The sequence below is a fragment of the Pan paniscus genome, chromosome 13 (assembly GCF_029289425.2).
Source record: "Pan paniscus chromosome 13, NHGRI_mPanPan1-v2.0_pri, whole genome shotgun sequence".
In the NCBI taxonomy this organism is placed as follows: domain Eukaryota; kingdom Metazoa; phylum Chordata; class Mammalia; order Primates; family Hominidae; genus Pan; species Pan paniscus.
The window spans coordinates 71,786,709-72,075,066 of NC_073262.2; the positions used below are offsets into that span (position 1 = coordinate 71,786,709).

General features: G+C 39.4%; 1 protein-coding gene across 1 annotated transcript; it reads right to left on the reverse strand.

The window, feature by feature from the left end:
- Window positions 1–4,484: 4,484 nt before the first annotated feature.
- LRP2 (LDL receptor related protein 2) lies at window positions 4,485–242,288 on the reverse strand. Its single transcript, XM_003824300.6, has 79 exons — window positions 242,055–242,288; window positions 203,139–203,246; window positions 201,124–201,246; window positions 189,638–189,754; window positions 176,974–177,084; window positions 176,522–176,635; window positions 174,634–174,750; window positions 173,249–173,401; window positions 171,435–171,554; window positions 165,287–165,415; window positions 162,772–162,941; window positions 161,794–162,017; window positions 160,174–160,380; window positions 157,477–157,679; window positions 155,369–155,509; window positions 153,365–153,568; window positions 130,268–130,460; window positions 128,364–128,489; window positions 127,346–127,476; window positions 124,664–124,801; window positions 123,991–124,272; window positions 121,976–122,215; window positions 120,686–120,805; window positions 120,240–120,356; window positions 118,254–118,631; window positions 116,796–117,044; window positions 115,360–115,571; window positions 114,373–114,557; window positions 113,111–113,339; window positions 110,686–110,863; window positions 108,990–109,118; window positions 103,675–103,841; window positions 102,562–102,705; window positions 97,706–97,815; window positions 93,511–93,688; window positions 90,939–91,152; window positions 89,251–89,490; window positions 86,734–86,922; window positions 83,606–84,526; window positions 83,299–83,464; window positions 82,753–82,911; window positions 81,258–81,547; window positions 80,032–80,235; window positions 78,903–79,145; window positions 76,079–76,204; window positions 74,206–74,325; window positions 71,062–71,193; window positions 69,132–69,333; window positions 65,265–65,560; window positions 62,795–63,311; window positions 59,459–59,611; window positions 58,766–58,936; window positions 55,135–55,358; window positions 53,743–53,920; window positions 52,524–52,720; window positions 51,248–51,493; window positions 50,425–50,553; window positions 49,344–49,463; window positions 47,878–47,994; window positions 47,029–47,145; window positions 45,871–46,008; window positions 43,275–43,397; window positions 39,808–39,936; window positions 34,711–34,842; window positions 33,614–33,745; window positions 31,799–31,942; window positions 30,139–30,304; window positions 28,238–28,366; window positions 24,091–24,311; window positions 23,097–23,273; window positions 20,026–20,145; window positions 17,806–17,896; window positions 16,893–16,960; window positions 16,601–16,721; window positions 15,943–16,072; window positions 14,767–14,868; window positions 9,955–10,062; window positions 6,392–6,463; window positions 4,485–6,209 (listed from the first exon to the last, which is right to left on the reverse strand). The coding sequence occupies exons 1-79, from the start codon at window positions 242,131–242,133 to the stop codon at window positions 6,042–6,044; spliced, it is 13,968 nt and encodes a 4,655-aa protein (XP_003824348.3). The 5' UTR covers window positions 242,134–242,288; the 3' UTR covers window positions 4,485–6,041.
- Between the last annotated feature and the right edge of the window lie 46,070 nt (window positions 242,289–288,358).

A 288,358-nucleotide genomic window follows, 5' to 3' on the forward strand; every position in this document is an offset into this window, starting at 1 on the left:
AAACCTAACAGGCCAGAAGAGAATGGGATGGCATACTCAAAGTGCTGAAAGAAAAAAAAAAAAAAAAAAAACCTGCCAGCCGAGGATACAATTTCCAGCAAAATTGCACTTCATAAATGAAGAAGAAATAAAGTCTTTCCCACACAGCAAATGCTGAGAGAATTTGTTTACCACTAGACTGGACTGGACCTATAAGAAATACTCAAGGGAGTTCTAAACCTGGAGGTGAAAAGACAATATTTACCATCATGAAAACACACAAACATATAAAACTCACTGGTAAAGTAATCACATAAAGAAGGAAGAAAAAGGACTCAATGGTACCACTACAGAAATTCACCAAACTACAATGATGATCAATATGAGAAAAAGTAAAGAACAAAGAATATTTACAACAACCAGAAAACAACTAACAATATGACAGGGACGAATGGAGCTTCACATATCAATAATAATTTTGAACATAAACAAATTAAATTCCTAAAATATAATGGCTGAATGGATTTAAAAACATGATCCAACTATATGTTGCTTATAAGAAACTCACTGTACCAGTAAAGACACATATAGACTGAAAGTAAAGGGATGGAAAGACATATTCCATGCAAACGGAAACCAAAAGCAAGCAGGAGTAGTTATGCTTATATCAGATAAAAGAGACCTTAAGGCAAGAACAGTAAAAAACAGAAACAAAAATAAAAAACAAAGGAGGTCATTATATGTTGATAAAGGGATCAATCCAGCAAGAGGGCATAACAATTCTAAACAGATATGCATCCAACACTGGAGCAGCCAGATTCATGAAGCAAATATTACTAGATATAAAGAGATAGAGTGCAGTACAATAATAGTGGGGGATTTCAACACCCCACTCTATTAAACAGATCATTTAGACAGAAAGTCAACAAAGAAGCATTAAATGTAAACTGGACTTTAGACCAAATGGACCTAACAGACATTTACAGAACATTCTATCCAATAATTACAGAATATACAATCTTTTCATCAATACATGGAACATTCTTCAGAATAGACCATATGTTACTCCACAAAACAAGTATCAACAAATTCTTAAAAATCAAAATTATATCAAGTATCTTCTCAGAGTACACTGGAGTAAAACTAGAAATCAGTACCAGGAGAAATTTTGGAAACTATACAAATACATGGGAATTAAATAACATGCTCCTGAGTGACCATTGGGTAAATAAAGAAATTAAGAAGGAAATAAAAACATTTCTTGAAACAAACGAAAATGGAAACAAAACATATCAAAATCCGTGGGACACAGCAAAAGCAGTGTTAAAAGAGAAGTTTATAGCATTAAATGCCTACATGAAAAAGGTAGAAAAATTACAAACTAACAACCTAACAATGCACCTGAAGGAACTAGAAAGGAAGAACAAACCAAACCCCGAATGAACAGAAGAAAAGAAATAATAAAGATCAGAACAGAATTAAATGAAATAGAGGCTTAAAGAAATACAAATCATTAACAAAATGAAAGTTGCTCTTCAAAAATATAAACAAAATGGATAAACCACTGGCAAGACTAACCAAGAAAAGACCCAAATACACAAAATCAGAAATGAAAAAGAAGACATTACAACTGATACCATAGAAATACAAAAGATCATCAGAAACTATTATGAACAACTATATGCTGACAAACTGGAAAATCTAGGAAATAGATAAATTCCTGGAAACACACTACCTACCAAGATTGTATCAGGAAGAAACAGAAAACCTGAGCAGATCAATAAAAAGTAGCAAGATTGAATCCATAATAAAAAGTCTCCCAATAAAGAAAAGTCCAGCACTGGATAGATTCACAGCTGAATTCTACCCAATGTACAAAGAAGAACTAATACCAATCCCTCTGAAATGATTCCAAAAAAGAGGGAACTCTCCCTAATTCATTCTATAAGGCCAGCATCACCCTGATCCCCAAACCAGACAAGGACACAACAAAAAAAAGAAAACCACAGACCAATATCCCTGATGAACACAGATGCAGAAATCCTCAATAAAATACTAGCAAACTGAATCCAACAGCACATTAAAAAGATAATATACCAAGATCCAGTGGGATTTACACCAGGGATGCAAAGATGGTTCAACACATGCAAATCAATAAACATGATACATCACATTAACAGAATGAAGAACAAAGCCATATGATCATCTCAATAGATGCAGAAAAAAAGTTGGATAAAATTCAACATCCCTTCAGAATGAAAACTCTCAACAAACTAGGAATACCTGAAAATAATAAAAAACATATATGATAAATCCACAGATAACATTGTGCTGAATGGAGAAAAGTTGAAAGAATTTGCTCTAAGAACTGGAACAAGATAAGTATGCCCACTTTTAACCAATTCAGCATAGTACTGGAAGTCTTAGCCAGAGCAATCAGACAAGAGAAAGAAATAAAAGGCATCCAAATTGTAAAAGAGGAAGTCAAATTGTCCCTCTTTGATGATAATATGATCTTCTATCCAGAATAATCTAAAGACTCCACCAAAAAAACTCCTAGGTTTGATAAATGAATTTAGTCAAGTAGCAGGATACAAAATTAACATACAAAAATCAGTAGCATTTCTATATACCAATAATGAGCTAGCTGAGAAAAAAAAAATCAAGAAGGCAATAGCTACAAAAAAAAAAACCTAGGAATAAATTTAAGGAGGTGAAAAATCTCTACAAGAAAAACTACAAAACACTGATTAAATAAATTGAAGAGGACACAAACAAATGGCGAAATACTCCATGCTTATGGATTGGAAGAATTAATATTGTTAAAATGACTATATAGTCCAAACTAATCTACAGAATCAACACAATCCCCATCAAAATACCAACACCATTCTTCACAGAATTAGAAAAAAATATTTAAAAATGGAACCAAATGGAACAAAAAAAAAGAGCTCGAATAGCCAAGACAATCCTGAGCAAAAAGAACAAAGTTGGAGGCATTACACTACCTGACTACAAGGCTATAGTAACCAAAATGGCATGATATTGGTATAAGAATAGACACCTAGACCAATAGAATGGAATAGAGAACCCAGAAATAAAGCCACATATTTAAGAGCCAATTGATCTTTGACAAAGCTAACAAGAACCTACATGAGGAAAAGGACATCCTCTTCAATAAATGGTGCTGGGAAAATCGGTAGCTGCATGCAGAAGAAAAAAACTGGACCCTTTTCACCATCTACAAAAATTAACTGAAAATGGATTAAACACTTAAAAGTAAGACCCAAAATTATAAAAATACTAGAAAAAAACCTAGGGAAGACTCTCCTGGACTTTCTTATAGGCAAATAATTTATGACTAACACCTCAAAAGCACAGGAAACAGAACCAAAAATAGACAAATGGGATTATGATAAACTAAAAAGCTTCTGCACAGCAAAGGAAACAATCAACAAAATGAAGAGACCACCTGTTAAATGGAAGAAAATTTTTGCAAACTATTCACTTGACAGGGGACTCATATCCAGAATGTATACAACAAACTCAAACAACTCCTCGGGATCCTTGGAGGAATCCGGGAAAGGTATATTTATTTCAGCAGTGCCTCAGTTCCCTGTGCTGTGATGTGAATATGCACTTCCGTCTTCTCAACCTTTTCCCATTTCTATGTACAGGAGTGTTTACTGCCCTTCCTATCACCTTCAAATGACAGTAAAGCAAGACCAAACTTTTTATCATCTGCTCTTCGGCCTCATTATAGACAAGATACGTGTTAATCCTTTCAAAGGCCCAGACACAATCTTGTTCACCTCTGTAACCTCCTCCACTAAAAAAGAAAGAGCAGCCATTCCTATTTAGAATCGTCATTTTCAACCAAGGCTCTTCGTTAAATCACCCAAGGAACTTTTTAAAACACACAAATGGCTGTTCCATTTTCCCTTTACTTCATAAATGATAATAGTCATGGCTTCCATTGATTGAAGGTATATTTTATGCTGGGTGTTGGGTTACACTCCCACACTGGGGTCTCACAACCGAGCCCCCTATTTTATAGAGGCAGCAGCTGAGGCTCAGAGAGATTAACAGTGGGAAGATGGCCCACACCCTATGCTTAAAGGAGCTGGCTGGGAAATTGTCCTCTTGACAAATGACTGTTAGGGGAACACTAGTTATTAGAGAAACAGGAATATGCACCCTTCCTCCCTGCTCTGCCTTAGCCATGGACAGCATTCAAGGACTGGCTATACTGGTGGTTACCTGCGACTCTGATAACTTCTCATTTCTGGAGAGTTATTTGTTTCCTATAACTTATCCCAGAATATCATGGACACACAAAAAAATGAATGCAGAGGCTTGATTTTCAATCAAATTGCTCTGGATTCAATTCCAAGAAGGAGTGGTACAGAATTGGTGTGACTAAGAGCACTCAAAGCCTCAAGCTTTTTACACAGCAAAATACAACTGATTCATGACTGGGGCTTATGAAGCACACAGAAAACATCTGATAAAATACACATTTATTAGAAATTTTTCAGCAGCATTATTTCCAGTTGTTTATCTAATCAAAGTAATTACAGTCAGCACTCAAAATATCAGCAACAAATATTTTGAGAACTCTGGAATAAAATAATCAGTAGTATATGTTTCATTCATTCATCCATCCATCCATCCATCCATCCATTCATTCATTGTTTAACAAATGTGCAATATTAGCACAGAGAGTCAGGTATGCTATTTGCTATGGGAAAGTGTATATTCCTGCCATGGTTCCTGTTGTGCAGACTATACCCACTATTTAAGAGAAGAGCTGGAAGCCAGGCACAGTGGCTCACGCCCGTAACCCCAACCACTCAGGAGGCTGAGGTGGGAGGATCACTTGAGCCCAGGACTTCAAGATCAGCCTGGGCAATATAACAAGACTCCATCTCTAAAACAAAAAAAAAAAACCAATAAGAATTAAAAAGAAGATCTGGACTGTACAGTACATTCTAATATAAATGTACACATTTAGCCACAGGGCCTAATAAAAAGCTTAATAAGAATGGTTTCCCTTTCTATTCAGGTTCAACTTAGGAAATAAATAGTGATTATAATGATATTTTCATAGAAACAAAAACCCAGTTGAGGCTTTGCTTAACTGGTTTTTTTTTTTTTTTTTTTTGCATCTTATTTTATGAAGACACAGATTTGGTTTCAGAAATTCAGCTACTGAGCTCCAACTACTAGGGCAGGTGACCACCTTGAATGTCAGGTGAGGGGAGAAATTGCTCCAGGGTCCATCAAGCAGAAGAGCTCATTTAATTAACCACAAACTCAATGCAGGACACTGGCACTTAATGATATGGGATTTCCTCATAGACATCACAAATAAAAATGTTGCCTTGGCAGCTAGTGAGAGAACACACATGAAACAGAGAGTTCTGGTTAGACAATGCCAACACACAGAAGGGCCAAACTGAATTGCTTTTTCTACCTTCTGTATTATCTGAGGAGTCTACAGTCAAGTCCAGATGTCTATATAACACATAGTGGCCCCTATCAACATAGCCATTAATCAAATTGACATGTAATATTGAACATTAATTAAGTGCTAATGTGTAAAAATGGACCCAAGAGCGGGGCCTGGATTCCTTTCCTAGATAATTTTATAGGAAATATGAGTGGTGCCTCTTCTTTAGACACAGCTAAAGGTCCCAGTCAATTCCTTTTCTCGTTGGATCATTTACTATAATGATCACCAACCAAATCAGCAGACATCTTTATTAGCAAATTCAGTAACAGGATAATCTTTCCAAAATTTACAAATATACAATATATTTATAGTATTACCTTCAGACAACTTCAGTGCAAAGATATACATATAGTACATTGTGATAATTATTTGTAAAAATATGAGACGGCATAAGTAAAAAAAGACACACAGGATACTTCCAACTATAGGCAAACAGGGAAAAATATATTTTTTTCATAAAGTACTGAATGTTAACTTTTTTCATCTGTTTGTAAAAAATATATGTGCAAAAGTGTGTTTCTAATTATTCCCTAAATAGCTGGTATAGCTATACTTCAGAGTCTTCTTTAACAAGATTTGCGGTGTCTTTAAAAGTGTCTTCTGTTGCAGAATAGGTTGGAGTTGGGTCTCTTCTCGAAGGAGGCTTAGGCTTAGCAGGGAGCGAAGGTGATGGAGGTGGTGCCGCAGCAACACTTTCCTTTTGCTCGTTCTCCATCTAAGAACACAACGTAACAGGAATCAGCCATTTATTCCCCCAAGGTCACCATACACGGTTTTTCATAAAGAAGACTATTTGTGGACACTCTGCTCAGAATAATCCAAGTGTGTGTCCAATTTAACCAAGCAAATAATTTCTAAGAAAAAATGTCTGTGTTAAGAAAAATTGTTAAAAATTACCTGTGCATAGATTGGATTTTCAAAGTTGGTTGTTTGTTTAGCTTTTCGTTTGAAGAGATTCCATTTTGTCACCTAAATGAAAAGGGGAAAACAAAAACCTCTCAGTAATGGAATTATTTTGTGGGTTTCTTTTCCTCCTGTCTCAATTTTAAAATTTCTCCTTACTGAAGGGTAAAGCAATTTGGGACCTGGGACCACGTGATTCAGCACATATGGTAAATTGTTCAATTCCTCCTATGGTCCCTGAACAGTAACTGAAACTCTGGGCTCTTTTCATCGAATGGTTTTAAACACTTCTTTGATTTCAAATTTATATATTATAGAATTTGTGCCATAGTATCTACAAGCAAATCACCTGGTTACCTCAGTACAGAGAGAACACATAAAACAGACATGCACAAGATGCATCTGGAGAAAAAGAGATTTCTGGGGCTGCCTGAAAATTGGGTGGAGATGGTGAAGCCAAACTGTAACTCTTATTCCCTAAAGTAACATTCTTTGGTCAACTCAAGAGTATCCCTTCTCCCTTCATCATACCCTCCTGTATCATAATAATAATAATAACAAAAACATCTAACACTTATTGAGTGTTTACTATGTGTCAGGAACTATTTTAAGAGTTTTACAAGTTTCTGATTTTTTTTTAACAAACCCTGGAGGTAGGTACACTTATTATCCTATACTTGCTGAGTCACAGCAAGATTATACAACTAAATTGCAGGTAGAAGGGCAGGTAATAATTACTCAGGGGACCCAGAGGCCTATAAACTGGAGAACCCAAAAAGAATCACCCTGGACCATGGTGTGTGGCCCACGCCTTACTGAAAAGTTGCCTGTTGTGCTGACTGCCAGATAAAAACCTGGTGGGAGACAAGGGAACAGATAGCCTACTCTTAACAGGAGCTGAGGGAGCCCACAGGTTTTATGGGGTATCTCTTACTCTGTGAAAGTAGGGGACCAGCCTGTGGAGGAGTGGGGAACACAGGGCTACAGAAGTAGAAGAGGTCTTCACTTTAACCCACATTCAAGTGAGAACCTCCTTTGTACATAGTGCCCCCAAGGGGAACATGAAGACATTCAGGTCAGAGCCCTGCCTCTGGGCGCTTACTGTTAAGTGGAGCGGGCCAAAGTCTCTTAGATGTCATTGCTTCAAAATGAAATGGCTAACTTGGAGTTAAGCAATTACTAACAAGAAGAAAGGGATGGTGACTTTCATTTTTGTCTCCTTGGGGAGTCCTATGCATATCAATGTAACTTTTGGAAAATGATAGAACTGAATCTTTTTTTTTTTTTTTTTGAGATGAAGTCTCACTCTGTCGCCTAGGCTGGAGTGCAGTGTGGCACAGTCTCGGCCCACTACAACTTCTGCCTCCCGGGTTCAAGCGATTCTCCTGCCTCAGCCTCCCGAGTAGCTGGGACTACAGGCATGTGCCACCACAACCCAACTAATTTTTGTATTTTTAGTAGAGATGGGGTTTCACTATGTTGGCCAGGCTGGTCTTGAACTCCTGACATCATGATCCACCCACCTCGGCCTCCCAAAGAGCTGGGATTACAAGTGTGAGCCACCGTGCCCAGCCCATGTTTTTAATTGTTAGTCTTTCAACATATTTATGGATGAGAGATACATTTGTGAGACTCTGGCATATTCAAATCAACCTAGGTGATCTCACCCAAGCGCCTCTACTGCTTTTAAAGCATGCTGGCTGTTAATTCAGTGCCCAGGAGGGAAGAAATACAGTGAGATCCCTGGACATAATATGGAAGACATATTTTAGAGGGTCTCAGCCTCACTAATGTAAAAAAGTAAGAGGAGGAACCAAGGTATTACAAAGGGGAAGAAAAAGAAAGGACTACAATTGGTGAAGATCTGCTCTCCTTTGAAAGAGCCTGTCAGTTTACATTTTGTTTCTGATAAAAGACATGCAGGTCAGAGGTTACAGCCTCCCCACCACAGTCCCCTTCCTGCACCAGCTAGGGAAAATGTCTATTTAGTGAAGAAGATCACTAGACTAGAGATGGACTGAGAAAAAATGTTGAAAATATAAAATAAATCTGGCACTAGCTTGGGGTTGACTCAGGCTTGGAGGACCAAATATATGACATTCAAGCATCCGTGTGTCTGTGGAAAATTAATCTTCAAAATCCATTTTTAATACAGCTTAAAGAAAAAATGTTTAGTCCCTTGAAAAATCTGAAACTGAAAATTCCTTTCTAGACAATATTTATGTATGTCTGTGAGTGTATGAGTGTGTGTGTCTGTGTGTGTGACATGAGAAGAAGAAATAAGGGAATTTGAGAAGGTGTACAAAAGCCTTGATATAGACTCTTCTCAGCATCAATTTAGTTCAAATTTTATTTTGATTTAAATAAGCAGAACAGAAACCAATGTTTAAGGTGATAATGAGACTGCCAAGTTATCCAGATATCAACGTTTATAGACTATGAAATTTGAGAAATAAAGATTGTATAAAATGGTAAAATTTCCAACTACTCTTAGACTTTCATTTCTTTACATTACTTCACAAAATTGGTCATAGAATCTTAGAACAGAGACATTCCAGATCCTAGTGGTTCTCAGCTAGGAGTGAGTGCACATGTGTTGGGGAGGGGAGGTGATTTCTGGGGTCACACTGAATTAGGGGAGACACTACTGGAATTCAGTGGACAGGGACCAGAAATACTGAAATTCCCGGAGTGCATAGGACAGTTTTGTAGCACAAAGAACTGTCCCACTCAATATGCCAATAGCGCCCCCAGTGAGAAATATTATTGAGGACTGTAGCCCCAGAAGTAAAACAGTTTGTCCAGATTCAAACAGCTATATCTGGTATAGCTGCATATGCATTCATTAAAACTAATGATATACATTAATACAGAGTTTAATATCAAATATATTTATTGAATTTCTTCCTGCAGACCAAATAGTGTACCAATTGCAAAGGACCTGCAGGCATGTTTAAGAAGCTCCATCTAGTGGCATTTTTTCTTTCAATCTCCAGTATTAAACACCATCCCTGACACATCGAGGGGAATAACGTTAGTTAGATGATTGGTTGGCCAATAATGAATAGATGGATGATAAATGGAAAAAGAGTATGTAAATTAGTGCCATCTAGTGGTAAAGATCTGTAATAGCAGGAGAGCGAAGAACAGCTTGAAAGAATAAAGATGCATGCTGTAGAGAAATCACGGCACACACAGAAGGATCTTTCATCTGTATCTTTGACACCGTGAAATCTTTATTCATACTGAGTCAATTTGTCAACTTAAATGTCCCTGGTCTGAAGATACTGGATCCAGAAGTCTATTTGTTCTTCTTTGTGACATGTCCTCCTATGTTACAAGGAACATTATTCCCAACTCAATGTTAGAATGTAGCTTTATTTGGTGGAAAGTTTTTCAATCTATGACTCTTTAAAAATTATATTTATTAACTGTCAACACATCTTGAGATCTTTGAGCCTCCCAGAATCTCCCTTGTTTGCTTAAGGTTAATAACAACCCAGTCATCCCAAAGTTTTTCCAAATCCCACATTATTTCAGGAGTCAGCAACTGTTACCTGAGTTCCATCAGCAGCTGGTGAAGTTGGGTTTGTCTCTGGAACTATCTCAGAAGGGTTTATGGGACTTCCATAATTCTTATTATCCACATTTTCAGATACAGTCACCTGTGGACATGTTAAAGGCCTTTACCCAATTTTGAAAGAATTTAGTAGTAAATAAATTTACTGTAAAGTTTGTACCAACTCTGGCTCTTTTTGCCATCTTGTTCTCCCACAGACATCATCAGGCACCATTTTTATTGCATGACCCAGTGGGCCAGGACTAAACATCACTCCCACCGTCCCAAAATCAAGAGCAGCAACCACTAAGTCACCTCATACCTTAATCCTGGGAGGCAAATACATCCCTCACTGGTCACACTCTCACTGATTACTAGCAATTTCTACTGTATTCTCTATACCTTCTTATCCCCACTGTTGACCAAATTTTTGCATAATCATACTCTAGTTATATACTGGAAGCCAAATCCTAGAACAGCAAGAATAATTCCCCAACCTCACTGATGAACTGAGAATCCTATCTTTGGATCTTAATAATTTCTTTGAATATTAATAAATCCTATCTTTGGAAATTAAGATTTCATAGTACTACTAAAAAGAGGTTGAATTTTTGAAAAGATGAGAATGATAGAATTAATAATCTTCTATGCATTTTTCTATAACATTCATACAATTCCAAGGTTCCCTTTTAAGACCAAATTACCATGAATGCATAATAAACTACAAGGTAGACAATTCACTCCTTTTCCTATATTTTCACATTCATTACTTGTTTATTCTGAAACTTGGATATGCATTTGTATACATGGCCTCATTTTATTTTAAGTGAAGATGTCAAATGAAATGTCGTATCTCTTTTATCATGTGATTAAGGTTTTCATATCTGTTTATCAGAGGATCAGGGAAAATGCTTTCAAGATTTAAACATTTCCGATCTTAAAATCACAAAATATTTGTAAAATAAACATTTCTAGTTTCGGTATTAAAATGTGCCATATCTCGAGTTCAAAAGGAGCATAGGTGTTAACAATGACAGTTATTCATTGTCACTAAGGCCATAGTTGTTGTGACAAAGGAGATACATGTTCGCAGTTGACAAGCAGTAAAAGTGGTGCTGGGGCTATTGATGCAGACCTTATGTAAAGTTATTCCCTTCACCTATATTCCTATTTCATCTCCCAGCTCTTCTTAAAGATGACTGACTGAATCTCAAACATGCTTTCTTTACTATCCCTCTGCACCCTTTATCCCAGCCTCTCTTCACTTTCACTTAGACTGAACCTGACACCCATCAGGTTCAGCAAATTACCTGGGCCGTACTGCTGCAAAGCTTCACAGACAGCCCCGATTACTTCAGCCAAGCCCAAATTTCATCCTCATCTGTTACCTATTTTGGCATAATTCTCATAAAAACACACGTGCTCTCCCTGCCGATCATGTCTGACTAATCTCCCAAACCTCAATCCCTTCTACAAAACAACAACTCCTTTCCTTCCTAGGCATGGTTAGTGCAGTCAGAATTCTTACACAAGAGCCGGGACCGTGCCCTGTAGCCTTTCTGTCCAAACAACTTGACCTTACTGTTTTAGCCTAGCCCTCATGTCTGCATGCAGCGCTGCCACTGCTTTAATACTTTTAGAGGCCCTAAAAATCACAAACTATGCTCAACTCACTCTCTACAGTTCTCATAACTTCCAAAATCTATTTTCTTTCTCCCACCTGACGCATATACTTTCTGTTCCCCAGCTCCTTCAGCTGTACTCACTCTTTGTTGAGTCTCCCACAATTACCATTGTTTCTGGCCCAGACTTCAATCCGGCCTCCCACATTATTCCGGATACCACACCTGACCCCCATGACTGTATCTCTCTGATCCACCTGACATTCACCCCATTTCCCCATTTCCTTTTTTCCTGTTCCTCACCCTGAACACACTTGGTTTACTGATAGCAGTTCCACCAGGCCTAATCACCACTCACCAGCAAAGGCAGGCTATGCTATAGTATCTTCCGCATCTATCATTGAGGCTACCGCTCTGCCCCGCTCCACTACCTCTCAGCAAGCCGAACTCATTGCCTTAAGTCAAACCCTCACTCTTGCAAAGGGACTACGCGTCAGTATTTATACTGACTCTATATATGCCTTCCATATCCTGCACCACCATGCAAGAGGTTTCCTCACTACACAAGGGTCCTCTATCATTAATGCGTCTTTAATAAAAACGCTTCTCAAAGCCGCTTTACTTCCAGAGGAAGCTGGAGTCATTCACTGCAAGGGCCATCAAAAAGGCATCAGATCCCATCGCTCAGGACAATGCTTATGCTGATAAATTAGCTAAAAAAGCAGCCAGCGTTCCAACTTCTGTCCCTCACAGTCAGTTTTTCTCCTTCACATTAGTCACTCCCACCTAGTCCCCCGCTGAAACTTCCACCTATCAATCTCTTCCCACACAAGACAAATGGTTCTTAGACCAAGGAAAATATCTCCTTCCAGCCTCACAGGCCCATTCTATTCTGTCATCATTTCATAACCTCTTCCATGTAGGTTACAAGCCGCTAGCCCGTCTCTTAGAACCTCTCATTTCCTTTCCATCGTGGAAATCTATCCTCAAGGAAATCACTTCTCAGTGTTCCATCTGCTATTCTACTACTCCTCAGGAATTTCTCAGGCCCCCTCCCTTCCCTACACCTCAAGCTCGGGGTTTTTCCCCCGCCCAGGACTGGCAAATTGACTTTACTCACATGCCTCAAGTCAGGAAACTAAAATACCTCTTGGTCTGGGTAGACACTTTCACAGGATAGGAAGAGGCCTTTCCCACAGGGTCTGAGAAGTCCACTGCAGTCATTTCTTCCCTTCTGTCAGACATAATTCCTCGGTTTGGCCTTCCCACCTCTATACAGTCCGACAGTGGACCGGCCTTTACTTGTCAAATCACCCAAGCAGTTTCTCAGGCTCTTGGTATTCAGTGGAACCTTCATACCCCTTACGGTCCTCAATCTTCAAGAAAGGTAGAATGGACTAATGGTCTTTTAAAAACACACCTCACCAAGCTCAGCCTCCAACTTAAAAAGGACTGGACAATACTTTTACCACTTGCCCTTCTCAGAATTCAGGCCTGTCCTCAGAATGCTACAGGGTACAGCCCATTTAAGCTCCTGTATAGACGCTCCTTTTTATTAAGCCCCAGTCTCATTCCAGACACCAGACCAACTTGGACTGCACCCCAAAAAACTTGTCATCCCTACTGTCTTCTGTCTAGTCATACTCCTATTCACCATTCTCAACTACTCATAAATGCCCTGCTCTTGTTTATACCACCGGTTTACCCTGTTTCTCCAAGCCATCACAGCTGATATCTCCTGGTGCTATCCCCAAACCGCCACTCTTAACTCCCTCTTAAAGTAAATAAATAATCTTTGCTGGCAGGGCTATGCCGAACCTCCTTGGGCACTCTCTAATTAGATGTCCTGGGTCCTCCCAATTCTTAGTCCTTTAATGCCTGTTTTTCTCCTTCTCTTATTCCATTTAGTTTTTCAATTCATACAAAACCGTATCCAGGCCATCACCAATAATTCTACACGACAAATGTTTCTTCTAACAACCCCACAATATCACCCCTTACCACAAAATCTTCCTTCAGCTTAATCTCTCCCACTCTAGGTTCCCACGCCGCCCCTAATCCCGCTTGAGCAGCCCTGAGAAACATTGCGCATTATCTCTCCATGCCACCCCCACAAAAATTTTTTTCTTTGTCCCAACACTTCAATACTATTTTATGTTATTTTTCTTATTAATATAAGAAGGCAGGAATGTCAGGCCTCTGAGCCCAAGCCAAGCCATCGCATCCCCTGTGACCTGCATGTATACACCCAGATGGCCTGAAGTAACTGAAGAATCACAAAAGAAGTGAAAATGGCCTGTTCCTGCCTTAACTGATGACATTCCACCATAAAAGAAGTAAAAATGGCCGGTCCTTGCCTTAACTGATGACATTACCTTGTGAAATTCCTTTTCCTGGCTCATCTGGCTCAAAAACTCCCCCCCACTGAGCACCTTGTGACCCCCCACTCTTGCCCACCAGAGAACAACCCCCCTTTGACTGTAATTTTCCTTTACCTACCCAAATCTTATAAAACGGCCCCACCCCATCTCCCTTCGCTGACTCTCTTTTCGGACTCAGCCCGCCTGCACCCAGGTGAAATAAATAGCCTTGTTGCTCACACACACAAAAAAAGATGACCGAGCAACAAGGCTGCAACAAGGAAATTTAGATATCTGCCCATCAACTCTAGAGACCTTTGTACTTTTCAGAAAAGTATGGCAACAGCAAGCATAAGAGGTCCCTCTCCCTTTAATCCACCTCAAACCACATGCTTGGGATAGCAGCAAGAACCAGAGAGTGGGCCCAGTCCCCAAATTCCTGTATAGTGACCTGACAATTCTCCACTCATTCATTTCACAAGTATTTGTAGAGAAGCTGTGGTGCTTCAGGCACTGTGTTTCCCAGGCCCCTGAAGGGACTCAGACCTCTCTTGGTCTGACACCACTCAAAATGGAAGGTTCTTGGTCAGCAGCCCCGGCATGGCTGCCAAACCTCCACCACTGTGCAACAGAACAGGATTCTGATTGTTTTCAGGTCTTATGTCCTTGGGTTGGTCCTGTTCCTGCAGATAGGGCAGCTGCAGCATGGACCACTCACTATGCTTCCTTCCCTTTGGAGGGAAGGTTAGGAAAATCCTAAGACATGACTCAATAGATTAAGATCCAGCGACAGCAGTAACTGAAAGAAAAGACTGTATGGTTTCTCACCTGGATTGGCTGAACCACTTTGACAGCACTGTCTCTGGCTGAGTACATTGGGTTTTCAAATATTATGGGCTGCTTCCCCATTTCCATGACAAAGTCTTCACTCTGATGGCAGAGACAGAAAGAGAGAGAGAGAGAGAGAAACGGAGAGAGAGATTACTCCATACTAATCTGGTTCACACACAAAGAAAGGTGGCTTCCTCACACCTGGAGGTACGCTAGGTGCTATGTCAAAAGTTACCCAAAAGAGAACTTGCAAAAAAAAAAAAAAAAAGCCAGCAAAACCCAAGACCTCCATATGGCAAATTATTATGCAAAGTAACATAACATGCACTAATTTACCAACTCAAGGAAATGGTAACATTCTTCTTATATCCAAATTCTCTTAAATAACTCACTTGGGAATTGGGTCTGGGCAACAGAGAAAAGGATAATGGTGGAAGAAGAAAAGAAGAATAAGGAGAGAGGGGAAGGAAAAAATGGATAATATAATATTGTCAGGGAAGGAAAACAATGAAAGATTTGAGGGAGAGACAAAATTCTGAAAGTGGTTTCCCAATACTGATTACAGAAAGCCCCCTCAGTGCCAAGACTGTGGCAGCCCCCTCATAAAGTATTTCGTTTGGTCCTCCCAGGAGGTATTATTTTACCTATTTTACAAATAGGGACAATGAGGGTCAGAGATATCAAGCTCCATGTCTATTGTCACATACTTAGTAGGTGGCAGAGCCGTGGTCTGGACCAACGCCAACTCTAAAATCACTGTTTATTTCATCACTATACATTGGCAGAAAAATATACGACACTAGGAAAAATATAGTTCCCTACTCCTTTTATACATATAAAAGTCATCAAATAAAAACAAAATATCATGTCCTCCTCACACACCACCCTCAAAAAAACCAGAAAGCTCTTCAATATTCAAGTTAAACTTCAGACTGTTCATGATTCCAATTCAACAGCGTGGCTTAGAGCAGGGGTAAATTCCAATTTTATTACCAATGTTTTTAGACACCTTTCAGCAACAAACCTAATGTTTCCTAACTTGTGTAGTGCAGACTTTATTCTGAGAGGCCTAATACCATATTTCAGTCTTCTCTAGGTGAATTTTGTTCTTTATAAAAAGTATTTATTCTATAAATGACAACCTTCAAATAATCATTTTGAAACCATACTCACCATTGCCATTGACCTGTCAATAGCAGTCTCAGGTCCAAAACCAGACACTCCAATATCCATGTTAAGATCTGCCCCTGATCTGAAGGTCACCCCATTCCCATTTTCAGAGGGCTTGACGAGACTGCTTAAGCTGGAAAGAAGTAACCAAAACAGTGTCTTGTTATTTAAAACAACAACAACAACAAAAACAACAAATACAACCTTTCACGATAGTATCGTCTCCTCCATATTGCCAAATCTTCCTCAAATGTAATGCTCAATTCCCACTCTAAATTTACACTGTTAAATATGGTAGTAAGTTCCCTTAGCTACCTGGAAACGTTAAAGCACATTCCTGAACCATGAGATCTAAAAGAAAAAGAGTCCAGCACATAGAAGGATAAAGCCTGGGCCATCACACAGCTGCCTTTTCACTCCTCTCTGACCTGAACACCTACCAGTAGGCACAACCATTTGGACTACAAAACACAGCTTGTCACTCAGGCTTTAGAGAAGCACTTGACTAAGAAGTTGGGATTTGAAGTGACTGCTTTACATCCTCACTACTTTTTGTTTCTGTGGAATCGGTGAACTGCGTATTGTGCTTTTTTAACTTAGAAAGAAAACTAAGTCCTTCACTTAGGCTTCAAACATCAACGTTCCCCATAATGAAACTGACCTTGGCAGCTTGGGCAGAGCAGGCAAAAGGGAGCCGGTTCTTCTATAGTGGAAGAATCCTGCAATTGCCAGAGCTCCAATTACGACGATCAAGAGGATTGTCAACAGCACAGCTACTGCGGCTATAGAAGAAGACAGCAGAGAGCACATCAACACACGGGAGCCCGCAATCCTGGCAGAAACTGGGGGCTAGAACCACTCCTTCAAAGACTGGGTTAAGTAGAAAAGCTGTGACAGCATTCAATGTAGGGGCCATGAGTAATTTCCAAGTTGCTCACATTCTTAAAACTTACTTGTTCCTGGAGAGATGCCTTTTGAAAACGCCATTTCACAATATTTTCCGGTGTAGCCGCTAGGACACCTGAAAGGAAAAAGCAAATCATTCACTAGCTGTTATGTTCTTAGGCTTCTACTGCATTTTTCTGAGCACATCCTGAAGTAGAGAGAGCTTTGACTGCATAAATTACATGTTGAACAGACAATGTATTCTGCATGACTTTTGTTTATTCTGCCAAGAGAAGACAAGCAGAAAGAACAGTGCTCTGATTTTAGAAATGCACTTTTAATGGAGTAGCTGTGGCACTGATGGGGTGAGTCTGGCCACGAAAACCTATTGGTGTCTAATCTATGCAATGCTTCCTTAGAGAGTACAAATGGAAACCATGGTTATGTTTCTTTCTTTTATATGCTTTCATTAAATGCTTTTTAAAGACATCTATTTATCTTGCTCCATGTTAGAGTTTTCTCAACACAGTCATCTTCTTTCCGAATCCATCCCAGTCTTTCTGCTCATCACGAGTGCCTTGTACTAAAGCAGCCCTGCAGATAGCTCTTCTCCCACAGCCCTGTTGTAATCAACAATACCAGGTGAGTAGGAAAATGCTGCTGCCAATTCTCTAACTCCTTGCTCCCCAAAGTGTGGTCCAAGACCCTGTGGCCTCACCCAGAGCTTGTTAGAAATGCAGAATCTCTGTGCGTGAGAATGGGCACTTGAACCAGATCTCCACGGGATTCTTATGCACATTCTAGTTAAAGAAGCACTGCCTCAGTTCTCTGTAGACTCCCTCAAGGGAAGGCAAGCTGGTTAAAGTGTAAGAATTAGTGAACTGGGGAGGTTCCTGTATTTGTTTTCCTGGCTACTTTAAGGTCTCAAATTTCCCCAGAAGAGGCAAGGCCTATAGCTGGGACCTCAACATTCAGACTTACTTGCATTTGGGCAGGTCAGTCTCATCAAAATAGCAATTTCCTCCGTGCATGCACCTGCATGGGGGGGGCAGGTTGATAGGCAGTTCGATGGCTGCAGGAAGGGAAAGCCATGCAGGTGTTAGTCAGCTGTACTCAGCAGAGTGCCCACACCATGCAAACCGGCCCGGGTTAGGGGTGGGAGGAGGGGCAGGCTAGCCAATTAGTCTCCCTGTCAAAGCTTACCTTCCCCCTAAGTCCAGTGAGTTTCCTTAAGGTCTTGGAGAGTAACATACATTTAGTGGAAAGAAAGGGGGCAGTTTATAGAATTTTTCCCAAAAAACAATGGAGAGGTACTAGACTCTGGAGCACATATATTAATAGTTACAAGAACCTAGTGGTAAAATAATCTCTTAAAATGTTCACATTCTCATTTGAAGTTTTCAGAATTCTCCTCCGTGAACCCAGTTAAAATCAAGAGTTTAATGTAGGCCCACCTTGAAACTTCAACTAAAGACACCAAAGCATCAGTAATTGATCAGTCCACAGGCAGTCACATAGCTACAGATATAGAGATATTTGATAGGCAGTTAGCTAGAGAGCTCCTGAGTTTTCAAGTCCTCCCAAACTGCCCTTACTCCAAGTCCCTGCTCCCAGCTAGGCCTGTACATACTCCCAGGATGTGCCTGATGGGGAATTAGTGCTTCAGTGTCTTTTATGTTGAAGATGCTTAATAAGTATAGGTTACATGTGCATATTATTTAAAGAGTCTAGATACCCTCCTGGCTCAGTCCTTCAATCTGAGTCTCCACTCAATGTTCACTGTAACAGACAGGTCTTCCATGAACACTATCTAAAGGACAATCCCCACCCACCCCATCCTCATCCCTCTTCCTCTGCCTTCATTTTCTCCATAGTACCACCTGAACTACTATATATTTATTGACTTCTCTATTTATTGTCCTCTTAGAATGTAAACTCAATACACACAGGGGGTTTTGTCTGTTTTGTTCACCTCTGTTACCTCCAGCAATTAGAACAGTGCCTGGCACATAGCTGGCACTCAAGAAATCTCACTGGACTAATTGCTTAATTATTATACCAAACCGAGGCCCTATATGGAATGACTGCCATCATTCGTGTGCTTACTTTGGTTAAAGTTCTTTAAAACAAGAATCTTAATAAAATCCACTTGGCAAAAAGTTTAAATGAGAAAAGTAGTAGATGAGGTGACAACCAGGACCACACTGCTCCCACGATGTGAAATTGCAGTAAGTGGCAAAACAATCTATCCACAGCATGGAACAAATCTCAAAGCCTGAAATTGTCATTTTGTTCCAAATATGGCTCGAAATATTGGATTCCTACCAATATTTCCCCAGTAGCGTTGGGATGAGTGCAAGAGTAGGGGAAGAGGGGTGACAAGAAGCAGTTTTTTCTCCCTGGATTCATTCCCTAAACCTGCCAACTCCTCAGCCTGTTTGGAATGAGTCAAAGGGTGGTTCCTGGTCTAACTGCCTGCTCCCCCTGGTGGTAGAAGGTGGTTAAGCGTTTTCCTTTCCCCATCAGCTAAAACTGGGGGAAGGCCCCAAGGATGTGAGCCATAAAATGGGCCGCTAGTGAATTGCAGGACGACTTTTTCACAGGCTTTTCCAGCACCGGATGCTAGTTAGGGACACTAGTTATTCGCCCCCATCCGGCTTATTAACTCCTTAAAAGAGTCATTGAAAAAAAGTCTTGCCAAGAATAGATCACCCACAGCGTTTGGGACTAGAATTAAACCACAGCTTCCTCATGCTGGTCTTCATCTCCTGATAATATAAAGCACTTTTCAAAAGGTAGCCGTTTTTCAGGTGTCAAAACTGAACATGGTTCTCTACCCTGAGGAGCTACAGTTAAGGTTGAGTGGATTCTGGGGCAATGGGAATCCAGCTTGAGGTTAGAGGTCTTATAAAAACTCATTCTTCAAAATGTCTTTACACAACAACACAGCAATAGATTTAGGGACACTGGATCTATATTTCTGCAGATCTTAGCAAATAATTCTCAGCAGTCACTGTAACACAGTTCTGTTTGCCCCCTAAGTCCCACTCAACTCTGTTCATACCTCCCACATCCCTTAACCCTCCTTCCAGCCATCCCCACTCTGCTGCAAAGGACCCAGCATACAGGGATTCTTCTGACTCCTGAAGGCAGCAGAGGAGTGCTCCCAGGCCCCCATAGCTGCTTGGGCAGTGCTCCTACCTGCATCACACTCAGTGGTGCTCCCCTCTATAAAGCTGGAGCCTTGGGGACAGGCACAGCTGTATCCTCCAGGTCTCAGAAGGCAGAGGTGGCTGCAGATCTGTTTGCAAAGGTTGGGCACTGGAAAGCGGGTGAGAATAGCAGTTAGGTCCTGACAGAATGAATAACCTGAATACCCAGCAACTGGAAGTGGCTCTGCCAGGTGACAGCAGAGCCTAGGCATCCTCTCAATACCTCTAGTCCACGTGTCAGCTGGCCACTCACCCTCATTTACACTATCATCTCTGCCACCACACTGCAGTGGGATAGTCCCTCTCTGGGCCCTCCGGCCAATTTCTGTACCACTCACATTTTCTATTGGCATCACTTATCTTCTCTGCTGCCCCGAGAGGTTTGGAAGGTGGGTATCTGGTTCACTGCCTAACCTCAAAATCTACTCAGTGCTAAACAACTTGAGATGGCTCAAAAGACCAGTGAGATCCACATATTATACCAAGATTTGTCACTACCCAAAACTGGACAGATCATAACATATGGTCTATCCAAGGTATACTGGATGTGATTTCCACCCTAACCCTCCAAGGAGACATTTCTTCTGGGTTTCAGTTACCTTAATTGCAAGAAAAGGGAATTTAGAGCAATGATTCCTCATAATCACCTGGGAGCTATTCAAAACTATTGATGCCAGGCCAGGCGCGGTGGCTCACACCAGTAATCCCAGCACTTTGGGAGGCCGCTTTGGGCGGATCACGAGGTCAGGAGATCGAGACCATCCTGGCTAACACAGTGAAACCTCGTCTCTACTAAAAATACAAAAAAAAAATTAGCTGGGCGTGGTGGTGGGCACCTGTAGTCCCAGGTACTCGGGAGGCTGAGGCAGGAGAATGGTGTGAACCCGGGAGGCGGAGCTTGCAGTGAGCCGAGATTGCACCACTGCACTCCAGCCAGGGCGACAGAGCAAGATTCCGTCTCAAAAACAAAAAACAAACAAACAAAAAAACCTATTGATGCCCATTCACAGAGATTCAGATTTGAATTGGTCTGGGGTAGAGTTCAAGTATTACCATTAAAAGCTCCCTAGGTAAGTCTAGAATCTTATTAATTCTACCTTAGCATATATTATGATTTATCCAAGGGTTGTACTGGAGTGGATAATCTTTACATTCCTTCTCAGACTAACATTCTGTGATCCTGATTGTCTGTCATTCAAGATGTAACCACAGACAAAGCATATCTATAAATTAGTAACACATCTTCCAAAAGCCTCCATCAATATCTGTCTCATTACCATTTCTTCAGCCCTCCAGAGTGGAGCTTTTCAAACTTGAATGTGCTACCAATCACCTGGGGAATCTTGCTAAAATGCAGATTCTGATTCAGAAGGTCTGGGGTGGGCCTGAGAGACTGCATTTCTAGCCAGCTCCCATCGGATCCCAAGACTCCTGGCCCATGGCCCACACTCTGAGTAGCAAGGGACTGGAGCAGCGGTTCTCAAAATGTGGTCACTGAACCAGCAGCATCAACGTCACAGGAGAACTAGAAATGCAAATTCTTAGGCCACCTCAGGCATATTGCATCAGAAGTGCAACAGATGGGGCCCACGAATCTATATTTAACAAGCTCTCCAGATAATTCTGAGGCATGCTCAAATTTCAGAACTCTTGGTTCAAACAGGCTGGGCTGGGGCTGTACTCCCCATCCCCATCCCCACCCCCACCCCCACTCCACCAGCACTTTCCAAAGGAGCCGCCTTCCCTGAGCATCAGCTGCCGGAGATGCTTTTCCTTCAGGGGCAGCCTCCAGACTTTCCTCTGCCTTCTCCTCAGGGTCCAGAGGCAGTAGGGAGGGGACATGGCCTTTCCAGGTGTACTGTGCCTTCCTCTCCTACCTTTAAAACTGCCAAGTGTGAGAGCTGCAAGGGCACTTAGGACACAAAAGCTATTCTATTGGTAGGGTCTGGAGTATTCTGGAGTGTTTTGGTGATACTACTTCCAAAACAAGGAAGCCATGCCCTAGAAAAGGCATTTGCCACCCCTGTCATCTCATGGGAGTCTCAGCTTTGAGTTGCAATTTTTCAAGGCTGATCAAGGTCTCAAAATATCAGCAGACTCAAGACAACCCCGGACTCCACCCATGACTCACATATGGGGACAGGAAGGGAGTAACTTGTCAAAGGCCACATATCCATAGCATTCAACCTGAGACTTTGGCATACTGAACACTGGGCCAATACAGCAAGATGCTGAGTTTTGTGTTGGATAGAATTGAACCTAAAAATTATTTCATTTCTCAGATTAAAACTCACCCATTTGTTATGTGACTTAGGCACACAAGTTACTAAATCTGTCTCGGCCTCAGTTTCTTTATTTTAGATGAGAATAAAATGTCCTTATAAGGTTTGGGAGGTCTTTATAAGGTAATTGAAGTAATAGATGGCTGAATTAACACTGAAGAGAGAATTTGACATAAGAACTTAGTAAAAGGCTATTTCCTTTCCTCACTTCCCTTTGCCTTTCATCTTGCTCCACACACTGCTGAAGGATGAATTAGCGCACAGGTAACCTGAGGAAGCAGGGCCCAGAAGTAGGAAAGTGAGACAGAGGGGAGCGGGTAGGAATGCACATGACTGGCCATTTTAAACTAAGACCTACGTATCTCAGGTTGACCTGACTAGCCTAGCCTTGCAATGGGAAGGATAAGATTTCTGATGCCTATGAAACCAATTTTGTGACTTGTTAACCCAACTCACACTTAGCAGGGGACTAATGTCTGCTGGATTCTGTGGCCTAGAAATACATATCCATCACTCCAAACAATGATGAGGGCTAATATATTTTTACTTACCTGCTGATGGTTTGCATAATTTCATTTGACCTCCAATTTTATCTTTCTTTGGTTAAAATGGTTAAAACGTTCCTCTCCCCCAGCACACGTACATACACATATACCCCTTTCATGCACCAAGAGATTAGCTTGTTGTTATCTACTGCCATCTTCCAGCAATATAGCCGTTATTTTGAAATAAGATTTCCAAGTAATGAGGAGCATCTTATACCAAAGTTGGTGATTACCTGATTTATTGTATCTGAGTTGATGAAAGATTCGAACTTGAGTGAGCCAAGGGTTCACTACCAGCGTTTTCTCTTTCTTTCCTTGCCCAAATTTATTTTGTTTCCATACTTCTCCCTTTTCCTTAGATATCCAGTATAACTGGTCTTCAAAGATGTCCAGGCTGTAAGGGTTCATTGCTGCTTACCCACAGGGGAAAAACAAAACAGAAGGTTATTGAAAAGAAAATACCCACTACACCCTACCGCCACTTCTAGATCTGATGTCATTCTGCTTGAATTATTCCCTCATACAATGCCTTGAAGCTCTGGGAATATTCAGGCTGACTTTAGCTACATGGGACTATGAAAGTGTGCTGCATTAGGAGGTCAAGAAGATAGAAATTAAACCACATTGATGTATACCACCCGACACCAATCACAGGGCCCTAGCTCACTTTCAAGTTACTGATTTTACTGCATTTTTGGAAAACAATTTAAATGGCAAGATTTTATGTTTTCTTTTGAACATAAGACATCTATCTGACCAAATAGGAAAAATGTGATATGTGCTGGGTCATTGCAATTCTGCAGAGTCTGAACAACAACAACAAAAAATGTTCATCTCCTTCTAGATATTTACAGTTGTGCATACTGGGCAATCTAGTAAAGTGAAAATGAATGTGTCCAGAAGCGGTTAGACATGAATTAACATTGGTACACATGAAACCACCTCTACTGGGGCAACCTAACAGGAAACTCAGTTATTTCAATATCTTCTGCTGAGAAGCATTTTTTTTAAAGTTGTGTAAAAAGGACGAAAAGGATTTAATTATTGCTAATGAACTCATCTGCATTTAATTCAGCAGGTGGGAGTTGGTGGGGGTGGAGGGGTGGTATCTAAAAAACTATATAAGCCATTTCCTAAGAGCAGGGCTCCTTCTAGAGAAAACAGGCAAAGACATTAGAAATATGTTAATTATTAATTTAATATATTACTTTCTAACTAATTTCTAACCTTCCTTTGCAATGACTCTCCTATCAGTCCCATCATATTTTATGGTTTCAATAACGTCCTCCTTGAAGTCACTCCAGTAGATTCGGTCATTGTTCAAATAATCGATAGAAAGGCCAGTTGGCCAACCAAGGTCCTCGAAAACCAGGATGTTGCGGTCCTCTCCATTCATCCAGGCAGACTCGATTTTAGGTTCCTTTCCCCAGTCAGTCCAGAACATAAGCCTATAACAGAAGATTTCTTCACTGTAGCATCTCACCTGGTAGGACTTCTCCACTACAGCAGAGCACAGGGCATTACCTACGGGGAAACCAACTGTTTATCTCAGGGACCTGGGTGCTCAGTGACACCAGTTTTATATTTTACAGAAGATGGGGAGCAAAAATAGGGGCACAAGAGCATGTGTGATTTATCCTTCTAGAAAACTGCACCTCCTTAATAGAAATTGGCCAACGGATGGATATTCAGACCCTTTAAAATGCATTATGAAAGCTGTTCACTCTTCAAGAAATATAATTGAAGACCTACTGTGTGAGAGGCACTGTTCGGTGTTTGGGATCTATCAGAGATCAAAACATACAAAGATTTCTATCTTCATGGAGCTACTCTGTTGCCCAGGCTGGAATGCAGCGACATAATCATAGCTCACTACACTCCTGGGCTCAAGCGACCCTCTCATCTCAGCCTCCTGAGTAGCTAGGACTACAGGCATGTGCCACCATGCCTGGCTAGTTTTTTGTGTTTTTAGTAGAGACGTGGTTTGACCAGCGCTGCCCAGGCTGGTCTTGAACTCCTGGACTCAAGCAATCCCCCCACTTCAGCCTCCCAAAGTGTTGGGATTACAGGAGTGAGCCACCACACCCAGCAACTCTTTTTAAATATGTCTTTTGCATCCAATTAATAATTAATTGTAGAGCAAGGGTCTATGTAAGCAAAGACGATCTGACATTGAATTACCTAGACCAGGGATTGCATGATTTCAAATACCTGGAGAGGAACAGGTATGTAAGATGAATGAGGAGAGATCCTGGTTGTAAATATCAAGTAATGGGGAGAGCAAGACCCTGTGTAAGAGCTCCTGTCAGTGCCCAGGAAGGCAGACCTACCCAGTGTAATCCGTTCCTCTGATTTCCAGAGCAAGAAATACAGGTTTTCTTTCTTTTCTTAAATTTTAAATGTCAGCGCTATGTTAAAAAAAAAAAAAATCTTAAAGCTCTGTGTTGTCCCAGCCAAATATGTCCTATGGGCCATATTTGGCCCACCAGCCACTGCTTTGCAGCCTGTAGTCTAAACCAGTCATCAGGCATAGGCCAAGTTTTAAATTCTACTGACGAATGTGTGGATTTTAGACAAACTGGGCTCTGGAAAAAATGCAGCCAGGGGCCTTTAAAGTCTCAACAACTGGTAAATACCACCTTGTTTGGTTTTCATTAAAAAGGACACACATGTGAAAGAAGCTAGTCACAAAGAACCACATACTGTAGGATTCCATTTGTAGGAAATGTCCAGAATAGGCAAATCTATAGAGACAGAGAGCAGATTAGCAGGTACTGAGGGCAGGAAAATGGTGGCTCAGAGGAACAGGGTTTCTCTGTAGGGTGATGAAAATGCTTTAAAACTGATTATGATGATGGATACACAACTCTGCATATACCAAAAGCCAGTGAATTGTACACTTTAAATGGGTAAGTTGTATCATACCATACATACCATATGTGAATTATATAAGCCGTTTTCTTAAAGATAATAAGCCAGGCATGGTGGTGTGCAAGTAGAAGGCTGAGGCAGCGGACTGCTTGAGCCCAGGAGTTCAAGGCTGCAGTGAGCTATGATCATGCCACTGCACTCCAGTCTGGGTGACAGAGCAAGACCCTGTCTGTATAAGTAAATTAATTAATTCAATTTAATTTAAATTAAAAAGTATTAAATACTCAAAACTAAAAAAAACAAAAGGTAGGGAATGGAATGGAAAAAACACACAAAAGGTACACAGAATGATTTTTGTTTCCTCCATGACTTCGTTTATGCTATTCCCTGAGCTTCTGAACAGCCGGCCTGGCTCCTTTGCCTATCAGTACCCAAGACATCCATCCAGGTTCTATGTCAGTCCCACTTTCTCTGGGAAGTGGCTCTTCTCACTCTCACCCACACTGACCTCACATGTCACATACTTTGTCACTGGTTATACTACCAGTGGATCCCAACCTTCAACATTCAGTTCAGTGCTACTTTCTCCATAGAGCTTCCCTGAACGCTTGTAAGCTAGGAGAACTATCACAGTGTTTTTCAGCAGTGTCCTCATGACAATTCTCCCTTTCTGTCTTATATTATAGTCAACAGTTGCTGTCTGAAGGAGCATGGTGTTATTTTACCCATCTATGTAAATAAGGGATAGAAACCTATGACTAATTTATAGATCCTTTGTACAATTCAAATGAGTTTATATATGTAGGACACTTAGCAGAGTAGCTGGCACACAGCAAGAATATAATAAATGTTGGCACTTTTCATTGCTGTTGCTGGTATTATCAGTAGTTATCATCTTCATCATCCTTTGGACCCACTGGCAGATCTTATACCGCAGAAGCTGTAAGAAGGTTCAACACATCATATATGCTTATGCCTATAAAACTTATGGATGATGAGCCTTTCAAATGGATCATGAAATGAGGAGGTTGTAGGTCGGGTCTGCAGGCCTCAGGCAGTGAAACCCTTTCTCACTCCTTTCTTACTTCCTATCCCTCACAGGACTACACTGAGCCATTCCAGAGAGAAAGGAATTACAAAGACTAAAATAAGAATTTCTGGCTGGGTGTGGTGGCTCACACCTGTAATCCCAGCACACTGGGAGGGCGAGGCAGATGGATCACCTGAGGTCAGGAGTTCAAGACCAGGCTGCCCAACATGGTGAAACCCTGTCTCTACTGAAAATACAAAAATTAGCCCAGTGTGGTGGTGGGTGCCTATAATCCCAGCTGCCAGGAGGCTGAGGCAGGAGAATCACTTGAATCTTGGAGACAGAGGTTGCAGTGAGCCGAGATCATGCCACTGCACTCCAGCCTGGGCAACAGAGCAACACTCCATCTCCAAAAAAATTAAAAAAAAAAAAAGAATTTCTATGAAAAAAACAGTGGAGGGATATCAGAGTATGATCATAATATCAGATGAATTTAAACATTAGTTACAGAGGAAAAAATTAAACGGCACACTGGAAACAGTCACATCATTCACACCATAGAACACACTGCATCTCTTTGCTCCTAATATATTGTGTAGATAAGATATAAGCAGCAATGACTAATGCTGAGGACAAGTCCTCATTACAGGTTAATCTCATCAGTCAAGTATTTTTCATATTTCATTGCTGAGTTTCTGAGGGTATGATTTAACATATGAAATATAACAGAATTAAAGTAATAACAGCTCATAGGGTTCTACCTACAAATACTGGCATATCTACAGAGGGCTAGACTGGTCCTGCCCAAGTAGGAAAATTATTTGGGGTCATTCAAAAAACTTTTTTAAAGTGTCACTATTCTGAGGCTAAGCTAATATGTAAATACCAAGTCATTTCAGCTTAGTGATTATTCAAATAAATGTCTTGAAATGTAGAGAAAAATAACAAAACTTGTTCTCATTTACACTGAGATGATTTATAGATAAACTGCAAATTGGAATATTTCTACAAATGGATAATATATATTTATACATGTGTCATTTTAAATATTTATATATTTTGGATATAAACGTTTAATTTTTAAATGAAATATGACCAAATCCCTAGCTGGATTTCAATGAATGAGTTACTTTAAAACATCCAAATGAAAGGAAAAACAATTCTGTTGAAACCTTCACTTAAAACAGTTATATCCACAAAGAACTTTAGAGTTCAGAGCTCTGATTTGGCAAGGAATCCATGTAACTAGAAAGATTCTCAGATGTGTTCTAAAGGAATTTCCCCATCAGAAATGGTTGGTTCTATATTATCTCAAGGGCATGTTATAATTCTTGAAACAGTCATAGACGCTACTCCCAGAAACCTGAAGGACAATTTCAGTTAAACTAGGGAAAAAAAATTATAAGAAACATGGAATTTGATGAGAATCCAGGGAGAAATATCTAGATGTTGAAGACTTCTCCAAGTACTTACCCTAGTTTGGGATTCACAGCAATGGCAGCTGGTTGGTCCAGGTCAGTGGAAATCAGCCACTTTCTGTACCTTCCGTCAAGTTTAGCCACCTCAATGCGTTTATTCTTGACATCTGACCAGTAAATATGCCTGAATTCAGAGGGACAAAGTTAGACAACTGCAAAGCCTAGAGTAATCATTACTGGGTAAAAGGTTTGAAGATGAGAGCATTTCGTTTGGCTGGTGAGAGAGCTGCTCAGATACCTATCATCAGACCATAGTCCCCCTCTCTTGGGGGAACTACAGCCAAGGGGACATGTTTGGCAGGTTACACTTGGAAGAGTAAGGAATTGAGGGGACTCCTGCCCAACAGCCAAAGCACCTGAATCACGCAGGATCCACAATGGAATTAACTCAATTCCAAAGACTAAACAGGAAAGTCAAATTTCCAATCTGTTTTAACTACAAGCCTGCTAAATACACAAGATGTGGATTGCTCGTCCCCAAGATAACTACCATAGACACAGCAGTCAGACTGGCCTCTGACTGGCATTATTATGAGACATAGGCTTCTAGGTAGAAGTCATAAGGCACAGTGGGGCTGGTGCCTTAACTCTGACTGCCCATGAGTCTGTTTCCTCCTCAGGAAAGAGCCCCGTTAGAATCAATAGGAACCTGGTGTCAGCTCAAAGATGAGTGGAAACAACCTTTTAAAATAACAAACTCTGCAAGACTGTCCTGCCTTATTTCCACTTCTGAGGCTGCAGGTCTCAGTCTCTTACAAGCAGAAAAAGTTCCACCACTTTCTTAATTCTCTTATTCATTAAGGCTGAGAAAGAGGTAAAACTTCAAACAAGAAGACAGATCTGCCATTCCCTGGTTGGTTTTCAGAAGACAGTGTTAATGTCTGGAGTTTTGAGTTCCTGACTCTAGCAACAGTACTCTAAGGCCCTGTTTCTTGACTGAAAATGCTAAAATGAGTCTCCTGTTAGCCTGCAGGCACAGCGGGACCCAATTAGCTTCTTCAAAGATGCTCTTCCAGGAACACCAGCCACATTTTTTAAAAGGTGAAAAAGAATTTACACTGAAAATAACTATCCATTCTCCAGGAGAGTAGTGACTCCTGAACCTTCCCCCTCAAACATGTTTGCATTATTAGTTCATTTTCAAGGAATCATTTTCCCACCAATGTAAGTCAGTGCAAACCTCTTCCTTGAAGAATGAGCTTACTAACTTCTCCACATCCATTTGTACCTCACACACCTACCTGATGATAACCCTACTTAAGTTCTACTTAAAAACCATCCAAAATGTGTGGCTCTGGTCCCTGGGCCACTAGAAGGTCTAGAAGAACAGAAGAGACTGACACCTCTATCAACTCAATTCCAAAGACTTCTTTAGTCAAATTTCCAATCTGTTTTAACTAGAAGCCTGCTAAAAACACAAGATGTGGATTGTTTGTCCCCAAGATAACTACCATAGAAAAAAAGTTTCATCTCAACTGCTTTGCTGGGAGAATTGTGAGGCTGTCCCATTTCTTCACAAAATGAGCAGTGCTGCCATACTGAAAGTTAATTTTGGAATCCAGAACTCTGTTGGCAAGAATGCTATTCACTTATAGTAAATATAATATTCACTATTATATCCTAGATATAATATCTATATCCAGATATTGACCTGGGTGCTTTCCCAATTTTTTTCATGGCCCACAAAGAATACAGGATATGATAATGTCTCCATGACATGCTGGGGTAAGTGGAGGTAGTTGCTGGGGCTTCAGCAAGCCCAACCACTGCCCAGCTGCACCCATGGCTGAGTGTACTCATATCCAGGCCCAGACTCACTCATGGCCCATGGAGTGCAGTAGAGAACTCTAACCAGGAAAACAGAACAGGTAAGGGGGGAATGTATGGCAAATTTACCTTCCAACCCAGTCCACTGCTATTCCATCTGGCTGCATTACGTATTTCAGTTTCAGGTCAACTTCCTGCACAAGATTATTGCGGCCGGATTCAAAGTTGGGGATGTAGGCACGTTTGATAGCACCAAACCTAGAGCCCTCCCCTCGCACAGTGTAATACACAACACCTACAGAGGAAGACACACAGGTCAGTTTCATGTCAAGAGCATCAAGTAAAGGAAGAACAGGGGTCTAATCAGGTGAAGTACTGTTCGTTTATTGACATCTCTACCTCCCTCCTCACTGTTGTTATAATACGAATAATTCAATGACATCAGTATAATCAAACTTTAAAACCTATCAAACTTGAGCTATGAGCTACAAATGCTTCAACTGAGAACTTAGTGAGATTTAGTCATCTCTATTTAAAAGTGATTCATTTAAACGTATTTCAACAAAGTGCTTATTTACTCTTATTAGGATCAAGTTCTAGTTTCCAAAACAGAATGTATAGAGATAAACCAGGGCAGGCTGTTGAGAATTTGAAAGCATACTTAAGATCAGAGGCAATAAAGAAGCCATGTCAACGAGAAGTCCTATTTTATATACAGACAGAAGGATGGTGGACAGCAGGCATGTTAAAAGCATAGGAAGACTGTGACTGTAGAGGGATGCACTGGACACCTGCTGCTTTCCTAGGTATGCACCATTCTTGAAAAGTGTATTGTATTGCATGAATATGTGTGAAAATACACCAATAATAAATCCTACATTGGCATAGTTATTGATAGTTTTCAAAGCCTTTCATATCTACTATCTCATTCAATCTTCAAAACAACTCTCAGAGGTAAGCAGACAGAACAAGATTACTACTTTGATTTTGTAGAAAAAAATTGAGATTCAGAGAATCGTTACAATTATTTAGGATCACAAAGCTAGTAGATAAGGGAGACTGGCATAAAAGATAAGTTTACAGGCACAGAAGACAAGTTTTCTGACTCCTACCCTACTGTCATCTCCCCCAACACCAGATAGAGCCATGAGAGATTCAACAATAAGCATTATTCATCTTTTTCCTTCATTCAACTAAATTTTTTGATCACCTACCACATAGAGTGTACTAGATGTTGGGTCAGCTGCTAGGCATTTAGAGATAAATTAGATTCAGTCTTTGTCCCCAAAAAGCAGATGTCTAGAGGATAGAAAGATATTATGTGGTCAACTAGCTATATAACTTAGAGTAACATGTGCCATAAAATGACATAGATTCATGGTGAGCAATCATAGAACTCTGCCAGAAGGAGTGATAGAAGTTGTCACAGAGGTGGTGATATTAAACTGGGTCTTTGAGGTCTGAGTAGAAATTTTCAAGGTGTACAATGGTAGGAAGGAACAAGATCTGCAGTATCAAGGACAAGGAAATTTCAACATACAAGAAGATGTGAGATGGTCCAGAAAGGATAAACCCCAGTGATCGGAGGAGTTTTAGAAAGAAATCAGGAAAGCTTGGCTGGGATTCAAGGCCACACTAAGGCATCAGGAGCATGCTGGATTGGAAGAGTTTCCTCCTCCACTAATGCAACAAAATTCACTCATTAAACAATAAATTCTTTAAAAGTCAACACCTTAAAATTCTATAAAGTCACTTAATATCAATGAAAGATGCCAAAGTTTATACTCACTGAGGCCTATGTCCTCAGGATCCCAATCATAATCAACAGCTTGGATATATTCCTCATCTTGAAGATACTCTGAGAACCTCTCAGATGAGAGATTATATTTTCGAATTCGGACATTGTCAGGCAGTAGCAACAAAGGAGAGCTACCTGTAAACAAACAAAGGGCTACTTTATCTGTTTGAATTATACTTTCCTATATAAAGTAGGATATAAAATGCACAGTATGTACCTGTCCCCTTTTTAAAGAACATGAGTTTTTATAGGAATCTGACTATCTCTGTTAATCAATAAAGCTGACTATCCAACTGGGTTACAAAATCCGTGACTTGACATTCTCCACTTCAAGTGGAAAGCTAATATGTCTCTTAGGGACATTATCAGTTCTTTATTCTTTGTACTCAGTGGTAGTATGGAACAAAGCTAGACTGAGAACCCTACATAGAGTCCTCATTTTCACTGAATTGTTTTTATTAACTGACATCAAAACAGACAAGACTGCAGACATTCTATCTCACAGAAGAAATACTTTTATAGTCTTACTAAAAGTTTACCAGAAAAGTCTCATTCCTTACTGTTTCCTGACAGATTTTATGATTCTTTTTAGCAGGTAATCAGCTCTATGACCCAATTTAGCTCCTAGCTAATGACAAAATAAACCTAGCTTGTCCTTGATTTAATTTTTTTAACCTAAAGCAGCTACTTAATGGTGACTCATCCCAAGATGCACTGTCTAGAATTTGTTAAGTTTAATTTACTTGCATAATGTCAACTGAATCCAATTTAAGTAACTTTTAAAAGTTCATTTTATATATTTCCTCTATCTTGACATTATGTTTTATATGAATATTCCAATTTGTTTCAGTCATGTCCTTAGTTAAAGGATTTAAACATTTAAAAAATTGCTGCTTAATTACCAGACCAACTGTTCAAATGCTTTCACTCTAGTTTTCATTCACTGTCAACAGTGTTTTGAGGGTAAAATATGTAAGTATGCTAGTCAAATGTATGCTTTAAAAGCTCAATTTGTATGAAGAAATTGAACAGCCATTTTGGCCATTTACTCTTAATTTACAAAATAAAGTGCTATTTTCTTATCAAGTTCCTTAAACTCTAGTACAAACTTCAAATTCAAAATAAAGACCCATGCCTCTTAACTAGGATATGATGATTTAGATCAGGCCTCTGGAATTTGGAGTATAATACATCTGACTTACATTCTTTCTCTGTTTTTATCAGGCCCGATTGTCAGACACTGGCATCAACCTAAAACGTAAAACTCATGATTGAAGTTATGACTGTGCCAGACTCCTTTCTGCCTGTGATCAGTAGTCCATGAACAATACAAAAGGGATATGTCCTTGATTTGCCCCAATTCACGAGCCCTCTTGGACTACTGGGCCTCAAATCTTATTCTCAGTGGAGTGGGAGCTAGAGGGCCTTGTTACCTTCCTTTTATTGATGACCATCCCATAGGCAAGCTTTTGTTGTTGTTTGAGCCTTAAGAAAGATGACATCTTGTCCACTTTTTGAAGTTTTTATCAAGGTAGACAAGAGGCTAAATCCATTATAATAAGTAACACCTGGCTCTTGTTTTAATTGCTACATATTTGTTGGGGGATGTAGCTATTGTTTTAAGCTGGCAGGGGAGGAGAGAGAAGGAGCGACTAAAGAGGTGTTGGAAGAGAAGCAGCTGGCGAGTTTAAAAAAAAAGAAAGAAAAGAAAAACTATGAGAAGCTGAAGCTTCTGTCCTCGTATAGTGTACTTAGCAGTATTTATTTCCCCAAAAGTCAATTAATCCCAACATGAATCCATCATACCCTCAGCTGCACATCGTTTTCCAGGGCGGTCACTCATAGACGTGAAGCCATCAGCGCAGACACACTCATAACTTCCTTTGGTATTTCTGCAGTGCTGGGGACAAGTCCCAAATTGTTCACATTCATTGATATCTGTAGGCAAAATAAAACCAAACACGCAACATCTGTTCCCATCCATTCCTTAGAGATCTTGCTTCTGTTTAAACCCATATTCACCAGCAATGAGGACCGAGAAGGGTACAGAAGAAAATAAGCAATGATACAAACATTTGTGAAACACTAAGTTTCAGATACTGTTTCACATGCTTTTCAAATATTTTCCTCGTTTAATCTTGCCAAAAGACTTTAAGAGGTATGGACGATTAAGCCCACAGTCCCAAAGCTGATAAGCAATGGAGACAGGATTTAAACTCTATGACTCTGCAATAGCAGAGCACATTTTCCCTTTCAGAAGGCATATGTTTTGTTGTATTGTTCGGTGTCTCTTCACTTCTGCTAACCAGCTTCAGGAACAGGAGTCATTGATTTAGTTTTTCAATTGAGTTCTTAAGCTTCAAGTCCAAAAGGAACTCTTACAATCTTCTGACTATGACATATCATGAATTAGAAACAGTAAATTCAAATACTAAAAGGCACCTAAAATCATGCCCATCACTCACCATCTTGATAAGCTACCTTCTGACTCCATACCTTACAACTCATCTATGTCTGGCGTAAGTAGGTGTATAATAAATACGTGTTGGTTGTTTGACTTACAATGAAGAAAGTAAGCCTAGTTTGTTTTTTAAATTAACTTTGATTTCACACACTGGTGCAATAAGCAGCCATCATCACCAAGGCCTTCATCATTCAAATCAATTCCACAGACTCTACTGAGCACACAGTATCTGACAAGCACTTAGGTAGGCACTGGTCAGATAGCATGCATGCAGGTGGGGGAAAGCAATTCTTGAGTAGTTTAATGACCTAGAACCATGAAACCATGAGTATGGTACCATTAAGGGAATTAAATAGTGATTTATTTAATAAAGGGGAGTGGGTGGAGATCCTTAAATGTAAAGTTCACCTAAACAGGAATTGGAAAAAATATACTCTACCTAGACAGGAGGTTCTGTCAAAAACATTGGTTTCGAACCCAGCTGTACAGGAGCAGATAAATCCTCCTTCATTTAATTGGGTACAATTTTGCTCGCATATATTTTCAGCACATGTTCTTTCTTTTCCTTTATCTGAAAAACAAAATCCCAGCATTACAAACCACAAATAACAGTCAGCCACAAATAACAGTCAAGTGGTGTATCAAAAGGAGCACCTACTCGTAACCAACTATAGGACATCTTGAGATGACCCCTTTCCATAACCCTTTGAGAGGACAGAGGGCACTGGGGGAGTCAGGATTCCTATTTCTGATCGTGGTCTGAATACCGTTTAGATAAATGCATATAATGCTAAAACTTTGAGGCAATTTTCACATTATATGCAGCACTCCTAGGCTTATCCTCAGAGCATCCAATTCTGGACTGCACAACTATGAAGCCTTACACTCTACAGCTATTACCACCTGCTCTACTATCTTTAATCCTATTGCAAATAGATAGATCAATAGATAGATAGAGAGATAGATGATAGATCGATAGATAACAGATAGATATAAATAAATAAATAAATAAATAAATAAATAAATAAATAAATAAAAGACATGGATACAGATAGGTTAGCACAAAGTTACAAATAGGAAATTATAAAATTTTAAGAAGACTATAATTTCCCTAACATTGACCAATTGATTATATATATATATATATACATACACACACACACACAAATATATATATGTATATCAAGTGTTGACCAGGGTGCAGTAAAATACATAGAGTTCTAAATCATACAACTGCTCTTAGAGCCATAAATTAGTACACAAGGAAAGAAATTTTGTACTATGTATGTATGCACCAAGGACTTTAAAAATATTCATACTCTTTTTCCCAGTTATTCCATGTTAATGAATTTTCCCTTGAGAAGGAATATGCAGTATAATTTACGTTTAAGGATTATAACAATATTTATAATAAGAACATTTGAAAACAACTTGAATGTATGTTCGGTGATAGGGAATAAATTATGTTATAGTATAAAAAAACTAAGACATTACTGATGCACCATTACTTTATGTAACACTAAAATTGAATATGTCTGGAACTTACACTGACATGTTATTAATTGTAAGATACATATCTTGGCTTCAAAGATGTTAAAATATAAAAAAATACATCTTAGAAGCAATAAGTTATGATTATCTACATGATGAATTGCTATGTGATTATTAAAATTTATAGTTTCAAATGATACTTTGACATGGGAAATACCTATAATAAATTGAAAAAAAGACTGAAAAACTCCATTTAGTATAGAATATTTCTTAATTTTTCAAAATACTAAGAAATATTTCTTACATATACATATGCAAAAAAAAAAAAGACAGCAAAATACACCAAACTTTAAAGGTTAGTTCTCTTTTAGTGATGGGATTCAAATGATTTTTACTTTTGATTGTTATTGAACTTTCACAGTAAAAAAAAAAAACAAAACTCAGTTTATTTTTGTAGAGCCCATATAAATGATCCCTGTTATTCTGATCCAGATGTTCCAAGACAGACTTTTAACAGCTCACACTTTACCCTAACACTTCATTGTTCATCATTGCCCCAAGATCTTGTCTCTACCAGTATCTATCCAAGCCATCTGGCTTTCGTCCTTGTCATTCTTATCAGTTTGCTTCCTTTATCCTCCATCTATCCCCAAACCTAGGTCTTACAGAAAAACTGGCAAAGATGAACATAGATACTGAGTGATAATGGGGGAAAGAGAGGCAGTGGTTATCTCCATTAAGGATTTAAGCTTCATCTACCTCTCAAATAAAGTCTCCTGGTCATAGGCTTCTGAGTATTTTAGCCAAAGAGACTGTGGTATCTCCTGGTTTAATTCTTTCAAATCAAAATAGATTTATATCTATCTGTTTTCCATAGTATGCAATGAGGTGAACTTAATCACTTTCAGAGTCCTTTAGGGTAAATGATCATATCAGTATATGTCGTCTGAGTACATTAAAAACACTGGGTTTCAAAAAGAAAAATAACCAAAATAAAGTACAATGAAATTCAATGGAATGCTGCCCTTGGAGTGCAGACTTCAAAGCTGTATGCATGAAAGTCTTATAATAAAGATCCCAGCCTTTATTATAGGAGCTCTTAACAACTGTACATTGTTAAAACATCTATTTAGATTTTCTATTTTTTTCATGATCCATTTTCAGAGTTTTGTGTCTTTCTAAGAATTTGTTCACTTCACATAAGTTGTTTAATTTATTGCCATAAAATTTGTCATAGTATTTCCTTACTGTCTTTTGAATTTCTGTGAGGTTAGCAGTGATATCCCCTCTACATTGCTAAATGAATCTGACCTAGGTTTATTAACTTGGATATCATTGAGCCAGTCACATAACCTCCGTGGGTCTCACATGCATCACTAGACTTTGTAATTTCCTCCCAGCTCTGAAATCTATAAAGGGATTAGGGGTCCCAGGAGTCAAGAATTTCTGGACCAAGTGATCCACTAAATGAGTCACGCTTTTGTGAAGCAAGAGTCCTTAACAAGAGCAGAAACCACACGACACTGTAGGATTCTTCCTAAAATGTGAGGGCTTTCTTATCATTGTTTTCATTTGAAAATGATCACCATTTTAACCCATATAACTGATTTCCCCAAACCCAAACATATGGCACTCTATTTATAAAAGAAATACCCTACTTTCCATTTTATGAAGAAGGAATAAGAACTACCAGAGAAACAGCAAGTCAATCTATCTTTATGATCACATAAATAATATTTGCAACCTGAGGTTAACTTCTTTCCTTTATACCTGAATGGTGCTAGAAAAAATGCTGATGTATTTTCATTCCCAAAAATTTGCCAAGACAGTAGACTTTAGGTGCTCTTACCACAAAAATAATTTTTTTAAAGATAACTATGTGAGATAATGGATATGTTAATTTGCTTGATTATAACACATCACTATATATAAGTATATCAAAACGTCATGTTGTACACCTTCAATTTTAAAAAATCGAACAATGTGTCTCAAACACTTCAATGATGCTTTTGGAGAAGAAGAAGACGAAGGAGTAGGAGGAGAAGGAAGAAGAAGAAGGAGAACAGGAGGAAGGAGAAAAAAGACAAAGGCAAATAAATTAACAGCACCCAAGAACTAGTATATTAAAAAAGATTTCTATGCCTCAAATTATTAGCCCAGAGAAATAAGACTGAATTCCATATCACATATTCACTTAATATCTGAAAAGAGAAGCTGCTTCCATACCTGAATTGCTTGTGCTACTTATTTCCTTAAAAAAAAAAAAAAAAAAACCTGCTACTAATTAAATGCCATTTGAAAAGAAAGTACTGTAGTCTATTTTAAGCCACCTATCAGTCTCTGGGAGTAAGAACCCACACCTGCCATTCAGTTTTGCAAATTCTATCATGTTCAGGTTTTTAAAATATTTTATCAAGTCACTTCATTCTGTCAATAACTCCAAGTCCCACAGAAAACGTATGTGAAATAAATGGCAAGCCAACTCAATATGGCTGGTTATTCACACCTCTTTGTAACTCACGCAGGAGAAAAATTGATAGAAAATCCTTTGGATGCCTCAGAAAAAAATCAATTAGAGCCCAAGAAGTTGAAAGCACATGGAGCTCACTAGGATGATTAAGTCACAGGCTCCTAGAGTTTGGAGAAGGGCCTCCTTTTTCCTGTGAGGAAACCAAAGACTGGAGAGGTCAGTATGTGCCCAAAGTGGCACAGCTAGTGGCAGGGATCCAGAGGCCAGCCCTCCTAACCTAGACTTACGTGACTGCTCCAATTCTGCCTCTGACATTCTGTGTGACCACGAGGAAGTTACTTAAGCTCTCTGAGCTTTATTACATAGACAACAAAAGCAACTCAATGGGGCTAACTTGAGTAACACATTAAATAATGTATGTGAAAGCACTTTATGAGTCATAAATGGACTACAAAGGTGTGACTTAGTAACATGTCATTTTAACATTTCCATCAAAATATTGAGCTAGAATTGTTCCTTGGTTATGTTCATCATCCTTTTCCTACACAAAGTGCTCCCTCTACTTTCTTTTTTGTTTGTTTGTTTGTTTGTTTGTTTTGAGACAAGGTCTTGCTTTATTGCCCAGGCTGGAGTACAGTGGCACAATCACAGCTCACTGCAGCCCCTACCTGCACTCAAGCCATCTTTCCACCTCATCCTCTCGAGTATCTGGAACTAGAGGTGCACACCACTACACCCAGCAAATTTTTGTGTATTTTGTTAAGACGGAGTTTCGCCATGCTGCCCAGGCTGTTCCTGAACTCCTGGGCTCAAGTGATTTGTCTGCCTCGGCCTCCCAAAATGTTGGGATTACAGGCATGAGCCACTGCATCCAGCCACTCCCTCAACTTTAAAAATAAAAATCAATGTCCCTTCCCAGGTCCCCTGTGGCGTTCCCTTCTTGATCAAACACCCTCAGAAGGATTTTCAAGTACCAAGGATACTGCATTCGGCTTAAGATTTTTTTCATGTATATACTTTAAGTTCTAGGGTACATGTGCACAACGTGCAGGTTTGTTACATATGTATGCATGTGCCATGTTGGCTTGCTGCACCCGTTAACTCGTCATTTACATTAGGTATTTCTCCTAATGCTATCCCTCCCCCATCCTCCCACCGTAATGTGCAGACTAATAAACAAAATATGTAGCCTTAAAGTGCTAAGAGGCACCCAGTGGACTGGGACGAGGATGTGCTCTGCAGTGAAACAGACCAGAGTTCAAATCCTGAGTCAACCTCTTAATGACAGTAAGACCTGGCCAATTCGTTTAACCTCTAAGTTCGTTGCTCATTTGTACATAAGAAAGAGATAATAACACCTAACTCATAAGATTGCTACCAGGCACGTAGAATGTTTGACACAATGTCTGGTCTAGGATAAGCACTCAGTCACAGCTAGCTATGGGCTTGACTGGAATTCAAGCAAAAAGTACATTAAAGAGAAAATGTGGTCAGTGTCTACATTATGTTATTGCATGTTTTAATTAGGTAAACCTGAGTTACTACAATGAACTATAAAAACAAGTGTTTACTTACTGCAACCCAGTTCATCGGACCAGTCACCACAGTCATCGGCATCATCACACACATTGTCATGTGGAATGCAATGCCCATTGCCACACTTATATTCATATTCTGTACAAGGTTTCAGGGTTGGTTTTCTACCTGTAATGTAAGAACAAGTTAAAATTAAAACTTTTTCTTTTATGAAGCAAGATACTTCCATGACAGAGACAGTTTGTGCTTACCAAATAAACAAGTGCTTCCCTACATTTCCCAGTCTCCCTTGCAGCTGCATTAGGACCATGTGACCAGTTCTAGCCAACGTACTGTCAGTTGGAGGTGCCATGTGTCACTACTGGGCTGAAGCAATGAAAAGCACACGTGCCTCCTCTGTGTCGCCTGTGCTGCTGCAGCAACCTTGGAAGCCATGTGTTCCAGGCAGCACAGCTGCAAGATGCAGGAGGGCTGTGAAACCAGCGTTGGCCTTTATATGAGTGCTCAACAAGGCTTCATTATGTTACACCCCTGAGACTTCAGGATTTGCTGGTTGCAACAGCTAGTATTAATTACTCCGAATAACATAGAGTGATGAGGGAAGTAGAGTACTGCCATAATAAAAACATAAAATATTTGGCATTGGATTAACAGTCAGGAGGCAAGCAACAAGGACACTGATAGTGGAGGCAGGAAAGGTTGAGATCATGTTATGCAAAGTCAAAGCATTTGATAAAGCTATCACCTCGGAAAAACTGGAAGGCAGATCACACGCTTACTGAACCTGTCAATCATGGAGCGAGGTTAGAAGATAGAATGTTAGCAATGTGCATTGATTGCCATTCCTGAGTTTGGCAAGATAGTATAAGAAAGAGAGAAGCTAAGGGAAGAACTGGTTAACTTACAAGCAGAAATAAAATAAAGCCCAGAAATTTGCTGTGTGAGAAAAGCCACCTGTATCTACATCCCAAACACTAAAAGTCTGAAGTTTAAAAGGCTTTGAGACACGAAGGCCCAATAAAACCTCCTCATTGGATAAAATGACTGCCCATCTATTTTTCTACATGGATTGGATGTAAATGACAATAAGTTCAGACAGAACTCTATGAAGGAAAGAAAGCAAAGAAAAAAGCAGATTTGAGAACTATGTCTCAAAAAGAGCACTAGGTCAGGTTACTAACTTTTAGAACAGGCTAGAAGCAAACAGATCAAATGCCTGGTATGTTTCTGGGAGAAAGATATAACCAAATAAACCAAAATACTATGACTGTTTGAGACTTGGAAACAAAAAAAAAAAAAAAAAAAACTCCTGGGCTCCTGACCTTCTATAAGCAAGAAGTGGGGTGAGAAAGCTGCTGTGCTGGCCCTAATGGTAGCATATTTCCCTTTCCCTCTTCATTTGAAGAGGAAAATAGACAAGAAAAAACTCTCAAAGGGTAGAGTCAGAAACAATGAGAGACATTTTAACACAGGAGCTCCTCCCAGAGCAGAGGCATGAGCGAATCAATAAATACCCTCCACTCCCCAAAGAAGGGACCTTTACAATGTCTGCCCAGAGTGGCTGTGTAATTTACTCTCCTTTCCAAGCCAGTGTGCTTTTGAAAGTGAAGGTGGTGCTATTCATAATTACACTGGGGCAGCCGACATGAATCAGGACTGTCCTGTGCCAACATGTGTCATCCCAGCCCAGTGGGACTTCAGAATTGCTATACATTGGTGATGGCCATGAGTCTCTAATTCTTCCTTTCCAATGGGAGTGTTTATTTCTATTGTGTTGCCCCTGTTCCGCCACTACCTATCAGGCACAGACGGCGCCGATTGTTTATTAGTTTATGGGTCTCCCAACCAAGAGGAACCACATCTGGAACTGATTGAGTGGCTACTGCCCATTACCCAGAGGTCCTGGATTTCAGTTTCTGAATGGACTATGAGCTATGTCCCTTGGGAAGGGGTTAAGGGTGTTCTGTGTGTGAGAAGAAAATAATAAAGGAGTATTTAGTGACACAAGGGTAAATTGTATGAGAATGCATATTCTTGCATTTTCCAGTCTCCCTTACAGTTAGAGCAGGGCCATGTGACCGGTTCTGACCAATGGACTATGAGCAAGAGGATATCTGTCATTTCCAGGCTCAGGAAGTTAAGAGGCTGTGTGCCTCCACCATGTTGATCTTCTCCTGCCTTGGCAACCTTGAATGTGTCCCTGATGGTATAATTATGGGATGGAGGAGGGTTGCTTGACTGTCATTAAACTTTACATGAGCAAGAAATGAACCTTTGCCATTTTAAGCCATTGAAATGTTGCAGGTTGCTTCCTGTGGTGACCGGTAGTGGTTTCCCAAACTAAAACCCTGTTCCTTGAAAAGAATAGAAGTTTATGGATTCTTTTTTCCACTCTGGGATTTGACCATGTGCTACAAATGTCTTGCTCCATTTTTTTTTAAATGGCACTTTTAGTAGGGGAAATGGAAAGAGATTTTGGGGAAGGGGGAAATCTGCTCAAATTTTTAAAAAATATTTTATTTCTGGGCTTTCATGCTTTTGCGCTATGCCTCAAATAAACATATTAATGCTATAATGTATTAATGTTATCTCTGCCAGTAATAATAATAACAGGAATACGAACTTGAAGGTTGTGGTAGTGTCAAAGTCCTCCCTGACAGACAGTCTCCTCTGGGATGGGGGTTGGAAGTAAGCATTCTGTGGCAAAGCATTCTAAGACCACATCAATACAAGAAATAGAAAGTGGAGAAATCAGGCATTTATCTTAATTTTCCCAGATAATGTCTTTTTGGGGAAAAAATAATTGGAGTTGGGGAAATGATTTTCCTCACTGACTTTTTTCTAGGCAAATTAAATTGCCCAGAAAATTGGTCAAATTTCCCCTTCAATGGATAGATTTTAAAACATTTTGAAAGTGCAGAAAAAGTACAGATATTTCAATGCCTCAATTGTTAAATGCAGCCAGTTTGGAACTTCTATCTTAAACTAATCTATCACTTTTCTCTTCTGGGAAATGAACTTTCATTTTCAACAAGGATATTAGGTAAGCTCTGTTAACACCAGTACTGCCTTGCTTCACATGATCTCTGCAGCTGGGCACCTGCCTAGATTAGCAATTAGCGACTCCTGAAGGCTGAAGAATGATCAAATCTTATATTTGAAAAAATAAACTATTAATTTGCGAGGTGTGGCTCAATCAGTATTTAGTGTTTGTTCTCAGTTTCTTATGAGAAAAGAGGAGGGGAAGGCTTATTAAATGTTTAAACAAAGACTGAAAAATTAATGGATTTGCCAGCATCATGCTCAAATGAGACAGGAAGAAACAGGCAGGGTTACATGTAAGCAATGCATGTGTTTGCATGGTCTTGTAAACAATTATGTCAGCAGAGATCTGCAGTCATGGGCACAACTCTATAGAACAAACTGAAATCCCAGAGGCACATTTTCCAAACTGCAGACCACTTGGGGTCCTTCCTTTTTCCTTCTCCCTTTTGACTTTTGCTTACAGTGCTCCTCTGTCTCATCAGTTCCATCTCCACAGTCATCCACACCATTGCACACCTCATGACTATAAATGCAGCGATTGTTGTCACACCGGAAACGGTTTGGTGAATTACAGGGAACATCCACTGAAAGGAAAGATAGAAAAATGAAATTACAAGTTAACAGTAGAATCTAAGTGTCAATATCTAAAATACTCCAGTGTCAGCACCAGGCTTGCTTCATTCATGCACTCATTTACTCATTTGATTAATCAATCAGCAGATACACCTTACATGTATAGTACACACCAAGGCACTGTGCTAGGCAGTAGATATGATGGGAAACAAGAAAGACCCAGTCCTTGTCCTCATGGAACTTTCATTCTAGTAGAGAAACAGACTTTTGAAATTAACCATTCAATTACAACTATGAAACATCTACTGGGGTGATCTGACACAAGTTAGGGAGAGGAAGGCTTGGAAGAAACTTCCCATAGATTCTGAGTCAGGGAGGAGGATGGCAGGTCTCTGGACCTGAATAAAGGCCTCGGTGGCTGGAGCATGGAGCGTGGAGCACAATGGTGGCTGTGAGGCTGGACAGACTGGCAGTACACGGGCTCTTATCCTAACAGCCAGGAAGCCATTTGTTTGATCCTCCTGGTGGCAGTTGTCATAGAGTCTCTAGCGCCTGAGTCTTTTATTGAAGCTTTAAATTGTGTTGGATTTTCCTTCCTGAATTCCCTCACCTCTTACATTTAAAATCGATATCTCACAATCAAACCCTGACACACTTGCTGTCCAGAGTGAGACCTCTAGCTGCTGCCTGTACAGATGTGAGGAACTCAAGGGTAGTCCCCAGGTCCCCTACTTGTTTGGTACAGGGAACATGGTTCAGTATGCATGTACCACAAATTCAGTGAACTCAACATACATGTGGTCTTCACATGTGGCCTGTCTTTCACATGGAGGATTTGGGCTGTCTGATTTTCCTTCTGCCTTGGTATCACACACAGGGATCAAGAGGAGAGACTTATAATAAGATTGGTTGAGGGGAAAGGGTCAGATCTAAGGGCTGATTCTTGGAAGTATTGTTAATAGAACTATTGCAATAATTATTTGCTGTGAAAGGCAAGTTCAATATTATAAAACAGTGTTGGAAACCTTTTAATGTAGCTGTGTCTCTGACTCTCCAAAGTTTATTTTTACTAGCTATGGGCATTTTACCTTATGGAGAGAAGAGATTTCCTAAGGACTTCTTTGAAAGTTAAACATGTCTAAGATATGTCTCAAGATTCATGAAGTTCAAAGCAAAACAAGGCTAGTTCCTAACAAGTAAAGAAAAATGTTGGGATGCAACTGTGAAATATAATGAACACTAATTAAAGTTTTCTGAGAAGAAACAAAATACTAAGATATATCATCTTCACAAGTCAAATCTCTGGGCTAAAAATGAGTAGTGATGAAGCTGGGAAAGGGGATGGAAGATGCAACGTGAACTTCCAACAGGAGTGCTTCTCCAGGTCTTGTCTCCTAGGTTAAGGGCTTTTACTTACACAAAATCCTGACACTTTAGTTTGCATCAGAATCATTTGAGGGGCCTGTTAATGTATAGATTGCTGGGCCCTTAATTTTCCCACAAAATTAAGGCCACTTTGGGGAAAGAGCTCAAAAAGCAGGGTCTTTGAGTTAATGCCTTTCCTTCCTCTACTTCTTTTGGTCTTGATTTTTAATTTCTATTTGGATAGGGTGCATCCCATGAATTTGCATTTCTAACATATTCCCAAGTGGCACTGACATTCCTAGTCCAGGGAAGACACTTTTGAGAACTATTACCCTAGAGTTCCTCCAATGACTCAAAGCATGTAGCAAAATGACTGCAACAAACTCTATTTACGTTCACTTCATTAAAATCAGTAGTTCTCAACCAGGGGACTAAACTAAAAGGCTAAGAAGCTTTTTAAAAATATGTATGTGCAGGCTTCATTCTTGGAGATTCTGCTCCATCAGGTCTAAGCCTAGGGTGAGGCCAGGGCATGTGATTTTGAAATACCCCTCCTCCTCTGCTACTGACATGTACCTGAATTGAGACTCACAAACAAGCAGGGTTTAAAATATATATATATATATGCATCATTCAGCAAGAGGGAATTAGATGGCCTTGAATTACCATGTTAAAAGGAAGTGACTGTAGAGATTAAGAAAGTCTTAGCATTTTCTAAAGGTGCTCCAGGAAGCTCTAGGGGTTTGGAGAGGGTACTTCCAGGGGCACCCAAAGTAGGATACAGCAGGAGAGGTACAGCCTCCTCCCTACCCTTCCTCAGACTTCAACCACAACAGACCTGCCTTTATTTATGCATACTAGGTTTTCAAGCAACATTTCCCTTAAAGACATTGTTTTCTAAGGCCATAATATGTTTAAAAACATGGAGGTTTTCCCAACTTTCTCAGGTTACAGAGAGAACTGAAGCTGGAAGACCCAGTGAAATAACACCAACGCTGATCCTGTGTCCATTCCTAAACAATTGTACAACTGCTCTCCAGGCTCACATGCTACACGTAAGAAACATTGAGATTTGACAGACAACACCACTCCCATTCACTCCGTTTCTCTCCCTCTTACAGCACAGGTGAAGTTCTTCATCTGAACCATCGCCACAGTCATCATCGCCATCACATTTCCAATATGGCGGGATACAAACATGGTTTTTGCATTCGAACATAGTAGCCTGGCAGTATGCACCATCAGGAAAGCGTGTGGCTGCCATGGGGGAAAAAACATATTCAAATTATTATACAAATTGACTACTTTGGGGAAGCTTCCTGCTATTTCTCCTTTGGCTCTTGCCATTACAGCCTGCTCTTCTTTATTCATCAAGATGTATAGTGGCCTTGACCTGTCTGAAAGTTGAATGGACTATGTCTTAAGGGCAGCTGTCAGAGCCCAGTTTCCAATGGCATGAATCATCCATGGCATGGACAGCACTGGACTTAATCTCTACAGGCAAATGTCAAGACTGGTTTTACCCACATACATTTATAAAGTCTCTTTGGCAACCACATCATCAATGATAACCATCATGGATGGCTATCATGGATGATGGTTATTGTTGATGGATCAGCAATAATGATGTATAAACATTTTGCATTTATTCAAGTGATCCATAAAGACTCAAATCTGAGTAATCATGTTGGCTTTCCAGTTTTTGTAGGGAAAAGAAAGATCAGACAGTTACTGTGTCTATGCAGAAAAGGAAGACATAAGAAACTCCATTTTGATCTCTCTCAGTCTTCTCAGTCTCTCATCCCACCTGAGGAGAAATACCTACAGGTGTGGAGGGGCTGGCCCCCTTCAAGTTTTAATCATTTTTATACCCCATCGTGTGACTGAGAAAAACTTTAATGCTATAAATTCAATATGTTCGAATACCCAACCCAAGTTCTTTATACTAATGTATTCGTTGCTTGAATATTTTTTTACCTGAAATGTTTTTTATCTAATTAATGATTTGTATAGTAGCTGATAATATATAAATACTTTGTTAGCACAGATTACTTAATATATTCTCCATTTAAAATAGCAAGGAAGTACACTTGAACGGCCATTGTGAAATATATGATTATGATGACTTAGAACTCAGGTGAACTGATCATTATCAGTGCATGCTGAACAGACAATACTTATGGCCTTTTAATCTAAGAAGCGGCAGCGGACTGATGTCTAAACTATCATATCCATGCTCTCAGGTAAGCAGTACTACATATGTGTCTAGGGACTTACGACAATCAGCTTCATCAGACGCATCCAAACAGTCAGCGGATCCATCACATTTCAGTTCACTGTGTACACAATGTCCACTTGTACACTGAAAATATTCAGGATGGCAGGTCCTCATCTCTGAAGAGAAAAGATTGTCATTCCGAGAAGGCCTTGTCATTTTCAGACAGATATTAGGTACCTGGAGTATAGTGGTTACTCCATCACATTCCTATCTACACCCTGTGACTGGCTCACAGCAAACCCACAACTTGTGGTTAGCAAATTAATACATTCTCAAAACTCACACTTTCCCCACTCAACATACAGAGATGGAAGTACCTAGCTCCCTAATATTAAATAATCTCCAGCTCTTAAGCTTTTCCTCAGAAATTGGAATTCCCCAATTTTCAATGTTTTCTAATTTTCCTGAGACCCAACACCAAATCAGTAAAGAACTATAAAAATTACTTTGGGTTTAGGATTACTCTGTCAATGATCTGATCTCTAGACAAGAGAGTCATAGTAGCACATGTATATTCCTTAGGGTGACTTTCGGTGGAATAGTAGCAAGATCAACGTCTTTGTTTACAAGGCTAACGCAGATTAAAATCTGCTCCTAAGAAGTGTTGATATTAAAATTAAATGTTTAAAATTCCTTGCTATTTTCCTCAATTATGACTAATCTAGACTGCTGTAAGTTAAGAATAATGCATAGAAAATACAGAGCAGAAGATACTGTGTTATGCTAAGGTTTACATATTACACATATACAAAAATAATTTTCCTCTAAAAGCCTTATAAACACTAATTTGAAGCCCCTACACTGTCACAGTACAAAATTCTATGGTAAGCTTCTCAAATGACAGTTACCACAGTCCCGTTCATCTGAGTTGTCCCCACAGTCGTTGTAATGGTCACAGATCCAACGCGAGGGAATGCACTGCTGATTGACACATCGAAACTCGCTCTCTGTGCACTCCCGGGGAGCTGGAAAGGAAAGGCACCTGGCCATGAGTGTGCACCAGGAATCACATACAGGAGACATCTTGTGAGCTGACCATAGTGCCCTGGGTGCCCAGCACCCTCCTGTGTCCCAAGCCCCAGAGGTGTGCTTGGGCAAATCATTCACCCTCCAAAACTAGACCTTTCACCTTAATTTTGAGTCTGTAAAGAATGGCCTTTATTAAGAAGTTTGTCCAAAGGTGATCTGATCTCTCTTTCTCTCTTGCTCTCTCTCTCTCTCTGTTTTTTTTTTTTTTTTTTTTGAAACAGGATCTTTCAACATTGCCCAGGCTGACTTTGAACTCCTGGTCTAAAGTAATCCTCCCTGCTCAGGCTCCTGCGTAGCTGGGACTGCAGGTGTGTTCCACCATGCCCAGCTTGATTTTATCTTAATTTTTTCTATTTCGTGAAACTCTAGATAACCTCTTATAGGATTCAACATTGACTTTTATTAATAAAAGACAAAATGCCAATTGGATTACCCTTTTGTATAAGTTTTTAGCTAACTGATATTTGCAGGTGTAGTCAGCTTCCTAAATCTCTCATTGCCTATCGCAAGTGATGATCACTTCTTTCTTCCAAAAGGTAAACAAAGTTAGAATGTGTCTCATTAGTCAATTAGAAATTGACGCATATCATGGGTCAGTGATATACACTCTGGGCAGGGCTTCATTAAGCTTGTTTTCAGAACACACATTGAGTGTGTTCTGACCATCTAATCTGATATGATCTCAGCCTCTTGGCTTCCTTTCCTCAACCTCCCTATCCAATGCCTTGTAGTCAATACCTTCAACTGGGAGAGAGAAACTAAAACCTGTCCTGTTATTTAACTATTAGCCCTCCTAAAATAGTCAACTATTCTAGGAAGGGTAATAATGCAAACACAAGTTCTCTCTCCTCTCCTATGAAGGCCATTTTGGGGAAAGAGCTTAAGAAGCAGTGTCTCTGGGTTAGCACCCTTCCTCCCTCTACTTCTCTGGTCCTGGTTTTCTATTTCTATTCTATTTATCTTATTACATTTTTCCTTTATCATAAGTCACCTCAACTTCTTTTGGAAAAAAAAAGTTGGATGTAAATAAATTCAACACACAAAAGATATACTTCAGTAAATACCTTCCTCCAAAAGCTTGATGTGAAACATCTCAGAAGGAGATGCTTATGTCTTTAGTGGAAGAGAAAGTAGAAATGTACTGACCAGCGGAAAGAAAGAGATCAGACAGCTTGATATCATCCTACCCATTGAGGATCAATGACATAGACAGTTGAATTATGGACAAAAAGCAAACATCACAGCTCTGGTGGCACATAAGGACCATAGGACTGTGAACACTCACCACAGTTTTCCTCATCTGAGTTATCTCCACAGTCATTTTGCCCATCACACTGCCAACGAAGAGGGATGCAGTGGTGATTTTTACAGCGGAAATCCCCCACAGGATGGCATGTCCTCTCCTCTGCAAAGCAGTCATTGCAAAGACTTCATAAACCATTGGCAGAGAAATGCACAAAGTAGTATTGGCTTCCTTGTGAGACAGTCTGAGAATTGTATTAGCACACTCTTGAAGCTCCCAAAGAGAGGAATGCCAGCAACATTCATGGTCAACATTCCCTCTTTTAGCTACCCTGAGCCTATTCTACCACTTGAAACTCGATCCATTCCCTTTGGTAGAAACTGTGCAAAGAATGAAATGGTATCTGGTTTGTAATTTGCAACAAAGGCCTGGTATGGGATGCTAAAATTATGCCATAATAAATAAATATTTTGATCATATTATCTTCAGTCAATTGGACTCAGTGTTCTTAAAAGAATTTAGTACCTTCCTTACTTCTCTTCCAACTAAACCCAACACACATACTCCAGATGCTTTGGTTTCAAGTTAGACTATGACTAATCTTGACAAATTCCATTAATTTATCTGGCTTTCCCATGTTACCAGAGAGACTACAGATGTCCAATAGATAACAGGGAAAATCAGAGAGACATTCAGAATATGAAAATCCCCAAATAAGAAATATCCTAATTTGGAAATATCCTTTTTAGAGATAGATACGAAGTCTTTTCTCTAACCCCTTTCCACCAATTTCAACCAATTTATAAAATTAGAGAAACAATTTAAACTGGTCAAGTATGAATAAGGATTCTACATTTGGAAGAAATTACACAAGTTTCTAACATCTTAATAACGTCTTCCTCAATGACAGCATGACTTAAAATGCTACAGATTAAATACCCCTGGTAACCCTGCAAAATGCTACAAAAATGTAACATGTTATTAGAAGAATCAACCATTTTTTTACAGAGGTAAACAAAGAAAAGATGACATGGGAAATACACTCTCATCTCTCATCTAATAAATGGCGCTTGACATGTGCACTTTCTTGTCCCTCCCTCCACTCCCCTGTGGCCCCTCCTACCACAGCCTTGCTCATCACTGTTGTCCCTGCAGTCGTCTACACCATTGCACACGGCCCACTTTGGGATGCAGCGGTAATTTGTTTTGCAGCTGAATTCTGTGAAGTTGTCACAGAGATGGGCAGAGCTCACTGAAAAGGGAGGAGGCATCAAAGTCAGAACTGAAGGTACAAGAAAGCACCTTTCCATTGTCACATTGAGGTTGTGGTACTGAGGAGTAACAATGACCATGTTACCAAGCAAACCGCCTCTGGCAATATGTGTCTGTTTTAGATGTGATCGGTTTACCATGAGCAGAAAAATAGTCCTAAGTTTTCTCAATATCTCAGCACCACTCATTTTTTTTACAGTAAAACTTTGTGGGTGGGGTTGGGGAAGGACAGGGTTTGAAGTAAAAAACCTGGGTTGAAGTGTTAGGTCTGACACTAAACAGTAATGTAACCATCCACTTAATGTGAACCTCAGTTTCCTCATCTGTAAAATGGAATTGGTTCACACCCACCTTCCCTACCTCATAACATTTCTCTGTGGCTCAAGTGAGAAAGCAGTAGATATATGAAATATAAGTTCTTGGTATCATATTCTGGTTGGTTAGACATTCTATGTATCAAAAGGAGGTATTAGCCACTTCAGAAACAGAGTCTGGTTCCACCTGCAAGCCACACAGCTATACTCTGCCTTGCAGTGCTAGAGTTTGCAGGGAGTGCCAAGGGGGAGCATCCCATCAGCTGAAAAAGAAAGCTCCATGTCCTCTCTCAGTCCTCATGGAAGTTTCCTCGTGTCTCCCTGCTCTGGTCATGCCTTGGTCCTCCCACAGGAACTTACTGCATTCTTCAATGGGCTCATCCGAGTGGTCTCCACAATCATTATCCACGTCACACTTCCAGGCCTGCGGGATGCAGCGGCCATTAGCACACCGAAACTGGCCCGGCCGGCAGGTCCTGCTGGCACAGTGGGAACTGTCTTCATCTGAGTTATCCTCACAGTCGTTAAATGTGTCACACTGCCAGGATTCTGGGATGCAACGTTTGTTGGCACACTGCCATTCATTGGAGTCACAGTGGTGATTCTCTGAGAGCAGGGACATTTGGTTATCAGCTTGGAAGGCATCAAGAATGAAAGCTCCTAATTGACATCAGTGAATCCTGGATAGCAGGATCATGATTTCTTTTTAGAGGTCTTATTTCCTAATGTACTTATCAATCAGTACTACTACATGGAGCACTTCTTCTTTTGACTATTACTGTCTCCCAAATTCTTAAATATCTCTTTATTGCATACAGACTTAAGAGATAAGAACTGAACACCCTGACCTGTTAAGCATACCTTCCTCTGTCCCTATTCTCCTACTGGAAAATAGTCTTCAAACTTTGTGTTTGTTACTGTTATTGATGTGTTGTTTTTAGTTTGGGGGAATTTTATTTTGTGCCTATTTGATTATTTATTTATTTTCTTGAGACCAAGTGAGTGCAGTGGCACAATCTTGGCTCACTGCAGCCTCAACCTCCCAGGATCAAGCTATTCTTCTACTGCAGCCTCCCACGTAGCTGGGATTACAGGCACATGCCACCATGCCAGGCTAATTTTTTGTATTTTTTGTAGAGACAGTCTTTTGCCATGTTGCCTAGGCTGGTGTTGGAATCCTGGGCTCAAGCGATCGACCTGCCTCAGCCTCCCAAACTGTTGGGATTACAGGCATGAGCCACTGTGCTCAGTCTTTTTTTTTTTTTTTTTTTTTTGCCTTTTAAATGGAAACATAAAGAAATATGACAACTGAGAGTCCCTGTTAAAAATGGGGGTGGAAACCTCTCGTTTCCTCCTCAATGTTAGCTCTCAAAGGGGATTCAATGCCCAGCACATGGTGAAGAGCCACCAGTAGAGACAACTTATTGTCTACTTCAACCATTTGCCTTGTAAAAACCTTAAGATTTCTAAAAAAAAAAAAAACTTCATAAAAATAGAAAAAGGATGGAGCCTGAGTTTCCTTCTAGGACTTTGAACTGGTTTTTAGTTCATGATATTCAGGAAATACCCACAGAATCATGATCGTATGCAATCAACATAGAAGTCGGAAAAAGAGGCATAAAGCAATTCAACACACCACAAAGAAGACGGTCTTCATCAGACCCATCAGGGCAATTTTGGTGAGCATTGCATAAAGTCTGCGGGCTGGTGCAGTTGCCATCATTGCACTGGAACTGTCCCAGTCGGCAGAAGCGCTGCGGGCAAAGGGCCAGTTCATCAGAGCCATCTGAGCAGTCTTTCTGTCCATCACATTTCCACCAGATAGGAATGCACCTGCACAGAGAACATACAGCACTTCTTTAGCAAAGCACCAGGGGCAACAGTTATCTGGAGAGAAGGAGTCAACACTGAATTCCAAGAAATGACATGCATGAGCTCTCTCGTGGCCCTAGAAGAGGATCAATTAAATCTCAGTTACAATGGTGTATTTTCAGAGAAAACATAACTTGGCAAGATAGAACAGGTTTCTTAAGATCCAAATACAAACTGAAAATGTGCTCTTAATATGATGAATAAATTTCTTCCACAAAAAAAAAAACAATAAATAAATAAAGAGTGGGTGTTTTGAGCTGTGTTCTAGGAGCAGTGATTGGTTGAGATTGTCTGCCAGGGTGATATAAAAGTATTGTTTGGGAAGTTGGAGGGCAATAAAAACTGTTGAGGGTCTTTCTCACGATAAATGTATGCTAGATTCTTAATCTCAGATATCTTATTTAATCACTACAATCGTCTACCTCTGTATCTTAGATGCTATGATCTGCATTAATGCCTCTCTCCATGCCACTCTCTAACTCAGGTCCCCTAGTTATCAATGGGCCTGTGGACATGGTTAAGAAAATAATCTGTGGCCATGTTTCATAGCAAACACGAATGATCACAAATGGATTTGAATGTGTAACCCTGGATCCCCTAGCATAGGCAGCTAAGGAGCTAGGCCGGCATAGACATGGAAAAGACAGTGAAATTCTATTACTTCTGGGGACAATTTTTCAGTATGTACTTATATACACTCTGGCTCCAATACTTTGGACAATTAGAAATGAGAAATATATGGTTTGCTTCCTTTCTATGAAAGTTTGCATATATATGCATAACAGTTTGGTTAGCAAGCTCCTTCTATTCATGGAAAATATTATCTGAAGTTGGAGGCTGAGAGTCTTGCTGTGTTCCACACGAACCAAGTTAATTAACCAAAATCTTGTCTCATTAGAAAACTCCCATCCCTTGGAGCCTTGAAGGTCAATGTCTGTCCACGGGCTGGAGAGGCACTGAGGAGAGGGGAAAGAGAGCCTTACTTTTCATTGTTAGCGCACAGGAACTGGGTGCTGGAGCACATGGGCAGGCAGTAGGTGCTGCCACTCAGCTGAAGGGTGCGGAAGTCATCTGGACACTCGCAAGTGAACCCTTTTCCTCCTGGCTTGATGAGGCAGAGATGAGAACAGCCACCATTGTTGGTACCACAGGGATTGCTCACTAGTGGAAAAGGAAGAAAATATATGTTCATTTGCTTAAAGAGAGTATCAAGCACAGATTAGCTGATTACACATCTTGACATTAAACTCATCACCTCTTAGAGAGTAAAAAAAACTATCCTAGATTTATGATTTTCCCAAAAGTTCCTAAATAAAATAGATGATAGAGTTATACAAGCAACAACCCTGTGCTTTAAGAAAGCTCATTTATATGCTACCAGAAGTGAGCTATACCCACTGGTGTTTCTGACTAGAAAAGATGTGTTTCTCCAAGTCCTGGGAAAGCAGGCAGTAAACTTAGCTTATGTTCATTTGCCTAGACCTAGGTTAAAGTTTTAATTTCCAACAGATGCTATATTCATTCCCTCATTCTAAGTATACAGGTAACAAGTTTGGCCAAAAATAATGTGGATAAATAAACTGAGCAGCATCTTTACTAATTTTCCTGGTCACCACTTTGAGGTGAATATTTACTTGAACTTCTAATAAAAATGATATGAAGAATATTAACTTCCAGAAAGAAATACTAAATTTCTTTATTTTGCTAATTCTCATTTTTCCTTAATTCCAAGTTTATCATATGTTTTAGCAAGACATCACAACAAAGCAGACCCACAAAAACCAGTCTATCCCCAAAATATATTTCAGACCTTTATCTTTATTTCAGACTCTAAATCATAAAGTTGCTTTAATTGCATAAAAGGAATATGAGTTCACAATCAAATAAAAACAAGTTCTCTTACTTAAAAAACACTAAAATGCACTGCTCTTGACATTATCTTCTAGAAGATAAGAATAATATCTAATTTATATACAATACAATATCATATGCATTTATTTAGTATTTAGTATTTAGGGCTGAAATGCCATATTTTTAATTCCTTTAAAATACTTCAGTCCTCCCATAGAAATTGATGAAGTAAATATGGCAACATGATAACTGTTAAATCTTATCAAAAACAAAGGAAAAAAAAGATGATCTTGAAGAACTGAGCGAGTTTTAAGAAAAAGAAGAGTTCTAGGTAGTCTTTCCCAGGGGAAGGGGGATAAACTCTAAAGATAATTTGCCTACTGTCAACTTTCAGCATATGCTTTGAAGAAAACACTAGCAAGTACAACAAACTTTTTGTAAATCATGAAGTTCATGCTTAAAGACAATCATGACATGCACATAACCCAAGGCAACCTTGCCAAACCCCTCAATCACCTACTCACCAATGGGCTGCCTATATGGATGGTACACATGGATGTCAAATGGTCTGTGTGTTGTGTTCACCAGTGTCTGTCTATTTGATCCATCATATTTGTTTCCCTTTTCCACTGTCCTTGTATTCCAATCTGTCCAATAAATAGTGTCTTCAAAAATGGTAATAGCGAAAGGGTGAGGCAGTGCCCCATCATACACCGTGTGTCGATGGTGGCCCTCCAAATCAGAGTACCTGCAGCAGTAAGCAGAAACAGTTACGTGATGAAGGTAATTCCTCTCCTCTAATGTCTTGCAGGATAAAAGAATTCACCAATCAATAAAATTCTACCTCCTAGCGATAATATAAGTTCAGATCCTCAAAACTCCTAGTCTTTAATTAAAATAAAAACTAAACTTAAAGGATGAATTCGAATTGAACAAAAGATGTAGAAGTGAAAAAGCAATACTTAACAAAATAGGAATAGTGTCAGGAGTTTAAATAATCACTAATTCCTAACCACAGCTGCTTTCCTGCGGATGAAGCTGTTATAGCTGTTGTAGGTTTATGGCCTCTTATAGTGATGTTCCTCATTAAGCACCCTTTTGATATCCTGGGGTGAACACCATTCTTGTTTCTTCCAACACCATTGGAAGAAATCAGAAGATAGCAATATTATACTGGAATTCTACCTTCTCATTAACATTCCGGAGGGGACGCTATTCTAGGAGATAGTTGCGTTCTCAGTATAACCTGAGGGGAACACAACTTACAGGCCTGCAGGGTTAACTTCACAAACACCAGCAGGACATTTATTATTAATCTTGCCATGGCACCATTAGCGAATACTTTTACAGATGAATAAACCTCCAGAGAAGGTTCTCCGATTTCAAGATGTTACAAAGGATCCACAGCCAAATTCCCAAGTCCTCTCAGTTCCAAGGGCTTTCATTACTGTGGGTCTATATCAGAAATCATTTCTAAAATAGTGAAAATTTAATATTTTAAAAATTTGGAACAGATCCTAAAACTCAAACAGGAGATAGAACAAGCTAGCAACTAAGAAACCTGATAATGTTAGCCATGCAATGTTAAAAATATTTCCCAAAATATAATTTATGGTAACTTATAAAAGTCATAGGAAAACTTGAAGATGTGTTTGGCCTTTGTTGATAAGGATGCAGGTAAATGACCAGAAATTAGTCACCGTCTGATTTATTTATTTATTTATTTATTTATCTAGAGATAGTCTGACTCTGTTGCCCAAGCTGGAGTACAGTTGTACAATGTTGGCTCACTGCAACCTCTTCCTCCTGGGTTCAAGTGATCCTCCCACCTCAGTCTCCTGAGTAGCTGGGACAGGCAGGTGCCACCACATCCAGCTAATTTTTGTAATTTTTGTAGAGACAGGGTTTCGTCATGTTGCCCATGCTGGTCTTGAACTCCTGAGTTCATGCAATCTGCCCTGCTCAGCCTCCCAAAGAGCTGGGATTATAAGTGTGAGCCACTGCACCTAGCCACCATCTGTTTTTCTAAAAAAATCATAGACCAGAAAGTAGTCCTGAGACCTTCCCTTCCAGTTCATCTGTAATCTTTGCAGAGAGATCTCAGATATCTCTATGAGTACTTTTTGTCAAGAGTAGAACTACACAGCTGGGCGCAGTGGCTCACGCCTGTAATCCCAGCACTTAGGGAGGCAGAGGCAGGGAGATCACCTGAGGTCGGGAGTTCGAGACCAGCCTGACCAACATGGAGAAACCCCGTCTCTACTAAAAATACAAAATTAGCCAGGCGTGGTGGTGCACGCCTGTAATACCAGCTCCTCAGGAGGCTGAGGCAGGAGAATTGCTTGAACCCAGGAGGCAGAGGTTGTGGTGAGCCGAGATCACACCATTGCACTTCAGCCTGGGCAACAAGAGCGAATCTCCATCTCAAAAAAAAAAAAGTAAGAGTAGAACTACAGGCACAGCTCCAGTGATGTGTTGGTGCATCCCAAGATGTACAAGGAATCAATTGGATGCTCTATAAAAATCTATTGCTTTATGCGTCTATGAAATATATTTCTGAACACAGGCATTGCTACCTCTCCAAGAGGTAACCAATTTAACATGGCTCATGAATATTAAAGTTTCCTTTATTCCCAGATCACAGTGCCTCATATTATGATTTGACTTTTAGACTAAAATCTACTGCCTAAATTTTATAATCCATCTAAGTAAATAATCTATATTAGATTTATCAAAAAGTGAACAGAATATTATGTAACTAGAAAATTCCTTTTTTCATCTCTAATGCTCCTGGAAACACTGTCTAAATGTATGCTGAGTGACACCTACTAAGCTTTCAAGACCAAGAATAATCTATAGGACCCAAAGAACAACAAATGTCAGTTAGAAAGTTGTTGAAGCTTCTTTGAACATCTTGATGCTTCTACTAATTCAATATAGGATTGTATGGAAAGCTAACTCAGCTCTTTGATGTGCCTTTTAAGAGAGGATACACACACTGTGGGAAGGGCTAAGGGTATTACCATCAGCATATCACATCAAAATGGTATAAGTAAACTAGAAATAATATTGTACTGCTTCTAATTAAAGTTAGTCTCTACCCTAAGAGTGAGTTAGTATCTGCTACGGTAAATTCTGCAATGAGAATGCTAAAGGCTACCTTAGTGTAGCAAATGAACCAGTTCAACAAGAGAAAGTACTTGGATTGATTAATTATGCCTGCCATGAGCACAGGAAGAAAGAGCACTAGCGTGTGTGCCAGTATTCCTTCTTTTTCAGTGGCATGTCCCCAGGGAGTATGGTGTTAGAGAACTTCAAACTTTACTACACTGACTTTGGCAGCAAAATAAATATAACAGAAGAAAGGAATTTCTAAAAATAAAATAAAAAAATTTGAAATAGTTCTACTGAATGAATGGCATTTCCATGCTTTTGAGTGCAACAGGCTGTTCCTGGATCGTTATCCATAAATGCTTATGCAGAAGACATTACTATGGTCCAACTAGGCCATAACTAGCAAAATTCAATATGGGTATTGTTGATTAATTTTTGATTAATAATGTGTATCATCTTTTTACAATGAGTATTGTTTATTGAACAGTATATTTAACACACTTAAAAAATTATCCGATTACCAGAAAGATGTAAATGCCTTATCATATTGGATTAATGTTAACAGACTCTACTGCCACCTAAAACACTGCACTGCACTTAACCATAAATGTGCCAAAGTATTTTAGGGAAAGTTTTCCAGATCCTTTTATTCTTTTCCTTTTCTCAAATACCAAAATTTATTAATCATATATTTCATAGGGGAGAGCCAATTAAAGAGATAAAAAAAAATTAAGATGAGTTGCACACTGAGCTGACTACCATGGGGAGAGATTATTAGCCCCATTTTCTAGATGAAAAAAACAATAAGAAGTGAAAACACCAGGTCATAAACCCTGATCCATATGATTTAAAAGTCCACCCTCTTTCTACTGCACCATACCATAGAGCTCAGCAGTTTTAGTTAGAAGTGTGACTTCCTCCGAAAGACTTCCAACAGACAGGCCAGTTAGACAATAGAGGGGACTAATAGACTGGAATCACAAGCTCTGATGTTTGAAATAAACAGTTACACAATTGTTTTATGCTTTTCTATGTACGTACTCTATGTAACCCAGGTGGGCATCTGCCCAGTAGAGTAGATCATTGGTGTAATCAATGGTGATGCCATTAGGCCACTCTAACTTGGTGGAGATAATCACAGACTTGTTGGTTCCATCCATGCCTACTCTCCCAATGTATGCGCGGTGACCCCAGTCTGCCCAGTAGATGTACCTGTCAGGGCAAACACAAAGGGTCAGTCCCTGATGCCAAAAGAAGTCAGTAGCCAAAATACACACCTTTTCTCCATGTAGAGAAATGGAGTCTGCATTCTGTAGAGCCCCTCAGAAAAGAAAGAGAGCTAACAGCAAATAATCTAAAAAAGAAAAAGGAAGGGGACAATGTACAGAAAATGCTCACAAATAAACAAGTTAACTGGATTTCAGTGGCTTTGACTTTGAGAGTCCAGTAAAGAAATTGGTTTTCTGAAACCACAGTTTTCTTTGCATGCAGCCAAAATACAGGACTTGAAAAGTGCAAAAGTGTGTCAGGGCAAAGAAAACAGAACAGCTGCTGATGATGATATGAAGAAGCCATGCTTCTACTCATTACACTAAACAATTTACCAAGTAGGAAAAGCAGAAGACAAACCCCAGCAAGACATTGGCCTTGAGATAGTTACATGAACAGCCTTTTTGGTAACAGAGGCGGAAGAAGGAGGTGAAAGAAAAGCCCAGGATTGCAGGGAGACCATACCCATATTGAGGGTGAAGGGCAAGTCCTCTGGGATTATCAAAGCAGAAGGTGTTGTTGGCATCCACACAGTGCTGGGCCAGCATGCGGCGGTGTCCACCATTGAGGTCAGAGACAAAGAGGCCATCCAGGCGGGCATCCAACCAGTAGAGCTTTCTAAAATGGAGAGCCAGGAGTTAATCAATACAGTCACTTTGTGAAATGGTACATATTTAGCCACCCAGTTTCCTATCCAAGCTACCTGAGAATCACAGACAGTTGTTAGAAGTCACCTTTCTTCAGGCAAATGAGGGCAGGGGAAAACAGGAAGTTTGTCTTCCTGCAGTGAGGCAACAGAGGGTGCAAGACTGTGTGCAATAATTCCCACTTTAAGGTGGTGTCATGTAGAAAACACGGGGGACACACTTCATTCGACGGGTCTGGTTTTACTTTCCTCATGCAGCATAAAGCACCCTCTCCAGGCAGTGCAAAGGCTTAGCAGAACAGGGAAGCAGAGGTGAGTATCATGAATTACAGTTTAAATGGTGGAGTCAAGGAAACACACTTGTCTAAGTGTGTCACTGAAACTGCACAGAGAAACTCTGAATTATGACATTCTTAAGATAAAGATTATGACATCCTTAGGATAAAGAGACATCCCTGCCTCTGTCAGACAGGCTGTCAAAATGAGTTTCTTAACCTGAGACACATTTCACTTAATCAAACCTAAGAAGCTTTAGAAACATATTAGGATCTGTTAGAAACTGCTACCTCAAGGACATTTCTGTTATAAATGTATTTTTATTCAATAAAATTTATTTTTCTTATAAGGTAAGTGTTCTTAACCCAAGGTCTTTACCCAGAATCAGGGAAGCCAGCTTTAGTGATCTGTGTACTTTCTAAAGGGGCCCAGGGCTTTCACCAGAGTCTTATAGTATCCATAACCTTCCAAAGGGTTAAATGCACCTATAGTGAGAAGGTCATTTAGGATTTGATAATCAATTCCAACCGGAAGGAGAATGAAGGAGAATGATTTCCCTTCCAAAAGACCTGAATGCCTCTTTGCAATAAGTACGCCCTTAACCATTCATGCTGGATATCTGAATAGTTAGGATAGTAGCATCGCTTCAGGCTTCAGCAAGAAGGAATGAGTATCCATATATGTACAAGTCTTGCCAGTTAATTCACTTGGGTAAATGAGTAAATCCTGATGAATGAGATGGCTACAATCTTGGATTCCATCATTGTAGACACTAAGAACAGTGAGAATAATAGTAGCTAATTATTGAACACTTGTTAAATGCCAGGCCTCAGACCAGGGACTTTTTAAAACATTATATTATTTCAGATCACAACAGGCTTAGAAGGAGTTGCTATTATTATTCTTGTCGTATTAGTATTCCTGTTGCTATTACCATTCAAGTCCTGGCAGACTGGCTACCCCATAGGGCACTCTACTCTGTTGAGCTTACTGCTTTCCCATTAATTTCTCTTTATTCCACAGTCAAAAGACATCCTGTGAACAGATTCTTCTCAAGAAAACATGGAGAAGATATTCCATCTCCACTACTGGAAAAATTAAGATCACTGAGAGCCAACAGTATCTTCCAATGTGCATAATGGTGGTTTAAAAAGTTAAATCAAATGCAAGGGCTTTGGAAACCAAACACCCTAGTGCTGACAGCAGAAATATTTATTAATATTGGAGAAAAAAGTTGTTTCTAATTTCAGTGTAGCTAGTATCTTAGAACTGCCCCCTACCAATGTAAATGTAACTGGGCTCCATTCTGCCTTTGTGTTTTCAGGAACACTGAGCCTGGTTGTGCACCCTCCTGGACTTTCAAGAAAAGTTTACCCTACCCTCACCCAGACTTTCTTGCCCATCTTCCTCACATGTATTTAATTCTCTTCTGATAAAGAACACACCTAGATAGAGAGGAAATAGCTGAAATCCAAGAGAAATGTCATTCTAGCAGTTTCTGAGAGAGAGGGCTGAATGACAATGTCTTACAGTTCAAATATTATTTTTTCTGCAGTGGAACAAAGGATGGTGACAAGAACAGTACCATGCTCAGTTCTGTTCCTGGAAATCATTAATCACTATACTTTTTGACATGTAGGATACGTAAAACAGGAATTGATACATACAATAGGAATGCTTAGTCAATGTTTCATTCATTATTCAGCAAGCACTCAGCACCTATGTCAGGCCAGCTACTGGTCAGGGAGAACTGGGAAGCCAACTGTCCCCACCCATTTTAGGATCTTTACCCTTAAGGGAGTCAAATATGAGGATGTGGGGAAGAGCCCTCTGGAGGTCTGGACTGACTGCAACAAGAATCTTTACAGCATACATCTTTACAGTGCCTGCAGATTGATGTCTGTTGACCACAAAGCCAATAAGTTTATGCTGCCAAGAATCCGATAGATTTGATATTCAATAGAGATGTTAAGAAGTGTGGTTGATCTGGTAGTTTAGTTAAAATATCACTGGCCTGCCTTAAAGACTGTCAGTTTCCATAAGGGCAATCTCAAAACAAGAGTCTCATGTTAGCCATTCTCCAGTTTTCACGCCCAGCCCATGCTGGGAATGACTAGTATTGGTTGTTTTTTTTGTTTTGTTTGTTTTGTTTTTTTTGAGAAAGGGTCTCACTCTGTTACTCAGGCTGGAGTGCCATGCATGTTCTCGGTCCCTGCAACCTGCATCTCCTGGGCTTAAGGGATCCTCCTACCTCAGCCTCATGAGTAGCTGGGACTACAGATGAACACCACCTTTCCTGGCTAATTTTTTTCATTTTCCATAGAGACAGATTTCGCCATGTTGCCCAGGCTGGTCTTGAACTTCTGGGCTCAAGCGATCCTCTCACCTCAGCCTCCCAAAGTTCTGAGATTACAGGCGTGAGCCACTGCCCCCGGCCAATGACAAGTATTGTAAGCAAGCCTATGTACTTCAGGAGAGCAAGGGCCATGTCTGCCTTGTTCCCCTCAAAACCCCTGCTGCTTGTCATCACACTGGGCATGTAGGAGGGACTCAGGAAGTAATGACTGAATGCACCAATGAATGCATGAATCGTCCCTTCATATCATCTCCAGTTAAGTGAATGGCCAGCAACAGTGAACTCTCTTCCCTTGCAATTCCTCTTTCCATAAAAATGATACTATAAATTTTTAAAATAATTAGATATTCTGTTCTGAATCTATCATTTGAATATCAGATACAAAGCAGAAAATAAACCTGCAGAAACATTAAATGTATCTGCATATTAACCCAAGTTGAAAAATTAATTTCCTATCAAGATGAAAACATGGTTAGAATTTTTTAATTTTTAAATTTTAAAAAGCTCATCAGTGTTTTCTTACCTGGAAACCCAGTCTACAGCCAGACTTTCTGCAGCTGGTAGTCTGTGGTTTATGATTGTCTCCTTGTTTGTCTTATTCAGAAACATTCTCTCAATGACTTGCCTCTGTGTATCAATCCAATACAATCTCTTCTCTACTCGGTCAAAATCTAATGCCACAACATTGCCCAGTCCTTCCAAGATGAGGGAGTAAAAATAGCCATCTATAGTTAAATTTCTCAAATAGTAACGGTTGCTAAAAATGAGATAGGGTTCGATGTTACTGTTTTGCCGGCAGGTCTTTCCATCTGGTTCTCGGAGGTAGCCTGGGGCACACTTACAGATGTAGGAGCCTATTACATTCTCACACTTCTGGCTACAGACAAAAGGCATCTCTGTGCATTCATCAATATCAACACAAGTCCGCTTGTCAGACATGAGCTTGTAACCAGGACGACAGGAACAATAGAAACTGGTTAAGGTGTCTGTGCAGTTGTGATCGCAGCCACTGATTGAAGGGTCATGGCATTCATTAATGCCTGTAGGTAAAAAGCAGTTCTTAGAGATCCTAAAATATCAACGACCAACTCACTATAATGGTTCAAAGTCAACATTTCTACTAAACAGTGCCAATTCTTAATGAATCATGCTAAGACAGACAACAAAGACTTCCAAAGACTGTGGATTATTGAAAAGTCACTATTTTTCAACTTCCTCACCAACTTACTCCTTCGTCAGTGGTTTCAACAACTAATACAGGAGAAATGAGAAAGAAGAGGAGAAGAAAAGAGCCTGGCCAGTGTGCTGGTCAAACAGGGCTCAGGAAAAATTTTCTAAATGCTCTGATTTGTAGCATGTTCCAGTGTGACTGTTCACACCATGGTCAAGCTCAGGCTTCCAGTGTGACATCACTGAACATGGAACCACAAAGAGATACACACATTTGCCTCTCACGAGATGGCATGAGCTCAACACTAGGTGCAACACAACACTACACGTCCCTCTGGCTGGTCCTGTAACACATGGGCAACCTCACCCAAAAATGATCTACAGAGGGAGGACAGCAAGTTCTTATTAGTTCTCTACTCATCAAGGAGCAATAGATTAAAACTTCATGCATTGCGAAATCCATTATCCAAATATCAGGCCAAGCTCTTCCACTAGTTCACTGTGCACCCCCAAACAATTCGTTTCCCATCTATGGGCTACAGTCTTATTGTCTGCAAAGAGAACAGGGTACAGAAGATCACTAGTACTCCTTCCAGTTGTAAGAGTGAATGTTTCATAGGTTTGGATGAGACCTACTGAGATCACTTCGTCTTCAAGCTAAAAATTTTAATTTGAATTATGTACTATTGAGGATTTAATTCTTATAGTTGAGGTAAGGCAAAATTAATTAAAATGCAATGGGAATCTATATGAATTAGGAGTAACCATAAGAAAGTTCCATATGATTTTTGTATAAATGTATAATATAGCACATGTTTTTCTTAATTTATTAAATGGTTTTTGAAACTTTGGTAGAAATTTATGGAAGTTTTTCTTACAATAGAGCAAAAGCCAGTTTTTAGATGATTTTTAAATTTTTTTCTTTTTTTTTCTTCAACTTTTAAGTTCAGGGGTACATGTGCGGGATGTGCAAGTTTTTTATAATAGGTAAACACGTGCCATGGTGGTTTGCTGCAGAGATTTTTTAATATTATGCATAGATAATCTCTTCTCCACATTTCCACAGCAGTTTCTGTCTAGCATTTAATTTTAATGTTATTTCATATAAATCTTATCTTTCATATAAGGATAAAAACTACATTACATACTTCTGGGTCAATTAGGCAAATGCTTTCAATGAGTACTGACAATGAACAAGTGGAATAAAGAAAACAAAATAAATGAAATGATGATATGGTCTCTAAATTGTTATTACAGAGACAATATCAACATACATGAAACAATGGTTACAAGGATTAAACACCACAAACAGGATGAACTGCCAATGTTATGGAGTTCAAGATGGTGCTAAGCAAACAATGCCCATGTTGTGGATTCTCAACTGCTTTACTTGTGGTGGTTGGGGTGAGAGAGATATTAAACTCTCCCATTCAATTACCTGAGGACAAAAATGAAGAACAGGCCAATGAGTTCTAGCAGAGGGATGCTTCAGGCAAAAAGTCATTACAAGAATTCAAAGAGAATCAACCTGGTTCCCTTCATTCTTGAGTACCTTATTTGGCAATAATGTTAAATGATGGCCTGAATATTTGCCCATCTTCTGTTCTCTCTAATGACTATCTAAGCAAAGAATTGGTCCAAAAAAATGTGTGTCCCCATCTTATATACCAAGAAACTTTGGTAACCTTTTGCTATATCAGGAATCGTGATTTTATGGTAACTTTGTAGTTAGAGGACAGGTTGGAAAGTCTAAGTCGTGAAGGGTTGAGAATCCATATTCAGTCTTCCCTGTTTCCTTTTCCCAAATCCTCTGTTGTACTCACCACAGCCTTTCTCATCGCTGTTGTCCAAACAGTCATCTAGGTGGTTGCAGAGTTTCATCATCTCGATGCAGCGCCCATTGTCACACTTGAACTCGTGAGGTGGACACGTGGGTGCTGGGGTGTGGCACAGGTGCATCAGCTCATCAGATCCATCTCCACAGTCATTATCCTCATCACAGACGAAGGTTTTACTAATGCAGCGCCCGTTCTGACAGGTAAACTGATTCTGTTGGCAAGTCTGGTATAAGCAGCCCCTCTCATCGCTATAGTCACCACAGTCATTGTGCCGGTCACACCTGTATCATGAGATCCAGTACCACTTTCAGAGAGGTTGGCAATAAACCTCAACTATTACCCACTTGGGGTTTTGCTTCCTTCTTTATCTACCTAAATGCCAGGTCAACCATTTCGACAAGATCACCAGTGTCCTTGATCCCCTTTCCCCCAACATCTTCGTCTACCCCACTAACCACCAATTCTAGAAGAATCCAATATTTGGCATTCCACACAACTTCCTCAGGGGCTGGCTGCTACCATTAGAAATGCTACCATTAAATGCTACCATTTAATAGCTATAGACAATTAGTAGGTCTATAGCTATTAAAAATAATTGCATTCATTTTTTCCTTAGTTGATAAACTAATTAAATACAACTTTTGTAATTTTGGTATACATCAGATCTATGAGACAGCTTATGAACAGTGGCACTATCTATGTTCAACAGATAATGAGATAGCCAGTAGGCACTGGCAATGTACTGGGTAATCACATGATAAAAGTGCCCATACCCAAATGGAAACTCATAGGGTGAGTGCTATATATTATAAATAAGATTATTGGGTGTGTCCTCTAAGAACACATATCTTCCCACTGGAATAACGTTTACATTGTCAGTCCTGTTCCTTCCATCTTTCATTACACTCCTGCCATCTATCATGAGATGTGAGTCTTCATGGTGATGTGAATAAAGGCAAGCTAGTAGGTTAGCATGGCATACTGGCAAAGGAAGAAGGCATGCTGTAGTACTAGAAGCTATCTCGGGACCTAACATACACAGGCATCATTATAACAATATAATTTCCTGAAGTTCTGTGAGCCAAACTGGCCTTTCTTCTCCATATTACTCCAAGATCCCATAGAAGTTATGATGTCTAAAGGGGGTCTCACATATGCATCAAGGAATCTTTGATAAGAGTGAACAAAGCTAATGGTTTTGAACAATTTATCATAGAAAGCATAGGAGCGGCACATAGAGCATTACAAAATGTGAAGGCAACAACAGTGAATGTGGTCAGTTTTACAACTGACCTATAACCAGGCCTGCTAACCAGCACTGCCATCCATAAACCCAGGGCCTTGTCAACATGATTTACAGCAAAATGTGTGCATGTAATTGTGAAGAAAGCTGTGGTCAAGGCAGACTGGCTCAGCTCCATTTGGTCTCCCGGGAGCTATTTAACTCATTTCCAAATGGTTTGAAAACACCAATGTTTTCCTTTGTCTAATTTAGATCCAACGCAGGAGGAAAAACAAGTCATCAAGCAAATCACCAAGCTTTCAGACACTATTGCAAGTCAGTATTCCAGCTCATCACCAAATTGTCACCCCTCAGTCTTATCATCCATGTTTTTCAGCAGCATCAGTAGTGAGCCGAGAAAAAAAAAGGTCAATAGGAAAAATGATCTCCTGTCCCACTGTACCAAATGGGGAGCACACTTTCTGCCAAGCAAGCAAGGAGATGCACACTAACAGCACACCTAGTAGAGGCTACTCCAGACACAGATTTTGGACTTACTTAGAAGCTGATAGCTTAGGTTTTCAAACAAACAGAACTTTTTTTTCTCTTCTACTATAGCCCTTTTCAAGGAAATTCAGAAAGCTCAAGGAAAAAAAGAAAGAGAGAGAGAGAGAGAAAGGGAGGGAAAGTGAAGGGAGGAACAATGGACGAAGAAAGAAAGGGAGAGAGGAAAGGTTACTGTGCTGTGAGATCATAGTAATGATAAAGGAAGAACCCAGAAAGCTCAGAATGTGAGGAATAAAGGAGATAACTTGGAGTCTGATCAAAATCAACACCTGCTACCGTTCTTGTGCCTAGAGTCTAAGCCTAGGTATTCAGAATATATTTACATCTAAGACTAATGCTATTAGCTATTTACCAAATTCAGAAAAACTATAGAAGTGCAACACAATAGAACTCTTGAGCAGTAGGGAGAAAATATAGACAAAGATTTATCCACTTTAGGTGCAAAAAATAAAAATCTACACTTTACATTCATATTACTTAAATACAAACAAAGCATATTCTACTGCAGCTTCACTACAAAAGAAGACAGTTCCACCTCTTGAATGTCTTTGCATTGTCAGTTCACAAACTACCACCTCTCGGCAATGTCCACTCATCAGAGGATGAATCACCCACAGAGTGTATTTTCCTGATAGCATTTATCTACTTTTTAAATTACTGCTGAGTCCCTGCTCCTTCACCTCCTCCTTCTTCCTCAGGACCACCACAATAAACACACAATCATACACCACACTGGACTCCAATGGTACATTAGCACCTGTTGATGAGCTGCCTGCCCCTCCAGTCAATGGCCCCTGTGACTCTGCTTCTCTGATCTTGTGCCTACTTAGTATATCTTTCCCACTGTCTTCCTTCGCATGCTGTAAGCTGGCCATTCCTGTTGCTCTCAATGTGCCTGTGTGTGTCCCTTAACAGTCCTTGGCACAAGGAATATCTCTTCATGGCTCCAGTTGTGCCCAAATACCTAAGACATACTTTCACCTCAGGAAGTCCTACTATGTCAAACTCACCTTCCACCTTGAGCAAGCACCTTTCTGGACTCCCCTACTTTTGCTAATGCTCGTACTATTTTCCTAGTCAATCAGGATTGAAACTTACAAATTGTTCTTCTCCATTTCCTTCCATAATCCAAGTATTTTTTAAGTGGGATGATGAGAAGTTGGGATGTTAAGAATGTATATAAACTGTTTGAAGAGGCCCATTTGGAGAAAGAGGTAAGAAGTCAAACAATGGAACATTGCAGGAGAGGTTCCCCAAACCAGCAGGCTGTGAGCCGAATCTGTTTGATCCACACAGTGTTTTAAGAATTTTAAAATTTGTTTCCAGCATTTAAAATCAGAGTATTTCAAATGAAAATCCAGATTTCCAACTTCGGTCAAAAAGAGAGCATCAGAAAGTCTGGCCTTCCAGCCCTCCTGCATGATATTGATCAATGTCTGCATCCATAGTTGGAGACATTGTCTCAGTTCACTCCACCTGCCTCTACTTGACTCTGAGCCTAAGAGCCAAGCTCTATTTATCATCATGCTTGTGCTGTTATTTTTCTTATAGTAGAGAGAGGAGAGTGAAACAGTTCTTGCAATACCAATGCCTCTACTCCAAGTGGAAAACTAAGCGGGTCACCAGCTTCAAGAAAGAATTCTTATCTCAAGCCCTCTCCATTCATCTCCCTGGCCCTCTGTGCAAGGCCAGATTCTGTCTTTCACAGGCCCTAGGCATTTTTGCCTTCTTGGGCTCCTTCTTCCATAAAAATATTAAAAATTATATTTAATTTTAAATTGTTAACATGGTATTATATATTAATAATTTAAGTAACTTCTTTTCATTTTAATGCAATCATATTGGTATAAAGCCAGATATATTAATATTATATATTAAAATACTTTCTTTGATGTAAAAGTTTTTTTTCCCTTTGATTTTGAAAGGAATCCAAACATTTTCATAGGCCACTAAAAGCATCATGGGCCCTGGGCACTGCGGCCACTGGGTGCCTAATAGGTAAGTGAGCCCAGCCCCCATGGACATTTGAGGCATGCTGGGTAACTTTTGAATCCTCAATTCACCTGAATATCTTTGGGATACACAGTCCATAACCACAGGTGAATTCATTTTCAGAGCAAGTTCTCCTGGTGCAATTCTGATTCTCATCGTAGCCATCAGTACAATCCACATCGCCATCACAGACCCAAGACTGGGGAATGCACCTCCTGTCCGGAGGTCTGTCATTTACACAGAGAAACTCGGAATCCGAGCAGTTTTGATTCTCTGAAACCAAAGCACACAAGAATCAGAAAGCATGAGAGCTCAGTGCAGCAGTTAATTCTCTTTGCTTTAATGTTACTTACCATTCTAAGTATGAAAGGAAATGGGAGGAAAACACGTAGACAAATTACACTGCTATTATAATAATAGATCATAATAAAAATACCTCCAAAGATTCCATTTTAATTGCTTTGGACCCTGGCTTTTTCAAAGAAATCAATACAATAAAATGTCTCATTTATTTTTCCATAAAATACATCAGAATGGTCATACTTTTTCCCTTAGGGCTTCAGAAAACCACTACCATTTTGTTAATTGGATACCGAATGCCTTATATTTTGGTAACTTTTTTTAGTTTACAAAGTATAATCACACAAGCACAATGTGAGATAGGTGTTTTTACACCATTTGTATAGATGAGAAAACTGAAGCTCAAGATGGTTAACTGGATGTCTCAAAGTCATAGAACTAGGTGAACAGCTGGGGCTTCAAACCTAGGTCTTTCTCCTCCAAATTTAGTGCTTTTCCAACTACATTATAGCTACCACCCCAAGCAATATTGGGGTGGAGAGGAAAGGCATGTGCTAACAGAGTTGTCAGAAACCATGATGCTATGAGGAAAGAGGTGAGATGCTGACATCAAATCATTAGTGTCCACAAAATAAAAGAACAGGTGTTTTATCCAGTCTCATTGCAGGTGAATAGAAAACAAAAGAAAGAAGAAGATGTTGGTAAAGACAGGTGAGAGAAATGCATACACCACAGTCCATGTATGTGTAGCTGAAAACCACCCATGTCAGTGGATAGGGTGGATAGGGTAAATGTGGAGTTGTGACCCACCACCAAAGTCACAACACAGGAGGGTGCCATCAGATGCAAGCAGCAGGGAGCCATTGAGTCTATTGCCCTACCATAGAAAGACATTATTCTAACACCGATTAGATTAATTCTTGAACTAGCTAAGATTTCCATACCCTGTTGGTAATGAAAATGATGTTCCATTATCTACTCAAGAGGCATAACACCCCTCCCTCCATGCCGCATTAAGGTGACAAAGGAAACTAGAGACAGTTCATTGTTATACTGTGAAGGTTGCTATTAAGAGCGGCCAACCACTGGGTGCAGTGGCTCATGCTTGTAATCCCAGCACTTTGGGAGGCCAAGGCAAGAGGACTGCTTGAGCCCAGTAGTTTGAGATTAGCCTAGCCAATATAGTGAGACTTTGTCTCTACAAAAAAAAAGTATAAAAAATCAGCCAGGCATGGTGGTGGGCATATGGTCCCAACTACTTGGGAGGCTGAAGTGGGAGGATCACTTGAGCCTGGAAGGTGGAGGCTGCACTGAGCCATGATACCGCCACTGCACTCCAGCCTGGGCAACAGAGTAAGACCTTGTCAAAAAAAAAAAAAAAGAAAGAAAGAAAGAAAAGAAAAAAGAAAAGGAGACAACCAAGTATTTGTGGGTATTTTTTTCCCCTAGAAATGTAGGACATTATGTCCATTAGCCAAATGTAAGAGAAAGAAAGTAAACATAAAGTCATTTTTCATCACTCTGAAGCATTTAAGTGGATGATATCAAACACTCCCAGCATGGAGAAACAAAGGTAACATTCTATCAGTGTCCATTCAATTACAGAGAAATCTGCAATCATACCCTCCAAACACAGAAAAACAACTCTACTGTGTTTCCCTGGAATGTGACTCTGCAGAGGAATTAATCGGCTTCACTTACGACACTGGTGCCTTTCATCCTCGTCACTCATATCCCCACAGTCATTATCACCATCACAGATCCATTCGCTTGGGATGCACCTCCCACCATCACACTTGAACTCATCAGCTAGGCATGTTCGCTCAGAGTGACCTGAAAAGATCAATAGCATTCTCAGTGAAAAAAAGTGGTTTACAGTCCAGGAATCTGGAGACAAGCTGGCTGTAGCATGGGTTGTCTAGAAAACCTGAAACAGAACATTATTTCATTATATACATCTAGGGTAGTCCTCCAATAAGACTAGTACCAGCGACCAACAGTTTGAGCTAAAAGTAGTCAACTGACAGTGCAAAGCCCTAATTATCTTTGGTGACTAAAATGAGATACAATATTCCCTTATGTGTATGGTAGAGAAAGAACACTTCTTTTCCCAGGAAAGATATGAATTACCTACTATTTCACATGTTTCTATTTTAAAATCTACTTTTCATCCAAAACCATTTTGTTTTGTGCAAAGTCTCCCCCTGCCTGCACTCCCCATGCCCGCTTCCTTGCTCCCTTTCCTTCTTTCCATAACACTTAGCACCACCTTTCAACATACTAGACAATTTACTGATTGGTTGCCTGTCTCCCCTCTTTAGAATATTAGCTCCATGTGGGTAGGGATTATTGTCTTATTCACTGACACAGCCCAAAAGTTCCTAGAACACAGCTGTTCAATAAATACCGAATTAAAATAAGTCACTGTTCTACTTCAAATTAGCCATCACTGATTCAGATGCTTTAACCCTAACCCCACATATTCCTATTTAACTAATGAACGTGTCATAGGCTCCCAAACCCAGGGCACCCTGGAATTAGCCTAAGGCAAGAGAAAGTATAATTGCAACTGATAAAGACACAGCCTATATCATAACACTAACAAGAAACAGGCTCTTTCAGAAGCTGCTATGAAAAGTGTGTACATTGATCCAGACTTTTTTTTTTTTTTTTTGAGACGGAGTCTCACTCTGTGGCCAGGCTGGAGTGCAGTGGTGCTATCTCGGCTCACTGCAACCTCCGCCTCCTGGGTTCAAGTGATTCTCCTGCCTGAGTAGCTGGGATTACAGGCGTGTGCCACCACGCCCGGCTAATTCTTGTGTTTTTAGTAGAGACAGGCTTCACCATGTTGGCCAGGATGGTCTCAATCTCTTGACCTTGTGATCCGCCTGCCTTGGCCTCCCAAAGCACTAGGATTACAGGCGCGAGCCACCGCGCCTGGCCTGATCCAGATTTTTTGAAGAGACATATCTCCTTTGATACAGCAGCACCATTTCTGGACATCTAGACCATAAGGATCTTTCCACATGTGCACAAAGGATGTTCATCCTGACACTGTTTTTCATAGTGAAAAAATGGAAACAACCTAAATGTCCAATCACTAGGAAAAGGATAAAAATACATGGACCATTCGCATTTTAAAGTATTCTTTGGCAGTGTACAGGAATGAGGCTGGTCTGTATTTGCTGACATGATGCTAAGCTTAAAAAATAAAAGCTAATTGCAGAAAATATGTATAGTAAGACTCCATCTGTTTTTTTAAAATCTATATATCAAGATACATAAAAGTAAAGTAAGATATATAAAAGATAAAAGTAAGTCAAATTCACACTCAACCTTTTAATAGTGATTACCTTTGAGGAGTGAGGGGATTGGAGAAGGATGAAAAAATGTAAATTTTACTTTTTTGTACATCGTATTATTTCTTTAAAATATATTTCTGAACATTATTACTTTACTACAATGAGGATATATTCATATATAGATTATGTGCTTATTTTTATTTAAATATGTCAGGTCATTGGTACTCACTGCTATTACTATGGCTTTTGTTACCATAGAGAAGTTTAAAAACTCATATTAATTATTCATATATTTGAACCAATAACTCATACATTTGAACCAATCTCTAAGACTATTCTACTCATCCAGTAGTTATTAGTTATTTCCTTTACAGGTCCTCAAAACTCTATGTGCCCTTTGCTTTCTATAAAACTTTCAGTGTTGGGGAAAAAGAACTTAGTGAAGCACTCCAAATACCACTCTCCAACACAGAATTTAAACCTGAGAGAAAATTGGAATTGAAAATAGTTTGACTTCAGCTATAAAACTATACTAATGATCCTAAGAAAATGTCCTGAAAATAAAATGTTTTAAATAAGATGTTAATATTTACTGCAATGATATATACTGTAGAGGAATAAAATAAAAGCAACCTAATGCTTAATAATAGAGGCAGTTAATTTGATGATACTATAACCACTCAATGGAATATTATAGTCATTAAAAGGCAGTATGAAGACAAGGATGAGCAAACTTTTTAACTAGATAGTAAATATTTTAGGCTTACAGGCCCTATGGTCTCTGTTGCACCTACAGGACATGGCCATAGTAGAGGGACAGCAGCCATATGTGGCTGCATTTGAGTAAAATGCTATCTATAAAGACAGGCAACTGGCCACAGCCATAGTTTTCTGACTCCTATATAGCAATATGATTTATTGACAGGTTTTTTAAAGCAATGTAGAAGATTGTATTTTTATATTTTTACAATTATGTAAAAAATGTGCATGGATATAGATTAGAATTTGTGAAGGCAAATAGCAGCCTCCAAATGTAAACAGGGCATAACTGTCCCCAGGAATACAACCAAAGGCTCCTGCAACTTCTTGGGCCTCTTGTGCTCATAAACTGGCACAGAGAGAGAACAGGAAGAGGATGCATGCTCCTAATATACTCCTTCCCCATGTATATGACTCCAATCACTTTTAGGTCCTCTGATAGCTTTCTGGGCCAGCACTCAACCAAATTCAGAAACTTCAATTGAGAGCCAACTAAAATTAAGTTCTACCAGCTAAGCACTGTATTAGGTGCATCACCAATATAATTTCATTTTATCAGCATCAATCAGCAGCTTCCGTATCCTGATCAGCTCCCCACACAGTGCTCTCCACTAACAGGTCTTAATGAATATCCGCTGAGCGGTGTCAGCATTCCAGATGAAAGCTGGGACAGGAAGTCCAAGCATTCAGCAGCCATGCCCCTGGTCTGTATTTGAAGCGGTTGGAAGAGACTGAAGTTGTCTAGCTGCATCGTGATGTTTTTCATGCTTGCTTACTCTCTTACCACAAGAGGCAGGTTCATCAGAGGCATCAAAACAATCTGTTTCTTGATCACAATACCAATGTTGAGGAATACAGCGCCCAGATGTGCATTGGAACTCACTGCTGCTGCACGTGTGAGTGGCTGCAGGAGGGAAAGAAGATAAAACCCATGAGCAAAACACAAGCATGTTGCCATCAGTCTTAACAATCTGCCTCTATCTCTGAGCTAGATAATAGTTACCAAAAAAGGAAGACTGAGCCTGGAAAATGGATGCTTGTGTAAGCTTTCTTGGGGAGGAAGAAGCATGGGAGACAGAAGGAAGTCAATCCTGCCCCAATTCCCCAATTTGTTTTTCTAGATTCCAGAAATCAAAAAAAAAAATTGTATTTGTTAGAAATACCAAAGAACTATCTTTGTGATAAATGAAATCACAAATTATAAGTCTTGGTTTTATTTTTTCTACGATAATATAAAATTAAATAAATTCCATTGCAATGATAATTAAAAGCAAAACAATAATGTGATCATATCTAAGCTCGCTCCACACACAACCTTTTAGCTACGTTAGATAATAACTCTGGAAAGTTGGCAAAATTATCTTTGTATTCATCCTTGGAATACCAGACTTTTAAGTGAGTAAGTGGGAAACTCTGCCTATGTTTGAACATTGACTCTTTTCTCGAGTAATTTTAGGTAGCTCTGGTTATATGCATTTTCCAAATTGTTATGTGGGTGCACATCTAATTTAAGTCTTGTAATTCTTCTGGTCTATAAGGCCGTTTTGCTTTGGCCCCTGATATCTGATGATTTGCCAGGGGAGAACTGACAATGGAAGCAGAGGTCCCTGAAAAGTCAGCAATAATTCCTATCTGTCTAGCCCTATCTGGTGGCTGCAACCTGAATTCTGCTTCCTTGTGCTGCTGTTATTACAACAGATTCCTCTTCCTGTGCTGTACCCTAATTTGGTGACAAATAATTATGATGCCCTTTGATTTCCTTGGGAGGGGCCAGTGACAAGAGTTTAACTACATATACACAGAACAGGGAAGTCCAGTCACTAAATCCTTAAATTATGTATCTATTTACACTAATAGTCTCAAAGTTATCAAACTTAAGAAAGGCCTTTTAATTTGAGCTATAAACACAGGAAATTGTTTGAATGAACCAAATTGCTAAATACGAAATACAGATTTCTGAAATTCAAACGTATCTAGGGGATATAAAGATACTTTCAGTTACTGGTCAGGCACGGTGGCTCATACTTGTAATCCCAGCACTTTGGGAGGCTGAGATGGGTGGATCGCTTGAGCCCAAGAGTTCCAGACCAGCCTGGGTAACACAGAGAAACCCCATATCTACAAAAAATACAAAAATTAGCTGGGCGTGGTGTCACATGCATGTAATCCCGGCTACTCAGGAGGCTGAGATGGGAGGATGGCTTGAGCACAGGAGGCAGAGGCTGCGGTGAGCTGTGATCACGCCACTACACTACAGCCCAGGTGACAGAGTGAGACTGTCTGAAAAAAAAATAATTTTCAGTTACTAATGGCCACTATAATAATATTAAGAGTAAATTATAAGGGCTTAACGGGCAAATTCTGCCTAAGTACATGAAGGCAAAAGGCTTTCAACACTGGGAGAAATGGCTCTCCAATAGTAGCAGATCTCTGGAAGAAATATTCAGGGTCTGGGAATTCTAGCCAGGGAACAGAGAGAAAGAGTTTCTCATACCCCTGCAATCACATATGAAAGCAACTGCCTACCACCTCTACTTAGAAGGTCAATGTGAAATGACAATTGAAATCAGCCCGAATACCCACGCTTCATATCTTTGTATTAGCTCACAACATGCATCTCTGGAATGATAGAAAGAAAGCAGTTTTATCTTACTCACTGCAATAAGTAGGGTTTTCATCACTGTTATCTCCACAGTCATTGTCTCCGTCACACAAATAAACACGAGGAATACAAATATTTGAATTATGACATTTTGTGTATCCAGACTGGCAAGTGCGATCAGCTTGAAAAAGACAACCAGATAAATATTAGGAATATATCCACCAAATATGTATTATGAACAGTATCCATGCTAACACATCTATTGTGGAACTCAAACCACTTAAAGGGCGGCATTTTCAAAGCCATCAGAAAGGCAGGATCCATGATACTTATGTTACCTATAGATTCTGTAGTAAAAAGACATATTTCCAGCTGATACTGGGGAGAAGGGAGAGGAGACTCTGGTTTGTAACTTAAATCATCTGTTTTCATTAATTAATAGTATCAACAAGAGTTCCAACTCTTGGTAAAATAACCTATGGCACAATGGAGTAATATGTAGCTATTAAAGGAATAAAGAAGATTTCTATATACTGACAAGTAATGACAGTATAATCTTCAGGATATATTGTTAATAGTAAGAAAGCAAGATTCAAAACAGTAGGCTAACTTTTGTGTAAGAAAAAGGATGATATAAGTGTATGTGTGTGTGTGTAGCAAGAGAGAGATGCTTATATTGAAAACAATAACAACAAAGAAAAGATAAACTAACAAAAATTGCCATCTCTCTGGATAGATTGACAAGACCACAGAGGAAGCAGAAAGGAGAGGAAGAAATGAAGGACTTCTATAAATGCACCTCATCATGTAGTTTTAACTTTGGAACTATGTATGTTATTTTGTACAAATAAAATCAATAAAATAAAATAAAATTTGGAAACAGCAATAGATAAAGATAACTATATATCAGGTTGATAGCATAACCCTGCAGAAAAAAAAATTCCAAATATCTTTAAAATCAGTATTTTGACTGCATCTCAAGTGGGACATAATCTAAAAAGCAAGAAGAACCTCGCACTTAGTAGATTTATTGTTAATAGTATTATTTGAGTGGTTATAATAATGTTGAAATTATTATAGGCATTTTGAAATTACTATATAATAAAACAAATAACTAAATGTCAAGAGAAACTATGATTTTAAGCATAAGAAGAGATGTAATTATAAAATCTAAAATGTAAACAACCTGTAATCTTAAATTTAAATGGGAAATATCAATAAAAATTTTTTCTGGCCGGGCGCAGTGGCTCACACCTGTAATCCCAGCACTTTGGGAGACCAAGGTGGGCGGATCATGAGGTCAGGAGATCGAGACCATCCTGGCTAACATGGTGAAACCTCATCTCTACTAAAAAATACAAAAAATTAGCCAGGCATGGTGGCAGGTGCCTGTAGTCCCAGCTACTCAGGAGGCTGAGGCAGGAGAATGGCATGAACCCGGGAGGCAGAGCTTGCAGTGAGCTGAGATCGCGTCACTGCACTCCAGCCTGGGTGATACAGCAAGACTCCATCTCAAAAAACAAAAAAAATTTTTTTTCCTTAAAAACTGTATTTCCTAGCTCTGACCATTGAAAAGGACTAGAAGCAATGAAAGCTAAGTAGGAATGAGCACCTCAACCCTGTGATAATTTCTAAGTACCACAAAGGGAATGAGGTCTCCTTGGATAAGTGGCTAATTCCAGGACTGGGACAGGAAATATAAGACAAGCTTGAGCTATAAGAAGATGGATTGGGGTCATGTCAAAGAACGGAAAATCCAAGTTAAGGACTCCCATTGGCCTAAGTTTGGACAACTGGGCACCAAAAAAAACAGTTGACAGCACTGTATTAAAACTCATCAAATACATGAAGATCAAAGAGTTCAATATAATACTAAACTAAACTAAAAGTTAATTCTCCTTTGTCGCCAACTCATTACTCTGAAAATTGACAAGCAAAAGATATTTATCCTGTAGATTCTAATTACCAACAAAAGCTGGTAAGGGAAATGTCTTCTTTATCAAACTTCAGCTAATAAATGCGGCAGGAACACTAGAATTCTAAAGAGCCCATTCATAGCTCTTAAAGAAATAATGGGTTTACGGAACAACCACCGATGGATGCTAAAACCATTGGGTGAAAGGATGATGGGAGCTTCATAAGAGATGATTCAGGCTGACACCAGAATCCACTTAAAGTGGGGCAACAAAACATCATGTGCCTCATGAGGTGATGCAACAGGAAACGCACAGCTCCACCTCTGAAATACTCTTACCCAAAGAATTGCACCTGTTATGATCAAAACTCTAGGTCTAAATACCAGTTCATAGGAAATAAGAGGGATAAGATAAATTAAATGGATCAATTATGCAATTAGTCAAGTCCAGAATGTGAGATATTCTACAGGACAAATCACCTAATCTTTCTAATGAATCAATGACATTAAAAAGTGGGAAGTGTTGTGGCATAAAAGAGATTGAAGAATTATAACAATCAAAATCAGTTGCAGATCTCATCTGAACCCTAACTTGAACAGAGAACAGTAAGAATACATTTTGGGGATAAGTGACAAAATTTGAACATGGACTAGGTACTCAGGGATATTTAGTAAGCACTTTTGATTTTGCCAGGCATTATAATGGCATGGTAGTTATTTTCCAAAATGTTATCAGTGAAGTGCATGTCTAGGAGTCACTTTAAAATACTAGAAAAAAGGAGAGAAAAATGAAACAAGATTGGTATTTGTTGATACTTGCTACCGCGCCTAGCCAAAAATTTACGTTTTAGATAAATACTTAGGGTTTTTTTTTGGAAATCCTTTGTTTTTACATAATAATTTCATCTCCTGTGATCCAAGACTTCAGACCCAAAATCACAATAAGCACTTAAGATAAACTTACGGCAATTTTTCTCATCTGAAGTGTTATTATCATGGCAGTTGTCTACACCATTGCAGATAAACTCACGAGGTATGCACCTTCTGTTATTGCACATAAACTCCGTGGTGGCATTGCAGTCCCTGAACAGGCACCCTGCCTCATCACTGCCATCACCACAGTCATTGTAGTAATCACAGCGGTAAGAGTATTGGACACATCGCCCATTGGCACAGGTGAAGGCTGTCGGTGAGCAGGTGTGAAGTGCTAAGAACAGGAAAAACATGAGAACAAACCCTCTTGATTAAAACATTATCCTGATTTTTAAAAAGATACAATTAAATAAAAGAGACACTTTGAATTTACCTTCCAAGGCAAAAAATGCTGCAAAATGGACTGCATGCAAAGTGAGATAACACTTTTAATTAGTTAGATTAAGCAAAATATGTTGTATACATTTTTTAAATTGTTTTAGGCGCAAATCAAGTAATTTAAGCACAAATCAAAGTCATTCTGTTTCTCTATAATCTCAATTTATCTCAGTCACTAAAAAGCATGCAATTATAGTTTATTTCAGGAAAATAAAAACTCCTAGCTCCTATCACAGTCTGCTAGGAAAAGGTAACCAACCTCAGAACTCCCTGAGAAAGTCCCCTGTGTTTTATTCACTCTATTCAGATGGAAGCTGAGGATTGGAAGTTATTTTCATAAAATTTTTGAAATAATGACCTTTGTGCTATGAAAATTGGTAAAATGATACGTTTCCTTAGTCCCAAGCTAAGCTAGACTTAGCATGCACCATGCCTCATGCTAAGGGATTTTTACACATTGTTTCTCTTACTCCTCGCAAGAACCCTAGTAGTAGCTCCATTTTACAGATGAGATGTCTGAGGCTTGAGATATTAAGTAACTTTCCCAGGTCTATACAGATTACAAATGCGATCACCAGGATGATGATTGTGCCTGTGCTCTTAACCACTACAGACGTGATTTAACAGAAACAGTCTGGATTATCAGAGGAAACATTTTTCAGCTCTACCAGGATGCCTAGGCACACATTTCAAACACATTCACACACAGCAGGATTCCATACCAAACACTTGACATCAAGATGCCATTAGCTCCTACCAAAAGCGCCAAGAGTCCAACTCACCACAGACACTTTCCATCTCATCACTGCCATCCCCACAGTCGTTGTCATTATCACACTTCCACTCTTCCGAGATGCAGCGCCCATTGGAGCAGGTGAAGGAAGATGCACCACATCGTTCACCATTGTCCACAATGCAGTGCTTCCTGTTGTTGGCCAAATACCAGTTGCCCTCATGTGGACACTGGCACTCGGCACCATTTGGACCTGAAGAAAGATAATCCCAGAAGAAGCAAAAGATGGATGCAGCCACCATTCACATTGACCCCTCCACAATAGCACTTGCAACAGCTTCTACATTAAATGCTCCCTAAGACAAGCCATGGAAATTCTGCCCATTAACCTTTTAACTATATTCTGAGTCACTTTTCCATCAAGAAGAGCAATCACCAATTTCTAATAAATGTGCCGATTCCTTCTAAACAACAGGAAATATCAACGACTCTTCTTAGCAAAATTTGCAAAGCAACAACATCAAAAGGCACACCTTCCCGTGAATTTGTTGTTCTTTATAAAATGCACAATGAAGCACATATGATCCCACCCGCAAATATCACCAGAAATATTTCAAACTATAAATAATACCTCTTAAGCAGAAAATGTAAATCCTTTTATAAGGAAGGCCAGCTCATTGACAGAATTCCTAGTCAAGACATGAAGTAGGGCAGCCAAGGCCTTCATCTGTCTTTCTAACTCCATCAAGCTTGTATTTAAAATGCCTTCATAGGCTGAGTGCTGTGGCTCACACCTGTAATCCCAGCACTTTGGGAGGCCGAGGTGGGCAATCTCTTGAGGCCAAGAGTTTGAAACTAGCCTGGCCAACATGGTGAAGCCCCGTCTCTACTAAAAATACAAAAATTAGCTGGACATGGCGTGTGCCTGTAGTCCCAGCTACTAGGGAGGCTGAAGCAGGAGAATGGCATGAACCCAGGAGGTGGAGGTTGCAGTGAGCTGAGATCCCGCCACTGCACTCCAGCCTGGGCGACAGAGTGAGACTCCGTCTCAAAAATAAAATAAAAGAAAATGCTTTCATAAAAGGGCTCCATATAGATTAGAAAAGAAGCCTGCCAAGTCTTCCTCTCAAAATATAGCCCCAGGTCTGTTTTATAAATTACCCTGACATCAAGGAGAATTTGAATTTTTTCTCCTGTGAGAACTTCAGCTTTCCTTACCAATTGGTATTGTGATCATTATTCTCCATGTTCTAATTTTCATGGTCAGTGCCTTACCTGGTGCACAGATATGGCTGCAGCCCCCATTAAACTGTTCACAAGGATTGTTACACTGTTGCTTCTGGTTCTTCACAACAGTGTTGATTCCCCTGGGCTGGGAGAGCAAATTTGTGGTCATTGCAATCTGACCTGACCCGTCATATTTGTTAGCTCGGTAAATTCTTTGTGTGTACAAGTCAGTCCAGTAAATATACTGGCCATAGAGAGCCAAGCCAAAAGCATGAACGGCTGCATTGACAATGACTTCACGATCCATGCCTGTCAGAGTGCTGCGTTCAATCCTCTGCCTAAAATGAAGCAAAAAAAAATTTAGAAGTTGAAATCTCAAGTGAGTTAAGTTTTCAACTGGCAACCCAATGCATGCGCCTCATCATTGTTTACACAAGCTGCAAACTTTCTTTTCAAATGGGGCATATGGCAGCTGGAAATGTTTCTTCTGGTGATGGGAGGTCTTGTTTGCTTATCAAACAATAGCCTATATAAAATCATTGACTTCCAAATACGAATAGTAATCCTACAGAAGGAACCAGGTTGATATTAGAAACAGGAAAACGTGAAATAATCCATGTAATGCATGGAACTCAGTGTTGAGCACATAGCAGACTCTCAATAAAACAATAACTTTTCCATCCCACTTCCTTAGTGACTTTTTCAATTTGATGTTTATTGAGTACCTTGAGGTGTTTACCTAGAATAATCCAAGCTTAGACTCAAAGCATCACTGCTTTGTTTCAAATAGGAGAATAAAGAAAAGATCAGGAGGTTAGGTCTTGGCATCACAAGACTAAAATTCCAAAGAAATATGCAAGAAAAATTAAGATTCCCGATATGTAGACACCAGCCATAATAAACAAAATCATTTCATGCCTTCAACTATTCCATTAGGATGACTGGAATGTGAGACATATGGGGGGTACTTGGAGAAGTTACATACAAAATTAGAGTTGACAAAAGGAAAATATTAAGAAATGTGCTGAGGAGAAGCTTGCCAGAGAAGAAAGGGTCTATTTGAAAAGATGACAAAAAGTCAAAGACTGAAGAAAAGAATTTTCTTTTTTTTTTTAAGAAAAGAATTTTCTAAAAGACATTGAATGCTAAAGCCCAGAAAAAAACATAATATCAATTGGCATTTAAAAGTCATTCAGATTTTATAGCAGTTACCTAGGGCCTGCAGAATGTAAGTTGAGTAATTTCATTTGTAATTCTAAATTGAGAAAATACATTTATAATTATAGCTGAAATTATAGATATATTTAGCAATGCATCTTTAGATGTCTTTTAGTTCATAATTATTCAATGCATGATATAGATAAATTTTCACAGTATGTTCACCAAGTTCCAATATAAACATAGTTCCTAAAACTGTGATTCTATATTCTGGCAATGTCTATCTGGCATGCTGTATTTTCATCACATGATGCAAATCCCTCTTCTTTGGAAATGGAAGGAAAACCTCTTCTTAACACCCACGTGAGTAACCAGAGACACCTACAGACTAGCATCCACCCAGTAGAGAAGGTCCTCCTCATAGTCCAGAGTCAGCCCACTGGGCATGACCAGACTGCTGTTCACAATGGATACCCGGAAGTTTCCTCCCAATGTGGCTCTCTCGATTTTGGCATGTGTATCCCAGTCAGCCCAGTACAGGTACCTGGTCATACAAAAGGAGTCAATAATTAATTCACAGGGAACCTCATAGTCCTTAAAAAAAAAAAAAAAAAGGACAATATTCTTTAATTGCAAATTGCCAGTAACATGGCAAAAGAAACTCCATTTCTACTTACACAGCTTGTCCAAAAGGGATCTAGTAAGTCAGGGTGTTGACTTCCTAGTATGTTGCCAACCTTTCTGCCATCAAAGGGAGCTATGCGCTGCACCCTCCTTCCCAGGTAAAATCACTCAATATGCTTTCACTTTTGAATCTGTAGCCATAGTGTTATAAGCCCATAACACATTGGCTATCTATGAACATAATTTCAGGCCCCATTTTTTCCAGAAATAAGCAGACAGAAATATAACAAGGAAGATGATGGCATACCCTTGGCAGGGATCTAACACAATTGCTCTTGGTTTTGGAACGCGGGCTATCACAGTGCGGTTAGACCCATCTTCAGCCATGGAATTAATCGTCTGGTTGAGGTAGTCACTGTAATAAATTCTTCTAGTAATCCAGTCAAAGGCAATGCCATCAGCAGTCCCTATACCTGGACACATACAGGCAGACACACACACAAGCACACACAAAGACATTAGAGTCTCATATGCATTAGAAACACTCAGTCATCCATGTGTGTTGACCCCATTGTGTCTACTTGCAGGACAAGCAGCACCTGGAGTGCACTTACCTGAAGCAATGACAGTTGGAGTATGGATCCCTGAAGACAGGGTGGCATAGGAAATCTGTCCAACTCCAGAGGCTAAATTTTGTGTGAAGTAGATTCTATCACTTATACTGTCATAGTCTAGAGACATGACAGTTCTTTCCACATTTATTGTTTGGAAAGGTGGGCTATGGTTTTCAGGGTCCAAGTGTAAGCTTCTCAAGGAATTAGACAAGGCAAAGATGAGGAAATTTTCTGTTGAAATGGCACAATTCTTGCCATCACTTTGCAGGGTCCCAAAGGCACAGTCACATTTTGGGGTGTGCAATCCAGGCAGAGCAAAGCAGAGATGAGAGCACCCACCATTGTTTTCCAAGCAAGGGTTGTTGTTGACCTCTGCTGGTGACCGGGGCTGGACTTGCTTGTCAAAGATGGTCACATCTCTTAGCCAGTTGATATTGTCTCTTATCACTGTGGGTGGCTCTGTGTTCTCTGGTTCCTTGCTGGCTTGGAAGATCTTTTTCAAATTCCTATCTACCCATATGATAGAATTTTCAAAAACAGTGATGCCATAAGGAGTTGGGTAACGGCTGCCATAACGAATCACTTCAGAGTTCTCTCCATTGATACGAATCCTTGCAATTATATCTAAAGAATCATCAACCCAATAAACGTAGCCATCACTTCGGTCCACTGCCAAGCCCCGTGGTGTGACAATGCCCTCTGACACAAGCACCGTTCGATTGGTACAGTCAAGGAAAGAACGCTCAATCTTTGGTCTCTGCCCATAGTCAGCCCAGAAGAGGTATCTGTTCTTGGGATCTACAACAATATGCCTAGGCATGTCCACTGTGACTTTAAGAAGAACACGGCGGTAAGTAGTATTGATCCGCAGAACTTCTATCAGTGTTTCAGAAACAAAGGCATTGGTTAAATAAAGATTTCCTATGGGAAAAATGAAAGTGCATGCTGATCAATGGAGAACCAAGAAGAAAAAAAGGGAGAACTTTACAAATTCAGAACAAAATATATAAGGTTGAAGTCTGGGTCACTATATGTTGTCTTTTCCAAGATGATAATGTCCCAGTCTAGGCTTAGAAAAATAAGTTCTTACTCCTAGGAATTATAGAGATTGTGTCTTCAAATTTAGAGAGAAAGTGCCTATCTTCAGCTTCTAAAGTAGATTAGAATTCATAGCAACATCATAACCCACTTTCCACTGAAAGGTATATTTTCCAGAATGTCCCTCCTTTTCTATCTGAAGCTCTAAATGCTTAATACCTACTTGAAACACTCTAAATATACATTTTCATAGCACAACTTCCATCCCAATGTGATAAAAGTAGCAAAGAGGGAGCACCAGCAGCATCTCAGGTTGTTATTGATGTTATCAAATGGTCTTTGTGCTTAAGGTTAACATGAAGTTTTTCCTTAGTCTTTCTAACTAATGTAGGTGTTTTCATCCCATGGACCTTCTAAAAGTGACCAAAACAAAAGTCCATTTCCCTTTGGGCCTTATGTACATGCTAGAATAAAAAGATAACTTTATGAAGATAGTATAATAAGTAGAGAATGACCACAAATTATTGATTTCATGTAGTTGAAAGTCTGTTGTTGAACTATCAATGCTACTACCAAGACACACATATTTTGTTCCTATATCTGATTCAAATCACCTCTAGAGAAATCAGGCCAATGTGAAATATGTTACTGATACATTTTTTCATTACCTAACTCTACTTGCTATGTATGCATTTGCTCATTTCCAATCCTTTAATCCAGGGTTGGCAAACTTTTTCTGTAAAGGGCCACATAATAAATATTTTAGGCTTTGCAGAGCACATGGTTTCACAAGTACTCAACACTGCCACTGCAACATGAAAGCAGTCATAGACAATACACAAATAAATGGGCATAGCTGTGTTACAATAAAACTTTATTTACAAAAACAGGCAACAGGCTGCATTTGACGCATGGGCCATAGTTTGCTGACTACTGCTTTATCTATACCCTCAGAAATAGTAATTTCTATTCAGGAACGGGAGTTAGGAACCCAATTAAAGCTTTATTTAACCATACTTCCATATTTACTTTTTGCAATAAACTCTTATTATAGTACTTAGATTTTCATAATACATGCTAATATTTCCTTTTTTTAAATTTTTTTTTAATTTGAGACAGAGTCTCAGTCTGTCACCCAGGCTTGATGGCAGTGGCTTAATCTCGGCCCACTGCAACCTCCACCTCCTGGCTTCAAGCGATTCTCCTGCCTCAGGCTCCTGAGTAGCTGGGATTACAGGCGTACGCCACCATGCCTGGTTAATTTTTGTGTTTTTAGTAGAGATGGGGTTTCACCATGTTGGTCAGGCTGGTCTCGAACTCTTGACCTCAGGTGATCCGCCTGCCTCAGCCTCCTAAAGTGCTGGGATTACAGGCATGAGCCACCGCACCCTGCCTACATGCTAATATTTCTAAGTGATGCCTACTCACCAAGCTTGATTCAATGATACTGATTTTATGTAGAATTGGATTATATTCCAAAACATATAATACCACTAATTATGAGTGGTATTTTTACTCAGATGAGTGATAAAAATGAGGGGTTATTCAAGCTTATGTGCATGAATAAATACAACTAAGTTAATATAATACTAGACCAGGCATTTAAAAAAATTACTAATAAAATATCTCACGATCTAAGGGATTTTTATATATGAATAAAAGGAAGCAATTAAGAATTTGGCAACTAAAATTGCTCAGCTTCAAAGCAAATGAATGCTGTTCCATAGTTTATATTTTTATATCTCTTTCTCTTGAAAATTTAGAAAATTTCTAATGCAGAAATCAGGTGCAAATCTAAGTGTAAAAAAAACAAATCCACATAATTTAATATTTTAGCCACTTTTGTCTCCAGATTATGTTAATAACAGAAGAAAATGATAAGGATTAATTTGTTATAAATCTGTAAACTGAAACACCATATCATTTGTCAAATAGACACGTAGCTTAATCTAGATTCAATGTATCTTAAATGGTCTTAATAATTGTCTAGAAAAACAAACCTGTAGCACATGGAGTTAGGCTAAACTTTCTAGCATAAAATAAGATGACAGAGATGCAAACATATTAAAATCACCATATAGCTTACATACCTGCTACCCAATCCACTGCAATACCCCGGACTCCATTTTCTCCTATTCCCTGTGTCACAATGTTCATCAAAGAAGATCCATCTGGTTTAATTCTACGGATCGCATTATCAGATGCCACTGAGCTGCTAAAATCACACCAATAAATAAAGCCAGAGGACACATCCACATCCACATGCAGTGCATTTCGTCCTGGAAGTTAAGAAAAGATCATTAAACAATGCTGTCACTGAAATTAGAACTTTTAAATGTCTGCCCTTCCTCTCAAACCCTCATTCCCAACCCCCTGCTCTGAGCATCTCCCCATTACAAAATGAAACCCTTTTTTCCCAGTTGCACTGAGCAGACCCACATCTTGGTTTCTACTCTTTCCCACAATAAGGAGCTCTGGCTCCCGGGAGAAATGTTGATTATAGGTTTAGGCAGGGAAGGTACGAAGTGGGTGTGAAACATCTTATTGTACCAAGAAACAAGGCATACACAGAAATATACAGGTCGCCACTTGAAGAGGTTCTCCCTGGCCAAAATGGATCCACTAAAACATCAAAAGAAGGATTACAGTAATTGACTGTAACACACTGAATTTAAAAAATAAAAATTTGACCCCATAATAATAATAAATTATTTAAAAAGTAAACCGGGGAGACACGAAGAGCTTTCCTTTATAGAAGAATATTATCTAACAAATGTAAAGGGAATGCTAAAATAAGAAAATCACCATTTTGCAATCCTCGATTAAAAATCATTTCAAACAAGGATCATCAATGGCTGCCAAAACCAATGGGTAAAAGGTGCCTGGGAGCCAAGACGTTCACAGGGCCTAAGTGTGACTGCATAGATTCCACCAAAATTAAGAAGGAAAAAAATACAGCTTTAAAAAGCAGCAGTGTAGCAGTGACCACCTTAACCAAGTGATCAAACTCAAATGCCACTAAGAGCAGGACAAGCTGACATTATGTTCTTCCTAATAAGATTCTGTATCAACTAACACAGCATAACCTATAAAGTATTATTGCTAAGTGTATTTAACCTTGATCTAATCAAGCAATTAGACCTAACTTCCATTTCATGAGAACTGCAGGGTAAAAAATGAAAGACAGACTAAATATTCAGACAAATCCTCAGTGTGGGATTCTCAAAGACAACAGGTCTGCCTCTTTAAAACATCAATGTCATAGCAAAAAGCTAGAGGCAACTACTCCAAATCAGAAGAAACTAATGAGATATTCCCAGTGCAATGCATGAATCTTGATTAGATCTTGGATGGAACAAAACAGCTATATATAAAATATTGTGAGGCCAACTGGAGAAATATGATTATGAATATTTAATAATGCCCTTTGAAACTGTATGCTAACATATGTAGGGGTAAAGTGGCATGGTATTAAAATTTATTTTTTAAAGGTTCATAAAAAATGAATGTGAATGCATATGCATGTACACACACACACACACATACAAATTGAGAGCTCAAATGTGATGAAATGTTAACAACTGTTAAATCTTGGTAATGGGTATAAGGATATTTCCTAAATCTTTCAACGTTTCTGTGTTTGAACATTTTTTTAATGAAAAGCTGGGAGAAAAAAACTATTGAATTTGTCATATCTGTACAAGATGATAACTTAGATCCATAACTTTTTAGATATGGAAAAACAAAGATGAGTCATGAGTCCACGTGAACATGACCATCAGGCAGGAGGACGTGTGGGACTGGAAGCTCTCTGATTCCCTTCTCCAGGTGCATTTCTGTATTTTCTGACCATCTCTACAACCCCTTCATTCACTTCATCCTTTTTTCCTTCCTTTCTACCCTCTATTTCTCTCTTTAGCCTGTGACATTCTCCTAGCGATGTTAGAAAACTCTTAGTTACTCTTGTGCTAAGGTATACCTAAAAACCTTGGCTCATCTAGGAAGCAAGTGATCATTCTATACATTCACAGTATGTAAGCACAAAGTGCTGCAAAAATATGATTACTAAAGAGGGACTAACACTGTGAACTCTTTTGCTTCAATTCACCAAATATATATTAATAAATCATATTTGTGGACTATTTCATTACCATATTAAATAGTAGTATACCTTCTACCGTAAATCTCCATTAATAATCAGAAATAGGGCACAGTTCTTCGGAACACCAACTCTGTAGTACTTCTTGCAAACCCATCCTACATTCTATATTGCTCTGGGCCTGTGCTTCTTAGCGTGATCCATGGGCCAGCACCATCAGCATGCCCTGGGAGCTTATTAGGAGTGCAGATTCTCTGGCCCTACCCTAGACTACAAAATCAGAAAAATCTGGGGACGAGGTCTGGCGTTGTGTTGGCGTGAGCCCTCCAGGTGATTCTGAGACACACTAAAGTGTGAAAAACACTTTAGGCTGTGCCAGTTGATTTAAAGGGAAAGGAAAGCTTCATTATGCACTGAATCCACACATGAAGAAATGTTTTCATGGCACCAGGGATTTCAACCTGGTGCCAGATGAAGTCAAATCTTACTTATATTGGAGTTGGCATACCTTGGCCTGCCACCGGCACCATGGTTTCTGAATGATCTGACAATTCCAAGCTAAAGCCTCTGATTGCAGACAGCATCGAAACAACAATGAAAGAGTTATATGGAGAGCAGGACCGATTATCAGGATTGAGTTTAAATCCAGTGGCACAGGCGCAGGAAAACAATCCTCCTGGTACAGGCAGGCAAATCTGCTGACAGGCATTCATGTTGTTGCTACAGCCATTTGAGGATTCGGCGGCATCTAAATGAAAACAAAATCCATTTGTAACTTTTGATCCTAGCTACTCGCCACCCCATCTCAAATTTCTTTAATTGGGTCACCAAATAATTTATTCTAAAAATTAATAACCAACATATAGTAGCTGAGTTAGCAATCTAAAAACAACATTGGAGAGACTAGAGCTTATACAATAACACCTAAAGGTATGAAACCAGTAACCCAACTATTGTATAATAGTTAGAGAATGGGGCTTCAATTGTTTTCTTCTACAAATCATGCGAGGATTAGGGAGGTCAGTATATAAATCTGCTCATAATTTGCCTATGAACTGGCACTTAAAATAATATGTTCAGTTACATGATCAATAATATGATTTTTTTAAATACATGAAATAAGATTTAAAGAATAATCCTGGAATTAATGGCATTCCCAGTGACTTGGAAGAAACTGGAGACTATTATTCAAAGTGAAGTAACTCAGGAATGGAAAACCAAACATCGCATGTTCTCACTGGTATGTGGGAGCTAAGCTATGAGGACACAAAGGCCTAAGAATGATACAATGGACTTTGGGGACTTGGGGGAAGGGTGGGAGGGGGGCGAGGGATAAAAGACTACAAATAGGGTGCAGTGTATACTGCTCAGGTGATGGGTGCACCAAAATCTCACAAATCACCACTAAAGAACTTACTCATGTAACCAAACACCACCTGTACCCCAAAAACCTATGGAAAAATTTAAAAAAAGAATATTCTTTATAGTAATAAAAAATTAATTTCTACTGCATGTGTTTCTTTCACATGCAGTTAAAAAAAATACCTAGTGATGAACTTAGGTTATAGGACAGGAAACAAATTGTTTGATCATCTTTGGCTGAAGATGAAAGCTATAAAATACATCAAAAAATAATACCTCTATCATACCACTAATTTAAAGGGGTAAATCAGAAATTAGATTATCTTTGAAAAAAATGTTGAAATAGGCAACATCCAAAAGCATTCCTTTTAAGACTAAAAATTCCATCCCATGAGCACTTTCCCAGCAGGCATCCAACTCATATGCCCTGAGCAACTTCTATGTGCCAAGCACTATTCTAATCACCGAGTATTGAGCAGTAAACAAGACAGACAAAATGCCTGCCCGTATGGAGGTTATATTCTAATAAGTAACACAAACAATAGAAAACAGGGAGTTCTATGAAGCAAAAGCAAAGTAAGGAATTGAAAGTAATGGGAAGAGAAAGGGAATAAACTTACTCTGAAGTCAATCTGGCCTTTCAGATGCCAAATTAGCCCTTGGCACTTAACCATGTTTAAGACTTCATTATCATTTTTTAAATATTTCAGGTAATTTCAATTTGTATGCACGTGTATATACGTGAAACTGTGTGTGGGTGTGTGCTTACAAAAGTGAGTTATGTGTGAATATGCATTATACACCCACGAATGTATTTCAGTGACAAATACTTACTGCGTCTGTGATAAACTTGAAGACCCCTCAGATTTGGAACATTATCTCTCAAGACTATTTTGTTGGCCCCAGTGGCCTTGTCAACTCTTTCAATGACCTCATACTGTTCATCAGTATAATAAAGGAAAGAATCATGGACTGCAATTCCCCAGGGGTGGGAAAGCTGGTGTACCAGGATCATTCGATCTGTTCCATCCACGTTTCCTCTTTCAATCTAAAGGATTGGAATTTTCATTAGTTTCATGGATTCATAGTGAAAATTTTGAACATTTAAACACTAATATTCTCCTAATTATAATGTCTCACATTTATACAGCCCTCTATCCCTTACAGAGATTTTTTACATCTATTTTCTGATTTGATCATCACAACCACACCAAGCAGCAGGTCAGGAAAATGTCACTGTGCCCCTTTCATTGATAATGAAGACAGAGCTCACATGAGTCAGTCAACCTTTTCAGATGGCACGGTGAAGAAAAGGGAGCTAAACCACTAGTCCCTGCATGTGATATTCTGGTCAAGGACATACTCAAACATCTAAGTGTGGGCCATTGCACAGGAGCTGACTCACCCTGAGTTTAACACCTTCACCGACAATTTCTGTAATGGAGATTGGAAATATGCCCCCAAACAACCACAGAGGACAGCAAGACAGGACAGGGCCAAAAATGGTGCCATTAAATTTGAACAGATAACAAGCTTTAATCAAAATAGCTTTGGTACACTGGAAAAGAACCACAAGAATAAAGTCCCTAAGGGAAAATGACAAGTAGTCAGCTTCTTCTGGAAGAAAAATGAAATGTAGATGTAGCTGGTTTAATTTCACTCCAAAAACCTGCCTCAAGTGCCTGCTCTGTGCCAGGATCTGGGCTGGGTATTGGTGAGAGACACAGTGTGGCTTTACTGCCATGGCTGAAAAGGGAGCCCAGCAGTTACAAGAGTGGTTATGCCGATGAAACTGATCAAAGTTCTAGAATTTAGAATATAAGAAACATGAGCTTGGAGGAGAGAGTGGAGAGAGTGGAGGCCAGGACCAGATTAGCTGAGCAACCTCACAGAAGTGTTGGGAGCTACTCCTCAGGGCAAGGCTCCAAGCTGAGCCGTGATCCAACTTGCTGACTGTGGCTTTATGAAGAAAACATGTCTCCAACATGAAAGCAGGCTTCACCACTGAAGGCCATGCCTAGTCAAGGCCAGAGAGACATTGCTCAGAATGGTGGAGGTGGCAGAAAAGATCTGGGCATGAGTGACAGGCTGAGGATGGATTGCAGCATTTGGTGATGATTAAACCAGGAGAGTGAAGGAGAAATAAGGGAACTACACTAGGAGAAAGGTTGGAGAGTCACACCACTAACAAGCTCGCAGATTTAGAAGCTGTGCCCTGTCAGATGTGTGTACAGAAACCATACCATGTAACAAGAGCTTCCTTGTCATTGCACACATGCACCCAACTCTGCAAAGTGTTTTCACACACATCATCACTTCTTTTTAATCTCCAAAGCTTACCACCATTATAGGTCCATATTCGGAGTGAAGTTAGTACTTGTTGAACAAACAATGAACTGAAAGCCAAACCTACTGCACAATATTATGAAAAGCATCAATGTCAAGGATCTGAAGTAACTACTGTTAAATAGCAAGGAAGGGACTAGCATATATTCAGTTCAGCACCCAAAGCAATGCTTCATCAATAATTATTATTGAGCATTGTCTATGTGCTTAGCCCCAGCTCAGTGAAGGTCAAATCCTATTTCAATGAGTGAACGAGACTTTATAGTTTCTGCTTCTTATTGTAGAATATAATGAACCCAACCTTGGAGTTGAAAATCACCACTAAAGAAAGTTTCACATGTGCATTAATCATGTTAAAATATTAGAGAAGAATGTGTAGCTACGAGGGGATGCTGAGTTCAGAACCTTGCTACATAAATAAATAGATATACATACATACATACACACACACATAGGTAGATACATAGAATATACCTATATCCTATACAGATAAATTCTATATTCTATATATAATAGATATATATTCTGTATTCTATAAATATATATTCTATATTCCATAATATATATTCTATATCTACATAGATCATATATAGAATCTATATAGATTCTATATACCATATAGTATAGATACATACTCTATATTTTATATATATATATTCTCTTCATATATATAGGTATATGTATATTCTCTATAATTGGAGAACCCAGAGTACTTTCAAAGAAAAACACTGAAATCACTAAACCATGAAAGAAATGGCTCTGAAATGACAAGTAAGAAATGACAAATGGAATTAATTTATCCTGAAGAAAAACAAACGTTGGTGGGAAAATTAATAAACATTACCCTATAGGGAACTATGCACATACTATAAAGAACTGGACTTCAGCTAGGGGCGAGGTATGTGCAAGGGAGAGAAGTTATTGGGAGAAGAGGCAATGAAACACTGGTACAAGTTACCAAGTAAGATTGTTCAAGAACCACTGCCTGACAGCTCAGAACACTCAGCATCAGCTACACCAGCTCAGCACAAAGACCAAAAGACTGAAAGGGTGCTCATACCACTCCTCTTCCAGTGACTGCCCAGTAGAGTTTCTGCTCTTCGATGTCAAGAGTGACACACTCCAGGTGTTCGAGGTTCCCAGTAAAGAGAGTTTTCACAGATGTGCCATCCATGTTAGCACTGGCGATCTTGGCAGGAACCCCACTGTCAGTTCCTTGGTCTGACCAGTACAGCTTCCTACAACCATGAAAAAAACCAGCATGTAACAAAACAGAAGGTGGGTTTGAGTCAATGACATAAATGACAATGTGTATTACTTGTCCTCAAGATGCTCACAATACAATGGGCAAAGGCTGAAAATCAATATCTTGTTGCATACAATGTAGAGGGGTACTTCACCAGTGTTCTACCAATGTCGGTATATTTCCTAGCTATAATTGGAGTAGAGGCCATTTAAAATGGTGTCTGGAATAAGAAGCTAGGGTTTCCCACTGGCAGCTGAACTTTTAGCATGGTCAGGTGTGTGGGAAGCTTATGACAAGGAAGAAACCTACATCAATAATCCCTCCATCTTCAGTACATAGTGAAGGCCAAAGCTAATATAAAAAGCTGCCAAGTACACTCCCTGATCACTCACCAGGCCTCATTCAATTATTCTCCAAATCACCATCTACCACAAGACCGGCTACTTAATTACCTAACCTGATTTCTGTGATGAAAAATGCAAAGAGTTTTGAAAACTGACACAGAAAATAGGAGAAATAATGAGTAACACTTTTCTGTGAGAGTGGAATCTCATTATCATGCTGTTATGGGGTAAGGAAGACTTCTTTTTTCTTTCTATTTCACAGCGATCAGGTACGCATGAACCATAATCACCACACAGCATTGCCAAATCCATGATATATCAAAATGTATTAAAATATATTAAGGGCTGTTTTCCATTTCCACTGAAGACGTAAGTTCTAGACTTGAACCCAACTTTTAATTCCTTTTGATTGCACCTCCTTCTATATCTTCAACAGACAATTATCCTACATTCTTTTCTGAAAAGTCCTCAAACCCCTTCATTTAAATAGTCTTTATTCACCTACCTCTTCCACCACCAAATCAATATACCCGTCCTTTGAATTTCATCTTCAACTCTAAACTTCTCCGCCTCTAAGTTCTCAAACTCTGAAATGCTCTGCTTCGACCAAAAACTCTCATTTCTTCCTTGCTTTAACTTTTCCTATTAAACTTGTTCTTTGCCCTTAAGCCCTGCCTGAGCTCCCAACCCTCCAGTCCTTCTACACCTGGACATCATATGTAACCATTTCAACAATATTCTTATTTATTCTTTTGGGTTCCCATTGTGTTTAAGCTAATCTCCAACCCTGGGTTTCTGCCCTTTTTTTTCTTTCTCCTCTCCCATTTCAGGGTACCAAGAGTTTCCTGGACATAGCACAAAACTTTCGTGAATTCTGAATTCACTAAAAATCTAAGTTCCCTAATCTAAGGTGAGGATTCTCATCCTCCCTAGCAGACTTTATATCATGTTCCGCATATTGACTATTTCAAGTCATTCCTGTTCTTCATAAATTTCTAATTCCTTCCCCATAACTTTCACTCTCAATCAATTATTTCTTCATCCTTGATCTTTCATCTGCTGCTAAAGAATACACTCAGGTTTCTCTATTCTGAAAGACATTTTCCTGTTACATTTTGACCTACAAGTTTATCTTTCTCTAACTTTCCAATACAAGATTCTTAAAAGAGTATTCACATTTCCTCATCCTCCTTCCATTCTTTTAACTTCTACTATCTCTATTCAACATCCTCTCTTGAGACCCTGTAATTGCCTCAGCTCTTTATTAGTGATCATCCACAAAGATATTTTTCTGCAACAACTGGTTCAATAACATTTATCACAACTTTATCAAGACTTTCTCTTCACTGAGAATCCAAGACATTAGATCCTCAAGTCTCTGTCTTGTTTCTCCTCCTATGTCCTCTGACAAAATTCTAAGCTCTTCTAATTGTCTCCCAACCCAGCTGGGTTGCTCTTAGTCACTTGAACAAACCCTCAATTTTCTGTCCCTTTGCTCTTGACCTTCCATCCTTCATATCGCCTGATATATCTTAAAAGCTAGCTCTGCCCAGTGAAATTCTAGGTATGCTTTAAGATCCAGTCCAAATGATATCTCTTCCACCAAGCTGAAATGTCACCTCTTTATAGCACTATCATCCCAATTCTTTTAGCCTCTCTTGTGGCTCTTAATCTTATATGAACCTGGGTTATTGTTATTTATACACAGGCCTTATCCTCCTTACTAAGCCATAAATCCTTAAGGTTGCAAATTAGGTCTTTAATCTTTGTATCCACCCTCTGAACTCCCCACCATGGCCCCATGAAAGAGACTGCCTCCACTTGCCAAAATTAATGTCTTCCTCTTCTCTCTGGGTAAATAGGTGGACTGCATGTCCTTCCGTGCAGTTAGCTGTGGCCATGTGACCCAATTCTAGCTTAAGGAGTCTGAGCAGAAGTGGCGTGCACTACTTGTAGACCTGGCTCATAAAAACCTCCCAGCAAATTTCTGAATGTTCTTTCCTTTACTGCTCGAAAGATCTTGATACTCAGAATGACCTAGGAAGCCTCCTACTGAAGATGGCAGAGCATCCATCAGCCTGGGTCCTGAATGACTATGTAGAGTAGAGCTTCCTCCCATCTTCTGCCCAAACCCCACTGCCCATATAAAAGACAAAAAAATTTCTATTTTCTTTGAGCCATTACATATTTAGGAGTTTATTTGCTTCAACAGTTAGCTGTCTTAACTAACACACCACCCAACAAAGGTACACAATGCAGAAATGTCTGATAAATGAAAAACAAATAATGAGTGAGCCTGAGTTTCAAAAGTAGAATTTCGAACCTAAGACAGTCCTTCTTCTAGAAAGAATAACTGAAAACTAGTACAAGCCAGCAGGCACAGAATAGAATGTTTGCTTCTTGTGCCCTTTAAGAATTGGATTTGGTTTCCATGTCATCCTTATTTGAAACAGAGCGCTAATACAAATTACTTCTTCAGTGCCCTTCTAGGCCTAAGAATCTGATAACTTTCAAACATTAAGCCAAAATCCACTTGGAATGATGCGACAATCTCTTTAAAAAAAAATCAGTGTTCATATTTTACAATTTGTTATTCTGGTTTATAATATGGTATAGTAGATCAACAGAATGAAATAGCCAATCAAACAGACCGGAGGACTCCAGCCTACATCCATTAAGACCATTTTCTCCTAACTGGTCTCCCTGGCCCTGGCCTCTCTCCACATCAATCCTGACCAATTTTTCTAAAACACAAATTTGGTTCTTTCACTCCCTTCCTCAGAATTCCTTGCTAGGAAGAGAAAACCAAATACCACATGTTCTGACTTATAAGTGGGAGCTAAACATTGAGCACACATGGACATACACATGGGAACAACAGACACTGTGGACTACTAGAGAGGGGAGGAAGGGAGGAGGGCATGGGTTGAAAAACTAACTATTGGGTACTATGCTCACTATCTGGGTACAATATACCCATGTAACAAACCTGCACATGTGCCCCCTATATCTAAAATAAAAGTTGAAATTTTTAAAAAAAAATCCCTACTTGCTCCTTATTACTCAAAAGAATAAAGTTCAACTTCTTAGCATGATATTAAAGGCCCTCCTTGATTTGTCCCCAAATGACCTTATCTGTTGTGTCTCCCATGTGGTCAACAGCTCCCTACTCTAAGCCTCTGGTTCCGGCTCTCCCCACAATCCTGCTAAGTGCCGCCATACCCCTGTGCCTTCATGGATCCCTTGGCCTCAAGAGTCACTGCCTGGTTGCAACCCATTCTCCACCTACTAGAAGGCTTCTCATCCTGCAAGCTCTATTGCAAATGTTACATAACCCCTTAGAGCTTTCCGTGTCCTTTCAAAGTCAGAATATATTGTCAATTCTTATAATGCTATTTTAAAATTCCTAAAATTCTTGCTTGTTTGGAATTAATTTTAAATCCAGTGTTGTTCATTTGAAGACCATAGGACAAAATACAAACAATATCCTGCACATTAAATATAGGTCAGAGCTATTTCTCTGTCTCACTGAGATCTATTATTTTTCAAATGTTGACATATGAAATCAGAAGATGTCCTAAATTTGAAATCTTCCATTTTGTCAGACCCTGACATTAACAAGAACAATGCTGCATGGAAGACACGTGCCATTTATGAATACTCACCCACGAGCAGGATCAACAGTTATGCCAATTGGAAAGCCAACTCCAAGAGCTGTCCCATCATTGGCAATCAATGTTTTTCTGTATCTGATATCTCCATGGAGTGTCAAAACCTATAGCATAAAATCACTTATTAGAACTGACTTTCATAAGGGGAACCAAAGGAAACTGAGATGAAGGAGAACTTATATACAAAACAAATTCCAAAGCACAATTAGGGATGGATGAGAGAGGGTTTGCATGAGATTCAGATAATCTATATTGCACTTCAGGGAAATGAGGAAATTAGCTCAATAGAAAATGAGAGTAAGAGCAGCAAAATCACCTCCCAAGTTCCTACTTCCAACTCACCTAAAATTTCAGGAGGGAACATTTTTATGGATAAAAGGAAGATTCAGTTGGGAAAACATACAGAGCCACTGCCTAAAGAAACTGCAAAAATCCTTCAGGAGAGTTAAGAGAAATCTCTGGAAGACAAATGAGAACCCCACAGCTTTCCTGCACCCCACCAAGGCACTCGGTGGCCAGTTACTGCCAACACAGTTGATCAAAATAGTCCAAATTTACTCAGAGGTACAGTGAATTCTGTTCCAAGTCAACAACCTAAACTGAAACACATGAGCTGAAATCTCTGCCCTGCCAGGTCCTGACTGTACAACCTGAGGCAAATAAATTCACCTCTTTGAACTTTATCAGTCAAATATGGAAGGTCTGCGTAGACCTTACGGGACTAAGAGATAATACAGGTAAAGCAGCACACCACCCAGCACAACTATGTTCAATAAACTTCTATTGTTTAATTGGTCCATCTGTTGGTCACTTACTATGTATGAGGTATTAGAGCAAGCATTATTGTATTCGATCCTCACAAACAATTCTGTGAGGTAGATCCCATTATTTTTCTCAATACAGATGGAGAAAAAGAGGCCTACAGAGGTTTAGTGGCTTTCCCAAGGCTGTCTGTGATTATTACTGCTATAATCACAGTGTTAACAGGGCCCTGATACAGCACATAGAAATATAGTTTATTGGACTAGAAAGAAGTTTCTTACAGCAATGAAGCTATTTTAATACGTACCTAAGACAGTCTAACAGACAATTAGTAAGAAATTAGAAAATGTCTGTTGATTTTTGCATTAAGGTTTTTCTATAAAATTGCTTTTCAATACAAATAGATTATTTGTGTTTCTCTGTCTCTCATACATGCGTGTGCACGTGTGTGCATGCATTCACACGCACACATACACACACACACACACACACATATCCTTCTTCTTTCCCTCATTCTTTTCTCTAAATTTTTTTCTCTGCCTATTGTCTGGCATCTTTCACTCTTGCTTGGACTAAGGTAACTTTTCTTTTCTCAGTTTGCCTCTTTCTGCTACAATCTCTCTCCTTTTCCTAAGACTAAGGATCTCTTTGGTTCAAAGTTCCTTTTCTTGTTTTCTGGAATATATAGAGCTCTCTCTCACACGGCCATTCTGTAGGCTTCACAATTCAGCTATAAAATTTCTTTTAGTGGATGGGAACACAGCTACCCCTAGTGGATAACAGTTTCTTCAATGTTTCTCTTATTTTCAAGTTGGAGTTAAACACGAACTACTCTTAGGCAGAAAGGAATATTATACAGGTAAACAGAAAGTGAATACGATTCCTATTTTCTTAATTAATCCAACAATCACCTGGAAGACTTACTTACAATTTAAATGACCTAAGGGGAAACACCAGTAAAACCATTAAAAGGGCAGTTTGCCCTTGGATCATTATTCTCACAGGTCTTTCATGGATCTTCTAAAAATATTGATCATTTGAGGGAAACAGCGCTCTGTATTTACAGGATACCTCAGTGTTATGAAGTACTTTTACTTACTCAGCCATAAACTCCACTGTACAGATGAGAAAACAGGCTCAGAGAAGTTAAGTAATTTGTCCAAGGTCGAAAAGCTCATGAGTGGAGAAAATGCAGTGTTGTCCCCAGTCATAAAATGCATTTCCATGTTTCAGGGTCTTTATTCAACTGTTTTTCTCTCCTGGGACACCTTTTCCCTACGTCTTCACTTGGCAGAAATAAAAACAGTCATCCCCCTCATCCATGGGGGACAAATTCCAAGATCACCAATGGATGCCTGAAACCTCAGATAGTACTGAACGCTATATATACTATATTTTTTCCTACACATACACACCTATGATAAAGTTTAATTTATAAATTAGACATGGTAAGAGATTAACCATAATCTGAAAATAGAACAATTATAAAAATATACTGTAATAACAATTACGTGAATGTGGTCTCTCTCTCTCTCCTCCCTTTTAAATATCTTATTGTGCTGTACTCACATATTCTCAGGCCACTGCAGGTAACTGAAACCTCGGAAAGTGAAACCCTCCGATAAGGAAGGATGTATTAGTTATCTTTCAAGACTCAGCTCACAAGTAACCATGAATGGGAAGTCTGCATGCTCTCTCCCCTCACTTATACCTCTGCCTCCAATCACTAGCACTTTATATTCACTGGCCTTATCACACTTACGACACTGGAGCACAGGTATTTGTTTATGTATCCATCTCACAGATATGTGAGCTACTTAAAGACAGAAAAAAAATGTTTATTCATCTTAGGATATCCAGGATCAACTGATCCATAGAAAGCATTTCCTAGTGCTCATTAAATGAATGAATAAAATGAGCAAGCAACCCAGACTCAAAGCCAGGTCTCTGGACTCCAAATCAAAATATCTTTCTTCTGTACCACACTGCATCAGGGCATAATTAGAAACTTTTGGTTCATGTGGTTAAAGTGGTCTTACCATTCCATACACACATGCATGCTCAGTTATTCTCCAACTGGCCGCTACTGCATTGTACCTAACACTAATGGGAAAGACACGTTCCCTGCTTTTGGAAAACTATCAGTTTAAAAGAAAAGAACCCCATTTACTAATCAAGAGACCAAGAGATAAAATAAGAGCATATTAATTGCCATTTGGAATTAAGACAGCTTTGCACTGGGTGGACTTTAGAGAGATGTGAGTTTGGTGGTAAGGGTCTTAGGCAGTAGATGTTGCCTGTGTTTAATGGGAGGATGATAGTCTTAGTTGAAATCATGAAAAGTATTTTCTGCCACTGTCAAAGAGGGTTAAACCAGTCTGGATTGCCGGAGTTGTAGTTTATAAAAGTGCAAAGAGAGAATACTGCTCAGGAATTAGAGCAGCGAAGCTGACCATTTAAGACAACTTCTTAGCTTCTGTGGGCCTTGGTTTCTGATGTAAAAAAAAAATTAAAGAAAGAGCTTGAACCAGAGGAGCCTCCAAGGGGTCCTTCATGTTAATACCTGATGATTCTACCTGGCTTGAGATACTTGTGCACACTGCAAATTTCCCTCTCATCACAAATGGCTACCAGACCTGCCTGCCCTCGGGAATGTTTCGAGGATTAAATTAGATGCTAGTGAAAGATCTTTGTAAACTCAAGCGCTGTTCCAGTGAGAGCTCTTTTCTCTGCCTGGGACACCTTTTCCCTATTTCTTCATTTGGCAGAAATAAAAACAGTCGTCTGCACTCATCCATGGGGGATACATTCCAAGATCACCAATGGATGCATGAAACCTCAGATAGTACCGAACTCTACATAGGCTGTGTTCTTAGTCTACAGAGAGTGCTTTTTAGTATAGATAGGTGCTCTAAATTAGCCACCAGGCTGCTGTGCGCCTTGCTCATCTTCAGTATCTTTCTGAATGCTCCAGAGAAAAACCGTCTTGCCAGCTGGTGCCCACCTAAAGCAGTGGATTGTCAGGGCTCTGCTAACTATCCCCCTCCAAAAACTTCTCCTTGCTTTGGGAAGTTTCACTTTCAAAATTATTGTGAATTAATAATCCCTTCCATGTTTTACCCTTCTCTCAGAGTGGAGCAAACCAACACTAGTCAAGTTACCTCTGACTTACTTCATGTGATTTCATACCTATGCCTCATCTAGAATTTCTTCTGGGAATTAGAGTAAAAAGAACACTTATCTTGAAGAAGAGAGTATCAAAGGAATTAGAATCAAGTTTCTACTTTCTGTTTTGCTGTTAGAAAAACTGTACTGGAGCCATAGAAAGATTTCCATCTAAGAACAGAGGCAAACTATAAATTTGGTTGAGAACTGAAATAGCATTGAAGATTAGATGAGGAAACATAGTAAAATTCCCTGCTTACCATAATCTTCCCTTTATGTTGAATTCCTTATGCAACTTTTATTTATCTTCTTATATATTATTTTGTAAATTACCTAAAATACTTTTATAGCAACAAGGTAGTATTGATAATTAGGAGGAAACAAAATAGAGCAATAGAAAGCTCAAATAATTTATTTTTGCCAGCCAGGCATGGTGGCTCACACCTATAATCCCAACACTTTGGGAGGTCAAGGCGGGTGGATCACTTGAGCTCAGGTGTTCAAGACCAGCCTGGCCAACATGGTGAAACCCCGTCTCTACTAAAAATACAAAAAATTAACTAGGCTTGGTGGTGCACGCCTGTAATCCCAGCTACTCGGGTGGCTGAGACAGGAGAATTGCTTGAACCCAGGAGCCAGAGGTTGCAGTGAGCCAAGGTCTTGCCACTGCACTCCAGCCTGGGCAACAGAGTGAGACTTTGTCTAAAATAAATAAATAAATAAATAAAAATAAATAAATAAAAACATTTTAAGGTGGTTTTCCTCTTTCACTTCAGAGACTTTGATAGTTAACACTAATATCTTTTCCCTTTTTCTTTTTGCTTAAAAATGATTCCAAAATCCACATGAGATCTATTCCTGAGACTAGAGTTTACATCAATCTAAATCCAATGTTTGTGTAAGTAGTATTATGGAATCATTACCTCGATTGACTGAGTTCTAGGATTGGTAGAATAAAGGTTTCTTGAAATCCAATCTAAGGCCAGGTTCATAGACGGCCCCACCATAGATATAGAAGCAAATACTGTCCTGTTGGTGCCATCTGTCTTCACTCTGTGAATTTCACCCTGGAAAGAAAGACAAGGGGAGGTGAGTGGTTCCAAGGCCATGGCTCCTGCAAAAGAACCCTTTCTTCACTGTGGCTACTGCCAGCTGCTGTATTTCTTGAACACTCCTTACACTCAGAGGAAAGGCAAACAAAGGTTCAGCACCACTGGGTAGGCTTCAAACGATTTTTCAGTGTGTCACAGGAATACACAAGGCTTACCATTCAGGCTATCTCCAGTACTGGCTACAGAGATAGTTCTTAACTACCACAAGCATACGAGTCATGAGGAAAAACCCAAGTCACAGATGTGGATCAGAAGGCCAGGAGTATATTTTGTATATAGGTGACAAACATGAAACACAAAGATTTTTCTTCTCTTCCTCCTTTATAGTCTTCTTGCCCTTTCCCTATTCTTACAGGTTTTTTCCCTGAAGGCTGAAGAAAATGACCTCTGAGGAAGAGAACTGGAGAAGTGTTCATTCTTACCCTAGAGGCAAATATTCTAAAGGATTCTAAAGGAAGGCCCCAGCACCATATCAAATGCTTTCACTAAATTCCCTTAGGGAACTACTACTTTTGTCTTGAGTTTTTATCATTTTTATATTCATCGAATATTTTCTACTAGCTTAAGACTCCTCTAGGGGCAAGCATTGTGACTGCTGCTTCTTGGCATGTATTCTGTGGTTAGAAGCAGGTAATTCAGTGCAGGGCAAATCATAGGCACTTCTGGAAAATACTTGCTGAATGAGTAAATAATACACAATAGCTTAAATTTGTTTCTTATTCTAAAGCTAAAGAGTGTTATGATTTTTGCTCCAGGCCAAGCTCACATTTATACCCCTCATTGAATCAAAAAACTTAGGGATAAATTTATTTCCACATTGTTTCCCTTTTACTCACATGACAAAAGTTTGCTTATAAGAAAACATCAGTGCAGGCAGGCTCTTCAAGAATAAATTATATACTTTGAATGTTATTCAAAACTTACTGGATTTTCAACCCAATAGATGTATTGCTCAGCGTCATCAAATTCAACATCTAAACCATTCTGTATCCCTGCTATGGGGACCATAGCATCATTGCTCTTCACCTCAGGATTAAGGGAGATTCCAAAAATTATATGTTGCCTTACAGTTATTAAGAAAGGTTGATCATCTGTGAAAATAGAAGAATATCAGTCAAAATCATATCCCACTATTCCCAGACATTTAGAGTAATGGAAGGCAATAGCCTGTTACCATCATATGGGCTAAAATGACATTGCAGCATTGCAGCAATAAATATAATGTACTTCATCAGACAAGCATGGGCCTTTCCCAGGGTTTCAGTGGGCTGCTGGACCACAAGACCTCCAACCCCACATACAATGCTGTCTGGACTTTTTCAAGGCAGGTTGGTATTTATCTTACTCTTCATTAAGTCCTTACTTACACTAATAAACCACCCATGTTTGCTAAACCTCACAGACAGGAAGTTCTTCCACTTCTACACACAGACAAACCTCACTCACACTGATCTCAGGGAAAGGAGAGTTGAGTTTTGAAAAAAAAAAAAAGTGAAAAAAATCATTTAGACTATTCTTGTGAAAGGCAGCTTACTAGTTTTAAGAATGTTCCAAAAATAAAACAACACTACAAAGTGTTGCCTAGTATTTATTGAGACTTTAATAAATAAATCCAATGTATAATCCTATCAGTTGTTACTTGACTAGTGTCTCTCTTCCCTATAAGATTTTAACTCCCAAAGGTCAATGACTGTGTCTGATTTGCTCATTATTGTGTCCCAGGGCCTGGTACTCAGAGCCTGGCATAAAATAGTTGCCCAATAAATGTTTGCTAACTAAATGGATGACCATATGACTGCATTAATGGATGAATGTATAAGTGAATAAGTAAACAGTATCTTCCAAAGTTCTCAAAACTGTCTACACATTGTAATTTAAACATTCCCATAATATCTTAAACTATCAGTTCACTTATCTCCTTAATAGATAATAAAAGTTCCTTTTTCAAAAATAATTTAATATTTATCCTGATCCCCATCAAGAGTAGGGTTTTAAAATTCCTCTCTGCGAAAAGGAAAACTTTTGAATCTAAGTTTTGGGTTAAGATATATGTATAAGATATATCACATATTAAGACAAAGTATGAAATGATCAATCATTACACAACTTTCATAAGCTAAAAATGATGTTTTCATTATTTTTATAATCCGGGAAGCTTTCCATCTTCAGCAGGATGACTTGGTCATTTTTTCTTTACTTATTTTCACATCTCATTAGCTTTTTCTTGTTCCTATCATTTCTATTACTGAGAAATAACCCAGTCTTTATTAACCTAGGACAAATGTAAATTTAGTCTAATGTAAATTTCGCAACTATTAATGCTTTACATTTTTCAAGTACTACAATGTAGAGTCTTCCACAACAAGCCTGCAAAGTTGTTTTCAGCTGGAGCAAATGAGATTTGCAGGAGCTCTGTGATTTCTACAGGAAACAGTAATAGGAGATGGACCCTGGCTCATTCACTTCCAGGCCCTTCTTCTCTCAGCTGCTCCACATTGCCTCTCTTCTGAACAACTGCAATTGCAATAAAAATCGCCTCTCATTGATTGAGAATATGCGCCATACTGCATGCATCAGGTAAGTATCTCCCTTAATTTATCTCCCTCAAGTCTCCTAATCTTGTTTGTTAGATAGGTCCTCCCTCAATCTGCAAATAAGACACAAAGAAATCAAGCAATTTAAACAAGGTCACAGAACCAGGACTCCTGGACTCCAAAATCTACGTTTTTCATCACTACACTGCAAATACCGCAGGCCAGGTACTATTTCTTGAGTATCAAATTACCACTCATTTCATTTGGTTTAACTGCAACAGTAAAAAAAAAAAAAAAAAAAAAAAAAAAAAAAAAAGCTAGATTATGAGTTTCAGCTGTACCAAGAAATTATATTGAGATGATATTTAATTATTTATTGATTATCTGTTATTAATGTTCACTGGCTCAGTAGAAACTATCTCTGTCCCAGTTTTATGGGGGACTTTAAATTTTTACTCACTTACTTAAGATCTGATCCTGCCCTTTTGAATGGGTCATCTCCCTTTGCTTAATTGGAATAATTCTCAACCAAAGCATTGTTTAGGGCCTAAAAACTTTGCATATCTCATCCATTATGCATGGGCCTTCTTGACTCTTCCATAGTGCTCTTCCCTTAAGCACCACCCGCTTCTACTGCTTCCTGGGGATCATGTCTCAAGCCCTTTATCTGATAACTGCTGATGTACTGAGAACGTTTACCACCAATGAACATTTGCAAGCAATGGACCAGAGAACAGGATCTCCTGCAATGCTGCGCTGGCTGAAACTGTGAGCGTCATGGTGGGGGATGATGCCAGGGGAGTAATAGAAAGGAACTGGCCAGTAAGACAACAGGTGGCGCAGGGAGATGCCTGAAAAGTGCTATATGGGAAAGCAAAAAGAAGTGACTTCACAACACTGCACACATTTCTACGGAGCAAACGGGTAAAAATCAGAGGACTGGGGAAGTAACAAAAATGGATATTGGGGAGCTTGTCATTCACTCAATATTTACTGAGTGCCACCATGTACCACGAAGTGCCACAGGCAATAAGCATACATCTACAGACCAGGTAGAGGCTTTATCCTCAAGGAACGCAGCATCTAGAGGGCAAGACCAAGTATATGAGCCCTTACAATTAATTATGACAATGGCATGAAGGGGTAGGCACAGAATCATCTAGGGTTGGATGGAAAGGAATTCAGGAGGTGGTGACGGTTAAGTAGGTCAGTGTGTCTCTGTCTTTTGAAGTTAAAGATCATCTCTTCATTTCTATTTTCCATGTCATAATCCCATTAATGTTAGTGTCAGCAGAGTCACGAAGACACTATAGTCAGGAAAGAGAACTCAGTGTTGTAATTGAACGACAATATATATGACCCCCAAACCTAGGTCCTCCTTAAGACATACCCTGCACAAGCTGATCAGCACTGCAGCCTTCCCTGGAGCAAGGACAAGGAGTGTCCTCTTATCTTGCACAAAATCACTGAAGCAAGTGCCTTGTACCCCTGAGACCGAGTCAGAAGTCTATTTGTATTTGGAGTAATTTTAGGGGTGCTGAGGTGATGTTTGGCTTGAGTTTTGTTTGTTCATTTGGTTTTGGCATTGTGGGGAATGTCTTTTCTAAAGAATTTAAAAAGTCTCATACAGAGAAAGCACTCATTATAACATAAAATTAGAAATAAGTAGAACCATCTCATAATTCCCCTATCCAACTATAACCACTATTGGCACTTGTGTGTTTTTGCTTCCAGAAACTTGTGTGTTTTTTAATGCATGTTTTTACAAGGCCAATATTGTGCAATATCTGCTTCTTTTACTTAACAGCATCACAGAAGCACTTCTACATATATTCCAGCCTCTTAGTAAACACTAGTTTAAAAGCTATTCAACAATCAAATCAAGTAAAATGTTTCCACCTATAAATGTTAACAAGTTTTCTAAACTTCTTGTTGGGAAAAAAAAAAATGTGGAAACCTTTTTTCATTTAACATATATTGGCAATCAGTTACTCAGCTGGTGCTCTGAAACCTACTGGGAAATACTTAAAAAGTTCCACTTCAGTAAAGTCAACCCATGAGAAAACCACTAGTGGAATTATTTGTGAAACAACAAAAGGCACTATTTAAAATTAACACTTATCAATCATCATCAGAGAGTAATATTGATTACACCAACCCCCAATGTGCAATTCAACAATCTTTGTGTGCTGAAAGAATGCTTTGTATCCGAAATGTCTACAGCCCAGTTTAATCTTCTCCTGAAAGACTCTAGGGACACACTAAATTAAACAATGTCAATGAGGATTAGGTACATAATAAGTCTCTGAGGAAAAATGGCAAGTGCCAGTCCCTCTGTGAGAATTACCAATAATTAAAATCTTTCATCATGAAAGTATCATTGCACAATATTACATGCTGATGGAATTTGATTTTCAGTAAGCCTACATCTGCATAATATCTAAACACTAAAAGTTTCCTGAATTCAGTATATATTTTGCATTCTAGATTAGGACTAAATGTCCTTCTAGATTAGGACTCTATTATCTCTTAATTTAGGAATATGTGATCATTAAACATTTAAGTTGAACTTGTCTACAGCAATTTTCATCAGTATCAAAATATATTCATTCAGTTCTCTTCACTGAGAAATGAAAGGGAACTTGGGTTTAGAGTAACTTCTTAGATTTTTAAGCAATAAGGAATTATATTTTTAAGTGTATTATATACAAGTACACACTCCAGAAGAAATCTCTTTTGTGAACTGGATGCAACTTTTCCTTCTTTTCTTACTCCCTTAAGTACTTGGTATAATCCTCCACACACTCTTCAATCGACCCAATAAAATATCTCTAGGATGAGATAAATATTAAATTGCTCAGTCACTTGTAATATCTCATACCGACACAATTCTCCTTCTTAAAGTATCAGATGGTAATAGTAACAGTACTGAAATTGGAGTCAGAAGACCCAGGCTAGAACACTCATTAACTATTGGTTATAAGAATAAAAATGAGACAATGGAGCCAGGTGCAGTGGTTCACGTCTGTAATCCCAGCACTTTGGGAGGCTAAGGCAAGTGGATGGCCTGAGGGCAGAACTTGGAGACCAGCCTGGGCAACATGGCAAAACCCGGTCTCTACAAAAAATACAAAAATTAGCCGGGTGTGGTGGCGTGCACCTATAGTCTCATCTACTCAGGAGGCTGAGGTGGGAGAATCACAGGGGCCCGGAAAGTGGAGGCTACAGTGAGCTATGATTACGCCATTGCACTACAGTCTGGGCATCAGAGCAAGACCCTGTCTCAGAAAAAAAAAAAAAAAAAAAGAAAGAAAAAAGAAAAAAAAAGAGGGAGAAAGAGACAATGGACATGAAAAATGAAGCTGTACACAAACGTTGAGAATGTTTACTTCTTAGGTGAAGAATTTGGAACTTCCCATTATCATGGCTTGTCAGAGAAGTCTAACTGTACCCAGGTGAGAGAAAATATGAGGTTACAGATTGTTCAATTACATGCACAGATAACATTAGTTCCATATACAGAAACTATATTACAACCAAGGCACACAGTGACATCACCCCATACAACACACATCATTCTGCAGACACCTGAGGAATCAAAGGACACAGCACATGTTCAGTCGCAATTGGGTTTAGAGTTTCCACTACTTGGCACAAACTATGACCAGTTCCATCTTCGGAGCTCACATAAGGAGCATACTATACCTCTCAAGCAATTCAGGAGATCAGGAGACAGACTCCATCCTGAAGGACAAACACAGGAGTAAAAATGAGGCCCCTGTGAGGAAAGCAGGCAGAGATGGCTGCAGCGGGAAAAGGCACATGGATTCACGGCTGCATGAGAAAGAGAAGAAAGCACCAGTAAGTGGAAAACCTCCACATTAAAATCAAAACAGAGTCATGCTCTTAGTGTCCTTCCAGAGGCCCCAGTACAGGGGGGCTTAAGTACGTTGTTACCCCTGTTGTTTTCTTTTGTTTTGTTTTCACTGAACTACTCACACTTTCAACTTCCCTAGCATCAGGCTTTCAACTTAGAATTCATAAGAGACACGAGAGAGGAGAATGACTCAAGGTTACAGATCAATCCAGTCTATAACTGGATTATGAACAAACAGCCACTGAGTAATCTGGAACTTGTAATAGAAATATGATGCCAAATAATCTGTCTCCTTACCTGACCTAAAAGAGATCTTTTTGCATTAAAAAAAAAAGTTGTGTGTTTGATGTGTGACCTTGTAGTTTACCTAGAGTTTTCCAGATTTTGGTTAGATAATAATCTTTTATTTTTCTACTGATGATATCTCTGTGTGTCTCTGCACCTTGAAAATCAGGATTCTGTGTGGTCCCCACACACAGGATGTTTCCTAGATCCTATACATTTTTATTACACATACCATGTTATTAATAGATTATTAATCCATTCATTCACCAGAAAAATGGTAGTTATTCACTGTAAACCAAACACCATTCTAAGCACTGGGGACGCTATAAAAGTGGAGTATATATTCGAGCAAAAAGAAACAACTAAACTCAGAGAGAGAGAGAGAGAGATTTCAGAACATGAGGGTAAAGAGCAAAAGAATTATGAGGGGGTGGCTATTTTAGGTAAAGTGGTCAATGAGGGCCTCTCTGAGAAAGTGACATTTGGGTAGAATCCTAAATGGCACGTGAAGCAACTCATGCAGAGATCTGGAAGAGAGATGTTCCAGGCAGAGGGAAGAGCTAGCGCAGAAGCTGAGAGGCAGGAGTCACCTGCTGTGCTTTTGGACCATAATGAAATCCAATGTGGCAACAGCGAGTGGGAGAAGAGAGCAGGGAAATAGCAGCGGCCACATGCTGAAGGGTATGAGAAACAATTGGAGAGTTTTGAGGAGAGAGGATTAAGTGAAGATTAAGTGACTTATCTCCCTCTCCCACCAGAAAGAACAGTACGGATGCCAAGTCTTTCACCTAGACACCCATACCATGCACTTTAGGACAACTCGTGCTGGCTACAGCAGAGCACCTAGAAGGCAGTGGTGCCATAATAAACTAGTCCTAAAAGTAAGCTGCTTTCAATCAGAGTGGTAACGGTAAGAGGATCGAAGGCACTATCTGGTCTGTACTCCATTTGTCAGCTGAGGAAACGGAGACTCATGTGAGGGTCACAGAGGTAGCAGCCAAATGCTGAAATGATATAATTCAGATGTGCTGTTATTATATCCTAGGTTTGAAATTTCCATGGTAAATAAAAGTAATGGCAATGTCAGGACTAGGGAAAGTATATAGTGGGGTGGTTTGTAAAGAGAAAAGGAAAATGTATTGCCCAAACAAATGGGTCTGTAACAGTGTGCATTTAGCATTCCCAGGGTCAGTGTTTTTCAAGCTACTCCCAGGCAGGATGTTTCTCTGTATCACTCACAATTTGGTTGTTTCGAAGGATGAACCGCAACAATCCCAAGGGGCCATTGAATATTATACATTACAACTGACTGGTTCCCTCCATGCCACTTGTTGGCTCGCATAACCCGACGAGTAGCACGGTCAGTCCAGTACACAGAGTCTTCAAAGAGAGTCAGGGCATAGGGGTGCCGTATAATCTGTGAGGCAGAAGAGAACAGTGAGACCTCATCCAAAAATCAAAGCCAAGGTGCACTGAGTCAAAGAGGATATCTGCTCAAGAAGACGGTTTCCTTTAACATGTCACTATTTAATAAAAACACAAGGAAGTCATTGTGCAAAAGAGCGGCAAAAAATACACAATTCGTCCTATATCCCACTAAACCATTCAAGAGCTTTTCACATACACGTGCCATTTACTCTTTATGTTTGTCTTGGTAATTACACTGGGCATCTATTTTACAAATGAAAACAAAACTGAAGCACAAAAAGCAAGGTGATGTATCAGGATCACCTACTAGTTAAAAGTTAGATGGAACTAGAGAGCTTAGAGACTACTCATCTCCCACTCCCACGCCCCAGCCTTCACTCCATCATCAGCACCCTTGTGCCTGCTATTTCCATGGTCTTGTGCTGCCACTCACTGATTCACATCAATCTGTTATAGTTTAGATGCATCTTTCCTTCAAGTCACAGCAACTATACAATGGCAATTTTTTCTCTTTTTTAAATTGTTTTTTATTTTTTATTTTTTATTTTACTTTAAGTTCTGGGATACATGTGCAGAACGTGCAGGTTTGTTACATAGGTATACATGTGCCATGGTGGTTTGCTGCACCCATCAACCCATCATCTAGGTTTTAACCCTCACCTGTATTAGGTATTTGTCCTAATGCTCTCCCTCCCCTTGCCCCCACCCACTGACAGGCCCTGGTGTGTGATGTTCCCCTCCCTGTGTCCATGTGTTCTCATTGTTCAATTCTCACTTATGAGTGACAACATGCAGTGTTTGGTTTTCTGTTCTTGTGTTAGTTTGCTGAAAATGATGGTTTCCAGCTTCATCCATACCCCTGCAAAGGACGTGAACTCATTCTTTTTTATGGCTGCATAGTATTCCATGATGTATATGTCTATCATTAATGGGCATTTGTGTTAGTTCCAAGTCTTTGCTATTGTAAATAGTGCTGCAATAACATATGTGTGCATGTGTCTTTATAGTAGAATGATTTATAACCCTTTGGGTATATACCCAGTAATGGGATTGCTGGGTCAAATGGTATTTCTGGTTCTAGATCCTTGAGGAATTGCCACACTGTCTTCCACAATGGTTGAACTAATTTACACTCCCACCAACAGTGTAAAAGCATTCCTATTTTTAATGGGGGTCAATAACAGCTCTTTGATAAAATATCTATTTTCTTTATTTTCCCATTTAACTTGTGAAAATAAATTCAACACAATTTATAGAATAAAAAATGTTACGTGAAGAACAGGACTGAGAAATATAAATCTAGTTAATTTTTGTTTTTTTTTTTGAAAACAGGGTCTCACTTTGTCACCCAGGCTGGAGTGCAGTGGCACAATCACAGCTCACTACAGCCTTGACCTCCCTGGGTTCAGGCAATCCTCCCACCTCAGCCTCCCAAGTAGTTGGGACTATAGGCACACACCACCATGCCCGGCTAATTTTTGTATTTTTTTGTAGAAATGGGGTTTTGCCATGTTACCCAGGCTGGTCTTGAACTCCTGGGCTCAAGCGATCCACCAACCTCAGCCTCCCAAAGTGCTAGGATTACAGATGTGAGACAATGTGCCTGGCCAAGTTAAGTTATAAATTTTTGCTTGAAAAAAAAATTTTTTTTTTTGAGATGGAGTCTCGCTCTGTCACCTAGGCTGGAGTGCAGTGATGCACTCTCAGCTCACTGCAACCTCTGCTTCCCAGGTTCAAGCAATTTTCCTGTCTCAGCTTCCCGAATAGCTGAGACTATAGGTGTGTGCTACCACACTGGCTAATTTTTGTATTTTTAGTAGAGATGAGGTTTCACCATATTGGCCAGGCTGGTCTCAAACTCCTGACCTCAGATGATCCACCCACCTCGGCCTCCCAAAGTGCTGGGATTATAGGCGTGAGCCACTGCGCCCGGCCACTTGACACAATTTTTAAAGGTATAGAAGCAACAGATTCACATCTGCAGCTCAACTAAATCACACGAGCTATAAAAATCCTTCCTGGATATGGCACAAGCTGACCATGAACTGAAATGAAAATATTCATTTTCCAGTTAGTCATATGGGATAGACTGCCTCTCACTGTTGCTGGTATTTCCTGGATTGATCTGACAATGTCTATGACACAAAAATTAATTTCTTAGCTTTTCTGATACTCGTCTGATTTCTACCTATCCACGACTGTAGTTTTAATTTGGTTTTCCTCACCACCAACTTACCAAATCACTGGCTATCACCTGTCTCCGATGGTGTCCATTATAATCACAAAAGTCCATGTAATCAAGATAGGAGTCCATGAAGTAGAGCAGTCTGTTGGGGTAGTCAATAGTTAAGCCGCAGGGCCAGAAGATCTTGTCCTGGACAATGACAGTGCGCATGCTGCCGTCCATGCTGGCTCGCTCGATGCGAGGGTGGTGGCCCCAGTCAGACCAGAACAGTAGATGCTCACTGGGAAAGGAAATGAGTTACCAATTGGAAGGGACGTATTTAAATATTAAAAATAACTGTCATTTTAAATAATACAACATCCTGTTTATGCCCTGCTTAAAATAAATCATCTCTGGTTCAGAATATATTCACAGAGTTTATTGTTTCCTCTAAGTGTCACAAAGTAAAACTGTCATAACAAATCACAATGCATCTGGGTATTTTTATAATGTTCATAAAACATGTAATACATAATGTCATAATGTAGTACATTATGACATTGAAATGTCTCAATGCCAATTCATGTTTGTTTATAATCCACAAATAGTTGATCTAGAAAAATCCATCTGTCCTTGTTTGTCTACCCTGTCATGTTTTTAGATAAGGAAATCAATTTATTCTTCATCAGGGATTCATCATAAATTTCAGTGGTGTGTAATACTTTACAATATCTAGGAATTCAACATCACATTGAACATAACTTGCCTAATTTACCATCCTGCAGAAAAGAATCTAAGTTATAAAATATAAGTAAATTCAGGGAAAGAAATCCTCAAAGATTTCCAAACACAGGGGAGAATTTCTCTATCTTCCCTTCAGGATCAGCAGGCAAAAACTGCCTTCCTTATATGACTTAAAAGGGAGCTCTAATAAACAACATAAAACTGAAGCAGAAAAATCCAGCTTTTTTGTTGTATAATCATGAGTTATCAAAGTTACATCAAACTGGCCCCTCTATGGACTATTACTGCATGCAGTAATTAGAAACTTAATTTTTAATTATATGACATTTCAAAAATTGTATTGCCAAGCTAATAAATCAATGTGCTCTTAAAATAAAGTAAACAATCAATTGCTCTTATGTACTTTATGAAGAGGATGATTCAGATGAAGGAGAGATAGCAACACCCAGTTGGACACCTACCATGTTTAAACAATGGATCATTTTAAATTTTGCATATCAGCAACATGCATATCAGCTACATCATGTTACTGTTGTTTTTCCCTCATCATAACCATGTCAAGGCAACATAATTTTAAAAAAAAGTCTTACTTCATTCTGGGATCTAATGCTAGTCCTCTTGGATTTGTTAGGTTTTTACTAATCAGCACAGTCCTGTGGCTCCCATCAATTTTGGAGACTTCAATTGTTTCCAGAGCATAGTCTGTCCAGTAAAGATTACGACCTACCCAATCTATTGCAATAGTTTCAGTCAAGATGATGCTACTGTCAAATACCTATAGACAAAAGTGAATAAAGAGTGAATTCTAGAGCAAATAAATGAATGCAAACATGGATATTATATAAAAATCTAGATTAAACCATCTAACTTGTCCTATAATTACTTGTGGGGATTAGAAAATTTTGTCTCCTCATATAGCTAACCACCAAATCAACAGTAGGGTTTTCTGAGAAAAGTATACAAGATTTTGTCACACTGAACATTCTAAGATAACTTCATTGTTCGGTTAGTGCATAGTTTCGTTTTGGTTTCAAAAGTTTTTGCAATTAAGAAAAAGCTCATCCATTTGCTTAGTTGGCAACATTACAAAATGTTATAGTGTTTGCATGCAACGAATAATATCTCTATTAATTAAGCACCAAGAATTACAAAATAAAGTTGTAAGATGCAGAGGAAATGTAACTATCAGGAGCCAAGAAACTGAAATTCTGGGAGATGGATTGAGAAATATCACTAAATTAAAGCTAAGAAAAGCAACCCCTTAACTTTCCTGCACTTTCCTCTGCTCTCATCCACAAGAAAAGACTGCAAAAGGAACCGTAAAGACATTGTGAGGTCTCTGCATCACCTGACCTGGAATTCAGAATCATACATCTGCATTCAGAGGCCACCCTCCTATCTAAAACAGCCATAAATTCGTAGTTATGAACACGCAAGTCTCTTGGGTATGATGTGGCCCAGAAGGTACCATGAGAGCTACCCAGATGAGGTAGGGCCTTCTCTCACTGGTGAATAACAGCAAACAGACCCAAGACAGAGGAACTAGCCAGGCCAAAGGTCAACAGAAATGTACTTACCACTCTTCTGTCCGTTCCATTTTGAAACGCACTCCAGGTTTTACCCTGAGTTGCATCAGACCAAAAGATACGACCACTAATTGAATCAAAATCAACAGCTACAATGTAAGAACCATTCTCGACCAATGAATAGATATTGTGGACCTGGGAGGTGACACTGTCGGCAATAATTTTGTTCTGACTTGCCACAAGTAACAGCAGACTCTCAGATGCTGTTCAAAAAAAAAATGCAAAAATGTCAATGACACTGGGAGAAAACACAAAACAACTCTTTAAAACTTTTGATTCAATACTTTTGGTAACAGAAAGAAGGTGTAATTCCAAACTATAGTAAGTTGGTGGGGAGGGGAGGAAGCCCCATAAGAATGATTTTAATCACGTCATTCTTAACCTTAATAGTTAGCTGGTTTTCATGAGTACTTAAAATAGACTCTTTCTTGGGTTATATTTAACTGTGTTTCTAAATACTAGTCTAGAGTAAACTATGCTTACATTCTTCCTTTTACTGTATTTATTTTTGTACTTTGGTTATCTTCCTTACTATTTAATAGGTTGTAGGCTTCTGGACAGCAGGAATCATGTCTTAAATATTTCTGTTTTCTAAGGCCCTCAGCTATGGTAGAGAGTTCTAATTCTCCCAATACCCCCTCTCTTCTTTTTCTTTTTAGTAATAAAGCATGCCAAGTTTTAGCTTGGCACAGACTCTCCAGCCAGAGACATTTCTCTCCCTCCACTGAAGTTTGGAGTGACCACATGACTAAGTTCTGACCAATAGGATGTGAGTAGAAATTACGAATCAAATTTCAGGTCACATTCTAAAAAGGAAGCTGCTTGCCTTCCACTTTCTCTTTCCCCTTCCTACTTTCTAAGAGAAGCTAAAACCTGGAGCATTGGAACCCTTGATGTAAGCCACATGATGAGGATAACAGAGCAGACCCCATGCCCTGGACTCTCTGACATCCAGACTCCTACTACATGTAAAAGAAAGAAACTTTCTGTTTTTGTTTTAGCTTCCTCTATTTGGTCACTTTGAAAGTGGTCAAATCAATATCCTAATACATAGTAAAAAGCACTTTCTTATAGCAGAAATTGAATTAATACTGGTTGAATTCAATTAAGCATTATATAAAGATGCTTAAATATAGTATAGAACTCATTTTAAATTATATAAAAGCCATTTGGTATTATTTTAAATACTTTAAAAATCATTGACTTGTATATGTTTTAACCTCTATTTTCCAAAATACACCAGGATTTTAATGTGTATTACCCCATTTAATCCTCACAAAAAATTGAGGTTTAAAGAGATTGCATAATCTTTCCAGGATTCAAGTCAATCTAACTCCTAATCAACATTGTCAAATGCCTACATGTGCCATTTGATTTTAAGCTCTGGGATGTGCTGATAAACTGGCTAGGGTTAGTTCAGCAATTACCTGTAACTTTGCATGTCCTCCCATCACTTTCTAACATGTAGCCTGTATCACACGAGCACCGGAAAGAACCTCTCATATTGTAACAGTGCTGGCTACAAGAGCCTAGAATATCACATTCATCTATGTCTTCACAGGTCTTAGAATCATTGGCAAGTAAGAATCCCAATGGACATAGGCATTTAGCCCCAAAAGGCTCTTGAACACACTCGTGAGTACAACCACCATTGAAATCTGAGCAGCTGTTCCCATCTAGAAAAAAGAAAGAGAATAATGAAAAAAGAAAATCAACAATCTTTGCTTCTTTGATTCACTCTTATGCAATATTTATTATGCAGTCTCATGCCACCTTCAATATGATGCCCAGACAAGAGCTAAGTGCAGCATGCTCTTGGGTGAGTTCCACAGGCTGTTCAGGGTTTGCTCTAATTTGCCTGAGGATTTACCATCCTTCATATCCATTGGAGTACGATCACCTTCACTACAACCCAATAGTATAACTCCATTTAATGCAATGAGAACCCTTGGGAAAATATTGTTGACATCAAGGAAGAAAAGTGTCATTGATAGAGCATGCAAAGACACTTAAAATTGTTTCTCGTTTTCTTCCTCTGAAATTCTACTATCTATACAGAAATGGAAGATAGACAAACATTTAAGAGAAAAGACCAGAAAATCTATGAAGTGAACAAATCAAAGGGGAAAGGTCATTGAAACATTAGAGTACACAGATCTGGTAACATATCATCATGCCTTACTTTCAGGGCCAAAATGAAAATGCCTAAAGCCACCCTAAGACAGTTCACATGCCTGGGGATGCAAATGCCTTCTATTTCCATGTGTACTCTAACATATTTGTAAGAGTCATAACACAGAACATGCATTAGAAAGGGAAGTAAGTTAATATAATCAGGACATTTTCAGAACAAACACAACACATATGAAATCATAAGAATCTGAAATACTTCACGATCATACCTGGCTGGGGTTCATCTGAGAGTGAGCATTGATTAAAGAGGAAAGAAAGAAATGACAGTAATTAGGATTACATGCCAATCACAGCACTTTAATCACAGCAACACAAATCCCTGGACTTCATTTTTTTGTGATAAGTTCTGATTGAAATTAGAAAATATTAAAGTTAGAAAAATTAATGAGCACATTACCAACAGAACCAAATTTAATTTGACAATCTAATGGCCTCAATTTAGTCTCATTTTTTGAAACAAAGACATAAAAAGAAGTAAAAACACATAACCAAGTACAAAGGATTTAATCAGAAAATTATCCAATGGTGATGTATTTGAATTCAATTATGGTTACCCCCTACACAGATGTGAACTCATAGAGGAACTGAAATCCTTCCTACAAAGCTACACAGTGACTGTGACAATGGTGATGCACACCAGGCTACTGTTCAGAATGAGTTTATGGCCAGTAAACTGTGGTCAGGAAACTTACTGCAAAGTGGGGACTCATCTGTCCCATTGGGGCAGTCAAAGATGCCATCACACACTACACTCAGATTCACACAGATGTTATGGCCAAGACACTGCCATTGCCAACTAGGACAGCGAAAGGGCTGAGTAGGGCAGTCCTTCTCATCACTCATATCCCCGCAGTCATTGTCCCGATCACAGAGCCATGCCCTGTGGATGCAGTTTCCGTTGTCACAGTGGAAATATGATGAAGGGCAAGTCTTGGGGACACAGGCATTGTGCTCATCAGATCCATAGAGGCAGTCTGGATGCCCATCACATTCCCAGAAGTTCGGGATGCAGATACCATCTTCTTGGCACTGAAATTCATCTGAGTGGCACATACCAGGAGGCCTGGTTGCTAGAAGGAAAACATGGAGTAAATCGGCTTGTGAATGTAATTTGTGATCCCTTTTATAGTCTAGACTCAGAGGAAATGATTTTGGATCCAATAGTAGGTTTATAGTAACAACTATGACCAAATTAATATTTAAGGCTAAATGATATAGAGTCTTCTCCCACACTCTAGTCCACAGAAATATTTCTTTGTGGCAACTAGTGGCTCTGACAACAAACGAAGTACAGAACGCACAACTGCTGACTAGCAGATGAGTACCTGTGCCAAAAGAACATCCTGTTTCCTTTTCCTGTGTTTTTAATGTTCTTCCAATTGCAGATTCAATAATAAAGTTTATCTATCTTTCTATGAAAGAATCACCAGAACATTACAATAGAGCTTAAATAGCTATGATTACTTTGAACTTCATGTGTTTCATATCATGTTTGGGTGTTATTATTTTCTCTCAGATGAACTATACCTAATGAAACCATCACACACTAACTAAAGATGATGGTAAATACTCAGTTCTTTGCAAACTTTCCACTATTCATCAAGCAATCCTGGAGAGATACGTAAGAACTGCTTCCCTATTTGACAAGGGTAAACCAAAACTCTCTACCGGGGATCTCACAAGGCAACAGCAAGCCAGTGGCAATTGACAGTTTAACCTCAGCTCATCACAGAATTTTATGTTTTTAATGTGAAACAGGAAAATTAGTGATTAGGAATTTCTAGATGTTGTGCAAACTATAAAGTATATAAGCATTTTATTTAACTTTTCTTTTTAATCCATGGCTTTACACACTACCTTTCTGACGCAGGAGGAGAATTCATGAAAACTTACTTTTTTTGGTCTAAAACACCATTGTTCAAACAAATGATCAACTCACTGATGAGTTTTTGCAAGTCTAAAATCCATTTAAAACAAAAAGTGGGCAAATAACAAACCATGTGAGTATAGGTTTCCAGTCTGTGAAGATTATAGACCCATCAGAATTATACTGTATGAAGTCCTACTTGAATCCTCCAACTAGAAGAAATTTCTTTTCTCTGAACCTCCATAGAATTTTATCTGTGCCATTTCTAAGACCCTTGTAACTGTCTCTCTTGCTTAATTGTCTCTTGCCTTCTATAATCTCCATAGATAACATCTTAGCAGATATTCAACACATAATAGCACAAAGAATGAATTCATCAGAGTCAATACTAAACACAGCTCCATACCATTTCTACACCATGATATGACCTCTCTACTGAAACTTAAAAGAAATATCTTTTTTTTACTTAAAAGTAAAATATCTTTATATGGAGTAGAGCCTCAAAAGTTTAAACCTACTAAAGTGGGAAGTCCTAAGAAAAACTAAAAGTGAAAACAAAAATATCTAAGAAATATTTAGCCCATCTAAGAGACTATTTGAAGTGTCCATTTATACTACCACTTGATTTGTTAATTACACATTATATGGCAATGTCTACTCAATTTTACTGTATGTTCAATACCGCATTCCTTTGAGGATACTTTCCCCCAGTTTGTCTGAGTTAGGGAAAATTTGTGGCAATATCAATATCAATACTGGCAAAAGTGAAATGACCCCTTTGTCTGAAACATGCTGGGTATGTGTTACTTACGACAGCCCGCTTCATCCGAGTTGTCACTGCAATCAAAAACACCATCACAACGATTTGTGACGCCAATACATTTATCCCCACTGGCACACTTGAATTGAGAAGCAGTACAGTTTAATACTAAGAATGAAAGAGAAAAGCATTAGAAATTAGCTCAGGGCTAAAATGACTAAACACTGAGATTTTTATTTTTTGTTGTTATACTTTAAGTTCTGGAGTACATATGCAGAACGTGCAGGTTTGTTACATAGGTATACACGTGCCATGGTGGTTTGCTGCACCCATCAACCCATCATCTACATTAGGTATTTCTCCTAATGCCATCCCTTCTCTAGCTCCCCACCCCCAACAGGTCCCGGTGTGTGATGTTCCCCTCCCTGTTTCCATGTGTTAACACTGAGATTTTTCTAAATAAACATTGTGAACAAAAACGAAAGCAATGCACTTACCACAACCAACCTCATCAGATCCATCAACACAATCCTTGTCCCCATCACAGACAAACGATAGGTCAATACATCGATGATTGGGGCAATTAAACTGAGTAGGTTGGCATGTCTCTGTTGAATCTAATGTCATCCGAAAACAAAACCAACAAGTTTATTTCCTGTGCAACAAGTACCAGAGCCAAACTAAAAATGGCTAAATAGCTACAGAAGTTATCTCAATTGTACATGGGTTCAAAATTCTTTCGAATCAGCCACACTATCAAAGTCAGCTAAGCAAAAGAACTCAAAACTAGGATAGGTTTTAGAATTGAGAATAAAAAGATTACAGGGCAGAGTCAGAAACTGTGATTACACCTTGGAAAACAGACCACATTTAGAAAGTGAGCATCATGTGCTTGGACTTGGACTACATTTCATGAATACTATGAAGTCCATGACTCTAGACCAAAGCCAAGCAATGGAACCCAGTTAGGCAACAAAACCAGTATGACCCACATGCCTCGTAGCAACAGTGTGTAGACAGACCCCCAAAACTGGATTTAAAAGTCTGAACAGAACAATTCTAAAAACCAGGGTCCTACCTTGCTGTTAAGACCATAGCCTTGGAGTCGGATGCAGTGGCTGGCCCCACCCACAACATGAAATTATATTAAATACAGACTTATAGGGTATGAAAGCTAGAAGGGATCTTAAAGCTCATCTATTCCAAATGATAGTGACTTGACTAGTCAGGCAACCAGGACTAGAACTTAGCCCAGGGAACTTTGCTCCATCTTAAACTATTATTGAAGACATGAAATAAAACAACAAGCTAAAGGAAAGCAGAACTGGCAAGATGGAAAACAGGTGGATAAGATCAAAGGAAATTTAAATTTTCTGTGCCTCTTTATTTTGATGTCTTTTTCCTTGTACCAAATGAAAAAGAAACATCAATAGCCAAAGGTCTGGATATATCTATATGACTTTTAATATTGTTTTAAATATATAAATAGATAGCCGAGGGATTTTCACTTTTTCAATTCCTATCTGAATTGAAATGTTTGACATCAGAGGCAGTCCTTGCTTTGCTTCCATAGAACTCAATATTTGTAGGTGGACTCTAAGAATCCCATGTGCAGGCACATGCCTTTGTTCTTGTAACCTATTGATACAGAGATTGACAAGTGGAATAGAAGTACTAAAGAGACAATGAAAATTGCATGAGCCTTAGAGGAAAGAATGCAAGGCCGTTTGGTTGTTGAAGTCTATTTATGAGGCTGACCAATCAAGGGAAACCAGCTCAAAACTTACTGCAGTTCTTTTCATCAGATCCATCCCCACAATCATTGTCTGTGTCACAGACCCAGTTCTTTGAGATACACTGGTGATTATCACAGGTGTATTGGGTGTCAAGGCAGGAAGCAGGTGCGTGGGTGGGGCAGTTGTGCTCATCACTGCCATCCACACAGTCGTTGCGTTTGTCACAGCGCCAGTGTGCAGGAATGCACTCCCCATGGCCACAGGTGAACGCCGAAGATGAACAGGTATTATCTACGATAGTAACAAACTGGTCATGAAGACATTTGTTTTTACAGCCTTTTAAATGAGTTCTTGCCTTATAAAGGCTCAGTTCACCTTTTTTAATGGAGGCATTGTATATAATAAGGAGAAATGTTCATCAAGTAATGTCATCATCACTAACATCATTATTGGCTGGCATTTATTTGGTATTTATCATAGAAAAGGCATTTTTCTAAGTTATGCACCCACACACATCATATAAGTTCTCTTTAAATCCTCACAAGAATACTATAAAGTACATATAATTGTCTGCATTTTACAGATAAGGAAATTGAGGCTTTGAGAGATTTAGGAACCTGCCTATGATTCACGCTCTGGTTGGATTCACTCTAAAGCTCATCCTTAACTTTCAAGCTGTTACTTCCTCCAACCACAATTTCAAATTCAGACTATAGAAAGCTTGAAAATATGTCATATGAAAAGTGCAAATAGATAAAATATTAAGGTAAAATTTTGTGCTCTTAGAAACAAGAAGATAATACACAAAAAGATGAAAATTTAAGAAATTTCAGAAAAATGTACAAGTGAGCACTTTACTCTTGCAAATCTGTCACTCCTCTTTCTCGCCAAAAGAAAGGTTACTATTAGTATTAACTTCACCTTGATAGAGATTTCTGAGATTTCAACTGTCCTCTGTCTTTTTTTTAATTTGAATGTAATACTTTTGCCTTCTGCGATAGTGTTTATTAGGCCCCAAACTATATAGACTAGATTACCGTCAAAAGAAGAATATAAAGGTTAAGACCACCATTTCATTGTTAATTTATTTTACTCTAACATGGGAGAAAAGGAATACAACACATGAGATTTTCCAAAGGCTATGATTGCAAGTAGTTATTCTGTGATACTATTCTCTCAGTTGCTAAAGGTTAGGTCTACTTTATTTTTGGTTTTTGTTGTTGTTGTTGTTTGTTTGTTTGCTTATTTTTTTGAGGCAGGGCTTCACTCCTGTTGCACAGGCTGAAGTACATGGCACAGTCTTGGCTAACTGCAGCCTCAACCTCCCCAGCTCAAACAACTCTCCCACCTCAGCCTCCCAAGTACAAATTTTTGTATTTTACAAATTTTGTGAAAATACAAAATACAAATTAGCTGGGTGTGGTGGCATGTGCCTGTAGTCCTAGCTACTTGTAATTTTGTTTTTTTTTGTATTTTGTAATTTTGTATTTTGTAATAGTCCCAGCTATTTGTAATTTTATATATATTTTTTTTCTGAGCTCATCTATTTCTTTTTTTTATTTATTATTATTATACTTTAAGTTTTAGGGTACATGTGCACAATGTGCAGGTTAGTTACATATGTATACATGTGCCATTTTATATTTTTTGTAGAGACCGGATTTCGTCATGTTTCCCAGGCTGGTCTCGAACTTCTGGACTTAAGCAATCCTCCTGTCTCGGCCTCCGATTACAGGCATGAGCCACCTTGCCTGGTCAGATCTAGTTTATTTCGATTTGACTTTTTGAGGAGTTTGCCAAGACATAATGACTGCATTGGTCCAAACAGCCAATGTCAAAGAAAAAAATTGTTGAAGATAGTCTAAATCAAGGCCAGAAACCATCCATAACATTATGAATGAAATTTCTTGCTTAGCTTCCTAAAAGCCTTCAAAGTGCATGTTAAGAATCTGAAATTCTAAAAGATATTTTTCCCATATAAGTAGCCCAAGCTTTTATTTATTTTCTTTAAAGCCCACCTCTACTCTATTCATCCCAGGAAATATCGCCAGTGCATAGCTACTTACTAAGTGTGCCACATAGTTGCTCATCACTGTTATCATGACAATCATCGACTCCATCACAGCGATAGTAATTGGGCACACATCTGCCATTTTTACAGGGGAAGGAAAATAAGCCACACTGCTCCGTGGGTGGTTCATTGGTTGGGTCCCCCTCGCATGTCAAGTGATTGGAAGCCAGCCTCATTCCATAAGGGCACCCACACACTCGCTGGAAATTTGGCACCGGGAAGCAGAAGTGGCTGCAGTCACCGTTAGGATGCGTGGGTTGATTACAGGCGTTGGAACCTGCAAAAGCAAAGCCCCGAGGGAGTCAGTCATGTACATTTTCACTAGGTGGGTCACGGGTTTGATTTGTGAAGGAAAACAAACGGGACAAAACATTTTTCAGACCCAATACTAAAAAGTAGCTTCCTCTTGGAAATCAACCCGCCAAATACAACACTCCATTTAGGTATGGAAAAGTCCCAAAATGTGTTTTTCCTGACAACATGTTTAAGGCTAGCAGCATTGAACAGAGATTTCACGTCTTACACTCTTAGATTATGTGAACGACAAGAATATAAAACTACCAGGAGCTACACCTTTAAGTAATAAGTACTTAAAGAGAACAGGAGCCACTGTAACAAATAAATAAACCCATACAAAAAAATAAAAAAAACTGGGCAATCTCACTCACCAGTCTGGATGTTGACATCATACGATTTCAAATGCAGTATGTAAGCAATGCCACTTCGGATAACTGTCATTTCTCCACCATCTGCTTTCCTGACTCGAATAATGGCACCCAGTCTCCAGTCAGTAAAAAATAAATGCTCTGAAAAGAAACATGGGTAGATTAGTATTTTCAGTCACAGCTAACTTATAAATAAATCACTTGAGAAAATGCAATAGGCTTGAAATGCTTCTTGCAAGTACGATCATCTCCCCCATAACTATCTGTAATATGTTTCTCTGACCATTTTCCACGACTTGTTACTCCCTAGTAATGCTCTGTAGAAGTCTGTATGTTAATAATATCAGGGTTCAGGTTCAGGCAAGCACATATGGAGTTTTATGATGGCATTTAGTAGCAATTGGATTTAGTTCTGCATAGGTAATAGTGAAAATAAGAATTGGGGAATTCTTCTACAGAGCATTAAATGAGGCCTCATAGGTCTGCGCCCGCTAAAGCGCTCACCTGCTGAGTGCTCTTAGGCAAATACTACGCTGTGTGAAGGAGACAGTCTGAATCATTCCTGAGATCCTTCCCAGGTCAAACAGTTCATATTCTATGTTTTAATGACAGCACTTAAATTGTAATTTTTTTCCCTTGACTTAAATAAGAAGCTGTTGAGAAGGAAAAGTACAGGTCTAGCCCAAAAAAGGAACTTTCAGTGTATGTTTGAGGATCAATAAAAATCTCAACACAAGTGTGGATTCAGCTACAACCACACTACTAATGTTCCATGATGCTCAGAATGGTAAGAGAGAGGCGACATAAGATTCTAAACAACAAAAATTTAATCATGTTCACTTTACACTAACTATTGCAGCAGGAAAATAAACATATATTTTTAAAAGAAAGAATTGCATCAATGTGGATTTTCTCTTTAATGATAGTTTAACTAGAAAACCCTAATTAATCAGAAAATGTTTAAGATGTCATAAATTTTATTTGACCAATTTCCTTATCTGTGGTCTAATCAATGACCAATCAGTCACTGGACTCCCTAAATCTTTCTAGAGACTGGCAATCCCAGTCCCACTACTAACAAAGGCATCCTCATATACTTAAATAAGTAAGGAGTTCAATAAATCTTTTAGTTCTGTGTGGTGCACAATCAAGAAGATCTAGCCCTTTAGTAAAAAGGTACACAATTTCTATGGTGTTGCACAACAAAAGAACTTTCCAAAAGAAATTCACAATAAACAGCAATGTTGAAATAAATAAATAATTATTGCTATTTTGGGAATGTTGTGTTGTCCTCATGGGTATGCATTCAAATTTTTTTCATACTGATGAAACCAAAAGATATTAAAACTACATTTTCTTGAATCCCAAAACATCCCAGCCCAGAGCAGAGAAAATTCAACTTTTTATAATGTTTCTATGTGACAGCAAATAGCATGTGTCTGACATCATTAGTGAAAAGGGAGTAAATGGATGGCGGCGGCGGAAGGGGGACGGGAGGAGTATTTATAATTAACTCATCAAAAATCTCATGAGCATTTTTTAAATACCACACACTCCTCCACAGATAAACAGACAGCAGGACAAGATATGCAATATACTTACTAACTATTCATTCCACACATACATTCTATGCATGTGAGAAAGTCTTTGATTTATAGTGAGTGTCTAGTCTTTTCAAGCACTGTGTTAATTATTCAAAGTAGGAGGTTTCAACCAGGGACACAACTAGCATATACACAGGGCTTTTGGTAGACTTAAACAAAACATGACCCCTCTAACTGGAGTAATCATGGTTTGTCAAACAGACCCAGGATAGATTTCAGTGTCTCCTCACCCTCTTGGCCTGGCATTTTTATGCAGTGCACAAGCTATACAACCATTCACAGAGCTCCTGTTTTCAAGACTAAGCAAACCACCTGTTTCATGGTACCAGGCTACATTCTTATTCCCAGCAACTCAACTCACAACAGCATGCCTGCACTCAAATGGGGAGCTGAGAAGACAGGCAAGCATTGGCTGTGCTCATTGTGACTGTAGTTCCCCAGAATTCATGCTTCTCAGCAATCTTCACTAGTAGCATGAAATTATTTGGAAAGGTTGACGAAAAAAAAATTATGTCTTGCTGTTCTTCATAAAGCATAACCTAACACTTCCATAAAACAAAGATGATGTCAGTTCTCCAACATTTTGAATAAAAAAGTTTCAAAGTCATTCAGTCAGCATATAGTTGATGAATATGTGTAATCGTTTTTTCCACAAGGATTTCTAATGAGATTCTTACAAACACTGGAGAATAATGAAATGCTACAATGATTACTATAAACAGCTCTTGCTGTTTTATTCTTGAAAATGAAGGCAGTAATTTACTGTTTCCTCACGTGATACTTGTATAACTAAGTACTTGGGATGTTGAATTGTATAATACATGTAATCTACAAGGTGCTGTACCCATATACACTGTCAACATTATACGAATATATACAAAACAAAAATCACACTCTAAAAATGAAATACACCATCAACAAACCAAATGTTTTGTCTATATATAATAGCACCATTTTAAATTTTTTCATTTTAAAGTGGCCAGCTTTTCTGGGATTGTGAAAATGCCACATGAGGATGAGTTTACTATTGTAACTTGCAATGTTTAAAAACAATACATACTTTTATTGCTTTAAAACATACCTCCAAAGATGGCAAGTCCAAACGGATGTGTCATCTGCTCTATATGGCCCAGTCTTCTTCTGTCTAAACCATCAAAGGTGCTGTGCTCAATTTTATCAAAATAGGCATCTACCCAGTACAATCGTGAAGCACTAAAATAATAAAATATTTAGTTATCTCTTATCCAAAAACTATCAGAGCACCCTTTACACAAAGGGCATCCAAAAACAGTAGGGTCAGTTGACACATTTATTAAACAAAGTTTTTAAAATTTAAATTACATTCATTAAAAATTTAACAGTTTTATGTCCCCCAGAAAGAGACGGCTACTTTTCATGAAGTGGCTTTCAATCAATCGTCTTAGAAAACTTAAAATGTTGCTATCTTTGAGCCAGAAATTTTATTTTCTCCTTGTGAAATCAACAAGCTAAGAAAAACATTGGTAGTAATCTATGTTTAAAAGGTTAAATATATTTCTTCCCTTTTTTTCTCCCATAAGTTACTTTGGCATTTCATCTTTATAAGCTTATTTACTCTATTCCTTTTCCTATATTCCTAGATAGATCATCAATTTCTTGAGAACCATAGCTTATACTTTTAAAGTTCTCCCAAAGTGCATGTAAGCAAAGGTGCATTTGTTGATTAATTGACTCCAAAGATTTCCTAAACTCAAGATGCTCCCTGTAAGAAATTACACACTGCCTACAGTTCAACAAATCTGTACCCTACTTTAAATGTTGCTTGGGACCCACCTCCCCCATCTTGAGTTTCCACTAAATCTTGTCATTCAGCTTTCTCTAGTAATTTTCTCAGAATACTCATGAATTTATTAGTTTTCACCCCAGCAGTAGCTGGCCAACTATGTTTATGTCCTTTGTGTTCTTGTTCAATATCCTTCTCCCATCACCAATTAATTATTTAAAATTCTGCGAGGGCAAGCAGTACAAGTTTCCTTACTCCATCATATCACCCAACCTGCCTCATTATGTGTTCTGCAGTAAAAGAGAACTAAGTATCGGGGATGATGATTCCTACTTACGCCCAATCGATGGCCAAGCCATTGGGCCATCCAAGAGTAGTGTTTATTACAGGCAAGAGGTGAGATCCGTCACTCCATGCTCTCATAATTTTAGCAGGACGGAACCAATCAGTGAAGAATAGATACCTAGAAAAAGCAGTAGTAAATTAAGGCTGTCAACACTGGGACAAACTACATGACTTCCAGAGATTTAGAACAAACAGAGATTCTCCAGATACTGCAATTAATTTTGTTTTCTTTATATGCTATTGAACTTAACATACTTAGTGTATAACTCATGTAATTCTCAGTTAAAATTTAGTTAACATGTAACCAAAGTCACAAATACAAATGGCATTTAAATGGGCATTGAGAGAAGAGAACCACTGTCTCAGAGTTTAGGAACTAAAACTATTGTCGCCTAACATATTCTCTAACAAGGCACAATTCAGGTTACCTATTAAATATTCCGCGTTATTAAAATAAAATAATAAACAACGAACAGAGCAAGAAAACATTTCAATCTCTTTCTCTCTAGATTAAACATTCAGGATCCTCTAGTCATTCTTCCATAAGGAATTGATAAATTTGCAGGAAACCATTCATCTCAGATGAAGAAAGCATCCAAATCAATGCAATGCAAACAGTATCTGACCCAAGCATTTTTTTAATATTCTAAAGAGTGGGAAAAAGATAAGTCTAGAGGCAAAAAAAAAAAAAAAAAAAAAACACACACACACAAAAAAAAACAAAAGAAAATAAAAAAACAACTTTTTCTCTTTTATGGGATCCAGAGGAATCAAAATTATTCTTTTCCAAAATGTAACTTTCTGAAATGTAACTACTTCATATCATTTTAAACAAAAGAGTCAACAGGAAAGGAATTCAACAGTTTTTCAAAACCAAAAGCCAAAAGTTTGAGTTAAGACAAATTCATTAAAAAAATAAACTGTTTAACTCTCTATAGGGCAATGAAATTTCTTATCAATAATAACATCAGTTTTAAAATGTGTTTCTTTTATTATCTTACAGAGAGGAAATTAAAGCAGACACTCTAGACGCAGCAAACAGACTTTTTTAGGCACACAGGCATTCCAGTCAGACAGGTCTGGAATTTGAATACTAACTGTTGCCTAATAGCTGCGGGCCCTTTCACAAGTCACTTTATCTCACTGCGCCTTAGATTCATTCTCTCTAAAATGGGTATTTACACATACCTCCTTCACAAACTAGCTTTGGAAGCTGATGAGATTATATATCTAACGGAAGAACAGGTATGGATGTTCCCTGGGTAATCAGGCATTGGTGGGTTAGCAGCCATCTTTTTTATCATTCCACTCATATACAACACATAGCTCAGATTTGTTCTAAATAAACACAGTAGCTGTTAAACATATTTAAATAAGACAAGTAGGAACCAAAAAGGAATACTGTGAACTCTTCTGTCTTTCCTTGTCTGGCACCACCAATTATAGAATGGTAAAACATGAAACTTTGTGGTCTGAAAAACTTTTTATTCTGAAAACTACTGAATGATTAAGCAAGTTTTGCTAAGCTTTATATAAATATATTAAAGCAGGGAAAGAATTTGGGTCTTTCTTGTTAATTCTGTTGCCTATTCACTCCTTTTCTACTGAATCTATATCACATTGTTTGGTCCTCTGCAACTGTGAAAAAAACTACTCTTCAGTGAAGACTGAGAAAGCCAAAAGTTAGAAGAAATGTTTTGGGTTTAAAAACAATTTTTTTTACTCCCCCAGAATAAAGTTTTTTGAAGGAAAAAAGAAATAAAATTTAAGGTGATTTCAACTTATACAGTTCAATCTTATATTTGCTGAACTTACCTAAATCCCTAGGGCATCACTTTTCAATGACTGTAAAAGACATACAGTTTCAAGCTCTTAGGAAAACATGAACACACTTACCCGGCAAAAGGATGAACTACCACCGACCGTGGGTTATTTAAATACTGAACTACTGTGCGTCTCGTTTTATCAGCTAGCCTCATGACACTGATACTCTTGTAATGAGAGTCTGTCCAATAGAGATTCTTTGAAATCCAATCAAAAGCCAAACTTTCAACATTTTCCACCCTGTTAGCTGCGAGAATTTCTCTTCCTATAAGTTAAAATATGGACATATTTTAAGCTAAGTATATTTTGTAAGGCATCAATTTTCCTACTAATGCACACTGAAATTTTGTGTCAGAGTTAGAGCATATTTCAGGAACACATGTGGAATTCTTTTTAAAAAAAAAAACTCTGTAAGCTGCTGAGCAATAACGTGAGATAAACCTAGAATCTATCCATTCCTCAAACTTTGGATCTCAAAGAGTAGATATGATACTGACAAACAGAACCAGGAATGGTATGGCCTGGATTTACTCCCATGTCCAACCTTCCAGAAAAAAATTTCTCACTGTAGAATATCTGAAGAAGAGATACCTGAGTTCACCTACTACCACCCGGAGACGGCTCTGATAAGCTGACACCACCAGGTACGACCTGAGGGTAACCCTGAGGTATCATCGCCCAACCCTCTCATCAACAGTCTTCCACAGCCACAAAGTTGCCAAGTTTTGAAAAGACCAGCAGAGATACCAGAAAGGAAATCAGAACTGATTAAAAAAAAACAAAACAAAACAAAAAAACGCTTTCCTCTTTATGGAGTTGTTATGCCTTCTTTTACCCTCTTTTTTCTTTTTTTCACTAAAGAAAATCTGAATCAGAATAAACAGCCATACCTCTTTCTTTTGCAGTAGGAAGAAAAAAATCCTACTACTTTTTCTCTTCATTTATTCAGCAAATTTTGAAAAGAAAGTTCTCTATGTGATAGAAAGCCAACTATATATTTAGAAAACACAATATTGCTAATAGTGTTAATAATTACAGCTTAGATTAAATGAGCACTTACTAGGTGGCAGAAACTGGACCAAGTATTCTGCATGGATTCATCCATCCTCACAGCCACTCAATCAAGTAGGCATTAGTATCGTTCCTATTCTACAGATGAGGGAACCAAGTCAAAGAGAAGTTAAGCATCTGGAAAGAAGTGTGGACACCACCCTCAAGGTAATTCATAGTGAGGTGGTGAAAGAGGAGGAGGCAACTAGGCCAAGAGACAAAAATAAAAGAGTAATGAGTGCTGAGATGGAGAGATGCATAGGATGGTCTGAGAGCACAGATTCCTAATGGACCACATGGCAAGGCGGAGGTCTGGGGTGGTTGACAGACACAGAGACTGAAAATTCCACATGTTCTAGGAGTGTGGCTGGAGGTTAATGAGTTAATGATAGAGGCTAAAGGAGAGGGAGATGTTCATGATGACCACCAGGTGGGGATGGGGCACAAAGGAAGGGGTGAGTGGTCATGCCCTTCCTCTAAGGCCTGTGAGAAGTTGGATGAAGCATCCACTTAGACATGTTGGTTTAGAGGTGATTGTAGGATATCCAGGTGACGTAACCAAAAGGCAGCTGGCACTATGGGTCTGAACCTCAGAGAGAGAACTTGCATAGAGATTTTTATCATGACCTACAGAACGCTTGCTTGGTCTTTCCCTCATTCCCTAGGTTAGGAGGAAAAACACTCAGTAAATGCACTATTATAAAAGTCTCCCCATAATTATTTATAGTTGCTACGTAGATAGTAATCAAAGGCATGAAAGGTGTGAAATTATTTAGAGAGAGGAGGACCAGTGTCGAACAACAGATTTACAGTTTTTTATAGAACAGGCAAAAAAGAAAAGATCTCCAGCGTACACTAGGAAAAAAATGATCAAGAAATAGAAGGAAATCCAGGAGTATGCTGGAAGAAAGAATATTTGAGAGAAGATGGCTGAAGTACCAAATACAGGACTGATAGGCATTATTTAATTTAGCAAGAAAGAGATTAGAGGTGACCAGAATGAGAGGAGTGTCAGCCACCTGGTGGGCAGATTGCAAGAGGTGAGTAATCAGTGAGAAATGTGGAAGAAGGGATAGGAAAGTGCAAATCAATCTTTCAAGAAACTTGACCATGAAATGCAGAGAAGGGGTTATCACTAAAGAGGAACATGGAGTGAAGGGTAAATTGCATATTTTTTAGGATGGGAGAAACTTGAGCATATCTGATGATAGGGAAAAGTCAGTAGAAAAAGAGAATTTGGAAAAGAGAAGGTATCATTGATGGAGGGAGTTCTACTGAGGGGTTCATTCAGCTAATCCTGACTTTTAATATGATTTCTTTTTCTTTTTCTTTAGAGACAGGTCTTACCTAGGCTGGAGTGCAGTGGCACAATCATAGCTCACTGCAGCCTCAAACACCTGACCTCAAGTGATCCTCCCAAGTATCTGGCACTACACCACACCACCACATTAGCTGATTTGATTTCTGACAACTCATTTCCTGCATATACTGTGTACTCATTCAAAAAAAAAAAAAAAAAGAACAATGTAATGCCTCCCTCACCAAAGCATACAGAGTTGAACCACTGACTATGAAGAATATTTTAAAAGGTAGGTTGCCAAAAAGAGTCCAGGACCAGATGGATTCACAGCCGAATTCTACCAGAGGTACAAGGAGGAACTGGTACCATTCCTTCTGAAACTATTCCAATCAAGAGAAAAAGAGGGAATCCTCCCTAACTCATTCTATGAGGTCAGCATCATCTTGATACCAAAGCCGGGCAGAGACACAACCAAAAAAGAGAATTTTAGACCAATATCCTTGATGAACATTGATGTAAAGATCCTCAATAAAATACTGGCAAACTGAATCCAGCAGCACATCAAAAAGCTTATCCACCATGATCAAGTGGGCTTCACCCCTGGGATGCAAGGCTGGTTCAATATACGCAAATCAATAAATGTAATCCAGCATATAAACAGAACCAAAGAGAAAAACCACATGATTATCTCAATAGATGCAGAAAAGGCCTTTGACAAAATTCAACAGCCCTTCATGCTAAAAACTCTCAATCAATTAGGTATTGATGGGACGTATCTCAAAATAATAAGAGTTATCTATGACAAACCCACAGCCAATATCATACTGAATGGGCAAAAACTGGAAGCATTCCCTTTGAAAACTGGCACAAGACAGGGATGCCCTCACTCACCACTCCTATTCAACATAGTGTTGGAAGTTCTGGCCAGGGCAATTAGGCAGGAGAGGGAAATAAAAGGTATTCAATTAGGAAAAGAGGAAGTCAAATTGTCCCTGTTTGCAGACGACATGATTGTATATCTAGAAAACCCCATTGTCTCAGCCCAAAATCTCCTTAAGCTGATAAGCAACTTCAGCAAAGTCTCAGGATACAAAATCAATGTACAAAAATCACAAGCATTCTTATACACCAATAACAGACAAACAGAGAGCCAAATCATGAGTGAACTCCCATTCACAATTGCTTCAAAGAGAATAAAATACCTAGGAATCCAACTTACAAGGGATGTGAAGGACCTCTTCAAGGAGAACTACAAACCACTGCTCAATGAAATAAAAGAGGATACAAACAAATGGAAGAACATTCCATGCTCATGGGTAGGAAGAATCAACATCGTGAAAATGGCCATACTGCCCAAGGTAATTTATAGATTCAATGCCATCCCCATCAAGCTACCAATGACTTTCTTCACAGAATTGGAAAAAACTACTTTAAAGTTCATATGGAACCAAAAAAGAGCCCGCATCACCAAGGCAATCCTAAGCCAAAAGAACAAAGCTGGAGGAATCACACTACCTGACTTCAAACTATCCTACAAGGCTACAGTAAGCAAAACAACATGGTACTGGTACCAAAACAGAGATATAGATCAATGGAACTGAACAGAGCCCTCAGAAATAATGCCGTATATCTACAACTATCTGATCTTTGACAAACCTGAGAAAAACAAGCAATGGGGAAAGGATTCCCTATTTAATAAATGGTGCTGGGAAAACTGGCTAGCCATATGTAGAAAGCTGAAACTGGATCCCTTCCTTACACCTTATACAAAAATTAATTCAAGATGGATTGATGACTTAAATGTTAGATCTAAAACCATAAAAACCCTAGAAGAAAACCTAGGCAATACCATTCAGGACATAGGCATGGGCAAGGACTTCATGTCTAAAACACAAAAAGCAATGGCAACAAAAGCCAAAATTGACAAATGGGATCTAATTAAACTAAAGAGCTTCTGCACAGCAAAAGAAACTACCATCAGAGTGAACAGGCAACCCACAAAATGGGAGAAAATATTCGCAACCTACTCATCTGACAAAGGGCTAATATCCAGAATCTACAATGAACTCAAACAAATTTACAAGAAAAAAACAAACAACCCCATCAAAAAGTGGGTGAAGGATATGAACAGACACTTCTCAAAAGAAGACATTTATGCAGCCAAAAAACACATGAAAAAATGCTCACCATCACTGACCATCAGAGAAATGCAAATCAAAACCACAGTGAGATACCATCTCACACCAGTTAGAATGGCAATCATTAAAAAGTCAGGAAACAATAGGTGCTGGAGAGAATGCGGAGAAATAGGAACACTTTTACACTGTTGGTGGGACTGTAAACTAGTTCAACCATTGTAGAAGTCAGTGTGGCGATTCCTCAGGGATCTAGAACTAGACATACCATTTGACCCAGCCATCCCATTACTGGGTATATACCCAAAGGACTATAAATCATGCTGCTATAAAGACACATGCACACGTATGTTTATTGCGGCACTATTCACAATAGCAAAGACTTGGAACCAACCCAAATGTCCAACAATGATAGACTGGATTAAGAAAATGTGGCACATATACACCATGGAATACTATGCAGCCATAAAAAATGATGAGTTCATGTCCTTTGTAGGGACATGGATGAAATTGGAAATCATCATTCTCAGTAAACTATCGCAAGAACAAAAAACCAAACACCGCATATTCTCACTCATAGGTGGGAATTGAACAATGAGAACACATGGACACAGGAAGGGGAATATCACACTCTGGGGACTGTTGTGGGGTGGCAGGGGAGGAGGGATAGCATTGGGAGATATACCTAATGCTAGATGACGAGTTAGTGGGTGCAGCGCACCAGCATGGCACATGTATACATATGTAACTAACCTGCACATTGTGCACGTGTACCCTAAAACTTAAAGTGTAATAATAAATAAATAAATAAAAATAAAAAATAAAAAAAAGGTAGGTTGCTTAGCATACGAACTTGAAGTTTACCAAAAATACTATGAGAATTCCAGATCAACAAAACAGAAGGAAGCTGACCTGTGGAGGTGCCTGTGGGAGACTTGGCCTGCATGCAGCTAGAAACCCAATACTACCTTTTGCTGAGAACTAAGCTCGACTGCAGTTCTCCAAGCTCAGTGGGCCTGATTCTAAGTCCTCAAAAAAGATAATTTCTCATTCAAAATAGCAGATTGACAAACCAAACATGTTTATCTCCTCTTCCTCCCAAATTCTACTTAAAAGACAGTAAAATAACAGCAGATGAGTAATTCCAACAAATGTTTGAAAAGTAAGCTATTGGAGGAGTGATAACTCAGTCAAGAAGGGGAAAATGCTACAAACTAAGTGTCAACAGAAGAGAGACACACCCACATATGCAGAAGCCTCAGTGCACTCACACTCAGAGGCACCAGGTCCTAACAAAGGCAGGGGCGAGGAACTAAGGGGCTCAGATAAAGCAAGATAAGGAGCAATCCAATGCCTAGGTCCCTCCCAGATCCTGAGTGTCATGCCACTCCTCTATCTCCTCTAAGGGACCAAGATTTTCTCTGGAGGAGCTGAAGCAGAATGGCTATGGGTTCAAGGCACAGTCCTCAACAGAGAACTGAGATGGATGTGGAACTGAGTACAGGAGGATTATAGGAATACTGAAAGGGCGCTCTCAGCTCCCTTTCCTCTGCCCACTCCCAGAACAGACCACCATCTCCCCACATCTTCCCCTTACCCCAAGAAGGAGAATGAAGGCATCTATGGAGGAGAAATTAATCACCCCCAGAACAGACCACCATCTTCCCACATCTTCCCCTTACTCCAAGAAGGAGAATGAAGGCATCTATGGAGGAGAAATTAATCACCCCCAGAACAGACCACCATCTCCCCACATCTTCCCCTTACCTCACGAAGGAAAATGGAGGCATCTATGAAGGAGAAATTGATCATCTCCAGAAAAGACTCACTAATGTTGCCTTGGGGAGCAATCTGGCAACCAAGCCACCTTCCTGCCTGAAGCTCACCAGCTGACAAGGCCTATCCACATGTACAGACTTTTGGGTCAGGTTTTATAACCTCACCCTTAATACCAAACTAGCAACTCAGACACTTGGAAAAAGCTTCCATCAAAAAGAAGAAAGTTGAAAAGAAATCAAAAGGAAAAGGAATCCCGAGGAAATGGAAACAGAGGAAGATTAATTTTTAATGTCATATCCATATCCATATCAAGGTCATATCCATAGAAATGGTACTCAGAATGGCACTGGACTCAACACTAGATATTAGACGTCACTAGAGCAATGTCTTCAAATTCCAGGTTTAAATTAACTTGCAACCTGTACCCAGCCAAACAGTCAAGATGGAGAGCAAAATAAAACACTCACAGACATTCAAAGACTCAAAATAAATGCCACCTACTTATGTTTCTCAGGAAGCTATCATGTAACGTGTTTCAGCAAAATGAGGAAATAAATCTAGAAAAAGAAATAAATGGCCTGCCACAAACAGAAGTTCCAGCACAGGGGAGTGGCAAAGAGAAGTCTGTGCACCAGGCCAGAGAAAAACAAGTCCCAACTGCAACACAGGATAGGGGTCTCCAGAAAGAAAAAAAAAATTATAGATTGTTTTCTGTCTTTGTACAGGCATTTGATAGAGCTATTAGAGCATTTGGGGAAAATACATGATTGTTATATTAAAAAACTAAGCAAATGAAAATGGGGCAATTGTCAAAAATTGTCAAGAAATGTCATCCTAGAATACTAATTGGCTGAGCAGTGAACAATATTTATATTTATATTATGTTAATAATATAAACACATATGATTAATTTAACCAAAAATTATAATCTAGCTTTTTAAGGAGAATAGGGGGAGGGAAGTCAGAAGCTGGGAGAGAAGAATGATGTAAGAAAGCAAAACGCTCACCTAGAACAAGGAAGTAAATATCAAAAATGATAAATCAAGAAATAGAAGTATAAACAAAGCATTTAGAAACATGGAGACAAACAAAAGAAGAAACAGTCAAAAGAGCTGTTCCCTCCCCAGAGCAGGTCTGGATTAGGGGCAGGGGAGGGTGGGCAATATGGTTTTATATTGATAACAGATATAATGATATCCAACATTTACTGAATATTTACTATTTTCTAGCCATTACTCGAGGTGTTTACATGCATTAGCCAAAAATTCTCTCAACAACCTTATGAGCAATATATGAACTGCATATTTTTCAGACTAGAAAATTGAGGCAAAAGGAAATTGAGTAACTTCCCCAAAGTTACAAAGCTAGGAAATGTGGGAAGCTGGAATTCGGAACCAGGCAGTGTAGCTCCTAAGCTGGCTCTCTTAGTTGGTATGTTACATTGCTTACAAATTTTATTACTATTACAAACCAAACCCTTGGCATTTACATAGTCCAGCATCCCTGAAGAGATGTCTTCCCCTTTAATCAATCTGGCTGCTTGAGTATGAAAAACAGCGTCTAGTCAATTAATCTGTTAATGGCTCTCATACACATGACATTTCTTTTATGTTAACATTGGTCATTGTTAAAATACACACACGTTTGTGACCTTCTTTTTTTTTTTTTTTCCGAGATAGGGTTGCACTCTGTTGCCCAAGCTGGAGTGCAGTGGTATGGTCATAGCTCACTGCAACCTGGATCTCCTGGGCTCAAACAATCCTTCCATTGCAGCCTCCCAAGTAGTGGGGACTACAGGTACATGCCACCACATCTGGCTAATTTTTTTCTTTTTTTGGTACAAGTGGAATCTCACTATGTTGCTCAGGCTGGTCTCAAACTCCCGGCCTCAAGCAATCCTCCCATCTCGGTTCCCAAAAATAACTTGTTTCTAAAATAAAGGAAAGGTGTTTGTTTTACCTGAATCCATAAAAAAGCAATAAATTTATTTTCTCAATCTAAAACTATTTAGGAAGCTTAGTAAAATCTCTGCTTACATAACTCTCCACCCCAAATCAACAGAATATACATTCCTCTCAGCACCACATCGCACTTATTCCAAAATTGACCACATAGTTGGAAGTAAAGCACTCCTCAGCAAATGTAAAAGAACAGAAATTATAACAAACTGTCTCTCAGACCACAAGGCAATCAAACTAGAACTCAGGATCCAGAAACTCACTCAAAACCACTCAACTACACGGAAACTGAACAACCTGCTCCTGAATGACTACTGGGTAAACAACGAAATGAAGGCAGAAATAAAGACGTTCTGTGAAACCAATGAGAACAAAGACACAACACACCAGAATCTCTGGGACACATTTGAAGTAGTGTGTAGAAGGAAATTTATAGCACTAAATGCCCACAAGAGAAAGCAGGAGAGATCTAAAATTGACACCCTAACATCACAATTAAAAGAACTAGAGAAGCCAGAGCAAACACATTCAAAAGCTAGCAGAAGGCAAGAAATAACTAAGATCATAGCAGAACTGAAGGAGATAGAGACACAAAAAACCCTTCAAAAAATCAATGAATCCAGGAGCTGGTTTTTTGAAAAAATCAACAAAATTGATAGACCGCTAGCAAGACTAATAAAGAAAAAAAGAGAGAAGAATCAAATAGACACAATAAAAAATGATAAAGGGGATATCACCACCCATCCCACAGAAATACAAACTACCATCAGAGAATACTGTAAATACCTCTATGCAAATAAACTAGAAAATCTAGAAGAAATAGATAAATTCCTGGACACATACACCCTCCCAAGACTAAACCAGGAAGAAGCTGAATCCCTGAATAGTCCAATAACAGGTTCTGAAATTGAGGCAATAATTAATAGCCTACCAACCCAAAAAACGTCCAGGACCAGACGGATTCACAGCCGAATTCTACCAGAGGTACAAAGAGGAGCTGGTTCCATTCCTTCTGAAACTATTCCAATCAAAGCAAAAAGAGGGAATCATCCCTAATTCATTTTATGAGGCCAACATCATTCTGATACCAAAGCCTGGCAGAGACACAACAAAAAAAGAGAATTTTAGACCAATATCCCTGATGAACATTGATGCAAAAATCCTCAATAAAATACTGGCAAACCGAATCCAGGATCACATCAAAAAGCTTATCCACCATGATCAAGTGGGCTTCATCCCTGTGATGCAAGGCTGGTTCAGCATACACAAATCAATAAGCGTAATCCAGCATATAAACAGAACCAAAGACAAAAACCACATGATTATCTCAATAGATGCAGAAAAGGCCTTTGACAAAATTCAACAGCCCTTCATGCTAAATCAATAAACTAGGTATTGATGGGATGTATCTCAAAATAATAACAGCTATTTATGACAAACCCACAGCCAATATCATACTGAATGGGCAAAAACTGGAAGCATTCCCTTTGAAAACTGGTACAAGACAGGAATGCCCTCTCTCGCCACTCCTACTCAGCATAGTGTTGGAAGTTCTGGCCAGGGCAATCAGGCAAGAGAAAGAAATAAAGGGTATTTAATTAGGAAAAGAGGAAGTCAAATTGTCCCTGTTTGCAGATGACATGACTGTATATTTAGAAAACCCCATCGTCTCAGCCCAATATCTCCTTAAGCTGATAAGCAACTTCAGCAAAGTCTCAGGATACAAAATCAATGTGCAAAAATCACAAGCATTCCTATACACCAATAACAGACAAACAGAGAGCCAAATCATGAGTGAACTCCCATTCACAATTGCTTCAAAGAGAATAAAATATCTAGGAATCCAACTTACAAAGGATGTGAAGAACCTCTTCAAGGAGAACTACAAACCACTGCTCAGCAAAATAAAAGAAGACACAAACAAATGGAAGAACAATCCATGCTCATGGATAGGAAGAATCAATATTGTGAAAATGGCCATACTGTCCAAGGTGATTTATAGATTCAATGCCATCCCCATCAAGCTACCAATGACTTTCTTCACAGAATTGGAAAAAACTACTTTAAAGTTCATATGGAACCAAAAAAGAGCCTGCATTGCCAAGACAATCCTAAGCAAAAAGAACAAAGCTGGAGGCATCATGCTACCTGATTTCAAGCTATACTACAAGGCTACAGTAACCAAAACAGCATGGTACTGGTACCAAAACAGAGATGTAGACCAATGGAACAGAATAGAGTCCTCAGAAATGATATCACACATCTACAACCATCTGATCTTTGACAAACCTGACAAAAACAAGAAATGGGGAAAGGATTCCCTATTTCATAAATGGTACTGGGAAAACTGGCTAGCCATATGTAGAAAGCTGAAACTGGATCCCTTCCTTACACCTTATACAAAAATCAATTCAAGATGGATTAAAGATTTAAATGTTAGACCTAAAGCCATAAGAACCCTAGAAGAAAACCTAGACAATACCACTCAGGCCATAGGTGTGGGCAAGGACTTCATGACTACAACACCAAAAGCAAAGGCAACAAAAGCCAAAATTGACAAATGGGATCTAATTAGACTAAAGAGCTTCTGCACAGCAAAACAAACTACCATCAGAGTGAACAGGCAACCTACAGAATGGGAGAAAATTTTTACAATCTACCCATCTTACAAAGGGCTAATATCCAGAATCTACAAAGAACTTAAACAAATTTACAAGAAAAAATCGCTGGACTGGAGCCAAGATGGCCGAATAGGAACAGCTCCGGTCTACAGCTCCCAGCGTGAGCGACGCAGAAGACGGGTGATTTCTGCATTTCCATCTGAGGTACCGGGTTCATCTCACTAGGGAGTGCCAGACAGTGGGCGCAGGCCAGTGGGTGCGCACACAGTGCATGAGCCGAAGCAGGCCGAGGCATTGCCTCACCTGGGAAGCGCAAGGGGTCAGGGAGTTCCCTTTCCGAGTCAAAGAAAGGGGTGACGGACGCACCTGGAAAATCGGGTCACTCCCACCCGAATATTGCGCTTTTCAGACCGGCTTAAAAAACGGCGCACCATGAGACTATATCCCACACCTGGCTCGGAGGGTCCTACGCCCACGGAATCTCGCTGATTGCTAGCACAGCAGTCTGAGATCAAACTGCAAGGCGGCAGCGAGGCTGGGGGAGGGGCGCCCGCCATTGCCCAGGCTTGATTAGGTAAACAAAGCAGCCCAGAAGCTCGAACTGGGTGGAGCCCACCACAGCTCAAGGAGGCCTGCCTGCCTCTGTATGCTCCACCTCTGGGGGCAGGGCACAGACAAACAAAAAGACAGCAGTAACCTCTGCAGACTTAAATGTCCCTGTCTGACAGCTTTGAAGAGAGCAGTGGTTCTCCCAGCACGCAGCTGGAGATCTGAGAACGGGCAGACTGCCTCCTCAAGTGGGTCCCTGACCCCTGACCCCCGAGCAGCCTAACTGGGAGGCACCCCCCAGCAGGGGCACACTGACACCTCACACGGCAGGGTATTCCAACAGACCTGCAGCTGAGGGTCCTGTCTGTTAGAAGGAAAACTAACAAACAGAAAGGACATCCACACCGAAAACCCATCTGTACATCACCATCATCAAAGACCAAAAGCAGATAAAACCACAAAGATGGGGAAAAAACAGAACAGAAAAACTGGAAACTCTAAAACGCAGAGCGCCTCTCCTCCTCCAAAGGAACGCAGTTCCTCACCAGCAACGGAACAAAGCTGGATGGAGAATGATTTTGACGAACTGAGAGAGGAAGGCTTCAGACTATCAAATTACTCTGAGCTACGGGAGGACATTCAAACCAAAGGCAAAGAAGTTGAAAACTTTGAAAAAAATTTAGAAGAATGTATAACTAGAATAACCAATACAGAGAAGTGCTTAAAGGAGCTGATGGAACTGAAAACCAAGGCTCGAGAACTACGTGAAGAATGCAGAAGCCTCAGGAGCCGATGCGATCAACTGGAAGAAAGGGTATCAGCGATGGAAGATGAAACGAATGAAATGAAGCGAGAAGGGAAGTTTAGAGAAAAAAGAATAAAAAGAAATGAGCAAAGCCTCCAAGAAATATGGGACTATGTGAAAAGACCAAATCTACGTCTGATTGGTGTACCTGAAAGTGATGCGGAGAATGGAACCAAGTTGGAAAACACTCTGCAGGATATTATCCAGGAGAACTTCCCCAATCTAGCAAGGCAGGCCAACGTTCAGATTCAGGAAATACAGAGAACGCCACAAAGATACTCCTCGAGAAGAGCAACTCCAAGACACATAATTGTCAGATTCACCAAAGTTGAAATGAAGGAAAAAATGTTAAGGGCAGCCAGAGAGAAAGGTCGGGTTACCCTCAAAGGGAAGCCCATCAGACTAACAGCGGATCTCTCGGCAGAAACCCTACAAGCCAGAAGAGAGGGGGGGCCAATATTCAACATTCTTAAAGAAAAGAATTTTCAACCCAGAATTTCATATCCAGCCAAACTAAGCTTCATAAGTGAAGGAGAAATAAAATACTTTACAGACAAGCAAATGCTGAGAGATTTTGTCACCACCAGGCCTGCCCTAAAAGAGCTCCTGAAGGAAGCGCTAAACATGGAAAGGAACAACCAGTACCAGCCGCTGCAAAATCATGCGAAAATGTAAAGACCATCGAGACTAGGAAGAAACTGCATCAACTAACGAGCAAAATCACCAGCTAACATCATAATCACAGGATCAAATTCACACATAACAATATTAACCTTAAATGTAAATGGGCTAAATGCTCAAATTAAAAGACACAGACTGGCAAATTGGATAAAGAGTCAAGACCCATCAGTGTGCTGTATTCAGGAAACCCATCTCACGTGCAGAGACACACATAGGCTCAAAATAAAGGGATGGAGGAAGATCTACCAAGCAAATGGAAAACACAAAAAAAGGCAGGGGTTGCAATCCTACTCTCTGATAAAACAGACTTTAAACCAACAAAGATCAGAAGAGACAAAGAAGGCCATTACATAATGGTAAAGGGATCAATTCAACAAGAAGAGCTAACTATCCTAAATATATATGCACCCAATACAGGAGCTCCCAGATTCATAAAGCAAGTCCTGAGTGACCTACAAAGAGACTTAGACTCCCACACATTAATAATGGGAGACTTTAACGCCCCACTGTCAACATTAGACAGATCAACGAGACAGAAAGTCAACAAGGATACCCAGGAATTGAACTCAGCTCTGCACCAAGCGGACCTAATAGACATCTACAGAACTCTCCACCCCAAATCAACAGAATATACATTTTTTTCAGCACCACAACACACCTATTCCAAAATTGACCACATAGTTGGAAGTAAAGCTCTCCTCAGCAAATGTAAAAGAACAGAAATTATAACAAACTATCTCTCAGACCACAGTGCAATCAAACTAGAACTCAGGATTAAGAATCTCACTCAAAGCCGCTCAACTACATGGAAACTGAACACCCTGCTCCTGAATGACTACTGGGTACATAACGAAATGAAGGCAGAAATAAAGATGTTCTTTGAAACCAACGAGAACAAAGACACAACATACCAGAATCTCTGGGATGCATTCAAAGCAGTGTGTAGAGGGAAATTTATAGCACTAAATGCCCACAAGAGAAAGCAGGAAAGATCCAAAATTGACACCCTAACATCACAATTAAAAGAACTAGAAAAGCAAGAGCAAACACATTCAAAAGCTAGCAGAAGGCAAGAAATAACTAAAATCAGAGCAGAACTGAAGGAAATAAAGACACAAAAAACCCTTCAAAAAATCAATGAATCCAGGAGCTGGTTTTTTGAAAGGATCAACAAAATTGATAGACCGCTAGCAAGACTAATAAAGAAAAAAAGAGAGAAGAATCAAATAGACACAATAAAAAATGATAAAGGGGATATCACCACCGATCCCACAGAAATACAAACTACCATCAGAGAATACTACAAACACCTCTACGCAAATAAACTAGAAAATCTAGAAGAAATGGATACATTCCTCGACACATACACTCTCCCAAGACTAAACCAGGAAGAAGTTGAATCTCTGAATAGACCAATAACAGGAGCTGAAATTGTGGCAATAATCAATAGTTTACCAACCAAAAAGAGTCCAGGACCAGATGGATTCACAGCCGAATTCTACCAGAAGTACAAGGAGGAACTGGTACCATTCCTTCTGAAACTATTCCAATCAATAGAAAAAGAGGGAATCCTCCCTAACTCATTTTATGAGGCCGGCATCATTCTGATACCAAAGCCGGGCAGAGACACAACCAAAAAAGAGAATTTTAGACCAATATCCTTGATGAACATTGATGCAAAAATCCTCAATAAAATACTGGCAAACCAAATCCAGGATCACATCAAAAAGCTTATCCACCATGATCAAGTGGGCTTCATCCCTTGGATGCAAGGCTGGTTCAATATACGCAAATCAATAAATGTAATCCAGCATATAAACAGAGCCAAAGACAAAAACCACATGATTATCTTAATAGATGCAGAAAAAGCCTTTGACAAAATTCAACAACCCTTCATGCTAAAAACTCTCAATCAATTAGGTATTGATGGGACGTATTTCAAAATAATAAGAGCTATCTATGACAAACCCACAGCCAATATCATACTGAATGGGCAAAAACTGGAAGCATTCCCTTTGAGAACTGGCACAAGACAGGGATGCCCTCTCTCACCGCTCCTATTCAACATAGTGTTGGAAGTTCTGGCCAGGGCAATCAGGCAGGAGAAGGAAATAAAGGGTATTCAATTAGGAAAAGAGGAAGTCAAATTGTCCCTGTTTGCAGATGACATGATTGTTTATCTAGAAAACCCCATCGTCTCAGCCCAAAATCTCCTTAAGCTGATAAGCAACTTCAGCAAAGTCTCAGGATACAAAATCAATGTACAAAAATCACAAGCATTCCTATACACCAATAACAGACAAACAGAGAGCCAAATCATGAGTGAACTCCCATTCACAATTGCTTCAAAGAGAATAAAATATCTAGGAATCCAACTTACAAAGGATGTGAAGAACCTCTTCAAGGAGAACTACAAACCACTGCTCAGCAAAATAAAAGAAGACACAAACAAATGGAAGAACAATCCATGCTCATGGATAGGAAGAATCAATATTGTGAAAATGGCCATACTGTCCAAGGTGATTTATAGATTCAATGCCATCCCCATCAAGCTACCAATGACTTTCTTCACAGAATTGGAAAAAACTACTTTAAAGTTCATATGGAACCAAAAAAGAGCCTGCATTGCCAAGACAATCCTAAGCAAAAAGAACAAAGCTGGAGGCATCATGCTACCTGATTTCAAGCTATACTACAAGGCTACAGTAACCAAAACAGCATGGTACTGGTACCAAAACAGAGATGTAGACCAATGGAACAGAATAGAGTCCTCAGAAATGATATCACACATCTACAACCATCTGATCTTTGACAAACCTGACAAAAACAAGAAATGGGGAAAGGATTCCCTATTTCATAAATGGTACTGGGAAAACTGGCTAGCCATATGTAGAAAGCTGAAACTGGATCCCTTCCTTACACCTTATACAAAAATCAATTCAAGATGGATTAAAGATTTAAATGTTAGACCTAAAGCCATAAGAACCCTAGAAGAAAACCTAGACAATACCACTCAGGCCATAGGTGTGGGCAAGGACTTCATGACTACAACACCAAAAGCAAAGGCAACAAAAGCCAAAATTGACAAATGGGATCTAATTAGACTAAAGAGCTTCTGCACAGCAAAACAAACTACCATCAGAGTGAACAGGCAACCTACAGAATGGGAGAAAATTTTTACAATCTACCCATCTTACAAAGGGCTAATATCCAGAATCTACAAAGAACTTAAACAAATTTACAAGAAAAAATCGCTGGACTGGAGCCAAGATGGCCGAATAGGAACAGCTCCGGTCTACAGCTCCCAGCGTGAGCGACGCAGAAGACGGGTGATTTCTGCATTTCCATCTGAGGTACCGGGTTCATCTCACTAGGGAGTGCCAGACAGTGGGCGCAGGCCAGTGGGTGCGCACACAGTGCATGAGCCGAAGCAGGCCGAGGCATTGCCTCACCTGGGAAGCGCAAGGGGTCAGGGAGTTCCCTTTCCGAGTCAAAGAAAGGGGTGACGGACGCACCTGGAAAATCGGGTCACTCCCACCCGAATATTGCGCTTTTCAGACCGGCTTAAAAAACGGCGCACCACGAGACTATATCCCACACCTGGCTCGGAGGGTCCTACGCCCACGGAATCTCGCTGATTGCTAGCACAGCAGTCTGAGATCAAACTGCAAGGCGGCAGCGAGGCTGGGGGAGGGGCGCCCGCCATTGCCCAGGCTTGATTAGGTAAACAAAGCAGCCCAGAAGCTCGAACTGGGTGGAGCCCACCACAGCTCAAGGAGGCCTGCCTGCCTCTGTATGCTCCACCTCTGGGGGCAGGGCACAGACAAACAAAAAGACAGCAGTAACCTCTGCAGACTTAAATGTCCCTGTCTGACAGCTTTGAAGAGAGCAGTGGTTCTCCCAGCACGCAGCTGGAGATCTGAGAACGGGCAGACTGCCTCCTCAAGTGGGTCCCTGACCCCTGACCCCCGAGCAGCCTAACTGGGAGGCACCCCCCAGCAGGGGCACACTGACACCTCACACGGCAGGGTATTCCAACAGACCTGCAGCTGAGGGTCCTGTCTGTTAGAAGGAAAACTAACAAACAGAAAGGACATCCACACCGAAAACCCATCTGTACATCACCATCATCAAAGACCAAAAGCAGATAAAACCACAAAGATGGGGAAAAAACAGAACAGAAAAACTGGAAACTCTAAAACGCAGAGCGCCTCTCCTCCTCCAAAGGAACGCAGTTCCTCACCAGCAACGGAACAAAGCTGGATGGAGAATGATTTTGACGAACTGAGAGAGGAAGGCTTCAGACTATCAAATTACTCTGAGCTACGGGAGGACATTCAAACCAAAGGCAAAGAAGTTGAAAACTTTGAAAAAAATTTAGAAGAATGTATAACTAGAATAACCAATACAGAGAAGTGCTTAAAGGAGCTGATGGAACTGAAAACCAAGGCTCGAGAACTACGTGAAGAATGCAGAAGCCTCAGGAGCCGATGCGATCAACTGGAAGAAAGGGTATCAGCGATGGAAGATGAAACGAATGAAATGAAGCGAGAAGGGAAGTTTAGAGAAAAAAGAATAAAAAGAAATGAGCAAAGCCTCCAAGAAATATGGGACTATGTGAAAAGACCAAATCTACGTCTGATTGGTGTACCTGAAAGTGATGCGGAGAATGGAACCAAGTTGGAAAACACTCTGCAGGATATTATCCAGGAGAACTTCCCCAATCTAGCAAGGCAGGCCAACGTTCAGATTCAGGAAATACAGAGAACGCCACAAAGATACTCCTCGAGAAGAGCAACTCCAAGACACATAATTGTCAGATTCACCAAAGTTGAAATGAAGGAAAAAATGTTAAGGGCAGCCAGAGAGAAAGGTCGGGTTACCCTCAAAGGGAAGCCCATCAGACTAACAGCGGATCTCTCGGCAGAAACCCTACAAGCCAGAAGAGAGGGGGGGCCAATATTCAACATTCTTAAAGAAAAGAATTTTCAACCCAGAATTTCATATCCAGCCAAACTAAGCTTCATAAGTGAAGGAGAAATAAAATACTTTACAGACAAGCAAATGCTGAGAGATTTTGTCACCACCAGGCCTGCCCTAAAAGAGCTCCTGAAGGAAGCGCTAAACATGGAAAGGAACAACCAGTACCAGCCGCTGCAAAATCATGCGAAAATGTAAAGACCATCGAGACTAGGAAGAAACTGCATCAACTAACGAGCAAAATCACCAGCTAACATCATAATCACAGGATCAAATTCACACATAACAATATTAACCTTAAATGTAAATGGGCTAAATGCTCAAATTAAAAGACACAGACTGGCAAATTGGATAAAGAGTCAAGACCCATCAGTGTGCTGTATTCAGGAAACCCATCTCACGTGCAGAGACACACATAGGCTCAAAATAAAGGGATGGAGGAAGATCTACCAAGCAAATGGAAAACACAAAAAAAGGCAGGGGTTGCAATCCTACTCTCTGATAAAACAGACTTTAAACCAACAAAGATCAGAAGAGACAAAGAAGGCCATTACATAATGGTAAAGGGATCAATTCAACAAGAAGAGCTAACTATCCTAAATATATATGCACCCAATACAGGAGCTCCCAGATTCATAAAGCAAGTCCTGAGTGACCTACAAAGAGACTTAGACTCCCACACATTAATAATGGGAGACTTTAACGCCCCACTGTCAACATTAGACAGATCAACGAGACAGAAAGTCAACAAGGATACCCAGGAATTGAACTCAGCTCTGCACCAAGCGGACCTAATAGACATCTACAGAACTCTCCACCCCAAATCAACAGAATATACATTTTTTTCAGCACCACAACACACCTATTCCAAAATTGACCACATAGTTGGAAGTAAAGCTCTCCTCAGCAAATGTAAAAGAACAGAAATTATAACAAACTATCTCTCAGACCACAGTGCAATCAAACTAGAACTCAGGATTAAGAATCTCACTCAAAGCCGCTCAACTACATGGAAACTGAACACCCTGCTCCTGAATGACTACTGGGTACATAACGAAATGAAGGCAGAAATAAAGATGTTCTTTGAAACCAACGAGAACAAAGACACAACATACCAGAATCTCTGGGATGCATTCAAAGCAGTGTGTAGAGGGAAATTTATAGCACTAAATGCCCACAAGAGAAAGCAGGAAAGATCCAAAATTGACACCCTAACATCACAATTAAAAGAACTAGAAAAGCAAGAGCAAACACATTCAAAAGCTAGCAGAAGGCAAGAAATAACTAAAATCAGAGCAGAACTGAAGGAAATAAAGACACAAAAAACCCTTCAAAAAATCAATGAATCCAGGAGCTGGTTTTTTGAAAGGATCAACAAAATTGATAGACCGCTAGCAAGACTAATAAAGAAAAAAAGAGAGAAGAATCAAATAGACACAATAAAAAATGATAAAGGGGATATCACCACCGATCCCACAGAAATACAAACTACCATCAGAGAATACTACAAACACCTCTACGCAAATAAACTAGAAAATCTAGAAGAAATGGATACATTCCTCGACACATACACTCTCCCAAGACTAAACCAGGAAGAAGTTGAATCTCTGAATAGACCAATAACAGGAGCTGAAATTGTGGCAATAATCAATAGTTTACCAACCAAAAAGAGTCCAGGACCAGATGGATTCACAGCCGAATTCTACCAGAAGTACAAGGAGGAACTGGTACCATTCCTTCTGAAACTATTCCAATCAATAGAAAAAGAGGGAATCCTCCCTAACTCATTTTATGAGGCCGGCATCATTCTGATACCAAAGCCGGGCAGAGACACAACCAAAAAAGAGAATTTTAGACCAATATCCTTGATGAACATTGATGCAAAAATCCTCAATAAAATACTGGCAAACCAAATCCAGGATCACATCAAAAAGCTTATCCACCATGATCAAGTGGGCTTCATCCCTTGGATGCAAGGCTGGTTCAATATACGCAAATCAATAAATGTAATCCAGCATATAAACAGAGCCAAAGACAAAAACCACATGATTATCTTAATAGATGCAGAAAAAGCCTTTGACAAAATTCAACAACCCTTCATGCTAAAAACTCTCAATCAATTAGGTATTGATGGGATGTATTTCAAAATAATAAGAGCTATCTATGACAAACCCACAGCCAATATCATACTGAATGGGCAAAAACTGGAAGCATTCCCTTTGAGAACTGGCACAAGACAGGGATGCCCTCTCTCACCGCTCCTATTCAACATAGTGTTGGAAGTTCTGGCCAGGGCAATCAGGCAGGAGAAGGAAATAAAGGGTATTCAATTAGGAAAAGAGGAAGTCAAATTGTCCCTGTTTGCAGATGACATGATTGTTTATCTAGAAAACCCCATCGTCTCAGCCCAAAATCTCCTTAAGCTGATAAGCAACTTCAGCAAAGTCTCAGGATACAAAATCAATGTACAAAAATCACAAGCATTCCTATACACCAATAACAGACAAACAGAGAGCCAAATCATGAGTGAACTCCCATTCACAATTGCTTCAAAGAGAATAAAATACCTAGGAATCCAACTTACAAGGGATGTGAAGGACCTCTTCAAGGAGAACTACAAACCACTGCTCAAGGAAATAAAAGACGATACAAACAAATGGAAGAACATTCCATGCTCATGGGTAGGAAGAATCAATATCGTGAAAATGGCCATACTGCCCAAGGTAATTTATAGATTCAATGCCATCCCCATCAAGCTACCAATGACTTTCTTCACAGAATTGGAAAAAACTACTTTAAAGTTCATATGGAACCAAAAAAGAGCCCGCATCGCCAAGTCAATCCTAAGCCAAAAGAACAAAGCTGGAGGCATCACACTACCTGACTTCAAACTATACTACATGGCTACAGTAACCAAAACAGCATGGTACTGGTACCAAAACAGAGATATAGATCAATGGAACAGAACAGAGCCCTCAGAAATAACGCCGCATACCTACAACTATCTGATCTTTGACAAACCTGAGAAAAACAAGCAATGGGGAAAGGATTCCCTATTTAATAAATGGTGCTGGGAAAACTGGCTAGCCATATGTAGAAAGCTGAAACTGGATCCCTTCCTTACATCTTATACAAAAATCAATTCAAGATGGATTAAAGATTTAAACGTTAGACCTAAAACCATAAAAACCCTAGAAGAAAACCTAGGCATTACCATTCAGGACATAGGTGTGGGCAAGGACTTCATGTCCAAAACACCAAAAGCAATGGCAACCAAAGCCAAAATTGACAAATGGGATCTAATTAAACTAAAGAGCTTCTGCACAGCAAAAGAAACTACCATCAGAGTGAACAGGCAACCTACAACATGGGAGAAAATTTTCGCAACCTACTCATCTGACAAAGGGCTAATATCCAGAATCTACAATGAACTCAAACAAATTTACAAGAAAAAAACAAACAACCCCATCAAAAAGTGGGCGAGGGAGTTGAACAGACACTTCTCAAAAGAAGACATTTATGCAGCCAAAAAACACATGAAAAAATGCTCATCATCACTGGCCATCAGAGAAATGCAAATCAAAACCACTATGAGATATCATCTCACACCAGTTAGAATGGCAATCATTAAAAAGTCAGGAAACAACAGGTGCTGGAGAGGATGTGGAGAAATAGGAACACTTTTACACTGTTGGTGGGACTGTAAACTAGTTCAACCATTGTGGAAGTCAGTGTGGCGATTCCTCAGGGATCTAGAACTAGAAATACCATTTGACCCAGCCATCCCATTACTGGGTATATACCCAAATGACTATAAATCATGCTGCTATAAAGACACATGCACACGTATGTTTATTGCGGCATTATTCACAATAGCAAAGACTTGGAACCAACCCAAATGTCCAACAATGATAGACTGGATTAAGAAAATGTGGCACATATACACCATGGAATACTATGCAGCCATAAAAAATGATGAGTTCATGTCCTTTGTAGGGACATGGATGAAATTGGAAACCATCATTCTCAGTAAACTATCGCAAGAACAAAAAACCAAACACCGCATATTCTCACTCATAGGTGGGAATTGAACAATGAGATCACATGGACACAGGAAGGGGAATATCACACTATGGGGACTGTGGTGGGGAGGGGGGAGTGGGGAGGGATAGCATTGGGAGATATACCTAATGCTAGATGACGAGTTAGTGGGTGCAGCGCACCAGCATGGCACATGTATACATATGTAACTAACCTGCACAATGTGCACATGTACCCTAATACTTAAAGTATAATAAAAAAATAAGATAAAATAAAAGAAAAGAAAAAGAAAAAATCAAACAACCCCATCAAAAAGTGGGTAAAGGATATGAACAGACACTTCTCAAAAGAAGACATTTATGGAGGCAACAGACATAAGAAAAACTGCTCATCATCACTAGCCATCAGAGAAATGCAAATCAAAATCACAATGAGATACCAACTCATACCAGTTAGAATGGCAATCATTAAAAAGTCAGGAAACAACAGGTGCTGGAGAGGATGTGGAGAAATAGGAACACTTTTACACTGTTGGTGGGACTGTAAACTAGTTCAACCATTGTGGAAGACAGTGTGGAGATTCCTCAGGGATCTAGAACTAGAAATAACATTTGACCCAGCCATCCCATTACTGGGCATATACCCAAAGGATTATAAATCATGCTGCTATAAAGACACATGCTCACGTATGTTTATTGCGGCACTATTCACAATAGCAAAAACTTGGAACCAACCCAAATGTTCATCAGTGATAGACTGGATTAAGAAAATGTGTTATATATGCACCATGGAATACTATCAGCCATAAAAAAGGATGAGTTCATGTTCTTTACAGGGACATGGATGAAGCTGGAAACCAACATTCTCAGCAAACTATTGCAAGGACAGAAAACCAAACACCACATGTTCTCACTCACAGGTGGGAATTGAACAATGAGCACACATGGACACAGGATGGGGAACATCACACACCAGGGCCTGTCCTGGGGTGGGGGGAGAGGGGGAGGGATAGCATTAGGAGATATACCTAACATAAATGACGAGTTAACGGGTGCAGCACACCAACATGGCACATGTATACATATGTAACAAACCTGCACGTTGTGCACATGTACCCTAGAACTTAAAGTAAAATAGTATAAATAAATAAATAAATAAATAAATAAGACTGCTTAAAAATTAGATACTGAGTTTTAATTATCAAGTTATAAGTATCATTACAATAAACAGGCAAAACATGCATACACACACACACACAAACCTTTCTCACCTGTGCCATCAATCTTTTGCTTAAAAATCATGTGTTTTGACATATCTGAAAAAAAGATAGTGCTGTCCTGGGCGTCAAAATCAATCCCGACAAAGAAAGAAGGATTCCCTGAAACTGGAACCATGACATCTTCCTGGGTAGACAAGGTGAACGGGATCCCACGAATAGCAACTTGGGATGAAAAAATGAGGAAATTCTGAACAGCTGTAGGAAGAAGAACACAGCACAGTCAATCACAGCATGATTCCTTTCTCTCCTCCCAAATTCTAGATAAATGCATCCACAGAGCAAACTTTAAATTATAAAATATAATTCTGAAATAAATGTAAAAATAAATTTTTGGAAAGCATAGTTAGAAATAATGCAGGGAAGAAAAAAAGATAAGCAACTATGAGGGAGATACAAGTATTAGAATCTTCCTTCTTCCTAAGAAATGTATCCTTAAAATGTATTTATATGAAAAATGATATCCATATGCTTAATTTATAAAATAGGAGATATACCTAATGTAATGACGAGTTAACGGGTGCAGCACACCAACATGGCACATGTATACATATGTAACAAACCTGCACATTGTGCACATGTACCCTAGAACTTAAAGTAAAATAGTATAAATAAATAAAATAAAAAGGACTGCTTAAAAATTAGATACTGAGTTTTAATTATCAAGTTATAAGTATCATTACAATAAACAGGCAAAACATGCACACACACACACACACACACACAGAAACCTTTCTCACCTGTGCCATCAATCTTTTGTTTAAAAATCATACAGAGCTGAACTCTATAGCAATTCCGTAACAATCCTCAAGTTGGTTTAACTTCTGCATAGAGATCTACACCAAGAACCTTACAGTAGATACCAAGATAATTAACAGCAATCAGAAATATAAAGATATAAAGGAGTGAAAGCAGGGAAGGAAGGGGAGGGATAAAGGAAATAGGTAAGAAGAAGTGATGTTTAAAAGCAAAGAGGAGATTGTGACAGGATGCCAGGGAATCAAGAAGATGAAGGAGGTATGCCCAAGACAAAGATAAAAATCGCAGTAACGGAATTTAAAAGCAAAATTATTAGACAACGCACTATTGATATAATAGTTAGAAATACATGTTGTTTTTAATGAGGGTGATTTTTCTGAATCTAAAACTACCTAAGAAGTTAAGAAATTTGTCTGGGTTAGAATAAGATAATTTATATACTACGCTAGAAACCGCAACATCTGGAGAGCAAGAATTTGTCACAGGCACAGAAAGGAGAATTGTAGAAGTGAAAATAAGAAAAACAAATATTGTAGGAGTGCATTTCATCATTAGCTGGGGCCCAGGCAATGGCTTAAGTGTGAATAGATGTGTAGGAAACCAAAGAGGAAGAAAGGAAACCTTCAAGGTAAGAATGAAATCAGGAATATGGAGGCAGATACAAGAAAGTTTGAACTGAAAGGTGAAAAACTGTGTGAGTAACTGAGCCACCCCAATGCTCAGGAGTTTACTTTGGAATACAGAGAGAAAAAAAAAAGCCAGATAAGATTCAGATGTGATTACCTGGTTGAAAGGGGCATACGTGGTGGTCTAGGAGAAGTCAAAGTGGGGAGAAGTAGAGTACTTCCCATCAAAGTTAAGGCTAACATCTAAAGTGGAAAAGGTATACATAGCATAGAAAAGAGCTCAAAGTTCAACCATATGGAATTTCAAGATCATAGTTAATAGGAGAAAAAGGTTTCAGGAAACAAAGGGGGAAGGGAACCCAAGAAAACCTTAGATGTGGGATTAAAGCAAAATCCCAAAAGACAGAAATTTACATTTTCAAACATAGTTCTGTGTATAGTAGAAGTGGTGCCTACCAAGGAAGATGCCCTGTGGGCTACAGAAAGCTTATTTGCAGTCAAGAAGTTAGACAGGGAGCTGGTCCAGTTCAAGAGTAGCAGTTAGTCTAGTTAGAGGTTTGGACACACATACACCTGTGTCACCTGCCAACAACGTCCAAAACAGACTTCTTACCAATGCAGTGGCGCTCATCCGTATCCAGTTGGAAGCCGAATGTGCACTTGCAACGGAAACCCAAACCATCATTATCTGTTCTGTGGCTGAGGACACAGACCTGCTCACAGCCCCCATTGTTATCTTTACACGGATTGGTAGCTGGAAGGAAAAATGCACAGGGTTAAATTGCAATTAGAAATGTGTAATTATCCAAGACACGAAGCCACTTCTAGCCCTTTTCACCTATAGGTGAAATAGAGTAATGGATTAGCAACGTGTTGAAAACATTACTACTGGTTACTACTGGATACATCCACATCTGGCTACACTAACCCTCCCAATTTCACTGCTGCTCTCCCATCCACTCTCCAACAGACGGTGGCAAAAAAAAGAAAGAACTCCTACAACTTTCTCCCCAATAATTATGTCAGAGTATGTCTGCTATCCTCCATGATTAGAAATAATTGTCAAAAGAAAACCCACACTTCACTGCTTTTTTGCCATTTGTAGGATATAATAAATATTACTCACTGGATGCTTACTTTGTAAGTAAACCAACTTAACCAATAGCTCTAAGAGGTAAATATTAGTCCTCCAATTTTACAGAGGAGAAACCAAGAATCTAAACAGTTAAATAACTTGCCCAACATTATTCAGCATCTAAACAGCTTGACTAGGATTCAAAGCCAGATCTGATTCCAAAACCTTAAATGTCTGCAACACAAACCAGTTTATACTTCCAAAAGCCACTCTCAAAGTAGTGACCTTAGGAAGAGCACTGCCACAGCTAGAAATTTTATATCTGCTTTTAAAATTGTCTTCTTAGCCTTTGACTTATTCTTTAAAATATTCTCTTTATCTTCTCAGGTGGATTGATTTGGGGAAACAATAGGCAGATATCATTCTGAACCAAATAATGAAAATAGTAATTTGAGTGAGCACATTGATCATTGATCTAATGGATCTAATGTGAGGGCAGGTGTGAGTTTAGTTCTGAATTGAGTGTAAAAACTATTCAAAATAGATATTTCCAAAAATGTTTTCAGATAAAATATCTATTTTTAGACAAGTTTATACTTTCCCAGGATGATGACATTGAAGGAGATTCATCTGAATGTATCAGTTCTAGTGGTTGGGCTTTTGTTAAGTTAACCACATTACTTTGCAGTCTTTCTTCATCCTAAATAGATCCATCACTTAACATGAGTTTTAGAGCAAATCTGTTTTCCTCTAAATTATTGCTCACCAATATTAAGCTTTCTACCAACGTAGTGTAGTTTATGTTTCTTTTTCTTTGATCTACAAGCAAATACAGAAAAGAGCTATATACAGTCCTGATAGACGTATCAAAGCTCAAGCTATAACCTGGAAACATAAACAAAGCTTATGATAGGCCAGGTGCAGTGGCTTACACCTGTAATCCCAACACTTTGGGAAGCCAAGGCAGGAGGATCGCTTGAAGCCCGGAGTTCCAGAAAAGTCTGACCAACATAGTGGAAATCCCATCTCAGAAAAAATAAAAAGAAAAAATCACGTGGTAAAATAACAGGAGAAGACTAAGCAGTGTCTGAATCAAAATATTTCTTTTTTTAAAATAAGTGACCAGCCAGAGAGACACCAAACCCAGTTGGCCTATGACAGATTAATCAGAACCAAAGAACAGGTGCCATACATATGCATCAGAGAAGAAGAAAAAAATGGCTCTGACGCTACCGAAAATGGACACTTAGACATGTCATTTTCTTCTATGGGACCTGTTTCCTTAAGTGTAATATTAGAAGTTTGAAATAGATGTCTTTCCCAGTAGAATGAGGATAGGTATTTTGATTTGGTTTGTGAGCTGCTATACCCCCAAGCATCTTTGCAGGTGCTAATAAACATCTGTTAAATAAATCTCTAAATTCCCCCTAGATTTGGCATTTAACTGTGAAATACATCAGTTTCTTCAGAATGCTCCTAACCTGCAGAACCAGTTTCAGAGAGTTTAACACTCTGGGTAACCCTTCATATACTTGAGAATGCCACCCAAATCACATAAGACCCCTCATTATTAACTTTCAAAGCTTTGAGAAAACCTTTCCACCAAGTCCGGTACCAAGCATGGTTACCACTGTTCTGAGGCTTACCATAGGGCTGTCTGAGGGAATGGTAAACAGTCACTCCATAGGGCCTCAGGGAAGCCTGGTAGTACACTTGTGGGTTGGTCTCTGTGAACTTGTTTGCCTTGAGCACGGCCATCTTTGTCCAATCAGTAAAGAACACCTGACCTTCAAATAAGCTTATTCCAAAGGGATGAGGAATGAGGGAGCCTCCATGAACTACAGTCTTCCTGTTATAAAAGACACATATGTATCATACAATGTGTTAGTTTTGCTTTATTATAATTAAAGCTGTAGTTAGTTCAATTAAATGCCTGAAAAGCTAAATAATGTCTTGTCACAAATACGGAATAGATAGAAAAGATACATTTTAGATGTATACATATTTCCATCTATATATGATAGAAGGATTTTCATGTTGTCTCTTGGAAAAGACCCTTGAGACTTACATTCCAGTCCCAGTCAATCCTTTAGCTTGTCCTAGACTTTCTTGGAATTTACTGTTTTCCCTTTTGTTCTTCATTCCTTTTAGGTTGCCCCACATCTAAAAGGCTAAGATGTGAAATAGCATTTTGAATACCATAAGTGAAAGAGTATACCAAGACTTTGGAAGTCTGGGAAAAGATGCCTTTGCCAACTATTTTCCACTGCACCATTGACCATTTCCTAGCAATTAGGGAGCAGGACAGTGAGTGGTAGGGTTCACGCCCCAGCAAACGCCCACATCTGTTCCTGATGTCACTGTAAGGAAAGCAAGAAGCAATGCCACTACCACTCTTATGCATCTGCTTGATGGAACTATCAACTGATCATACTTTTAATGGAGGCCCAAAGCCACTTAACTGGGAAGAAAACAGAAGTAAAATTAGGCACTAAGCAAAGAGAGGAAATCAACAACGCCCCCCATGACTATGTCTCCATAAACAATGATTCAGTTAGACTCATGAACAGAGTGAGGCAGAGGACGGTTGATACGGGAAAACTCTTATTTTCTTTATTTTGGCGTAATACAAAGACCTCAAAGAAAAATCTTAGCATCCCCTGAAAACTAAAAAGGACAATAGAGCTCTAAGAAAAGACTTGAAGATATTAAAGCTGGGAAACACACTAAAGGGGAGTAAACAAAGAAACCTAAGGTGGCAGGTTAGTGCACACTTTGAAACATTCTATAATGACATGGTACATTAAGATTAGAGAATAGTTTCTTTCTCAGTTAGCAAATTCCAAAACCCTGAATGCCACCTGCTGGCAAAGCGAGAGGCAATGACTTTATGATTACAGCTGTACTTGTGAGCTTTAATATTTCTTTGATGTTTCTTCACAGCCAGCAAACCACTCAAATCTTTTTGAAATTCCATTGATTTTTATCTTTTATGCTTTACTTTTTTTTACTTCAGCAAAAGTTAGACTATATAATATAATGCTAAAACATCCCAAAGAGAAAAAATTTAAGCAATTTCACAATTATTTTATGTGACTTATTGGGTTAGTTAATTTTTTCATAAAATTTATTCATATTCTCCTTATGGAAGCCAGTTTCAGTGATAGGAAGTCACCATATTAATACCCAATACTTCATTTAACCAAGCAGAGATTGTCCCAAGGATATATAATCCAATGGCAAACTGTGATATTATCCTTACAAAATGGAAATACAAGAGGAAACAAAACTATAATATTGCTTTCATTGAGAAAACAATAAAATCAAGTCATTGGGAAAAATTAAGTTAACCAGCCTATTTGCTGAATCCACAAAGAATAATATTTTGGGTCAAAATTTGAAGAACATGTTTTACCCAATTTTTGAAAATACCGAAAGGAGAGGATCTAAAATAATTTTTTTACATTAAGTTATAGTTAGCTCTAATCAGAGTAAAAAGATGAAAAAAAAATGTGCCATATTCGGCCAGGTGTAGTGGCTCACATCTGTAATCCCAATACTTTGGGAGGCCGAGGCAGACGAATCACTTGAAGTTAGGAGTTTGGGACCAGCCTGGGAAACATGGTGAAATTTTATCTCTACTAAAAATACAAAAATTGCCAGGCATGGTGGTGTATGCTTGTAATCCTAGCTACGGGGGAGGCTGAAGCAGGAGAATCACTTGAACTTGGGAGGTGGAGGTTGCAGTGAACTGAGATCGCATCACTGCACTTCAGCCTGGGTGACAGAGTGAGACTCCAGCTCAAAAAAAAAAAAAAAGCCATATTCTACATTCAAATATTGCCGTTTAAGGATCTTTGTATACCAGGTAAAAATACAATATAAAGAATTTCTTCTTGAAATTTGAAATATATAAGAGCAGAGTAAAATCCAATTAATTCCCAGCAGGCAACATCAAATACCTAATAAAACATGTATTTATTGGGGGAAGGTTAGAAAATTAAAAGGGAAAGTGATCTTGAGAAACAAAGCACAAATGAACTCAGGAGTGAATGAAAATAATGTGCATCATGTGGGACTAGGGGAGGAGTTGGAGAGGAGAAATCAAAGAACAAATGCTGGAGGTTATATTTAATGAGCGTTTACCTCTTGTGTTATGGGACACAAGAAAAGTTAACAAAACAGAGCAGGTCACTTCATGCAAATGTCAGTACAAAGGTCATTAAAGCTATCATGTCCACCAACAAAGCAATATTTTAATTCTGGTCCTTTGAGATTTCTCTCCAGCCATTTTATGCACTTTCCCTGCAATAAAGCCATAAGCCATAAAAAATACTTCTTACCTTTGAATTCCATCATAAGTTACAGTTTCAATGTAATCAAACCGAGAGTCAACCCAGTAAACACGCTTCGATATCATATCCAGAGTTACCCCAGCAGGCCATCCCAGCTTTGTTTTCACCAAGTCTTTACGGTTGCTGCCATCCATGAATGCCCTTTCCAGCTTAGGTTCCCCAGAAAGGCTCTCCCAATCTGAGAAAAATAAATAACTACAAAAGAAAAACAGAAGATGAAAGAATCTGGTATTTTACAAGTTAACCTGGGAATTTTTTTTAATAGTGTGTTTGGATCAATGGAAATTTTATCCAGCTGATTAGAGAACCACAGTATAAAACAACAGGGAAATTAAGTTTTTTTTTTTTTTAAAGAGACTGTGGGGGTCAATCAGGAGTGTCAACAGTTCCAAATAGCAACTATTATGATGCACTAATATGGCAGTCTAAAAGTTCACAGGCACAGTGGTTCATGCCTGTGGTCCTAGCACTTTGGGAGGCCAACACAGAAGGATTGCTTGAGGCCCATGTTTCAAGACCAGCCTGGGCAACATGGCAAGACCCCATCTCTACAAAAATTAAAAGATTAGCTGGGCATGATGGCACTTGCCCGTAGTCTCAGCTACTCAGGAAGCTGAGGTGGGAGGATTGCTTGAGCCCAGAAGTTCAAGTCTGCAGCATGCCGTGATTGTGCAGCTGCACTCCAGCCTGGGCAACAGAGCAAGAACCTGTCTCAAAAAAAAAAAAAAAAAATTCATATTCACCTTCTGAACTTTCTCCTCTCTTTCCTTTATTTGTCCTTTGCTTCTCTTTTTTATACCCAGGAAAACTTACAAATACCTTTTAAAAGAAGCTATCAAGCCATTTTGCTCCTCAGTTTTCCATTCTGAGGCACAGAGAACATTTCCATCATTTTCAAGGAAGGATAGCTGATATAATGAAGTAGAACTGAATAATCATCATTCACAAAGACTAAAATAGCCTAAAGCTTATCCAAGGGTCCTAAGACCCAATTGTGAAATTCTAGGAGAAAGCTAAGTCTCCTATAACACTTCTCAAATGTGAAGATTGGGAAATTTAAATTTAAACCTGAGGAAAAGCATTATCGGTGTTGTTGGATTGATTCAGACTGAACAACTTGTAATGAGATATTAGCATTGATATCTCAATCCCAGCCTGTATCAAGAAAGTTCTGAAAGGAATAGTTCCAACCTCCATCTTTAAAAATCTTTACAGCTAATTCATGTTAGAGTAATCATCTTAATAATAATGAAGCATAAGTAATGTTTAGTTGTAATAATATTATTAGATTGAGTTAGAACACAGAATCCAATCTCTTAGCTAGGAAAACATGGCAAACACTAAGAATAAAATTCACAGCCCCAAAACAACAAGTATTTTTAGTACACCACTAGGTGTGTTTGGTTGACATGTCCTCAAATAGGATTATATTTAATAAACTCTCTTAAAGCTTCTATAAATAAGGGCACAAAATAGACATGGGTTCTAGAATATACAGCCTAAAAGAAATCAGAATGAGCCTTTGATTAATCCAGTGGATGTTCAGTGTATAGAGGGAGAGAGAAAATTCTAAAAATACAGGAATCAATATGTTTTCACATCACTTACCCAACAGTTGGGTCCACGGCAATTCCTCTAGGATGCCCCAAGTTTTCAGTTATAAGGGTAACCCGGTAGCTTCCATCCAAATTTACCATATCTATGCGGTTGACCTTGGTTTCCACCAGATAGATTTTATTATTAACCCAGTCCACAGCCAGGTTCTCTGGGGTTTCAACAGAAACATTGAGAACCTCTTGGATATTTAAACCATTAATGTCAACTGAAAAAACCTGAAAGAAAAACCAAAGTTATTATATTTCTTCAGCATCACTAACTACGTGGTTTGTTTTGATTTTTTTTAGCTATAATCAAATCAGAAGTGCTAAAAATCTAAATTCTCAATTTTCAGAAATGTCATGCAAGTTATCATTTAAATAAATGAGAATTGTATTAATGGTATAATAAAATGTAAGAAGAAATAAATAAAATTCCATAACTCTTTAAGAGTTTCTGAAATTTATGTTTCAAAAATCTCCATTGCATTACTCCAAGATGAAATTAAACCTATCACACTTTCCAAATAAGACAGTGGAACAAAATTTTGGCCATTAAACAAAATACCGTCAATATTTGTTACTCGATCCCGAATTACAGTTCCATTTAGAAGATGCAGGTAAAAATCTGATTTTTATCATCCAGAAAAGCAGTGTGCTTTTTACATTTTAAATGATCAAATTTCAAAAATTACTACCAAATATCTATCCAGTTTTGAAAGAATGTCTACTATTTCTTTTAATTAGGCTCCTGGACTCCACTTCGAATAAAATTAAAAGTTGCTCAAGGCTAATCCATATAATAGACTGCTTTGTTTAATAGGTCACATGTAATAGTATAGCATGGAAAAGGTGCTGATTAACATAAAATATCTCAAGGGCCTTTTTTGTTAGAAAACAAAGGAACTTTCCCCTCTACTCCCTCTAAAAGTGAAAAGCTATCAACACTTTGTGCTCAGGGTTCCATTCAGCTACTGAAATTTCTATTTACCTTATTTTGCACGGTATCTGTCCAAAAAACTCTTTGCAGGTGATAGTGGAAAGCCACACCCACGGCCACTCCACGATTCTGAGACTCCACTAGGATCCGGAAGCTCCTTCCATGAATATCACCAATTAACAAATCCCGACCATTGGAGAAGATAATGGAGGCCTCGCCAACTAAATGCGAAGAAGGAAGGCATCACCACTCCTTCAGATGAGCAAGGATGGTGAAGTAGCTTACAAATGATATGCTTTCTGCTTTTTCAAATGCTATCTTCTAGGTTATCTTACCTGATTTTAACATAAACCTCTGAGGCAGACAGATAGCTATCATTCTATCCATTTTACAGAAGGGCAAATTGAGGCACAAAAAGGCTTAATGAAGCGTCCAAAATCTCAGTAAGTTAGGAAGAATTTGGTAAGAATTCAAGCATTCTGGATGCTAGTCCAATGCACTTTCAATGACACTGAGGAGAGTATTTCTCAGATATTTTCGAGACTCCTTGATGATATGGGCACCTTAGCCCCATGTGCAACTTTAGATTTTGTTAAACACAGAAGACATTTTAAGGATTACCAGGGAATCACTCTGAAAAAGATGGTAATGGTGGTTCCAAATCTGTTCTGTCTGTTTACTCACAGGTATGCAAAATGATATATGAACAAGGTATTAATTGCTGTCTTATTGGCAATAGCAAAAGATAAGGAATGATATAAAAATTGATCAGTAGAGGACTAGTTAAACAAATTATGAACATAAAAAAAGGAATATTATGCCATTATAAAAAAATAATTAAGGCCGGGCGCAGTGGCTCACACCTGTAATCCCAGCACTTTGAGGGACTGAGGTAGGCGGATCACCTGAAGTCAGGAGTTCGAGATCAGCCTGGCCAACATGGGGAAACCCCGTTTCTACCAAAAATACAAAAATTAGCTGGGCATGGTGGCGGGGGCCTGTAATCTCAGCTACTCAGGAGGCTGAGGCAGGAGAATCGCTTGAACCCGAGAGGCGGAGATTGCAGTGAGGCAAGATCTTGCCATTGCACTCCAGCCTGGGCAACAAGAGCAAGACTCCATCTCAAAAATAAATAAATAAGGACGGATGCGGTGGTTCATGCCTGTAATCCCAGCACTTTGGGAGGCCAAGGCGGGTAAATTATGAGGTCAGGAGATCAAGACCATCCTGGCTAACATGATGAAACCCCGTCTCTACTAAAAATACAAAAATTAGCTGGGTGTGGTGGCAGAAGCCTGTAGTCCCAGCTACTCGGGAGGCTGAGGCAGAGAATTGCCTGAACCCGGGAGGCGGAGGTTGCAGTGAGCCAAGATGGCGCCACTGCACTCCAGCCTGGGCAACAGAGCGAGACTCATTCTCAAAAATAAATAAATAAAAATAAATAAATAAAATAATTAAGAAATAACTTCATGTGCTGATATGGAAAGCTCTGGAAAATATCTTCAGTACATTCACAAGATGCAGAACTGTGCATATAGTTTACTACCATATATAGATATGTAAATACAGTTAAATATCTATATTTGTATGTTCTTGTTTATTCATTAAAAAATCTCTAGAACTAAAATAAAGAAATGGCAATTACTCATAGGAAAGAGGAGGTGAAAACCATGCAGAGGGGAATAGTTATGGAGGAAGGCATTTCACTACATATCTTCTTATAATTTAAAATTTGTGAACATATAAATATGTTACCTATGCAAAAATAAACACATTGAATTGTTAAAAATCCGCTGAACCTAAAAGTTACTACACAGCAAATCAGGTATTTCTACACAAAAACAAGTAGAAAATGGGCCATTCTTCAGTCATGGGAGCAGTTAAGTTTCAGAAGACACCAAAGACACTTCAAAATCAAGTGTGAAATAACTATTGGAAAATAGGAGTTTATATTGAGACCTTCGTCCGGAGAAATCAACAGCGACAAAATGCTTTGAAGCCCTCATCTATTTTTTGCAGATTTTCTCCATGACTTTTCTCTACTACTCTGTACTACTCTCTACTTTTCATACTCTTACATTGATTCCAACAAACTACCCAGAGTTAGGGCATTCAAAAAATTTTTAATCCAAATTTAGCATGTCCATTTGGAAATGCCCCTAAATTTTGCAAGAACACTGTGAAAATTATTTCTGTAGATAGTTATCACCTACTTTTGTGGTAGGTAATTAATTAAAAGTTAAATGTCCAAGCCAATCAAATGTAGGCATAGCATTTATTTCACAATTAAAGGTGGGTGACATGATAGCCTAGGCAAAGTAAACAAGCAGCCAATTAAAAAATATTAATAATGGTCACCATTAATCGACAAATTGGTCCTTAATAATCAAAGTATGAAATTAATGTTGACCAATTTTTCTAGGCAGTAGGAGCCATCCCTGATTTGTAATGATAAAGCCCTGCCAACAGCAAAAATGCTGATAATTCTGTTGTCATCAGAAGGAAGGAAAGAAGCTATTAGAATCTGTTTACTGTTCAGAGACACAGGTGTCCATAATTTACTCACAGGAATCATTAGCTTTGCAATACTGTCCACGCTCCAAGATATACCCTTCTTCACAGTGGCACAGGTGACGGCCAGGTCGGCTTTCACACTTCTGGTCACAAATTCCCCATATCTGGCAATCATCAAACTCTGCCATATGGAAAATACACATTTGTAGTCAAGGTTATCAGCATTTATTAAGCACTCTCTGACAAAAATCCTAGATAAGATGGCCAAGAATGTGGTGTTGCCCATGTCTAAATAAACACCCTCTGGAGTTAGGCACAGGTTCTAAGAATTTATAACAACCATCTTCATGTAAGGAAAAAGAACATTTACATCATTTTTTAAACCTACATGAAGGATAACTTTACAGAAAATGCACAACACTTCCTGAATTCATAGCCCTATGGTATTGCATTTCATTTATTAATGTTAGTCTACAAATATATAAATTTTGGTGTAAATGTTTCCCTTTAATACTATGCTTTCCAACATGGTAGCCACTAACCCCCTGTGGCTATCTAAATGTATCTTTAGATTAATTAAAATAAAATAAAATTAATAATTTGCTTTCCTAGTCACTTGCCACATTTCAAGTACTCAATAGCCACATATGACTAGTGGTTACAATATGAGAGAGTGAAGATACACATTTACATCACTGCAGAAAGTTCTATTGGACAGCACTATTTCTGAATAAAATAAGACCTGCCTATAGACAGCCCCTTAGGAAGAAACAAATCTATGACTGCAATAAAGTACTTGGAAAGGTCTATTTACCCAGCTGTCTTTCCTCTGATGTCAAAAAATTATAACCAAAATTAAATTGAACTTCTTTTCAAGACATCAAAAATTTCTTCTCCTCTACTTATTGGTTAACTTATTATTCACTCATTTAGTAAGTGTTCATTGAAGTCCCTTACATGACAGAGCTCTGTTCATTACCAGAGAAGTCCCAGTTCTACTGTGTAAAAATAGCTCCAATATAATTGACATAAACAATAGAATATGGAGGGGAGAACAGAACAAAATACTAGAAGAGTCTTTCTTAAAGACTATAAGGCTTCAGGGGTGCAGAAATTGGTACATCTGACTTTCCAAGTCCACGTCCACTCTCCATCATCCTTCAACCTGCTCGCTTCCCTGGGACGATGACCTATACAAACTATAACAATAGAGTTCCCACACCCTCTGGTTTCAGGAAGTTCTCAAGTAGATTATAATTTCTGAAACCACTGCACTCCCAAGTCTAGAATTCTCCAGATTTCTATGATCTGATTGCATTTGCAGCAACTGTCAGAGTTGTGAATTGGGTTCAACCATTTCTGCTGGGTGGCCCACCATTCCACAACCCATCAAAAGGCCAAGTTTCTTCTCTTTTCTTTTCTTTTTCTTTTTTTTTCTTTCTTTCTTTCTTTTTTTTTTTTTTTTTTTTTTTTTTTTTTTTTTTTTGAGATGGAGTCGCAGTCTGTTGCCCAGGCTGGAGTGCAGTGGCACAGTCTCGGCTCACTGCAACCTCCGCCTCCCGGGTTCAAGCAATCCTTCCACCTCAGCCTACCGAGTAGCTGGAACTACAGGTGTGCGCCACCACACCTGGCTAATATTTTTGTATTTTTAGTAGAGACGGCATTTCCCCATGTTGGCCAGGCTGGTCTCGAACTCCTGATCTCAAGTAAGCAGCTTGCCTTGGCCTCCCAAAGTGATGGGACTGCAGGCGTAAGCCACCACATCCAGCCCCAAGAAGGTTCTTCTAATGATCCCATTTTCCCTGCAGATTAAACATAACAACATGAACCAGCATATCTTTCTTTCCAAGGACCGTGACTAACCAGAGGAAAAAAAACCCAATCCGATCTGGACACTACCAAGTGAAATGCCACATGAGGGTGTGAAATGCCCTCACTGATGAATCCCTTCTGTCCCCTTAACTCAGCCCTGAGAAAGCTCCACCTAAGGCTTTGCCTCAGCAGGAAAAAAAGTACAGGACATTCTCCCTCAAACCCCCAGAATGTCATAACTTCATTTTGAATGCAAGATCCATGAGACTACGTCTAAGGATCTGGAGTCACTCTAAGCAGAAGTTCTGATGTCAAACAGAAGGAAACCAAAGGTGGAGAAGTTATAACTAGGAATTCTGTAGCACAAATGCCCTTCCTATCACGTGCACTACAAGTGGTTTAAAGATTTGAATGAGTGAGCCAGGCACAGTGGCTCACGCCTATAATCCCAGCACTTTGGGAGGGTAAGGTAGGAGGATTGCTTGAGTCCAAGGGTTTGAGACTAGCCTGGGCAATATGGCAAGAGTTTATGTGTACTAAGAATTAAAAAAAAAAAAAAAAAATTAGCCAGGCATGGAGGCACGTGCCTGTAGTCCCAGCTATTCGGGAGGCTGAAGTGGGAGGCTGCAGTGAGCGTGATAATGCCACTGCACTCCAGCCTGGGCGACAGTGAGACCCTATCACAAAAAAACAGGATTTGAATGAGTGTATAAAATTGCTGTCACTTTTGTGACAATAAGATTGTATCCTTGGATCACTATAGAGAAATATGAAGGTTAATTAACATCCATCAGCAGCCAGAGTGAAGACAAGAAAAATAAAAGTAGAATTGAGGGTTTTCGTGAGAGTAGAAAAGATAGTGGAAACCACACAAAACACTAAAACACTACTTTACAATCCCCCTCTCACTCCAATACCTTTATCTATTTTTCTTTCCTTTTTATTCTTTGTCTCCTCCCACCAACAAATACTGCTGTGAAAATAATTCAAAAACCCCTTTTTAACTGAGACCCCCTTGACCACCCTCTGATCCATCTGGCTGTGTGAAACCCCACCATGCTGAATGACCTCCCTGCCCTCACTCTGCACCACGATGTCATTCTGTCAACAAACAGCATGTCCTGTCAATCAGAAACAATGAGCCCAGTAAACTGCTTCAGCATGCCTCAGAGCTTCCACTGCCAGGTCAAGACTACCAGAGGCAGATGAATGGTAGAAAGACACAAGATTTCGTGTCAGGATTATTCAATGTTATTCTTGATTACCACCGAGGTATTCACTGGGGAGCCATGTCTAAGATAATAAATGTTGCATAGGTTTCCAACACCTGAAGCCTGTGTAATGCGTCAGCCATGCAGAGGGTTATAGCCATACAGAGAGTATTTGTTGAAATGAAATGCTTGAGAGAGCAAACCAAAGCAACAATTCCCCTAAAAATTCAGCTCAGCTGAAACAAGTGTAACTGGTTTCCTAACGTCATGTATTTAAAGAGTTCTCTATAAAGAGAGAAAAATACAGTCTTCTTTGAAACAAATGTGAAATAAATGTTAACCCAGCCTCAAAACTCAGAGGCAAATGACACATTCTTGAAGGACAGCAAAGGTCACAGAAAAGGTCTCTGCAGGTGGCAGGAGGCCTCATATTCACAAAGGCCCTCAAATGTAGACTTTTGAGATTATCTCCAAATGAGGTTGTCTGTACTAAAGTCCCAGAAACGCGCTGGCGGGAATGAAAGAAGATGTCTGTTGTGGAACTTAAAATTAGTGCCCCAGTATTAGAACACACTACTTCCAATGTGCTATTAATTGTGGTATCTTCTCTAATCCTGAAATTATCCTGTGCACACATAATACTGCAATATTCTGCCTTACATTCACTAGTAGGTTAAATGCAAAATTTTATAAAACAAGAACATTGTTATGACAGCCTTTCGCTTTGTGAGAGGCTATTGAAAATTGAAGTGGCCTCAATCTCTGACATTTAGAAAACCCTAGACGTTTGGAAATACAACCCAAGGCTCACTACAGACTTATATGTTGGAAAATATGGAAAATGTGTTATCTGGGCTCTAGGGTGGAACAAAAAACTGAGAACAGCTTGTGGGGCATCACAAGACTGAATTAGGGATTCTGAAAGAACAAATCACTTTTCCTGAAAGGACTTCATGGCCTATCAAGTTTCAACTGTAAGACAGCTCAGCCCCAACTCCTCTTTGGGAGTTGATAAAGGAAAAAGAGAGAAAAGCTGATGTAATACTGAGAATGTGGCTTCTGGTATTTCTATTGGAACTTCTTTTCTATTAAGAGAAAAGGAAAATGCCTAAAGAACTAAAAGGCTGGGAATGGGATTGGCAGCTGGGTAGCAGTGAGGGGGGCAAAGGAGCCTGACATTTGCTAAAGACACAGGAGTGGCCTCACACCCACAGACGAGCCCCACTCTGAGCAGAAGTGAGGCTGCCCCTTTGCGCAGGGCTGCCTGAAATCCAGGCAGGGCTCCCAGAGTCAGGTCACCACCTAACCAATAAGGGCATTCGTGTGAAAAGTATCTGTAAATTACTTGAATGCATTCCCAATATAATGGTAATGATAACAATAAAACACAAAATGTGCCCTGCAATCTTATTTAAGTCCAGTTGCAGATCATAACTTTTATTTATAAAATGTTTTAAAATGATTAGAAATTTGGGGGCCTTCTTAAATTATTCCAGAGTTCACTTAAGTCACTTGATCTTAAAGTACCTTGTTGAATATAGTTACTTAAGAGGAGCAATTAGATGGGCAACTTTGGGACGTGGTCCTGATATTAAGAACCTACAGTTACCCACTATGAACACAAGGAAAAGCTCAAATGGATTGCTATACTGGATATAAAAATCCAATTTTTTTTTAGCATATGATAGGTAAGTGAGCCGAACGATTATAGTTTTCAGTAACGCTGAGGAGCAGACTTTCTCAAGAATTTCAAGTTTAATTTGCAAACCAGAGTTTATTTCTGGTATCAATACATTTTTCTGTTTGCTAGCACTTCCGCTGAAGAATAATAATAATAATAAAGAAAAAAAGAAAGGCTTTTCTGGCTATGAGTAGTTGTTAAGATTATCTGTATTTGACAAAGTATAATTATGTTGGAAGCAATGAGCTGAGACTAAAGACTGAATAACTGCATTAGGTTTATCTATATTCAATAATTTTTACCAAATTTTACCAAAGAGTTCTAAAATATTAAAATTTTAATATTTTAATAATATTAAAATAATAATTTCAGAAGAAATACTTTTCTAGAAGCATTTCTTACACATTTCATGTTTGTTGCTATCCCAAAAGCCCTAAAGAATACCTCACATTTCTAAGGAATATCAAAAGAATATAAATATCCTGGGAAAATTCTGAATCATTTTGGAGACCCATAGATGACTACCAAATTTTAATGAATAGTTTCAATTGCCTTCCAGATGCCTTTTCCCAACAGCAGTAAAAATAGTTTTCTTTAAACTCCCTCTGTGATCACTTCCTGCTAGTATGTTTGTTGTTCATGTATCAAAAATCAGATAGAAGGAAAAAAGATCAGAGCACCAAAAACTCACTAAGAAAACAAAAACTGATGATAGTTGGTCATGTCTAATTCTCCCATCATAAGGCCCCGTCCTAATCACAGTGAGATATAAAGCTGGCATCAAAATCAAAAATCTCATTGGGAGAAATCATTTCTGAAGTCAGAGAGGAGAGATATGAGGAAATAGTTGGTGTACTGGTGTCTAGTTTAATGCCAGCCACCATCTGGAAGCACCATGATAAAGAATCTGCTCATCTTGAATGATAGTTTCAAGTGGATGTCACAATCAGTGGAATGAGTAGCCAGCCCAGCAAAGGCACTGGCCCACCAGTGTAGTCACCTGAGCAATGACCTGGTGATCTCTGCTGTGTCAGGTAACAACTCTTTAGTTGTGGGATCCTGGGGATGCTTGTGCATCCTGGAGAAGAGGCCAGGGGAGCAAGGTAGGGGTGCTTGCTGGGCTCAAGCAGCAGCTATCTACCAACCTCATGGAAGTAGTTCAGTATTCAATAACCAGTATGGCTGCACCAATCCTGATGCCAAATACTTGAAAAGAAAACAGAAAAGGACTACCGCCCTCATCAAGTAATGGATAGGTTCCAGGTAGCTAGTCAACTCGCTCATGACAGAACCATTCTTTTGCCTTGTACACCACACCAAACCTTCTCAGAGTTAAAATTCCCTATTTGCCAGGTTTTCTGTGAGGTCTGGGTTGCTCTTTGTTATGACAGACCATGACGACTCTCCACAAGTGCAACCTCCTAGATGTCAGAGATCAGGGGACTCATCAGTGTACTGTAATGAAAGACAAGTAGCCGCCACCCCCCATCACTTACCAACACAGGTACGGCTGTCATTGTGGTTGATGATATAACCTGGGGGACAAAAACACGCTCCTCCATATGGCGTCTCATGGCACTGGTACTGGCAGTTCAAGGCAGAGCACAGAGTCATACCTAAACGAAGAAAAGAACTTTGTTAAATGAATGGTGACCTCTGGACAAGACTGATTAATCTAATAGCTTCTTTTTCCATGAGTAGCAGCTAAGTAAGCATGAAGTAGATGTACAGAAAAATCTGTCACCCTTCAAAGCTTACTGCAAAACTTTGCAATAAAAGTTCAACTGAGACAGGAAGATTGCTTGAAGCCAGGAGATCAAGACCAGCCTGGGTAATGTAGCTACACCTCATATTCACAAAAAGTTAAAAATAAAAGCATTAGCCAGGCACAGTGGCTCACAACTGTAATCTCAGCACTTTGGGAGGCCAAGGCAGGAGGATCACTTGAGCCCAGAAGATGGAGGCTGCAGTGAGCTATGACTGCACCACTGCACTCTAGCCTGGGTGACAGAACAAGAGGCTGCCTCGAGTGGAAACAAAAGAAAAAAAAAGCTCCTTTTTAAAGTTATAACTATGTGCAAGTATAAGTCATTAAAAGTCTTATTTATGAAAAAAAAATCAGGTCATGCATGGGTCTATCTTTGTGTCTACATAGTAAAAAGGGCTAAGAACTCCCAAGTGACTGGAGCAAGAATAAGCCCTAAAAATATTAACTGTGGCTGGCTTCAAGAGATGGGATTTCAGGTGATTATATTTTTTTCTTTTGGTTAATTTTTATTTTCCAACTTTCACACTGTGACTACATATCTCTTATTAATTTTTAAGCTTTTTTAAATGGGCTCCCAAATGAAATAGAGAAAAAAATGCCATAGAGGTCTCTGCCTGTTTAAATATTATATACAATTTTTGTCAGGAAACAAAAAATAACCTTGGGGTTGCAGTTACATGGGCACTTCTAGGCAATCACAAATTTAGTTAGAGTATATTATTGATGAAATCAAGGTTTTAAATGGCATTTCCTTACAGGACGATCAGCTGTCCACAGAGTTGATGGGTTGTTGGTGGGGTGAATATTCTACAGTCCCAAAAAAGGAGAAAAAAAATCCCTAGTTCCAGTCGGTTTCCTCATAAATGAGTGTGGTCACACAACACATAATCGAACAACACTGTGCATGGCCAACTCAGTTTTGCCATTGGAGAGTAACTCAAGGTACATAACCCAGGAACCAGAAGCTTTTTTTTTTTTTTTTTTTTTTTTTAGTACAGCCAGACAAGGCCTTTTTCCATAAGTATAAGCCAGGTAATAAAATCTCCAGAACATCTTTAAGGTCATCAAAATTGCCATTGAAACAATCCTCCCTGTGTGTGTGTTAGGGATTAGGAACGGGGAGTTGCTAAAAAATTGTTAGGCTCTTCCCATCAATAGATGGAGTCTATTTCTTCCATCCACGCTGGGTTTGGCCAAGTATATTGCTTTGGACAATAAGACTAGAGCAAACTTGGCATAAGTAGAACCTTGAAAGTACTTGAGCCCTAGGGTTTGCTCTTTCAGCCTCTGGGTCAACAAGGCTAGGCTAGCCCAAGCTTTTACTGCAACATCCTGACGTGTGAGTGAGCTGATACAGGCCAAAGGAACTACCTAGCCAACCCACAGAACTGTGAGAAATAAGACACGTTTCTCAGTTTATGCCACTAAGTCTTGGGGTGCTTTGTTATGCAAACGCCAACAGATACACTGTATTTGAACGTCTGTTCTAGAAAACAGAATTATCTTTATCTGAAAGCTACCCAGGTAAATGTCTATACTCACTACAGTATTTTCCGGTACTAGTGTTGTTTTCATCTTCTCTTCCTGGGCAATCTAAAATCCCATCACAAACTTTATAAATGGAGATGCATCGTCCCGACTCTGGGCAAGACCATTCTCTTGGGGAACATTTATGAACATCGTGAGGACTGCTTTCTATGGGGGGAAAAGAGAGAGTTACAGGCCATAGGGGAGGTACAGCCAGCTCTTTGTTAATCAGTGGTTTAAAGAGGATGTAGAGCAAGTTGAAAAAGAGAAATCTATAAATGATCTACATTTTACAATAAGTTAGTGATTTCTAACTCTACCACTAGTCTTTTACTGAGATTCTAAGGAGAGGCATAATGGAATTACTCCACTTTTCCTGGAAGAGGCAGCCCCCAGTCGGGTTATAAGAGGAAGAAGCAGATACGGGCCTCAATTATCAACAAACTAAATTCATGATCCCCTAAGAAAAGATGTAGTTATTTAAATCATGAATTATAGAATTAGGGCCATCAAGTTAGGTCCAGAATTACTTGAATGTGTGGTTGGGCTGTTTGATTTGCTTCGTTTATTTAGTGAAATGTCAACAGTATAAGAAAAACCATAACCCAAATGTAGAAAAACCACTTTCTGGAACATAAAAACATAAAACATAGTTTTAACAAGCATTTCCCTTATCATACCTGGGATTGGAATGGTGCAGGTAACTTGCTGTAGGGTATGGGTATTAGTAACTGCTAAATTGTTGGAGGTACTGCTGATGATATCAGCAACATAAAAGGGTGAATATCACTGGCAATTTCCTTCTCACGGAATCTTTAAGCACTTCCCTGGATAGTAGCTTCTCCTACACTTACCAATCCCCAGCTCCAACCCACGTGTTCCCAAGGTGGCCTCTCTTTCACCACTGAGTGTCAGTGACTCATTTGGGAATCAGAATTTACAAAACCAAAACAAAAAAATAAGCTGAACTGTTACCAAGGTTCAAAGTCATTTTTAAAGATTGTAAGGTCTAAGACAAATGACATTTTCCCTATTTTCTTTCCTTCCCCAGCCTATTAGTTTTATATAGTTTTAAATCTATTTAAAACAGGCAGTCTTACAGGGAGAAAGTCAGACTGGGGTATAGAAGAGGCAGAGACTGTCCTACCTATTTTGCCTTAAAGATAGAAAGGAGAGGATTATAATTTAATCTGTATTTGTGTTCTGAATCTTCTTAGGAGAAGTTAGCGCAGTCACCTCCTTCTTCCCCACCCACTGAGTTCCTAAACAACCCCTTCAACTCCAGCCAATCCTGAGGCTTGCTTGTCACACAAAATTTCTAAAAAGGAAAGGAGAAAAAACAAGCGCTGGAAAACACTTGAAGAAAATGCTTTTCAGTAGGAATCTCTTCCCCTCCTTACCACATCCATCTTCATCTCCATTATCTTTACAGTCATCTTCTCCATCACAAACCCAGTTTTGATAAATGCATCGGCCACTGGGGCAAGTGAACTGGTAACCACCGCAGGTCGGATAGTCTGGAATAAAGCAACAGCTGCACTCCAAAGACACAAATCACCGGGAAAAACTGAAAGTGCTCTCACCTCACTGCCTAAGCAGTACTCCTAGAAATTGAAATTTCTATATCAATTTAATCCCTTAGATATCTTGACAAAAATTTTTAAAAAGCAGGAAAAAAAAGAGAGAGAAAGAAGAAGATAACAGCAGCTTTGGGTCCAGGAAATGAACTCAGGTGCTGGTTTCTGTTTTTCAAGATTAAAAATTAGATCAGCCTGGGCAACATGGTGAGACCTCATCTCTACCAAAAATACGAAAAATAAAAATAAATAGCCAAGCATGGTGGTACATGTCTGTAGTCTCAGCTACTCGGGAGGCTGAGGTGGGAGGATGGCATGAGCCTGGTGGGGGTGTGTGGAGTTGCAGTGAGCCAAGATCGCACCACTGCACTCCAGCCTGGGTGACAGAGTGAGACCCTGTCTCAAAAAAAAAAAAAAAAAAATTAAAAACAAGATGGTTTGCAATGCGTTGGCACAGAACAGAAAATGCAGACAAAGATGCTGCAGACATGACAACATCCAACGTTCTCATACTTTACTACAAGCTCCGTAATTGCTAATCTATGACCAAATGATTCTGAGTCAACCATTCCATGATGTCACATTCTCTTTAATTCTCTGTCACTGAAATAAGCCCAGGTTCCAGAAAGGAAGTCAGGCATGGCTCATTGAAAATTAGGGTGATATCAAAAATATTTAACAACACCCTAAGGCATGGGTACCAACCAATCAAAAGAGGTGTGGAGGGAAATCATACATTCTAGTAAATAAATCACCACTCAAAGCTGCCAACTTACTGAACACAGTAAAACTCTTTCACAGAGTCTTCTAACTTTACTCTTTCCAAAAAACATAAGTGGAGAGGTGGCAACAATAAGAGAGGTCATTTGCATTGCAGGCAACAGCATGGACATAAAAGCAAGGTCAGAGTGAAGAAGTGGAGGCAAGAAAGCCACCTATACCACACTGAAACTTTCAGGCTGGGCGTGGTGGCTCATACCCATAATACCAGCAGTTTGGGAGGCCGAGGCGGGCGGATCACTTGAGATCAGGAGTTCGAGACCAGCCTGGCCAACACGGTGAAACCCCATCTCTACTAAAAACACAAAATTAGCCAGACATGGTGGTGCATGCCTGTGATCCCAGCTATTCGGGAGGCTGAAGCAGGAGAACTGCTTGAACCCAGGAGGCGGAAGTTGCAGTAAGCCAAGATCGCGCCAGGGTACTCCAGCCCGGGCAACAAAGCAAAACTCCATCTCCAAAAAAAGAAAACGAAGAAAAAGAAACTTTCCTGACCCTCCAACTTTAATGCAGCAGAAATTTCAAAGTAAAGAGGAGAGTTAGAGCCACTCCTAGGAACTTCCTTTCCCTTAAAAACACTTCTCTCATTCTACTATCAAGGTTGTCAGAGGTATGGGTCATTTGAGAATCCAGTGATACAATATATCCTGTACCCCTGGAGCCTAAGGAAAGAAGGCAAACTGTCCATCACCAGCCCTTTACATCTACACAGATCCTTGGAAAATAAAGGAGCCCAGGTCGAGCAACACCACAAAGGCTTGTGCCAAGACCCCTAGTGACCGTCTGATTCCATCTTCCATCAAACGTAGTGACTCTTCTCCTTGAAAAAAAGAGGTACATTGGTGGGGGAGCGGGGGGATAAAACAAAACAAAACCGAAACAAAACAAAACACTCCCAACAACATGACCCAGCATAAAGAAATCACCGTACTGCAAGCATGTTCATCACTGCCGTCTTGGCAATCATTGTCATGGTCACAGACATAAGCACGAGGGATACACTCTCCACTGCCACATGAAAACTCATTGTGCAAGCATATCTCAGCTGCAACAGAAGGTTAAGAAGGGAAAGAAAAGAGAGAAGTTAACTCCATTGTAGCCATTTAATCTCAAAGGAAGAGCATCTCCAGTTTAAAAAGGGATTCTTATTAAGCAGTGGTGTGCTGGTAAATGTTTAAGAACCAGTTATCCAGGAACAAAAAGGCCCTGGTTTGTAGTGTTTGCCGATTTCCAGTGTGTAAATACTCCTACCAATGGCTGACTTCAAACTACCAACATGAATTCACTGAACCTAAACTTGGGAAGAGATGTACATATTGGCTCTCTCAAACCAGTATAAACCAGCTTCAGCACACAACTGCACATCTTGTGCACAATACTTACTGCAGTTGATTTCATCTGAGGAGTCCCTGCAATCAACTTTCCAATCACACTTCTGACTGGTGTTATAGCAGGCCCCATTGTCACAAGTAAGCTGCTCACATGTTGGGTACTCTATTGTAAAAAAAAAAAAAAAAAAAAGGAAACAGTAAACAAACCTTAAATTTCCTTCAGCAAACATTTATTGAGTGATTACTATATGCAAGTCACTAAATGCATATATTGATACACAAAAGAAATATGCTCCCTGGCTTCATGGAGAGTAAGGCTTGACAGGTGAGACAGACATTAATCAAATAAGACACAAATGGTAAACTACAAACTGGGATAAGTGCTAATGTGGAAAGTACAGAGGACTGTGAGACTGCATAGCAGAGAGATTTGGGGGCCCAGAAAAGTATCCCCTAAAGAAATGACTTTTGAGCCAAAAGATGAAGAATGAGAAAGAATTTAACTTTAGTTCAAAATCAAACATTCTTTTACATGATACAGATAACATCCCAGGAAACTAAAGTACCACAGCACAAGCTTGGAAAAAAGAAAGGCCATTTCTTCCACTGGCGGGTTGGAGAAAGAAAGCAGGCCTAGAGTTCAGGAGCCCTGGCGGCCCAGAGGTACCACTAAGCAGCTATTTACTGTGACTCAAGCTTCATGTCCTCTCTATGTTGCTACTTCCCTATCTGCACATTTGGATAACCTACTGCACAGGGTAGAGCGGCCTGAAAAGACCATGTCTGGTAAAGCATGTTGAAAAGCATAATGTGCTTTCAAAGCACAAATTGTTGTTGCCACATTATGTACATATGACCACCTCACTGCTACTCACTGGACCTGGTTTTCTAGGTCACAGTTGAAAATCAGGAAGTCCCTTACAGGAATAACGTGCTATCTGTCCCTCCTCTCTAGTTGCCAGACTTGGACCACCTGTCTCTCATGACTTCTTACTGGAGGCTTTATTCTGTGGATTGTTGATCTCTTTCCGTCATGACATAATGAAACTCCCTGAGATCAAGGATCCTGTCTTACTCATTTTAGAATCCCCAACAATTAGTACAGGGGTAGGACATTTCTCACTGTGCACACTTAGTACAGGAGTGGGACATTACTCTCTGTGCTCGAGAAATGTTCAATGTTGCTATTATTTATCACAGGTGAACATTTTAGTTCATTCAGCTTTTTAAAATATTTTGAAGTTCTGCCTTTTATGGCCTTTGAATACCCTCCTTTTCACAAATGTGATATCTTCCTTGGTCTGACCATCTTCTTCATGAAAGATTATTTTTGTAATGATTATCAGGTCATCTTCTGATTTCTTTTTAACCAAGGAAAAGGTATGTCTTAGTTGACTTTGAGTCTCAATTTTGCACTTAAGAACCCAATTTGAGATTTTATAGAGATATAAATATATTGAAGATAATTCTTTGGATAGTCCCAAGTCTTTTCAAGCAGAAGCCATGCACAAAATTCTGTGCTGAAACTGTACTAAACTTGTGCCATGTTAACAACTTGCACTTTTTAAAAAAATGGACTCTCCAATGATCTTTTTTTTGGTATAGTAAAGGAATAAGCCTAACTCTTCTCATCTCCAGAGGTTCAAAGCTAGTTTATTAAGTGTCCTTAAATATCTCAATTGCCAGAGTTACATATAGTCAATCATATGTTAAAATGGAAGGCATTTTTAAATAGCTGGTTAAAATTTAAAATTTTTTCTGAATTTTATTTTGTTTTTTAATAGTCCAAAAGTGAGCCAGTGCCTAGAGTTATTGCGTCTTTCCTCGCTGGGATGATATGCCTTACAAATGTGCCTTCAAATGAGTCACACAACTCTCCCTTCAAGTGATGTTTATTAATTCTCCCTTCAAGAGATGCAAAAGACCAGGTGAGCTCAGCAAGCAATTCCTTTGCCCCTGTGAGCCAGATAGCTCCTAGAGTCAATGTGTTATCTAGCCTTTTAAGAGCAGCAGCAAGCAGAAGAAAAACTCGTAGAAAACCCAGCTCTTTGCAATAGATAAGCTATCTGTCTGGAGGAAAATTAATCTGGGCTTGAACGGTGGCTACTTCATTTAAGGTGATAATTATAAATATAAAGAATCTGGAATAAGTGTGTTGGATGGATCTCTTGTTTTCCTCATCCTGCTTTTTGAGAGCCAGTGCCAGAAAATTGAAAGGGGAAAAATTAAAACTGTAACCACTGACATGACTACAAGTTTACTGACAAGGCCCATTCCCCACCCAACAAACAAGAAGCCCAGCTTGATATCATCAGGGAGGGTATTGTGATGGCCAGAGGTCAGCAGTTTGACTTTTGGAATGAGGAACACACAGCTTTCTTGTCTCCATCCACACTGATAAAGAATCACTCTCAATCAGCAGAGGACCCCTCTCAACCCCTGCACACCTTGATCTCTTCGGTGCATAGTTAACCTGGGATGTATACTCATAGGAAAGATTGCACAGAGCTCCCTAACTCCACTAAATACTGAAAATACCTGAAAATCTGTTTCTGAATGGTTTTCCCTCTTTGGAGACCCACACAGAGACAACAGGTCCAAACTGTTAACACTGAGCAAAGAAAGAAATGAATGGATTCTACTACCATTGCTAAAGATGTTAATGAGTTTCAATCTACTCCAGAAAACAATAATTCACAATCCTTTGAGCTTCCAACTGGGAGATATCTAAAGTCTTATTTTTTGGTTCATTTGCTTGGCAAGCCTAAGTCTAACCTTCTTCCCACAGAGCAAATCCATCATGTGGCTATAATGTCCTGCAAGAATTTAAGTATAGGGTAAAGTGCAATATGAGAGGAGATCATATATAAGAACACCAAGGAAACTCTTCCTTCTGAATTTGGTTTTAATGGAAAGATCAACAAGTAGCTATAAATTAAGGCTCAGACCTTTAAGGTTTTTTCTAACACAAAAAGGTAAGAATATCCTTCCTCATACCACTCCTTGCTTCCCCTTTCTTTACTTTCTCCCAATCCCAAATGATACACGTTCAGATTTGTTCCCCCATAATTGGGAGCTGCCCCAAAATTATGCAGACAAGAGTTTTTATGTTTTTTCACTGTTAATGATTTGGTTTGAAGCAAGAAATTTCCATGCTATAGTTCTGTTTACATAATCAGGGAGGAGGGTGTAGAAATGTAGTTTGAAGACCTTGTAGACCTCTTAGAATGGAAATCATTTTAAGCAGAGTAAGATACAAATATAAGGCACTGTTCATTATTATCTTGACAGGAAGACTGCAGACATGTTTTATTCTCACAATTTGACAACATGGCTGAGGACAACATAGAAAAAACCATTATTATGAAGAAGGGATCTTAAAAGTAGGTTAGGAAACTTAAGCCAAGATTGGGAAACACACACACACACACGAGAAATTACCGATACAAGTCCAGCCCAGACACCTGGGACTTTTCAAGGTCCTAGAGTCATCCTTTATAAGTTACTTTATGTTATTTCCTCTGGCTCCAAGAGAGATTAATCCAGTCAATGTAATGATTTGCCAGAAAGAATCTACCAGTTTGGCCACCAGCACTTACTTGCAAACGCTACCCACAAAGTTAAACAAGCAATCATCATCATCATCATCATCAATAACATGTATTAAAAACTATGTGCCAGACATGTGTCAAAGTACTCAATATGTATAAACTCATTTCATCTTCATAACAACCTCATGAAGTAAATACTATGATGACTCCCATTTTATAGAGTAAGAACCTGAGCATTAAGAGGTTAAGGAATTTGAAAAAGGTCACATAACTGGTAAAGTTGGAGAGCCAGAATTCAAATCCAATCAACCTGGCTCCATAACCCAGGTTACTAACCACTACCACAGATACATCTACCACTTATAGACTGCAGAGTAAGTAACAGGAAGAAGCAAAAAATTAAAGAAGAAAGAAATTGAATGAAATGGTAATAGAAAATTCTTAAAAGAGATTATGAAAAGAAAAAGAAGAAACCCAAGAGGAAGGGGGGAAGATTTTCTTTCTGCCAGTCAGTTTCCCATCCACATTAGGAAGAAGGGAGAAGTGAGGCCAACTCTAGTTTCCCACAACTTATGGCATAGTTAACAAAGTACTTCAATATGATATAATCTAGGAATTCTAGGAAACCTACGCAGGAAAAATAACTTTCCAGAAGGAGTACCAGGACAAACAGGAGAGTCAATACCAAAAAACAGGCCATAAAGTTAGTCTCATGAAGGTACCACCACGACTCCCCAAACCCCCATTCCTGGTGAATTTCAAGTCCCTAAAGTGACTGCCATCATGGACTAGCTCCTAGGGAATGCAGTAATACACAAGGAAAAAAACAGAGAAGCATATCCTTCCCCAGTCCAAAAGTAATTTGAAGAAGCTTTCAATAAAAAGTTATATAAAACCAGATTTATTAAAAAAGAAATTCAGAAAGAAGAAAGAAAGAAAGAAGGAAAGAAAGAAAGAAAGAAGGAAAGAAAGAAAGAAAGAAGGAAAGAAAGAAAGAAGGAAAGAAAGAAAGAAGGAAAGAAAGAAAGAAAGAAAGAAAGAAAGAAAGAAAGAAAGAAAGAAAGAAAGAAAGAAATTCAGCACCTTGGAAAGAGAAAGAAAATATGGTCATCCCGAGGACTTGTAGAATTGAACTAACATCAAGTTTAGTCTGGGTGGCTTTCAGGAAGCCAAAGCAAAAAGAGAAATAAACTAAGTTACCTAGTTTTCCTTAGCTCACTCCCTTTGTACTAGCTGGGTCTTAAGCCTGAGATTCCTTGCTGGTCTCTATCCACAGTGACCTAATCTTAGACCTCAACTAGAAATGTGCCTGAGAGGGTTGCTCCAAGGAGTCCAGATCCACAGCACTGCCTTCTTCCCATAACAGGGCTATCACCAAAAACTGCAAAGGAGATAAAAACTGACATAGTTCTAAATTCCTTAAAAAAAAAAAAAAACTCACACAAGCTCTATTACAAAAGTGACCGAGCAACAAGATGGAAAAATGTGCATCAAATGCTCCAAGGAATAGTACAAAGAAGTAAGATGCCTTCTAAGGGGTAAACAAATGTTTATAATGTACATCAAGTTTAGTGGCACGGGGCTACATGTTTTCATTGAAAGCCAGACAACACCATGGTTTCATACTTTAGTAGTTATTCCCAGGGACCCACCTGGGCAGAACAAAAGACAAAATCTAATCAAAGAGACAGGAAAACTAGCTGCACCCCAGCATTATAAGAGTAGCCACTTTCCAATCACTAGAAATGGTGTGGCTCAGCCTCCCTGCTGGAAATGTAGCCCCAAATAATTTGAATACTCATCAGCAAATCATTGCTGGATGAATGTCAATATCCTAGAAACCAGTTATTCTACAGAGTGCTGCCTTCTTCTTAATTAGAATTCTCTTGTGCTCAACATGTATTTATTGAAATCTGACTTCATAGATACTGTGCTAAGAATTAAATTAAAAGGTAAACAAAATTACAAGTGAAGTAGCAATTCCCACAGCATTTTATTAATCAATCCATACAAAAATAATTATTGCACACCTATAGTGTGCAAGGTACTAAAGAATGAAATAAAATCCCATTTCTCATGGAACAGACATTCTATTTGGGAGAGTGAAATTACAGCTATTAAAGTAAATGTCACAATGGGAAAAAAAGTTGCAAAAATAGAGCTGGGTAAAAGGTAAAGAGTAACTGTGGGGAGTAGCTCTCTGAGAAGTGATATTTGAACAAGAACCATTAGGCTTAGCATAATGGCAGTCATTGGTAGCATTGAAAGAATATTTTCAGGAGATTGGTGAAGATGAAGGACTATTTTCAGTGGGTTCTAAAAAAAGGACAATCAGTTGGATATATTACATATGTTAAAAAAATTTTTTTAAAGAAAGAAACAGGACGAGGGTAAGTGGAAACAGCCATTAACGTTAATGCTAGGAAACTCTGTTGTAAAAGGGAGCAGAGTAATTGGCAACAGCTAAGAGGGATCTTAGGATCTTTTTAAAGATGGGGGATATTTATAACATCCTTGTATGATGGAAACTAAATAAAAGAGAGTTTTCTTTCCTTCCTCCAGGTTTCAGGGCTCTGAATCCTATCTCAATTGTGAGAATGCTAAAAAGGTACATCTGTGATGTGACAGGTAAGATGGGGCCCTTCGGAGAGTCGCCTGCTTCTTCTTTCTGGCTTCAGGGAGAGAGAGAATAGCAAGGGCAAGGCTCGCTGGGCAGCTTAAATGTGGAACTGAGTTTGAAGAACATGTTCTTCATGCACCCTCACAGTCCACAAAATGACTTTAACCTTCTTCTTTATTCCCCTCCCACTGTTCCCTCAGCTGGAGTTTCAGCAGTTAAAGATATAAAGAAAAATGTTTAAATTCTAAAGAGCAGAAAGTCAATAGAAATAAAACTTCTGGGACAAAGCAGCCCCAGTTGCAGGCAGACCAAATACTGCTGATTACCAGCAAGAAAGCCTTCATTGTAACAGGGATTTTACCCTTTCTTTGGCATTCCTAAGTAACAAAAGAGAAGTGCTGCAAACCAACGATAATTAGCAATAGTTTTATTCACACCAAAATCATTCTAATATGGTGCTTGAAAAAGCAAAATAATCTTTTCACTTAACAGAAAAAAACTGTACTATTTTTGAGCAACTGAAAGTCACATCAATATATTAATTGAATGACCTATAATTGCTGCATTGTTCTGATGTTTATCTTAGACCCTGCATGAGTGGTTTTTCCTTGATGCTAATCCCATTAGAAGTAAAATGGACTGCAGTTTTGAATCTCTCTGTTCCTTAAAAAAAAAAAAAAAGTTAATTGACAAGCTGTTTAATATGAGATGCCATTTTACAGATGACCAGATTGAATAATAAAAGAACTAAGGGGGAAAATGAGCTTTTACCTGTTACACAGCTTTTAATATATATATATTCAGAAATTTTTCTAAAAGGGTAAAATAACCACCAATATCTTATGCATATAAAGGCGAAGCAGATAAAAAGAGCAAATGCAATAAGAATCTCTCATACTATACCACATTTATCTCAAAAATAATCTTTTTGTTGAGACCCTAATATCCTCCCCTTCCTTACCATCTCGACCATTCTCTCACCTCCTCTCTCCCTGCCTGCCTCCCTGAGAGGACTCTTACACACCACTCTTTGTTCTGTAAAGGAATGCTCGGAATGGACACAAGGTACTCTGTCTTGGAGCTCAGTGTCTTGATTTTAGAAGCTTGAAAGGGTATGAACTACAACCTAGGGGCCTGGAATGAATGGCAGGGCTACAAACTACAACATCAAGCTCCCTAATCCTTTTGAATATTAGAGGGAAGAATTGAGTCCTTCTTTGGAGCTTTTCCAACATCCTTTACTATTTTTAGGTGGTTTCCAGGTACCTAATATATTCCTTCCTATAGGCCATTCTATTTCTGAGAAATAGAAAAACAAAAGCCCCATTCACAGGCTAATTCTAAGTTTGTCCACAAGTAACAATTTCCATGCATCGTCACTGCAGAAATAATAAAGTGTCATGTCTCATGAAGATGATTTCTGGCTAAGCCTCATTTAATCTTTGATCACATGAAAACATTCTAATTTAAAGCAACTAATAACAGCTGTTATATATCTAATGCAACATTTAAAATAACTAAGTACTGCTATGACTAAATGGATTTCAGCAATGATCATCAATGGCTACTCACATCACAGACAGCTAGCTATCCTGTGTCTCCTAATGAAAATACACAGATTTATATAAAAAGTACTCTTGCCTTCCCTTGTTTCCCCGCCAAGAAAATCCTTGCACCTGTTCAGTCCCCTAAATCAGTGGTTCTAACTGGATGATTTTGCTCCTGGAGGACATTTGACAACGTCCAGAGACATTTTGGATTGTCACGACTGGGCAATGCTACAGACATCTAGTGGATAGAGGCCAGAGATACTGTTAGACATTCTACAATGCACAAGAAAGAACTGTCCGGTCCCAAATGTCATTAGAGTGAAGGTCGAGAAACCCTGCTCCAGGTCTAGCTACTAATTGCCAAGAAATACAGAGGACAGAGAATGTGTTAAAGGACATCAGGGGACACAATGAACACAAGCCAGACTGTGGGAAACTCCAGGACAAGTGACCTGGGTTCTTTTTTTTTTTAACAAGTAAATTGCAAGGGGTAAAGAACAGAAATAGAAGGAAACCCCACAAATTGAAAGGCTTATGAGACATATCAACTAATTTGAACATAAAGATTTTATTTGGACTTTGATTTAAATAATCAAACTGTAAAAAATAACAAGATGATTGGGGAATTTTAGAAACTGACTCAATATCTGATTATTTTAAAGAAGAGTTGTTTAATTTTTAGGTGTGATAATGATATTATGGTTATGTTTTAGTCCTTATATTTTAGAGATAAATACTGAAATATTTACAGGTGGAATTATACAATGTCTAAGAAATACTTCAAAATAATGGGGAGAATAAAGAGAATAAATAAAACAATATTAGTTATGAGTTCATCGGTAATGTAATTGAGTGATGCATACAAAGAGGTTCACTATACAATTCATGCTCCTTTTGTATATGTTAAAAAAAACCTTCCATACTAAAAAAGGTTTAGACAATAATATGTAAAAATAATAAAATAGCTAAGTAACCTTTAAACAAAAATAAGTTACACGTTTCTATTCCTAAAGCAAAATCTTTTAAGAGCACAGGCATATGGTTTAGACCTAGGTTAAAATCCTGGCTCCCCTACTCTTACATCTTGATCATCTCTACAATCTCTGTAAAACAGAGCTGGTCCTCATACCCACCTTGCAGCATTGACATGAAAAGTGGGTAAGGTGGTGGCTGGTGCTCGGTGACTGGCAGTTCCCTTTCCCACTTTCCACAAGAGCTTTAAACAAAGAAGGAAAACAAAATGGGATCACTCCTGCAACCCATCCCCTATACTAGCATTTTCTAAGGACTTTGATTGAGGCCATTCATTTCCTTCTTGTATATATCTGACTGTGACCAGATCAAAGCACTAACAAAAGAATAAGAAGATTCTTTTCTACATTTCCTCTGATTTCTGAGGTTTTTTTTTTACACTCCTCCATAAATGAAACTTAGCAATAAATAAACAAGGTAGAGGGAAATAGGAAAGAATGCCTCATTGCAAAATCCCTTACATGCATGTGATTCATTTTAGGTCACAGTGTGCCCTGAAGGGTTCATGACTTGTATGATTCCAGAAACAGTAAGCCAAATTTGGTTTTCTTTCCTTAGTGAATCATTATTTCACCAACTATTTGTACTTAAATTTTTTTAAATAAAAAAAAACTTGATTAAAAATTCCTGCCCAGATATAATAACTTACAAAGCTAATTTCCTCTGCTTCGTTCCCTTTTACAGCAGCTACTTACATATTCGTATCCTGCCAGGTTTTTGCCAGAAGGTTCATTGGCAAAGTTGTGAGCCGGTTGTATTAGTGACTTTAGTCTTGGCGGCAAACATTCTGTTTCAGCTGACTTTTATTTTCCCCAAAGTAGCAGTTCCTTTAGTCCCACTGCATTTGCAATAAAGCACTCATTTTCATCTACTTGTAAATAAGGGATAAAGACACAGACTTTTGGCTGGTGGTACAGGCCTCTGATGGTCTCTTAACTTGTACAAGATAGGACTTTCTCCTTCTGTAAATAAAGCCCTCCATGAAGAGCAATCACCAGACTTGGAACTAGAAGACAAATTAAGCCCTATCTCTACTATACAACCTCAAACAAGTCACTCTTCTCTTTGAAGTTTTTGTTTATTCATAAGAGATTATAATAGTGCCTGCCCTATTGTCCTCATAAAGGAACCTAGTAGTAACAACTAGAATTTATATAATGCTCTGAAATTTACAAAATGCTACAAAATATAATATATGGTTTATCATTATTATTAATCAAAAATGTCTTCTTCATTTGCCTCAATGAAGAACCTACTGTGTGCTTTACAAAGCACTGAAAGGAGAATCTTTGACCCCTGAACTTGCTATTCTGTGGCATCCAGACACACGCTACCATCTCTAAACTTGCCAGAGTTTAGTCTAAATTCTTTTCATAATTTCCAGAGTGAAGGTAAATCCAAAGTGGAAACACTGTAATGTCTTTCAAAAAATAAAGACATATGCACATGTATGTTTATTGTAGCACTATTTATAATAGCAAAGACTTGGAACCAACCCAAATGCCCATCAATGATAGACTGGATAAAGAAAATGTAGCATATATACACCATGGAATACTACGCAGCCCTAAAAAGGAACAAGTTCATGTCTTTTACAAGGACATGGATGAAGCTGGAAGCCATCATTCTCAGCAAACTAACACAGGAATAGAAAACCAAACGCCACATGTTCTCACTCATAAGTGGGAGTTGAACGATGAGAACACATGGATACAGAGAGGGGAACGTCACACATGTATCCCAGAACTTAAAGTAAAATTAAAAATAAATAGATAAATAAGAATATTTCAGATGAAAATTAGAACAGAACTGTACTAGGAACTCTGCTAGGAAATGGAGAGACAATGGCAAATAGCACAGACGCTTCTCTCAAAGAAAAATAACATGCAAGGGAGAAAGCACTGGAGAAGGGTCGTTTTTAAAAATGCACCATGTGGTCATGGTATGGATGGAAGCATAGGTCTTGCTTTTGCACATATACAAGTATTTCTTCCATGAACAGTATAGTTTGAAATGTACGTGACTAGAAACAATTTGCTTGCCATAATCAATGTATGTTAGCTCCTACCCTAGTCACGGCACCATATTGGGAAGTTTAGCAAAATTTACACAAGATAGTTCTTTTATCAGAAAGCATAAAATAAACCATTTGTATCAAAGGAAGGAATTTAGAGACAATCCAGAGAACTAAAATTAAATCAAAATTATAAAACAATAGAGGAGATATCCCGTGAGAATAGGCTAAAACTTGAATCTTCCGTTGGAGACATAATAACTGAAAAGTTTATGATCAAGATTTCTAAGGTACACAAAAATCTGCTCACCAATTAATGGAACACTGGGATAATTTCTTGAAGTTTGAAATATAAATTTAAGAGCAAACAAAAGGAAGTACAGTCAGGAATCGCATATGGCTCTTTCGGTCAACGACAGACCGCATGGACTACATGTACTACAATGGTCCCCTAAGATTATAATACCATATTTTTGCTGTACCTTTTCTATGTTTACATATGTTTAGCTACATAAATACTTAACATTGTGTTCCAATTGCCTGTAGTATTTAGCACGGAAACATGGTGTTCAGGTTTGTAGCCTAGGAGCAAGAGTATATGCCTAGGGTATATACTGTTTACCCTAGGTGTGCAGTAGGCTATACCATCCAGGTTTGTTTAACAACACTCTATCACGTTCACACAACAACAAAATTGCCTAATAACACATTTCTCAGAATGTGTCCCCCTCATTAAATGACACATGACTATATCTTTATACAGCACATAGTAAATTTATGAAATGCAGGACTGCACGAAAAGGCCTGTCAGAAATATATATTATATGTATATATTAAAATATATATATATTAAAAACACAAGGAACTTCTGGAAAAATTCATAAACGCTAGACTTGTAAGAACTTTTCAGAGAAACTAGGGGCCAGACACAGTGGCTCATGCCTGTAATCCCAGCACTTTGGGAGGCCGAGGCGGGTGGATCACCTGAGGTCAGAAGTTCAACACCAGCCTGACCAACATGGTGAAATGCCATCTCTACTAAAAATACAAAAATTAGTCGGGCGTGGTGGCGCATGCCTGTAATCCCAGCTACTCGGGAGGCTGAGGCAGGAGAATCGCTTGAACCTGGGAGGTGGAGGTTGCGGTGAGCCGAGAGCATGCCATCACACTCAGCCTGGGCAACAAGAGTGAAACTCCTTCTCAAAAATAAAAAATAAAAAACAGAAAGAGAGAGAAACTGTGGTATGCCTGAGATTAAAGACAATTATATGGACTATAGGACTGACACAGCAGACTAATTCCTATCTTCTCATATCCTAACACTTCTATATAAGCCTCGAAAGAGGAAGATTGTTCTTTACTTACCTGTTACTACATAATGAACCATGATTGCACTTTCTTATTTTGGTGTGGTAATAGTTATACATTATACATCGAATACTATGATTTATATGTCTTATTTTGTGGTGATCAGTTACAAAGAGATATAGTATGCTGCTGTTATAGGAAAAGACATTTTCAAAATGTAACACTTTTCCAAAGGTAATCTGAAAAATGTTGAGTTCATAAAAGCAGGAAAACTAGTGAGAAATTTGACCTAGAAACTTACTATAGCTGTGTAATAACAGTTAAAATTTACCAAACTTGATTCTGTACTCAATGTATTTAATTATCCTTCCTTTCAGAATCTATGTTCATGTTAAAAGTCTCTTACTATAAAAAATACAGAAACTTGATGCACTAAGGCAGGACACTCTTAGAATGTCTTGTTAAAAATAGACTCTTATCAGAACATCACCCCTAATCCACAAAAGAATCTGCCAAGAGATTGCAATAACAAGAGGCGTATTGTAGGCATTTATGTCCATCAACAAATCTAACAAATTGATTAAAATGCCAAAGGGACAAGGGTGAAACCAAATACAGTGCAAGGACTAAAACAGACTCACGGCAGTCATTCTCGTCAGCTCCATCTGGGCAGTCTCTGACGTGGTCGCACCTGTATTCACTTGGGATACACTGACCATTGGAGCATGTTATCTGATGACTTGAGCATGTACTTTGTGCTGCGAAGAGAAAAAATTATTACTTAATTTATAATTATTGCTAGACACAGACTAATCTATTGGCATTAACAAGGATATTGGAAAGCATAAAGTTCATAGGGACACAAGGTAAAGTACCCGGCTACCACCAAGCTGAGCTTACAAAGCAAAAACAGAAGTATAATATTATCAAAATGCCCAGAGAATAGTGTCCACACTCAAGCATGCTATGTACACAATTACGTTATCAACATGTGTAAAGAATACAATATAGATTTTAAAACTATATGGTAAAAAGTTTAATGAAATAAAAATTTTGCAAGTATAGGTATTAACCAAGGACCCCCAACCCACCCATTGAAATCCTTGTATAAACAAGAAGGAAATATACCAAAGCTTTAATAGCAGTTATTCCAGCGTGGTGTGAATATGAATATGAGTGATTTTATTTTTTTCTATATAGTTTCCTCTATCCTATAAACTGTCTACATTGACCATGTATCAATTTTATAAAGAGAAAAAAATTTAAGCTAGCTTGATTTCATCCCATGTTGATTAGTACAGGTGAAAGCAGGGCATCAGCAGTTCATGAAATTTGCCTCCGGATAAAACAGATAAAATCCAGTGAACTGATGCCCGCATGCATGACGTGAAAGCTATCCTGTAAATCTGAGGCAGGAATTACCATAACATGGTAACATTATCTTATCCTGGGATTTTAAATTGTCTACATACAAAGAGCTTTGGGGGAAAACGTGATCATCTAAAAAATATAATATAATCCCCTAATGGAAGAAAAAAGATTTGCTCTCAATTTTTACAAAGCTGCTTTTTTTTATAATTCCTTTTTTATTATTATTATTTTACTTTAAGTTCTGGGGTACATGTGCACAGCGTGCAGGTTTGTTACATATGTATACATCTGCCATGCTGGTGTGCTGCCCCCATTAACTAGTCATTTACATTAGGTGTATCTCCTAATATTATCCTTCCCCCCTCCCCCCACCCCACGACAGGTCCCAGTTTGTGATGTTCCCCATCCTGTGTCCAAGTGCTCTCATTGTTCAATTCCCACCTATGAGTGAGAACATGCGGTGTTTGGTTTTCTGTCCTTGCGATAGTTTGCTCAGAATGATCGTTTCCAGCTTCATTCATGTCCCTAAAAAGGACAGGAACTCATCATTTTTTATGGCTGCAGAGTATTCCATGGTGTATATGTGCCACATTTTCTTAATCCAGTCTATCATTGATGGACTTTTGGGTTGGTCCCAAGTCTTTGCTATTGTGAATAGTGCCACAAAAAACATATGTGTACATGTGTCTTTATAGCAGCATGATTTATAATCCTTTGGGTATATACTCAGTAATGGCATGGCTGGGTCAAATGGTATTTCTAGTTCTAGATCCTTGAGGAATCGCCACACTGTCTTCCACAATGGTTGAACTAGTTTATAGTCCCACCAACAGTGTAAAAGTGTTCCTATTTCTCCACATCCTCTCCAGCACCTGTTGTTTCCTGACTTTTTAATGATCACCATTCTAACTAGTGTGAGATGATATCTCATTGTGGTTTTGATTTGCATTTCTCTGATGCTCAGTGATGATCAGCATTTTTTCATGTGTCTGTTGGCTGCATAAATGTCTTCTTTTGAGAAGTGTCTGTTCATGTCCTTTGCCCACTTTTTGATGGGGTTGTTTGTTTTTTTCTTGTACATTTGTTTAAGTTCTTTGTAGATTCTGGATATCAGCCCTTTGTCAGATGGGTAGATTGCAAAAATTTTCTCCCATTCTATAGGTTGCCTGTTCACTCTGATGGTAGTTTCTTTTGCTGTGCAGAAACTCTTTAGTTTAATTAGATCCCATTTATCAATTTTGGCTTTTGTTGCCACTGCTTTTGGTGTTTTAGACATGAAGTCCTTGCCCATGCCTATGTCCTGAATGGTATTGCCTAGGTTTTCTTCTAGGGTTTTTATGGTTTTAGGTCTGACGTGTAAGTCTTTAATCCATCTTGAATTAATTTTTGTATAAGGTGTAAGGAAGGGATCCAGTTTCAGCTTTCTACATATGGCTAGCCAGTTTTCCCAACACCATTTATTAAATAGGGAATCCTTTTCCCATTTCTTGTTTTTGTCAGGTTTGTCAAAGATCAGATGGTTGTAGATGTGTGGTATTATTTCTGAGGGCTCTATTCTGTTCCATTGGTCTATATCTCTGTTTTGGTACCAGTACCATGCTGTTTTGGTTACTGTAGCCTTGTAGTATAGTTTGAAGTCAGGTAGCATGATGCCTCCAGCTTTGTTCTTTTGGCTTAGGATTGTCTTGGCAATGCGGGCTCTTTTTTGGTTCCATATGAACTTTAAAGTAGTTTTTTCCAATTCTGTGAAGAAAGTCATTGGTAGCTTGATGGGGATGGCATTGAATCTATAAATTACCTTGGGCAGTGTGGCCATTTCCACGATATTGATTCTTCCTATCCATAAGCATAGAATGTTCCTTCATTTGTTTGTGTCCTCTTTTATTTCACTGAGAATGGTTTGTAGTTCTCCTTGAAGAGGTCCTTCACATCCCTTGTAAGTTGGATTCCTAGGTATTTTATTCTCTTTGAAGCAATTGTGAATGGGAGTTCACTCATGATTTGGCTCTCTGTTTGTCTGTTATTGGTGTATAGGAATGCTTGTGATTTTTGCACATTGATTTTGTATCCTGAGACTTTGCTGAAGTTGCTTATCAGCTTAAGGAGATTTTGGGCTGAGACGATGGGGTTTTCTAAATATACAATCATGTCATCTGCAAACGGGGACAATTTGACTTCCTCTTTTCCTAATTGGATACCCTTTATTTCTTTCTCCTGCCTGATTGCCCTGGCCAGAACTTCCAACACTATGTTGAATAAGAGTGGTGACAGTTTTCAAAGGGAATGCTTCCAGTTTTTGCCCATTCAGGATGATATTGGCTGTGGGTTGGTCATAAATAGCTCTTATTATTTTGAGATACGTCCCATTGATACCTAATTTATTGAGAGTTTTTAGCATGAAGGGCTGTTGAATTTTGTCAAAGGCCTTTTCTGCGTCTATTGAGATAATCATGTGGTTTTTGTCTTTGGTTCTGTTTATATGATGGATTATGCTTATTGATTTGTGTATGTTGAACCAGCCTTGCATCCCAGGGATGAAGCCCACTTGATCATGGTGGATAAACTTTTTGATGTGCTGCTGGATTCGGTTTGCCAGTATTTCATTGAAGATTTTTGCATCGATGTTCGTCAGGGATATTGGTCTAAAATTCTCTTTTTGGTTGTGTCTCTGCCAGGCTTTGGTATCAGGATGATGCTGGCCTCATAAAATGAATTAGGGAGGATTCCCTCCTTTTCTTTTGATTGGAATAGTTTCAGAAGGAATGGTACCAGCTCCTCCTTGTACCTCTGGTAGAATTCAGCTGTGAATCAGTCTGGTCCTGGACTTCTTTTGGTAGCTAGCCTCTTAATTATTGCCTCAATTTCAGAGCCTGTTATTGGACTATTCAGGGATTCAACTTCTTCCTGGTTTAGTCTTGGGAGGGTGTATGTGTCCAGGAATTTATCCATTTCGTCTAGATTTTCTAGTTTATTTGCATAGAGGTGTGTATAGTATTCTCTGATGGTAGTTTGTATTTCTGAGGGATTGGTGGTGATATCCCCTTTATCATTTTTTATTGTGTCTATTTGATTCTTCTCTCTTTTTTCTTTATTAGTCTTCCTATTGGTCTATCAATTTTGTTGATCTTTTCAAAAAACCAGCTCCTGGATTCATTGATTTTTTTGAAGGGTTTTTTGTGTCTCTATCTCCTTCAGTTCTGCTCTGATCTTAGTTATTTCTTGCCTTCTGCTAGCTTTTGAATGTGTTTGCTCTGGCTTCTCTAGCTCTTTTAATTGTGATGTTAGGGTGTCAATTTTAGATCTTTCCTGCTTTCTCTTGTGGGCATTTAGTGCTATAAATTTCCCTCTACACACTGCTTTAAGTGTGTCCCAGAGATTCTGGTATGTTGTGTCTTTGTTCTCATTGGTTTCAAAGAATATCTTTATTTCTGTCTTCATTTCTTTATGTACCCAGTAGTCATTCAGGAGCAGATTGTTCAGTTTCCATGCAGTTGAGCGGTTTTGAGTGAGTTTCTTAATCCTGAGTTCTAGTTTGATTGCACTGTGGTCTGAGAGAGAGTTTGTTATAATTTCTGTCCTTTTACATTTGATGGGGAGTGCTTTACTTCCAACTATGTGGTCAATATTGAACTAAGTGCAATGTGGTGCTGAGAGGAATGTATATTCTATTGATTTGGGGTGGAGAGTTCTGTAGATGTCTATTAGGTCCGCTTGGTGCAGAGCTCAGTTCAATTCCTGGATATCTTTGTTAACTTTCTGTCTTGTGGATCTGTCTAATGTTGACAGTGGGGTGTTAAAGTCTCCCATTATTATTGTGTGGGAGTCTAAGTCTCTTTGTAGGTCTCTAAGGACTTGCTTTATGAATCTGGGTGCTCCTGTATTGGGTGCATATATATTTAGGATAGTTAGCTCTTCTTGTTCAATTGATCCCTTTACCATTATGTAATGGCCTTCTTTGTCTCTTCTGATCTTTGTTGGTTTAAAGTCTGTTTTATCAGAGAGTAGGATTGCAACCCCTGCCTTTTTTTGTGTTTTCCATTTGCTTGGTAGATCTTCCTCCATCCCTTTATTTTGAGCCTATGTGTGTCTCTGCACGTGAGATGGGTTTCCTGAATACAGCACACTGATGGGTCTTGACTCTTTATCCAATTTGCCAGTCTGTGTCTTTTAATTTGAGCATTTAGCCCATTTACATTTAAGGTTAATATTGTTATGTGTGAATTTGATCCTGTCATTATGATGTTAGCTGGTTATTTTGCTCGTTAGTTGATCCAGTTTCTTCCTAGCCTCGATGGTCTTTACAATTTGGCATGTTTTTGCAGTGGCTGGTACCGGTTGTTCCTTTCCATGTTTAGTGCTTCCTTCAGGAGTTCTTGTAAGGTAGGCCTGGTGGTGACAAAATCTCTCAGCATTTGCTTGTCTGTAAAGGATTTTATTTGTCCTTCACTTATGAAGCTTAGTTTGGCTGGATATGAAATTCTGGGTTGAAAATTCTTTTCTTTAAGAATGTTGAATATTGGCCCCCCCTCTCTTCTGGCTTGTAGGGTTTCTGCCGAGAGATCAGCTGTTAGTCTGATGGGCTTCCCTTTGTGGGTAACCCGACCTTTCTCTCTGGCTGCCCTTAACATTTTTTCCTTCATTTCAACTTTGGTGAATCTGACAATTATGTGTCTTGGAGTTGCTCTTCTCGAGGTATATCTTTGTGGCGTTCTCTGTATTTCCTGAATTTGAGTGTTGGCCTGCCTTGCTAGGTTGGGGAAGTTCTCCTGGATAATATCCTGCAGAGTGTTTTCCAACTTGGTTCCATTCTCCCCGTCACTTTCAGGTACACCAATCAGACGTAGATTTGGTCTTTTCACATAGCCCCATATTTCTTGGAGGCTTTGTTGATTTCTTTTTACTCTTTTTTCTCTAAACTGCTCTTCTCACTTCATTTCATTCATTTGATCTTCAATCACTGATACCCTTTTTTCCAGTTGATCGAATCGGCTATTGAAGCTTGTGCATGTGTCACGTAGTTCTCGTGCCATGGTTTTCAGCTCCATCAGGTCATTTAAGGTCTTCTCTATGCTGGTTATTCTAGTTAGCCATTCATCTAATCTTTTTTCAAGATTTTTAGCTTCTTTGCGATGGGTTTGAACATCCTCCTTTAGCTTGGGGAAGTTTGTTATTACCGATCGTCTGAAGACTTCTTCTCTCAACTCTCAAAGTCACTCTCCATCCAGCTTTGTTCTGTTGCTGGTGAGGAGCTGCGTTCCTTTGGAGGAGAAGAGGTGCTCTGATTTTTAGAATTTTCAGCTTTTCTGCTCTGGTTTCTCCCCATCTTTGTGATTTTATCTACCTTTGGTCTTTGATGATGGTGATGTACAGATGGGGTTTTGGTGTAGATGCCCTTTCTGTTTGTTAGTTTTCCTTCTAACCGTAAGGACCCTCAGCTGCAGGTCTGTTGGAGTTTGCTGGAGGTCCACTCCAGACCCTGTTTGCCTGGGTATCATCAGTGGAGTGTGCAGAACTGCAAATATTGCAGAACAGCAAATGTTGCTGCCTGATCGTTCCTCTGGAAGCTTCGTCTCAGAGGGGCACCCGGCCGTATCCGGTGTCAGTCGGCCCCTACTGGGAGGTGTCTCCCAGTCAGGCTACTCGGGGGTCAGGGACCCACTTGAGGTAGTCTGTCCATTCTCAGATCTCAAACTCTGTGCTGGGAGATCCACTACTCTCTTCAAAGCTCAGTTGGAAATGCAGAAATCACCCGTCTTCTATGTTGCTCACGCTGGGAGCTGTAGACTGGAGCTGTTCCTGTTCGGCCATCTTGGAACCTCCCTCCTCTCCCAAAGCGCTAGGATTTGAATGCCACAATACATACCGATTCATGTTTTTGTCCATTAGTGGTCCGTGGGTATCTATAAATGAAGTCTATTTTAGAGTCCATAGATATCAGCGTTCTGCAAAACTGTCAGGGATCCGAGGCTCCCAGCCTACAGAGCTTCTTTTACTTATATGTAGTATAGATATTTAGGTTCAGCAAAACTTGGTTTTGTGATAAAATTAGATCTGTTAAGGAATGTACCACCAAAACTTAACATGAAAAACCTTTTCAAACGACAAGTAAACCTGGCACAGTGGCTCGTGCCTTTAATCCCAGCTATGGGAGATTGAGGCAAGAAGATCACTTGAGGCCAAGAATTCAAGACTAGCCTGGGCAACATAGTGAGATCCTTATATCTTAAAAAAAATAAAACTAAATTTAGCTGGGCACAGTGGCTCACTTCCAAGTATCTGTAGTCCTAGCTATTTGGAAGGCTGAGGTAGGAGGATCACTTGAGCCAAAAAAAACTTCTCTTTTTATGTAGTTAGAGTGAGCTGTAATCATGCCACTGCACTCCAGCCTGGGCAGCAAAGCAAGACCCCGTCTCTAAAAAAAAAAAAAAATACGTAAAAGATAAGTAGACAGTGACAGTTTTCAAGGTGGTACTTGAAAATTCAAACTTATAGAAATTATCATGTGATAAGATATAATAATTATAAAACCATAATTAACACCCTTCTCTATGCTTAATTGATTATATCTTCCTTGTCATTTTGTTCCTTCTTTCTGTTTAATTAGTAAAATGGTGTCTTATAATTCTGGAACAGCAAACAAAATTTTTCAAGTCAGCCTACTTCTAACACTAAATAATTTCATATTTTCTCTAAGTACCTTATACCTGTGGGTCCAATTTTACTTCTATTAATAAAGGCAGAATAGATAGATTTTTCCAGAAGGCACTTAAGTGTCTGAATTCTGCCCATGGCAGAGACACAATTTTATCTGAAAAAGGTTAAAGAGATTAATACTTCCTCATTAAATTTCCAAATAATTTATTTAAGTATATATTGCCAATTTTCACATAAAATTAAAGAACTTTCTTTTATTCCCGAGAAGGCAAGTCATGAGTTGTCTCAAACAAAATATGAAAAGAACCTAGGTCAGGAATCAGTACTATTTCAATTAACTTGGCTTTCTTCTTTACGTCAAGCCCAAATAATTCTAAATTTTGTGCTTAGGTTTTCAAAGGGCTTACGAAGAAGCAATTAAAAGCTCATTCAAATGTAGAGAGAAAACAAATTAAAATTATATAATTCCATCAACCAATCTAATGCTGAGATTCATCTATTCATTAATTACACAAACATCTGTTGAGGGCCTATAATGTACCACACAGTATAGCAATATGGGGATCTGCAAATGAATAAGGCACAATCCCTAACCTCAAGAAGCTCATAGACTTCTAGGGGACACTAAGGAGTAATTAGAAAACAATTATGAAAGTGGATTATAGGCACACAGGAATGATAGAACCATCAATCCAGGAACTTAATTCACTCTGGGATGGGAGCATGGGTGGGGACAGTTTCCTTGAAAAAGTGACACCTCCCTGGGTCTTAAAGAAGCAGCAGTCAGGTAGGCCAAAAGCAAAGAAGGACTGTCTAGAACCGAGCATTCAGCATTCAGGCAGCTTGCACGGAGACAAAAGGCTAGGACACAGCATGGCACACCCACAGGAACTAAAAGCACTGCTGTGCCCAAGTGGCCACTTCAAGGCAAGAATAGCAAATGATAGACATAGGAAAATAAGCACTAGTCACATCTTGGAAGCCACTGTAAACCATGTTAGGGAATTGGAACTTTCTCCTGGAATTAATGGAGAGCTACCAAAGAATCTTAGTTAGACCAACATCAGTGTCAGAGAGAATCTAAGGATCCACAGGACTGGAGGCAGGGAGGCCAACCCAGAGACTACTGCCGACACCCAAATGAGAGATGTTGGCAGTGGGAGCAGAAATAAAGAGATGGGTCAGACATGGTGGCTCACACCTATCATCCCAGCACTTGGGAGGCCAAGGTGGGTGGATCACTTCAGGCCAGGAGTTGGAGACCAGCCTGGGCAACATGGGAAAACCCCATCTCTACAAAAAAAAAAAAAAAAAATTAGCCAGGTATGGTGCCATGCGCCCGTAGTCCCAGCTACTCAGGAGGCTGAGAAGTGGGAGGACAATTTGAGCCCAGGAGGTCAAGGCTACAGTGAGCCATGATTGCACCACTGCATTCCAGCTTGGGCAACAGAGCAAGACCCTGTCTCAAAAAAAAAAAAAAAAAAAAAATCTGTCCTTGCCAAAAAATAAAAATAAAAGAGAGAGAAATGAAGAGATTAACTTTAGAAATATTTATGAGGCAAATTAGGCAGGAGTTGGTGATTCAATGTGGGCAGTGAAAAAGAGGAAGGAATCAAGAATAATTTCCAAGTTTCTAGCGTGGGTGCCTAGGGGATTGTGATAGCCTTTTCATGTTAATTGATTATATCTTTCATGTCACTTACAGCAATCTTTCTCCTTCATCTAATAAAATACTTTCATTATGAAATATGTTTCACAAATCCAACAAGTAAGAGAGCCTCCATCTGCCTATTTCCAATAGTTTAAGACTGATTTTGTATTTTCTGCCAGTGCCTCATAGTGGGTTAAATGCTATTTCTATTAATAAAGATAAAATATGTAGACTAGCAAATATAGAAGGAAAATCCAGTTCAGGAGGGAAGATGATTATTTTCAGTTGGGACACCTTGAGTTCAAGGCAACTTGCAGAGGTCCAAAGGTAGTTGAGTATACAAGATTCAAGTGTGGGCAAAAATCTGGGTTGTAAACATAGATTTAAGTCTCATCAGGCCACAGAGGGTCACTAAAATCATGAGAATGGTGAGACTATCCTGAGAGTGTCCAGAATGAGAAAAGCTGCTCAGGGCAGGGCTCTGAGCAACACCAATACTCAAGGGCTGAGTAGAAGAGGAAAATAAAATGGAATGACCAAAGCAGCTCAAAAGAGAGCCAGGACTGCTGGGAGTCATGGCAGCCAAGGGAGTGGTGTCAAGAAGGAGGAATGGTCTCCAGAGTCAAGTGCAATCTAAACGCCCTTCCAGTGTGAGAAGGAAGGAAAAGTGCCCATTGGCAATCAGGAGTTATCTGGTAACTTTAGTGAATACAGAGGTGGCATATTTTGTTTGTGGTTAAAAGATATCTAATGGAGAATTTTTATATCATTAAAAATGGGAGAATTGCCTCATGAAATGTATAGTCATTTAAAATGATATGCAATATTGTTTTTAAATGACTGCTATAAACTTATCTCCAGTCTCTTTTCCCAAGCAGTTGCCCTTAGTAGTTCCAATCCCCTCTGTAAAGTATTATTATTAGCAAAGGGTCATCCACCACACATTGAATCGCAAAATAAAGCTCAGCTTTCTTCCCACTCTGTGAGAGGAGTAAGAGAAAATACACTCAAAACTATATAGCCTAAAGATGAACAACCCATCATTTATGCATTTAGTATCTATCTATTAAGAACCTCCTCTCTGCCTGAGAGAATGTCAGGCCTTCAGGATGCAAATTTTGAGACTTGAGCAGCTATTATGCAATCAAGAAAGGCCAATAGGATAAATATGGCAGAGCAAAAGAGTGAGAAAAAACTGGATAATATTTCTGAGCTGGGAATTAATCAACCCTGGAACAACCCTATAGTTAGGCTTCTTATTATGTGAGATAATAAATCCCCTTTTTGTTTAACTTTTTTGAGTTGTGTTTTCTTTCCTTGCAGCCAAAAACATCCACAATGATACAAGATTGATTTTAAATTATACAAATATCCTTAATAGAGAAAGGAATGGAATGATACATGTGATAGACAAATTGCTCATAGGTCGCCATCTTATATTTACCCAACATTACTCTCATCTAAAATTATTTTCAGGCCAGTCATGGGGGGGGTCATGCCTATAATCCCAACATTTTGGGAGGCCAAGGCAGGAGGATCACTTTAGCCCAGGATTCCAGACCAGCCTGGGCAACGTAACAAGATCATGTCTCTACAAAAAATTTAAAAATTAGCTGGGCATGGTGGTGCACACCTATAGTCCCATAGTCCCAGCTACTCAGGAGGCTTAAGCAGGAGGATTACCTGAGCCCAGGTGTTTGAGGCTGCAGTGAGCTGTGATCGCACCACTGCACTCCAGTCTGGGTGAGAGAGTGAGACCCTGACTCTAAAAATAATAATAAAATAAAAATAAATAAAATAAAATTATTGTTAGACCTATTAAAACAGTCTTTTCCAGTTTGATTCCAAAGAAATTAGAATTTAAAGGTTTTTTCCAGGTTACTGAACCAAACCCCCTCAATGTCCAGGGATGCCGCAGTTGCCAAGATCTGCTTCATCGCTACTATTTTCTTTCTTGTTCAAGCTCTCTCTATGGTGGCTGTGGCAGCAGTCACTGAAGTAACCACCAAGAAGCCCTCCAACAAACCTACCTACTTCCACTCAGTCAAAAAGAAGAGAATTTAATATTGGGGCAGAAGGAGTGGAAGGTTTGAATACAAAGTATGCCACAGAGCCAAAGGACTCATTCAGCTGTCAACCACACACATGAAGACACCCAGCTATACACTCCAATAAATATTTGGTTCCTTTCTTGAGCATAACATAATCAAAATTAAAGATTGGGAACCTATCTCACTTCCAAATTGCTGGGGTATATTCATAATTCTTCAGTACATCCGTACTTTCAATATCATCCAACCCCTGAATGAGATTGCCGGCATAGGTTCCCTTATGATTTAAGGCCCTGCTCCACATTTATAAAGAATCATCCCATTGTGTGTAACTTCTTTGCGACAGGTTGGGTTTTAGGTGTCCACAAAGCCAAAGCAAGATTCCTCTCCAAACACTTACAGCAATCTTGACGTTCATCTGAGCCATCATCACAGTCTTGATCTTGGTCACACACCCAGGAGTTGGGGATGCATTGTCCCTCACTCTGGCACTTGAAATAGCCCTGCTGGCACGTCACAACAGCTAAAACAAACCAAAAGAGGACTCATTATGGCAATCATCCTCCCCATTATACTAGCAAGCAATGCTTGTTCCAGAAGAGTGTATCATGTCAACTCCTGCTCAATTTATTTGAAGGCAAATAGTAAACAACCCTTATACCAGAGTCTGTGGACGCCAGTCAGAGTTCACTGTCAAATAAGCTCAGCAACAGCATCACAACAAACTCATGAACCAAAGCAACTTAAAAACACAGAGAATAAAACAAACAGCACACATACACACACAAAAATTATGATAAAGGTGTTAGATTAAAAGCTTCATTCAAGTAAACATTAACTGTGAGTTACTGTTAAACTATTTGTTTCATAATAACTAATAGTAAAGTATCATGATGAACTGGAAAATTCATGAGATTTGGGAAAGAAAACCCAGAATCAAATAATTATTATTTCCATGATTTACTTCCTTTAAGATCTTTGGCAGGTTCTCTGAACCTCAATGTATGCATCATAAAATGGGGACTATACTCATCTCACTGTTTGTTGTGAAAAATAAGTTAAATAATGTATGTGAAAGCGCCATGTAATGTTACTTGCTATCACTATCGTCATTGATATTGTTGTTATTGTTATTATTTTTACAGGTCAATAAAATATAATACAGGTAACAATCTCTGAAGAGTTGTTGGCATAGCTGTTCACTTATTCCTTTACCCCAGATACATTGCCCTTGCCTTTTTGCTTTTATTGTTTAATCAAAATGAACTCAGTAAGCCCAGAGGAGGCAAATAGTTAGCACATGATTGTGTCTCTACAAATATAGTTTAGTCCCTTGTTCAAAGTGCAGTCCACAAACTAGCAGCATCAACATCATCAGGAAGTTTATAGAAACGCAGAAGCTCAGGTCCCACCTCAAAATATGGAATCTAAATTTGCACTTTAATGAGCTCCTGGGTGATCCATTTGTGCATGAGCATTTGAGGAGCACTGTACAGAACCCCATCCTTACCCTTCCTCCCATTTTCAAATGCGTTGTCATCTAAATGACACACCAAAGTTTGACTGCTATGGTATGCCATAAGATGGCCAACAATTCAAAACAAAAATTTTTCAACTGCTTTCCTGATTTTTGAAAGATCACCCTCATTAGTTCACCTGCTGGGATGAAGGAAATTGCAGATGTATGACTGATCACCGATAGGAAGTTGGGAAGAGCAATGGGATCTGTGCATAGACTTACCAACTGTAAGAACTTTAATAAATGACTTAACTTCTCCAAGTCTCAATTTCCTAATCTGAAACCGACCTCAGAAGATTAGTGAGAAAACTAAATGACAAAATGAATGTGAAAGTCATTTTATAATTAATTAGATTTGAAGTTTACTACATTATCGTATTTTTCAAATTTTTTAAAACTAGAATTTTTAAAAAACATAAATCACACTAACCAATTCTGTGATTTCTTTATGGTAATTGACACAAGTTATTCTACATCCTTTACATAAAAATGGACTCCTCTTTGACTTACAAATCACAGTAGTTCAGATAACATTATTTTTTGTTTGTTCTTGTGGGTACACAAAATTTACAGAGTGAATATTAGAAATAATCACTTACAGACTCCAGAAAACTGCACCCAAATATGTTTCCATATCAAAGTTGTGGTCAAGGGATAAGGGTGAGATAGAAACTGATGTTCTATCATCAATGTGAATTGAACCCCTACCTCAGAAGGGAGTGAAATTATTGTTAATGCCATCAGTTCTCTATTCAACCACACAGATCTCAAAAGACTTGGGCCCAGCCCTGGCTCTGTCACTAAAAGGCATAGCTCTTCTCTTTGTTACAGCTGAAATCACCACGAAGCACTTAAGTTACTCAAAATAGAACTTAGCCTGGCCCCTCCTCACTTACCGCAGCCAATTTCATCCGCGTCATCTGAACAGTCTTTGGTCCCATCACACCTCCAGTCTGCAGGGATGCAATGCCCACTTCCACAGCGAAAATGCGCACTGTCACATTCTGCAATAATAGACAGAAATTTTAAAAACTTATGCCATGCAGATATTTAACCGAAGAAATATAAATTTTTGATAAAATGAAAAATTATTCAACTAATTAGATAATCAAAGAAATGCAAATTAGAAAATTAGGTAAACATTCTCCCAATGATAATATAAAAATATTTAGTTGAACATCCGTGGGAAGAAAGTGATTTTCATACACAGTTGATTAGTGTGTACCTTGATGGAACTCACTGGGAAAGCAGTTTGACAACACGTATCTTGCTTTTTAAAAATACTTGATCTTTAATTTAGTACTTTTACTTCAAGGATTTTTTCCTAAGGAACTAATCAAAGAAGTAGACAAAGATTTATGTATAAAGATTTTCATCGCAACATTATTTATAGCAAAGGAAGTTGCAAACCTCCTAAATGTCCAACAATAAAAGGATTAAATTTGTTTACATCTTTATATTGACATATTAGTAACTTAAAAAATGGTTATGGAGAAATTCTAAGTACTTAGAGAAATACTTATAATTTAATGTAACCAAAACAAGGACGTAAATTTTTACTGATAACAGAGTTACATATGCAAAAAAAAAAAAAGCGTAAAAAAGACCAGAATGTTAACAGTGGTTATCTCTGATTGATAACATCGTGAGTAACTTTTCATTTGCTTGACTATACTTTTTTGAGTTCCTCACCTTATTTTTTAAGTGATTTTTTATTACTAAATCATATATAGCAAGTTATGGCCTTTCATTCTTAGATTCAGACTAATATTTTGTCTTAATTTTTAAAAATTAAATTATAACTTGCCAGATCTATAAGCTCATCTCTGCAAACAATTTTTTTTAAACCAAAGAGCCAAAAACAAAACAAAACAAAATCTCTGCAGCCAACAAGAGTATACAAACTTGACACCAAAAGTTGACACCCCAAGTGGCAGTGATAGCCCCTAGTGATACTGGAAGGACAATATAACTTAAACAAGCTCACTTCACTGAACTAATATATCCTGTGATTTTCCTAGGTCTCCCCAAGGGACAAAGTTCCCCAAATACCTGGCCAGTGACCTTCCCAAGCATTATATGCCACATAGAAAAATTTTTCAAAGAAAGCAGCCACTACCAGCCCCACTTAGAGAAGACTCAAAATTATTTTATTCTTTCACAAACCCAAGGGATAAAGGAGAAATTTTTGCAGTTGGAAGAATAATTATATCTTCCCCATGTATTTAAGCAATCATGCTAAATTACCCATTTCAATTTTTGGCTAATTACCCAAAATTAGGTAAATATACAGATCAATTACCTACTCCTAAAATAAATAAGCAATGTGCTATCCTGATTTGTGTAAATGCAGGCATATCAACAGCATGACATAAACATAGTTAAGTGATCTATTTCTAGGGTATATAGGCTACTTTGTTCATGGAATGTTCAAATCTGATTGTCTGGTAGTGACATCCTGATTTATAATGTATGCTGCAAATGGTCAGAAACTTCGCTTGGCTAAATGGTGGTACCGAGTGGTACAGGAGTACGTACACCCAAATACCTTCTATAGACTAATGCATGATGGTGGTTGGTGGTGCAGGTCTGGGGTTGGTGGTGCAGGTCTCTTATCAACTACCTTTAAAACACAACAACCTCCCTTGCAAAAATGCCCCTAAGGAATGTACAAATTCACTCTGGAATCCCAGAACTTCTCATTGGATTTTGTTCTACAAAGCAATATTTCCATGGGAGATTAGGGGCTTTGGAGGTTTAGCTATTAACACAACATATATTAAATCACTTTTATCAATTAGGTCTATTGTTAGTAATCCAACATAATACATTTGTAATTTCAGTACATTTGTCTCCCTTAGTATCTGAGGTTGTAAAGGTAGTATCTTCTGGTTGAAAAATTATAACAATCATAAAGAACAGTCCTCTTACAGACAGTTTCATATTGCTATGGAGAAAAGAAAAATATAAATTTAGAGACTGAGTATTTAGGAGGAAATTATCAGAACAATATATATTGCCTGTTTTGAAAATATATATAATTAATGCTATTTCTTAAGCAACTTTTATTACAAGTCCCATTTTTGAGGAGTGGGGTGGGGGGATTTGTTTGTTTTTGCCAAACTAAAATACCAAGTTAAACACATCATGAAAAGAACACAAAATAGAGACCCAAAAGTCATTTTATAAAACACTTCAAAGTCAATTATTTAAAATCACACATATGAAAAATGAAACTGATGGGGAAATGTTGCAATTAAGTAATTTTTATAGGTAGTGATTTTCACACTTGATCTCCTCACTCCATTATCTAATATATCAAATCCAATTTACTCAATTTATCAACAGATCTATAATTCATTTGTCAAATTCACCTTTTCAGTAGTAACTTTGATGCCTGTTTATAACTCCCAAACGACTATTGTTTGGAAATATCTCTCCAGAAAAAACAAACTGATACTTTATCATTGCTGGGTGACCTCTCAGCCATCAGCCAAAATGCTTCACTGGCCTCAGAAGCTCATTCTCTCATAAAGGGAATATGTGTTGTTTAAAAATAAACCAAAAATAAACCACTAGTGAAAAGGTCTAGATTAGGTCTAATAACAATTGCAGGTGCCCCTTACTTCAATTAGTCTATATGCAATTTATTTTGAGTGTTTTGTTTTAAATAAGTAGCCTTTACTCACAAGCCCTCCAAAAGTTTTATCTAGATATTATCTACATTTTGTTATTTATTTGAAGATTTAAAAAAATAAAAAGCTAAGGGGATGATTTCATACATTGGAGCCACCCATAGGGAGAAAAAAAAAATCTACATAGAGCCAGCTTTAAAACTTTGTTCAGAAAATAGTCTCAAAACTGCCACATTCAACCAATCCAGTTTTAGCCAAGAAGTAATCTTGCAAACAATCATTTATGTAACTTTAAAACATTCTCCAGGAGCCTCTCTGGTTTGGGGGCTGCCTGATTAAAAAAAAAAAAAAATCCCTCTAGTAAAAACCAAGGAGGAAAGGAGGAAAATACAATCCACATTGAAATAAAAACCTTTTGTTAAGAACCAGGCAATCATCACAAAGGAACCATCAGAACCAAATGAACACCCTATCTCTCCAGCACTAGCCCCTGTCTGTCCCATCAATCAGAATAGATGGTGCAAAGATGAAAAGAAGTACTCATATAGCACTTAAATGGCACACACCATTCTAAGTGCTCTGCCAACATTAGCTCATTTAATCCTCATAATAACCCTATGAAATAGATGCTGTTATTATGAATATTTTACAGATAAATAAATTGAAGCACAGAGCAATTCGGTAACTTGCCCAAGATCCAACAGCAAATATGTGCAAAGCAAGGATTTGAATCTGACAGCTCTGATTCCAGCATTCGTGCTACTTGACCACTACTCTATGTTCCCTTTCACCAAAAAAAAAAGTTTATTCCACTAAACTCAAGAATGAATGTAAAAATCTGATTTTTCCCCCAAAGCTGCTCTCAATTAACATTAATTGAGTTCATTATTGGGCTGGCATAGAATCCATAGTGCTTATATACTTCAGTTGGAGAAAAAGAGTAGTTTACTTGGTGACTAACATAGCATTAAAAAATTACTGGGCTTAGGAAAAATTGCAGCAATTGAAAGCAATGCAAAAAAAATTTAAGCGTTTTGAAATCGGTAGTAAAATTTTATTAGACATAGGAATAAACTTGTTTTCCAACCTCATAAAGAGCCCAAAGCTAGGGGAAAAAAAAAAAAAAAAAAAAGAGTAATCCTTTCTTCATAAGTAGCCATATCCCAAGCTTCCTGGGTAAGTGTTGGACTAAGAATGTGTTAAGATAAGATATTAGAGTAACAGATAGCGCCCAGAGAAGAGAAGTCATTTGCCTGTTTGTTTTCCACAGCAAGGAACAACGCTGGATTGAGAACATTCCTCTGTGTCATTTACAGCCTCTGGCACAGCACCGGGTGCTTATGGAATAGCTAATGCATGTTCGTCAGGAAGTGTAGAATTCTCTTTGTAAAACTCAGCCTGCTGAGACCATTATATATCAGAGATATAGAAAGCTATCAGAGCAAACAATCAGACTTTAAATAGAAATTTACCATCTTAAATCCATAGAAAGAAAAATGGAATCTGGAATAATCTGAAAAAAGGGGAATATCTAGAAGTTTTTTTTTGAAAAAAAAAAAGAAAGAAAAAAACATTGAGTCATGTTAATAGCAGTTTCATTCTTTTACCCGTTCCTTGTAAGTTTCTTTCTCCTTCCGTAAATTCTATTCTTATAAGACAAAGACAAGTGGTAGTCAATGGAACATTGTCCAAAGTTAACAGAGTAAGGTAATTTCTGTGGCAAATCCTATTTCCCCGCTAGATCCTCTTAACACATGCTGGTCCTTCCAAACACTTGGTCTACCTGAGGAGGTACAGTCCACTTTTTAAAAATTTGTATGAGTAAATCACATTTTAATAGTTCCACCTTCACTGAACTCAAAGAAACAAACAAATTTAAGAGGCAATTCCTTAACTTATCCATAATTTTTGCTTCACTTTTTCTATACTTAATTTTGATTCCTTTAGTATGGATAGACATCCTTCTGATATTCATAAGTTGGCTGACAGTTCACTACAATTCCCATACCTTGCCCACATAAACAAGGCCAGTCCCCTTTTGAAGATTTAGGGTCACCTGCTTATTTCCAAAACTTTACACTATAGTGATGATAGCCAAGGATAACAAATTGTATGGAGCACTCTACCCTGTCTAGTGTCAAATTGATAGAATAGTCAAGGATTCAGTTAATGAAACTGAAACAAGACAGGAACAGCAAACCAACCTGCTAGTCTCTTTCTGTGCAACATTTTAACTGTCTGGTTTTCCTTACAGATCACCAAATAGGTGGCAGGAATTCTTTTGGTTTTTTTTTTAATCCCAGTTTACAAACTACTGAATAGACTGCTTTGTCCCAATTATTGATTCAGAGCCCTGATGTTTTCTTAGAGCAAAACAATACTATAAGGACATTTCAAGAAGTCAAAGATTTGGGGACAAAACCCACAATGCAAATTGATGCATTATCATGTAGACACATCATTTAAGTGCAAAAATAAATGAATAAATAAATAAGGACCAAAAGAATATGATGCCAGATTCACTAAAGCCACAAATAAATTCATAACTACTATATGCAATTGTCCTAGGATCAGTGGAAGAAAAAAGAAAAATAAGATATGGTCCTTTTTTGACAGAGCCTATAAGTTTATTGGGGGCAAAAGTGATTTATATGTTATAAATTAAATATCCATGCAATAACAACAGCTGATATTGTTTACTGAGTACCTACTATGTGTTATACAATATATAAAGCTTTATACATATCCACTGGATCCTCTCAGAACTGTATGATGTGAGATTTATACTTATTTAATAGAAGGGGAACCTGAGCCTCAGTGACATTAACCAACTCCCCCAAGGGCCACAAAGGTAGAAAATGTCGAAGTCTGATTTAGCCCCAGGACCTGTGTGACTCCAGAGCCTGTACTTATTTCATCATTTCATGTCCTGCAAAGCGACAGCATTTGTTCACCCAGAACTTGCCAGCAATATTTTAACTGCTTCCCATGCATTACCTTACCTATCCTCACAACAGCTTTGTGAGATGGTATCAATGGCCCCATTTCATAGATGAGGACAACAAGGCTTGAACAAATCTCACAGCTATTAGGTAGTGGAGCACAGATTTACACTGAGGCAGTCTGATTCCAAAGCTATGCCTCTGACAACAGACAATTTGGTTCCAAATAAGCAATGGAGATAATAAAAACTAACTGGCTTTGGCGAAAAAAATAACACTGCAGGCCGGTGTCATCAGAGAAGTCTTCACAAAGAATTATAAGACTACACTGGGTCTTTGTGAATAAGCAGGATTTGGGAAGGTGAAGAGGGAGACCAGGCTTTGTGTGTAGGGTCAAAACAACTTGACAGGCCAGGCGTGATCACTCACGCCTGTAATCCCAGCACTTTGGGAGGCCATGCCAGGCAGATCACTTGAGGCCAGGAGTTCAAGACCAGCCTGGCCAACATGGTGAAACCTGTCTCTAAGAAAAAAAAGAACAAAAACTTGACAGAAGCTTAGCATGGGTGAGGGTCTAATAAGTATGACCCAAGCAGTGGTGACCTCTTGGAGAGTGGTAGGCAACAAGGCTGAGAAGATGGAGAAAAAAGAGCTTTGAGTGCCAAGCCAAAGAGTGCCTATCAAATGAGTATGAGGGTGATTACTCAGACAATAACTGCATTAAAAGTGAAGATCACTCTGAGTAGGTAAAGCCTGAACTAGCATACAGACTTTGACCATGAAAAGAGCTTGGAGCTCCACTTCAATCCCCAGAACCTCACCCCAACCCTGAGCCCAGTAAGCAGGCTGGTAGGTGCAGGCAAGAGGCTGCTAGCAGAGAAGGGTCTCACCTTGCAGCCCCTCCAGCTGCCCCAGAAGCATCCAAAGCAGGTCCACTTGCATGGCAAACTACGAACAGGTTCCATGAGGGAGGGGTCCCCAGTCCCTGGGCTACAAACTGGTACTGGTCCGTGGCCTGCTAGGAACCAGGCTACACAGCAGCAGGTGAGAGGCGGGTGAGTGAGCATTATTGCCTGAACTCCGCCTCCTGTCAGATGAGTGGCTGCATTAGATTCCCATAGGAGCACAAACCCTGTTGTGAAGTGCACATGAGAGGGATCTAGGTTGTGCATTCCTTATGAAAATCTAATGCCTGATGATCTGAGGTGAAACAGTGTCATCCCGAAACCATCCCTCCCCCACCACCACCCTGCTGTCCATGGAAAAATTGTCTTCCATAAAACCAGTCCCTGGTGCCAAAAAGCTTGGGGACTGCTGCCTTAGGGCATTGCCAACAACATCCTAGTGACCAGCCCCCACCATCCTCTCCAAGCTGGACGTGTCTGAGTATCCAGGCCACAGAATCCAGTCAGCTCTCAAGATAGTTGATCTCAAAGATTACTTAAATATTTGCTTAGTAATTAAAATAAAGTGCCTTTCCAATAACCAAATGGCAGCAGAATGAGATGTACTACTTGAGCAGCCTCTCAATTCTGAGCAATGAGAGATTTAAACTGAGCCATTTATAACTGAGCTACCCTTCTCCGTTTCCATTTAAACACTAGTCACCTGTCTTTCTCCCCCAAGGCTCTTACATCCCACTTGTTTTTTCATTATGCACCTCTCACCTCTACAATCAGGCAGTCCATCAGCACTACAGAACATTATAAGCAAAGCCACACTTCTCAGAGGTTCTTCAGAGGACGCTATCGCCATTTGGGGTGGGACAATTACTCATCTTGCAGAACTGTCCTGGTCAAAGCAGTATGTACATCATCCCTGGCCCCCACCTGTGGAACACCAGTAGTGCTCCCCCACATCATGGTGACAAAAACACTCCCAGGCACATCTATGCCGCTTGAAAGTGGCAGTACCACCCCCAGTGGAGAACAACTCAGAACCTCTAAGCAGCTTGGACAGTCAGAGCTCAAAATTATCTTAGCCCACATGAAAGAGATCATCTAAAAAAAAATATAATACATTCTTCCCTTCTAAAGATAATAAAATTTCTTGAACAGCAATCCCACTCCTTCCCACCCATCAATAAGAGCACCTAGGATTGGGCAATCTCACGCTGCCACTGCTAGTACCAGCAACTTGAAATGAACTCCCCTGGGAGTGTGATAAAGAATCTAATTTCCAGGAAGGCCTGTTTCACCCTGGAATGCTCCATTCCATCACACGTCCACAGGTCTACCCCTTCAAGGGGAGGGGACCACACTAGAAAAACACAAGCATCTGAAATCCTCAAGTAGTTCATCATTAATGTAAAGGATTGTGGCTATGAAAAACAGTCATAAGCACCTCTGCGTTATGGTGCAAACTTTTCCCATCCGTATTCATTATCAGAGCAAAAAAATAATTTCTCCAATTGTCCTCTCCCCATCCCAACTGCATACACTCACAAAAAATTAAAAATATAAATTGACAATCACTTAAGCACTCAAACATTCAAAAGAATGTCCAAGTTTTTACCAAGAACGCTGAGCAATGAAAACTTCCTGTTAGCCAGCATCAAAGCACTGAAAGTGTATTTGTACCAGTCTTTTCTGTGCTCCCCCTGAATAGCTCATGCAGTGCCTCCTCTATCAGCTAAGTCACTGAGGTTCCTGGAGAGGAACCTTCCCTACACATGGAAGGAAACTAAGCCCAAGACTTTCTTCTCCTCTGCCCCCAATCCCCACTAGAGACTAACTGGTTATTTACATCTTTCATGGTAAAAGAGCTACACTTATAGGATGTTGAAAAGAACACTATCCAAACAGAAGAAAATTTAAGATGGTCTGCCTGCCCAGGTAAATAAGGACCCAATGAATCAAACTACTTACAAGAATAACATGCCCTTCAGCACCTCATGATTTAACACACCCTGTGCAAAATCTACGAATCATTCCCATTTCAGAGCACATTTCCAGTCTTAGTCACCCAGAGAATTCCTATACAGCTTTTTGATTAGCAATATAAATTACTGGAAAATGGTTGAGTGGAATCAAACACTAAAAAAGAAAATGGACATTCATGAGAAATAAATGACAAGAGAGACTTTAGAAAGGCAGCTTTCTTGCTTAAGGCTTTTGAATGGTGTTTCAGACTAGCATTGACAGACAGCATCAAATTAGGGTTTTCCTGATTAATTAGGTCCAAGTGTTGAACCATAAATCAAACTGACATATGTTAAAGCTATAAGCATCACTTTCATTTTGGTCATCTTAATAATCAGATGAGATCACCAGGTTATCAAGTGAACAATAGTTTGATACTGCAAATTATGACAACAGCAACAAGAAGAGAAGAAATTGACTCTCAATTGGTAGATTTGGTAATTCCCCATAGTCATAGGCTAAATTATTTATAACTACTAAATGGACCTTCTTGACTGAATCTTATAAACACCTTGCTGTATTCCTTCTCCCTAACTCCATGTTATTTAGTTCTTGACTATTGCAATAGTAACAACAAGCTCTAAAGAAACGAGAAGAGAGAGAAGAGGCAAAAATAGGGAGAAAAAGAAAAAGGGAGACAGAGAAAAAGAGGGCAGAAAGGAGAGATGTCAAGGTTAGCAATCAGTGTCCAGACACTAAATTTCATGAGACCTAGCATCTTGCATCCTAACCTTGGTTTAAATGACACCTGGCATCTTGCACCTTAACCTCAATTTGGTACAAAATGGCAACTCACCCTTATTTAGCTATGGCCCAAATTCAGATTGAAGCAGTATGTAATTGCTAAGTGGGTTTATAAGTCACACGTTACATGCTAGGAACTAAATAACCTCCCATTCTAAATGTGTAAATTTTCAGAAAGTAGAGATCAGGTATATACATATATATATACACACACATACGTACATGCACATACACATATATATACATAGTTTACTCTAACGAAACCAATGCTTCAACATCAATAAGCAACTCTGATGACAACTCTTATCAGAAATGTTTATGCTTGGTGATGGTGAGGCTCATTGCATTGTTATTCACACAAACACTAAACTTTATCCACAGTTCATTCATTAGATGAATAACTGAGTTGCACACACAGGCATGCCTCAACCTTGACCATTTAGTGATGGGCATGTATGGCTTCTGCCAACAGAGTAAGAATTTTCTTAAACTATTAAGAAATATTGTGCAGCAAGAGTGCCAAAAGATTTCCAACAATAAGTTTAAAAGCCTTTTCTTGGGCAGTAAGTACTGATAATTAATCATCTAGTAAACTGAAGTCAACATTTTTAATAAAAATGTAATATGTCATTCTCTTTTTTAAAAACTGGTTTTGCTGATGTTTTACACAATATTTTTGTATTTTTCCCCTTTAGTGACAAGTTATGCCTTGGAAATGATTTTATAAGCAGAAAGTTCAAAAATCTCCTGCCACGACCTGGATATATGAAATATAAGGAACAGAACAGATGAGACTAAGCGACCTCTGTATTCCCAGGGCCTGTTACAGGACCTCCTAGTACCCAGCCTACCCTCAATAAATGAACTATATATGATGTGTTAGAATATATGTGTGAAACTAAGATGATGTCCAAAAGATGACAAAGAGATCTACAAGGAAGGAAGGAGGGAAGGAAGAAAAGGAAGGAAGGAAGGAACGAAGGAAGGAAGGGAGGGAGGGAGGGAGGGAGGGAGGGAGGGAGGGAGGGAGGGAGGGAGGGAGGGAGGGAGGGGGCTACAAGAGTACATCTTATCCTACAATCAAAAATTGTAATTTGTTTTATAAGCAATTTGCTAATATAGCATAATCATGATTTTAATTTCCCTATACAGAAACAAATGTAATGCCAAATCATTGCCTTGTAAATCTATAAAGAAGGACCTATTATATTTGCAAATACTCTCATGGTAGAATGACATTAAATTTCCTGTGTCTCCCCTACTGCATTGCTTTTAACAGACTGAGCAAAAAGAACTTCAGAACATGCCTCACCAGCAGGTTATCTTTGCACCAGGAGTCCTTTGGCCCTGGTTTGTTATGCCTGGGCTCAAATAGCATGAGGAGGTCTCCAAACCACTTTCAGGCTCTGTCAATGTTATCACTTCACGTTATAATGTGATTGTGATGACTTGAAACAATTCAATAGCTTGTTGACACAGAATCAACAATATTACATTGTCACCAACTGATACCCCCGTGTGATAAAGTGGTGTTCAGGTTTCTGCACAGACATGATGAATTTATAATGTCCCCATATTAATAGCAACATGAATAAAATTACAAGTTTATCTGCAATGATTGCCAGAAATGGAAGGAAAAAAAGGAGGGTATATTTCCTAAGATTTTGCCTAATCTGTGTTTTAAATATCATTAGTAATTACAGTAAAAACCTTTGTCACTGTTATAAATATAAAATTTTAGAATTTTAATGCTAAAAAGAAGTATGGCTTCAGTAATAAACTATACCAGAAAATATATACAATAAAACCTCTACTAACTGACACACAAATAATTAAAGCCATTTGCTTACTGGAGTTTTGTTTGTATTATACTTTTTACAAAGGCAATTAAAGAAAATAAAATGATATTAGAGTGTTGGTCAAGAATAGAGTTTTCAGTGGCCATCTCAATTCTGGGTGTTGGGTACCTATAGTTACAGTCTTGGATGAGTATGAGTGAGCTAATATGCAGAACATGGATCCATAGGCATTATAATAATTAAGTAAAATTTAAATTAAATTCAGTAAGAATGGCTAAAATAAGAATACCAATGGAAAAAGCAATCGCCAGAAAGCCAAGAGATGCATGGCTTTCAACTCTGGCAAAGCACTGACTGTCCCTATGTCATTCCAAACTCTAAGTTCCATGAGGGCAGGAACTGTTTGTGTCTCATTTACCACTGAACCTTCACTCAATAAATATTTGTTACTGAACTGGTTTAGCTTGATGAACTTGAATTTAAACTGATACAGTATGCAGTTTTCTTACCTACAAAATTTTTGACCTGCAAAATCAGGTTACGGTGAGGATTAAAGAGGTCCCTGTAAACCTCTGGCACAATGCCTGAAGCACAGCCGTCCCTCCATGACAGATGGTTCCTTCCAGGGCATTCCCACTACTCATCTAATTCTAACATTCTAAGAGTTGTTCCCCTACTATCTGACTGAGAGAAAACTTTCAAAATCTAAGCCACCTTGCTTGGTAGGATGCTCAACACTGAAAGCACAGATGGTGGTGGTTGCCTCCACTGGCCCAGTCTTCAGTCAAGGGCAAGAGTGAAAATCAAGATTTATTCTGAGAAACACAGGTCAAACTAGAGTCAAAAGCAAGCTTGCTCCCAACTTGCTATTTTCTTGTTTATGCATTTTTATGTTTATTTTCTTGTTTATATATTTTTGTATTTTCCTACGATGAGCATTTTTATTATTTTGTCTATTGTAAATCATTCATATTTCAGGATCCTCTGGAGTTTTACATGAAATACTGTAGGTGTATAATTCCATCACCAAAAAGAAATTGACGATAAATATACAGGCTTTCCCAGAATTGACCTTAAGTCATTATACTGTACATTAAACTTGGACATCGTTATCTTTCTATCATCATAAAAGGATTTCTGTTGACCTCAACTCATGCCTTGGCATAAGCCATAGAATTAAGGACATAAAGAAATTGAGGGTTAATCAACTGAAACCAAGCTAAAAAGTTTTCCATTCAAAAAGTTTGGCCAGCACAGTAGCTCATGCCTGTAACCCCAGCACTTTGGGAGGCCATAGCAGGAGGATCTCTTAAGCTCAGGAGTCTGTAATCAGCATAGACAGCAGAGAGAAATTCTGTCTCAATAGAAGAAAAAAAAAGGAAGTTCAGCGATTCTCCAGGTCCCACGTTTAAAAGAATTTCAAATTTTTCCTAAAAGCATGAAAAGCCAGGTGTGGTGGATTACTCCTGTAATCCCAGCACTTTGGGAGGCCAAGGTGGGTGGATCACTGGAGGTCAGGAGTTCAAGACCAGCCTGGCCAGCATGGCAAAACCCCATCCCTACTAAAAATACAAAAAATTAGCCAGGCATGGTGGCATGCACCTGTAGTCCCAGCTACTTGGGAGGCTGAGCTGGGAGAATCTCCTGAACCCAGGAGGCAGAAGTTGCAGTGAGCCAAGATAGTGCCATCGCACTCCAGCCTGGGTGACTAAGTGAGACTTCATCTCAAAAAAAAAAAAAAAAAAAAAACAAGCATTAAAAATATTCACTATCCTAATTCTCTAAACTTTCTCTTATATAACAGAAGAATGCAATAAATGCAAAAATATTCTTTGACTAAAATAACATACAATAATGCCTTTCTAATTCATTCAAAGAAAAACTTTATTATCTTAAGTTGTTACCTTATTTCTGTTTGAATGAGAATAGATTTCCATAAACCTAGACATCCAGCCCCTGCAAACGAAGGAATGAGGCCAGGCGCAGTGGCTCATGCCTGTAATCCCAGCACTTTGGGAGGCTGAGGCACTTGGATCACTGGAGGTCAGGAGTTCAACACCAGCCTGGGCAACATGGTGAAACCCCATCTGTACTGAAAATACAAAAAAATTAGCCAGGCGCGGTGGCATGCACCTGTAATCCCAGCTACTCAGGAGGCTGAGGCAGGAGAATCACTTGAAACCAGGAGGCAGAGGCTGCAGTGAGCTGAGATTGGGCTACTACACTCCAGCCTGGGTGACAGAGCAAGACTCCATCACACACACACACACACACACACACGCACAGAGGAATGAAATACCCCATTGCCATGACCCCACTCCTATTCTTTTCCAGTAATGAAACAGAGAGACCTTACCACCCTCCAAAGTATTCTCCACTGCACAGAGCAAACACTCCAAACTAAATGCAACGCAACAAACAGGTACTGAAGCTCTGGTAGACCATTTATCTTTGTATTCTTAAGGCAGAATAACACTTGTCAGGAAACAAGCCCTCTTGTCCACAACCATTTGGCTATCCTCATGCAAGCCAATACAACTATCCCATCTCCTTCCAGAAACCAAGAAACTAAAGTCAGCCAGTTCTTCCCTGGGAAGAGTTATGTTCACTCTGTTTACTATAAGCACTCAACACTTCACAAAGTTTGGTGGGTAAGGTTACAAAGAGGGAAAAGCAACTTAAACTTAAAAGGCTGTTCTGATAGTCCAGGAATGAGACGATTAGAGCCTTATCTAGTTAAATGGTCCCACCTCCGCCTGACTTCCCCCACCGCTGTCTAAAAATCCTTTCCTTCTCTCTCCCTCAGATCCCCATGACATGGCCAGGGTTTTCATGGCTCACGACCCTGACCCCAAAAATCTGCTCCCAGGTGAACTTATTCACGGGAACGTTTGAGAGATTCTTAAAGCCTTCTACGGGTGTTTGCACTTTCAGCAGAAAACAGAAGCCCTCCAAGGAATGAATTTTCTAATTGTGGCATTTTAGGCATTCCTAATGCCTACATACCTTCCTCACCGGCTTGATGGAGCAGATTGTAGGGGAACAGAGTATCTTATCAGGGCTCCTAACATCGTACCACATAGGTTGTGGTACCATGTATAAGGCCATCTTTGCTAATGCCAGAAACCTCATCAGCAGTGAGATAGCATTTTTCCATAACAGCACAGGCCAGCCCAAATACAGTCAAAGGGCTTTTCAGGAGAATTTGGTGACATCTCTGGATCAGTGCAATGTATTTTAGATTAATCTGGACTGAAGAAAAAGGCCCTAAGGAAATATTGCAAAAGCAATGACTCCAAAGGCCTCAAGAGAATCCATTAACACGTGAACATGATTAATGAAACACTCATGTGGGTTCTGTTTAAACTGAAAGCCCTTATTCTACTATTTGTAACTCAAAGAACTCCTTCCACTGGAAACAAAAGATTCATCCATTCCACCCAAAGTGGAATATATGTGTATGTATGCATGTACATCTACATATATGTACACAAGACAGCCCAATATTACCAGGCTTACTGATCAAGAAACAGACTTGAGGCCAGGTATGGTGGCTCACGCCTGTAATCCCAACACTTTGGGAGGCTGAGGAAGGAGGATCGCTTGAGCCCAGGAGTTTGAGACCACCCTGGGCAACATAGTGAGAGCCAGTATCTACAAAAAGAAAACAAATTAACCAGGTGTGATGGTGCACACCTGTAGTCCTAGCTATTCAGGAGGCTGAGGTGGGAGGATCGCTTGCGCCCAGGAGTTTGAAGCTGCAGTGAGCTATGATCATGCCACTGCACTGCACTCCAGCCTGACTGACAGAGCGAACCCAGAGCAAAAGAAAGAGAAAAAGAAATGGGAGGAAGTAGGGAAGGAGGAAGAGAGGGAGTAGGGGAGGAGAGGAAAGAAAGAAAGAGAGAAAGAAAAGAAAGAAAAGAAAGAAGGAAGGAAGGAGGGAAGGGAAGGGAAGGGAAGAGAGAAAGAAAAAGAAAGGAAGAAAGAAAGAAAGAGAAAGAAAGAAAAGAAAAAAGGAGGAAGAGGGAGGGAAGGAAGGAAGGAAGGAAGGAAAAAGACAAGACAAGACAATATGCATTCCAGAAGGCATGCTTTATAGAGTGCTCATTTGGCCATGTGTTTGTTTACCATCACTGGATTAACTCAAGAAGTTTCAATAAATTTGTCCACCTATTGATTCAACTACTGTTACATATGAAATCATTATTTCTCCAAGTATAACAGTCTGTATTTTCCTTCTTCCATTCTGCCCAGCATGTCTAAAAGTCAACAGCTTTTCCACACAAGGTTAAGAGACAAAGTCTGAATAGCCAGATGCTGCATACTACTGGGAAACTACTATAATATTACAGAAGGGCAAGGAAGGGGAAGAGCACGCGAAGACTGCTTAGAAGCCAAGTAACTGTCCAGGGTGAAGTCCTTCTAGTCATATACTAGGGATTCAAACCACTGCTCCACCTCTCACTATCTGACAGCCATTTTAATTTCTGTGCCTCAGTTTCCTCAACTAAAAACGGAGATAATAAGAGCTCTTACTCATAACATTAATATGAGGGTAGAGTGAGGATCATGGGTCTGGCATATCAGTAAGTGTTTAATAAAAATTGATTACTGATACTATTTTTAGGCCAGTGTTTTCTGATCCTTTCAACTCCAAATATTGTCTCCCTCTCAATTCTACAGGGGTTTTTTTTGCTTCATATATATTTGCTTATATGAGAGTTTATGTATATATATAGCTCTTCTATATTCATCATCTGCAACCCAGTTTGAAAAACTATTAAAATAACCTAATTATGTAGCTAATTCCCCCAAAAGCTAATTTAATACAGAAATTTGAGTATTTTATTATTACTTTTATTTTACATTATTACTTCTCTTCCCAACTAAATCTTTCTGATGTCTAAGATTCACAAAACAACAACATATCCATATTCAAAGTAAAACTGAACTAGAAAAATAAAACTTAATTCACAAAGTCAAGTTTATAGGCACACATCTATTCCACATGCTTTCAAAAATATATCACTACTTAGTGAAATAAATTAACTCTTTGCTAAATTATTTCTCTGGTTGATACTAGCTGTGTTTTTAAGACATTTTCAACAATTATATTTCAAGGGTGTTTAAGAAATTTAGTAATAATTTAAAAATACATGCTTAACTAAATAACACTAACCAGTTGCCTAAACATAGCTATCTTAATCCAAAGAAGTTGATAGTGACAATATTTATTGAATCACTGAGTTGTACAATATAGAATTACTAACCCCTGTTATTAGTATCTACAATTTTAAAATTCTCCTCACTTCACTCTGATAAATTTGGAGATTGTTTCTGACTTGATGACATTTTGAAAAACGCCAAGCATGGGGGAAACATAGAGACCACATCTCACAAAAGGAAAAGTCCAAAGCTTTTCAAAATGCAGACTGCTAAGGGTGTTGTCACCATAGCAACCCTCAGTAAAGAGAATTCCAATATGAAGTAACCAGAGAATAAGCAATATTTTAACCTCAAAAGCACAAACTTATGGATACATCTATATGGTATGCATCTGTACTATATAAGGTCAAAGGTTAAAAGTGACCCTAAAGTCAAATTCCAGCATTCTTTTGGTGCACACGATATATCTACAATTTCTTTCCCATCTCTTAGAGTCATTTAGAATAAGTTTTATCCTTCTTCATATAATAGTTCCTCAAATATTTGGAGAGCTAACCATTGTTCCCCTATTCTCTTGTCCAAAAGAAACATCTCCAGTTTTTCCATCATTCCCCCATAATATTGTTTCCAGTTTTCTCATCATTCTTGTTTCTCTCTTTCAAATAAGGTTCAAATTTTCTATGCCTCTCCCAAAATATGGTATTCAAAGCTGAAAAGAAGATGTGCAGTGTCACCCGACCAGCTTTGGCCAGAAGCAGTCATGGCATACTTTAACATTCATTTGCCTCTTTCTCCTCAGTAATAGAACCCAGTGTTACTCAGGTGAACTATGTGCTGAGCTAAAAAGCTACATTTTCCAAACTTCAGCCAAATGTGATCATAGGACTAAGTCTTAATCGATGAGATCAAATGCAAGCAGTAGTGTTGTGTGGGACTTCTGGAAAGTCTCCTTTAAACAGAGAAGGCATGTCCTTCTTTCTCCTTCTGCAATCCCACTACCTGGCATAGAGAAAGGATGGCTATGGCTACAGCAGCCATTTTGGACAATGAGGTGACTTCAGGAATGGGAGTCACCAGCAGAGGACTGTGGAGCCTGTGTCTCTAATGGTATCATGGAACCACCAGACCAGCCTTCCACTGCTGGTTATGTAAGAGAGAATTAAATGTTTGTCTTGTTCAAGCCAAACAAAATCCTCTCTGCGACAGGAGCCCAGAGTAGAGCATGCCTATTACCTCCGCAACATGATGGAGTTGCTTTACTATAACACATGCTGTTCTTTTGACTTTCTATTAAACAAAAATTTCTTGAGTGCATGCTTATGCCTGACACTGTGCCAGACACAAGAGACCAGAGGAGCTAGGCATACTCTTAGCATCAGTGGTCCTGTTCTATGCCTCTCCCAAAATGTGGTACTCTTCTAGAGGAAGAGATAAAATACACACACAAATAACTGTATCTCATGGCATGAGGAGACATGCTGTAAGAGAGGTTCAGATAACATTCAGTGGATATCAAGAAAGGTCCTGTAGAGAAAGGTGCATTTAAGCTACAGATAGATGGATCTGAGGGGAGGAGACGCCTCACAGAGGAAACAAACTAGAACTGGCACAGAAACAGGGAAGTGCAAGGCATGTCCAAGAAAAAGTCACATTCTTCATCAATGTCCCTGGCACGTCTTCAAATTACAAAGATCATACGTGAGGCAGATTCTCTTTTATGTGAAGTAAAAAAATTAAAATTAAAATTAAAATAAATTTGCAAGATCTTTGACACCCTCTAAAGACACTAAGTGCCTCCAGAGTCAATTCAATTCCCCAGGCATTTATGGAGCACCAACTGTTTTTCCATCAAATAAGAGTTTCTTCCAATCTACAAAGGCATCCTAATTTTTAAAAAATTTCTTCAAATATTTTCCGTATTTTAAAAAATGCTTGGAGGTGATAACTTGTCAATATTCTACTAAACTGGCAGAAATGTTTCCAGGAGGTATATTCTGATATTTAACAAACAGTAAAGCACAAAGCAAGTGTGGTTCTCCTTTTCCTCTTATTATTAATTTAAAGTTACAAGAAAGTAAAGCATGTGAAAAACAGAGTATTAGAGTTAAGTATGTGAGGCCCAGGGCCAAATATCCTACTCTGCCTCAGTTCACTCATTAGTAAAAAGGGAATAGTAATGGTATCTACCTCCCTGGAGTGTCACAAGAACAAATGCTATAGCTATGGTGACTATATATCAGGCATATAATAAGTTTCAGTGTATGACTGCTCTTATTACCAATAGCATCCCTTCCTGCCTCTCTATTCACTTCCTATCAACCAAGATGGGCCCTCAACAGAGGCACTATTGGCATTTAAGCCCAGACAATTCTTTGTAGTATGGAACTATCCTGTGTATTGCAACGGTTTAGCACTCCTGTCCTCTGCCCTCTAAATGCTGGCAGGGATACTCAGGCATTGTGACAATCAAAAAATGCTACTATATGTTTCCAAAGGTTCCCTGAGGGAGATGAACCAACTAGGAATCAATGAACTAAAACAAAGAAAATGTCACACGCTATGCCCAGACAGACAGCAAGCTGGAAATTTTTCAGGCAGGAAAATTAAAAAAAAAAACCGTTGAATATTTATGAATGTAATTAACATACACATACATTGAAAAGACATGTCTAATATTCCCATAAATAAAACATACCAACTTATAAAACAAATAACAAGAATTATCAAAAACGGCAACAAATAAAAGCTTTCTCTTTGTTCCATGGTGACTCTCTCCTTTTCTCATCACTTCCAAGTGCACAAGTCTAGTTCTGCCCTCATCATCTGTCACCCAGATAATCCCAGTAATCCTCTAACTTAACTAGTTCATCTGCTTTCTCTCATTGCAGCAAGTATTCTTTTTACAAAATGAAAATGTGAGCATTGTACTTCCCAGCTTACATTTCTTCAAAGGCACCAAACTTCTTAGCTTGACATACAAAATCCTCCACAGTCCACTCTCCCAACTCCTTCAAGATTCAGTTCAAATGGCAATCTGTGCGGTCTTCCTTGGCCCTTGGTCCTCTCAGGTCTAGTTGACTACATCACTGCCTTTTCTGTGCTCCCAAACTTCTATTATAGACCTCTCACCCTGTAGCACAATTGTTTATTTGCATGTCTTATTCATCTATGCATGTCAGTTCCTGATAAAATATGCTTGCAATAAACGTGTGTGAAAGAAATACATCAGTGATTATTTTAACTGTAATTATTAACCAAGTCTAGCTTGACAGCTTTCTCACCTATTGAACATCTCACTGACCTTTCTGTGGTTTCATGAAATAATAAGGAACTTTTGCAAGAGAGAAAACTCTTCATTGACTGTGATTCTTACATGCTCTGCCTAAAACCTCTCACAAAATCAAGTGCTCCTCTTCAAGTGTAGTCTTCCCTGGGCAAATCCTTCTCCTTGCCCAGAGGACACATCTGACCTCGACTCAGACCCATGCTTCCATCATTCCTGTTCTCAGAGTTACAGAGACATCATCAGCAAGTTCTGCATAAAACCAAGTTACAGAAAGCATGCACAGGACACCTAAAATGGAAACACCAGGTCCACCAACGTTTGAACTTCTTGGCAACTTTACATTTGGATCTGTGCCTTCAAGACCTGGGAGGTGAAGAACCAAACATTCTTGGGGGAAGAAAGGCAGGTGACAAGGCCTGTCTTCTAACATTTTTTTGTCTAGTAGTTTCATCTGCTTTAAAAAGCTGTATTTTTCCCCAGCAATTTCTATGGATAGAGAATTTGACAAGTGGTTTCTTTATTTCAAAAAACCACAGCATGGTGGCTGCTTTGCTGCATGACCTAACCAAGAGCTGGTCAACCATGAATGATTTAATATCAGGTTCCCTGTGGGGCCAAATGTTTACTGAATGCTCACCAAGTGCCAGGACCTTGCATGTTCACAATATCCTTTAAATATTCCCAGGTACCTGTAAGGTAGAAATTACTAACACCCATTGTGTAGTCCAGGAAACTGAAGCTCAGAGAGCTTCAGAGGTGCACATCTGGAAAGCAGTCGAGCTAAATCTCTGAGCTGTGATTCCAGACCATGTCCCAGTACCAGAAAGGGTTTGGCCACAGGTTAACTATGTCCAGGGAAATTGGGAAGGGGTAGTTGGGGTATGGCCAGAAAGCTTCTATAATAATAGGAAGAGCCCAGAATTTTGCTTGGCAGCCAGTGATTTAAATTTACAACAGTGGCTTCAGCTCAGTTTCACAATTTAATCTATCCTTAATACCTTAAAGGAAGCCATAGAAATTTTCTCTTTATAAAATGTGAGCATAGCATAGAATTTTTTCAAATACATAAATATTTACTAACTCCTCAAAAGTTATTCAAGATGCCAAATATCCCTTCTTGAAGAAACCATAAATAAACCTATATCATCTGTCCTACAATGAAAATCCTCAGAGAATGCAATGGCATATTCAGGGGCATAGGATACGGTTTTACAATTTTCCAGCTCATATTTCTTTCTTTTTTTATTATTATTATACTTTAAGTTCTGGGGTACATGTGCAGAACGTGCAGGTTTGTTACATAAGCATGCACAGGCCATGGTGGTTTGCTGCACCCATCAACCCGTCATCTACACTAGGTATTTCTCCTAATGCTATCCCTCCCCTAGCCCCCCAACCCCCAACAGGCCCCAGTGTGTGATGTTCCCCTCCCTGTGTCCATGTGTTCTCATTGTTCAACTCCCACTTATGAGTGAGAACCTGTGATGTTTGGTTTTCTGTTCTTGTGTTAGTTTGTCCAGCTCATATTTCATTGGAGACAAAGACATAATAAAGTTATGTAAGCAGGGAAGAGAATTTTCTATTACAAAGATTCTAAAAAGTAACAGCATTTTAGTTGTATATTTGTATGGTATTTTTAATGCAATCAAGCTTTACAAATGAATGCAATCAATATATCCCAATATTTTGTGAAATTCCCTCTAAATAGAGCATGTAAGATATCCATTAAAGTTTATTTTTAGCTAAGAGCCAAACCCTGTTTCATTTTATTATATCCCTCATCGAGTTTTAACTTAGAAAAAATAAATAAAACAAGACATTAAGTGACTTAATAATAAAAGCTTATCCTAGAGTGTGTTTCAGGATTACTTTCTACACCCACCCCCAACCACTGCTCTCACTAAATCATTCTTTCCAAATGTGCTGAGATGAAGGAGCAAAGGTGTCCTTAAGCCTGACTTTTCCTTAAAACCATATATTAAAAGTTTCCCTGGTGTGCTCCTCTCAAACTAAAACTGGCTTATGATTAAGAGCAAGAGTGGCAGGGAGTGAATGAGATGAGAAGGAAACACTCTAATTTGTCATCAAAAAAATAAATCAGAAAATAGCCTTTAATCTTAAGAGTACAATTTACTGATTTAGTCATTTATTTACAAAATTGATGGAAATTGTTAACAAGGAGTTAATTGATTTAAGTCACCTGATTACCACAGTTAATTAACCACACTGACTTAATCTTCTTTGAAAACATCAACTAATCATTTCCCAGGTGTCAAGGGGTAAATCGTTAAATAAAAAATAAACCTCTGTCCTCCTCTTCAAGAGAGATTTCTTGAGTGTGTTTTCTTTACGGATTCCAATCTAGCCACAAGCCAAGTTTGGGGAAATTTTGTTCTTATATGACTATACTGAAAGAGCTGCCATCTTTCCAGAGTTTTTTCTCCGTTATAATAAAGGAAAGGCAGTCTTGCAACCTTACCATGTGTGTCATTTTGAATTACTTCAAAAATGAGCAAGGAACACTGCGTAAATAAAAATGAACAAATAAAAGGCAACAGAGACATTCATCTGGGAAAGTCAGTTTCCAAAAAAGGAACTTAAAACACACTTTATTGGGAGGGTGTGACTACAAAGCAGTAGCACAAGGGAATTAGTGGGGGTGATTGAACTGTTCTAATCCTGAATGAGGTTGTGGCTACACAAATATATACATGCACTAAAATTTACAGAACTGTACACACACACAGCAATTTTAGCCTATGTTAATTTTTAAAATTAAAGCACTTCATAAAGGCTGATTCTCTTTTTTACAGATAGAAAAATGGAGGTTTGACCACTTGGCCCCACCTCAAAAGGAAAAGAGGGGGCGGTCAAAAAAAAAAAAAAACGAGCACTGTTAGAGAAACTCAGAAAAACATCCTACATGACTCTTGTCGTTCTTGTTCTGAGTTAGCAGAACCACTGCTTCTCTCCAAAAACAAAACAAAACAAAACAAAAGTCAATTGTCTTTGATCCACCAATGTGCCCATAGAACAGGAAGGCCCTGGAGGGAATCAAAGTCCCAGGTCACTGTGACAAGTCACACTTAGACCTCCTAAAGGGAAGAAGTAACTACAGCTTTAATAAAACTCCATCCTCTTCCTATCCCTTTCTCCTTCCTTCAATCACAGCAAAATGCTTGAAAAATAAATCTGGATTACAGTGGGATTTTGTTGCACATATTCACAATCAGCAACAACTATTAAAGACCCTTTTGATTTCCCTTACAGGGAAACGAAAGTGTTCAATACAATATGATCCTTCTTAGCCCAAGTCCCTCTTGGTGCCATGTTCTCTCGTCTGCACTGTTGGGTTTAATTATTTACAGCAAGAAGCATCTAACTTCCACTGTCTTTCAGTTAGTACGTTCAATTTTTAAACCATGCATTTTGTTTTTCACTAGAATCTTAGCTTTCAATGATTACTTAGCAAATTCTTTCAACACTTCACTGAACCAAATATTAGGGAAGAAGTAAATTCTTATATCAGAAGTGACCTTGAAAAAAAAATGCAGAATTTTGGTACATAAAAACCAATCATTTGACAATTGACTTGGGACATGTGTATATTCAATTTTATGCATTTGCAAATTCTTTTTTTATTATACAGTAACTTTAAAGAAAAACAGAGCTAGGCACAGTGGCACACACCTTAGTCCCAGCTACTCAGGAGGCTGAGGCAGGAGGGTTACTTGAGCCCAGGAGTTTGAATCCAGCCTGGGCAACATAGTGAGACCCCCATCTCTAAATTTTTTTTAAAATAGAAAAACAGGATTCCCTATTAATAGTAATCATTATGGTCTAGACAAATTATAACTGCCATGTAAATTAAAATCCAAGAGTCTCTTCTCAAACTTACCAGGCACTGATGAATCCCCAAGGAATAGTTGATGGAGTCTTGCAAATGTGTTGCTTTTAAGGACAACTTTTCCTTTTGTTGTAACAACTCAGTTTCAATTGCTAACTAGAGGAAGGACAGCCATACTAGAAGCTTTTAAGTTCTATCTTTGAGGCCTTCCTAATAGATCACAGCTGAAATTCCCCATAAAGCCATTCTAAGAAAAAGCACAAGCATAATAACCCTTTATTCCCCAGAAAAGGAAGTTGGCTTATTTTCAAGACTATATCACACCTCTAGTACCTTCTTTCCCTCTTTCATCCCCATTAAAACATAGCAGATTTGTGTCTCCTTCTCTCTGAACCTTGCTCTGACAAACATTTACTGTGCATTACTATCTCAACTAACTACTTTACCCTACAGGAGTGAACATTTCCACATTGTAATAGGAGTTTCAGGAGGAAAGAATGTCTTACTCTGAAGAACTGACTTTAGCAATGACAGAGCAGAGATCTTTGGCCGTAGTGAGAGATATTTTGGGACCAAGAGACTTTTAAGCACATCCAGCACATAGGAAATGTCTTCTCCATCTCTACAACAGCAGTGTTCTCCGGGAAGTAAAGAAACTCAGCTCTCACTTGGTTGTTCATTTTTTTCTTCAGTGACTTTAAATAAGAGAACTTAATAATTTTTTCATTAATAGTAAACAACAACAACCTCTGAAAATTTATAGATGACTGCTGTCCCTAACGGAAGGTTAAAATTGAACTCTCTGATTAGGTAAGGGTCCTTTGAATTAAAAGACACATAATTATAGAGGAAAAAAAAAAAAAGGTGTTCCTAGATAATGAAATAGTAATATAGGAGAAACCCAGCAGAGAGAAATCAATCCGTACCTAAAAAGTACAGTCTTCTAGTCTTCTAGAAGGAAGTGGAAATATACTCTGTTCGACAGTAAGTTGTTTTGGATGTGGCCTATGTTGAGGGTCTCTGTCTATATACTCTGCAGTACCTAGTTACATCATGCCTAGAGCATGATAAGGCTGCAACATATATTGAATGAATGAATGAATGAACTGCCAAGAGTAGCAAAAAAATGTCCAAAAGTTGGGTCGCAATGGTACCAGCCTCTGAAATGAGGTTATCTGATCATAATATGAGAAATTAAATGAGGCTTCATTTGGTTACGTACAGAGGACTATCTTCCACTTGCTCCAAATTATCCATGGTGATAACATATACAAATAAGGGTTCTGGGTTCAAATGTTGGTTCTGCCACTTAGTAACTGAATTGCTTTGGGCAAATTACCTCACCTGTCATTGTCTTGGTCCTTTATCCATAAAATTTTTGCTGTTACTACATAAGTAGGTAAACTAATACCTACAAAACACTTAGGCCAATGCCTGGTATAGAAAGCACTCAAATAATTTATTCACTTTTATTGTGGCTTATTTCCCAACTTCTCTACTCATCTTTGTGTGGAACTCCATCATTCTCCTGCCTCCAACCTATTTGTTACGTATGGAGTCCTCAAAAGAATGGGGACTGAGATGGGGGAGACTATGCCCAGGAGACAAGTGGCCATGGGTCCTTTTCAGCAGTCGGGGGCCCTCTTCGTCTGTGCCCATTTTTCCTTCATTCCTCAGGAACAAGACCCATGAATGTCCTGACTTGACATGTGATGTTCTTTCCACCACAATCCATGCTGCCTCCCTGAGTGGAGAAACCACTCCCCTCTTCAAAGAGGGCCTTTTGTTTGATCAAGGCTGTTTTCACTGTGTCATGGTCTCAGACAGCTTTCTTTTGTGTTCTGTTTAAATACAGAATGACAGTCCACTAACATGAAGTCTAAAAACTTTGGCTTATCTTTTTGTAAAAGCTACTGTATCAAATCTGTCCTAAAAATAGCAGAATGACCCATTCTGTATGTACAGGGGAATTCTCACAGGGTAACCAAGTATCTGGGATGGAAGTTAAAAAGAAGGATGCAGATTCAACTACTCAAATGCATTGGGAATCACCAGCAGGGCGGGAGTGGGAGGCACTGGGGTGGAGAAAAGGGGGGAGTCAGATCGAGAGAAACAGCGTTGCTAAGCCACTTGCTTTGATAGAGACAGCAATTTTCCTTTTTCTCCATCAGGACCCTGACTGGGCCTCCAGGGGCCTCGAGGAATTAAGGCCTGGTAGTACCAGGGAATGGTGATGAGCTGAGGATGCCCCTTCTTAGCACCCATGGTGGCATCTGTCCATTCATTTATTCAATGTATATTCATTTATTTAGCCCTTTTCTGGACACTAGGGAAAGCAATGGATAAAAGAGATGAAAATCCCTGCCCTTGTGCCATTTACATCTTAGGGAAGGGAAGATAATAAGTAAGGAAATAAACAAACAACTAAGTTACATACCTTATGTCAGATGGTGGTAAGTGCAATGGAGACAGTAAATCAGGAAAGAAGAGATCGGGAAAGAATCAGAGAAGGCCAAACTGAGAGGGTGACCTATGAGCAAAGACCTGTAGGAGGAAAGGAAGTAAGTCATGCACCATCTGAGGCAAGAGCATTCAGGAAAAAGGGGAGCAAGTGCAAAGGCCCAAAAGTGCTCACCATGTCAGGGAAAACAAGGATATCACTGCGCCTGGTGCACTGTGCATGGGGAGAGGAGAAGGAAATGAGGTCAGGGAGGTGACGTGAAGGCCAAATGGTTAGGGTCTTGTAGATCATAGTAAGGACTTGGACTTTGACTCTTCATGAGATGGGAAGCACCCAGAGATGTGCCATGCAGCTTCCCCTTATAGGAAGGACCAGCTACGAGGAAGGACTTTCTTCCTGCAATCAGCTCCTTTGGGGTCTGCCTCAGCTATAGAAAGCCACCTGCCCAAGGTCGTGTCCTTCCAGGACAGGCCACATCCAGTGATTAAGCAAGGCCATTTCAGCCTGACATAGGACACTCTAACAGGCAACTCGTGCTCCAGAGCTTCCTCTGGGTTGACCAACGGCTGCCAGAGTTCAACTTCTTCTTCTGCCCATCCTGCTTCCTCCCTTTCCCTTCACAGGTATTGATCTTAATAAATATTATATACTCCAAGCTCCATCTCAGTGTCTGTTTTTGGGCAACCCAACTTCAGTATGACAGAAACCATGGGAGCTTCTGAGCAGAGGGGTGCTGTGATCTGACTGATGTTCTAAAAAAGTTGCTACAGCAAGGAAATCACTATGGAAGCCATTGCAATCGTTGAGGCAAGAGAGGGCAGTTGGTTGAATCAGGGTGGCAGAAGTGAAGATGGTGAAAAGTAGTTGGATTCTAGATGTATTTTGAAGATCAAAACAATGGGATTTTCTAAGGAATTCTATATGGGGTAGAGAAGCAAAAGAAAAGTCAAAGTAGGATACAGTTTGAGGCCTGAGCAAGGATGAGGAAGCCATTTGCTGAGATGAGAAATTCCACACGGAAAGCAAGTTTGGACATTAGTGGAGATCAGGAGTTCAATTTTAGACATGTGAAGTCTGAGATGACTATTGGCCAGCCAGGTGGACATGTCAAATGAGCAGTTGGATATGTGGGTCTAGACTATAGGGTAGTGGTCTGGATTAGATTCATAAATTTGAAAGTTGTCAGCATGTACATGGTAAAGAAGTAAATATGGAGTCCTCAAAAGTATGGGGACTGAGGCCAGGCACAGTGGTTCATGCCTGTAATTTGAGAGGCCGAGGGACGAGGATGACTTGAGGTCAGGAGTTTGAGACCAGCCTGACCAGCATGGCAAAACCCCATCTCTACAAAAATACAAAAATTAGCCAGGCATGGTGGTGTGCGCCTGTAATCCCAGCTTACTTGGGAGGCTGAGGCAGGAGAATCGCTTGAACCTGGGAGGCAGAGGTTGCAGTGAGCCAAGATCACGCCTCTGCACTCCAGCATGGGTGACAGAGCGAGACTCCATCGCAAAAAAAAAAAAAGGGGACTGAGATGACAGAGACTATCCCCAGAGGACAAGTGGCCCTGGGTCCTTTTCAGCAGCCTGGGGCCCTCTATGGTTGTACCTATTTTTCCTTCTTTCTTCAGGAACAAGATCCATGAATGTCCTGACTTGACATGTGATGTTCTTTCCACCACAGTCCATGCCGCCTCCCTGAATTGGGAAACCACTCCCTGCTTCAAAGAGGGCCATGAGACAGGATGAGGCCACCAAGGAGGCAGTGTAGCTAGAGATGAAAACAGGTCAGGGATATAGACAGGAACAAGCATGAGATACCAAGGGAAGGCCAGCAAGGAAGAAAAGAAACCAGGAGAATGCAGTTTCTTGAAAATCTAACTAAGTGTTTCAAGGAGGAAGTCAGGATACACTGTGTGTGATGCTGCTAACCAGTTAAATAAGGACCAGAGCTGAAAATAGATCATTGGATTTAACAACATGGAAGTCATGAGTGACTTTGACCAAAAAAAATCTATCAAGGATGAGGGCTAAAGCAAAATGGCATGGATTTGAGGAAAAATTGAAAGGTAATTACAGTGGATATAGGCACATCTGTACAAGAATTTTACTGTAAAGTGGAACCGAAAAAATAGAGTGATAGTTAGAAGGTAATGTGGAACAGAGGATTTCATAAAAGAAAGAGGGGACAATTGCAGAGAGGTGAGAGGGAATGAGATCTAGAACATGAATGAAATGGTTGGACTTAAGAGCTTGGAAAATTCTTCCAGAGTAATAGGAGGAAAGACAGAAGATATAAGCAGAAGTTCAAATGATGATGGTTGAGTTATAGAAGTTTATGGAATTCTCTTCTGGTTGCTTCCATTTTCACAGTTTTAAAAAGCTCACTCTACATGTGAGAAGGTGATGTCAGAGGTTTGAGGAAAGAGGAGAAGATATAAGGAAGCAAGAGAGGCAATAGACAGGCTAGGAAGCAAATCCTAAGCTTGAGATTGGCTTCATGAATGTAGAAACCTCAAGCGAGGCTAGTCAGTATAGTTGTGTTTTTCTCCTGCCATGTTTAGCTACAGAGTTGCAGATGTGGAGAACTGGATTTAACCAGGATCAGGGCCTTGCCAAGCACAACAGAGCCAGATAAAGGGGCCAAGCTGCTGAGGGCATATGTATGCAGGGAAGTGAAATTAATTATGGCCATAAAATATAAGCTGAGGCAGTAAATAGGTGAGGGATTTGAGAGACGGTGAAGAGGCGATAGGATCAACAAACTGTAAGTCCCAATGAGGTCAACAAAGAGTTGAGGCTGGGATACAAAGGAAATGAGCTATGAAGTTTTTCAATACTCCCATTCCAAGCATGGAACAGACAGCTTCTCTAGAAGCCAGTGGGTTGTGTCAGGGGTGTTCTGAGATGAATTCCTGACATAGGTGAGAAAAGATTAGAAGACCTGCAACAGTTATTTACCTCAATGAATCCAACGTTCTTAGGAGGGTCTGGGGGGAACTTCAAAGGTGACCAAGGTAAGAGCAAAACATACAATTAAGACACATACAGTGGCATATTTAGGGAGAGGTTCAGGACCTGCCACGCTGGCCAAAAAAGGAGGTGGCCAGGAATGAGGGTAGTACTTCATGTCACCCTCAGACTTAAAAGAGTCCTGTCCTTCTTGTTGTAGCTAGCTTGTAACATTCCCATCCAAAAGAAAGAGATTTAACAGTATATTTAAATGCCACTGAAGAAATTTGCAGTGGCAAGTCAGTTCATCTCTAAGTCTGTTTACAAAACTGAAAAATGAGAGGGTACCTAGATCAGACGTTCCCAAAATTGGTCCAGCCCTCAGAATCACCTTGAAACTTTTAAAAATACAGATTTTCCACATTTTCTTTATCTAGTCTATCATTAATGGGCATTTGGGTTGGTTGTGGCACATATACACCATGGAATAATATGCAGCCATAAAAAGGAATGAGTTCATGTCGTTTGCAGGGACATGAATGACGCTGGAAGCCATCATTCTCAGCAAACTAACATACAAACAGAAAACCAAACACTGCATGTTCTCACTCATAAGTGGAAGATGAACAATGAGAACACATGGTCACAGGGAGGGGAACATCACACACAGAGAGGGGAACATCACACACCAGGGCCTGTCAAGGGGTGGGGGCCAAGGGAAGGCAGAGCATTAGGACAAATACCTAATGCATGTGAGCCTTAAAACCTAGATGAAAGGTTGATAGGTACAGCAAACCACCATGGCACATGTATACCTATGTAACAAACCTGCACATTCTGCATATGTATCCCAGAACTGAAAGTAAAATAAAATAAAATTTTTTAAAAACACAGATTTTCATACCCCTGCTTTAGTAAGGGTGAGTTTTGATTTAAGAATCTCTATACTTTTTTAAGTTCCTCAGGTGATTTTGATGATATGCCAAGTTTGGGGAGCTAGCTGACTTTATCTGGGGTCCTTAGAAATTCTAACAATCTGTAAGTTATTGTGATGAAATAATACTTTTGAGAACATAACTAAAACCTTCTCAAAGTTGGATTCCCCCTAGATAGGATCAAGGAAACACGTAGCCCCATTTGCCCTGGCAGCCATATCAGAATCATATGGGAAGCCAGACCGCACACAAAGGTGAAACTTAGAGGGGAGTAGGGTCAAGGAAAACACAAAGAAAGAGAACTGGAGCCCTGACTGCACCTCGCCTGAACCCCTCTCTGCCTCAGTATTTTTTACTCACATAAGCCAAGAAATACCCTTTATTGTGTAGGCCATTTTGAGTTGGGTTTTCTGTTTCTTGCAACAAAAAGTATCCTCCACGCCCTTCCCCACATCAAAATTAAACCAGTGTGGAAGTACATGCTAGCATGTATCACCCCCCTTCTAGTGAGATTAAAATGTGGGTAGGATTGCCATATTTCTGATAAAATACTTTCATTCTTAAATTCAACTTTAAGAATTTCCTGACAAAATAAATGATTTCAGCCAGGCATGGTGGCTAGCGCCTATAATCCCAGCACTTTGGGAAGCTGAGGCGGGAGGATCACTTGAGCTCAGGGGTTTGAGGCCAGCCTGAACAACATGGAGAAACCTCATCTCTACAAAAAATATAAAAATTAACTGTGAGTGGTGGTATGTGTCTGTAGTCCCAGCTTCTTGGGGGGTTAAGCGGAGAGGATCTCTTCAGCCTGGGAAGTTGAGGCTGCAGGGAGCCATGCACTCCAGCCTGAGTGATAAAGTGAGACCCTCTCTGGCCTGGGTGATAAAGTAAGACCTTGTCTCAAAAAATAAAAATAAGCGATTTTGATTTTTTCAACCTTTACTCAGGAAATTTTCTCCTTGTTAATGACATAAAAACCAAAGAACTGGGCCCAAAGTGACAAGCAAATCACTGACAGTATAAGACAGAATATTTTTATAGAGGAATCCAAGAATGTCCAGCATAACAGAAGTGTAGCTACTTTCCTTTTCGTCTTTTTCAGGTTTCCTCAACACCTTCAAAAGTACATATGCTCTTACTTAATGTGAATCAGTAGATCAGTGAGGAAAGACTTATTTTCAAAGTTACTAGGAATCTTCATGTGTTATTGGCTGATAGTACATAAATTTAAAGGAGACCTTGGATATTGCTTACAAACTTGGATCTCAAGATCTGGACAATAAATGCGCTGTTGTATCCATGGTAACAGTGGCTCAACTATTCAATGCACAGAATGGTAATTACATTTCCTCCTTTCATTCATTTCTCACTGTTTCCAGTAACCTTGAGGTCAGGCATGACCTGAGGGCTAATGACCAAAAGTGAAACTTCAAATTGTCTAATCTGTCATTATCTAGGAAAGACTTACATTTCTTTGCACTGAATTTCAGTGCTATCCTAAATCAGAAGTGCCCTAATATAAAAGTTAACCATCTTACTTTTAGAATGATAATGTCTCCATTTTCTCAGCTAATGTGATTAGAGATAAGACTTAAATTAGAGACCAACAAAGTAACCATCAGCAAAGAGTACATATATTTGGCATTTCTGAATTAATCCAATAAGGTGTGATGGATACATGTTCTACCATTTATGAAAGAAGTCCATAGATGAAGTGCTAAGGACACTCAGATGTGCACCAAGATGTGTTCTGTCTCCACAGAAGCATCTTAACCTGTCTGCAAACTCTTTAAGCTTCTTTCTCTCTACCCCATCCTTATAGCAAAGGACTAGTGCTTGGAAAACAGACAAACTCTTAGGAACATAAACATTGGAGTGAAGTAAATTGGAAAAGGAGTAGGAGCCTAAGATTCACAGAAAAATGAAATACTGCACTGGACTCAAGGGATCCTGTAGTCTGATTGCTCAGCTCATTTTCCAGAACTTTCCTGTCTATCACAAAGCTCTGCTCCAAATAAGAAAACTTTAGGATCCAAATAAACCTTCTAAAAGTCCTTCTTTCTCCTGTTCTCCTTCTAAACTTAAAGTTGCAACATGGTCACATGGGCACAGATCACCGTATCTTTTTTCTTAATGTTTCCAATACTTTTTCCCTTTCAATTCTGTAAGTTACCCCAGGGCTGCCAGCTCTTGAGAAACTTCTGTAGCTTTTTCAAGTGTGTCTTCACATATAAAATGAAAGTAACATCGTCAGTCAATTTTATCTGATAAGGTATACTGAACACCTGTTATTTTTGCATCCCAGCCTCGTTCACCATTCTCCCAATAATTACCCCCGTTTCTCTCTGGACTCCACCCCTTCATACATGATCTCAAAGACTGAGTATACAGCCCAAGCCTAAGCCATGGGAACACATCATGACCCGGGATTCAGTGGTTGGTTCTCCAATGAGTTTATGACCTAAGCAGAGCCCCTGAGATGCAACTGAAACTTTTGCTGGGAATAGTTAAGATAAAAACTCTTTTTCTTTCCCAGTGGACGTGATCTGATAGGAGGTGGCTCCAGAGCCACCGACAGCCGCTTTACATCAAAGGGGAACATGTTTAAGAATGGAGTCATCTCAGAGCCAGGAGATGGAAAAAAGACAAGATTGGCCTGACGTAGTTTGAACCTCCATTTTAGATTAGGTTGAACCAAATGAAATTGCCAATATTTGACTATTTCTGCATAGGAAAAAAATCAGTCTCAAATGGATCAACCTAATTATCTGTATCTTTTCAACTATGTATTTATTTTCTTTGAGATAGGGTCTCACTCTATCGCTGAGGCTGGAGTGCAGTGACACGATCACAGCTCACTGCAGCCTCAACCTCCTGGGCTCAAGCGATCATCTCACCTCAGCCTCCCAAGTAGCTGGGACCACAAAGGCACACCACCATGCCTGGCTAATTTTTTGTATTTTTTGCAGAGATGGAGTCTCCCTATGTTGCCCAGGCTGGTCTCAAACTCCTAGGCTCAAGCAATCCGCTCACCTCAGACTCCCAAAGTGCTGAGATTTATAGGCATGAGCCACCACACCCAGCCTCAACTATGTATTTCAATAACCTTCCTTTTTTGCCTCAGGCAGTTTAACTTAGTTTTGTGACATTCACCAACATAACAGTACTGAATAACATGTGAAGTTGTGGTAGCCACTATAAGGATGTAACAACATGCACAGGTGCATCATTCACAGACCCATGGTAAAGAAGATACCAAAATACTGCAATATCTTCCTCCTCTCAAGTTTGGAAAAAGTAAAATTCTCGTAGAGGGTAATAATGATGAATGGAAATCTATATGAGACTTCACAGTTTATTAAACATTTCACATTCATTGCCTCTGCATAACCACCCCGTGAGGTAGATATATGCCCATTTTACAGATAAGAAAACTGCCCCAGAGCACCCAGCATGTGTGGTACTGGATTTCCCAGATAATAAATGGCAGAGGTAGGAATCAAACCAAGATCCTCCAACTTCAAAATCACAAGCCCTTCCCACTTCATCTCAAAGCACTGTAACTGTCAAGAAATTACTTCGGAAACATTTGCATTAGGAACATGTGAAGAACCACAGAAACGCTCTTGACATTTCAAAACAACTACTATCTGATCATTATCAAGAAGCATCCCAGAACTTGGATGCTGAAACATCTCCAATCTTTCTAATGCTGGTGAGATCCTGGGCAGGGTTATTAGGAACGAGTCAATGACTATTTCAGAATCTTAAATGCAAAACTGCAGTCCATTTTAATTGTGAGATATGTAGACACCTGTTTTCAGTTCTCATCTTCCTTAATCTTTCTGTAGTATTGATACTATTGACTCATCAGCACACTGCTGATATTTAATAAATATTCATGGGAAAAATAAAATAAACATTCACAGAATACACAATAGTGGTAAAATTTTTTTAATTACTCAAGACTATAAAGTTAATAGGATACGATAGAACCATTTGATTTATACCAAAGGTTCCATCAAGCTTATTTTTTCCATGCTAGAATAGGGCTTCACAATTAGTATTTTTTTAGTTGCTCTAGATTCGTGCAGTCAACCTTGAGAACCCCTTTCCTATCCATTCAACACTCTTTCATAAGCACCTTCTACTTTCTTTTCTTTTCTTTTTTATTCATTTTTATTTTATTTTATTTTATTTATTTATTTATTTATTTTTTTTTTTGGAGACAGATTCTTGCTCTGTCACCCAGGCTGGAGTGCAGTGGCACAATCTCAGCTCACTGCAATCCCTGCCTCCTGTGTTCAAGCAGTTCTCCTGCCTCAGCCTCCCGAGTAGCTGGGATTACAGGCGTGCGTCACCACGCCCAGCTAATTTTTGTGTTTTAAATAGAAACAGGGTTTCACCATGTTGGCCAGGCTGGTCTCGATCTCCTGACCTCATGATCCTCCCGCCTCAGCATCCCGAAGTGCTGGGATTACAGGCATGAGCCCCCACGCCCAGCTCAGCACCTTCTACTTTCTACTTACCTTGTTCTAGCTACTAGGACTTAACAGAAACTCCAAAGCCAATATGACAATGCACTTGCTTCTGATTACACAGGAAATACATCTAGGTTCCTGGTATCATTATTTTTAAATGATAATTTAAAATTTTAATGTAAATATTTTAAAAACCTGTCAGTGTTCTTACAGTGCCTGACTAGAGAACATGAACAATGATTATGACCTAATAATTACCTTTAGTAAGACTGAAAACCTAGTCTTACAGCAGCCTGCACTACAAAACCCAAAGATCTTCAGGAATGTGCTTTGATGGCTCAAGAATTTGAAAAATGGATCTGGAGGTATGGTCTTTGGGAGTAGGGGCACTGACATGGCATCAGTTCTGGACCAGGCTGAAAGCGCATGGTACATGGTTGTAATAACCTATCACAGGATTCCTCTTTGGCCAGGGACAGGTAACCCATCCAATTGTTTTTAAGATTCATCTGCTTATCAGACTGTGCCTTATCTGGCAAGTCAGGATTCCAAAAGGAATCTAGAAATCTCAACCAACCAAACAGGCTGGGGACATTCAGAAGGCATGAATCTAAAAAATGGTCCACTGCAAATTTATATCTTAGCTCTATCACAGGCTAGATGTCCTTAGGCAAGAAACCTATTAACCGCCTTCCCTTTCATCCTCTCAGCCCCTTTCTTCTCCCTCCTGGGCTAATTGCTTATCTGTAAGAAAAAAAAAAATGCAAGCCGACCAGTTGATATCTAAGGTTCCCTCTAGCTGTAAAAAGTCTGAGTTTCTATTAAAATGAGACAGGTGCATGACTGAAGGGAGTTCAGGCAGAAGTCTTATGAAGACTGGTAAAGAGAAACTTTTTCAAGTAGAGAAAGAGAAGCCAACAACTGTGAAATTAAAGCAGCAGTGAGGTTCCAGAGTTGTGATGGAATAAAAACGATACAAGTTTGCTATTGCCCCCACAATCCTTTTAAACATATAAACTTCATGTGAAGATGTAATTGTCATAAAAGCTGATACTAACTCTTAAAAACATTACCACATTTTTATTGGATTAAAGGATATAATGTTGGACCAGGTAAGGTGGCTCCTGCCTATAATGTCAGCACTTTGGGAAGCAGAGGTAGGAGGATCATTTGAGGCCAAGCGTTCAAGACCAGCCTGGGCAACACAGTGAGACCCCATTTCTATTTTTGAAAAATAAGTTTTTTAATTAGTAAACAGAATACAACTTTGTTTAAGGCCAATACGATTTTCTCAAAAAAAAAAAAAAGAAAGAAAAAACCTTGCAATCACATGCTAGGGTCTGAGAAGTCTTCAGAGAACTGTTAGTGAAAAATGCTTAAAGAAGACTTTCCTTTGTATATTTGAAAATTGGAAATATGAATAGGAAGCAAAACAATATGTTACTTTAAGGGTTGATAAATATAATAAAAATATTATATTTTTAGATTATTTTCTAGTTTATTTTCACTGTCTATATGCTTTACACCATGCTAAGCACTTGGCATATTTTATCTCTTTATGCTCACAAGATGTCATTGGGTAAATTCTCTTATTATCTTGTCAATTTTGCAGATAAGCCATCTGAGCTATGCAAAGTTGGTTGACTTTCCCAAGGTCACACAGCTAGAAAGTGGTAAAGCCAATGTTGGAACCCAACAGCTTGACTCAAGTTCAGGCTCTGCAAAATGTTTTTTCTTGAAAAGCATTACACAAAAGATAAAGAAAATGCAAATAATTTTTAACAACAGATGTGGTATAATTTTTTTCAAAGACTAAACATAGAATACTCAGAGCTCTTTTTTTGCCCCCTCCAATTTTAGTGATGCGAAGTTTGCAATGGTAGCCTACCTAAAAGGTAGTGCTTAAATAAAGGCTCTTACAATCTCATTGGATTTTACTTCATATAGTAAGTCAGGATCGTTACAACAGGATTCTAGAAATCTCAACGTATCAGGCAGAGGACAATCAGAGGAAATGCATCTTAAAATGATCAAGTAGGAAGACTGGGAATGGGGAGACTTGGGTTTGGTCTTAGAAACCTGAGGAGAGATTCTGGAAAAAGATCCACAGTTATGAAGGAGCAGGTGGTATGAGTTGCATATTGCCCCTCAGCTTCTTTAGGAACCTCACACATGGACAGTAAGTTAGGGAGCATGACATTTTTTGTACAAAAGAAAAAAGAGAAATTGGGCCAGGTGCAGTGGCTCACACCTGCAATCCTAGCACTTTGGGAGGCCTAGGCGGGCAGATCACTTGAGGTCAGGAGTTCAAGACCGGCCTGGCCAACATAGCAAAACCCTGCCTCTACTAAAAATACAAAATATTAGCTGGGCATGGTGCCCCGGGCTTGTAGTCCCAGCTACTTGGGAGGCTGAGGTGTGAGGATCGCTTGAACCTGGGAGGCAGAGGTTGCAGTGAGCCAAGATTGCACCACTGCACTCCAGCCTGGGTGACAGAGCGAGACTCTGTCTCTCTCAAAAAAAAAGAGAGAGAGAGAGAGAGAGAGAGAAAACCAGATACTGTATACTGTAGCAATTATAGACTCTGAATTCAGAATCCCTTGAGTTTGCCATTTTCTAGCAGTATGAACTGAGACAAATTACTGAATTGTTCTGTGCCTCCACTTTCTCATCTGTAAAACAGTGATAATAAGAGTACTTACTTCCAAAGGATATTATGAAGATTAATTGAGTCAATAAGCATAAAGTGCTTAGAACAAAGCCTGCCACATATATGTGTATGCTGGGTTACTATTACTATACACATTATTATTATATATTATTATCATAGAATGGAAGATGGATGGGTGCAAAAAACTATCAAGAAGAGTAGGTATTGGTTATTTAGTGACTAAATCATCAACCCAGGAAAAAGAATATCTGTTTTGGTTGTACAAGGACATAGATGAATCAAGGTAAGATTTCCTTTTGCCAGGCACTGACGGGAACATATAGTAAATCCTATAGCTATATTTAGGACATGAGATATAACCCTAAGCATTGTGCAAACTCTGCACAATAATAATAAACCCTCTTTCTGCGTTACCAACACTGAGAAAGGGTGTTCAAAGGAAGGTTATTAATGATCTCTCCTTGCCTCTCCTGCCTTTCTGAAGACTTTTGCAAGACCTGTGGGGTTTGTTAGGGTTTCCAAACTTCTTCCCAGGAAGTCTGAAATGGGTGCTGCTAGGAGTTGCTGTATAATTACTTACTTGATTCCCTCTAAGGAGCTTACGCTAAGAATTGAGGAAAGAAAGCAGATTAACCATTTGAATACATGCCACGGCCCATCCACAAGCCCTCCCCTCACTCCTCCGTAAATGGGGGCTTCCACATTCCCCACCCATCAACCCCAATATGTGATCCAGGAAAATCAATTTATTGCTTTGGCTAATCCTACAACAATAGGGGTTTCATTTTCATTGTAGGGCAATTAAGTTGTCCGACAGGAGGGAAGGAGCAGGAGGGGAAAGGGGGGACTCTCCCATCCCCACAGACAGATTAGTCCCTGCGGTGGCAGCAGCGTCCCCTCTGTCTGTCTGGTGGTCGGTCACACGCAGCTCCCGGCTGCTACCTAGCAACGCAAAGCCAGGGGGAGAGCTCGCCGGTTCCAGCCTCCTCCTCGCCCTTCCCATTCATCCTCGGCCGGGTCTCTGTCTCTCTCTCTCTCTCTCTGTCTCTCTCCTCTCTGTCCTCTCTCTCTCTCTTCTCCCGCCCCAGTCGTTCTCTCTTCCCTCCTTCTTTCCTTATTCCTATTTGCTTCTCTTACGCTCTCTCCTCTTCCCTTCTTACTAGTTTTATTCTCTCCGCTTCTTTCTCCCTCTCTTTCCCTCTTCTCTGTTTCTGTTAAAACATAAACTATCGGACAACTTGAGAGAAGTTTAAAGCACTTCATACTAGAAACTTTCTGCATTCGATCCCCAAAACTCTGGCCATGCAGACGGGCCCCATTCATCAACACAAAAGCCCCCAGCTCCCAGCTGGAAAGGAAAACTTCAAGAAAAGACTCCAGTCCCTCAGCCACTCTCTCGGCCAATCCCACCTCCCGGCCTTATCTTGGCTCGTAAATGATCTGTATGGTGAGAGCGGTCTCTGGGGGTCACCGCGGGACCAAGTTTCGCCGGTGGTGGGAGGAGTGCTCTGGCCCGCAGCCCTGGGCGCGCGAAGGGATCCCGGGAGGGGCGCTGCAGGTGGAAAGCTGCGCTCTGAGCAGAGCCCGGGACCGCGCCGCCCAGCAGAGAACTCCGCTCGGGAGGGCAGGCTGCAAACGGCGGAGAACCTCGTTCTCCCGCAAAGTGCTTTCCAGGAGCATCGGACCAACGCCCGTGGGAACAAAGACAGGGTCTCCGTGGGGTGCGCTGTCACCGAAACTGGCGGGGCTGCTTTCTCAAGTTTGCTGCCGCTCAGTTCCTGGCGAGCGAAGAGGGGCGCTCCCGCTCCGGCTTCGCGAAGCAACTTGAGCGCCCCACCGGGAGCAGCTCCCGCGCCGCCGCCCGGCCCTAGACCCTGCCCGGACGCTCTCCCCTCCGGCCTCCCGCGGACCCAACCCTGCCACAGCCGGGGAAGTGGGCGCTCCACGAGAGGCTCCGGCTGGGCTCTTACCTTGGCCACTGGCCGGCGCTAGGCAGGCGACGAGAGCCAGGAGCAGCGTGCACGCCACTGCTGCCGGCCCGCGATCCATCTCCGCGACGGTCCCCGGCCTCGCCGTTCCTTCCCCGGGAGGTGGGCGCGCGTAGCACACCGCACCGGCAGCGCCTCTGCTAGCGAACGCTCCTTTAGGTCTGCACCTCCGCCAGCTCCTAGTGGCCAAAAGCCTGCCCCCACGCCCGAGGCATCCCGTTTTCTACCCGCGCCAGTCCCCACCCTCCAGACAGTGCATAAAGCCCTTTAGACCCGACCGCCCCGGAACAAGCATGCGGGAATCCAGCGGGCAGGCCCCCTGCCGCCCGGCCCGCCCCCTGCACTTTGCAGCGCGGGGAGGAGTGGGCACTCGAACACACGCGTGCTCACACAGGGACACTCACACAGGCGTGTGCACACTCACACACGCACTCATACAGGCGCATGCACTCCTAAGTGTCACACCAACTGACACAGATTCACTCATACACGCCAGTCACACACGCGCGCACATTCCACAGTCACACTTCAACGCCGACATACACAGTCCCCTTTACGCGTGCATACAAGAGCACACTCCTGTGCGCACACTCTCACAGGCACACTCACACGTACACACGCGCTGCCCTCGCCTCTCCGCAGGGTTTGCCCCGCACAGAAGCCGGCGAGGCGGCTCACGGGGAAATCTGCACGGACGCAGTTTTACTAAATGAGCAATGGAAAGGAATGGACGAGGAGGAAAGTCAAGAATAGAGAAGAGAAAGAAAAAATAAGAAATGGAAAAGGAAAGCACAACCAGACAAGTAAAAATGAAGGAAAGAGAAAGAAAGGGAAAGAGGCGGGGGTAGGGAAGGGAAGGAGTAAAGAGCCTGCTGGATGGAGATCTGTGACCTTCATTCCTGGCCTGATCTCTCTAGGCTCCTTCGGATATCTTGGTTTCCCCTGATAGGATACAGGCTGCTGAGATGGGGTGCTTTGTGTTTTTACAAATTAGAGAGGGAGGTGGATCTTTGTTGGGGAGGTTGGATCCTTATTTAGCAATTATTCAGCACCACATCTACAGGTGTCATGGCCAGATCGTGCTTCTTACAAGTCTGCTCATTTTGAAGCAAAATTGAAAAAGAGCGAACGTCTTCTCCATGGTTCCGGTACCCTTTTATAAGAGGGAGAAACACGAGAGGTTCAGGGAACCCCTAGCCTCCCTTCTTTGGGGCCGCTTTGGACAGGCTGGCAAGGGGCCCGGAAGCCAAAAGCACAAGTGGCCTTACACCCGCCCTCAGCGCACGTCCTCAGCCTGTACGTGACATCAGAGCCCACAGGGAGGGGAAAAAAAGGAGGGTTGATGCAAGTTATTTCCCGGTGGTGGGAACCCTGTGTGAGAAGGGGCTGTTTGCGGGCCTGAGGCCATCCCATCATCTCCAGCTCCAGCCCCTGAACCAGCGCGGCAGTTAGTCCCAGGCTCCGGATCCTGGTCCAAGAAGTCAGGAGCCCTTTCCCTCCAGCGAAGGGGCCGTGAGGCATGGAGGAGCCAGCCCTGAACGCACGTGGTCGCTGGACAGGTTCCCGCTGCCTCCCTTCCCCAGGGGCGAGAACTTGCCAATTACTGCCAGCCCCTTTCCCCGGGGCACAGGTCGTCTGGGGCTCTGCTGACCCCAACAGTCCGGATCGCGTAGCTTCCGTGGGCTGCAGTGGTAGGCGCAGCTTTAGGTGTGGGGGCTAGGGGAGGGAAAGGATAGGTGTTACTTTGGAAAGACAAAAAGAGATAAATAGACACAAAAAGAGAAAACTTAGGCTTAAAGAAAAAAGGTGGAGCGGGCAGCGTTGTGGGAAAGAGTGGGACAGATTCCTGGATTGGGAAATCCAGAGGTCTGTGCTCTGGCCAAAGTCACTGGTTCTCTATTTGCCTCCCTGCATAGTGTTGGGCGCTGTGCGGCGCGGAGGAGACAGGACTGGGGACAGGAGAGCTGGGGTCTGGGGAGGGAGGGGGCGACCGGACCGGAGCGGGAGGAGGGAGGCGGCGAGGGGGCTTGATGCTGCACTCCAGTCTTCGCGGGTGATTTATGCCGGTTCCGGGCGGCCGAGGCGATGGTACGAGACCGCGCCGGGGTCAAGCCGGTCCGACGCCCGCTGGGGCCGCGCTGCATAGTCAATGAGCGTCCCCGCACCTCCGACTTACAAAGAGCGGCCGCCGGCTGGCGGGAGGGAGGAGCGCGAGTGCGGGAGGGGCTGGGCTCCCTCCAGTGCGCCCGTGGGCGCGCAGGCGCGAGCGTGTGTGTGTGTGTGTGTGTGTGTGTGTGTGTGTGTGTGTGTGTGTGTGTGTGTGTGCCCTTTCACTGTAGCAGCCAGGGCTCCAAACATTCCTTTCTGTACTGAAGAGTTCCTCAATTGTTGTTGTCTTTGTGCTCCAGTGTTGCCAACTTACTGGAATTCCTGACGTGGTTGCACAGCAGGGCTCAGGCTGACCGTACTAGCCAGCTGCGTTTGTGTATGGGGCCGACCCCGCCGTTAATCCCAGAATAACGCAGAAGAGGGGAAATGAGGGAGGGAGAACGGGAGGTAGGAGAGCAGAAAAGGGGTAGGGATGGGGGACCACCTAGCGGAGCACAGCCCATCATTCGCAGCACTCTGTATGTGGACCCACACACTTTTCCACTAGAATAACCCATTTTCTCAATGCAATCCCCAATTCGTGACGTTTGAAAACAGCCTGCACCATGCACGTGTTTATCTCTGGCATCCATACCTGAGAATGCCTGTTACTAGATTGGGGTGATTAAATCTATGGACCAGTATCTGGGAAAGCCCAGGTTAATTCAGTTGCAATTTAAGCCAGCAGTGTTTCTCTATAATGCAAAAAGATAATTTCTTTAGTTTTCACATTTCTCTCTCCATATATGTATATAGGACTTTTCAGAGCAGTCAACCGAAAGAGACAGGTGAAAGTGAAACCAAGAAGCTTCAGCACCACCATTGCCCCAGAAACCAAGCTGAAATTTACATCATTCTTGACTCCTTCTTCTTTTTTCCACCCCCATTGCCAATCAATCATGAAATTCTGTTAACTCAAATTTATCAATCCACTCATCAATCTAAATTATAGGGAGAGCCTTAGAATGAGCTCCTTGCTATCAGTTTTGCCCCCTCCCATCTACTTTCCATTTGGCAACCAGACAATTCAACTTGGTAGTTCTATCAAACTAGTGCTTGCAAACAGAGGTAATTACTTTTTAGAGGGTAATGAAATCAATTTAGCAGGTCAAGGCAAGAATTATATTCAAATGAAATATAACAACATAGAAACCAAAATAACTTTCATGTGGAAAAGATATGTATAACTTTATAACACTACTGTTTCTGTGTGTGTGTGTGTGTGTGTATGTGTGTGTTTCCTCCTGAGTGCCTCCTGAGTTTCCTCCTGAGAGCCAACTGCCCCCTGAACAGCTCCAATCCAATGTCCTAAGGCCTCAAACTCAGCAGGATGGAGCCCAAACCAATACACACACACACACACACACTGTGTCACCATGTAAAATATATTTCTCATATGCATCTCAGCCAAAAAAGTTTAAAGTATCTCCCCACAAATTACTTATTCATTAAAAAGGGAAAAAGTGACTTTAAGCAGAAAAATATGTCAGATATTTTAATATGTTTCATTATTATTTAAATATGATAAAGTCAACAGACCAAAAGACAACTGCCATTGAAAATATAGTTTGTTATATTCACAGATTCCAAGAGAAGGAGTACACATCTTGCCTCAAGGGACCACACAGGGAAGCAGAGGGCAAGGGGAGAAGTGTGGGCAAGCTCCTTTACTATGGTTTCCACCTAAAGGAACAGACAAGGCAGAGTAAGCAGGTTTAGGACTGACTAATTTGTATTTATAAAACAAGCAGGAGGTCAAAGCAAGATGACTAATATGTCAGGCATATTAACAGATTATCTAGAACAAAGTGTATATGGCATGTGCATGCAGGACAGATGTTAAACATGAAGTTTAGGCCCAGCACAGTGGTTTATGCCTGTAATCCCAGCACATTGGGAGGTTGAGGCAGGAGAATCACTTGAGGCTTGAGCCTAGGAGTTGGAGGCTGCAGTGAGCTATGATCACATCACTGCACTCCAGTGAGAATCTGTCTCTCTCTCGCCTAAATATATTAAGGCATTATATTTATAGAAGCTAGAAATGTGGTAAATACAATAGGCTCTACATTGAACCAAGGAATCAAAGTCAACACAACAATCAAAACTAATATGAGGCAAACTGACATCATGTTCCTCCTGGTGTGACACACTCTGAAGGATACAGCAGCACTTCTGTGGTATTACTGTGCATGCCCCAAATCTAAGCATGAGAAAACATCAGTCAAACCAATGTTTTCTCATTTTTTAGAATGTCCAAACTAAGGAACATTTAAGTACTAAAGTACAGTATTTGCAGTATATTTTGTATACTTCAAAAATGGCAAGGTCATAAAAGATAAAGAAAGGCTGAGATATGCAGTTTAGACATATGCAGTGCATGACCCTAGGGTGGATCTTGGACTGGGAAAAAAGTATCTCTAGAGGATGTTATTGGGAAAATCAGATATGCATGCCCTCAGAACTCTCTTTACTTCCCTCGGCCCAGCACTTGTCACATTTGTTGTGTTCCCATGGCCTTCTCAAAACTCTTCTCCCTCTGCAACCAGAATAATCTTTTTTAGTCATTATGCCAACCATACACTTGCCTGATTACAACCTTTCAATCACTTTTCCATTATTCCACAATAAAATGAAAAATTTTTAGCATAGCCTACAAACCCTTGCATGATTGGGCCTTTGACAATCTCTCAAACTTTACTTGACAGTTTAGCCACCCTGGCCTTCACTTGGTTCTTCGAACATGTACTACGTGCTTTCGCAGCCTTGAAGGTGAGATTAAGATACGTAGGTAACCCTCCCAAGACTAAACCAGCAAGAAGTTGAATCCCTGAATAGACCAATAACAGGCTCTGAAATTGAGGCAATAATTAATAGCCTACCAATCAAAAAAAGTCCAGGACCAGATTGATTCACAGCCGAATTCTACCAGGGGTACAAGGAGGAGCTGGTACCATTCCTTCTGAAACTATTCCAATAATAGAAAAAGAGGGAAACCTCCCTAACTCATTTTATGAGGCCAGCATCATCCTGATACCAAAACCTGGCAGAGACACAACAAAAAAAAAGAGAATTTTAGACGAATATCCCTGATGAACATTGATGCAAAAATCCTCAATAAAATTCTGGCAAACTGAATCCAGCAGCACATCAAAAAGCTTATCCACCATGATCAAGTGGGCTTCATCCCTGGGATGCAAGGCTAGTTCAACATACACAAATCAATAAATGTAATCCAGCATATAAACAGAACCAAAGACAAAAACTACATGACTATCTCAATAGATGCAGAAAAGGCCTTCGACAAAATTCAGCAGCCCTTCATGCTAAACAATGTCAATAAATTAGGTATTGATGGGACGTATCTCAAAATAATAAGAGCTATTTATGACAAACCCACAGCCAATATCATACTGAATGGGCAAAAACTGGAAGTATTCCCTTTGAAAACTGGCACAAGACAGAATGTCCTCTCTCTCCACTCCTATTCAACATAGTGTTGGAAGTTCTGGCCAGGGCAATCAGGCAGGAGAAAGAAATAAAGGTATTCAATTAGGAAAAGAGGAAGTCAAATTGTCCCTGTTTGCAGATGACATGATTGTTTATCTAGAAAACCCCATCGTCTCAGCCCAAAATCTCCTTGAGCTGATAAGCAACGTCAGCAAAGTCTCAGGATACAAAATCAATGTGCAAAAATCACAAGCATTCCTATACATCAATAACAGACAAACAGAGAACCAAATCATGAGTGAACTTCCATTCACAATTGCTTCAAAGAGAATAAAATATCTAGGAATCCAACTTACAAGGAATGTGAAGGACCTCTTCAAGGAGAAACAAACCACTGCTCAACGAAATAAAAGAGGACATAAACAAATGGAAGAACATTCCATGCTCATGGATAGGAAGAGTCAATATCGATAAAATGGTCATACTGCCCAAAGTAATTTATAGATTCAATGCCAACCCCATCAAGCTACCAATGACTTTCTTCACAGAATTGGAAAAAACTACTTTAAAGTTCTTATGGAACCAAAAAAGAGCCCACATTGCCAAGACAACCCTAAGCCAAAAGAACAAAGCTGGAGGCATCATGCTACCTGACTTCAAACTATACTACAAGGCTACAGTAACCAAAACAGCATGGTACTGGTACCAAAACACAGATATAGACCAATGGAACAGAATAGAGCCCTCAGAAATGATACCACACATCTACAACCATCTGATCTTTGACAAACCTGACAAAAACAAGAAATGGGGAAAGGATTCCCTATTTAATAAATGGTGCTGGGAAAACTGGATAGCTACATGTAGAAAGCTGAAACTGGATCCCTTCCTTACACCTTATACAAAAATTAATTCAAGATGGATTAAAGACTTAAATGTTAGACCTAAAACCATAAAAACCCTAGAAGAAAACCTAGGCAGTACCAACCAGGACGTAGGCATGGGCAAGGACTTCATGTCTAATACACCAAAAGCAATGGCAACAAAAGCCAAAATTGATAAATGTGATCTAATTAAACTAAAGCGCTTCTGCACATCAAAAGAAACTACCATCAGAGTGAACAGGTAACCTAGAGAACGGGGGAAAATTTTTACAATCTACCCATCTGACAAAGGGCTAATATCCAGAATCTACAAAGAACTCAAACAAACTTACAGGAAAAAAACAAACAACCCCATCAAAAAGTGGGCAAAGGACGTGAACAGACACTTCTCAAAAGAAGACATTTATGCAGCCAACAGACACATGAAAAAATGCTCATCGTCACTGGCTGTCAGAGAAATGCAAATCAAAACCACAATGAGATACCATCTCACACCAGTTAGAATGGCGATCATTAAAAAGCCAGGAAACAACAGGTGCTGGAGAGGATGTGGAGAAATAGGAACACTTTTACACTATTGGTGGGACTGTAAACTAGTTCAACCATTGTGGAAGTCAGTGTGGCGATTTCTCAAGGATCTAGAACTAGAAATACCATTTGACCCAGCCATGCCATTACTGGGTATATACCCAAAGGATTATAAATCATGCTGCTATAAAGACACATGCACACGTATGTTTACTGCAGCACTATTCACAATAGCAAAGACTTGGAACCAACCCAAATGTCCATCAATGATAAACTGGATTAAGAAAATGTGGCACATATACACCATGGAATACTCTGCAGCCATAAAAAAGGATGAGTTCATGTCCTTTGTAGGGACATGGATGAAGCTGGAAACAATCACTCTCAGCAAACTATCTCAAGGACAGAAAACCAAACACCGTGTGTTCTCCTTCATAGGTGGGAATTGAACAATGAGAACACATGGACACAGGAAGAGGAACATCACACAGTGGGGCCTGTCATGGTGTGGGGGGAGGGGGGAGGGATAGCATTAGGAGATATACCTAATGTAAATGAGGAGTTAGTGGGTGCAGCACACCAACATGGCACATGTATACATATGTAACAAACCTGCAGGTTGTGCACATGTACCCTAGAACTTAAAGTATAATTTAAAAAAAAGATACGTAGGTCAGAGAGGCAGAGGTCATGGAGTTGCCTCAGTTCCTTACAGCTCTCTAGATCTAGATCCTAACCTAGCGTATCCTTACAAAAATTCCCCCTTTTGCTTGAATAAGCTTGAATTGACCTCTGCCCTTTGTAAAACAGAGCTAGACTGAAATGATCAACAATTGCTAAGAAGACATCATAAGGCATCTCACCTACTAGTCAGCTCCAGTATTTATAATACTTTTTTCTTGAAGCCTTTTTAAAAATAGCAATAATAACTTTGGACTCACCAGCCTGAGGACCAGGTTCTGAGCCATAAATTAACAGCATATCTCTGGTGTGCAGCCAGGGCCAGGAAAGCCACAGCAAGATCTAAAAGGATAGCCAGTGCAACAGACATATTTTCCACAAACAGAAATGAAGACACCAGGTATAATATCACAAGGGAATCCTCTTGGTTTGCAAATAAAGTTATATGACAAGTCTTGGCAAAGGTTTAAAGAAACAACAGAGACTCTAACAAGTCTCACTGATTGAAAAAAAGTTAGATAAAATTAAGGCTTTCCAACAACAACAACAACAAATCCAGGATATAAAGACACCATTGCAGGAAGACCTGGGATTCAGTTACCTGGGGCTAAGGCCATCACAAATGCTGCCATCAGTCCAGGATCACTAGCACCAGAGTCAAGACCCTGTGCAGGGAGATTTCAGAGTACACAGTAAGGAAGCCTAGGAATAAAGTTAAGAAAGTCAAAATTGTTAACCATACTACATTTAAATTCTTCTCTCTCAAGAGCAGTTTATGCCAGTAAAGATCAGTGAAAACATCTGGCTAGATGAGTCTTGATGGCCAGAAGACCAAGATGATTTCATCAGTCTCACTGTTCCTCTTTTATCTCAGAGATTGAAAAAGTGCTAAAGGTATAGAAAGGCATATGATAAGGAGTAGTATATGCAGGAAGAAAACACCTTTATTTAGTCAGAATGCACATAGGATCCTTCAAGTGAAATCAATGAGGACAATTACTTCAAGGTCACCATTACTTGTAAATCCAGTCTTTGGCGTTCACAGGTTTGGGAACGTGCACCAGAATTCAGCCAAGCTCCCTATCAAAGGAGTCAGGTCTATCTTTTTCACCACCAATCCCCAGAACCTGGCACAAGGCCCAATACATGGCAGGTCCTCAGTAAATGTTTGGTGAATGAATAAATGAAATAAGACAGCACAAAGTCTACATTTGGCTTTTGGCATTTCAACCAAATCAGAATCTAGATATTGAACAGACTTCACAGGATACAATTTATGCTGAAGTGATCTTGAGATCTTGAGTACCGTGGAAAAACATCCTCAGGGTGTTTCAGTTTGAATTTCTCCTTAGTCATACTTGCCTTCAGGACCTACAGTTAACTTTGCAACGTGAGTTGAAATAGAGCAGTGTTTCTCTAATGTCCGTAGAGGACATTTGGCAATATTTGGAGACATTTTTAATTATCACAACTGAGGAGTCCTGCTGTCAACTAGTGGGTAGAGGCCAGGGTTGCTGATAAAACATCCTGCAATGCACAGAACAGACCCCAGAACAAAGAATTATCTGCCCTCAAATTTCAATAGTGCAAGGTTAAGAATCCCTGAAATAGAACAATCGAATTTTAAATATTTTGAGAACAAAGTATTTAAGTTGGATTTCAGACCTAGAGCTCAAGAACAAAATCATAAAATGCATTTAGAAACCACTTCTGCTAATTTCCTTTTTCTAGTACTGGACAATACAGTGGGCAAAGGACTATAATTCTGTAGATCAAAGTCCAGTCAAAAGAAACAGACATATCTCACTTTCAAGTGGGAGCTGAACAATGAGAACCCATGGACCCAGGGAGGGGAACAACACACACGGGGGCCTGGTGGGTGGTGGGGGGCAGGAGGAGGGAGGGCAACAGGATAAATAGTTAATGCAAGCTGGGCTTAATACCTAGATGATGGGTTGATAGGTGCAGCAAACCACCATGGTACACGTTTACCTATGTAACAAACCTGCACATCCTGCACATGTATCCCAGAACTTAGAACAAAATAAAAAAGAAACAGACATAAGATGCAGCATGCCAAGAAGCATTTCAAAATAGAGAAGCTGCATATTGGTTCCTACGCTTCAGTGATGTTAAAATGCAAACTAAACAAGAAAAATATTTCTTTCCCCTCTCCTCTCTGGTTGAACAACTGCTATTTCTTCCTCAAGCCCTACCTCAAATGTTTCCTCTTTGGTGGCGAAACCTCCTCCAACTCTCCCAGAGCACCTCCTTCTTTTCTATAATCCTATCCCACCGAACACTTACCTTCATTAGGATTCTCAACATGTGAAATAAATTCTTTGATTACTTTTATGTGTCCCCCAATAAACTTTGTACTTCATGGTCTTCTTTTTTAAAATAAACTTTTTAATTGTAGAATAGATTGACTGAAAATTACAAAGAGAGTCCAGAGAATTCCCATATATCCCACACCCAGTTTAGCCTATTATTAACATTTTAAATGAGTATGGTACGTTTGTCACAATTAATGAGCCATTATTATGAATTAGAGCACATGGTGTGTTCAGATTTCCTTAGTTTTTTACCTAATGTACTTCTACTGTTCCAGGATCCCATCCAGGGTACCACATATATTTAGTCAGCCTGTCTCCTTAAGCTTCTCTTGGCTGTGACGGTTTCTTGGGCATTCCTTGTTTTTGATGACCTTGACAGTTTTGAGGAGTACTGGTCAGGTATTTTGCATGACGACCCTTACTTGGGATTTGTCTGATGTTTTTCTCGAGATTATATTGGAGTTATGGGGCTTTGGGACAAAACCAGTAAGAGCCATTCTCCTCATATTAAATCAATGGTAGATATTATCAATATGACTTAAGTCATGATTTAGGATAAATTTATATCAACCTTGATCACCTGGCTGAAGTTGTGTTTGTCAGTTTTCTCCATTGAACAGTCACTCCTTTTTCTTCCTTGTCATTCTGTACTCTTCAGAAGGAAGCCACTATGTGCAGCCCACAGTTAAGAACTGGAGAGCTGTGCTCCTCCTCCTTGCAGACACAGTGAAGGAATTCTTCTGCATGGATAGATTTGTCTATTTGTTCCCATTTATTTATTTATTTAATCATATATTTATATCAACATAGAATCATAGATATTTATTATATAGTTTGGATTATAACCCAATACTACATTATTTTATTGCTCAAATTGCTCTAGCCTTGGCCGTTGTGAGCTCTCTCAGTTGGCTCCTGGGTCCCTTTGACATACCCTCATTATTGTGGGGTTTGGGGGCATTTTATTTGTTTCATTGTTATTGTTTTATTTTGTGTTTTAGCACTTGCTTGCTTTCCAGCACAGCAAGTTGCCCCAGGCTCATCTTCTGTATTCCCTGCACCAGTCATAAAGTCAAGATCTTCTTTTTATTCTTCATTTCATGAAGAATGAAAATAATAACCAAAATTTACTGAACATTCACTATGTGCCAAATATAAGCTAAGAATCTGGCATGCATATACTATCTGACATTAAACAAAATTCCAACTAATTAGTATGTAATCTACAGACCTTGTTTGTATTGAATTGCCTGGGGAAATATATTGCCTAGGGAAACATTTTATCTTTTAATTTTAGGATGGGAAAGCCTGCCTAAGTAAGGCATGAATGCTACAATCCAAAATGGAAAGGGTTGCTAATTTTGTCTATATAAAAATCAAATGATTATGTAAGGCAAAAAACACCATGAACAATGTTCAAGGACAAACTGAGAAAATACGTTTTACATCTATGACCAAAAAAAGGTTAATGTTTACTAATATAAATAAGTTCTTAGAAACCAGTAAAAAGTTGAGTATCCCACTAGAAAAATGATCTGCAAACACAGTAGGAGCTAACATTTATGTGGTGCTTATTAGGTGCTAGACACAATTCAAAGTGCTTTATGAATATAAACTTATTTAATCCTCACAGCAACCCTATGAAGTAGGCACCGTAATTATTCCTATTTTACAGATAAGGAAACTGAGCCCAGAAATGTTGGTTGTGATTTTTCCCAAGATCACATAGCCTGTTAGCAGCAGACCTGGAATTTGAACCCAATCTGATCAGCTCCAGATTATCTAAGCTTGTACTATCCTTGAAAGCAGATCCATGGTACAAAGACTTGGATGTATGTAATTTATTGGGAAATAATTCCAAGGAGTAATAATGAAGGACCAGATAGAGTGAGATGGGGAAGAGGAAAAACTAGGTAGGAGTGCTATATTCATGACAGTTAATTTTTAAAATGCTTCTCAAAATCGTCCACTTGAGGATCAACTAGGAGTAGTATTTATTCACCAGCCCCCATCCCCTACTGGTTAGGAGTTCTCCTCAGGGCATCAATTTCTCTGTATCCTGGGGCATGCATGTGGGCTTCCTCAGCCCACCAGTGTTTACAGCACCAGGGAAGCTCTAGGGCAAAAAGTGACAGCACATCCCATGGGTACCTGGAGCATAATGCTTCCAGTATAAAGTGAGTTGAAGCCCCATTGAGGAGCCAAGTGACCAGAAGTTGTGATACTTTAATGTTCTGTGGTACTCACTGGTGGAATCATTCCACGTAGGAATCAGGATTTCAAATGCAGCAGAGCCTAAGATGTCAGGAATGAGAAGCAAATTCTTGAGCTGATGGTGGGAGGCACCAATCTTTCTTCCACCTTTGGGGACAACGTATCATATATCTACCATATGCCACATCCTAGAGGACAACACTCTAATCTCACCAGTTTTGTCCTTGAACTGGTGATTTAAATGAGAATGTATCATTCCATCTCTCTATTTATGTGGCTGTTTCTAGGAATGAGGTATAAGTAACACCAACACATTCCGAGATCATATACTGATGTTACACTTCCTTCACTGTAAATGCATTGCTTGTGAAAGCAAACTCATATTCAGAGTATCTGTCTATTCTAGTATGGACAAGTCACTTCTCCCTTCATAGGGAAAGGGTCTGATGTAATCAACATTCGACCAAAAAACTGATTTTCCTGTTTCTTCTCATGTCTGCATTGGAAATTTGTCCTTTCCTGGGAATTTTTCCATTTCACCAAAATTTTCAAATATATTGCCATCAATTTGTTCCTTATATTCTCTTATTATCTTTTGGGGATCCGTACGATTTATAGTATTATCTCTCTTTTCATTGGTGTATTGGCTATTTGCTGTCTTTTCTCTCTTTTCTTTAGAGTATTGTCAATTTTGTCAATCTTTTCAAAGAACCATTGTTCTCATTCAATTATATTTTTGTTTTTTGTTTTTTGAGACAGGGTCTTGCTCTGTTGCCCAGGCTGTAGTGCAGTGGCATGATCACAGCTCACTACAGCCTTGGCATCCCAAGGGTCAAGCAATCCTCCCTCCTCAGCCTTCAGAGTAGCAGGGACCACAGGTGCAGGCCACCACACTCGGCTAATTTTTAAATTATTTTTGGTAGAGACACAGTCTCACTATGTTGCCCAGGCTGGTCTTGAACTCCTGGGCTCAAGTGATCCTTCCACCTTGGCCTCCCAAAGTTTTGGGATTACAGTCATGAGCCACAGCACCCAGCCCTATTTTTGCTTTATATTTCATTTATACCTTTTGTTTTATTATTTCTTTCTTCCTACTTACTTGGGATTTATATACTGTCAACTCTATCTATTAAATTTTCATTTCAGTCATTACATTTTCAGGCCCAAAATTTCTATTTGAATTATTTTTAGAGAGTGCAGTTCTCTTGTGAAATTCTCCATTTTGTCATCTATTTTCTTGAACATGGCAATCATGATTATTTTACTTTTATGGGGGTTTTTTGTTTGTTTTTTAAGAGGTCGGTTCTCACCCTGTTACCCAGGCTGGAATGCAGTGGTGCAATCATAGCTCATTGTAAGGTTGAACTCCTGGTCTTAAGCGATCCTACCACCTCAGTCTCCTGCGTAGCTAGGAATACAGGCAAGCACCACCAAACCTGGCTAATTTTTTAATATGTTGTAGAGATGGGGTCTCACTATGTTGCCCAGGCTGGACTCAAACTCAATGATCCTCCCATGTCAGCCTCCCAAAGCATTGGGATTAAAGCCACGAGTCACCACCGCTGGCCTATTATGTTTATTTTAGAGTCTGTACCTGATAACTCTTGGATATGGATTGTCTCTGTCTGTTGTTTTTGTTTCTGGTCCTTTTATCCAAGGTTCTGGTATGCCTGGCAAATTTTAATTGAATAATTTCCATTGGATATGAAAAGTTATATAAGCTTTGGATGATGCTATCTTCTCCAAAGAGGATTTCTTTTTCTTCAAGCAGGCAGTTAGAATAGAGGCAAATCCTTGATCCGGTCAGAATGAGTTGTCTCAGGGCTGGGTTCCAGTCTTTGAGAGCTGAACTATTTCTGGTTTATCCTTACTCCTAGGAAACAGGTATTCAGGTATCTCAGTGGAAACATGGAGTGTGGCCCAGGATTGTGTCTCTTCCTCGTTAGGCTCTGAATTCCAGTGTTTAGCTCACCAGTACCATGATACTTTCGAAAGCTCTGATTTGCACATTAAATTAGTAATGTTGCTTACACATTTTAAGTTCCTTGAGGAAAAAAGTAGCAGAGAATTTTAGGCTTATCTTAACTTTCTTCTCTCTCTCCTAAATCTTGGTCTCTCAAGTGCTGGATGTCTTGAGGCTTTCCAATGCCTTTATTTATTTTTTTTTAATTTATTTTTTTTTTTTTGATATGGAGTCTCGCTCTGTCACCCAGGCTGGAATGCAGTGACACAATCTCGGTTCACTGTACTCTGCCTCTCAGGTTCAAGCAATTCTTCTGCCTCAGCCTCCCAAGTAGCTGGGATTACAGGCGCCCGCCACCACGCCCGGCTAATTTTTGTATTTTTAGTAAAGACAAGGTTTCACCATGTTGGCCAGGCTGGTCTCAAACTCCTGACCTTAGATGATCCACCCACCTCGGCCTCCCAAAGTGCTGGGATTACAGGTGTTAGCCACCGTGCCCAGCCTCCAATGCCTTCAAAAAGTTCTTTTATATTTTAAATTAGTAAATATTTTTTCAGATAATTGTGGCTATTCTCTGATACTACAGCAAAACGTGATAAGTGGTAGTTTCTTAAAGGTTCATTGCAATATGGAATCTGAAACCATATCAATGAACTTTTTATCCTCAGTTATATTAAAGCCCATGGATCTATCTTTCATTTTAAATGGTTTTATAACACTATGCATTGGTCACTTGAAAATTATTAGTTTACCGTTAGCCAGTTCTTCTAAATGTTGATATATTTCATTATAGAATATTTTTGAAATCACATTTGTTAATATCATCACCAAACGCAACAAAAAATTATTTAAGTATTGTGAAGCTATCACACTTCAAGTAGCAGATACGAGTTTTCCAAAATGCTAATTTATCAATTGAAAGCATAATATGTTCTGCCTAATGATTTCAATACATTCTGTTGTTACAGGAACCTCTTTAGTAACAAATATGCCAAAAACAAAACACTACTGTATTTGAATATATTGCAAGACAACATTTGGATAATGTGTCACAAAAGCTGTAAATAAAAATTTACCTAAAGTAGGCACGGTGGCTCACATCTATAATCCCAGCCACTCAGGAGCCTGAGGGGGGAGGCTCGCTTGAGCCCAAGAGTTGGAGGCTGCAGTGAGCTATGATCGCACCACTGCACTTCAGCCTAGGCAACAGAGTGAGACCCTGTCTCTAAATAAATAAATAAATAAAATTACCTATACTCTTCAAAATGTGTACATTTTGTCAGCATAAAAATGACAACTTTAAAGTAATATTGAACCCTAGAAATACTGGAACCTGAAAGGCAAATTATGCTAAATAGGCCCAGGAGTTGGAGGCTGCAGTCACCTATGATGACACCACTGCACTTCAGCCTAGGTGACAGAGTGAGAGATCCTGTCTCTAAATAAATAAATAAATAAATAACATTTACCTATACTCTTCAAAATGTGTACATTCTGTCAGCATAAAAATGACAACTTTAAAGTAATATTTAACCCTAGAAATACCTCAACCTGAAAGGCAAATTATGCTAAATAAAAAAGTTCGTTAACTATTCATATATGAACAAGAAGGAACAACAGAGAAAAGGCTTCCCATGGCTAGTGAGTGAAGACAGGAACCCAGATGAAAACCAGTCAACTGGTTTTCACTTTCTATTGTAAGTAGAGAATGGCTGCAGCTACAGAAGAAGAGAAAGACTGTTAGAACTAGAACCTTACAATTTAATACTGTTTAAAAAAACAACTTTATTTGCCTTTCATACAACCCTTATTTGTAAATTGACTCTAACTTACTTGCCAGGTCATTTCAGTTATTAGAAATCTAAAAGGTTGGCTTAGTATAAACATTAAACATTATTTTTCTCTTCATAATAATGTTTTAAAAATCAGTTTGCAAAGTAGCATATATTATATATACTATTCTGTTAAAGCACATATGTGTTGGGGGGTCTGTAGAGGGTGAGAAAGGTGTGTGGAATCAAGGCCAAAATTGTGCTCCACGCTCAGTGTTCACTGAAACAGTAAGAGGTTTACTCCAGATGGTAGACTTTGGGATGATTTTTTAAAAAACTTTTCTATATTGTTTAAATTATCTGCAGCAAACATGTTTTCTTTATGAAAAGAGAAAAAACAATTAAGCTACATTTACTGTCCATCAACTAGTTTCCAAAGTTTGTTTGATCACCTATATTACTCTTCAAAGCTTAAGAACATTTAGGGAGTTTCCAATTTCCAATATTTGGGGAATTTTCAAAGTCACCAATAAGCTGGTAACACAGCCAGGACCCAAACACAGGTATTCTAAACTAGGGCTCATACTGTGTTCTTACTGGGTTTTGTTTATTTGTTTATTTGTGGTATTTGTTTTGAGTTTGTTTTTTTCACTCCAACAGAAATCACAGTAGGGATTGACTTTTCCAGGACCCTCAAGGAATCTAAAACAAGCCCTTTCCCCAAAGTCCCTTGGTTGACATCTCATGACACCATCAAGCTTCTCTTGAAAGACCTGTAGGATGGACATTTTCCCCTTAAGATAACACCCTAAGTTTGCTAATTTGTTGTCATTTTCTGAAATCACAAGATCCTTCATTTGAATCTAGCCTATAATGAAAAAAAAATTGGGCACCTTAATGGAAGGAAAGAGTGAGAGTATTAATTCTTTTTCCCATTAGATCACAGATTGGCACTAGTCTTCAGCAATGGTGAATGCAAAAAAATGTAAATGACAAAACCATGAAGTTCTCCATTTAGTTCTCAACAGACTACAACTGATGTTGGCCTCAAAATCCCCTTTCTTCTCTTCCCCTAGTTTATGACTGTCCTGACTCCATACTTCACAGCAATAGCAAATATTAGTCAGCAAAGGCCCTCATCAACATGATCCAGCTTATGATTCTTCAGAAACATACTTTCAACGGGAAGAGCAAAGACTTTTTGTATGAGTAATGTCAGAATAAGTACAGAATCTGAGGTTTCTAATACATTTGCTTAGGTGTTAATATCTTTCATTCTACCTGTGTGTGCATCTTATATATTCCTTATGAGAAATAATTTATTTCTTTCAGAAAAAAAAACTTCTCAAAACTTTTGTAAGGCACAAAGACTTAGTTTTGTGACTCTTTACAGTGAAAACCCTGAACACGTAAAATCCTGAAGACAAGCTAGAAAGGACTTTTCAGATGGTTAAAGTTGTGATGCCCTGCATATAGCCTGTATACATTTACCAAATATCTATGTGACAGGCACAGAGGTTGGAGAAATTTGCCTATGTTTTTAAGGATTTATGACCTAATAATACAACACAGCCTGATAAATATAATCAATGTTTCCACAGAGTGTTAAAGGAGCATAAAGAGGGAACACTTAACTCTCCTTCGGGAGTAAAAAGGAAGGATTGGAGAAAAAACTTATCTATAAACTGAATATTGAAAGGTAAATAATTAATATGGCTAACAGAGGAACAATGAATATAATAAAAGTCATTTATTTAGTGCATTATAGTTCTCGACAACTTTATTTAATAGATATTTTTATCTATCTATGATATCCTTGTCACATATTATTTATGTCAAAGTTCTTATCTTTTATATGTTTTTGGAGGCCAATGTTACAGACTCTAAAAAAAATTTTCATTGATACTTATTAGATACGTAACAGGCCCTAAAAAGTTAGGAGTCTTAGAAAATGGTAGCTCTGCAAAAAGGCAGTTTAGAAACACCCTCTAAATATGTATGCACTAGGCATATTATTCAGTCCAAAATTCCCCCACCTATTCAATAAATATTTTTTAACATTATTGGAAAATTTGAGACTCATAAAGTGATGGCTTTAATATATTATGATGATTTTAGCTTCTTACTAAATTCGGTAGATTTTCTAAACCTAGATAAAATAAAATGCAATGAATGAAATGGACAAATTCCTACAAGGACACTAACTACCAAAACTGACTCAAACAGAAATAGAAAATCTGAATAAACCTGTAACAAGTTAGGAGGGTGAATCAGTAATTAACAGCCTACCAACAGAGAAAATTCAATACTTTACTTGTGAATTCTAAGAAACATTTACAGAAAAATTAACGCCAATCATTCTCAAATGCTCCCAAAAAATTAAAGAGGAGAAAACATCTCCTAACTCATTCTGTGAGGCTAGAAATGTCACGAGATGTGAACCAGATAAGAAAAAAATACTATTAAAAAAAGAAAATTATAGGCCAGAATGTCCCTTATGAATAGAGATATAAAAATTATCCACAAAATACTAGCAAGCCAAATTTGGTAGCTTATTAAAAGGATTACATACCATGACCAGGTGGAATTTATCCCCAGAATGCAAGGGTGGCTTAACATTCAAAAATCAATCAATATAATACACCACGTTAAAAAAAGGAAGGGAGGGAGAAAAAACAGCGTGATGATCTCAGTGGCTGCAAAAGAAGCATTTGACAAAATTCAACAATGTTCCATGACAAAACACTCAAGAAACTAGGAATAGAAAAGAACTTCCTCAACATGATAAAACTGATATAGGAAAAACTCACAGCTATCATCATACTCAATGGTGATAAAAACAAAAGCTTTTCCCCTAAGATCAAGAACAAGAGAAAAATGCCCACTTTCACCATTTCTATTCAACATAGTACTAGAAGTTCTCACCAGAACAATCAGGCAAGAAAAAGAAATAAGAGGCATCCCAATGGGAAAGGAACACGTAAAACAATCTCTATTCGAAGATGATATAATTTTTATGTAGAAACCCATAAAGAATACACACTCTCCCCAGGCCCCCCAACACACACACACTGTTAGAGCTAATAAACTAAGTCAGCAAAGTTGCAGAACACAAAATCAACACACAAAAATTTTTTGTATTTCTATACACTAGCAATGAATAATCTAAAAGGAAATTAAGAAAAGAATTCTAGTTACAATTGCATCAAAAAGAATAAAATACCTAGGAATAAATTTAACCAAGGAGGCAAAAGCCTTTTATGCTGGAAACTACAAAACATTGCTGAAAAAAAAATTAAAGGAAACACAAATAAATGGAAAAACATTCTGTGTTCACGGATTACAAGACTTAATATATGGCCAGGTGTGGTGGCTCATGCCTATAATCCCAACACTGTGGGAGGCCGAGGTGGGAGGATGATTTGTGCTCAAGAGTTCAAGACCAGCCTGGGCAATATAGTGAGACTGCATCACTACACACACACAAAAAAATTTTTTAATAATAAAAAAAAAAGCCAAGTGTGATGGTGTGCACTACTCAGGAGGTTGGGGTGGGAGGACTGCTTGAGCCTGATGGGTGAAGATGCAGTGAGCCAAGATTGTGCCACTGCACTCCAAACTGGGTGACAGAGTGAGACCCTATCTAAGACTTAACATGGAGCCGGGCTAGGTGGCTCTCATCTATAATCCCAGCTACTTGGAAGGCTGAGGCAGAAGGACCACTTGAGCCCCGAAGTTTGAGTCTGCAGTGAGCTCTGATCATACCACTGCACTCCAGTCTGGATAACAGAGCAAGATTCCATCTCAAAAAGAAAGACAATATGGTTAAGATGACAATACTTCCCAAAGTAATCCTCAGATTCCATGTAAACCCTATCAAATGACATTTTTTGTTTTGCAGAAATACAAAAGCCAATCTTAAATTTCATATTGCAAAGGGACCCCAAATAGCCAAAACAATCTTGGAAAAGAACAAAATTGGAGGACTCACATTTCCTGATTTCAGAATTTACTACAAAGCTACAGTAATCCAAACTGCATTTGGCATAAGTATAGACATACAGATCCATGGAAAAGCATTGGGAGTTCACAAAGAAACCCATGCATCTATGGTCAATTAGTTTTCAACAACGGTACCACGACCATCCAATGAAGAAAGAAAAGTCTTCTCAACATATGATGATGAGACAATAATATATCTATATACAAAACAATAAAGTTGGATCCTTACTTCACGACTTCGCACCATATATGAAAATTAAAAATCGATCAAAGACCTAACATATAAAATTATAAAACTCTTAGGAAAAAACAGAGGGGCAAATCTCTACTACTTTGAGTTTGGCAATGGTTTCTAAAATATGACACCAAGAGCACAGGCAACAAAAGAAAAAAATAGATAAACTGGACTTCATCAAAATTTTAAAACTTTTGTGTATCTAAGGGCACACTCAACAGAATGAACAGTCAACCCACAGAATGGGAGAAAATATTTGTAAATCATATATGTGATAAAGGTCTAGTATCCAGAAAATATAAAGAACTCCTACAACCTGACAACAAAAAGACAAAACCCAATTTAAAAGTGGACGAGGAAGCTGAGCATAGTGGCTCACACCTGTAATCCCAACACTTTGGGAGGCTGAAGCAGGTAGATCACCTGAGGTCAGGAGTTCAAGACCAGCCTCGCCAACATGGTGAAACCCTGTCTCTACTAAAAATACAAAAAATTAGCCAGGCGTGGTGGCACACACCTGTAGTCCCAGTTACTCAGGCGGCTGAAGCAGAAGTATCACTTGAACCCAGGAGGTGGAGATTGCAGTGAGCCGAGATCACACCACTGCACTCCAGCCTGGGTAACAAGAGTGAAGCTCCAACGCAAAAAAAAAAAGACAAAGAATTTGAACAGACATTTATCGAAAGAAGGTATATAAATAGCCAAAAAGTACATGAAAATATACTCAATGTCGTTAGTCATTAGTGGAATGCAACTCAAAACCACAATGAGATACAACTTCACACACATTAGGATGACCATAGTAAATTAAAACCAGAAAACAATAAGTTTTGACTGGATGTGGAGAAACTGGAATTTTTGTACATTGCTGTACAGGCACTGTCAAAAACTACTTGATGGTTTCTCAAAATGTTAAACATGGAATTATGATATCACCCAGCAATTTCACTTCTAGGAATATAAGCAAAACAATTGAAAACAGAGACTCAGGCAGATACTTATACACTGAAGTTCATTTTAGTATTATTCACAATTGCCAAAACGTGGAAATATCCCATGTCAATTAACAGATGAATAAACAAAATGTTGTATGTGCATGCAATGGAATATTATTCAGCCATAAAAAGGAATGAAGCCCTGACATATGCTACAACATGAATAAATTTGTAAGACATTGTGCTAAGTGAACTATGCTAAGCAGAAAACATTATGCTAAGTCAGACACAAAAGGAGAAATATTAAATGGCTGTACTTATGTGAGATATCTAGAATAGGCAGGCCGGGTGCAGTGGCTCAGGCTGTAATCCCAACACTTCAGAAGGCTGAGGCAGGAGGATCGCATGAGCCCAGGAGTTCTAGACCAGCCTGGGCAACATGGTAAGACACTGTCTCTACAAAAAATAAAAATTAAAAGTTAGCCATGTATGGTGGTGTGTGCCTGTAGTCCCAGGGGAGGATTCAGGAGGCTGAAGTGAGAGGATCACTTGATTCTGGAGGTCAAGGCTGCTGTGAGCTATGATCACACCACTGCACTCCAGCCTGGGTGATGGAGCAAGACTGTCTCAAAAAAAAAAAAAAAAAATAGAATCGGCAAATTCACAGACACAGAAAATAGAATGGTGGTTACCAGGGTCCATGAGGAAGGGAAAATGGGAAATTATTGCTCAATGGGTACATAGTTTTGATGATGAGAAATTCTGGAGATAGTGGTGATGATTGCACCTTGGGAATATGCTTAATGCCACTGAATTGTATATTTTAAAATTGTTAAAATGACCACAATCAAAAGAAATTCAAACAACAGCAATAAAATGGAAGTCAACAATACATAGGCAGCTTCACTGCACTTTCTTTTTGTAGAAGATCTCTCTATTTGGCAGTCAACATAGACTAAAAAATATCTTCAAACCTTCTCATGTTTTTTGTCTCCCTTAGAGACAAATTCTGAACTTCTTGCTCCTTTTCTGCAAACTAAGACAAACCCCTACTCACTTACTTTTCAAAAGCAAAAGTGTAATTTGAAACATTTCTACTCCAAATGAACTCAGGAGGTTTTTTGGTCAACCTCCAGGTGCAGGGATGACTACCTTACTCATTTGGCTCTTCAATGGCAATAGTATTTCAATGGGTTAACTCTTCATACAAAGAGGCACAAGCAAAATCCATTATTTCTTTTTCACTTCTGCAAACTTCTTTGTATGTAGTTGAAAAAATAAAAGAATAAATGAAATGAATCATAAACACTCAAGTTTTCTGATTTTTCAGTGATGAAGGTATGGCTTTGTTTTGTTCTGGAACAGGGTCTTGCTGCATTGTCCAGGCTGAAGTACAGTGGCACAATCATAGCTTACTGCAGCCTTGACATCCTGGGCTCAAGTGATCCTCCTGCCTCAGCCTCCTGGGTAGCTGGGACTAAAGGTACACACGACCATGACTGGCAAAAAAAATTTTTTTTAATTTTTTTTTTTTTTTATAGAGCCAAGAGTCTTGCCGTGTTGTTCAGGCTAGTCTCAAACTCCTAGCCTCAAGCAATCCTCCCACCCTGGCCTCCCAAAATGCTGGGATTAGAGGTATAAGCCACCCGTGCTCGACCAGCAGGTATGTTTTCTTTTTATTCCACATCAATTCAACAAATAACAATTGACTTAGCTATGACATGAAAGGTTTTGTGGCAGGCATTGTAAGGGGTAGACACAACATTGTCTAATATGTCATTCTTGCCTTGCAGGAACTAATAATTTTAAATAGAATTCAGCAAACTACAGGCCAAATCCACCAACTTCTGGTTTTAGTACAGCCCACAAGCTAAAGATAGTTTTTACGGTTTTATATGATAGAAAAAAAATCAAAAGAATGATATTTTGTGACATGTGAAAATTGTGTGAAATTCAAATTTTAGTGTCTAAAAAATCAGGTTTTATTGAGCACAGCTATACCAGTTCATTTATGCATTGACTGTGGCTGTTTTCACACTGCAACAGCAGAATTGAGAGTTATGACAGAGACCATACAGAGACCCCACAGCTTGAAATATTTACCACCAGACCACTTACAGAAAATGTTTACCAATACATAATCCAAAAGGCAAAGTGAAATAAATAGCAAATAACAGCAAATTCAGGGAGAATGGGTTAAACACCATGTGAGTGACACCCACCCTGTGCTGAGTGTTGGGTGACCACAGAGAACAGGGTGATCAAAGAAGTCATCATGAGGCTGGACTTGGAGGATAAAGAGTTTCAGTAAGAGACAATTCAGGGGCTGGGAGAAGTGGCTCAAGCCTGTAAATCCCAGTACTTGGAAAGTATGATAAAAAAAAAAAAAAAGTTGCTAAGTACCAAAAACACACGCATTAAAAAAAAAAAAAAAAGAAAGGCCAAGGTGGGCGGATCACTTGAGGCTAGGAGTTTCAGGCCAAGGCGGGCGGATCACTTGAGGCTAGGAGTTTCAGACCAGCCTGGCCAACATGGCAAAACCCCGTCTCTACTGAAAATACAAAAATTAGCCGGGCATAGTGGTGCAAGCTTGTAATCCCAGCTACTTCGGAGGCTGAGGCATGAGAATTGCATGAACCCAGGAGGCGGAGGTTGCAGTGAGCCAAGATCATGCCACTGCACTCCAACCTGGGCAACAGAGCGAGACCTTGTCTCAAAAAAAAAAGAAATTAGAAAAGAAGATTCTAAATAAAGGGGAAGGTTTGCACAGAGAAAGGAGAAGGAAAAATATAAGCCAGAAAAGGCTATCAGTATAAGACACCCCAACTCTACAGTTAAAAAGAATTATTGGGAGCAAAGAATAATTTGCTCCCATTTGTTACCTGCTCTTTATTGCATGCTACAAGTCATGAATAGTCACAAACATCAAATTTTAAATACAGTAGCACTTTAATTCTCACTCAACACTATCATCTGGAATTCAGTGCATTCTAAGAATTATTAGAGCCAAGTGCATTAAAAAATTGTATAATCTGAGAAATAGGGTGCACTTGGATTGAATTGATCAATAGCCATACTATCGCAATTTGAATAAAATGAATATGAACATCTATGATTTATTTCTCTTTGGGTAGATGTGCCATTCTACCCCAAAAAATGCCCAACATTGTATGTGTATATTAGTATGTCAAGTCTATACCTGTAAGTGTGGTGGCTTAAAAGGTCATTAATAAAAATGTGTCAATTCCCAGAAATCCTGTATGACTGCCAAAGTAGATGAACTGTGTCAGTAATCCAAAGGTCATAAGCCCTGCAGCTTGATGGTCACTAAGTAGTCAATTTTTTACCCCTTTGCCAAGGTGTTTTCTTAGTTTAGAACCTTCCCAGAAAATCTCTCTTAGGAGAAAGCAAGGTTCCATCCAACCCTTGGACCCTGAGATGATTAAGGTAACTGTTTTACTTGATAAACCGTGAAGGAGGTTAGAAAAGGAAATGTTTAGCTCTAGCTGCTGCCTTTGTACACATTAAAAATGTACAGGGCTTCATGGACAAGCCTGACTGTGCTGCTTTGCCAAAGCTGGGGTCAGGCAGCACTTCCCAAGGGAGGCTAGCTGGTGTTATGCAAAGACGGTATTTTCAACAAGTTCCTCCAAATCCTCCCAATAATGGAGCCGATGAGCCTACCACAGACAACCACCAATAAGAGCTACACTGCCCAAGTTTAAATCCCAGTTCTTTTCCCCCAGCTGTATAACCTTGGCAACACAACCTTGGTTTGTAATCTCCCTGTGATTCAGTCTCTTCATCTATGAAATGGGAATAACAATAGTGTTTACCCCACATGGTTTTGATGACAATTCATATTCAGTAACCATCAGTTATTATTATTGTAGCTCCAAAATGAGTGACCTAGGAAATCAAGGTACCCACTCTCTCTTCCTGTCAAGGAGTCCTTAGTGTTCCCCAAGGCCCATTTTATTAGTGACCCCATGTAACTCACCATATAGTATAAGCTTCCATTTCTGTGCAATTTCTTTGCTTACCACCCTTCATCCATTCCCATGAAGTCCTTTGTGAGATGTAATAACTTCAGCCTCAGAAAAGGTCTGCACTTTTAATTTGCAAAATGGAGGAACAAACTAGAACTCTTATTATTATAGATACCTATCTATTACCGGATGGTCTAGCTGGAGACCATCTGAATGGTATTATATTTATAGCTGAGGTCTCCACAGTTGAGAGTGGGACTATAGATTCCCTTAGATCTTTCAAGGGTCCCAAGACCTGGAAGCACTTTTAACTAAGCTGATATTCCTCTGGCCCAAGAACTAGATAGGTGACTAGAATAAGATTCAGTGACCAAGACCACTAACTATTAATACTCAAGAAGTCTCATAAAAACAAACCTAAAATGGTATGGAAGATTTGTTGAAGAATAGTCCATGAAAAATAAATTGTTTCAGAGGAACTTCATTAAAGATTGAGGTTTTGTACTTACTTATCAGAGACCTAATACAGTGTCTAATTTCAAACCTCTTCAGTAAAGATGTTTTTTGTTTTTTGTGTGTGTGGGTTTTTTTGGACTTAGGAAGTGTCAAAGATCCATTTGAGTCAATGGGTTAATTCTGATGAAAAGAGAAAGTTCTCTTACTTGCTTTAGAAGCTTTATAGCACTACATCAGTGTAGATAATAAATAACTAATTTGTGTCTTTGGGGCTGCTGTAGACTCATCAACAAAAAAGAAAAAGAATGCTATTTCCCTGTTCCAATCTAAAAAATACAGCCAGGTCTTTGCGTTTTGAGTTTTGGGTTCCTTTGCTCAGAAGAGAGAGATAACAATGTTCTGTGTGTTTCCTAAGCTGCCTTTTGGGAAGGCTCAGCCCATTCAAGGAAATGATATTAAAGCTTCTGTGCATCCAAGGAAAGGAGAGGCTTTGCCTAGACGCTGAAGTATTGTTGAGTCCCTGAAAGACTGGCAGAGGAGAGGGATGGGATTCTATTAGAAGTTAAGCCTACACCAGCTTCCTCAAAGTGCCCTATATGTTGAAGGGGGCTGGGCACATGGATGCTTGAGGAGGACCAGACCCTTGGGAATAGCAATGAGGCTCTCCATGGCCAAACTTGTAGAAATTAGAGATGTTCTCAGTGAAGGACACCTGGAGGTGAACAGTGAAGGGCCAGGACATGAAAAGGGCATCAAGTAGTGGGAGGAATAAACTGGTAATGGTGACCACTATGGTTCAAAGACCCAGCTCTCCTTATCATGTTTCTAAGGGTAGGGTTCTTGCACAAGCCAATGGCAGATGAATGATTTATATTGAACTGTTTATCAACCTTGGCAAATTGGAATTCAGAAATAGATTCAATTTTATTTCAAAAAATCAAAACGAAGTGATGAATCATGATGGAAAAATCCATGCCTGTTATAGACTTTTTTACTCCTCCACAAAGTGAGAAAAATAATAATAACCATATCCATCTCAAAAGTTACTGGTGTGGCAAAATGAGATATACCGTGTAGAGTAAAAAGTGCACTTCAAAGATTTCTTGTACTGTTATAGATACCCTTAGACATGGTTAGCACAGACCTTCCTTCCTTTGCTGGAGTGCTGACTAACCATTTGCCATCTCTCTCTCCTTTGCACTCAAATAAGTGAAGGTTCAGTTTATTGCAGCCAGCAAGAGTAGTTCTATGAATGTCAGGAAAAGGAGACAAACCAATGGCCGGGCTTCTGCTCTCTTGAGATTTACATTTCTCCCCCATACCAATGCCCAGTGCTAACATAAGGCTATAGAGCAGAAGCCCATATTGCTGTCCAGGCACCCTAGACCAATTAAGTCAGAGTCTCTGGGAGTAGGGCCTGAGCAGTACTAATGTTTAACATCTTCCAGGTGATTCCAGTGTGCAGCCAGATGGAGAACACTGACCTTGGGGATGCTATTGTTTAGACAATGTTAATAAATTTATAGAGCTGGGCAGACAGGATAATTAAAAGAAGAACTTGAAGCAAGTTGAATTTTCAGGCAATTGTAAGATTCCTATTGGCTTTGTTATAAATTTCATTTGTGAAATGTGTGCCTATGAAAGAGTTTTCTAGGTCAAGTCTATTTTTCTATTCCAGGGAAGTTGACTTATCTCTTCTTGCAACAACTGCCCCTACACCCACCAAAAAAAGGATTCTTAATCCTTTCCTGTGACTTCTTGTTTGTTTTTAACATTTCTCCTATTATCCACTCTAGGAATGGCTTCTGAAGTTACGGTGACTTTTAAGCATGATTATAGTGAATGCAGAAATCTAGCCAAACAATGTAGGAAGCTTTATTCAGCCTGAAAGCCACCACTATGACTCTTGGAAAAAATACATTAAAGGGGAAATGGTTTGAAATTCTGACTCCTAAATTAGGCACAGTGGCTCACACCTGTAATCCCAACCCTTTAGGAGGCCGAAGCAGGTGAATAACTTGAGGTCAGGAGTTCAAGAACAGCCTGGCCAACATAGTGAAACCCTGTCTCTACTAAAAATACAAAAATGAGCTGGGCAGGCGGCTGAGGCAGGAGAATCATTCAAGCCCGGGAGGCGAAGGTTGCAGTGAGCTGAGATAGCACCACTGCACTGCAGCCTGGGCAACAGAGTGAGACTCTATTTCCAAAAAAAAAAGAAAAGAAAAACGAAATTCTGACTCCAAGACTAAGAGGGACAATTCTGAATTAATTAATTGATTGTAGCTAATCAGATAATACAGATAAATTTAGATGTGTCTAAAATATGTAAATGTACTTTTCTTTTAAGAATTTTAGTCAATGTTCTGTAACAATTTCTTAAAAGTAGCTAGATTTCTTGATTAATAAAACTTTTTGTGCCAGAAATAATTCCTCTGTCATACTCCTCACAACAGCCCTCTATGGGAGCTGTTATTGTCTTCTATTACCAAAGAGGAAGCAGTTTAAGAATATTTAAGCAATTTGCCTCAAGTTCCAAGACATAGGAAATGGCAGAACAGGGACTGAAGCCCAGATCTGTCTGATCCAAAGTCTAGACTCTTGACCATGAAGCTCTAGGGTCATTCTAGCTTTTTGAACAACTGTACCAAAAATCTTTTGCTTCCTTCAAAGTCGTATCTCACCCAACCCAATCTCTGCTTCATAGAGGAGCCTGAAACTCAACAACCTACTGGGGACCAGGATGCTAACACAAATGAGTTAATATGGGTCATACTTAAGAAAAAACTCACATTGTTCTACATGTGCAACTTAGCCACTGCTCAGCTTCAGCCAGTTGTTGTCCTGGAAGAAATTAATTCTAGAATTACTAGTTCCCCTAATTTTGTAACAGAGGCAGACATCTGGATTTTTGTGAAAAATATCCCAACTTTTAAATGTTGGCAATAAATTTACTTGCTTTTTAAACAACATTACATGGTACAACACTGAGCAGGGTAAACTATGTGAGCCATAATTTGAGAGAAAAAAGGAAACGCATTCAGTATCTTCTGGGAGAAAATAAAGGAGACACATTCAATATCTTTTGGTTTCTGATAGATATCAGTTGGTTTAGATGCAAGTAAATGACTTTCTAGAAAACACAGTAAGGGAAAGGGGCAATGTCCACAACTCTTTGCTGGAAAAAAAGGTCAGCTCATTAACTAATCAGTCGTAGTTATACATATACCATGAAAGATAACCTTTGATGATCTTAAATCAGATTGTATGCCTCGATGACAAGGGTTAGCATATAAAAATACTTTGTACCAATTGCTGCTAATATCTCCTTTGGCAACAAATTCACTGCAGTGATTTAAAACTAAATCCAAATTGACTCCTTTATTTATGACAAAAGCTCTCTTATCTGCAGTGGACCAAGGAAGCATTATCAGGTTTGGAGGCAGGTTTTTGTTTTTCCTGCAGGAATGACAGTGTAAATGAAAAGCCTCCCAGTTGAGTTACAGCAAAAAGGAAAAAATTCCTATTTCCTACAATCTCTTTAACTTTGGCTCTCAAATCTCTGAACTACAGATAGGGCTGGAATGTAGAGGCATACTGGGAGTAACAGTGCCAGAATCTATTCAATGGATGTGCTTCTAGGCATATGACTTTTAAAAAGAAGTTTCCCAATATCACTCAATGGAAAAAAAAGATTTACTATTTAACTTTGGGACCTCAAAATAAGTACTGAGCCAATATTTGTGTCTCTATTTCATTTATACCAGCCACTCGCATTAGTAACTATAGTATCTTAATTAGTCTCTTTTTGTTTTCTCCTGTCAGCTACATACAATTTTTGTTTGTTTGTTTGTTTATTTTTTGTTTTTTGTTATTTTTTTAGATGGAGTGTTGCTCTGTCACCCAGGCTAGAGTGCAATGGCACAATCTTGACTCACTGCAACCTCTGCCTCCTGGGTTCAAGCAATTCTCCTGCCTCAGCCTCCCAAGTAGCTGGGACTATAGGTGCCCACCACCATGCCTGGCTATTTTTTGTATTTTTAGTAGAGACTGGGTTTCACCATGTTAGCCAGGATGGTCTCGATCTCCTGACCTCGTGATCCGCCTGCCTCGGCCTCCCAAAGTGCTGGGATTACAGATGTGAGCCACCGCGCCCGGCCAGCTACATACAATTTTTAAAACCATAGTTATCTTTGAAACTTTGTAACTTAAACTCTTTCCGATACATAGCTGCATTTGTAAAGGCATGGCTTTCAAATAATATACACTAAAAGATCAAAAGAGTGAAAGTAAAGAACAAAAATGTGTTAGAGATTCATTTTCCCTTTGGATTTATGTCTAATACAATTACTTCATTTTCAAGTCAAGGAAGAATCATACCCCTTCTATCCAAATGCAACTTCGATAGTCATTATTTTGTGTAATGCCCAATATGAAGCTTGATACACAATGAGTAGAGTGTGAGAAGGAATTGCTGAAATGTATGGCAAAGATTTTGTAAAATCTAAATTTTAAAAAATATTAGGTCTAAATATTTGCTCTTTGAATTTTTGTCTAGTTTTATTTACTCATAGGTGTTTTTTGGTCTGCCTTGAAATGCACAGAGCTGGGACCTAGGCATTTTTGCACACTTTAAATAGGGAGCCAATGGCAGTAAATGATTATATGAACCCAATTAAAATGTTGACTAGGGCTGTTGCCACTTCTTAATGTTTCAACTATGTAAGGAGAGCATTTTTCATTCCTAAAATTGACCTACATATTAAAAATAATAAATATTTTTCTTATTCCAACCAGAAACGGAAAAGTGAAATTGAAGGAATTGTTAATACACTTCAAAAGAGTTTTTGAGCAACTCTGGATGCAAAGAAAAAAAGTAACTTCATATGGTGAGTTGTCATATTAAAAAAAGAAAAAAGCGTCCAATGAATGGGAATACAGAACCCTGAGACAACTATCACAATATTTCTAGAAAGCTGATAGCTATTTTCAGATTTTCTATAATTAATTTCGGTTTTAAAAATCTATAAAACTAGAAGAGCTGCATTTACTCTGGTGGGCCATTAAGGATGCCATATTTTCCATGGTGAAGCATTAATTGAAATTTTTAAAAGTAGAAATCATGGCAGAAGATCAAAGAATGAGAAATTGGTGGTAGGCTGTGGTCAGTTCCACATCAATAGCATGCAGCCGCCTCCTCCTTCCATTTCTAGATAAAAACCCATTAATTTCCACTCCCTTCTGTGCTAACATTCATTTCAAGAAAAATACGTTTGGACCTGCCTCGCACACACATGCCATTCACACTGTGAGCAGCAGAAGTATAGGAACAGACTGAACATCTGAAATAGCTCTGCTCAATTCGGCTGTGCATCTGGCACCTCTGCCCCTCCTCCATCCACCTATGAGGTCTTTGCAAGAGACCTTGAGGAGGACTTATCACTCCCTTTACTGCCTGGGGTGAAAAGAAGATCAGATAACGGCACATAAAAGGTTATACAGTGGCCAAACAGGGGACAAGCATTTCTAACCCTGAGCTCATGGCAATAACCAGAAACCTACAGGTCCCTGTATTTTTCCAAATGGTTTGAACGAAAGATTCCCATGGGGCAGATTTTTGTCTGTTACATTTCTGAAATAAATTTGCTGATTTGGGAGAACCGATTTCCAGGAAGGAGTGAAAGGCCCGCAGGGCATAATTATGACCTTTCTAAAATGTGAGCCTCTGTCCTCCCACTATTTGTTTCAATCCTTCCTTTAATGTGGGTAAAACATAGCATCTCAAGGTCTTGCACAGGCGTCACTTAGCCAATAGATATACTTCTAAGTGAGCTTTTAAAATTAAAGAGTAAAGCATATACACAAATCATCAAGTATAGAGTTAAACACATTTTTCATAAATTAATCCATTTAGCCAGCACCAGATCAAGAAACAGACCATGATCAGCATCCCAGAAACTCTCTTTTTTTAATTAATTAATATTTTTTATTATTATACTTTAAGTTCTAGGGTATATGTGCACAATGTGAAGGTTTGTTACATATGTATACATGTGCCATGTTGGTGTGCTGCACCCATTAACTCGTCATTTACATTAGGTATATCTCCTAATGCTATCCCTCCCCCCTCCCCCCACCCCACAACAGGCCCTGGTGTGTGATGTTCCCCTTCCTGGGTCCAAGTGTTCTCATTGTTGAATTCCCACCTATGAGTGAGAACATGCCCAGAAACTCTCTTCATGACCCGTTTTGTCACTCCCATCCTATCAGGGAAGCTAATATTCTGACTTCTAACCACAGAGATTCATTTTAGGAAATATAGTTTTAATGCAATTGAATTGTATCTTTTTGCATACTTGACTCCAGATAAAATCTGCAGATATGTATTGGACCAACTTAGTTGTCCCAGACATTTATTATTTGACTACTTGGCTATGCTGAATTCTGCATTGTAAATACCATTTTGGAACAAAAGACCCCAGATTTAGTCCTGTTCTGCCACTAATTAGTTGGGAGATCTGGGAAGAATCACTTCCCCATTTCGGCCCTTAAATTGCTCTTTGTAAAATAAGTACATTTAACTAGAAAAGCTATAAGCTCTCTTCTGAAAGAATATACTCTTCAGAATGGAAATATTAAGGACATATTCTTTCAATCATATGTCACTTTCAATTATATTTATATAACACTGTACCTATATACCGTTCTTCAAAGACAAATATTTATGAAGGCATTGAACATGCAGTAGTACAAGCATATTGGGGTTTTTGCCCTCATTCTGTTTCCAGTCTTGTACTAATTCAAGCAAAGAATTAATAAATGGTTAATAATGGAGCGAGGGAACCATGAGACTGAATATTTCTGGGTCATCAGATGACCTGTCTCAAAAGGACACAAACCCGAGGAAATAGAGGTGCTTACTTAACAGGGCAGCCTGCCCTATCTCTAGATTTGGAGTATCTCTACACTTTTCCTCTACTCAGTGGGAACTCTTTCTCTTCCCAAAGTACTCACTGCCCTTATCTCTCCCTAACAAAATCTGTTAAGTTTATTCTCATTAATGTGTAAATGGTTGCCAAGCCTGAATGTTCTCTTTCACAGAAGTGTTTACACTTACCAAGACATTTTGATTTTTAGAAGTGAATCTCTAGTTACAGAATTTCACATATCAGAGTCAGGGGAGTAGGTCTGCTTTTAGACAAGGAATAACTAAAGTCATCCCACACAGGTAACTATGAAAGCAAACTTTTCTCCTAATGTTGGTGCCCCTATTAATTGAGCACTTACTACGGGCCAGCTTTGTGCCAAGCCTTTTACACACATTATCTCGTTTATTTCCACAGGTAGTATCATATTGTTGTTTTTATTTCACAAATAAAGAAACTGTTAGTATCCAGCCCAAGGGAACACAACAAATAGCACTAAATCCTTCTTTGCATTTCTGAAAGGCCTATTTGACACTGGGTTTAGCAGCAGTTACCCACTAAAAGCAAAAATAGAAACTAGAGGCCAAAGCTTGCCAGCACAGTCCCAGGTAAGGAACTCATTCTTCTGGATCACTGGTGATGGAGGTCTGAGAAGCAAGGAAGCAGGCCCTTTTTTTCCTGTTGGTGGCACCTCCACCCCTCCTTTGTGCTGGACCCTTTCAGAGGCTGCATTAATGTTTTCAAAGCCTCAATAGATTACATGGCAGCCAGACTATAAAGGCCCATTGAAACACTGCTCCAGAAGGCCTGGGGAGCACCCCGCTAGGAGCCCTGACTTCACGTCATTCCTAGCTAAGATGTTTTTGGAGCTTCTGAGGCCAACAGGGACCTCAGCTGCATATCAAGGCCAGCTTCTGTACATCCAATCAGGGGATAAAACATCCAACACTCATTCCCTTCTGGACACAGAGCCAGTCATTTCCCTTAACTCTTAGCGGGCAGTGCTGCAGAATCGCTCCAAAGGGGCCTGTTTTATACCATTTGTAGAATTACAAAGCCCTGAGGCTTTTTGAAAGCCCATTTACTGACCAACGGTTCTAACTACTACGCTGAGAAAGAGACCACAGCTTGGTAACAGGTATCCCCCAGCACTCCACACCCAGGATGTCACTAACGATCCCCAGGGACATGAAACAAGACTCCACAAGTGCTCAAAGCCAAATGAATTCAAAACCGAGGCAAAACCACCCGCAGTGCCTGGGATGGGAGGGGAAGTTGAAACCCAGCAGCAGAGTGCAACAACTCCAGAAAGCTAGGACTCATCGGCTACCTGTTGAAGGTATATCTCAACACATCATGATTACACTGGTTTTAGAAAGAGTACTGGCATTTTGTCCAGAACAGTTTGAATGTCAGTCCAACATAATGGAAGGTGAATTTGCGGCCACAGCAACATACAGTAATCATTGAGACTCATTTGGGGCATCCCTGTTTATGGGATGAGAGATTCAAGTCTAATCTACTGAATTTGGGAAAATACAAATATGCTCAATTCAGTTAAAGAGCTTAGAAGTAAATGAAATCAAATCTGCATTGTTTTAACCAAACAAGGGTTTTTTAAAATTTTACTTACAAATATCCAGCTTTATCTAATTTTATGATATGTTTTCTTCGGGGCCCTTACAATGCTGTGGTGTGTCTTGGGGGCCATGATACGGCTGTGGCATGGCTAAATGGACCACCAGCTTCCAGGGAGATTTGTCAGCAAGTGTAAGATAAACAGAAGTCAGAGATATGTTCAAGAGTGTTGGAGGGGTTTGGAAGGAGGAGGAGGAGAAGGGGAATCAAAGACTTGCAGACCATGAGAGGTGAGGACGTCCAGCTCCCCTGCGTTCCATTTCCTCTAATCTGGATCGGCATGTCTGACCAAATTCTTGCCTTTGGTGCCACTTGTAAAATCCTAAAAGATGAGAACATCAGAGCACTATTTAATGTCTTTTTTTAAAGTATGGTCTCAATTCAGAATAAGGCAGATCTACATTAACTGATTCAAAGCAATGTCCAAGATACTTTATTAAATGTAAAAAAAAAAGTTTCAGAATGGCATGTTGACTATGCCATTTGTGTATTTAAAAACAGAGGAGCTATGTAGACATAAATGCTTATGTATGTATAGAGTATATCTAGATTCTGGAAGGATGAACTAGAGGGAGGTAATGGTAAGGGAACTGTGAGGCTGAGAAATCCCCCTATATTATATAACCTTCTGAAGTTTCACCTTTTTCCTAGTTTAAAATGGTAATCATATAATAAAACATACCATTTCACTAAAAGAGCTAGATTTTCCAGACAAATATTTGACATATGGAACTTTGAAATTTTACATAGTCAGAACTGTACAGAAATCAAGTCACAAAATAATGTCTTACACAGCTGGCCAAGCTTATCCCAGAATTATTATTATTTTTTTTTTTTTTGAGATAAGGTCTCACTCTTGTCACCCAGGCTGGAGTGCAGTGGTGCGATCACAGTTCACTGCAGCCTCAATCTCCTGGACTCAAGCGATCCTCCCACCTCAACCTCCTGAGTAGCTGGGATCAACAGGCCCGCGCGCCACCATGCCCGGCTAATTTTTTTTTTTTTTTCTAGAGAGAGGGTCTCACTATGTTGCCCGGGCTGGTCTTGAACTCCTGGGCTCAAGTGATCCTCCTCCCTCAGTCTCCCAAAGTGCTGGGATTATAGGCATGAACCACCACACCCAGCCCAGAATAATTTTAGAACTGCAAATGTCAGTGCATTTTTGTTAAAGATGTTTCTTTGGCTGCTATTTTTAGTCTTTTTTTCCTCCTCAGATTCTCTGAAGATTATAATCTTCATGGTAGTGGACTAGAAATCACAAAGATTTTAAGAGAGAAAATGTGTCCTATTAGCTATAAATAAAATCACTCTCCTAACTCTCTCCGGAGAGAATGAGAAAGAAAAGCTGGAGTCATAAAAGAGTGTTCTTTCCCTGTGACTGTGGATCAAGATTGACACCCAGTGGCCAGATACAATCCTTTTTTTCACTGACATTCTTGCTTTATAATTTGACATTTCTAAAATTTCCCTTTATGTTTTAGAGGAAAAAATCATTTAAATCTGTGATGTTTACTGAAAGTGAACTGTATCTTAGACAGCCAGGTTAAATTAGTAGGTCTTGTTTCATACATAATTAACAGGTTTATTTCTGTATCCTCTCTGCTTGCATTTTTTCCTAACATTAAGAAGCAATTTTCATTCGGTTGACAAAACAATGTACACTAAGTCCTGTGGAAATGCAACTTTAAGCAAAATGAGGTACAACAGGTCTTTGAATAATGTCTTTTTTTTTTTTTTGAGATGGGAGTCTCACTAAGTTGCCCAGGTTGATCTTGAACTCCTGGCCTCAAGCAAGCCTCTTGACTCAGCCTCCTGAGAAACTAAGATTATCGGCATGAACCACCATGGCTGGCTTAGTTATAATGTCAATGAGAAAAATAAAATCGGTTTTGTTGTATCTTATTTTGCTTAAAGTTGCCATTTCCAAGAACCTATTGATGACATTGAGGACTTAATGTATTCATTTTTTTTTTCTTTTGAGACAAAGTCTCACTGTTGCCCAGGCTGGAGGACAGTGGCATGATCTCAGCTCACTGCAACCTGCGCCTCCCAGGTTCAAGCGATTCTCCTGCCTCAGCCTTCCAAGTAGCTGGGATTACAGGCATGCACCACCATGCCCAGCTAATTTTTGTATTTTTAGTAGAGACGGGGTTCCACCATGTTGGCCAGTCTGGTCTCGAACTCTACCTCAGGTGATCCACCCACCTCGGCCTCCCAAAGTACTGGGATTACAGGTGTGAGCTACTGCACCCAGCCATGATGAAGTTAATATTTTAGCAAATAAAACTAACATGTTTAACACAGATTACCAAAGAGAAAAGTCATGAATTTAAGAATTAGACACATCAAAGTCCAAATTCTAGCTGGGCAATCTTGAGCAAGTCTCTGAATTTTACTAAATTTCAATTTCCTCCCTATCGTGAGGATTAAATGAGATGCAAATTTAAAATGCTTATCTTGGTACTTGCATGTATGTTATGAAATACACACACACACACACACACACACACACACACACAGATATACGTACATGTGGTAGCTATTTTCTGGTAGTTACTACCAGAAAAAGCAAGTTTGTGAAAGTCAAACCCACATGAAGAGTATATCTCTTCTTGAATCAACTTTACAGTACCTAGTTTGATGGAGAAGAACAGTGACCCCAGATAATCTAAACTTATAAATAATTCAAAAGATCAAGAAGATGGCCAAACAGGAACAGCTCCCAGTGTGAGCAACGCAGAAGACGTACGATTTCTGCATTTCCAACTGAGGTACTGGGTTCATCTCACTGGGGATTGTCGGACAGTGGGTACAGGACAGTGGGTGCAGTGCACTGAGCATAAGCCGAAGCAGGGCGAGGCATCGCCTCACCCAGGAAGCACAAGGGGTCAGGGAATTCCCTTTCCTAGCCAAGGAAAGGGGTGACAGACGGCACCTGGAAAATCGGGTCCCTCCCACCCTAATACTGCGCTTTTCTGATGGTCTTAGTAAACGGCACACCGGGAGTTTATATCCCACGCCTGGCTCAGATATACCCTGAGATATAGGCCTGGCTCAGTCCTACACCCATGGAGCCTCGCTCATTGCTAGCACAGCAGTCTGAGATCAAACTGCAAGGCAGCAGTGAGGCTGCGGGAGGGGCGCTCACCATTGCCAAGGCTTGAGTAGGTAAACAAAGCGGCTGGGAAGCTCGAACTGGGTGGAGCCCACCACAGCTCAAGGAGGCCTGTCTACCTCTGTAGACTCCACCTCTGGGGGCGGGGCATAGCCAAACAAAGGCAGCGGAAACCTCTACAGACTTAAATGTCCCTGTCTGACAGCTTTGAAGAGAGTAGTGGTTCTCCCAGCACGCAGCTTGAGATCTGAGAATAGACAGACTGCCTCCTCAAGTAGGTCCCTGACCCCCAAGTAGCCTAACTGGGAGGCACCCCCAAGTAGGGGCAGACTGACACCTCACACGGCCGGGTACTCCTCTGAGACAAAACTTCCACAGGAATGATCAAGCAGCAACATTTGCTGTTCACCAATATCCGCTGTTCTGCAGCCTCCGCTGCTGATACCCAGGCAAACAGGGTCTGGAGTGGACCTCCAGCAAACTCCAAAAGACCTGCAGCTGAGGGTCCTGTCTGTTAGAAGGAAAACTAACAAACAGAAAGGACACCCACACCAAAAACCCATCTGTACGTCACCATCATCAAAGACCAAAGGTAGATAAAACCACAAAGATGGGGAAAAAACAGAGCAGAAAAGCTGAAAATTCTAAAAATCAGAGTGTCTCTCCTCCTCCAAAGGAACGCAGCTCCTCACCAGCAACGGAACAAACCTGGACAGAGAATGACTTTGACAAGTTGAGAGAAGGAGGCTTCAGATGATCAAACTATTCCAAGCTAAAGGAGGAAGTTCGAACCAATGGCAAACAAGTTAAAAACCTTGAAAAAAATTAGACAAATGGCTAACTAGAATAACCAATGCAGAGAAGTCCTTAAAGGACCTGATGGAGCTGAAAACCATGGCACGAGAACTACGTGACAAATGCACAAGCCTCAGTAGCCGATTCGATCAACTGGAAGAAGGGGTATCAGTGATGGAAGATGAAATGAAAGAAATGAAGCAAGAAGAGAAGTTTAGAGAAAAAGGAATAAAAAGAAACGAACAAAGCCTCTAAGAAACATGGGACTATGTGAAAAGACCAAATCTACATCTGATTGGTGTACCTGAAAGTGACGGGGAGAATGGAACCAAGTTGGAAAACACTCTGCAGGATATTATCCAGGAGAACTTCCCCAATCTAGCAAGGCAGGCCAACATTCACATTCAGGAAATACAGAGAACACCACAAAGATACTCCTCGAGAAGAGCAACTCCAAGACACATAATTGTCAGATTCAACAAAGTGGAAATGAAGAAAAAATGTTAAGGGCAGCCAGAGAGAAAGGTCGGGCTACCCACAAAGGGAAGCCCATCAGACTAACAGCTGATCTCTCGGCAGAAACTCTACAAGCCAGAAGAGAGTGGGGGCCAATATTCAACATTCTTAAAGAAAGAATTTTCAACCCAGAATTTCATATCCAGCCAAACTAAGCTTCATAAGTGAAGGACAAATAAAATCCTTTACAGACAAGCAAATGCTGAGAGATTTTGTCACCACCAGGCCTGCCCTAAAGGAGCTCCTGAAGGAAGCACTAAACATGGAAAGGAACTACCGGTACCAGCCACTGCAAAAACATGCCAAATTGTAAAGACAATCGAGGCTAGGAAGACACTGCATCAACTAACAAGCAAAATAACCAGCTAACATCATAATGACAGGATCAAATTCACACATAACAATATTAACCATAAATGTAAATGGGCTAAATGCTCCAATTAAAAGACACCAACTGGCAAATTGGATAAAGAGTCAAGACCCATCAGTGTGCTGTATTCAGGAAACCCATCTCACATGCAGAGACACACATAGGCTCAAAATAAAGGGATGGAGGAAGACCTACCAAGCAAATGGAAAACAAAAAAAGGCAGGGGTTGCAATCCTACTCTCGGATAAAACAGACTTTAAACCAACAAAGATCAAAAGAGACAAAGAAGGCCATTATATAATGGTAAAGGGATCCATTCAACAAGAAGAGCTAACTATCCTAAATATATATGCACCCAATACAGGAGCACCCAGATTCATAAAGCAAGTCCTTAGAGACCTACAAAGAGACTTAGACTCCCACACAATAATAATGGGAGACTTTAACACCCCATTGTCAACATTAGACAGATCAACGAGACAGAAAGTTAACAAGGATATCCAGGAATTGAACTCAGCTCTGCACCAAGCAGACCTAATAGACATCTACAGAACTCTCCACCCCAAATCAACAGAATATACATTCTTTTCAGCACCACACCACACCTATTCCAAAATTGACCACACAGTTGGAAGTAAAGCTCTCCTCAGCAAATGTAAAAGAACAGAAATTATAACAAACTGTCTCTCAGACCACAGGGCAATCAAACTAGAACTCAGGATTAAGAAACTCTCTCAAAACCGCTCAACTACATGGAAACTGAACAACCTGCTCCTGAATGACTACTGGGTACATAACGAAATGAAGGCAGAAATAAAGATGTTCTTTGAAACCAACAAGAACAAAGACACAACATACCAGAATCTCTGGGACACATTCAAAGCAGTGTGTAGAGGGAAATTTATAGCACTAAATGCCCACAAGAGAAAGCAGGAAAGATCTAAAATTGACACCCTAACATCACAATTAAAAAAACTAGAGAAGCCAGAGCAAATACATTCAAAAGCTAGCAGAAGGCAAGAAATAACTAAGATCAGAGCAGAACTGAAGGAAATAGAGACACAAAAAACCCTTCAAAAAATCAATGAATCCAGGAGCTGGTTTTTTGAAAAGATCAACAAAATTGAAAGACCACTAGAAAGACTAATAAGAAGAAAAGGGAAAAGAATCAAATAGAAGCAATAAAAAATGATAAAAGGTATATCACCACTGATCCCACAGAAATACAAACTACCATCAGAGAATACTATAAACACCTCTATGCAAATAAACTAGAAAATCTAGAAGAAATGGATAAATTCATCGACACATACACCCTCCCATGACTAAACCAGGAAGAAGTTGAATCTCTGAATAGACCAATAACAGGCTCAGAAATTGAGGCAATAATTAATAGCTTCCAACCAAAAAAAGTCCAGGACCAGATGGATTCACAGCCAAATTCTACCAGAGTTACAAGGAGGAGCTGGTACCATTCCTTCTGAAACTATTCCAATCAATAGAGAAAGAGGGAATCCTCCCTAACTCATTTTATGAGGCCAGCATGATCCTGATACCAAAGCCTGGCAGAGACACAACAGAAAAAGAGAATTTTAGACCAATATCCCTGATGAACATCGATGCAAAAATCCTCAATAAAATACTGGCAAACCGAATCCAGCAGCACATCAAAAAGCTTATCCACCATGATCAAGTTGGTTTCATCCCTGGGATGCAAGGCTGGTTCAACATACACAAATCAATAAATATAATCCAGCATATAAACAGAACCAATTACAAAAACCACATGGCTATCTCACTAGATGCAGAAAAGGCCTTTGACAAAATTCAAGAGCCGTTCATGCTAAAAACTCTCAATAAATTAGGTATTGATGGGACATATCTCAAAATAATAAGAGCTATCTATGGCAGACCCACAGCCAATATCATACTGAATGGACAAAAACTGGAAGCATTCCCTTTGAAAACTGGCACAAGACAGGGATGCCCTCTCTCACCATTCCTATTCAACATAGTGTTGGAAGCTCTGGCCAGGGCAATCAGGCAGGAGAAGGAAATAAAGAGTATTCAATTAGGAAAAGAGGAAGTCAAATTGTCACTGTTTGCAGATGACATGATTGTATATCTAGAAAACCCCATCGTCTCAGCCCAAAATCTCCTTAAGCTGATAAGCAACTTCAGCAAAGTCTCAGGATACAAAATCAATGTGCAAAAATCACAAGCAGTCTTATACACCAATAACAGACAAACAGAGAGCCAAATCATGAGTGAACTCCCATTCACAATTGCTTCAAAGGGAATAAAATACCTAGGAATCCAACTTACAAGGGATGTGAAGAAACTCTTCAAGGAGAACTATAAACCACTGCTCAATGAAATAAAAGAGGATACAAACAAATGGGAGAACATTCCATGCTCATGGATACGAAGAATCAATATCATGAAAATGGCCATACTACCCAAGGTAATTTATAGATTCAATGCCATCCCCATCAAGCTACCAATGACTTTCTTCACAGAATTCGAAAAAACTACTTTGAAGTTCATATGGAACCAAAAAAGAGCCCACATTGCCAAGACAATCCTAAGTCAAAAGAACAAAGCTGGAAGCATCACACTACCTGACTTCAAACTAACCTACAAGGCTACAGTAACCAAAACAGCATGGTACTGGTACCAAAACACAGATATAGACCAATAGAACAGAACAGAGCCCTCAGAAATAATCCCACATATCTACAACCATCTGATCTTTGACAAACCTGACAAAAACAAGAAATGGGGAAAGGATTCCCTATTTCATAAATGGTACTGGGAAAACTGGCTAGCTATATGTAGAAAGCTGAAACTGGATCCCTTCCTTACACCTTATACAAAAATTAATTCAAGATGGATTGATGACTTAAATGTTAGACCAAAAACCATAAAAACCCTAGAAGAAAACCTAGGCATTACCATTCAGGACATAGGCATGGGCAAGGACTTCATGTCTAAAACACCAAAAGCAATGGCAACAAAAGCCAAAATTGACAGATGGGATCTAATTAAACTAAAGAGTTTCTGCACAGCAAAAGAAACTACCATCAGAGTGAACAGGCAACCTATAGAATGGGAGAAAATTTTTGCAATCTACTCATCTGACAAAGGGCTAATATCCAGAATCTACAATGAACTCAAACAAATTTACAAGAAAAAAACAAACAATCCCATCAACAAGTGGGCAAAGGATATGAACAGACACTTCTCAAAAGAAGACATTTATGCAGCCAAAAGACACATGAAAAAATGCTCATCATCACTGGCCATCAGAGAAATGCAAATAAAAACCACAATGAGATACCATCTTACACCAGTTAGAATGGCGACCATTAAAAAGTCAGGAAACAACAGGTGCTGGAGAGGATGTGGAGAAATAGGAACACTTTTACACTGTTGGTGGGACTGTAAACTAGTTCAACCATTGTGGAAGTCAGTGTGGCGATTCCTCAGGGATCTAGAGCTAGAAATACCATTTGACCCAGTCATCCCATTACTGGGTATATACCCAAAGGATTATAAATCATGCTGCCATAAAGACACATGCACACATATGTTTATTGTGGCACTATTCACAATAGCAAAGACTTGGAACCAACCCAAATGTCCAACAGTGATAGACTGGATTAAGAAAATGTGGCACATATACACCATGGAATACTCTGCAGCCATAAAAAATGATGAGTTCATGTCCTTTTTAGGGACATGGATGAAGCTGGAAACCATCATTCTCAGCAAACTTTCTCAAGGACAAAAAACCAACACTGCATGTTCTCACTCATAGGTGGGAATTGAACAATGAGAACACACGGACACAGGAAGGGGAACATCACACACTGGGGCCTGTTGTGGGAAGGAGGGAGCGGGGAGGGATAGCATTAGGAGATATACCTAATGTTAAATGACGAGTTAATGGGTGCAGCACACCAACATGGCACATGTATACATATGTAACAAACCTGCATATTGTGCACATGTACCCTAAAACTTAAAGTATAATAATAAAAAAAAAGATCAAACAATCTAAATAGAGTCATTTACTCTGGATTTGTATTATGTTTTTGTTTTGTTTTGTTTTGTTTTTGAGATGGGCTCTCACTCTGTCATCCAGGCTGGAGTGCAGTAGCAAGCTCATGGCTCACTGCAGCCTAGACCTCCCGGGCTCAAGCAATCCTCCCACCTCAGCCTCCCTAGTAGTTGGGATTACAGGTATGTGCCACTACACCCGGCTAATTTTTGTATTTTCTGTAGAGAAGGGGGTTCACTGTGTTGCCCAGGCTGGTCTCAAACTCCTGGGCTCAGGTGATCCACCCACCTTGACCTCCCAAAATGCTGGGATTATGGGCATGAGGCACTGAGCCTGGCCTATTATACACTTTTAATGGCCTATTTACTGCCACAATCACTTTTTTATCAAAAATTAAAATTAGATTAAAACTCAAAGCTCTCCACATTCTTCGCCTTTCAGGAAAGAAAAAAACATGTAGTACATACCCTACAAACCTCCATATACGATGTGTGTAAATTAACTTATTTATAAATCACGTACACATGCTATTTTACTACATATTATGTACATTGTAAAATATGTCCCCAAATAGAAATTTTTCAGTATAAGATACATATAAATCAAAATGGAGGCAATTCCCTTTTCCTCCTGAATGGAGTATCTTGCACATGCCTGAGGTGGGTACCCCCTATTCTGGAAGCTATTACCCTAACAGTTCTCTGACTCTCACCAGTAAATGAGAGAGAGACAAACTGGTGATCTGGCACAGTGGAAAGAGCAAGGGCTTTGATGAACCCAATCCTGCATTGGAAAACTGTGGTTTCATTAGTGCTGGCGTGACCTTGGCAAGAGTCCTAATCTTGTTGAACCTCAGGGTCCTCTTCTGTCAAAGGAGGGTGATGATACATACAAATGATATTGTCCGTAAAACGCAGTGCTTGGCATGGCATTATTATTACTTAGAGCTGAAAGAAGCTTTCAAAGGTCACTTAGGCAACTAGGACTAGAAAGATCCAGTCTCCTGGATTTTTAAAGTCACACAGCTGGCTACTGACAAATCTAGGGTCACCCTGCTCTCTTTACTGAGCTGATGGGTGGCCTCAAAAAATGTACTGTCAGACAAGGTTTCCCTGGGACTGGAAATATAAATTCCATAATGAAATTTTCCACACACATGGTTACTCCATGTGTAGCCTATTCAGAGAAACAATTAATAGTTACACATGTATAGTTGTTACTAAATGTTTTTTAAAAACCACAAACCACAGAGAAAAATATATCCTATTACCAGTATCAAGAATTAAATATATTTTATTTTAAAATCTATACAGTGGGCAAAGCTCTGGTCCAAAACGAATGCTACCTAGATCCTAGCCCCAACTGTGACATGGACATGTCACTTGACAACCCTATATCTTATTTTCCTCATACATTAAGTAAGAATGATATTACTTACACTCGTTGCAAGATTAGCATGCAGTAATATAGGTTTGGGAAAGGATTCTACAAATAACTATCATTATCGCTATTGTCTCCCCAACAACGATCAAATTATCTCACACACACACATACACTTGAGAACCAGTGTCCTTCCAGCCCAAAGGCTAATCACTTTAGAGAAGAGACAAAGGCCCACTCTACTAGGCCACAGGTGGTCTCAACAACAAAAAGCACGGACATTTGCTGTCTTCTCTGATCCAAAGACAGAATGTTCCCAGGCATGGACCCACTCTGAGCTATTCCTTATCAGCAGCCTTAGGACCTCTGACCTATAGACCAGGTGGATGGTTTGCTCCATCCGCCTTTGGAATTTCAGGTGGCCAGATTGCAGCATTTCCTACCTGACTAAGACAGCGTCTGCTTTGGCTCACCTGTTTGGAGCTCTAGTCCTTTACTAGGACTGATGCCCTGTTAGCTGAAAATAGGTGCCATATTTTGGGCCTACTGCTGTCCTGGGTATTTTGTATACATTATTTCCATTCCTTAAAACAACCTGTGAAGTGGTGATTATTATTTCATTTTACAGTTATGGAAACTGAGAGCCAGAGGTTAAATAGCTCCCCAAAGTCAGACAGCTAGGAAAGGAAATGCTAATCTGGCTCCAAATCACATGCTCTTTCTAAAACATTTCCCACCTTGATTCCCTGTCTGATTCCTGCCTGATCTACCCTCAGATTCTGAACCCTATCTCTTTACCCTTGCAGGGGTGTTGCCAGGAACCGCTCGCTGTACTGGCATCCATTCCTGTATTCTGCTTCGAGACTCACCTACTAAATGGAGCACATTGGAGCTTACTGGAGTGTTCGGTATGACACATGCATGTACACGGATTTACTAATTGCCTGGCAATCCCATATTGCTACACTCTTCAGGCCCAGGGCATCGTGTTGCACAGCCTTCCCGCATACACACTTCCCTTTCTCTCTCGACTCAATCTCGGTGTCCTCCTGTTTCATGCCAGCCAATGTTCTGAGGTTCCAGCATGCTTCACAGCAAAGCCTATTACCCCAGAATGATGATTTAAGGAATTGACAAATTATTTATTACTTTGGAAAACACCATATTTCATTCAGATGGATAACTGGGATTCACCATTAAGGGGGGGAAAAAAACCACAGTAGGCATCTAGGCTTGTCTTTAGAGACAAAGCAGTCATTTAGATGGAAAACATCTGTGAGTAGCAGGAGTCTTTTTAATCTCCATAGATATAAAGGAATCAGTGTGAGAGGATATCCCCGAGCCCATTTTAAACTCAGGGACATTGATATGAAATCCCAGTAGAGGGCAATAATCCACATGAAATTTTAATGAGTTCACCCTAATTCTCCAAGTTCTGAGAAATGGAAAAAGCTCCACAATCAAGTTTTTATAGGCATTTGGAAAAGATATTTAGAAAGCACAAATTAACTATGATATCCTAAGAGGGAGTTTTGTGGATCTCACGGAATGGGAATGATGCCATACATTTTGTTACAGGTCACTTTGCTATAGACTTAAAGCCCTGACTTTAAAATAAATGCCCTGTGCTTCTCATGTGCTGGTGAGCATAGTTATCTTTAGCTGTAGTTCCAATTATACAAATGTATGAATCAATTTAGCAAAATTCGGACCAATAGCCAAGGTAAGCACAGGGTCTAGCAAAGTGGCTTCAACTCCTGGATTAAAAAATAAAGTATGGGCCAGTCATGGTGGATCACATCTGTAATCCCAGCACTTTGGGAGGCCAAGGTGGGCAGATCACTTGAGGTCAGGAGTTTAAGACCAGCCTGGCCAACATGGAGAAACCCCATCTCT

What these genes read in the sequence shown, in the direction of transcription:
- LRP2 (XM_003824300.6), bottom strand. Translation starts at nt 242,133, where the DNA reads ATGGATCGCGGGCCGGCAGCAGTGGCGTGCACGCTGCTCCTGGCTCTC. An exon ending in GGATGAGCGCCACTGCATTG is followed by an intron (nt 153,569 to 155,368) that starts GTAAGAAGTCTG and finishes TTCTTCCTACAG; the next exon opens with CTGTTCAGAATTTCCTCATT. An exon ending in TCCAACTGTCATTGCTTCAG is followed by an intron (nt 83,465 to 83,605) that starts GTAAGTGCACTC and finishes GTATGTGTCCAG; the next exon opens with GTATAGGGACTGCTGATGGC.